Consider the following 240000-nt stretch of genomic DNA (forward strand, 5'->3'; position numbering starts at 1 on the left):
TACTGCCATTCGACCGGTACCTGATAGTTATTGCATCTTTGAGCTTGAATGAATGCCTGGCGTGGAGAGCTATGTTTGCCATGTAGAAATTGAAGAGTACCGGGGTAATTACGCATCCTTTGTTGACACCGACTTGGACCGGGAAGAAGTCAGACGACTCTGGCTATCACTCCGTTGTGGAAGTCCTTTAGAATGGCAAGAAAATTTGGTGGGCAGCCGAAGTTTGTCAGGATTTCCCGCAAAACAACCCGGTCAATGGTGTCAAAGGCCTTGGGTAAGTCTATAAAGCCATGTAAAGGGTGTGCTTTTGCTCGCGGAATTTCTCCTGGAGAAGATGTGCGACAAAGATCATGTCAACAGTCGAGCGGGTGCTTCGGAAACCACATTGGGTTTCAGGCCGTACAACATCGGCAACATGCCTCAGAATTCAAGCAAGGACCTTACCACTAGCCAAAAGTAAGGAGATACCTGGCTATTTCCACAGAATGCTCTGTCACCTTTGTTTTGTATATGGTAAACATGTTGGTGCACGCAGTGGGAAGTCCCATGCTCTGAAGATGAAAGCATTGATGCAGGTCTTCAGGGACCGGCTGCCATACCTCAAAACCTTAGCTGGTAGATGGTTAATGCCGGATACAATGTTCAACTTGAGGCCATTTATCTGAAATTCAATTTCTCCAAAGGTTGGTGTATCATGTAGGCAATCGATGGGCGGTAGTAAAGAGATGTGATGTTGTCAAGAAAAGAACATCCTATGGGGTTTCTACGGTTGAGAAGGGTGTCGAAGTGCTCAGTCCATCGTGACAGAATGCCATCTCGGTCCTTGATAAGTGATGTTGAATCATAGTTCCATACGGGGCATAACGATCCTCTAATTGGACCGTATGCAGTCTTCATGGATTCGTAGAAAGCTTGGATGTCGTTTGTGTCAGCATAGCTTTGTATTTCTTGTGCTTTTGTCTTCCACCAGTTATTCTGTATGGTTCTAAGTTTTCGCTGGACCTCAGGGCGGAAGCGTTCCCAATGTCTGCCGTTGGCTGCTGTTAGTTGACGGAGATATCTGTTGCGTGCAGCATTCGTTTCACGTAGGAGTGAGTGGATCTCCGTCGAGTTGTCATCAAACAAGTCCTGATGACGTCTATTCAGAACACCAAGTATATCTTTGACAGCGTTAGCGATAGTGGTTGCTAGTATGTCCCACTCTGACGTCAGAGGTTGTCCATCAGTTGGTCCAGTCTCGGTATCAGGGAGTTCGGCAAACTTTTGTTCCAGTGTTGCTGCCAGTTCCTGGCGGGCTTCACGCGATTGTAGGGTTCCAGCATTTAGCTTCTGCTTCAGCCTTTGCTTACGGATAAGAGGACGAATTCAAAAGCGATGGTCGGTCCAGCAACGTGTGATGACATAGTCAATCAGCTGCCAGTACTCGGATCCTGGGTGATCCATGTTGTTTTGTGATTTTCAGCAAGTTAGAATATCGATGAGGAAACAAAGTCACAGTTGCAAACCATTTCTAGACTTTCACGTAACATACGTAACTGGAGGCAGCGTGCTTTAGGGATTCCAGCACTTCCACCTTGATATTGGGGGTTTGAAATTCCTGATACAGTTAAGTATTTAGAGCATGTGTCCTTGCTCTTGGTCTTTGACAGTGGCATTGATGACCCAGACAGAATTTTAGTTTTTTCCCCGGATAAAGACTTGGCTGATCTAGAAAGCTCTAAGAATTGGTCCTGGGATTTAACTTTCAAGGTATCTCATAGTTTGTGGAGTCGGTTAGTGACACTACATACCATCACGGGAAGTTCGTGTGTGCCCCGATTATTTGCCTTACTTCCCGACAAAAAAGAAGCCTCATATCATTGTCTTCTGTCTTCTGTGCATGATTTAAGACCAAATTGTCGCTCTGTGACCTGTTTTATGAACTTTGAGAAAGCTCTCCATAATGCATTTGTTTCTCTATTTCCGTATTCAGAAACAGTTGGGTTTGGTTTTCATCTCAGACAGTCTTGTAGGTGGAAGATATGTGTTTTAGCATTTTTGCCAATTGAAGACGTTGTCAATGTATTTGAAAATTTGTCAAACGACAAAGACATCCCATCTGTACTTATCACCTATCTTGAGATCACATACATTAGGATTGTGACGGAGCGCAATCTTCGTCTGCAATGAGAAACCCCAAATTTCCTCTACAACTCTGGAATATACGTGATCGCGTCTTAAAGGACTTGTCAAAATCAAATAATTCTTTAGAAGAGTTCCACAATGCTTTGCGCTCATCACTAACATCCACACATCCAAATTTGTGGAAACTATGCATTGCCCTTAAAGCTGAAGAAGGGTTAAGCTAGACAAGAATTGCACACATTCGATGTGGAGACTTAACAACAACAAAAGATCTATCAAATTATTGATACACGACTGAAGAAGCTTGTTCAGGAATATCGAAATGAAAACCCTCTGTAAAATTTTAAGAAAGTATTGCACACAGTTTGTCTTAATTTAAAAAAAAAATAACTTAAACTTTTTACGGAGATGTACTTGCATAGCAAGTGACTTGATCTGAGATCGTGTGCTGGAACGAAAACAATTGCAGTGTGGAAGGTGTTTATAAGCCATTTAAAATAACACACAAAATCCGTTAGATTCACTTCAACATTTAAATTTAATTTGTCAAAATATTTTCGTCGCTTTGAGACCGCGACCTGTTCACTGACAAAATTCTGTGCAGCACAGAATTTTGTCAGTGAACAGGTCGCGGTCTTAAAGCGACGAAAATATTTTGACAAATTAAATTTAAATGTTGTAGTGAATCTAACGGCTTTTGTGTGTTATTTTAAATGGCTTATAAAAATTAAACTTTATTATCCTAAATATGCTTCACAATGTACTCAAAATATGTGCTAAAATTTAATATTTTCCTTATTCCAAATTACATTATTTTTGAAATTTTGTTATGAGTCTTTTTCGTAGATTATTGCTCGAAGGGAGTATATTAAAGTGAACCCATCTTAATTTATGCAGATTATAAAAATTATTTTCTATCTCACCTGAAGACTCTCTCGCTCTCTCCCTCTCTCTCTCTCTCCCTCTCCCTCTCTCCCTCTCTCTCTCTCCCTCTCTCTCTCTCCCTCTCTCTCTCTCCCCCTCTCTCTCTCTCTCCCTCTCTCTCTCTCTCCTTCTCTCTTCTTTAGACTTGAGAAACAGACAGATTAAATGACATAGGTATTGACTCACGGTCTAGAAAAACTGACCACGGTGATTATTAGCGGGAGCAACTTATATTGGAAGTCAGTCCATGGGTGGAATTTACCATGGTGGAATATACCGTGGTGAAATTTACCAAGAACCTATATATGTATATATATATATATATATATATATATATATATATATTTACATGTATGTATGTATACACATCAATATATTGTACTTGTACTTTTATTTTGTTATATATATTTCAAACAAGCAGCTTCGGTAATGAAGGTCCACCGTGATGGGGGGGGGGGGTGAAGGCATGCTTATATTATTTACTGAGTAGCTCACTTATCATTTTTAGTTCCTATTTTATATATTTTTTTTGCTGTTTCCTTTCTGAACTTACAGAAAGCTTTAGGGTTTGTTTTTATGCTTTCCACAGCTCTCTCTCTTTCTTTTTTTCTCGCTCTCTTTATCTCTCTCCTTCCTTTCTCTCTCTCTCTCTTCTCTTTCTTTCTCTCCTTCTCTCGCTCTCTCTCTCTCTCTCTGCTCTTTACCTTTCTTTAGAGAGTTTGAGTTTGCTTTCGATTTCGATTTCCAGGAGAGCTATTATTAAAGTAGACTTTTCTCTATACTTCAGTTACCTACTCAACCAATACGAGACCTTTGATCTGCGTCTCATTTCGATTATTCTGTCCTTGGAATCTTGTCTATCGGTATGCTGAACTTTCTTTCTGGAGCATACGTAGTGCATATAGTATGCACTAGAGACATAAACTAAGTTTCAAGTCAATGTCTTACATAGATAGAACGTTGGACCAAACGTCTTGCATCGGTAGAATGTGTTATCTGTGGGTTTCTTTGCGGACTGATTTCCATCTTGTTTTATTGAAATTCAAGTTGGATATCGCTTGAGTTCTCCTGATAGAGTAGATTCCAGCAGTTTCATTTAGGATTATATATTGTTAGTTCAACAATTTGTTGGCGTTACCTTCATATTATGGATAAGATCTATATCATTTGTGAAGCAGAAATCCAGAGTGTTGTTACACCTTGTTCGCTTGACTATCACTTGTTCCATGAACAGCATATATCACGAGTAACGTTGCAATATTACAGTGGCCTTTCAGCGTGACCGGAGGTGCATGATTGAAACGTATTAACTAAAATTAAAAGAAATATATAAATTTGTATACATATGCTACTAATAGTTTCGTACGCTAAGAACATACCAAACAATATTTTCTAAAACGTCTGATATCACAGCACAGGCATCAAGTACAACTCACATGACACACAGACACATACACACACACACACACACACACACACACATACACACACACACACGCACACACACATACATACATATATATATATGTATATGTATATATATATATATATGTATATATATATATATATATATATATATATATATATATATATATATATATATATATATATATATATATTAATAAATTATAGGGTAGCAAAGAAAATTTTAGAAATTTTATTTACCACCAGTGGTCCAGCGAGAGTAAAAAAACAGTCAATAGACTATGTATTATTCATTTGAAATGCAGAGACGCCTATAATAGGACATCTACTCGCTAGAAATAGCAGCAAAAATACTACATACCACATATCCCTAACTTTTGTGGTATGTAGTATTTTTGCTGCTATTTCTAGCGAGTAGATGTCCTATTATAGGCGTCTCTGCATTTCAAATGAATATATATATATATATATATATATATATATATATATATATATATATATATATATATATATATATATATGTGTGTGTGTGTGTGTGTGTGTATGTATGTGTGTATATATATATGTACATATATATATATATAGAGAGAGAGAGAGAGAAGAAATTCGCCTTCTTGTACAAGCATGGAGCCTGGCCAATGGATCACCAGCAAATGATCTAATAGCCGAAACCTTGGATAGGTATAATTTCCACAGATCAATGGCTCAAATTGATCGAAAGAAACAGGAGCTCATTCGCTCCTAGAAGGCATTATGAGAGACACAAACTCTAAAAAGGACAATGAAGACTCTGCACACTGTGCTCAGGGTCAGGAGGGCCAAACGGATGACCGAAACAAGGCAAATGCCACCACTGCTGAAGGCTGCAATGGCCATGGTGAATGCAGCCAACGCAGCACCACACCAAACGACAGAGACAGGAGAACAGACAAGGAGACGGGGAACACAAACAGGCTTCAAGCACAAGCACGTCATACAAAGAAAAAGAAACAGATTATCTGTAAATTCTACCTAAATGGTACCTGTTGGCACGGGGAAAAGGGACGAAACTGCAAATATGCCCATCCCAAACACCACCAGCTAAACAAGGTAGATAACCACTCACAACAAACTAAGCGGGAGCGCAGAAATGGGAGACCAAAACGTTTAAACCTGCATACCCATAATCCACCGAATACCAACAGGACTCACAAAGAGAGAAGTCCGTATATTCCTTCTGCTCCCAACAAAAAGCTGTATGCAGAGGCTGTACGAACTGCAGTAGCTGAGCAGCAAGCTTTTTTAAGCGTGGCCCAGAAAATGGTACAACAGTTAACGTGGATGCAGAGGGTACAGAGTCAACGCCACACGAACCATTGTCCAAGACCACCACAGATGATGGATCAGGGATGGCCACCGCTAACACCGGCATCCCCTGCACAGATATCACACCCATATTCCTACTGAATATCCGGGGCCTATTACGGACAGGCGGCAAAGACAAGTTTCTATACCTGAAAGACCTAGTTACATGCAATCAAGCAATATGCATGGTGCTTACCGAAACGCATCTAACACCTAATATAGCAGATGCGGAGATAAACATACCAGAGTATGCCGTACTCCGAACAGACAGAAGGGATAGAAGTCATGTGGGAGTTGCAATGTACATCCGAGAAGATATCACACCCCTACTACTTCTATCACACTCAAACTCTGTCTGTGATACTTTAGTAGTACACATAAAACAAATTGATGTAGTTGTATGCTCAACATACCGTCCACCAAATACCGCAAAGCAGGAGGGTAAATTTGAGGACAGCCTCAGACGCATAGAAGAGATCTTGACAAATCTGGATCAACACATCAATATACTTTTCCTAGGCGACTTTAACCTTCCAAATGTTAAATGGCTTGAAGGTCACATCCTCTCTGGGATGTCACTGCATGAACAAAGCCAGGCAAAATCTTTGTTAGAACTCTCCAACATGCTGTTCATGGAACAAGTGATACTTCAACCAACCAGGGGAAGCAATATTTTAGATCTCTGCTTCACAAACAATGTGAGCCTAATCCATAATGTGAAAGTAACACCTACATCTCTCTCAGATCATAACATTATAGAATTAACTATGTATGGTCCTAGACAACCCACTGACACCCATCCCATCAGGAGGACTGAAGTCATATCCAACCTGAATTTCCACAGGGCGGACTGGAAGTCAATTCGCAGAGAGATTCGAAATCAAAACTGGCATGACAGCCTTTCTATACAAGACAATGACCTCAAACTAAGTCATTTTATGTCAACCATACAAGACACATGCGCCAAATACATGCCAAACAGAAAAACCAGCAAACATGCCACTAGAATTCCTAGAGACAGGAAAATCCTTATGAGACACAAAACAAAGGTCTCAAACCAGTTAAATAGAGAACTGGGGGATAGGAAAAGGGCTAAATTAAAACTAACACTGTTAGAAATAGACAACAAGATTAAACTCTCCCATGAAAAGAAGAGAGCAGAGAAGGAGAAGAGAGCAGTAGAAAACATAAAAACAAACCTGAAGGCTTTCTATAGATTTGCAAAAGAGACTGCTACGGCACAGTATAAAATAGGAGCCCTATTCCTGCCTAATGGCTCACTGACTGCGGACCCCACATGGATAAGTGAAGTGCGCAGTGCACAATTCAAGAGTGTCTTCACTTCTCCTCTGAGTCACATGCAGATAAAGAACCCAGCTGATTTCTTTGACAATATCACTCAGCAGAAAATGACTGCATCCATTTACTACATTGACATTGAAGAGGAAGATGTAATAGCTGCCATAAACGAAATGAGCTCAAATTCGGCAACTCGCCCCGATGGTTTCCCAGCTGTCCTCTTAAAGTCGTGTACACAAGAATTAGCGGGACCACTCCGGATACTCTTCCAGAGTTTTCTTGCAAGTGGTAAACTTCCAAAAAAACTGAAGGAAGGCACCATATGTCCTATCCATAAAGGTGGAAGCAGAGCAGAGGCTGGGAACTACAGGCCCATCTCTCTGACTTCACATATTAGCAAAGTCATGGAACGAATTGTCAGAAGGAGATTGATTGCGTTCCTAGAAGAAAATGACTTGCTGAATGAGACCCAGTATGGTTTCGGTCCAGGTAGAAGCTGCCTCACGCAGCTCTTGCAGCATTATGACTGGGTCCTGAAGCAGCTACTTGACCATTCAAATGTTGATGTGATATATCTCGACTTTGCAAAAGTCTTTGACAAGTTGATCATGGCTTGATATATTACAAGCTGCGAAACCTTGGCATAGCTGGTAAATTAGGAGAATGGCTGCATGACGTCCTGAATGGTAGAAGTCAGACAATTGCAGCCAATGGAGAACTATCTAGAGAAACGCAAATATTGAGCGGTGTTCCACAAGGAACTGTCCTGGGGCCACTACTGTTCATAGTGGCCCTTCTGGACATGCCCACGGTCCCTCGGAGAGCCACTGTCACTAGCTACATTGATGACACTAAACTATCCCAGGCAATAAAGAATCCTGATGATATTATAAGCCTGCAGAATGAGCTAAATGCAATATACAAGTGGGCAGAGCAAAATAATATGCAGTTCAATGCAAACAAATTTCAAGTACTGCGCTACAAGGCCATAAGTGCCTCCCAACTGGCATACACAAGGCCTGGAGGTACTGCAATCCCAGAACCACAAACGGTAAGAGACTTGGGCATCAACATGTGTAGTGATGCATCATTTCACATGCACATTGTTAAGTTGACAGCAAAGTGCAGACAACTGCAAAAGGTCATGTTGACTCTATGGAAGACATCTGTTCTGAGCCGCCTAGACTATTGCTCTCAGTTGTGGTCACCACACAGTGTCAAGCGGACAGAAGAACGTGAGGCAATTCAGCGTCGCCATACAAAAAAGATCACCACAGTCCAACAGATGAACTACAGGGAGCGACTGAAGGCACTAGGTCTCTACTCCCTGCAGCGCAGGCGGGAGAGATATGTTATAATATACATATGGAAAATGCTAGAAGGACTGCTGCAAAATTTGACATCAAGTACTACAAGAATGCCCGCACAGGTCGCCACTGCTTGGTACCAAAGGTGCCGTCCACTGCATCTCACATAAGAACACGGTACTGCAACAGCCTCGGTTTCAGAGGACCTCAGCTCTTTAATACCCTGTCAAAACATTTGAGAGACTTGCTAGACATGGATATAGAGGTCTTCAAGAAAAAAATCTCGACGCTTTCCTCTCCACGATACCAGACGAACCAATGGCTCAAAATGAGACACAGTTTAGAGCAGCGATCTCAAATTCTCTTATACACCAAAACGCTTGATTGGACTATATCAGTTGAAGGAGGAGAGCCATGCAAGGAACGTTAAGAAAGCACAGCATAAAGACGGAAAGTCACGGTGGTGCTCCAGCATGACCACAGCCACTTGGCTGAAACCCATAAATAAATAAATAAATAAATAAATAAATAAATAAATATTTATATATATATATATATATGTGTGTGTGTGTGTGTGTGTGTGTGAGTGTAAATACACACACACGCACGTTACGGAAGGGGCATTTATATTAAGGGCATTACTACACATAAACACCTCACGCTATGAGGGACTCATAAAATCAAATCTAGCATAATAAATACAATGTACCGAACGGGAGGGAATGCATCTCTAGAAGCGAGCTCCTTAAAACAGATTCAGCTGTGTATCCTATGATTTCATAATTAGTGCACAAAATGTACTTTTTAATCGTCAGTGCAGGCATAATTAAGACATATAAAAATGAACAAAATCATCATACCAGACAAACAATATATTTAAATAAATATATTTAAAGGGAATAATTAACATTTTTCCCTTATGAGGTTTTTCACGCTGACTATTTGGTAAACTCTTATAAAGATTTTATCCTATTTTAAATTTTAAATTTAACCGAGTATTTTCAGTGCTGAATTATTATGAATATACACGTATACCGAGAGGCAATTCGAAAAGCCCGCCTCTTACATAGATCTATGGGAATGAATATCTCTAATGTACTATGCTGGGTATATATATATATATATATATATATATATATATATATATATATATATATATATATATATATATATATATATATATATATATATATATATATATATATAGATAGATAGATATCCAGAGGTAATGCAGTATGATCGTTTCATGCAACTCAATTTAATTGAACAATGCAATCATTACATCAATTTAAAATGCAGAGCAATCCTCAGCTGCACAGGTGTAATGATTGTATTGTTCAATTAAATGGAGTTGCATGAAACGATCGTACTGCATTACATTTGGATATCCTTGTTACTTATTCTGATTTTAATAACCTTACTTTGAAATTGTATGGATAATGCCGTACTAAATTCTGGTGCCTCAACTTAAGTACCATATTCACCTGAATCTAAATTTTTACTATATATATATGTATATGTGTGTGTGTGTGTGTGTGTGTGTGTGTGTGTGTGTATGCACAGGCACGACTGTGTGACACAGAGCCTGGACAAGTGTCTTCTACTATAGCCTCAGGCTGCCCAAAGTCTTGTGACTGGATTTGCTAGACGGAAACTGAAAGAAGCCTGTCATCTCACTCTCTCTCACTCTCTCTCTCTCTCTCTCTCTCTCTCTCTCTCTATATATATATATATATATATATATATATATATATATATATATATATATATATATATATATATATATATATCAACCTCCTGGTAAGCAAGTTAGTTATTGGAAAAAAGATTTAAGAACTTATGGGAGATGTTTTCCAAAACAACAGTGTGTATGAAATTGCTTTAAGTGTCCGTTCTTATTTATTGGTTGGTAGTGGTTGGTTCTATATTTCTTTGTGTTTTACACTTGTTAATAAATTGCCTTTATATAGTCTTTGTTGCTTGTTGAAAGAATATGAGCACTTGTAAAGGAGAAAGATTTTGAAGTTGGGTAAGTACTTTCCTGCATAGGTTGCAATGTGACTTCTTAGAGGAATTTTTTCTTGTGTTTTTGTCTCGGATCTGTTGGCGATGGGTCGTCCCTCTGTTGCGTAACGACCCGCCCGTCTGACCTATGTAATTATGATGGCAACCATTGAATGTGATTACGTACGTTTTTTTTCCCTGTGGGAGGTGAGATTGCATTTAACTTTGAAGGTTTGGCTGTACTTGAATTTAAATTCTGTTCCCTCAATTAGGTAACGGCCAGTGTGGCAGTTTGTTCTTCCTCATTTTGTGACAGTTGTGTTGGGGGTTTCTTTGTGCGTTTTTGCTCCAGTGAGAATAAAATTTGTGTTTTGGCCTGCCTTTTGTTTTTGATCTGTTTTTCTTCTAAGATTTTTTTCATTTTTTCATCTGCAAACTGAGGATGTTTTTGTAGATGTGATCAAATATTTCGGACTGACGGTTGACACATATGGTAAGACCTTTTTTTCTTTTCTTTTTCTTTTTTGTTTTTGTTTTCCTAAGTTCATTGTTATCCATTTGTTCTGCTTTGTTTATTCCGTTGGCGATTGTCCTAGGAGACAAGTCACTTTGGATTAGTGTGTCCTTAAGTTCCTCTATTCTTTGTTCACGTTTGGATGGTTCTGATACTATGGTACAAGTTCGTTTTGCCAAGTTTAAGAGATGTTGAGTTTCGTTTGCTTTGGTGGACATAATGTAAAACGAAAGTGCTGTTTCCAGTCAGTCAGTGTGTAGAATATGTCCGTTTCTGTTCTTAGTTTGTAATTAGGATATCCAAATAGGCGAGCTTTTTGGGGTTAAACTTCATTGTAAATTGGACGTTACGGTTCGATTTGTTTAACATGTTTTTAAATTCAATTAGCTTGTCAAATTTTTCCTGCTGTAAGATAAAACAATCGTCTAGGTCTCTTTTTCCAATTGCTTCTGAGTTGTGTATGATACGTTCACTGAACATTTAAAAGAGATTGGTTCTAGATCTTTTGTTCATGCAATCCCACGACTAATTTTGCGTACTTGAGGGTTACTTTCGTTCCCATCGCTGTTTCTGATGTTTGGCGGTAATACGAAATATTGAGGTTAAAACAGCTGTTTTCAAGTATGAATCTGAGCCCATCGTTGATAAATACTTTTTCTTTGCATGCTGGAAGTTCAGACTGGTGAGTGCCTCACCAGTATTGGATTGTATGGAAGGATTTTAAGAGGATATCCAAGAAGTTGCTGAGTCTGTGTGTTTCACATGTCGGGCCTGCTATGATTAGTCTCAATTTTAGATCACCTGAAGATGTTATCTGTATGCATTTTTGCTGACGATTTACAGGCGTCACTTGTCTTTTTGCATTTATAGATTTTTGGGTAAACCGTAAAAGTTGCTCGTTTTGCATTTGGAGTGACATATATAGACAATTTCTTTGCTGGTTAAACCTTTGTGATACTTCTTTAAAAGAATTTTGAAGTGTTCCATTATTTTTTGATTTTTTGCTGTTGGTTGTTTTTTCCTAATAGTTATTGTTCTCTAGCATTGTGCTAGGTCTTTATAGTAGTTTGTGTTCATGATGGCAACAGTGTTCCCTTTATCAGTTCTTTTGATAGTTACATCCGTATTTTGTTGTAAGTCTAGTAGGTTCTTCCATTCATGCTTTGTAAAGTTTGATTTAATGTTTCTATGTTCAGTGTTTTTTAAGAAGTTCATAATGCATTCGCAGTAGGAAACCATTTTCATTATCTAAGCCATTATTTGGGCAAAAAATGTTTTTGTTTCTGGCTAATGATTTATCCTCATCCTTAGAGATGTTGGTGGAGTATTCGCCCAGCCTGAGCTTTCGGCAGAATTCCGCAATGTCATTTGTCAGTTCGGAGTAGTTTGTTTTTAGTGGTGTGGGTGTAAGCTTCAGACCTTTACTTAGAATTCCTATTTGAGTGTCAGTTAATGTATTTTGGGGAAATATTAATTACCTCTGGTTTCACGTGGCGGGGGGCAACGTGTGTTCTGGTATTTTTGTCCTTTTGCTATAAAACGAATGTTACTTTGAGTGTGGTTGACATTTGTTGTCGGTCTGTTTTGAGTGGGCTATAGGGTCGTTTATGATAGTGAGGGTGTTGACAAAAGGGGTCTGTTGTAGTTGTTATCATGTTGAGGTCCTGCTAGGGGTCTGAGTGGTCTTGGGAGTTTATGTGGGTCTCTTCCAAGGACCATTGTGTTTATGTTGTTGATTGTGGTTCCGGTTGGGGCATTTGTTCTGGTTATATTTTATTAAGGGACCTGATGTATCCTTCAGGGACCTAGGAATACCTCTTCCAAACTTTACGGTGTTTGTGTCATAAGGTGAGTGTATGTTATTTCTGGATTTGGATTTGTGGGAGAAAATTGGGGAATGTTTGTGTTGTGGTTGGTTTTGGTTTTTCTTCGATTCTAGCTGGATGTATTTGTTCTGGTTTGGAGGGAATTGTGTTCGTGGGTTACGTGTGTTGTGTTTAATGGTTTGATTCTTTCTGTAGGGTTTATTGTTTTGTTCTGATTTTTGATGATGAAGTAGTCTTTTTTTTAAATTCCTCTTCATATTTAAGGAACCACATCTCGCACTTTGCCCATCGTTGAAGAGATATCAGTTCTGAATGTTCATAGTCTTGTTTCCAGAGTCTTAGGAGGTGTTGTGAGGAGGAATTCTCACACAGGAATCTTCAGTATAGGGTATTGATCTGCTACAAACGATACTTTTTGATCCAATGAGCCCCTTTCCACACCGCTCTCGGTTATCTAGTATGAAGGAGCCCTCTTCCAATTTAAAATCACATAGATTTCTTCCCCAAAAAAGTTTCGAATTTTCATTTATGCTAAATATCAAGTTTCCTCGAACTTTATGATACCGATTAATCCAATGAAAATGCAAGTAGATACTTAATCCCAAAAGCAGCTAAGTTTATTCTGGGAATTGCGAAACGACAGGGAAAATGAAGACCAACACTCCCGACAAAGTTTCTGTAATACTCATAATTAATTAATTGATACATGTGCGTATGTGTGTGTGTGTGTGTGTGTGTGTGTGTGTGTGTGTGTGTGTCTGTGCTGTGTGTTTGTATGTGCTAGAGAGATACACACGGGCACACATACGAGCGTACACATGTATGAATATATATATATATATATATATACGTATATATACATATACATATATATATTCATACATATATACATGTATACCAATATATATATATATATATATATATATATATATATATATATATATATATATATATATATATATATATATATATATATATATGCATACATATATATACATATATACATACATATATATATTTATACATGCGTACGTTTATATGTGTGCCCGTGTCTATCTCTCTCTCTCACACAAAAACAGCACACACACTTACACAAACACGCATACACACATGTATGTGTGTAGAACGATAGATAGGTAGAAATGCAGGAAAATAGAAAGGTAGAAAGAACGAAGTCGTCTTTAGCTCACATTCCCCTGAGTCTCTTTCTGCAAATGACCAACCAATGCCCATTTGACATTAAAGACACAAATGCACGCGCGCACACGCACGTGCGTATAGATTGCTGGTCCACAGCTTCATTATTCAGTTTGGTATCGAAGACTTCTGTATGGCTTCGTGGGAAAACATGTAAGTACTTTGCGTATATATCATCTAAGAATTCCCATTTTGTATTTAGTTTTATTTTTTAGTTTTAATATTATCTCGTATTTGTTTGTCTTTAGTTTTCTTATTATTACCTACATGCTCAATTTTGTCCTTTGCATTATAACGAATGATTCTTCTTTTCTTACATTTCCGTCTACATTGTTCGTCATTTTATACTATTCCAGTTCTCAAACACTCGAAATTACTATACTGGAAACTGGAAAAAAATACTCTTTTAAATTTTGTTTTTTAATGTATCAATTGTAACACTTTCAACTCATCTACAGAGGAATAGTTTTTTGACGAAGTCGAATAAGCCTAAAATTATTTTGTATTCTATGTTTTTGCTCATTTTAGAACTTCGATTTCTTTTTTTGTTTTCTATAATTATAATATATTTATCTAAACTAACAGTACCTGCGGAAATTCTATGCAAAATACAAAATTGTGCAGATGCTTATAAGTTCCTACAGAGCCATTAAAATTAATGTTCCTATATAAATTGTATATTCTGCATCATTTTCATTTAAGAACATCTTTCAGGTTTTCTGGATAACAGTGTAATTCAAGAATCATGCACATCAGAGGTTCTTTTATAACTCTATGTGCTTCGCAAGGATTAAAGAAAATATTCATATCACTAATGTTATGACATTCAACCATGTTTACAGTTCATTTTTACGTTCTCATTATCAATTTATCTCTTGCAAATGCTCACTGTATTCTCTATCATTCATATTTTGCCTTCTACATTGTTGTTTCTTGTTCTAGTGTTTCAACCCTCTGCCTCTCTTTAGGTCGTTGCCTTTACCTTCTCATACCCTCTTTTGTTAGTGTACATTGTCTGTCAACTATATTTTGTGAGTAAATATAAATTCTGCAGCGAGCAGATGATAATTTCAGTTATGGCATACATCAAGTAATAGGTGATATAAAAAATGTAACTCTGTGAAAAAAAATACACACACTTTTCATTATTCCCTCACTACTACTCACTACCACTAACGATGACCACCACTACCAACACCACCACCACTATTATAGTTTTCATTGACAAACTTCACTCCAAGTTGTTTGCGATCTGGCAAAGTTTATTTCCGTCTCATTTCAGTTCAGTTCAGTTGAATTACTAATTTTCATGCTATTGATGTTTTTACCTGAAAATACAACTTTAGAACATCAAATTTAAAAATAATAATAATAACTACTACAATTATAATAACAATAATAATAATATTAATAATGATAATAATAATAATAATAATAATAATGATAATAGTCGATAGATATGACAGATTAGCTTGGGAGGTAAAGCAGTTGTGATCGATGAAAAAGGTGGTAGCTGTACCAATAATTATTGGAGCCCAGGGAACAGTGAGTAAAAATCTTGAGAAGTACATGGAAGAAATAGGGGCTGAAATAAGGGTGGAGAACTTGCAGAAACAGCACTGCTTGTAACCTCTCGAATACTCCGGAAGGTGCTCGAAAATAAGACTTGTTACCTGAGTTCACTGGTGAACAGCTGACACCGCAGTACATCTCCAGTGTTAAAACTGTGCAAAGTCAGTGTTAATAATAATGATAATAATAATTATTATTACTATTATTACTATTATTATTTCTTTATTGCCCACAAGGGGCTAAACATAGAGGGGACAGACAAACGGATTAAGTCGATTACATCAACCCCAGTGCGTAACTGGTACTTATTTAATCGACCCCGAAAGGATAAAAGGCAAAGTCGACCTCGGCGGAATTTGAACTCAGAACGTAACAGCAGACGAAGTACCGCTAAGCATTGCGCCCGGCGTGCTAACTATTCTGCCAGCTCGCCACCTTAATAATAATAATAATAATAATAATAATAATAATAATAATAATAATAATAATAATAATAATAATAATAATAATAATAATAATAATAATAATAATAATAATAATAATAATGATGATGATCATGATGATGATGATCATGAGCAGAAGTAGTGGGGGAGCAGCATCATAACCATGTGTTGAGAGGAATTATTTGGGGTTTGAATAATTCTCGTTTGGAAACATGGGTGTTTTGCTCAACATCATTAAACAAACCTTATTCAGGGACCTCTGAGCGGGATGGGCTACTCGACCTGAAGGAAATTCTAACTGGGCCCTACATGCGAGGTCATGCGCTGTTTATCATGAAATGAGATCACCATGTCGCGCACATATGGTTGTGATGCATGTGCTTGGTGTACCCTTATCAAACGGGTAGTCATGATCATGATGGGCATAGTGAGCTTCGTATATTTTACCCTAGTGTCACTTTGATGGCATGCGCTGTTCTCTCACTCAATAATAATAATAATAATAATAATAATAAGAAGAAGAAGAAGAAGAAGAAGAAGAAGAAGAAGAAGAAGAAGAAGAAGAAGAACCACAACAACAACAACAACAACAACACCCAAAGCTATTTTGATAAATTATTTCATTTTTCTTAAAAAAATCTATCTTTCTATCCATGTTAAATTTATCATCTTATCATCCGTCCAATAATCTATGTTAGTGTGGATAGATAAACCGACTGACAGATAGAAGATATAAAAATTTGAATCTTAAAGTGCTATTTCTTGTTAGTCACAGTAATGTGTATTTATCGATTTATATTCTCCCTCTTTCTCCCTCTCTATATCTCGCCCTCTCCCACTCTCTCTCTTGTTTTCTCTCTCTTATTTTCTCTCTCTCTCTCTCTCTCTCTCTTGGTGTTCCCTTGCAGCTAACCCCGTGACAGCGTAAGTCTTTTCGGCCTCAAGATATTAATATATCGTTTTCCGTTTTTTAATAAAGCTGCTAAGATGGCCGTCGATATATCATTAATTTTATTTCCATTTTTATATTTTCAATTATTTTAGGAGTCCTTGTGGAAAGTCATTTCTTATTTTAAAAACTATAAAATTTAGCATTAATTCCTTTTAGAATTGCAGCCGATTTAAAGCATTTACGCGTCCGAGTAAACGCCAAACTGACCGATGGTGATGTTTCGGCTGCTCTCAGGGTAGTTGCCCAGATGTTACCATTCTCTACCTTACTGAAGAGGTCCTGACGTTTTTCCTACTCAAACATCCAGGCACCCGGCCTTCAGGTACCATACGTGTCTCACAGCAAGATATCCTCTCTGGCTTGAGGTCTTTCCCTGAAAAAAGAAGCGGAGGTGTCCGACAAGACCACACCAGATGATCTACTGTGCCCACTTTCTGACGTAGCCGAGTACTGGCTGTTGAATGCAATTGCGGTATTCATTACCATATCCAGACACATAACCATAGACCATTAGTTCTAAGACCTTTTTCTTCAGCCCGCTTAATTGTTCTCAGGTAAAAGGACGGTGACATATGCCCTATCTTTGTGAAAATGTGTTTTGGGTGTTCACGGCCAAAACTATCTGCAGATCTGTCACACCCGAATTTGCTGAAGGTCTCAGTCCGGTACAGCTGGGGTTAGGTGTAGCCAGCAGGTACTAGAGAGCAATGAATGCCGCTAGCAAGTTCTTCAATGGCTGTCCTCTTGAGGTCACATCGAGCGATTTCAAGCATCTCATTACAAAGCCTGCTCTAGGCCTGCCTCAGGCGTGCTCGGTCTGCTTGACTACTGCTTTACCTGTTGTACGGGGATCCGAGCATAGTCTCACCTCAGATAATGTCATACAAACTTCGAATGTTGTTCAACAAGGTGATCCACGAGTCCCGTCTAGTAGTTCTGAAGGTAGACAGCATTGCACGGAGCATCACGACTGAATTAAACGCCTGATACTTGGACGATGAGACGATAGATGGGCCGTTAAAGAGTGTCTGCTTCGATTTCCGATCGGTGGTTACGTGCTGTAAAATCCACGCTTCAATTTGAGGAACGAAGATGTACCAACACTTACTAGGAAAATCTTTTTGCAAACATTCAGATGAATTCTGACACTGATGTCATAAGGAAGATGTATGAGAAGATCCAACTTGCTTCTGGATGCTACCATAAAGCTTTTGACGCAACCATCGACTTTCATTTGTCAAAACAAGACATCTGCTTTGTTGGAAATATTACTCACAAGTATCAGAGGACGTGGAATCAATGACTGAAATATGTAGCTACCACTTGAGAAGTTCCGTTCCAAACGGCGTATCGGTGCGATTGTTCGGGGAATAAACTACTTGACAAGCAATCCACTTAGGAAAATAACATATAAGTAGACATATATATTTAATATGGAACAGGCAGAATAAAAATAGACACGTGGGGCAAAATGTCGTTCAAGCGGTCGTGGAATGTGTGACGAAAGGAATCTGAGAAATAAAATAATAATAATAATAATAATAATAATAATAATCATAATAACAGTAGTAGTAGTAGTAGTAGTAGTAGTAGTAGTAGTAGTAGTAGTAGTAGTAGTAGTAATGATGATGATGATAATAATAATAAAAAATAATAATAATGTATTATTATTATTATTATTATTATTATTATTATTATTATTATTATTAATAATAATAATAATAATATACGATGACAAGAAAGGCCACTACATGGCAAATATTGGGTTAAGCCAGACAGAAAAGAAATTGACAAAACAAAATCCCAAGAATAACTAAGAATGTCAGGACTCAAACCAGAAACTGAAGGGTTTTTAATTGCAGCACAAGATCAAAGCCAGAAATCACCAAGAACACGTAATGAAAAGAAATACAAAAATTAACTGCAGAATATATGGTGATAGAGAAGAATCAATAAATCATACTGTTTCTGGCTACCTAGTCCTGGCTAAGAAGGCATATATACACAGACATGACAGAGTTGAGACATAAAAACACTGGAACAATATGGAAAACAACAGAAAAAAGATGGTATAGGCACACTCCAGTAAAGGTCACAGAAAACGAGAAAGCAACTATACTCTGGGATATGCCAATACACACAGATAGAGAAATTAGGACAATTGCCGGATATAGTTATCAAAGATCGCCAAGCGAAAAATGCTTTCTAATCGGCGTATCAATACCAACAGATGACAATGCTTCTCTCAAAGAAACGGAAAAGCTTTAAAAATACAAAGATCTGAAAATAGAAGTAACTCGAATGTGCAGTCTAAAAACAGATACAATATTAGGCCCTTTAGGTATGACAAAAAAAAAAAACATTCTGACAAGTGTATAACAAACAAACCAGGATTTACAAATATATGCAAAACACAGAAAATAGGACTGACTACTAGTAGCTCAAACAACCTATGTAAAAGATATTCAATACAGTGAAACTAAGTGCACCACAACAAACCACAGCACAAACCCAATCGACACAGAGCTGTTCTTGGTAGTGAAGTGAAAGGAAGTAAAAAAATTAGACTACTGAATAATAACAAGCGCATTTTACTATCGTCTTAACATCAGCTATTTTATTATCAAACATCTTACAATAAAATTACATCTAAAACAAACTTCTAATTTATTTATGTTTTGAGTGACATTCAATACAACAATTCTCTGTACAAAACCATATATATGGCACCCCAGTGATAACACCAATTTGAATTTCTCACTTGTCTTTTGATATTATACTGAAGGATCTGAGACAAAGATCCTGCCACCTCATCGACATGACTGTCCCAATCAACATAAATGCACCTGTCAAATCCTACCAAAAAGCTGAGCAAGAATAAAAAGCTTGAAATAGAAATGGGCAAAATGTGGAACATGGTGACGCAGAAAAAATACAATAAAACCATCACCAGACGGATCATTGCAACATCTGGCGACGGGGATTTCGAAGCTGACGCATGTCTGTTAACAAATGTTTGTGATACAAAATAGTTAAAAATTGGAAGACCTATTGTATTCCATAGTACAGTTGCAAAAGCAACAAGAGCAGCAGCAGGAATTGCAGAAGCAACTATTACAACAACAACAATTATTGGAGATATGTTCAAGGAGTCCATAAATGAGGTAAGTATATTTTCGCCAGACGGCGTTTCCAAATCGATCCAGTTATAACCAAGTGGAAGGTATAACTTTTGCATCGTTCTACACAAGGTGCCAGGAGATTTTTAAGCAAGATTTCAATTCGTGGTCGGACGAACAAAAAGTGAGATTGTTATTGCGAAAATTAGCTCCGTTGGACGTTACTGTAATTCATATTGTCCTCCAAACCCATTGAAATTTGTTATAAAGAAACAAAAGAATTACTAAGATATTCGGTGATAAAACGTCTCTACTTAACACTCGAATGGAGTGGGGGAGTATAACGAAAAAGCGAATGACGATTTTATCAGATACGCAGAAACAATTAACAGGTTGTGTGAAAGTTTTAAACTCAAAGAACACATACCTGAGAAGTGCGTCTTATTTTCGTAGAAGACCTTACAGCAAGTGAAGATGCTGAAAGTCGGGCAAGAATTCTTTCCAAATTGAAACAAATGAACCAAGATCTAACCTTAAAGTCCATGGCATAAGAATGTCAAAGGAAGGTAAACGTCAAACACGATGTAAAAAAGATTCAAGAAAAGGATTTCTCAAAAATACACATGCCGACCGGAAAATTACAGCTCAAAAAGAGCGCCTCATCCTGATCCACTTTATGTATGCGGAGACACAGATTTTAAAAAAGACTGTCCATTTAAAAATGAACAATCTTACAGCTATAAAAGAATTGGTCACAAGAGTTCACACTACGAAAGTTAAAGGTTAAAAATACTTGAGTGCTCTCAGCAGAAAAAAAAATTGACTACTAAATAAGAAAATTCGTACACGTAAAAATAAATGGAATAGATATTTAACTTCAAATGGATACTGGAGGTGATGTCTCAATAATAAATATGGACACATGGAAGAAAATAGGGAAAACTATATTGAGAAATACAGCGAAATCTGCTCCTAGCGTGACGGGCGACAAATTATATTTCATAGGCGAAATGTGAACTAATATCACATTTCAAAGGTAAACATGAAAGGCTAAAGTTTTCATCATAAGGAAGGCAACCAATCTCTTTAGTATCGATTGGTGAGAATTATTCGATTTATGGGACCTCCCCATAAATCTCTATTGTATAATCGTAAACAAATTCGTCTGAAGAGTTAAAAAGAAAAAGTTTTTAGAATGTTTCTGCAATTACCCTCGGACAAACTAGGTCTATGCACAAAGACTGAAGAGTGTTTTGAATTAGATGATAACGTTACACCTGTGTTCAAATTTGATCGGAAAGTGACTTTTGTGGCAATAACGCTAGTGGACAATGAGATGGATAGCTTGAAAAAAATAACGAAATTTTTGAAAAAGTGGATAACGCGTAATGGGCAGCTCCGATTGTATGTAAAAAAAAAGGGCAAATAACAAAATTAGGTTGTGTGCCGATATTTCAGCCGGCTTAAATGTTTAAAAATGAACCATTATCGAGTTCTATATTTAAGAGATGAGGAATTCTGTACATTATTTACATTATTTACATTCGACGGATATTTGTCCTCATTTTGTTTGTTGTTAACACAACGTTTCGGCTTATATACCCTCCAGCCTTCTTCGGGCATATGGCGTAGTGGTTAAGAGCGCAGGCTACTAACTCCAAGATTCCGAGTTCGATTCCAAGCAGTGACTTGAACACTAATAATAATAACATCGAAAAATACCTGAGGAATGAGAACCCAGGTTCGAAATTTCCACAAGACACCTGAAGAAGGCTGGAGAGTATATCAGCCGAAACGTGTTATCAACAAACAAGATGAGGACAAACATCCGTCGAATGTAAATAATGTAAATAATGAACCATTATCCCTTACCAACCTCAACAAATATTTTTACAAAACTAAACGGAAGAAAAACATTTTCAAAACTCGATCTGTCTGATGTATGTCTACAAATAAAAGTAGATGAAAAATGCTGAAGGTTGTTAATGGTCAACACGCACAGGGGCACATACAAATACAATAGACTACCTTTTGAACTGAAAGTAGCACCGACAATATTTCAAAAGGTGATTGACGCGATGTTGGCAGACTGTCAGTTTGCCACCACTTACCTTGATGATATGTTAATCAAAAGCGAATCGCGAAATGAGCATATCGAAAACGTGAAGTGTGTCTTTAAAAACATTAAGGATTATGTTTTCACTCTCAGTGAATAAAAGTGTGAAATTCTTTTGCCAAAAACCAGATACCTTGGTCAAATCATAAATGAGATTGAAAGACATCCTGACCCGTCGAGAGCAGACGCAATCAAGAATATGCTTCCTCCAACGAATACATCAACATTACAAGCTTTTATCGGCATAGTAAATTACTGTCAACAGTACAGTCCGAATGTACATCAATTGAGAGCATCATGAAACGATTAACTAAAAAGAAAAGAAAATGGAATTGATGAGTAAAGTACCAAAACGCATTTGAAAACAAAGAAAATACTGATTTCTGACTTGTCACTAGTGCTTTCCGATCATAGAATGGACATTATTGTACCGTCTGATGTTCCGGAGTGTGGAATAAGAACAGTCTTGCGACACAAATATGCAGATGGAAATATGAAGCTAGTAGTTCATGCTTCACGTTTGCTGATAGCAGTGGAAAAGAGTATAGTCAGATAGAAAAAAGAGGCTCTATCGATTATTTTTGCGGTAAAAAATTCGCAAATTCCTACACGGTAGAAGTCTTTGTTACAAACCAATCATTGACCATTACTATCAATTTTTGAATCAAAGAAGGTATTGCCTAACCAGATAGCGAATTGACAAAAACGCTGGAGTACCATGCTGATAAACTACATTTTTAAGATGCAGTATATTCCGTCGGATGCAGACTACGTATCGAGGCAGTCAGAAAATGAAGTAACAAGTATTATATGTAATATAATCCTGGAATTGTCGGTGAGAGCGCATGGTTAAAAAAAAATGAAATCCGTAGAGGAGAGTTACATTACAAGAATGGAACACACGTTGAAAAATATGCATAATAAAAATACGAATTCAAATAATTTCTCAGTATGTGCCAATGTCCTCATGTACGCGCCGGGAATAGTAGTAGCAAGTGCACTACAGAAACAAGTATTATAACAATTCTACTGTGGGCAACCGGGAATGTTCTGAATGAAAGCTTTAATGAGGAGCTTTGTATATTGGCCGGCTATGGACAGGGACATCGAGAAATTGAAGAAAGCATGGACATGTTGCACGTTGGCAACCAAAGCACAACCAGAAAATACAAATCGTGGTTACTGTTTGAGAGCTCATGCTCCAGGTTACATATCAACTACGCTGGTCGAGTGAACGACGCATACTATACTAATGGATGTGAATACCTATACAAAGTAATCAGAGGTATGCGATGTAAAAAACATCACAAGAAACGTTACGGTATTCCAAATACGTTAGTTTCAGATAATGGAACACAATCCACGTAATATGAATTAAGAAATTTCTGCAAAACTCATGTCATAAAGCACATCTTTACCTCGCCTTACCAACCAAGGTCAAATGGGCAGGCGGAAAGATTTGTCGACACATTCAAAAGAGCACAAAGAAAAGCTAAGAATGAGCTAGATAATGATGAGTCACAAATGAAATTTTTGTGAGTATATAGAATACCGCCAAATACAAATACTAAATCAAGAAAGTCACCAGCAAAATTAATGTAGGTAGGATAGTAAAAGTCAATAAAGAAACTGACATAGGGACACAGCTCTGTTATGTTATATTAAATTCAGTTATGTTAATTTACGCAATATATAAGAAAAATGTTACCTACTTGAAGGCTCTGAATTTACCTTCAAACGAGGAACAAAGTTTAAAATTAAAACCAATTTCTCTTGTTCCTCGGGTAACCCCATTTATGTCCTTACTTGCGCAGGCTGCCAAAACTTCTATACCGGACAGACGAGCCTCCCATTACGTAGAAGAGTAGCTGTCCATAAGGAACAAATAAACCTCCCTCAATACCGCCAAATTCCACTCAGTGGCCACATAGACTCTTGCGCCAGAAACAAAAACCCTAAATTCAATATATTCCCTTTCTATCAATGTAAAGACAGAATCTCCACACAAGAAAGAATCAACAAGGAGAATCTTTTCATAGAGAAATTCCAACCATTTCTTAACTCACACACCCCTCAGTGACCTTATTTCTCTAGGAACAGACACAAACTTCCTGTTGGGAAAAAAAGAGTTCATAACTCTAACTAAAATCACTTGTCTCCCCTTACACACACTTCCTGTTTTGACACCACATTTCCTGCTTAACACAAACTTTTAACCCTTTTTTAAACCTAACAAAACTCTCAACTCTCATGCATCCTTATTTTTCCTACCAATTTATACATGAACTACTATTGAACTACAAAAGCTCAAAGACAATATAATGTATGGGTATATTTATTTTTTTATATATTATTGTTTTATATATTATTTTCTTCATTTTGTACTTCTTTGTAAAAAAAACATTTTCATTCTCCTTCTTCTTGATAATTTGCTTCTTCGCAATGAAAACCGGTTAGAAAAAATCTTTATTAAATTATGCTTCCAGCTCAGCATTCTGGCTTCTTTTCATTTTCCTATATATATATATATATATATATATATATATATATATATATATATATATATATATATCTATTAGTACTTTAGGTTAAAGTGATATTACTAAGAGGATATTGTTTTAATAGACTGCATATGACAGATAAGTTATAACAAATTTATTAAAAACAACAGTATCAAATAATACATGTATCTGTCTACTTAGGGGAATCACTTGTATATTTACTAAACTATACGGGTAATATAGGGTTAAAATTATATGTTGGAAGTTATTCGCACTAAATTTAAACAAAGGACAAAAGACCAAAAGTGACCGTAAAAGTTGTTTCACTGAGTTGTAATTTATCGCGAAAATTATGCTTAAAATGTTTTCTCCGATAAATGCATTAATTTTAATGCTCCAGATAACAGTGTTTAGTTACTAAATTAATGAACCAACTCAGTATATGTCCTTATATATCCTCTTTTATATCTACCTACATAATACTATATTGTTGTTATTTATCACTAAAATTACGTTTAAAATCTATTTTATCAGACAAAATGCCTCAAATTCAAGACTCAAAGTAATAGTGTTGAGTCACTTAATTAATAAACCAATCAGTCATTCAGTCTTTTAAAATATTTATCCGTCTATTTATTCACTTAATTGCTTTTAGTGCTATATTCATGAGGTCTATGGGTGGAGGTTTATTAAACTATAAATAGAATGAAGGGAGGTAACTCTGGGTTATTGAGGTCTATAATTAGAATAAAAACATACTCAAAAATTTAGGTCCATTATTCAATCAATCAACCAAGTGATCAATTAACCAATTAATTAATTAATTAATCAATCAATCAATCAATTTATTTATTGGCGCTGGAATGGGTTTGCATATCAATGCCTGTATCTATATACATACATAAGTATACAAAATATATACATATATATATACAACCATATATACATACCTGCATACATACATACATACATACATACATACATACATACATACATACATACATACGTACATACATACATACATACATACATACATACGTACATACATACATACATACTTACATATATACACGTATATAGCCACACACACATAAATACTATCTTATATAAAAACATGAAAAATTAAAAAAACGTTTCATTCTGTCTTTCTATCAGCCCCTTTTTAGACTTACTTCGCTGTTTCCACTCTTCTTTCTTTCGTTCCCGCTCTTTCACATTTCCTCGCTTTTTCTTCGTTCTCACCTTCCCTCCTCTTTCACTTCACTCTGTCCCTTTTCTATTTTCCTGCCTCTCCCTAATTCTTCTAACCCTCTGTCTCTACCCTTCTACTCTCTCACTATGAGATCGGTTTTCGGTCAAGCCTGACCTTTCTTAGCTCGACTACCATCCGTGCAACATCTATATTCCTCACCATGCCTGTCTTCTCATATGTCCCTGCAGTAAGGCTTCACTTCCAGGCACGCCAGCTTAACGTAATTCATCCTTAGTCGGAAGACACCATTTGTTAATATCCTGTTGTTTGCATTTGTATTTGTGTACCATTTCTCCGTTTTTTCCGTCCATGTTTTCATATACATTCGCTGCTTTCTGCCAAGGAATCTAGTCCACTTGGCGTGGTTTTTCCTTGGGATTGGCCAGATTGGAGCAATCTCGAGTATAACCACCCGAAATTGCAAAGATAATATGGAACTCGACTGAGGAAAGAAACTTCCGAATGATACGTCCTTGTTTTTTCCTGCACTTTTTTATATCATCTGTCTAGATGTTTTGCCTTCTTGTCCCATGTTTTGTATTCCTTTGTATTATATTATATTATATTATATTATATATATATATATATATATATATATATATATATATATATATATATATATATATATATATATATATATATATATATATATATATATATATAAGTTCAAAAAACAAAAAAACAAAAAAACAACAAAGTGAGGACGTGATACGGATAGTGTTATTGGACGCTCAGGAAAGGAAAGAGAGAGTGTATGACGTTTCGGGCGTAGCCCTTCGTTGGAAAGATGGAAAGTTCGGAGAATGGAAGGACGGAGAAAGACGAAAATGGTACCGATGCCCACGAGGTTACATTGTGAAAAGACCGGAAGATGAGGTGGTGGGGGAAAAGTTCTTTCTAAGACAGGAGAGTGAAAAAGGGAGATGAATATCTGTGCGTGTGCGGGGGGGGGGGGGGGGTGTCTGCGAGTGTGTGTGTGATAACAGAGCGTGTGTGTGCGTATGTATGTATGTATGTGTGTGTGTGTGTGTGCATGGTTTGGTGGTTTATCTGTTAGTGTGTTTGTGTGTGTGTGTGTGGGTATGACGTAGTGGAAGAAATTAGTAGCAGGACTGGTTAGTGGACGCTTATAGACAGGGTAAGTAGAGGGTCAACAGGCGGCTATTTGAGTATGTGTGTTCGTGTTTGTGTGGGGTTGTAGGTGTTGGGTACGTGTACGTGTGTGTGTGTATTTTGTATGTGCGCGTGTGTGTATGTGTATGTTTTTTTGTGCGTGCGTGTGTGTTTGTGTGTATGTGTATGTTGTGTGTATGTGCGTTGCTGTGTACGTGTGTGTGCGTGCGTATGTGTGCCAGGTATGTGTGTTATTTTGTGTGTGCACTCCTGTGTGTATGTGTGTGCATGTATATGCGGCTGTGTATGTAGGCGTGCGCGTATATATAGGTGTGTGTGTATATATGTGCGTTCGTCTATATGTGTGTGTGAGGGTGCGCATGTATGTTTGTCATGTATGTGGGCGGTATATATGTAAGGTGTGTGGGAGGTGTGTGTAGGTGTATGGGAGGTATGTGAGGTATGTGTGAATGGGGGTATGTATGGGTTGTCAGGTGTGTGGGAGGTATTTGTGAATGGGGGTATATGTGGGTTATGTGGGTTATGTGTATGCTTGGGTGTCTGTGTGTGTGTATGTTTGCGTGATTGTTAGCGTGTGTGTGTATGCGCAAGTGTGCGTGTGTATGTGCGTTTGTATGAGTTTGTGGGCGAGTCTGAGCGTGTGAGTGCATGCATATGTGTTGTGTGTGTGTGGTGTGTTGGGGATAGGTGTGCTTACATGTGTGTGTATGGGTGCGTGTATTTTTTGTGTGTGGGTATGTGTGCGTGTAGGTAGGGGTGAGATGAAAGTGGAAAAATGTAGTGAGTGTAATAACAAGAGAATAATGGATATAATGTAAAGGGGACGAGGGAGGGGGGGGGGGGTAAAAAAAAGTGTTGCAGGGACGTAAAGGGGAGAGTCATAAGGAAGAGAGGGCTGCGTTGAGTCCGAAGGGGAAAGAAGAATTAAGGTTGAAAATGTAGCGTTGCTCCAAGTGGAGTCGCGAGGGAGTGGACCCATGGTGCAGGGCGAGGCCAAAAACGGAGGTGTTAGAGGGAAAGTGGTTGGCCAGTTGGAAGTGACGGCCGACGGGGGAGTCCGAACCTAGCCGAACGTCCCTTAGGTGTTCGGTGAAACGGTCGGCCAGCCGGCGGCCCGTCTGCCCCACGTAGAGTTGGTTGCATAGGGTGCATTTGATGCAGTAAATAAGGTTGGAGGAGGTGCAGGTGAAACTGTGTGGAATGTGAAGTGTTTCTAGGTTCGATCCGGTGACAGAGGTAGTGTTGGTGATGAAGGGGCAAGTGTGACAGCGGGATCTGGAGCACGGGAAGGAGCCGGGTGGGAGTGGGGAGGAAGAGGAGAAGGTACTGCGGACCAGTAGATCGCGTAGGTTGCGGGCGCGTTTGAAAGCGGATAGGGGTGGGTTGGGGAAAATGGGGTGGGTAGTGGGATCGAGTTGGAGGCGACGGAAGGCCCGTAGGATCCTCCGACGAAGGGGTAGGGTGGCAGGGTGGAAACGGAGTGGGAAGGGTTAGGGGATTGGTGTGGGGGAGGAGAGAGGGAGGTGGTGCGGTCGATTCGACGAGCGCGGGCGAGGGTGGATTGGACAAGGTGGGAGGGGTATCCTCGATGCATGAACAGACGAGCAAGATACTGGGACTGGGTCTCGAAATCCTGGTCCAGGCTGCACAAACGTCGGAGGCGGAGGAACTGGGAGTAGGGGATGGCTCGTTTGGGAGGAGGAGAAGTTGAGATAGAGGTGGGAGTCGGTGGGTTTGAAGAAGGCGGAGGTAGTTAGAGAGTTGGAGGGGGGTTGATGGAAAGAGAGATGTCGAGGAAGTTAACAGAGGTGTCAGAGATGGTAGAAGTAAAGTCAAGAGCGGGGTGGAAGTTAGAGAGGAAGGAGATGAAAAGGCAGAGCTGTTCGCGGGAGAGGGAGGTGGCTCCTATACAGTCATCTATGTAGCGACCGTATAGTTCCGGGGTCGGACCGGAGAATTGGGAGAATACTTGGGCCGCAATGTAACCAACAAAGAGGTTGGCGTAATTGGGCCCCATTCTCGTCCCCATCGCGACCCCAGATTCCTGTTGGTAGGTATCTCCGGCGAACGTGAAGCAGTTGAGGGTGAGGACGAGTTCTGCCGGACGAAGCAGGGTAGGGGTGCTAGGTGTGGGGTCAGGGCGGCGGTCAAGGAAGTATTGGAGGGCTGAGAGACCATCGTTGTGTGGAATCACGGTGTATAGGGATTTGATGTCCAGGGTGAAGAGGAGGTGTGAGGGGCCGGGAGGGAAAGAAAAGGAATTGAAGAGGCGAAGGGCGTGGTTGGTGTCGTGTATGTGGGATGGGAGGGCAGCAACTAACGGGGATAGGATATGGTCGAGGTATTTTGAAATGAGTTCGGTGAGGCAATTGCAAGCGGAGACAATGGGGCGGCCAGGGTTGTTAGGTTTGTGGATCTTGGGAAGGAAGTAGATGGAGGAGGTGCGGGGTGTGCGGACGATGAGGTTGGTGGCGGTAGCGGGGAGAGCAGAGGAGGAGATGAGGTCATGGATTGTGGAGGACACAAGCCGTTGGTAGGAGGGGGTGGGGTCGGAGGGGAGGAGGCGGTAGAAGAGGGGATTATGAAGCTGGCTGAGCGCTTCCCCCCTGAAAAGGTCCGCGCGCCACACCACCACTGCTCCACCTTTGTCCGCCGGCTTGATGACGATGTCGTCGCGGCGGCGGAGATTGCGGAGGGGGACCGATTCGGCCCGGGTGAGATTGGCCCGGAGGGGGTCTTTTTTTAAAGTCGAAACGCTCGACCAACGCCTTACAGTCATCCACGAACAAGTTTAGGCTACTGAATTGGCCTGGAGGCGGCGTCCAGTTGGATGGGCGGCGTCCCAGGTCCGAGAAGTAGTCCTGATTGTCGGGACGCTGTGTTGACGTATGGAAGAACGCGCACAGTTTGATGCGGCGCAGGAACTGGCTGACATCAGTGCGAGTCCCGAATTCGTCACAGTGGGGCGCGAGAGGCCTGAAGCGGAGGCCCCTACCAAGGAGCGAGCGCTCAGCTGCATATATATATATATATAAATTTATTAATGAGGGTAGAAATTGATATTAATCAATTAAAACCAGTGGTCTAGCATATCAAAAAAATCCGAAGATTAAAATTATATTACATAGAAAAATAAGAGGAATGACCAGCAAATGATTTGAAGACATTTTGAAAGGATACACTGGATGTAATTCACAGAACTCTACACGTGTTCGCTTACGGGTGGATGGCTTGTGTCTAGTTCTGTGTATTGCATCTCAAATGGACAGACGTACGCTGACGATCCTGCAGATACTTACCAAAAAATAAGTTTTAACAGGTGAAACCATGGTTCGTAGGTTAGTCGTTGTTTAATTTAGTATTTTTTCATTTGTCTTGCTCGTTTACAGTCTGTTGTATCGCTAAATTTTCTACTGAGAACATATTTTTTTCGTGGTTAGATGATTCGGCATCTATTTCTAGCATTTAGGAATCCACATTTGCTGGTCATTCCTCTTATTTTTGTATGTAATATATATATATATATATATATATATATATATACACACACACACACACACACACACACATATATATATATATATATATATATATATATATATATATATATATATATATATGGCAGCATACGTGCAGTTTGGTCTCCTATATATATATATATATATATATATATATATATATATATTCATTTGTATGTGTGTCTGTGTGCATATGTGTGTGAGTGCCTGTGTCTGTGTGTAGGTCTCTGCGTGTAGGTCTCTGTGTGTATATGTGTGTAATTATATTTGAAAAATATGAATAGAAATTCCTTTTCTCACATATTTTCCACTTTAATAATTAGAACATCTAGTAAATTATCATTATCTAATTATCTATTCAACAGGATGGATTATCTGGAAACATAATTAATACTGTATCAGGACTTTCCACAGTTTATTCTGCTATGCACAAAGACGAATTGCTATATACATGAATATCTATCTACCAACCTGTCTATCTCTCTATCCATCTATCTACAAACATACACGCGCGCACACATGTATGTACATATACACACGTATATATATATATATATATATATATATATATATATATATATATATATATATATATATATATATATATATATATATATATATATATATATATGTTTGTATTTGTGTGTATGTGTATATACTTCTATGTGTATCTATCCATCTATCCTATGCATATACATATATATAAGCAGTATTATATATATATATGTATATATAATATAATATAGGATAAATTCTTTATAAGAATTTATCAAGTAGTCAGCGTGAAAAAACCTCATAATGAAAAAAATAATGAAAAAAATTTCGTAATGAAAAAAAATTCATCATTTTTTCATAAATATATATAAATTTATATAGAGGGCATTAACTGTGTAGTAATGCCTCACGCTTCGAGGGATTAAATAAGTAAAAAACTATCAAAAAATAAGCAACATATTTACTGAAAGCGAGGGAATGCAGCTTTCAAAAATCATCTCTTAAAAACTTTTAACTTAACGGTAAACCACTGGTTTCTCAATCAAATACAGAAAAACTGTGAAGTAACCTGCATTCTTTTGTTCATCAGTGCACGTATGGTCAAGATACATAAAAATAAACAAGAATCAACATACCACGATGTAGCCATCACAGTACGACGACTTCTGTCCATAATTATATATCCATGAAAGAGATTTGAATTTATCCGGTTGCATCTCAGTAACATGTGCTTATACAGAATAATATTCAGCACTGAATATATTCTAATTATTTATAATATAATATAGGATAAATTCTTTATAAGAATTTATCAAGTAGTCAGCGTGAAAAAAACCTCATAATGAAAAAAATAATGAAAAAATTTCCGTAATGAAAAAAAATTCATCATTCTTTCATAAATATATATAAATTTATATAAAGGGCATTAATTGTGTAGTAATGTCTCACGCTTCGAGGGACTAAATAAGTCAAAAACTACCAAAAAATAAGCAACATATTTACTGAAAGCGAGGGAATGCAGCTTTCAAAAATCATTCTAACTTTGCCATTGCCATTGGTCCCTTTATCTTTTTCTTTCCGTATACATGTGTATATATATATATATATATATATATATATATATATATATATATATATATATATATATATATATATATATTCCAAGAGAGTTAGAGGTGGTGAATCCAACCAACTAAGGGATAATATCTATCCAATATACTGCTGGTAGGATATCCAATTATTAACACACAAGTGTTTTTTCATTGCATGACAATTACACTACTGAATGTAATAAATGGGTGAGGGTAAAAAGTTGTTTTAGGCTTATATTATACGGCAATAAAAAATGGAGGGGATGAGGAGGTGATATTCATAAACTTTTAGACATTATATTATGTCTATTTATTTTTAAAAATAATTATAACAATATACATACATGTATAATATATTATGCTTTACATATATAATATATGAAATATAAAAATAACAGTAATTATTAAAATATATAACGTGTAACATAAAAAGTAGAATAGTTTCTTACAGCTGTTTCAGCCAAGAGGTCATAGTACCTCACTTTAATTCCATCCCTTCTGTGAACTGAAGTATTTGGTATATAAGATTGAGGTACTTGGTTGTGTCCCTGGACTTCGTCAGAGAGTTTAGAAAGTTCATAAGGTTACGTCATAAATGTAAATACATACATATATACAAACTTTTAGATATACATACATATCCATAAATATACATAAATACATATCTATACATTTATATGTATATGTATATGCATACAAAGAAATCAATTATTATTATTATTAGGTGCATTATATTATTCTTATTAAATAAATTATAAACAGAGGAAAGAGAAAATTATCAAAAGAGAAATAATAGTGGAATTTAAATAATCAGTCTATATTAAGATTATTGTAGTTATGTAGAAATAAAAAGGTATATAAATGAGTAATACATACATAAATACATCTATATATATACACACACACACACGTATGAAGAAACGATGAATTTTTTCATTACGAAATTTTTCGTTATTTTTTTATTATGAGGTTTTTCACGCTGACTACTTGATAAATTCTTATAAAGAATTTATCCTATATATATATATATATATATATATATATATATATATATATATATATATATATATATATATACATATATATATATATATTTACGTACAAACATACCCATAGGTACATATTTGTTTATGTGTTGAGAATGGAGGATTACTAGTAGTCGTATTTTTGTTTTTATATGATTATGATAATTATACCGAAACATATATATACATACAAACATGCGATATGCTTCTTTTGAGGGCTTGGGATAAAGGTCCACTATAATTGGGTTAGAGGTTATATTAATTTCCGTGATATTAGTCGGTACTAAAGTAATAAATTCCAGGGTATTAACCAAGATACTTTATTATTTTCCGTTACTTTTTATTTATTGAGTTACTGAAATCCTGCAGGAAATGGGGAGGGTGTTATGGTCAGTCTCGTAATATAATTGGTAATCTATTGTTTTGAAAGGTCATGACTTTGTTATGGTAGATTAATGGATAATCGATAACATAAACAACAAAATGGGCAAAAATATATAAATGTATATAAATAAAAAACAAAAACACATAATCCAAGGTTAACTATTAGTAGGTAGGATAGTAAAAGTCAATAAAAAAATTAACATAAAGACTTGACTCTCTTTTATATTATATTAAATTGAGTTCAGTTATGTTAAATTACGCAATATATAAGAAAAATGTGGATGAATTTTATATATATATATATATATATATATATATATATATATATATGTGTGTGTGTGTGTGTGTGTGTGTGTGTGTGTGTGTGTGTGTGTGTGTGTGTGTGTATATTAGTACTTTTGGTTAAAGTGATATTACTAAGGGGATATTGTTTTAATAGACTGCATATGAAAGATAAGTTATAACAAATCTATTAAAAATAGCAGTATCAAATAATACATGTATCTGTCTACTTAGGGGAATCCTTTGTATATTTACTAAGCTATACGGGTAATATAGGGTTAAAAATATAAGTTGGAAGTTATTTGTTGAGTCACCTAATTAATGAACCAATCAGCTATACAGTCCTTTAAAATATTTACCCGGCTATTTATTCAGCTAATTAATTTTAATGCTATCATTAAGAGGCATATGGTGGGGGTTATTAAGCTATAAATAGAATGAAGGGAGGTAACTCTGGGTTATTGAGGTGTGTAATTAGAATAAAAACATATTCAAAAATTTAGGTCCATTATTCAATCAATCAAACAGTCAATTAATTTATTGGTTCTGTAATGGGGTTGCATATAAATGCCTGTATCTATATACATACATATGTATATACTATATATATATATATATATATATATATATATATATATATATATATATATATATAGTGTAGTATATTGCCACTTAAGTGTGGCTGACCCCTAGGGGTGGATGTTACTGTTGCTTTTAGCCCCAGGAGGACATCTCCTCCAGCTGGCTTATCGACACACGACTGTGTCCTGTTTGCCAAGGGAAGTTATCCCTCTCACCTCGATCAGCAGCACGAACGTATCCGGATTTCAGGGTTATTTCCCTTCGTCGGCAATATACTACACTTTATCGTGCAGTTACTGTTAATACTTCATTTAGAGAATTAACATTGCTTATATATATATATATATATATATATATATATATATATATATATATATATACATACATATGTATATGCATATACCCATACACACATAAATACTATCTTATATAAAAAATGTTCTAAAAAACCCTGATTAAATCCAAAGGCTAGTACTAGATAATGTTATTACTTTATATACTTGTGCGGTGTAATGAAATGTAAATTATAAGCTTGTCAATGTTTAACTGTGAAAGGTACTAGCAAAAAACATACCTACCTAAACCTACATATATGCGTGTGCATACATATATATATATATATATATATACAAGTACGTGCACATAGATACATATATACACACGTATCCACGTATATTAATACAAAAGTAGCAACGATAGTAATATATACTCACACATACATATATGTATATAATTATAGCTAACTTAATATATATCCTCTTTTATATATACCTGCATAATTATTACATATTATATAATATCGTATAACATCAATAATAACTCGAATAATAATAATATATATTATTATTATGTCACTAGGGTTATTTTAATATTAGGTTCTAGTGGTATTTGGAAAAGGTATACCAAATTGTATGAAGACAGGAACCGTTGCGTTCCTTAAAACTGTTAATAAGGGGAATTTTAGTCCCAATTATGAAGAAAATTTAATTAATACGGAACATTTTCTATTTTTAGTATTATACGATGTTGCTGTTGTTAATATTTTCCAATTTAAATTATAGTTAATTTTCCCATCCTTAAGTTCCCATATATAGCTACTTAACCTAGTAGAATTTCTCCTATTTCTGTTTCTAACTGTATATTTATGACAATTAAGTATCTGTTTCATACTATCTTATAAATACCGGACTCCATGAGCCTTATATAAAAAAAAAAGAAAACTCTACATTAAAATATATAAATAATTCTAGTAACAATCCCTCGAAAATTAAAAAAAGCCCTACTACTAAATATAAATAAAAGAATTTCAAACCTCTCCTCTAATGAAGAGATATTTATACCGGATGTAAAGATAAAATCAAATACCTCCCCAATAATATTAACTATAATAGCCAGCATAGAGTAGCTACCTCCAACCCACAAAATTTACACAAATATAACATTGCCAAAGATGAAGATAAAAATAACAATATTAAAAAAGAAATGTTAAAAATACGATAAGACAACCCATAGAAAATAATAATAGACATAATAACAACAACAATAATAATAATTACAATAATAAAATCATTAGTAATAATAGTAAAAATTATCACAAAATTAGTATTATTAGCTATAAAAATAAAAATAAGAATAATAGAAAATTTACACATAATATAAGTAACCCTAATAAGGGAAATAATGAAATAGATACTATATAGCTGTTAATCCCTTTCGCTATGCAAATCAAGAATAACATAGTAAAAACAATTTTTAGTTTAATTAACAAACACTTTACAAATGCAAAAAAGAAATATTGGGAGATAATCAATAAGAAAACAATAAGAATAGGATATAGTCTAACACATAACTTCATCTCCTCAATTAATAATAGAAAACTGGACACCTTCTAAGTAGAAAAAATAACAGAAGTAATAGAAACATAAATAATAATAATAATAATAATAATAATAATAATAATAATAATAATAATAATAATAATAATAATAATAATAATAATAATAATAATAATAATAATAATAATAATAATAATAATAGTCAAGACGAAGAGCGCGATCCGATTGTATAGATATTTTATTCGTTGAACAATATTTCAACAATTCAAAACAAGAGGTGATTAAAAATTAAAAATTTCAGAAATTTAAACGTAAACCATGAACGAGAGCAACCAACGTCCATAGATTGATGGAATGACATCATCAGTTTTAAATTTTATAACAGGCCGAAAGAAAGAAAAAAATAGAAAAAGGAAGACGACAGAAAAAAAGGAAAGAAAAATGGAGAAAGAAGAATATTCAATCAAACAATTTTGTATAAATTTGATGATATTCTCCTGTCATCTTATTCATACCTCCAGGGCGTGATGTTAATAACCCGCAGACATATTTCTCCTCATACATTCTGAGAAGTGAAAGTGGGTTAGATTCAGAATATTTTTTGAGAATATGCACTTTAAAGTCTTCTTCAAAATTGCAGCCGCTTGAACGAAATGTTCAGCAAGTTCTGTTGAACTACTGTTCTTGTGCCCGACGTCGAATATGTTCGCTTTAAACCTTTTGTTTAATTGTTCCGTTGTACAACCAGCATAAATCAAGTTGTGTTTCGTGCATTCTGCACCGTACACTAAATGGGAATCTTTGTATAAATCACAACAGAAATGTTATGATTTGTGATGGAATCCACTTCACTCATGTTGTTGCAAAATGAACAAGGCTTACCTCTCTTGCGGCTGTTTTTTAAGGTACAGCGTGCAAATACTCCAATGTTCGTTTTCTTGCAGTCAGATATAGAGGTCAATAATTCTTTTACGTTCATATTCCGTCGAAAAGCTACAATGGACGGCTGAGGAAATATCTGTTTGAGACTGGGATATTGTTTCGCCAATGCTGGTAACTTTCATGCAACACTTTTGAAATGCCAGTGGTTCCAGCTGATCACTAAAGGAATTCTGTCATCAATTGTATTTTGCTTGCTAAAATTATGCGTGTAGGTTTGACTATCTTTGTTAATCTTACCTATTTCATTTGCTATTTCCTTTAAACGTGATTCACTGTAGCCTCGTTTGACATAATGACATACGAAAGCATTTGCATGTTTTCAGTAATCCCTTATGTCAGGACAAATCCGTTTTATCCTCAAAAATTGGGATTTCGGATTTGATTGAATAAGATGGTGTGGATGATCGGATCGGCGGTGGAGATAAATGTGGGGTGACGTGGGCTTGCAAAATAAGTCTGTCACTATTCTGCCTCCAGTAAAACTTGACTTTTGTGTCCAAAAATTCAACGCTAGTTTTTGAAAAACTAGACGTAAATTTTATGTTGGACTTAAAGCCATAGTTTCTAGCAAAACAATCACAGAAATGCAAGAAGTCCATTAAACTCTCCTGTGATCCTTCCTAGACAAAAAATACGTCGTCAATGAACCGTAACCAGAGTATTGGTTCATGACCATGAAGGGATTTGAATGTCTTCAGTAACTTTGTCTCAAAATTTGTCATAAAGACATGAGCGAAATTAACTGCCATAGGGGTATCTATGGCGCAACCCTTCGTCTGGTGGTAAAATCTTTGGCTAAACTTCAATGTGTTACTTTCTAACACAAACCTCAAAAATCTACAGAGTAAATTTGATGGAATACTTTTATTTGACCGCTTTTCAAAGGCATGCATGCATGCTTCTACTCCTTCATTGTGGTCAATATTGAGATATAAGGAAGAAACATCCATGGTTACCAATACGGCCTCGGCGCTTTAAAAAGTTGTTAATTTTAGATCCAAAATCAAAGGTATCGAGAATATTGAAACCATCCAGCCATTCCGAAGTTTTGGCCGTACAGCATTCATATCCGCTGCAAATTGGGCGCATTGAAGGAAATCTTTCGAACTTTTTGTGTATTTTAGGGAGACCATAAAATCCAGGTGTCCTTCTTTCTGACCTTAAAATCCTAGATTCAGCCTTATTAACGAAATGATTTACCTCCATTTCCAGAATTATTTTGTCAAGTTCCTCTCTGTAATTGGGGCTTGGATCGCCAGGTAATTCTTCATATGAAGATTTGTCATTTACAATTTCTTCACAACCCGAAATATACTCACTTTTGTCCATAATTACGATAGCGCCTCCCTTATCCGCCATCTTAATAACAATAGAATCGTTATTAGCTAGACGTCGGAGTGCGTAACGCTGGGAATTTGGGAGGTTATTCCAGGACTTCTTTCCACTTGTTTTAAGGCTTTCTCTAATGCCTGCCTGACAAGATTCAAGAAATTCTAGTAGTGCTTGTGAACGTCCATCCCGAACTTTATCTGGATACCAATTGGGATTCTTTTCAATCCAATTATGCCAAATTCGGCCATCATCATTTTTAGGAAATATAGGATTTTCTGCCGCTTCGTTACCAGTTTTTCAAAAGGATATTCCTTCAGCTTGTGGCGGCGGACAAACTGAAATAGCCCTTGAGCTAGTTTATTCTTGTCGAAATTCTTAGTGCTTGGGCAAAAACTCAGTCCACGCTCTAAGACTAAGACATCGTCGGGCGAATGTTTTAGTTTAGATAAATTTATAGCCGACTTATTCTCTAGTGTGATGTTTTTTCTCGGGCAAGTGGTTTTCAGAGTCTTTTTTCACTAGATTCCTGACAATTTTTGTGCTTTGCTCGAAATCTTCACTTAAAACGCGGAACCTATTGGGTGACAAAATTTGTTCTGAATGTTCATGTGGGAAGTTATAATTTTTAGTCATCTTTCTAGGGGTAAGCCATTTCTGGGTGGGTGATAGAAAGTGTGTCACTTCTCTGGTATTTGTAGACCAATAAAACAATTGGTATCCAGAATAAGAATTGGAACATACAGAAATTCTAGAAGTCACCAAAGCAGCCGGGTCACTGTTGGCTTGTCAGCCCTGTTAGTTTCGCTAGACCCCAGTGTTGAACCCAATCCTGGGCCAATGGATTTCGTACCATTCAAATATGAATCAGAAATTGAGAAATCGACATTTCTGTCAGTGAAAAAACTTAATCGTTTTCGTGCTAAAATCAAGAGCCATCTATCCTTCCTGGAAAGATGCAAACAAGAAAAAGTTATACCGGAGGGTCTTACATTAAATATACCAATATGTACATCAAAACCTGACAACTCATTGCTTCAAAAGTTTAAATTAATTGGTGAGAGCAATTCATTTAACATAATGGAAGCTATTATTGAACACTATCGTTCAAAATTAATACTGCTTGGTACAGACATTAAGGAGATTTCGAATGTCTTTGAAAAGGTATGTTCTTCTAAAAATCGCTTGAATTTTTTGTGTAATCTGAATCTACCCCACTTTCACTTCTCAGAATGTATGAGGAGAAATATGTTTGCGGGTTATTAACATCACGCCCTGGAGGAATGAATAAGATGACAGGAGAATATCATCAAATTTATACAAAACTGTTTGATTGAATGTTCTTCTTTCTCTTTTTTCTCTCCCTTTTTCTGTCGTCTTCCTTTTTCTATTTTTTCTTTCTTTCGGCTTGCTATAAAACTTAAAAACTGATGATGTCATTCCATCAACGTATGGACGCTGGTTACGCACGTTCATAGTTTACGTTTAAATTTCTGAAATTTTAAATTTTTAATCACCTCTTGTTTTGAACTGTTGAAATATTGTTCAACGAATAAAATATCTATACAATCGAATCGCGCTCTTCGTCTTGACTATTTACCTTCGTGAGGAGTTACGTCAATCCTCTTTAAAATATAATAATAATAATAATAATAATAATAATAATAATAATAATAATAATAATAATAATAATAATAATAATAATAATAAGATAGTACCGGGCTGAATAACAACATGGATGTGCTACACCGGGCTCCCTATACAAAAACAAATCTAATCCAATAACATCGATGGAATTAGGCAAAAGAACCGGTGCAAGATTTGAAGGAAGCGGTCTTTTAACGAAGATAATTAAAAAAAAAAATTTTTTTAAATATTTTTTATTAAAAAAAAATGAAATTTTACTGCCATGCAAAGCACAGGTCCTCCTATGCACGATGTCTCAGTGAAACACGTGCGATCACACACGCAAAACCAACACCGGAAAGTTTACAAACTATATAAAAAAGAGATGGAACAAAATAGTAAGTACATATATTGAATAATTACGCATACACTCGAACGTGTACACAATGATATATACGTTTTGATACCCATAGAACTACACATGCATCTTAACGTTTACACAACTACGTGAAAATCACAGGACACACTCACGCATACGAAAACATATCACAAACGAAGCAAAAGGAAAAAATTTTTTCTTCTTCTTTATTTATCTTCATTTTGTGAACAAACACAGACAGAGTGAATCATTCATAAGTTTAAAACGTCACACACACAAAAAAAAAGAAAAAAAAATACACTACGCCTGGAGATAAATCTATCAACAAAAAAGATACAGATGAATACCGATCTGATAGCCTTAAGAAACTACACTACGAGCAATGTTTACATGCTGAGAACTCGGTGACGGTGTTGTCTCAAAAAACTGACCTTAAACAGACAAATCCGTCCCCTAATGTCAACGCCAAAGCTCGTCATGCCTCAATGATAACAAAGCAGATCACAAACCAGATTGGTAGTCGACCGAATCACAAAGGGCCACTTACTCGATATAGATCTGCTAGCTTTAAGAAGCTATGTCACGAGAGCTCGGAGACGGTGTTGTCTCAAAAAGTTAACCCTAAACAGACAGATCCGTCCCCTAGCGTCAACGTTGAAGCTTGTTATGCCTCACTGTTAATAAAACAAAATACAAACCGGAATGGTCATCGACCGGATTATAAAAGACCACTTACTCGGATAATGAACCAGATCCGAGACGAGAAATCTGCTACTGGTTCAAATCTTCTCGACACACAGGAGCTGGAAGTACCCCACAACCGGAATATTCCAACAGATGGCCATCCATGCTCGTCATCAAATAACCAAAAGAAAAAGAATGAAAAATGGTCTAGGGAAGATAATAAAGAAGTTCTTACAGCCTTCTACCATGCCATATATTTCCCTACAGATAAATCTAATACTGTACAAACCTACTTAAACTGGAGACAGAAACACCTTGATGTAAGACCCTACATAGACAGTAACAAGCTAGCCAACGTCAGAAGAAACATTATGAAAAAAAAATTACTAACTGAAGTAAAGATTGACCAAATTAAACAAGCAGTAAGGGATAAAAAGAATGAAACTGCAGCTAAAGAAGATACTACAGAGGAAATAATTATAAACCAGCCCAAGGCTGATGAAAATACAGTAATGATTGAAAGAGTTAAGGTAACTGATAGGCAAAGTGAAATACTCTCTGAACCAACCATAAACACTAAGGCAGGTGAAAATCAAATAGATGAAGAAAGTCATACAGAAATCGACGCAACAGAACTACATGATCTAAAAAATCAAATCATGATTGAATGGCTGAAAATTAAAGAAACCAGTATGAATGAACGCGACACTCTCCCCAAAATTCGCAATTCTAACCAAAACCTGAAAATATTTGGTAAAATCCGCCTTGCACTTAAGGATAGCGTGTTAGATTCTTCAGAGATAATAACATGTTCAAAAATAACCCCAAAAATTTCTACAGGAAGATAGGGAAAACACCAGTAACAATAAAGTCTGTCCCATCAAAAGAAGAAGTGCAAGAATATTAGAATAAAATCTGGGCAGAAGATAAAACACACAATGAAGAGGCCCCTTGGATTGATAGAATATCTAGAGACCTAGACTCCTTAGAGGAGCAAAAGTGGGAGGGAGTCAGGTAGAAGATATAAGATCTGCTCTCAGGAGGTCAAGCAAATGGAAGTCTCCTGGAAAGGATAAAATTCCTAACTTCTGGTTGAATGCCTTCCCAGAGAGCCATGAACTGCTAACAAAACTTTACAACGATGTTTTGCAAAATCCTAGTTTGATGCTCTCTTGGCTAGTTAATGGTTTAACATTCCTTCTTGGCTAGTTAATGGTTTAACATTCCTGCTTCCAAAAAATGAGGAAACAAACGAACCATAAAATTATCGACCCATAACCTGCTTAACAACAATGTATAAGACGCTAACATCTGCCCTAACCGAGTACACCTATAGTTTTTTAATAGAAAGTAGCATATTCCCTAATGAGCAAAAGGGATGTAAACGTGGATCTTATGGTTGTAAAGATCAGCTACTCATCAATAAGATGATCTTAGAAGATTGTCACAAGCGACACAAAAACTTGTCAATAGCCTGGATAGACTATAAAAAGGCCTTTGATAGCCTACCACATAGCTGGATTAGGAAATGTCTGGAAATGTATAAAATAGCTCCTACCCTGCGAAACTTTTTATTTGTAAGTATGAGATCATGGAGAACCACACTGACGTTGAACAATGACAATGAATCTCTAAATGCTGGAGATGTAAGAATTTCATGTGGCATTTTCCAGGGTGACTCACTATCACCACTCCTCTTCTGTCTAGCCCTAATACCGCTCTCAAAATTGCTCAATGATGCACAGTATGGTTATAAAATATTTGATAAAAATATAAATCATCTCATTTACATGGATGATTTAAAGCTCTTTGCAAAAACTGACCAGCAACTCAAAGGCCTACTAGCGATTGTTAAACAATTCAGTGATGACATCAGGATGCAATTTGGCCTTGATAAATGTGCAAAAGCTACCTTTATCAAAGGAAAAATGACAAAAACATCGAATGTGAACCTTGACCAGCAAAATGTCATAAAAGAGTTAGAACCAGCGGAAAGCTACAAATACCTAGGGGTAATTGAAGGGAACAATATCAAGCATTCAGTGATGAGGGAAAGGATCAGAAGAGAATGTTATCGCAGGGTGAGAGCAATATTGAAGACAGAGCTGAACGCGAGAAACAGGATCGAAGCGATCAGTGCTCTAGCCATACCAGTCGTGACTACAGTTTCAATATCGTTAACTGGTCAATTACTGAAATATGTAATGTTGACAGAAAAATACGCAAACTGTTGACAATGCATAGAATGCACCACCCTAAGGCAGATATAGAACGTCTTTATCCGCCAAGAAAAGAGGCAGGCCGAGGACTTCTACAGTTGGCATTAACAATGAAGGTAGCCACAATTGGCCTAGACACCTATCTGAAAATCTCTGAGGACTGGATGCTAAAACTTGTCTTAAAACATGAAAGCAAGAAAGCATCTTACTCAGTAACAAAACAGGCAAAGGACTATCTAAGTGAATTCCAATTGCAACAAATTCAAGAATTAGACGAACTAGAAACACCTGCAGAAAAAGCTAAGCGCTTGAAAACCCGTGCCAAAATTGCTACCTTAGATATTATGACAGAAAAATGGCATGGAAAACCTCTCAATGGCAAATACCCAAAGAGAGCGAATAATACAGATATTGACAAAGCCCTTACCCATCAATGGCTAATGGCCTCTGGCTTGAAATCAGAAACAGAGGGGTTTATCATAGCAGCCCAAGATCAATGCCTACCTACAAAGAACTACCAGGCCAACATATTAAAGAACGGCAGCTCCCCATTATGTCGTATATGCCAACAACAAAATGAGACCATCGATCATGTTGTCTCCATGTGCAGTCTGCTTGCGCCTACAGAGTATCTCAACAGGCATGATAGAGCTGCACAATATATTCACTGAGTAATATGCAAAAACCTGGACTTGCCCCATGATAAAAACTGGTGGGAACACAAACCACCCCCAGTACTTGAAAATGACCACATCGCACTCCTCTGGAACTTCACCATTCAAACTGACAGAAAGATAGACGCAAATAGGCCAGACATCATACTGAAAGACTTCAGACAAAAATCATGCCTCCTCATTGATATGACTGTCCCAATTGATATGAACGTATCTGTCAAGACCTACCAAAAACTGAGCAAATATAAAGATCTTGAAATAGAAATTAGCAAAATGTGGAATCTGAAGACGAAAACAATACCTATTGTCATAGGTGCCTTGGGAATGACAGCGATACGGGCTGATTACTACCTAGCTCAGATACCAGGAAATCCCAAAATGGCTGAAGTTCAAAAGATAGTGCTCATGGGAACTGCCCATATCCTACGTAAAATACTGTCTATGTGATCTCAAATTTTAAAACAAACACATAATTTTCTTATGGTTTCTTAAACATTCACTAGAACAAAACTGTATAAATCCAAATATATGGTACCCTAGGCATAACACCTACATGAACTTCTAACTTGTTGTCTCTTGAAGTCTCTGGGTGAGACTTGGATCCAACTTGTACAAATGCAAAACAAAAGTCAAACATAAAATAATAATAATAATAAACGCAACAACACATACATATAAGATATGGAAGAAAAATAATTTAAATAAAGACCTTGATACAACAATGAACCCTAATAAACTAGCTAACATAAGGAGATATATTCTCAAAGCAAAAAAAAAAATATCAGAAATAAAAATAGAACAATTGAAAGGAAAATTACATCAAGAAAATCTAGATAGTAGTCACACAGCAATGCCAAATAATAATATAAACACTGAGATAGTAAAACACGAAGACAAACGTAACATTCCCGCCAAAAACGAAGTAAACAAAAACAACAAACCCAGACCGTAGAGTTGTATAATAATGTACAAAAAGCACCAATCCAGAACACCACAGACGAACATATGAAGGAAAAGGAAGGCGAAAGAAATCTGAAACCCGGGAATAACGAAGGGAAACCTAATAATTACGATACTATGAAAATAACCAAAGAACTGAAAACCACAGATCTTAGAATGGACCACAGATTATATCTCCCAAAAATCAAAATAGACAATAAAACAACATCAATAATAAATAGTATAAATCTGGCCGTCACGGAACTAAATGCCACAGAAACAACTGGCAATATCACTGAGCTAAATGACGTAATATATGCGGCAGCCACTGCAGCCACAAAAGAAGCAGGATACTCACTCAAACCCATCCGAACAGGAGGTCTACCACCCAAACAGACCTTGTGGATAAATAATATCCAAAACAAAATTTAAAAAAAGAGAAAAGATCTATCGATTGACAACGAAATTAGTAGACAATCAACACAACTAAATAACAAGAAGAAGACAAAAATACTGTACAAATACAACATTACAGAAAAAGATTTACCTGAGGCAGAAGAAAAAGCTAAAGCAAGATATCCTTGCCAAAGCACAAAGGATCCGCCGGTATGAGAAACGCCAACGTTTCTTTGAACAAAAGAAACAGTTCAAATCCAACCCCAAAAAATTCTACCAAGAACTAGGTAAAAATAAAATAGACATTACTGCAGCACCAACAGCAGAAGAAGTGGAAGTATTTTGGACAGAAATATGGTCGGTGAAGCAACAACCTCAGAAAAGGACTATTAAAACAACGAACTTAGCACCTAAGCAACTCTGGACCCCTATAACAACTGAAGAGGTCATCCAGGCACTCCAAAGACTAAGCAACTGGAAGGCACATGGGCACGAAAAGATCCCCAATTTCTGGTTAAAATACCTGACAGGAATGCACGAAAAGCTGGCTGAAAACTTTAACAACATACTAGCAGATCCAGAGACAATGCCTGAATGGCTCACAAAAGGGAAAACCATCTTAATCCACAAATCCACGAAACGGAGAAACCACAAAACTATAGACCTATAACCTGTCGCCCTACGATCTACAAAGCCTTTACTGCAATAATATCGCAGAGATTCAGTAAGGACCTGGAGAATAACAACCTGTTTCCAGAAGAGCAGAAGGGATGCTGCAAGGGCTCATACAGCTGTAAACATCACTTAATGACCAATAAAGCCATAACTGAAGACAGCCGCAGAAAGAAGAAAGGCCCCTTGGATTGACTACCGAAAGGCTTTCGACAGTGTTCCCCACACGTGGATCCTCGAAACACTAACCATAAACAAGGTGGCGCCAATTATTATAAAATACATAAGGCATTCTATGAATAAATGGCAGACAGTGCTACAGCTCCAAACAAAAGAGGGAGTTGTGAAAACGAAAGCCATCCCCATTAGAAGAGTAATATTCCAGGGAGACACGCTCTCTCCACTCCTGTTCTGCATGGCAGAAAAATGTGCCACAGCAACCCTGAAAATATGAAAACTAGTTAAGAGTAGCAACATCACACTAGATAAAGTCAATAAAATAAGACAACTAGACGAAAGTCAGCCATACAAATATTTAGGAATCAACGAACTAGATAGGATACAGCACACACAAATAAAAGAAGAAATAAATAAAGAGTACTATAGACGAGTTAGATCAATACTAAAAACAGAGCTCAATGCTAAAAACAAGTTAATAGGTATTAACACTTTAGCCTTCCCAGGTATAAGTTACAGCTACAATATCCTTAACTGGACACTAAACGAACTATCTAAAATAGACAGGAAAACAAGAAAAATAATGACAGGATCTAGGATGTACCACCAAATATTTAACATAGAAAGGCTATATATACAACGTACAGAAGGTGGTAGTGGTCTTATACAGCTGGAAAACTATTATAAAATAACCACCATAGGACTACAAAAATACCTAATTCAGAAGCAAGGAAAACTAATACAAATAACCACAAAACACGAGCAAAACAAAAACCTGTTTTCAGTATTTAAGGAAGCTGACAAATACAAACAAGAAACCATACTACCTAACGAAGAAGAAGAAGAAGAAGAAGAAGAAGAAGAAGAAGAAGAAGAAGAAGAAGAAGAAGAAGAAGAAGAAGAAGAAGAAGAAGAAGAAGAAGAAGAAGGAGGAGGAGGAGGAGGAGGAGAAGAAGAAGAAGAAGAAGAAGAAGAAGAAGAAGAAGAAGAAGAAGAAGAAGAAGAAGAAGAAGAAGAAACAACAAAAGCTATAAAACAAATGAACTCCAAACTAAAACTAGAATAGCAGCGGACCATGATAACACGATGGCAAGAAAAGCCCCTACATGGTAAATACTGAGCTAAACTAAATGCAAAAGAAATAGACAGAGAAACATCCCAGCAATGGTTGAGAAGCTCAGGACTCAAATCAAAGACTGAAGGATTTTTAATTGCTGCACAATACCAAAGCCTCCCCACCAGAAATTACCAAAAACATATAATGAAAAGAAACATAACAAGTAACTTCAGAATATGTGGCGATGGACGACAAGAAACAATAAATCATATTATCTCTGGCTGCCCAGTCCTGGCTAAGAAGGAATATATTCACAGACACGACAGACCTGGGACCTATATACACTGGAAGCTCTGCCAACACTATGGAATAACAACAGAAAAAAGATGGTATAAACACACGCCAGAAAAGGTCACAGAAAACGAGAAAGCAACCATACTCTGGGATATGCCAATACACACAGATAGAGAAATTAAGGCAAATAGACCAGATATAGTTGTCAAAGATCATGAAGAAAAAATGCTTTCTAATTGATGTATCAATACCAGCAGATGACAACGTTTCTCTAAAAGAAATGGAAAAACTTTCAAAATACAAAGACCTGGAAATAGAGGTAACTCGAATGTGGAATCTAAAAACAGAAACAATTCCTATCATAGTAGGTGCCTTAGGTATAATAAAAAAATATTCAGACAAATACATAACAAGAACACCAGGACTTACAAATATATATAACATACAGAAAATTGCACTACTGGGCACTGCACACATCCTACGCAAAACACTTTCAATACAGTAACCATAAGAGCATCACAGCAAACAACAACACATACCCAAGGCACACAGAGCTGCGCTCGGTAGTGAAGTGAAAGCACGTTATAAGGATAAAACTACTGAAAAAGAAGAAGAAGAAGAAGAAGAAGAAGAAGAAGAAGAAAAAGAAGAAGAAGAAGAACAACAACAACAACAACAATAATAATAATAATAACAATAATAATAATAATAATAATAATAATAATAATAATAATAATAATAATAATAATGACAGAAACAATGGAAGTGTAAATAGTAATAGTAAGAATAAAATTACCCTAACAAAAAATAATAGTAATAATAATTATAATAATAATAGTAATAATAATAATAGTGATAATATTAACATTAATGATCAAAATAGTATAAGCAATAATAAAATTATTGGAAACAATAACTACAGAACTAATAATATAATAACTGTCAACCCTAATAGCATAAACCCTACACAGCCACACAGAACATATGATTGTAGAATAAGTAATACTTGTGTATTTAATAATAACTACATTAGAAAGGAGCTAGTATTTCAATCTGTAGTAAAAATAGAATACGACTGCAAGGTATATGTGGGTGCAACAAAAACAATATGAAAGGAGACTTAATTATCATAACTATAGAAACAGAAATAGGAGAAATTCTACAAGGTTAAGTAGCTATAGATGGGAACGTAACTGTCTGCGTTTTTTGCTTTCTTGTCCCATTTTTTGTATTCTTTATATATATATATATATATGGGAGAATATACAAATAATAACAACAGACGAGGACAGGTGGTGTAAATAACATATATATATATATATATATATATATATATATATATATATATATAGATAGATAGATAGATAGATAGATATAGGGAGAATTCACAAAAAAAAACAAAAGACGAAGACAGGTGGTGTAGAAAACAAAGAGATGTATTTGTATAACGCTCGGGAATTGAATGCATGTGTGTGTCTCTCTCTCTATCTATCTATCTATCTATCTATCTATCTATCTATCTATCTATCTATCTATCTATCTATATATATATATATATATATATATATATATATATATATATATATATATATATATATATATATATATATATATATATATATATACAAGACCCCTCCCAATTCAAACATATACCAAAATCATGTTCAAGAAAATCAACATCAGGTACAACGGGAACTATAAGCATGGTCTTAAGAACAACCTAAATTGTATGTTCATCGTATTTTTCACCATACTGAATAGAACTGAATCTTACACAGCCAAACCTGCAGTTTATTCTGAAGGACGATTGCCCCATTATCTACATCTTTAAACTACTCTACAACACAAAACCTGAGTTGGATCTAATGAAAAAGTGCATAGTCGACTGAATTTTACATTCCACTTAGGAATAAGTAAAGCTCCCTCTTAGGAATTCAACTGCCTGTCATCACTTTACTCCACTCTCTTCCTGACAATCCATGCTCTCATATCCTTCAGGGAAACATTTCTAACCAGTATGTTTGTATGTCATCTATCCTCCCAAATAAAGCCGTAGTCTTTTCAAGAAATTATGCAGCTATAGCTTTATTAAGCTATACACAAACTAGTGGAGACGAGATTACATTTACCAAAGGTTTATTACTTTAGATACAATAGGGCATAAGTCGTCACTTATTTTTGTATAATTCACTCAGATTCGTTCCACGCTCGCTGCTGACATTCTTATGTTTTTATTCTCCTCCCAGAGGTCCTTTTCTTTCTTGCTGACCAACGTCCTAGCTAGCCCGCAGCGAAGTATCTGTCTACAGTTCGTCTGTCACGTATCCTGCCCTACTCAGGTATCTCACGTTCTGATAACAGCAACATCATTTCGAAAGAAACTCCTCTATATTTCAACGATTTTTTACTGGATCCACAACTTATCTTTATTTGATATAGATATGGTCTCATCAGACACGATAACTTACCTCGTCTGCTTCTTTGTTCTTTCCCATATTAACCAACACTTCACCCAAACCATCCTGCAATCTGTACAAGGATGATATGCTTCTTCCAACAATCGGTTCATCTCGATCTACAATTCTTTCCCACCTGGAAAATCCTCAATAGATTCTTCAAAAATTATAGCTCACCAAAGTAGCTAATTTCTTAGTTGTCACATTTGATAAGATGGAAATCTATAGTACACCTTCTCATAAGCCCAGGGACTAACATCAATACGTTCACGTCCCACAATATAGCGATGTCTTAAGCAGACATGCAGCAATTAGCCTTAATACCATAGTTTTCTTCGGTAATGACTTAGTGTACCATTCATCTATGCTCTTGTGGCGGTTATATTTATGAACGCATTACAAATGAAATTATTTTTCTAATTTTAGATCGCTAAGTAGAAGGATCTCCCTCGTTTGTATGTGTGTAGTATGCTCATTGCTCCTTGTTCAAATTTTAGAACAAAATTTTTCTTAAGAAAACCCGGCCGTTATTCAAGATGTTTCCTGAGACAATCGTTCGAAATGTGTTCCCCAATATACTCGCACAAACACACACATACACCCCCCCCCCCACACACACACACAGACGCACAGACTCACAAACACACACACGTAATACACACCTTTATCTCAGTTTGGATGCCCAAGGCGCAGCACTGTGAGTAATTGAAATCTACAATTTCCTCGGGTTGCATTCGCTATATAATTGCCGAAGTAGATGTATTGTAACCGAAAGTATGAGATTAGAGATCAATACTCAATTTGTTGACCAATACTCTGGAGTTTATTAACTGTCCTCATATCTGAACAATTATATAATCTGTTGAGAAAGGGAGATCTCTTAGCAAAGGGGCCAACATGTAGAAAGGAAAAAAAGGGATCTGCTAATTTGTTATATATAGATAGCAGAAAATTAAGTGAGATATAAGAAAGAAAGAAGAATTTTGCTATCGAACGGATAGATTACAGAACGCTTTACGACAAAGCCTCACAGAGCTGGCTCTAGGATATTTTGAAGATGCCTGATATCAATAAAAAGACAAGCAACTTTTGGAAAATGCATTTCAGTGACTTTAACAATTAAAACACTCACAGAAAGACTTGAATCGTATCAGAAAATACAAAACTGACCGGATTTTACTTTTAATCAGGATAAGGTAACGTTTCCTCTTTGAAATACTGCCGCCTATGCCATCACTTGTTTCTTCTCTATTACTGACAATCAGCTCTCCCATATCCTTCAGCGTTACATTTTTAACCGGTATGTTTCTATGTCATCTTCCTAAATAAAGCCCTAATCTTTGCAAGAAACTATGAAAGTATCTTACATTCTGATAACATCCTCCTGACGGCAAGGAATCTCTTCCATATTTAAACAAATTATTACTGAGTCCACAAATTATCTGTGGCTATATTTGATATAAATATGGTCTCACCTAACCCCGCCCAGATTACTGACCTTCTTTCCTATATCAGCCAACACTTCCCCAAACCATCGAGTGGTCTGTAAAAGGATGATATGCTTCTTACAGCAATCGGTTCATCTCGACCGTCAATTCTTCCCACCTGGAAAGCTCTCGATATATTCTTCAAAATTTATAGCACATCAATGTTGGAGATAAAACCAAATTAGCTAACTTTTATATGTCACACGTGATAAGATTCAATTCAATATTACACTTTCCATAAACCCAGGGACTCACACCAATATATCAATGCCCAAAAATATAGCAACGTCTTAAGCAATCTTGCAGCAATTGCCCTTAATACCATATAATTATTTTTCTGAACAACTATTATCTATTAAATTTATGTAGTCTACGTATGCATACATTACAAATGAATTTATACGTATGCTTACATTAGAACTGAATTTGGTTTTCAAATTAATGCTCGTCAAGTAGAGGGTTTTCCATTCATTTGTATGTGTGTAGTATGATGGTTGTCCTTGTTCAAACTTTAGAAAGTAATACGAATTTTTATCAGAAAAACAGCTCGTTGTTCAAAATGTTTCCTAAGACAATCATGCGAAATGTGTTTCCCAACATACTCGCATATACACACAAACACGTACACACACAAACACGTACGCACACACGTGCGCACACACACGCGTGCATACAAACATGACACACACACACGCACACACATACACTCGAAGACAGAAATATATATACACTCACACATTTATCTTAGTTTGGCCTCCTAACGGCGTAGCACATCGGGTAAGTGGAATCTACAATATTCCCGGGTGACGTTCATTTTATATTTGCTGAAAAAATGGGTTGTAACAAAAGATGGCGAGTCAGTAATTTTAGACCAATACTCAATTTGTTGACAATTACCCTGGAGTTTATTAACTGGCCTCACAACAGCGCAATTATATAATGGAAAAGGGAGATCTATTGTGAGAGGGACAGAAAAGATGTAGAAAGAAACCAAAGTCATCTGGTGATTTGTTATATATAGTAGAAAATTATAATGAGATATGAGAAAGAAAGTAGAATTTCGCTGTCGGACGGATAATTACAGGAAGCTTTACGACAAAGCCTCAAACATCTGGCCTAGGAGTGTTTCAGGACGCTCGAAATCCATGAGAAAACTTAAACAATTAAAATACTCATAGAAAGTCTTTTCATATACACGTGCTGTGATTTACACAAGTGTATATATATATAGGTACATGCATACATACATACATACATATATATGTGTGTTTATGTGTGTGTGTGTGTGTATAAAGCTCTGGTGCCGAGCCAATCACCATAACAATAACATAGCAATTTATTTGACATTATTTTGGGATCATCTGATTCCGCCCTGGTCACCGACCTAGTTGGACAATACATACTCCACCAGCTTCAAATACATTTCCCTAAACTCAAGGGGTCTCTCTACAGAGATGACGCCTTGCTAGTGCAAATAAATCCTCTTTAGAACGAGCTAGAAAAGATCTACACACATTCTTCTCTAGCCTAAACCTGTCTATTACGTTTGAAAATTATCACAAAACTACTAACGTTTTAGACGTAACTCTACACTTAGAAACCTCCCTATACTCATCTTATCACAAACCTAACCAATACCTTACATACCTAAACATTCACTCCAATCATCAGAAATCCACCTTTGATAACATAGTAAAGGGTATATCGATCCATATATCTGACCTCTCTTCCATTGAGGAAATGTTTTATATAACCACGCATAATATTACAGCCAAGCGCTCGCGGCCAGTGGCCTCTCCCAACAAATGAAATACATCCCTAATACCAGGCTGAAACAACATATATCTGAAATCATATCGCAACGTCACACCAACCATCAGAATCACAACAGATCACATATACACTTTGATAGAACCCCGGAGGAACTCGCATTAAGACAACCCAGATCCCGAACGCACACATATAACACTAGGCCAAAAGCAAAAACAGCCAAAACGGCTAACAACAACAGGCGAAGCTACCCCCTCTATTCTCCAAAAATATAGAGAGCACTACCCCTATACCCCCCCCCAAACAAAAATGGCGGACGATCTCTGCTATGGTATACACCCCACTTCTCACTTAATGTTAAGAACTTAGTTAAATTCTTCTTTAATATACTGGACTCCAACTTTCATCGTCAACATAAATATAACTCTATATTTGATAGATCCACCCTGAAGCTATCTTATTCCACCCCACCCAACATCCAATCTATCATAGCAGCATCTAATAAACGAAAACTCTCTCTACAATCAAAATTCACACTATAGCAATTCTAAATACATGAGCGCCCAAACTGTACACGGCTCCATCATTGAACTCTATACGTTAGACCACAACCATAACCCAACCCATCCTACTAACGCTACTCGGTATACTACTACAACTTCCACCACCCTTGCAGATAGAATAATTAACAACAATAGCAATAATAACATTAATAATACTAATAACTTAGACATTTCTACCCCTTTCTTTAACCTTAACTCTGACAGCATTACCTCCTCCATTCCTGAAAATAACCCCCAAAATACATCCACTTGTAACTGCCGTCCTGGGTCCATCTTCCCTCTACAAACCCATTATAGAAGATCTAATGTAATTTATAAATGCGCCGTCCTCAACACATTACACAATTCTACAGCCATATATATAGAGACAACCATAAATTTTAAACAGCGATATGCCGCTCATCTCAGTTCTTTTAGATACGAGAAACAGTAAATCCGCAACACTGGTCAGTCACATACATCATCTCAAAAATAGAAATATTCCCTACATTATGTCATGGTCCATAATACATTCAGGACTTCCATACCAAGGTCAACGTTTAGCCTGTAGGCTATGCCTTAAAGAGGCATTCCACTTATTAAAACACAACTCCTCAACACTACTAACCAAATGTAATGAGACCCTAAGCACATGCAACCACCGTTGTTTTATTCCTTCAAAATTTACCACAAATCTAAATGCAACCTAAATAACCACAACGTATACATCCACAACACCCTGCAGGTAATCTCCAACAACGCATTTAAAATGTTCATCCCCCATCTTACTTTAAGGATCATAATCATTTAGTAATACGTATATGAACATACAGGTGGATACATGAGGGTGTGTATAAATGTGTGTACAGGTATTTTTTGTATGTATGTATTTGTCTGATTCTATTGTTTAACATACCATTTCCACTTTTGCAAAAATTTTAACTGACGGCATTTATTCAGAACCTGTCACTCGTGTTCATGCTATTCTACAAGGGCATCTTTCAGGTTGTCTATGACCACCAATTTCAGCTATCTCTGTTGAATTGTTGTGCTATTGCAGCGGATGCTCACTACTATAAGTTACTGACCGTAAATAACGAGACGTGAAAAGAAGGGTGGGTAAATAGTCGAGGCGATAAAATTTTTAAATCAGTAAACTCCGCTTTCGTCACTAGCGTCTACATATCTTAATTGCAATCCAAACTACTCTCTTTCCTCACAAAATGCTTTGGACCGTTACATTTGCAGACGCTATTTCAATTAACAACCGTGTAAGTATTTTCTATTCAGATTATATTCTCACAAAGAATATCCAATATTCCTCGGAAAATTTAGTTGCCCTGAGCTTAGAAGAGAAAAGTTTTTCAAACGACAATGGTGAAAGAACTGCAGCTGTATTGGCAAAGACACGTAACACGGAATTTTGGTTTTGCTTAGAAAATGGAAAACTTAGAAACTAATAATAAAGAACCAGTGTCAGCTGTCCCTTTTAAGGAATCAGTTATACTCGCAAGTACATCTGAAGAAAATAGGGGCCACGTACCAACTGAAAATACTGAAGACGAAGAATCGGGAAATTTTACTGACGTGGATAATGAAGCACCGTCAAGGGATATAGACACAGCCATGAAATTTTCTATCAGAAAAAGTACCTATCCATATTCTTTCAGTTAAAACCAGGTATATGTCAAAACAAAGATGCACCTAACTCCTACCCAGAATCCCGACGCCATTATTAGTGAAAACCAGGTGCAACTATCATTATTTTAAAAAATTAAGTTTTTATACCATTGAATATATTGCTGAGCAGCAGCTGATAAAGTGGATCTTGTGCAACCCATGAAAGGATGCAATTTATTGCTTTTACTGTACTTTGATGTTAAATCAATGAGACAGGTTTCCCAACAAGTATGGTTTTAACGATCGATAAACAGAGCTAAATAGAACATAAAAACATGAATAAAGTCAAGACCACAGAGATTCTGCGTTGAATATAATCTTTAATGTGGAGATTCTCAAATCAACAAGTGCTTGAAAAACAAATGCAGGAAAGCAAGAAATATTGACCGAAGGATTGCGCAGTGTTGTATCTGTGACAATATTTCTAGCTGAGAGAGGTCTTGAATTTAAAACTCGGGAAAAGATCATAGAATCTAAGAAAAACAAGAACGTTCTTGTTTTTAGGAATGTTAGACCTTATTTCAGCTTGATCCATTCGCTTTGGGCCACTTGAAATCATGTGGCAATCCCAGAAGTGATTATCAATCATATCATGTACCAGTTAAGAAGAAATTGGTGCGCTGATGGCGAAATCTGTTAAGAATAATGGCGAAGCAGAATTAAATCTATCAAGTACTTCCCAGTTTCTGTAATTCTATACCAGACCGAGCGAATTCATGTTGATCAGCTAACAGTTATTGTGCGTTATGTTTGTGAGTAGCCGATAGAAAGGTTTTTTAACTTTCTTGCAGGCTGTTTCTCGGAAAGTGCAAGTACTGGCTACAGCTCTGTTAGAATTTCTGAGAAAGGAACTACCAATGTTGAAGATTGCGAATAATCCTATGACAATACCAATAATATCTTCTATCACTCTACAAGAACGTGATTCAGACTTAAAGAAGAGAACCTGACTACAGTTTTCATTCCCCGTACTGCTAATTCACTGAATACTGCTGGAAAGGTGGTTGTGTCTCACTACGTTGAAGCTGCTAACTATTCTGACTTCATACTACGAGGGGTGTATGAAAAGTTTTGAGCCTCAAAAGAAAACAAAACATGGTACAAGACTTCTGATGATTTATTTTTCAACATAGTCCCACTCGATGGCTGGACACTTTCTCCAGCAGTGTTGAAGCGCCATTATCCCGGCGTAGAAGAACTCCTTTGTTTGAAACTCCAAGAAACCTCCTACAGCGTCTATGATATCATTGTCACTGGCAAAATGGCGACCAGCTAGGCCTTTTTTCTTTTTGGAAATAGATGAAAGTCAGAGGGAGCTAAGTCTGGCGAATAAGGCGGATGGGGAACAAGTTCGTATCCACAATCACGAATTGTTGCCATAGCAACTACTGAGGTGTGGGCTGGAGCATTGTCGTGATGAAAAAGGACTCCCCTGGGGAGCATTCCCGGCCTTTTTTCTTTGATTACTTCTCGGAGGTGTTTCACTAGCTGAGAATAATACAGCCCTGTCACGGTGTGGTCCTTTTCACTGCTTTGATTGTTCTTTGGATTCAGACTGGTAGTGGTGGACCCAACTTTCGTCCATTGTAATGAAACAAGCAACAAAATTCTCTTCATCAGCTTCAGTTCCAGATTGCTCGTGGACAAAGTGCAGCTGGTGCGCTTCTGTTCAGGAGTCAAAAGGCGAAGGACCCACCTTGCAGAAACCTTTGAGAACTCAAGTTCTTTTGTCACAATGTTGTCTGCGCTTTCAGTTGAGATGCCCAGTCTCGGCTATCTGACGACATGACATTCGGCGATCTTGCATTATTATACCAAGAGCAAGGTGAAGGTTGTCCTTAGTGGTTGCAGTTGGAGGTCTCCTTGGTCTTGGAACATCTTCCACACTCTCCCTGTCACGCTTCAATTCATTTACCCAGCGTTTGACTGATGTAAATGAAGGAGCATTGTCTGTTAAGGTTCTCACCATATCTTCATGGATTTCTGATGGAGTCATGCCTTTCAAATGAAGGTACTTTATGCCAGCACGATACTCTGTTTTCTCCATTTTCCTTGTAAATTCGAAGCTTTTTTATTCAAAATCTGCAACACAAAAAATTAAAATATAAGAATCATGAAAATGAACAAGAATACTCCGAAAAGACCGTACTTACCAGAAAAAGTTGTTTCAACTACATAGCAGCCCCGTTTCTAGGTTAGGCTCAAAACATTTCATACACCCCTCGTATGTCTATACTGCTTTCCTTATCTGCGTAGACACACAGATGGCAAGATTTAATGAAATCTTTGGAAGGAAATAAAAGAAAACTAACAGTTAATTTCTTGTCAGAAAATCGTTGGTCAGTAAGAGCGGGTGCTACTGAAGTACTTGTTGATGGATATAACTACATTCAGAATCTACTGAGAAATATTGAAGATGATTTGGAACAAATACCTGATGGAATATATGAAGCTCGGACATTGGCAGACAAAATGAATTGTCTTGAAAATGATCTGATAGCGAAGATTTGAAATATAATTCATGTACGGTTAAATAATAAAAATAGAACTTTTAAAAGAGTTGAAGGAGATTTGGCTAACGTGATGGACCTAACTGATTTTTTGGGAACCTTTTTGAAATCAGTTCGGAATAAGTATGGAGGGTGTTCGCTGGATTCCTATAACACATGGAAACACAGACCATATAGTAACAATAGGTAGGCCAAGAAAGAGAAACAAGCATTATGTAGATCCTGTATCAGCCTCAGTGGGTGTTGTTCTTTCTGCAAGAGAACATTTCAGATCTTAGATATTCAATGTCATCTGATCTCAGTTATTTGTTGCTTTTTTCGAAAACTCAAAAAACTCAGAGCAGCCTATCAGCAGGTGTGTGACAAAATCAAAGTTATATTGAATCTATGTAGTTTACTTGATACAGAAATAAGATCTGAATCTGTAAAACTCATCAACACTTTCCCCCTGAGATTGTAGTAATGTGTTCATGGAAGACTTACCGACACTTCCAAAAATCGCTGTAGCTCTTATATTATGTTTGAGCTTGATGGTCTCTAATTGTTCATGAAAGAGGTCATTCATTAAATTGTGACTGAAAGTTAAGTACCTCAGAATCAGAGTGGCCCATGAAATATTAAGTACTCTGTGTCTTTTGTTTTGGGGTGCAGATAGCATTGTCCAAAAGACGATACAGTTTGAAGACAACCACAAAAGATTTTTCGCATAGAAAATGGAAATAAAGAGATGTTATAGGTATTGTAGGAATATACAGTGATTTGTCATGGATTTTATTTTTGTGTGCGACGGAGCCCATCTACCTTGAAGAACACTGAGGCTACAAGGTATAAATGAGATAGGGAGGTTGGCAGACAGGCAACAAACAAACATATGTAGATAGATAACTAGACAGACAGAAGATAAATATCAGCCAGATATGCAGGCAATCAAGCAGACAGGCACGTAGGCTGACAAACTGAAAGACAGTCAAGATAGATAGACAGATAGATAGATAGAAATTGATAGAAAAGTATATTTATACATATTTCGTATGTGTATTTCGTGTGCAACATTCTTGATGTGGATACGTGTGTTGAAAGAAATACAATTAAACCTTGGGAGAGGCATTATGCCGGTAATAAACACACGCACTGGTTCAGTCCTTTATTCATTTATATAGTTTTTTGTTAAATTATTTCATTGCACTCTTGCAATCTCTTCAGTAACTTGTCTCTCCACTTCCATTTATTTTGAATGTATGATTTGGCGTTGTTTTGAAACTGTTCGGTATGAGCATGAGTGTGTGCAAACTCGTATGTGTGCACGCTCATATGTGTGCACGCACTTATGTGTTCGTGCTTATATGTAAGTATGTGCGTCCATGTGTGTAATTGTAAAAACAGAAACACGACATACATAGGTGAAACGGCAAGAAGTTTGGCTGAGCGTGTAAATGAACATTGGAGGGACTATAATAATCAAAAACAAACCTCGGTGCTCTACCAGCATGCCAAAGACCAACATGGTGGTGTACTGGACCGAATTAGCATAGAAATCTTGTCTAGACACCCTGGTGACGCATCGTTGCGACAAATACAGGAGTCGGTCCTCATAACTGAAACGCGACCAGTTTTGAACACCAAATACACGTACATGAGAGCCTTACAATTGCCCATGGTTGCATGTGTTGTTCACACATATGATGCGGAATATGAACGTAAATACTTACATATAAGCACGAACACATAAGTGCGTGCACACATATGACCATGCACACATATGAGCTTGCACACACTTACATGCTCATACCGAAGGAAGAAAGAAGTCCAAAGTCTCTATCTGATCTGATATAAACGAAATTGTTACAAACACACATATGGACGCACATACTTACATATAAGCACGAACACATAAGTGCGTGCACACATATGAGCGTGCACACATACGAGCTTGCACACACTCACATGCTCATACCAAACAGTTTCGAAACAACGCCAAAACAACGCCAGATCATACATTCAAAATAAATGGAAGTGGAGAGACAAGTTACTGAAGAGATTGCAAGAGTGCAATGAAATAATTTAACAAAAAACTATATAAATTAATAAAGGACTGAACAAGTGCGTGTGTTTATTACCGGCATAATGCCTCTCCCAAGGTTTAATTGTATATTTATACATACATATATATATATATATATATATATATATATATATATATATATATATATATATATATATATATATATATATACACATATACATACATACATACATACATACAGAAAGACAGACATACAGACAGAGACTGATAAATAGATAGATAGATAGATAGATAGATACAATTGTATTTTATTCTCTCAGTACGGTTCGAATGTAAGCACAATCGATGTTGTTGCTGACAGTGACTTGGTTCGCCGAGCCGTTCTAGAATCCAAAGGGAACAAACAGAAAGACAAACAAAGAATTTTATACATGCACATACTGTGTGTGTGTGTGTGTGTGTGTGTGTGTGTGTGTGTGTTTCAGGGTGATATAGCTTCAGTCTTTATTTGATATCATCACTCAGTAAAGCTATAATTAAGCTCTTCGTATTGATTGATCGAGAATCAGCGTTTTTTTAATTTTAATTATGACGGGGGACATCTTTGTCCTTCGAAGAATCTGAAGCATGAATGAAATAATATTGGAGTGTCTGATATTTTGTATTTTCTTCTTTTACAGATTAATCGACACCTGAAAACATGGAGCAAAAATGTCAAGCTTTGCTAACTTTTGTGTTGATACTGTACATGAGATTATTGTGGGAGACCCATGCTGTTTCAGACCTTTGCAATGCATGTAAATGTCAATTTGGTAATGTAGATTGTCGTTATCTCAGTCTCACTACTGTTCCACCAAATATTCCCCATGATGTTCAATTCTTGTAAGTATTAGAAAAAATTTATATATCTTTCACATTAAATATATTAAACTCTTATTGGTTATGTTCTCAACAAACATCTTATGGAGTAAATCTCACAGGTTTAAACACCATGTTATGTTGTAGTAAAACAAGTCGATATGTTACTTGCTGTGAAGTCAAGTAAGCTGTTTCTCAATACATACTGACTTATATGGAATCTATAATTCACAAGTTTAAGCGGTTGCACCAAGACACGAAGGTTCGGGTTGTCTTGAAAAGAAGATTGTTTCATGAAATTCCGACTGACAAGGCGATGTACCTACTCCCACACTATTTTTAGTATTCTTTGCTATTCTGCTTACGCATGCATTCCACGACTGCGATAAGGACGCCGTCTGGCAGGTCAGGAATACTCGGAGAGTCTTCAACTTTCCAAATTTTTGACTTGTCACTTCGAGCTACGTATGCGTGTGGATGTGTGTGTGTGTGTATGTGCGTGTGTGTGTGTCATGCCACTTGTGAGTGATACTGGTAACATTAACTCAGTACAAACCGAGACATGGTCGTGTCCTCGTACCCTCAGTGACTAAACTGACAACTCTGCTAAGCTTGCTTAATGAAGAAGGTGATTAGGCAGCCTGCAGAATGAAAACCAAAACTTGTTATGTGTACACACGCTTAATCCTGTTATTTCTTACGGACAGCGGTTGCTTTCGTAACAATCATCGACAAGCTAGTGGCTTTGGTGCAGATAACACAGTGGTTATACAGAGGATTGGCATTCTCTTTAACGTCGGACACAGCGGGTTCAGTTAGTAGAGAACCATGAGAATTTGAATGTAGGCCTGGTGTACCATATTGCTCGGAATGAGAAATCTCCATTCCTTCTTAGGAAACCACTCATGGAGAAGGAAAAATTTGATGCAATACCTGTGACCCGACAGGTAGCCTGTAATGTTGGCTAGTCGTTCTTCTTGATGTATCTATCATCGTTGTTTAGGGAGTTAGATTAATTGTGTGCAAGATCTCTCCTCACTTTAAAAATCATTCATACGCTGGCATTGCTAGGCACATCTGCACCTCCACCTTTCTTTTCTTTTTTTTCTTCTTTTGAATGGCTGGGTGTAGCCTAGAAAAGAAGACTATATTCAATGCAAGGTAATAACAGTAATGACAATGTTAGAATAAATGGTAATAGGGGCTCTGGAACGAACTATGAAAGGGTCTGATTCGGCAGGTGTCCTGGATCGCTACACTCCAGGTCCATTCTTCTTCCTGTGACTGAAGAAAATGTAAGCTTATGAATATCAGCTGCTGGAATATCGGTACTCTTCTGGACAATGAATCAACAACATATACTGAAATAATATCTGCACTTGTAGGAAAAGGGACACAGCGCAATAATCTGGATAATGCAGTACTCTCAGAAACAAGGTTTGCAAGTGACGGTCATTTTACACAAGAGGCTAGTGGTTATACTTTTTACTGGAGTGGTAAAGAGGAGGTGTATAAAAAGCAGTTTCGTGCGACTTTTGAGGTGGGAATATCTGCAGGCCTAAAAGAACTTCCTGGAGTAGTTAGTGACAGATAAATATACATGAGACTTACGTTGATCAATGACCACCATGTAACTCTTGTTAGTGTTTCAGCTCCATGTGTTCGTCTGAAACTGTAAACATTTCCTTCTACATGTCTCTGAAAGAAGTTGATTGGAATATTTCTGAAGTTGATAAAGCTATTATTCTTGGTGATTTTAAGGTAAGAGTATAGAAGCTCGCACTTCATTTTGGGTTGTGTATACGCCTCCAGGCGATAATGAGGCTAGTCCAATACGTATAAATAGCTAGACGAAAAGCGTCAAGCAGAGCGGAAGAACGGAAGTGCGGAAGAGCGGAAGAGCGAGACGGAGCCGTCGGTAGACTAGACGTCGAGTTCGGTAGAGTCATGTCGTTGGAAGTGAGAGTTGGCTACAGGTCATCCGCACGTGCGATATAACAGTGGCGACGAGGATGAGATAGCTCACACACCCACTGTGTAGTATTGCAATATAACATTCTGGATCAGCAACCTCCTATCACTTCCTTGCATTTTGTCATAGTGAGGTGACGTAGTGTTAACCAGGTCTACTCCTTCATCAGATACAACGCTCATATACGACAACAAGGACTGCCACGGCTATTCTTGCTCTGACTTCAATGGTAGTCTAAAAGTGTTTAGGGTCGGAGGAGTTCATGTAGTGCAACAGCTTCTCAAAGCGAATAACTACACATTCTCACAGACTGATCCCACACCTCACAAGGCATCCTATCTACCAACTGTACAATCACAAGTACTTCCTCCGCATCCATCCTACTTAGACTATAGGTGCCATCGTAGCCTTTCTCGCCACATTCACCCACTTTGCAACAAACTTATTTGAACGGCGGGCAGCGTATCCATCTCAGTCTTTTCAAATGGAATTCAAAAAAAGTTTATGATGGCCTGAATGTTCAACTCACTACCACTTACGTCTATTTGACTACTCTTCCTCCTAATTGTCCATCTGAACGATTCTAATAGGTGATCCTTTACTCTTAGCACCGGACAAATTTTGACGTAAATTGCAGAGATCCAGCGTTGGAGCACGAACTCAAAATCAGTATCATTTTGGATTGTCGTCAATGTTCTGATCAAGTGGGCTCAACACATAATATCGAATTCTCATGCGGAAATAAGGCTGATGCAATGAATACGTCATCTATTCCTCTTGTAGCCTGCAGCTTTGATAGTATAAAATGGTCCGTCACTGAGATCTGTACAATTGATACAAAAAATGCAATTATCTAACATTGCACCACATGCGTCTTACAAACGCAGATATAGATAGACTACACATCACACGGCAGGATGGAGGAAGTGCACTGATGCTGCTGCAACTGTCTTTGATAACAGTAACCATTTTGTTAGACATCTATTCAAAGACTGTCTATAAGTATGAAATTAGTAAGACATACACTTCATTCTGGGTCAGTAACTTCCTAACTTCCTTGCCACTTATCATAGTGAGGCGTTGTAGTGTTATCCAGGACAGATCTTTCATCACATACAGCATGTGCAGCCTTGACACTCTCCACCGCTCACCCACCGGGAGCTAACGGTGGCGTAAGTAGCAGTACAAGTACATATAGAAAGATATGTGAAATATACACGCAAACATTCATAAATACATACCTTCAAAAATATATACGCATATTGATATATAGACAGATATATGTACGTATATTCACATGCATTCAACATCAGGCTGCCTTTGCTGAATTGGAAACTCAAATAATCTCCAGCAAGCCTCCGACGCTCCAATATAGCGGTAATTTTCGTAATTCGAAATTTCATCTATTTGATTTTTGTAGCCAACATTAAGATGCACGTCATCTTCTTGTCTTTGTAAAAAACAACGTTGCACCTTTGAAAATGTACTTGTAAAGAAATTTGACAGCCTGAGCAGATGCACACCATTTAAAATTTATATGAGCATCGTACTTCTGCAACAACCAAGCATTATAAGGAATTATATAACGGTTATGAACAACAATTTCTCTATTTCCAATACGTATTGAAGTTGTGAAGCCACCATCTCGAGGGTTTCGGCGACGATATTGTGGATAAAAATCATTTCCAATTAAGGTTTGTGATCTGTAATCATTTAGATATCTTTTACTGCAAACCCCATTCATCATGCAGAGAGAATTTAAATTATCTTTTCCGCAGGGTCCATGTATCATGTGTTTCTCCATCGGGGAATAAAGATGTGACGTTAATGGGTTTTTTCGGGATTAGGAAGTTCAGCTGTAACAATATTATCTATTTCTTGCCATGCATTGTGATGATTTTGTATTATGATTAAAAGATGTGATAATCCTCTTTCTTTTGAAATTCCACTGCGTTCAAATGAGCAATAAGTTTCCCAAGGACTCCCGATTTGATACGTGCAATAGTTAGCGTTGCTTTAATTAAAATTCGCTTGCAGTGATATCTTGTCGCGCAAACTGCAGTCTGGCCCACAGAAAGCTATTTAACTATTTCATACCATTTGGAGTTGCATGTAAACGTCAGAAACACAGTAGTTTTGCCAAACATTCTAACTATGGCCATTACATCCTGGTAGTGATTTGCCATATATCGCGGACTTCCTGTAAATAAACTTGACAATATATATCTACTACCTGTACGATCAGTATCCCCTGCAAGTATAGCATCTTGTAGTGCATTGTATAAATCTGCTCTTAAGTTTGCTTGATTGTTACTAACATATCGTAGACGGATGGATTGTACTTTGATCTACACAGTATTCCTAAAACAAACGCTGACCTAATTGAAATATATTTGTAGATCCTGTCCTTTTCATGTTGCGATAACAGTAAAATTGAACTATTAAAATTTGACAGTTGACATTTTCCTTCATTAATCCAAGGTACTAACCATCTAGGCCACAAGAAAAAGAAACATGGGTATATCATTGTGCCATATGATCGATGCGAGTCACTGAAAAGTTTTGTAAATATTTTTTGTTATTCTCTGCTCTGAATTGTATTACGACCATTCGTTCTGAACAATTCGTTTTCTCATCAAGATTATTTAGCAAGTTCATTAGAAGTGTTCCCCGTAAGGCGTTTTATCCGCATGTAAACCTACTGACACATCAGCAGGAATATTTCCAGCCTCAGTTTGCTCCTGCACGGATAGAAATGATTGTAAATATTTCCAGCACATATCGCAGAATGAATTTCTCTAAATATGTTGATATCGAAGGCTTGGTTTGCATTGTTAAGCGGCATTCTTTGAATTCGTTTTCTTATTTGTTCTTCATGACCATAGAAATACGTTTGTAAGCTATACCGGACTGTTCCTATTTGGTTTCTAGGAGCTCCAATAAATCTATAAACAATTCCATGTATTCTGTAATTTGTAATTCCTCTCAGTATTGAAGTGTCGTCTACTTTCATAACACATTGCCATTGCGCTGTTGAACCTTTGAATATTACATTTGGTAGACGAAATAAATAACGCTAAGCATTTCACCCAACATGCTAACGTTTCTGCCAGCTCGCCGCATTAGAATGCAAAAGATAAGCAACTTCGTTCGGTAACTCGGGGATATTTTCAATTTTAATCTTTCCTGATTTACAGCATATACCACAACTGGGATTGTTCATTGTTCCTCCTGTACTCTCTCCAATAAACATCAAAGCATTTTATTAGTGGCAACGCACTTCCATGAAGCTGCAACTATGGCGAGCGACGTCAAAGGGAACCTGTAGACGTCCATCTATATCATATTGTTGAACTATATTAAGAGTCATCCTATTATTGATTTGCCGACGTCTTCTTTGTTGTGTTGCATTTTGTTCTAAAATCTGTTCACGTTGTTCTTGTGGTCGTTCTTGTCTTGCATTTCTATGCTGAGCAGCATCTTGTTCTAAAATTTGATTTCTTCGCTCCCGTGACGGCGCTAAACGGAACTGACGCCGTCTTTCTGTCTTTCCATTTACCATGCTCTACTTTCTGTTCTGGAGTTTGCCTCAATCTTCGTAATTGCTGTCTCAAACATTTTGCAGTTCTTCTATGATTAGAACGGTCTTCTTCCATGGACAGATTTGAATTAGATATTTATTATTTAAATAGAATAGTATGAAAATATAATCATAATAGTGAGACAGGTGATTGTATATGATGACAATATTTGTATCTTATTTACACAGCGTGAGGTATAAAAATAACTAAACTTTCTGACAAACATTCAAATACATATTGTTTTTATCTGAGACTAACAAATAGGAATGAATAAAAGAAGAACATTAAAAAGTATAACGAACACATTGTCAGAGCTACTGAAACGTTACTCACATGTAACTGTAAATACTAAGAATTAAGTATCACTCGGCAAGATCTTAAAACGTGGGTTAATGTTTACAATATTACCCGGAAACAATTTTCTTTTTTAAATTCACAAGATTCGAGTTTTTCGCCCGTAGGTTGGAGACAGTTTATCGTGGATAGCGGGTATAAAACCAAATTTGAAATATTCCTCTGAATATTGACGAACTTTTTTAACTTGAATCAAACACGGAGTGATTTCAGTTCAAGCAACTTTTTTCAACAATTTCTTCAGAAAGATTTCAGTATAAATTTTCAGAACATATGCTCAAAAAGAAACAAAAAATATTCAGTGAATCTTCTGAGATGCCAATGCCTTTGTATCAATGATAGAAGTTTTAACCTACCTTTTTGCGGAATTAACAAAACTGACTGGTGGGAATAAAATGACCTGTTAATGTTAATCTCTGTTCTTAGATATATACGTGTGTGTGTGTATGTGTGCGTTACCAGTGTATGTGTGGGTTACCATTGCCATAAATCCCTATCTATCTGTCTCTCTCTTTCTCTTTCTCTATATATCTTTGCCTCTTTCTCTTCCTGCATTGACGCTACCCCTTACTTCAACTCCATTTCAATTCCATTTCACACCATTCAATTCTTTCATCGCTCACCCTCAACACTATTTATTGCCATACTCTGAGGCACCACACTTTATTGTGTACCAGGTGGTCATTTACTGTGACTACCGGGAAAAGTTTACAGAAAATGGCAGTGATCGAGTGAATGAAGATTGAACTGAAACCGATGTAATTTTGGACAGCCACCAAGTATTAACATTCGACTGGTCAGTGAACCATTCTTGCTGAATCCTTTATTCATACTTTCCTTGATATATCTTGAGCAGCAAGTTGTAATTCATAGATTTGTTTGACAAGGCTTATATTTGAGTCTCACCTAGCAGAACTTCCACAACACGTGCAAATCTGTTACTTCACACCTGGTCCAGAATTGCCAACACTGCTTTGGGTAGAATTACTGTCCTTACATTTTTAAAATATTGTTAAAGAAGTAGAACACTTCTTTAACAACTGCATCACAACACCTCTTTTAATAGGGCTTAGATATCTCCTCTTCTCCTCCCTATTGCAGCAGAGATGTGCCAAGGGAGTTTAAGTTGTGTCTGGCATAAAAAATAAATAAGTTTTTAATAGGGCCATGTTGACATCTACCTCGTACATCCAGTCATCGATTCTACAATTTCAACAGTTATAAGCCTTTTGCATAACTGCACTACTTCATTCAAATATTGCAGCAAGGTGTCCAATTAGGCGGTAAAGTCCATAACCGTCCAGGGTCCACTATCCTCGATGAACATTTCAAGAAAGTGCCCTAAAAAAGCTACAACTATCTACTTCAAATAAATTAGCACACCGATCCATCAGAGAAGAAACTGCAGTTTCTTGACGTGTTGCAGCTCTGCTCTTGGGCCTACCGAACGAACTAGATAGTGAGACCTGTCATAAAACTCATTCAATGGTCATTTTTACCCCTAGCACGTCAGTCGCATCAGCTCTTGTAGGTCACTAATTAGTTCTACCGCTATTTTTGAACAATCAGTCATTATTTCTTTACAAAATGTAATGGATTCTGAAGTCAATGGTTATGGAAGACTGAGCAGGACGACTCCTTGAACTAGTTCTATAAATATAAAATGGTCTCTGCAAATTTGGTGTGAAGAAGAAGAAGAAGAAGAAGAAGAAGAAGAAGAAGAAGAAGAAGAAGAAGAAGAAGAAGAAGAAGAAGAAGAAGAAGAAGAAGAAGAAGGAGGAGGATGCAGCGGAGGAGGAGGAGCCGGAGAAGAAGAAGAAGAAGAAGAAGAAGAAGAAGAAGAAGAAAAAGAAGAAAAAGAAGAAAAAGAATGTTTCCATGTTTATTGTCCACACGGACTGCAAAATATTAACGACAATTCATAAACAACGGACTATGGATATTTGTATTAAACTGTGTAAATAATAATAAAAAGACTACTAACACACTCTAACAGCGGGAAAACTCAATCTAAGGGTGACAAAGGAAGCCCACATATCTCGAAACATTTCTTTCACCAGGAGTACAATCACCACTGCTTTATTTCCTACCGTACAACACAGATTATATTTACTAAGTTAACTAACTTCCAAACCACACTCAAGCATCTGCCAACAAATTTAATTGGATGTTGAGCAGCACATCCATCTCAATACTCACTTTCCTTTTGAAATAGTATTTAAAATGATTTTGAGGACCTGAACATCTTGTGCACTATACAAACACATATAGATACATACAGAAATATATATAAATGTGTGTGAGTGCGTGTGTGTGAATGTGAATGTGTGGGTGTGTAGGCGGGTGTGAGGGTGTTTGTGGTCTAGTGATAAGGTGTTGGATTCACGATCGCGAGATCGCAATTTCAAATACCAGTCTGGGTTGTGCGTTATGTTCTTCAACAAAACACTTCCACTCATGTTGCTCTGCGATGCCTTCGACAACTGACTCGTCCAGATATTCCCAATCTGATCGGTCATTTCCGGCTTTTGCCACAGCCTCTTCAGTGGGATCGGCTCAACTCTGCCGTTCCCAGACGATGATCACTCCTAGCATATATGTCTACGCCACAGAGTTCATTAAACCGGGCTGATGGCGTTAGAAATACTTACATTGCTAGAAATAAGATCTAAACTCTCTTATGTTGCAGCCAAAGCATATACTTTATACATAAGTGGTGACAGGCACAAATCATTTTTAATGATGGTTACAGTTTTCCGTCTTTGTATAAATTTGCTTACTGAAGCCTAAATAAATTATATATGTATATAAATTTATATATGCATACGTACATGCATACATACGTACATACATACATATATACAGTGCAAGAAAACTTGGTGATTGTTTAGTTTACAGCTCCATGTATTTTGTCACTACGCATTCAGAAAGCCAGTTTTGCTTTTGGCAAACTGTGAGACTCCCAATGGTCTAGACATGATAATTCCACTGCACCAAAAATTAAGGTATAAAATACATGTATCTTAACCCCTTTATTGTAAGCTTGCCAAGCCTGGACTGTGTATCGTAAGCAATTGAAATCTATGGGGGGGGGGGGTCATCAACAATGTCTCAGAAGGATTTCAGGATCCGCTGGAAAATGCTTGTGAGTAACGATGAGGTGTTCGAAAAAGGGAAATGTTTCGGTGTTGAATACAACCACTGTGGAGTATCGCGATACAACAGTGGCAACGAGGTTTCTAATAGCACCCAAAATGGAAGATTTACTGAAAGCAGCAGTGAAACAACACAAGCAGCAGCAGCAGCAACTACAGAAGTTAATATAATTGTTACTGCAGGCGAGAAATAATACAGAATCCTTTTCAGCAGATGGTGTTGCAAATTCCATCGAAGAATTTCAGTACAATCCAGATGAAGGAAGTACTTTTGCTGCATATTACAGACGATACGACGATATATTCCGAGAGGAATGCAAGGGATGGTCTAATGAAAGGAAGTTAGGACTCATTTTGCGAAAGCTTGCTACTCCGGAACACGAAAGTTTTTGTAACTTTATTTTGCCGAGAAAGCCCGCGGAATTGTGTTTTGAGGAAACGATAAATATTTTGACGAATATTTTTAGCGAGAAAAGTTCACAGTTTAACATTCGATGGGAATGTTTAAACTTAAAGAAAAACGTGTCCGATGATTTTGTGACATATGTTGGTATGGTTAGCAAGGCTTGCGAAAGGTTCAAGTTGGAAGAATTAACGCCAGATATGTTCAAGTGTTTAATATTCGTTAAAGGGCTAGTGGCAACGGAAGACGCGGAAATTAGAAAAATAATATTATCAAATTTGAACCAAGAGCTATGGCTGCGGAGAGCGACATTTGAGGAAAGATTGCCCCTTTAAAGATAAAACCTATTTTAAGTGTGCTAAATTTGGGCATATACAGACGAAATGCCAGTCAAAGAAAACGGTAAAACAAAAGAAAGTCTACTCAACAAAAGTAAACTATACCAGACAAAACCGAAAATTTGTATCGGTAGAAATAAATGGATTTCAGACCAAAATGCCATTAGATACAGGTTCAGATGTATCGATAATACATACGGCAACATGGAGTAAAATAGGCAGGCCGTTGTATAAAAATACTACGAGGATAGCCCACGGTGTGTCAGGGGAATGAGTTCGATTCTTGGGTGAAACCACAGCAGATGTAAAACTCAAATACAGGACACGGATATGTAAACTAATGATATCAAACATATAATGAATTTGTTTGGGACAGATTTAATGGAAGGATTCGACCTGTGGGATCTATCACTGAATACATTATGTAATAAGGTGAATGCGTCACAGCCCGTGTCAGAGAAAGCATCGGAAAAAATGAAATTAAAACTGAAAAGGACGTACCCGGATATTTTTTCGAAAGAGCTCGGTATATGTGAAAACATTAAAGTAAAATTTGAGTAAAAAGAAAATGCTGTGCCGGTGTTTAAACCGAAAAGGTATGTACCATTTGCGGCGTTGAATCAAGTTGAGAAGGAATTAAAACGATTGGAAGATATGGAAGTAATAGAAAAAGTGGATTACTCGGAGTGGGAAGCTCCTACGGTATATATAAAAAAGAAGAAGAGCGAGGTAAGAGTATGAGCGGACTTCTCAAATGGGCTGAAAGACTGTTTAAAAAAGTATAATTATCCGCTGCCAAATCCAGAGGAAATATTTGCCAAGTGCAATGGGCGAAAAATTTTTCCAAGCTGGATTTTTCTGAGGCCTACCTCCAATTACAGGTAGACGAAGAATGTGCTAAAGTATTAACAATTAATACTCATAAAGGTCTGTACCGTTTCAAAAGACTGCCATTTGGGGTGAAAGTTGCATTAGCAATATTTCAGCAAGTAATGGATACTATGCTGGCAGATTGTGAGTTAGCGGTCCCATACCTAGATGACATACTGATTAAAAGTGAATCAAGGGACCAACATAGTGAACATATAGAAGAGGTTTTCAAACGAATAAGTGATTATGGATTTAAAGTAAGAGAGGATAAACGTGATTTTTTTTACCAAAATAACGTACTTAGAGCAGATGATTGATGAAAACGGAAGAAAACCAGACCCATCTAGGATTGACGCGATAAAAAACTATGCCTGTGCCCACTAAAAAACAACACTACAAGCATTGTTAGGGTTGGTAAGTTATTACCAGTTGTATATACCTAAAATGTATGAGCTAAGAGCTCCTTTGAACAAATTACTAAAGAAGGACTCGAAATGGAGCCAGACAAATGGATGTCAGAAATCATTCGAGGAACTAAAAGAGCGGTTAACTTCAGAGTTATCGTTAACTCATTTCAATCCAAAATTGAAAATAATTTTGGCATCGGACGCCAGCGAATATGGCATAGGAGCGGTAATATTGCATAAATTTAATGATGGTAAAATTAAGGCTATTGCACATGCATCGAGGGTTCTGTTACCAGCAGAAAGAATCTACTGCCAGATTCAAACAGAGACGTTATCATTAATCTTCGCAGTCAAAAAGTTCTATAAATTCTTGCATGAGAGGACGTTTACACTGCAAACGGATCACCGACCGTTAATGCTTATTTTCGGTTCGTAAAAGGGTATCCCCACGCACTCAGCAAACCGCTTACAGCGCTGGAGAACTACTCTGTTGAACTACGATTTTCAGATGGAGTTCTTGCCATCAATGAAAATGGGACACGCAGACGGGTTGTCTAGGCTGATTCCAAGATATTAGGAACCTTTTGAAGACACGGTGATTGCATCGTTAAAACTAGAAAAGGAATTGAAGAACATTTTATGCAATGAAGTACGTGATTTGCCCGTAAAGCTGGAAGAAATTAAATTGAAATGGCAAAATGATAAGTTTATAAATAGGATTAAAAATATGCTGTGTAACAGAAAAAATATAAAGGAGCGGGACGTAGGTTGAAAGTACTATTCAGTATGTGATGAGGTATTATTATACGCGCAAAGAATTGTAATACCTGAAATAGTGCAAAACTGAGTATTAAAAGATTTTCATGCTGGACATCTGGGGATTGTCCGGATGAAGAGCCTTATGAGAAGTTACGTTTATTGGCCAAATATGGACGAGCAAATTGAGAGACTGGTACAACAGTGTACAGGATGTGCAATGGCAGCAAAGGCGCCCCCAGTGCATATACAGCCTTGACCAAATACGGATTCGGCATGGTCTAGACTATATGTGGATTTCGTAGGATCATTAAATGGCTCGTATTATATCATTGTGGTGGATAGCTATTCCAAATGGCCTGAAGTGTGTAAATGTTCAAGGCCAATAACAAGTGTGACGACTGACTTCTTGGGAGAACTGCTCGCTCGGTATGGAGTGCCAGATACGGTCGTGTCAGATAATAGGACACAATTCACAGCGAAGCAGTTCAAAAGATTCTGTAAGTCTGTTCAGATGAAGCATGTGTTAACTCCGCCATACCACCCAAGGTCAAATGGGTTAGCGAAAGATTCGTCGACACATTCAAGACAGCTTTAAGGAAGACCAGACGGGTAACCTTTGAAGATACAAATATGACAAAGTTTTTGCAGGTGTATAGAATAACATCGAATCCAAATGCAGAGTTGGTTAGGCCACCCACAGATTTGATGTTTTCCAGAATAAGTCGTTCTATTTTTGACAAATGGTTGCCGAGCAGGAAACAGGAAATAGAAAATTCGGTAAGAAAAACGAAATATTTTAACACACGGGACAAAGTGTATTTTAGAGTATATAGTAACGGAAAACAGGACTGGGAACAAGGAAGTACAACGGGACGTCTGGGTAACGTGACGTACACAGTAAAAGACCGAATTATGAACACAGAAGGCAGTTAAACCAATTAAAAAAAAGATATACCAAAAACCATGAGAGGCAAGAGGAATAAATGGATATATGTTATTATTTGTTCGAGGTCCCAGAACCACAAGCGAAAGCGGAACCGACACGTAGGTCGAGTAGGAAGAGAGAACCTACAGAAATGATTGAAATAAATGCTAAGAGAAAATGATTTGCCAGTTTCTCGCCGAGGAAATAAAATTGATAAATTCAGGTTTAGAAAAAAAATACTCTCAAAAGGGAGAGATGTTGTGTGGACAGGTGTTGTTTGGACGCCCCAGACGATAGATGGGCAAGTCCAATACGTATAAATAGTGGACGTTATCCCTAGACGGGAAGCGTCGCGTCGAGGAAGCGTTTTTTTTTGAAAGAGAAAAAAATACTCAAAATGGGGAGGTGTTGTGTCGACGCCCCCAAATGAAGAAATAGGATCGACCAAGACATATAAATAGAGGTACTCTGATCGTGGGAAGAGTCGACTAACTGTTGAGTTGCAATCGTGTAGAGATCGTCGGAAGGTGCTAGATAGCAGTAGCTTGAGAGATAACAGTGTCCGTCCCAGAAACCAAAGATGAGGTACGAAGATTGTCTGAAGTCAGGATTGAATAAGGTAAATGTTCCTATTGACAACTGGGAAGAATTAGCGCATTGCCGAGAAAAATTGCAAAACGTTGTATATGAATGCAAAATGAATATGAAAGGAAAAGAATGGAACATGCAAAGATCAAAATGAAGATGAGAAAAGGTGACAGGAATATACATAAATATACATATGCACATACACACTCAAGGACAAATAAAACGTTTTCACTTGTATACTTCATGAAACACCCGTTTTGTAAATGACAGTTTTTGTATCTTACTCCCAGTTTTCTCTGATAACGTCTCCCTATACGTTTTTTCTCATAAACAAGACGGCACATAAAGAATGCATAACGAAACTTATACACGGTCATAAATATACTTGTATACCTCACACACACTTACACATACCATAATGTATCTAACCATGTAAGTTTGACGTTGTATGCATTAACTCTTTCTTTCATCTTCTCCCCGGTATATCTATACTAAGAGGTTTATAAAAGAGGCAAATGCTTTCATGACAAACACAGTTTCCACTTATTTATATATTTGTTCCGAAATACTTTAGTTAAATTACTTAAACGTTTTCATATTTTCCATTTGCAGCTAAGTGTTAATGATTTTGGGATTTCAGCCAGTTGGAAAAGTCAGTGGTTAATGTGCAATCAATACGCTCCCATATCCATATACCTACGTATTCCAGCGATATACATACAAATACCCCCCATACATATAAACATATCTCCTATGCACACAAACAGCCCCATACACAAACACAAAGGCACACACACACACACACACACACACACACACACACACACACACACACACACACACACACACACACACACACACACACACACACACACACACACACACACACATATATATATATGTATATATATTGATACGGACCGCCGAAATACAAAATAACGCTATGTCCCTATTCCCCGAGCTGGGTTTGAAACCGTATTCTGGTTGTTGAGGATAATGTTATTTCTTTTGTCCTGTCAACAAGCACAGCTATTTATAGCGTAGGAGGATGATCGCGGACCCTTTCTGGTCATCGAAAGTTGAGAAAAACAAGTTAGGAATTGTACTAAACTGACCCAGCTTTGGAGGGAGTAAGGACTATTGGGTACGGTATCTCTCATAGATACGACAGCAGGCAGTTGGCGTACGGAGTCGGTATCTGGCAGTTGGCAGACAAGCGGTTGGCCAGAGCAGTTGGCGTACGGCAGTTGGAGGAAGAACGGGAGCCGGTGTGAAGACCAGCAGCCAGTGGAGGAGCAGATGGAATGGCAGTCGATGTAGTGAAGAACGAGTATGTGACAGCAGCGGTCAGCAAGATGAACAGAGAGACTGACAGAAAGAGGCTATGGTCAGAAGGTACCAGTCAGCAAAAATGGATAGAGTCTAAGAGAGAGAGGGACAGAGAGATGGAACTGTTGTGGCAGGCAAAAAAATTGTAGTTGGTCACTTCTTGTGGATTGTAGTGGGAGCTTTGAAGGAAAGGAAATTCTTGTGGTGAAGGTTTGTTTAAATATTCTTTAAAGAGAGAACTTTGTTGTTACATGTTTTAAAAGAAAAAGAGATTTCGTTAACTGTGATGTTAACTGGTGGAAAAGAAAAGAAAACTTTGTTGTGACATGTTGTTCAAAGAAAAGAAAAACAAAGAAGTAAAAGAACTTTTAATTGACTTGATATACGAACTCTTGATTGTAAACTTTGATTATGTTAAAGGGACTGTCATGGTATTAGCTGTCAGAAGTGAAAGTAGAAAAATCTGACAAGGAACGTTACTGCTGGTTTAAGTTGATTCTTTGGCTACTGACAGCTAATACCATGACTGGCCGGAGCGAGCTATCTGTCTGTCTGTCTGTCTGTCTGTCTGTCTCTATCTATCTATCACTCGAAAGTTATTGGAACAAATTTGACACCTATATCCATGCGTTTGAAAACACACAGAGTATAAGGGTACTACTTAAAGCAGAGTGGTCCCGAATGCGCAGTCGCGCGTCCGCGCTAGCTAGTCGTGAGTGGTCTATCCTATTATTTTTAAACTTCAAACTTCATTTGTTTTCTATTTTGATAAATTCTCTCTGTTGAAAATTATATTTTTATATTTTAAATAATTTGCAATTTCAGAAAATATATTTTTATATTAAATTTGCGTTTTCTAATTTGATAAATTCTACGGACACAAACAGAGGTGAACGAGTGATAGATAGATAGAGAGAGAGAGAGAGAGAGAGAGATAGTGAGATAGACAGACAGACAGACAGATAGATAGCTCCGGCTAGTCAGTAGCCAAAGAATCAACTCAAACCAGCAGTAACGTTCCTTGTCAGTTCTACTTTCAATTCTGACAGCTAATACCATGACAGTGCCATGTTAAATGCTTGGAAACGCTATTGTTACATGTTATTGAATGCAATGTTATTTTGTATTGATGATGTATTGTTTTGCTAAGAAAAAGAAAAGTTAGTTTCACTACGCAACGTATGGTCCGTGTTATTTCTTCTTCCTTGTCTGTTGTCGTCGTTACGTGTTCCGGCTGGGCTTATTAGTCGTGGCGAACATCCCGGCTCACTGAGCGTCGACGTTCGCGCGCGCGCGAGTTTTCTCTTCGTCGAGGTGCTTCGCGTGCAGGCGTTCGTAACAATATATATATATATATTTATTTATATATATATATATATACACACACACACACACACACACACACACACACACACACACACACACACACACACACACACACATATATACACACATATATATATATATACGCATATAAATATGTACATTATCTCATGTCTCTCTGTTGTCTTCTACTTTATCTGTACCTTATTTATCAAGATATACATTTTGCTTCTTTTACTCATCCTTCCCACCCTTTCTAATTTCTTACGTTTCACTTCATCATCATCATCATCATCATCGCAATAATCAGCATCATGAATAAATATTATATATATATATATATATATATATATATACACACATATATATACACATACATATATATACACATACACACACACACACATACATATATATATGCACAAATATATATATATATATACGCATATAAATATGTACATTATCTCATGTTTCTCTGTTGTCTTCTACTTTATCTCTACCTTATTTATCAAGATATACATTTTGCTTCTTTTACTCATCCCTCCCACCCTTTCTAATTTTATCATCACTACCACCATCATCATCGACGTCATCAGTTTCACTCATCATCATAATCCACTGCATCAGCAGAATCGTAAGCAGGACTACATCATCAACACCAACACCAACCACATACATCACCATTAATGACATTATAATTAATGATATCATCATTTCTTTCATCGTCATTATCAATCGATGTCATCACTTATCATTATCATCATCATCATCATCTCGCATTATCTAATTCGTTTACTACTGCTTTTTTTTCTTCTCTTCCTACATCTAATTCATTTGACATATTTCAAATTTTTATGACTAAATTCTTCTATATTAATTCTTATGCATCTTCTTTTATATTACAGATTTCTATCCAATAACAAAATCCAGAAAATTGAAAAAGGATCATTCGTAAACGTCTCAATGCTTGAGTTGTAAGTAGAATCAGTTATACTGATACTATTTCCTTGACTCTTTATTTGTAAATATTTAATATCTTCCTATTTTCTTTCTTACCTTTTCTTTGCCCTTCTCTAACTCACTTTCTCTTTATATACGTTACTGCGAATGTGTGAGAAGGTGGATGAGAACGTTATGGTTTGGGGTTTGCATCAAGTTTTGAGTTCGCATCAATGTTTGTGTTCGCATAAATATTTGGGTTCGCATCGAGGTTTCATATCATGTGTGTGAGGCGGTGATCTGGAGGACTCATTAGCACGTCGGGTGAAACGCTTAGAGGTATTTCATCCATCTTTCCGTTTTGGGCTCAAATTCAGCCGAGGTCGAATTTTCCATTCATCCTTTCGCAGTCGGTGGTATGTGTATCAGTGAAGTGCGGAGGTCGCTGTAATCCATTAACCCTCTCTCTCAAAATTCCAGTCCTTGTGCCTTTCACAGAAAGGATATTATATGTGTGTATAGGCATGTGCATATCTCTGTCGTTCAGTGTTTGTATAATTATAAATGCCTTTCGTTTTCTTTATTATCTTTTCACGCGTTAGTCGTTTTCGTCTTGGATAAAAATTACTAAGAAGATCTGAAAGCAATTGTTTTACTCTTCCAACGAAGTTGGCTGTTTTCCTCCAGGAACATAGAACATGGTGAGTTCAAAAGACGGTTTGGGGAAATGTTGGAAGTATTGCAATGTGAAAATAGCTCGAAGAGATTAAAGAAGATTGTGCCAATGGGATTGTTATTAATCCTATTGATTTAATGAAAGAGACTAAAGAAGATTATCGGTTAGTCTTTGAGAAGTTGAGAGCACTTTCGACGTTCCTCGGCAATTTAGAAAACAATGTCTACTAACTCACTTAAATATAGGCAACCTGAGTAACACCCAGAGATCATCGAACAAGACGAAGGAGGATGTGATTCAGTCTGCCACTAATACCAGCAACCACCGAGTTGTCGCAGTAGCATTCGTTTTCCCCCATTGCGTCATTGCGCACAAGGGATGACAAATCTCTACATAGGAAACCAAAACGAAAATGCGGAGTAATTTTTCATCTTGGATAAGAATTACAAAGTAGATCATAAAGAATTTGCTTTACTCTTCCAAAGAGTTTGGCTATTTTCTATCAGAAACATACTGAGATCAAGGCAAGGCTTCTGGCAAAGGTGGAATTGTTGGAATGTGAAAATGAAGGGAAGAAATTTAGGAAGTCTGTATATATTTATTTGCAGATGTGATTGGTTTCACCAAGCGCAAACACGAACAGTATTTTAATGGAGGAGACTAAACAAGATCAAAATGTTGGTCTTTGAAAGGAAGAGAACGATTTCGACATTACTCAAAGATGTCTACTCTATCATGTAGAAAATGAAATGATGGCTACTCGGCTATAGAGAAAATGGCTACTCGGCCACGTAGAAAATGTTAAAATACGGCTACTCAGCCATAGAAAAATGTAGACCAACAGAAATCTTGACGGCTTCCACTGTTCTACATTTACGTCTTGTTTTGACCTTAATAACAGTCTCAAAGGATTTACGGTAGCAAATTTGGCTTGCTGGTAAAAAGCGTTGAATTACCAGTAATCAAATTTCTGACTATGAAGCTTCTCTAGATTGAAAGTAGAACACATATGTCTGGTCTGTGTAGCCACTAATTTTCAATGGTTAACATTTTGAGATATTCATGTGTACTGACACATTCGAAAGAAGACTGATGCAACGGATACTATATCTATATTGCTTATAGCATAGAGCTTCGGCAGCATAAATGATCCATCAATGAGATCTGTTCTATCAATACATATATAATGAATTATTTCACAATGCACCAGATGCGTCACCATAATGTACATGTAGATAGATGGTGTCTGCTGCCTTCACCTCGACGTCCTCTACCGCTCTCCACTTCTGTCTTGTTCTGACATCATTAACAGTCTGAAAGAGTTTAGGGCAGTAGGTGCCTCGGTAGTGTAACACATTTTCTTCGGAGATAACCACGTATTCCCTTAAATTATTGATGGCGTGTATCAACTAGTGTTTTCCATGCAGGGCGATGTTACTCAGGCACCGTGGCTGTTGGGAACTCAGCCATTTCTAATGGAAACCGCTGACTACCTTACACTGTGGATATTGGAACTTCCTATACGAAGAGACCTCCCCAAGGCGTCCTCGAGGAATGACATATAGGTAAATCCAGGTTTTAAACGTACCAAGAATACCTGTGGATAGGCAGGCTTCCGATTATTTCTTGGTTTCATTAGAAGTAGGAAGGTCAGGCTTGTGTAGGATGAAAGATTGCAAAGATAAAGCACTATACAAGAAAACGAATGAAACTGAAAATAGGTGGGACTATGTCCGGCTTCCTATTCTCAATCTCGGAGGCAATGCAAATGAAAGAGATCCACATTGAGTGAAAGAATTTAGAAAAATTCAAGGATTTATGTAAAAAGGAAGGAGACTGTCTGAGAGTAACACGGCCAAGAGAAGCAGTTGAACGAGCAGAAAAGAAGATCATAGTATACAGAACGCTTAATGTCAAGACGAAATAAATTGAAATATCAGAAATTGAAGCGATTGAGCAGTGCTTAAGTGAGATTAAGCAATTAACCACGTTCTATGCAAGAGGAAGAAAGTACGGCACGGTGGAGGTACGCTTTACGAGTGAGGAGTAGGCAAAATGGCACTCCACTGTGTCCTTGAGAACGGCTAGGTGGGCACTTTTGCCTACTTATTGTGGAAGAAGAGCAGCAAGAGTAAGAATTGGTAAAGTACCTCCGGAAATGGATGCAGAGTGGCTGGTGACAGCCATTATTCACAACTGAAAGGGTACAGTGGAGGTCTTATCAGTTGAAAAATCAAGAGAAATCATCTGGTGGAGTTTTGGTGTGGACGTGTTAATCCATATAACCCTGCCAGACCTGCACAATTAAGTTGAAGAATTGGTGCTCCCCGACGAAACCCGACTGAGCGTTGTGGTGGAGGGGAAACCACCAATATGTTACAAATGTAAAAGTAGGGGACATATGCAAGCACAGGTTGGAGAAATAGAAGGGTGTAACGACGCAGAAAGAGAGGAAGAAGAAAAAGAGGAAGAGAAAAAGGAAGATGAAATAACTGTAGATAGAAAGAGCGCGCGTGTGGAATCACCACCAAAAAGCCTGAAAAAAAAAGAAAGGTAAAAAGAAAATAACGGTGGAAATAGAAACGACAGAATATCGAACCTGAGAACCGGAGCATGCAGTGACTAGTGTAGATGAAGATGAAATGGAGATTAGACTTGAACAGTGGAAGGAGAGAGTGGCATTGCAAAGAGAATATATAGTGCAAGAAGGGAGACCCAAAGGAAAGTATTTAAAAGGATTGTTACTCTACATGAAAGAGATGGTGATTGAAAAGAGGTTGGCAAAAATGAAAGGATTAATACGAGTTAAATTAGATCCGAACACGTTTTACAGTGATCAGAAAGCAGTATTACTAGACAAAGAACGAATGGAAAGGATGATAGAGTTGTTTCCTTGTAGTGTGATGGAATCAAGCGTGTACGTCCGTTATGAGAGTCTGCCCAATGTTGTTAAACTGGAATAATTGACAGAAATTATAACAGATAAGAAATTTTAAATAATTGATTATAAAACTGTATAAAATAACAGTTGAATGAAACTGTGAGCTTTGGGCGGGTGGGGGGGGGGTCGTAAGCCATTCAATTTTTCCACTATAAATATCCCATTTCATATTCATCATTCGTTATATGTACCCCAAGTTTTGTGTTGTCTGTCTTTGAGAACGGCTGGAGAGATAAACTGACGGGGTTATGGCGTGGAAGCTTTAATCTACATAACCTGCACAATATTGCGGAAGAATTGGTGCTGCCCGGCGAAACCCGACTGAGAGTCGTGGTGGAGGGGAGACCACCAATATGTTACAAATGCAAAAGCAGGGGACACCTGCAAGCAAGGTGTCCCCTAAGAGAAGTGCAGATGGAAGACATAGTGGTGAGTGAAGATACAGTGGTGGAAGAAGAAAAAGAGGAGGAGGAGGAAATATCGGTAGAGAGAAAGAGAGCGCGAGCGGGATCGCCGCCAAAGAGCCCTAAGAAAAAGAAAGAAAAAAAGAAAACAGCTGATGAATAAGAAACCACAAGGAATGGAACTCTAGAACCGGAGCAAGCAGAGATTAGTGTAAGAGATGCCGCAGAAGAGGAGACAATTAATGGGTGGAAGGAAAAATTGGAAAAGCAGCTAGACCATGTAGTACGAATAGGGAGACCTAAGGGAAGTAAATTAAGAACGTTCATATTTTATTACAAAGAAATGGAAATAAAGAATAAGATAGCTAAGATGAAAGGTTTAATAAGAGTGAAATTAGATCCAGATATGTTTGAGACATATGAAAAAGCAGTATTGGTGAAGAAGGATAGAATGGAGAAGTTGGTAGAGTTGTTTCCAGGCAGAATTACAGAGTGTCAATTATATGTTCGTTATGATAATCTACTCAATGTTGTTAGCCTGGAGGATCTGACGGAACATATAACAGATGAAGATTAAAACAGATTATAAATTGTATAAAAGAACAGTAAAATGAAGTTGCGAGCTTGGGGTGGGGGGCTCGTAAGCCATTCCATCCTTTCGTTATAAATATTCTATTTCATATACATCATTCGTTATATGTACCCCATGTTTTGTGTTGTCTGTCCTTGTAGTGTCCCTTCTTCGTTCAGGCTATATGCCTCTAATAAAGATAAAAAGCGTCGCGTAGATTTTTGAGTTGAGTTGGGGATTTGGTTGAGAGGGAACGTTGCGAGCGGTGAGTTGTTGAACCTTGATTTTTGTAGCTGTTGTGTTGCTGAGAGTTGTTGAAGTTGTTTATTGTTGAATTGTTTGGAATTTGTTTTTTCTACCCATTTTTGGGTGTGGAGGCAGGCAGCTGCGCTGTGGTGGCGGCGGACGGGAGACTGTCGGTCGATATGCTGTAGTTGAGAGAGGTTGGGGGAAGGAGGGAATTTTGAAAGGTTCAATGAGTTGTTCAGGAGGGAGGGAGGGAGGTTGCCTTCGATTGACACCGCCTATTGACGCGGTACGGGAGGGGGCCGAAGTTAGGATGATTGTGTGTGGGATACTGAACGAGGAATGGCTGGTGGAAGCCATCCTCTACAACTGCAAGGACAAAATGGAGGTGTTAAAAACGGAAAAGTGGAGAGGTTATGGTCTTGAAGTCATGAGGACGAAATGGAGGTGTTAAAAGCGGAAGTGTCGAGAGAAATCAACTGATGGGGTTATGGTTTGGAAGTCATGAACCACATAACCCTGCCAGATTTGCATAAAATAGTCGAAGAGTTGGTAATCCCCGATGAGACCCGACTGAGAGTTGTGTTGGAGGGGAGAAGTAGGGGGAACATGCAGAAGTAGGGGGAACATGCAGAAGTAGGGTACACATGCAGAAGTAGGGGACACATGCAGAAGTAGGGGACACATGCAGAAGTAGGGGACACATGCAGAAGTAGGGGACACATGCAGAAGTAAGGGACACATGCAAGCAAGGTGTCTCCATAAAGATGTGCAAGGTGTCTCCATAATGATGCAGTGGTGAGTGAGGAAGAAGTTGTGGAGGAAGAAGTTGTGGAGGAAGAAAAGCAAAGGCGGAGGAAACAGCAGCAGAAAAAAAAATAACGAGAGTGGAGTCGCCACAAAAAAGTCCGAAGCGAAGAAAGGCAGAGAAAGAGAAAAAGAAAAAAATAGCACAGGAAAAAGAAACTAAGGAAATTCGAACCCAGGGACCAGAGCCAACAACAAGCGGGATGAGAAACGTGGAAGGGGAATTAGCTAAAATAATGAAGTTTGAGGGGTTGAAGGGGAAAGTAAAGAGGAGAAGACAATACGTAGCACATACAGGGGAGGCTGTTGGAAGAAACATAAGAACGATGATGACAAATATATAGAAATAGAGAAGAAACTATCAATTATGAAAATTTTGATAAGAATTAAATGGGACTATGATATGTTCGAGTTAGATAAAAGAGTGGTTTTACTGGAAAAAGAGAAACTGGAGAAGCGGACAGAATTATTTGGAAGCAGTTTTGTGCAACTACGATGGTTTTTCCAATATAATAACTTATCGAATGTCATCGAAATGGATGACCTCGTGGAATACGCAACAAATAAAAAATAAGACGGATAAAAAATGCATAATAAGAACAGTGAAATGGTACTGCGATCTTTGCGGGACTCGTAAGCCATTACATCTTTTCATTTGTTAATAACTTCATTTCGTATTCATCATTCGTTTTATGTACCCCACGTTTTGTGTTGCCTGTCTTCGTATGCCCCCCTCTTTCTTTAGGCTATATACTTGTAATAAAGAAATTGAATCGGTGCGTAGAGCGAGCCGGAGCCGTCGGTAGACGAGACGTCGAGTTCTGTTGAGTCGAGTCATTGGAAGTAAGAGTTCGGCAGTTGAGTAGAGGTACGTTATAGGCGAAGGCACGCCATCCGAAAGTGCGATACAACAGAATTAATAAACATACTTTATTGTTTTCCTCTTTCAACAGAATATCTGGTTTATTTACGACCTGTACATCCTGGGAAGTCCCAAAGAATAGTTACATTCTCTCCCTCATTTACAGTCGCAGTGTTTTCCTTCTACCATTTGTCAGTAGTTTTGATTTTATAATGCCGACACTTTATTCGATCTAGATATTACCTTACTCTACCAGGTGCTAAAACCATCCAGAGATTAGGTGGTCCACCGTTTCTATACCACCATTGCAGTATCGGCATTTGAGTCTACACAATTTTCCTCACATTGTCTTGATATTTCCGGGTTTATAAGCTCTGATCTTGAGCAGCCAAGATCAAGACTTCACTCTCTGCATTTAGCCCTGAGTTCCATAGCCACTGATGGATGTGCTTCAGGTCTACATCGACGTCTTTGCTACGGGCCACATATTTGCCATGAAGCGGAGTTTGTTCCCACCTATCAGCCAATTGTTCAAACGCATTTTACTTTACTACTGAGTTCACCTCTTTGCAACTACAGTTGCTACACTTCCACCATGCTGTTCAACCTGCATATTATGCATAAACTAACTTGAAAATCTTTTGTTCTCCTTCATAATGGAATGAAGCTTCTTACGTTTCTCTTGGAGTTCAAGGAATATTAGCATCCAGTCTTTAAATGTTTTTAGATATTTTCCCAGTCCAGTTATGGTGCTTTTGTAGGATATTACTAATTGGATCAATCCAAGACCTCCTTGAGCTCTGAGTAGGTAAAAAAAATGTTCTGCGTCCGCCTTTCAGTGGTGCATTTTATTGCAAGTCAGCAGCTTACGGATATTCGTGTCAATCTTCCTTATTTCGCTCATACTCCAGTACAGTTCAACACATTGAAACTGTAAATAACAACTGGAACTGCCAAGGAATTTATCGCTAACACATTGTTACGTGCATTTAACTCGGATTTTAGGACGGCTCGAACTCTCCTGTAACACTGCTCCTGATCTTCTCTTTCATACTTGCATACTGAATGCCAGAGACCTCGTTTTTTACGAGGTATTTGTACGTTTGTTCCTGCTCAATTTCTATTATGACTGTGTCAACAACCAACACCCCTGAATGTCAGGTCGTCAAGTTCCAGTTTCGGAAAGTGGCTCTTGCACATTTATCAATACCAAATTCCAGCCAGATGTCGCCACTGAATGCTTTCACAGTTCGTAATAGTCCTTCAAGCCCATTATCGTCTTTGCCTTAGTGATATAAGTCATCCATGTAAAATTGATGACTTACTTTCTTGTCACCAATTTTATAGCCATACCTTTTTTCTCTTAAGTTCACTGGCAAGGGGTATTTGGGCTATGCAAAAAATTAAAGGTGAAAGTGAGTCACCTTGGAAAATGCCGCAGTTGATATTAACAATTTTTGTAGTGCATACTCCATTAGAGTTGTATAATTGGAGGTTTGTATTCCACATTGACATGCTGTGCTTCAGGATGTTTCAAATTACAGAAGAAAGTTTGAAAATATCCAGCGATTTCAAGATCCGTGTATGCGGTATGCTGTCGAAGACCTTTTTATGATCAATCCACACAGAACAGAGGAATTACAGCAGTTGTTTCAATCATAAATCGGAATGAGTAGAAGTCCATGCAGGATATTGGCTTGTTGAGACGTTCATTACGATTCGAGGGATGTTACTGTCGGAGACCGATGTGGTAGCCATCCTCACCGCTAATAAACAGAAGTGGATATTGAAGTGTATCGTATGATCGACGTGTTTCACTACTTCGTTGGAGGGTGGTGTCACGTCGCCTAAGGACAATGTTTCTCGGATTGTGCTGTTCACCGTGAAGGAGTACAGCTATGCTATTTCATTGCATGTGGGTGCATTGTAACGGCCTGCATGTTCCCTGGATGGTCTTTTCTGGGCATCAATGACAACATTTAAAATTTGATGAAGCTTCTGTTTCCAAGGTACACTTGAAGCTGTGTATACAGAGCTGTTTTTCTGGTGCAAAAGGTCTTGCGCTTGCATTATCAAGTGAAGGTTAGTACTAATGGAAATGGAGTTTCGTCGCGTGGCTTGTTCATGTAAATTGCCTACAGAGTACAGTTGAAGAAATTGAGGATCTTGATTTTCAGCAGGTTCGAGCGAACCTATCCTATGGTAAACCTTTCCCTGAACTTTGAGAGTTGGTATAAATCCGCCTTCTTGAACAACATTAGCGCCGAACGGTGTCATTTGGAATGCACAATTGCACTTCCGGATGTTATTCAGGAAATGTTTCGACTCTGTAGTTGTGCCAGCGTAGAGTGACTTTAACAGCTGTGGTGGATCCTGCAGTGGAGTGAGGTTAACGTTTCAGTGGGGTTAACGTTTCAGTGGGGTTGTAGTGGAAGGCCTTTAACAAGCATCGTGAGCTGCATGGCGTTGAAAATCCTCGTCTATGAGCTCTTTGTTGAATGGAAGTCTGCAGCAGAGTATATGTCTGTTGTAAGGTGTGGAAAGCTCGCGCAGTAGCCATGTTGGCAGTATTCCTGTCCAGGAGTGTTGTGCGTTCGTTTTCCTTCTCTTGCAGCAGTTGAGGCAGCATCAGCACTTCGTCGAAGTGTACGCTGGGGATCTGTATGGAGTGCTCTTGAAGTGGCTGTACATTCAGCATTTTGTGATCGTCTAATGTAAGTTTCGATTGACAAATCATTAGTCCATCTTGCTGATGATCTTGCAGCTTTTGCAGTTTTTCGTCCAATTGAAGAAGTCTTCCTTTGGGGCATGGTCTAAAATAAGCATGATTAAATGCAGTGAGATACACTGTTAAGTATGAAATATTAGCTGAAGGGTTAGTATGTTAGTGTCAATAATTTCCAAACTTGTAATTGCTGTGGTAATAATGAAGTGGTAGTAGAACGGTAAATGTGCAAAATAAGATGATATTAGTGTTATGAGATGAAAATGAATATGGAAACAGTTGTGAAAGGTAAAGCGAGAGAAATGGTAAGAGTAGAGGAGAAAGTGGTTATGAATTGTGTTGGGAATGTTGTCGTTTGTGTGGACATGAATCTTGGGTGTTGTTTGTGAATGTATGGCTGCACTTTCATATACATTGGATAGGGAAAGGGTTAATGAAAGAGCAATTGGATGAATTGCTTAGCTTTGTTTAGTGGTGCACTTGTGGCAGAAGCTGCCGTTGATGCTTCATGTGAGTGTAGGAATGGTTAAAGGTAAGTTGGTAGGTCTGCAGGTCCACATTAAGGAAGAAGCACAGAAGGTGTTAAATTTTTATGCGTGCAGTGGCACGCATTTCAGTAAGGAAAACTGAAAACAGGGGAATGTTTCCGCACGTTATCAAGTACCCTGTTTCACTATTCTTAATATAAGAAATTGAAAAGAATTGAAAATGTAAGAAATTGAGTGAAGAAATGTAAAAGATTGCTCGGCGCCCGCATTATGGAAAAAAGTATGGAATGATTTTGAATGAAGTGAAAATGTAAACATTAGGAGTAGGAACAGGGAAATTGAAAATGAAAGGTATTATGTTTGCATAATTGGAATGTCCGTGATGGAAAGCATGAATCCGCTGGAAAGGAAATAAAGAAAAGTTTTAGGAGTTAATATGTAAGTGTACTTGTAAACATTAACCGATTTGGTTGGCATTTGTAACACGCCGTGCTACCACTGAACAGGTATTTGCGAGAAGGCGTTACGTGGTAGCATCGCATGCTAGAAATAGCAATATAGTGTTTCATATTGATGCAATTTACAAAGGAAAATGGTTACGTACCGAAATCAGGAAAATGAATGAATGTGCTTTAGTTGATCAATATTGTTTTGATAGAGCAATGTTGTGAAAGACAAGACGAGAGAAATCATAAGACAGAAATGGAGAGAGTGATTATGAATTGCGTTCGGATGTTATTTGGGTGCTAAAGTGGTGTGGGGTCGTTTGAAGTGTCCGTGCGCTAGGTAGGTTAGCGGTGAATTGGATGACAATATACTTCACTTGACAAGGTAGCATGTGGTTAATATCTGTCACCATCATCCATTGTCCTGTAGTGAGAATTAAGTTTTATTTCCCTGTGACGGGAATGAAATGAGAATGAGACGTAACGGGGTAATGTTTTTGAAATTACGGTTCAGTGGTTTCATAGTCGTGTCGGTTCGTTTGAAGTCTAGGTACGCTAGGAAAGTTAGAGCGGAAGTGGATGACAATATATTTGACTTGACAAGGTAGCATCTGGTTAGTGTCTGTTACCATCTTCTCGTCGTGAGAAATAATGTTTATTTGCGTGTCGTAGTAATGAAATGAGAATGAAATGTAAGGGGACAATGTTTTTGAGATTGCGGTTGGAATGTAAGGCAGGTCTGAAAGGGTTCCCAACAGTTATTAGTAGGAGTGGTAGAGTGTTTATGACGAATATGTATGTATGCATGTATATATGTGAGGTAATATTTTCCACATAATAGTGAAAGAATTAAACTGAAAGTATCTCACATTTCAATAGAGAGATATAATTTGTTTCACATTTAACACGTAATACTGAAATAGTGTAAGAGATAAGAGATTACTGTGGTCTAGCATTAGGTAAGAAGTTGAAAATTTTTTGAGCCCATGACGTAAGGCATGTGTAAAATTTGAAGGAAGTTTGTTGGGTAATTCTCGAGTTTTAGGGATTCACACAGACAGACAGACACACAGACACAGACAGACACACAGACACAAACAGGCAGACACACAGACAGACAGAGATTCTCAACTTTATATATATATAGATTACTAGCACATGACCCGTTAATAGGGAACAAATCAATGCTATATTTAAAATAGCATTTCAGTTAATTCAACAATTGTTTGAGAAATACACAAAAGAAATAAAGCACTTTACAAAATCAGTTAGAATATAACAAAGAAAATATCAAGCATATCTGTACTTTTGACATAGGCAGCATATCAATATATACACTATTTCTGTGTAGACAACATTACGTGTAAGTCTTGTTACATTTACATTATGACGTCTACTTGTTCCTGGTCTGGTAAATTCTTTTTGATCATATAATATTTTAAGATTCACTGGATCGCCAACTCTATTGAGCGCGACATATAACTGATCACGAATAAATACGGGCGCAGGCATGTAGGTGCAGCAATTAGAAAAGCTTTGTCTTTGACTCGAAAGAAGGTCTCACTGGAAATTGCTGTCATTTCAAAGTAAAGAGGAAATCGGTATCAGATAGTTGCAGAATAATGCGGGAATCAAAAGTGTGCGTCCTGCATCAACACCAGTTATTTTACTTGCAGTGATCATATTATCCGACACCGATAACACTCTATAACGTGCGCCGCTGCAGTTTCCATTTCTCTGACCTAAGCTTCTTAGCAACAGTATAGGAACACCTGGTTTTAATTTGATAATATGAGGGGGCAAGCCACTTCTATTAAGAGAATTCAGAAATTCAGGAGAGCAGAGTGCAGATTGTTGATTTCTACAACGGAATCAATACTCCTCAGAGTATATGTCACACCTGGAAATTTGTGGATTATGTGGTTATTTAGATTGATTGTTAACTTTGATAAAATTAACCTCTAAATCTTTATAAACATGGTTGATCAAATTCTCCTTGCTGTTGGCTTGAAAGTGCTGAGGAATCTCTATTACATCATCATATACTTGTCTTTGAACATTGGGGATTCTTCCATCACCAATGTACAATAAACAAACAGAATGATATACGATCTTGAGGGGAGGTATGATTATTGACCAGGCAGTTTTGCACTCACATGTTAGTGGTGAGATGAAGTACTTTGCATTCGTGCCAAATTACATATTTTTTTCAAACATGCAATTAGAGTAGACCTTTGTGTTCTTCGGACCACTGGAAGAATTTGACGGAAATCACCACCTAAAATTATCAATTTGCCGCCAACATCAAACCGTTGTTCATTATATCGTTCAGTTTTCGTTTCTTCATGAAGTAGAACATTATTCATTTGGAGATCATGAATAGCAGAAGGCAATACAAAAAATATTGTACTACGGTCATGCTGACCCATACGATGATCCAATTCATACAGCATTTCATTCAGATCAATATCCAAAGCTACTTCAGGAGAAAAAGTGTATTGTTTAATTTGATGGAAATAATCTTGGCAAAGATCTTCGCGAAACATGTATAATTCTAGTGGTTTGGCTGGAAAGCTAAATTGCAGACTACTGACAAACAAATTTCGTAAATCATTCGCTGAACTAATTGTTCATGCCTGATTTAGACAAAGTTCTCTTTCTTGATCATTTTCTAATTGATTCAACATTTGACATGCGTGCTTAAAATGTTTGCAAACAGCTCTGTTAATTGTGATTAAATTCTCAAAGCTTGTCGCTACTGAGTTATATTGAAGTAATAATCTAAGATAAAATAGCTCCCCTTGCGATGGGTATACTGCGTACACTCTACCAATAGCTTCTGGAATATCGTCACTTCGTCTCACTCTTCTCCTCCAACTATTATTATTGTTACACCAAGTATAATTTTGTGGAAAGTCACAATAGAGGATATCTTTTGCTAGGGGATCATCTTCATTCATCTTGAAATATGCTTTCAATTTAATAGATCGATATTTTGCTACAGCTTCTTGTGCATGATTCGGATTAAACACATTGATCTGATGATCTGGTAAGTGTATCGACAAGCATTCAACATTAAGCGGTCTTTGGTGAATTGGAAACTCAAATAATCTTCAGCAAGCCTCCGACGCTCCAATATAGCGGTAATTTTGTTGTTCGAAATTTCATCCATTCGATTTTCGTTGCCAGCATTAAAATGCACGCCATCTTCTTGTCTCTGTAAAGAAACTGCTGCATGGTCAACATCTTTGAAAATGTACTTTTAAAAATATTTCACAACCTGAGCAGATGCACACCATTCAAGATTTATATGAGCCTCGTACTTCTGCGTGTTGGCACTCCGTCGCTTACGACGTCGAGGGTTCCAGTTGATCCGATCAACGGAACAGCCTGCTCGTAAAATTAACGTGCAAGTGGCTGAGCACTCCACAGACACGTGTACCCTTAAAGTAGTTCTCGGAGATATTCAGCGTGACACAGTGTGACAAGTCTGACCCTTTGAATTACAGGTACAACAAAAACAGGAAGTTAGAGTGAGAGAAAGTTCTGGTGGAAGAGTACAGCAGGGTTCACCACCACCCCCTGCCGGTACCTCGTGGAGCTTTAGGTGTTTTCGCTCAATAAACATCCACAACGCCCGGTCTGGGAATCGAAACCACGATCTTATGACCGCGGTTCCGCTGCCCTAACCACTGAGCCATTGCGCCTCCACTTCTGCTACAACCAAGGATTATAAGGAATTACATAACGGTTATCAACAACAATTTCTCTATTTCCAATACGTATTGAATTTGTGAAGCCACCATCTCGAGGGTTTCGGCGACGATATTGTGGATAAAAATCATTTCCAATTAAGGTTTCTGATCTGTAATCTTTTATATATCTTTTACTGCAAACACCATTTACAATGCAGGGAGAATTTAAATTATCTTTTCCGCAGGGTCCAAGTATCATGTGTTTCTTCATCGAGGAATAAAGATGTGACGTCAATGGATTTTCGGGTTTAGGAAGTGAACTGTAACAATTTTATCTATTTCTTGCCATGTATTGTGATGATTTTGTATTAGGAATAAGAAATGAGGTAATCCTATTTTTTTGAAATTCTACTGCGTTCACATGAGCAATATTTTTTCCCAAGGATTTCTGATTTGATACGTGCAATAGTTGCCGTTGCTTTCATTTAAATACTCTTGCAGTAATATCTGGTCGGGCAAACTGCCGCTGGCCTACGGAAAGCTAGTTAACTATTTTATACCATCTGGAATTGCATATAAATCTCAGAAACACAATAGGTTTGCCAAACCTTCTAACTATGGCCATTGCATTCTGGTAGTGTTTTGCCATATATCGCGGACTCCCTGTAAATGTCCTTGGCAACATATATCTACGACCTGTACGATCAGTAACCCCTGCAAGTATAGTATCTGGTAGCCCATTATATAGATTAGCTCTCAAGTTTGCTTGATTGCTACGAACGTATAGTAGACGAATGGATTGTACTATTCCAAATTGATTTACACAGCACTTCTAAAACAAACGCTGACCTAATTGAAATATATTTGTAGATCCTGTTCTTTTCATGCTGCGATAACAGTAAAATGGAACTATTAAAATTTGACGGCTGACATTTTCATTCATTAATCAAAGGTACCACCCATCAAGGCCAGGAGGAAACGAAACTCGGTTGTATCATTGGGTCATATGATCGATGCCAGTCATTTAATATTTGTAAAGATTTTTAGTTATTCTCTGCTCTGAATTTTGTTACGACCATTCGTTCTGAACAATTCGTTTTCTCATCAAGATTATTTTGTATAAGAATAGCAAATTCATTAGAAGATGGTTGATTATATCTCCTGGAGTGTTCCCCGTGAGGTGTTTTATCCGCATGTAAGCCAACTGACACATCAGCAGGAATATTTCCAGCGTCAGTTTGCTCCTGCACGGATAGAAATGATTGTAAATATTTCCAGCACATATTATAGCAGAATGAATTTCTCGAAATATGTTGACATCGAAGGCTTGGCTTGCATTATTAAGAGTCATTCTTTGAATTCGTGTTCTTATTTGTTCTTCATGATCATAGAAATACGTTTGTAAGCTAGACCGGAGTATTCCTATTTGGTTTCTAGGAGCTGCAATAAATTTATAAACAATTCCATGTATTCTGTAATTTGTAATTCCTCTCAGCATTGAAGTGTCATCTACTATCATAGAACACATTGCCATTGCGCTGTTGAACCTTCGAATATTACATTTGAAATATTTTGCTTCAGGAGTATTCGTTTCTATTCTAGGCACAAGGCCAGACCTTTTTGAGGGAGGGGGCCTGTCGATTAGATTGACCGCAGTACGCAACTGGTACTTAATGTATCGACCCCGAAAATATGAAAGACAAAGTCGATCTCGAAGGAATTTGAACTCAGAATTTAAAGAGAGACGAAATAAATTACGCTAAGCATTTCACCTAGCTTGCTAACGTTTCTTATTTCTTTATTGCTCATAAGGGGCTAAACATAGAGGGGACAAACAAGGACAGACAAATGGATTCAGTCGGTTACATCGGCCCTAGTGCGTAACTTGTACTTAATTTATCGACCATTAAAGGATGAATGTCAAAGTCCTCCTCGACGGAATTTGAACTCCGCCGCATTAGAAAGCAAAAGATAAGAAACATCGTTCGGTAACACGGAGATATTTTCAATTCTTATTATTCCTGATTTACAGCATATACCACAACTGGGATTGTTCATTGTTACTCCTGTACAATCTCCAATAAACATCAAAGCATTGCAGTAGTGGCGACGCACCTCCATGAAGCTGCAACTATTGCGAGCAATGTCAACGGGAACCTCTAGATGTCTATCTATATCATATTGTCGTGCTATATCAAGGGTCATCCTATTATTGATTTGCCGACGTCTTCTATGTTGTGTTGCATTTTGTTCTAAAATTTGTTCACGTTGTTCTTGTGGCAGGTCTTGTCTTGCATTTCAATGCTGAGCAGCATCGTGTTCTAAACTTTGATTTCTTCGCTCCCGTGACGGCGCTAAACGGAGCTGACTTCGTCTTTCTGTGTTCCATTTACGATGCTCTACTTTCTGTTCTTGAGTTTGCCTCAATCTTCGTAGTTCCTGACTCAAACATTTTGCAGTTCTTCTTCCATGGACAAATTTGAATTAAATAGATAGAGAAATCTTGTATCCGTCGAAAAGGGCTGCGAGTTCCTGCGGGAATTAAATATTTATTGTTTATATAGAATAGTATGAAAATATAGTCATAATAGTGAGACAGACGGTTGTATTATGATGACAATATTTGTATCTTATTTTAAAATATATAAACATAACCAAACTTTCTCACAAACATTCACATACATATTTACACGCGTGTGCGCACTCGCATACATATTGTTTTTATCTGAGACTCACAAATAGGAATGAATAAAAGAAGAACATTAAAACGTATAACGAACACATTGACAGAGCTATTGAAACCTTACTCACATGTAACGGTAAATACTAAGAATTAAGTATCACTCGGCAAGAACATAAAACATTGGTTCATGTTTACAATATTACCCGGAAACAATTTTCTTTTAAATTCACAAGATCCGAGTTTTTCGCCCGTAGGATGTTGATAGTTTATCGTGGATAGCGGGTATAAATCCAAATTTGAAATATTCCTCTGAATATTGACGACCTTTTTTTACTTGAATCAAACACGAAGAGATTTCAGTTCAAGCAATTTTTTTTAACAATTTCATCAGAAAGATTTCAGTATAAATTTTCAGAAAATATGCTCAAAAATAAACAAAAGATTTTCAGTGAATCTTCTCAGATGCAAAAGCCTTTGTATCAATGATAGAAGTTTTAACCTACCTTTTTTGCGGAATTCCCAAAACTGACTGGTGGGAATAAAATGACCTGTTAATTTTAATCTCTGTTCATATATATATACATATATATACGTCTTTGTGTGTGTATGTGTGCGTTACCAGTGTATGTATGCGATACCAGTGTATGTCTGCGTTACCAGTGCCATAATTTCCTATCTATCTGTCTCTCTCTTTCTCTATATCTTTCTGCTTCTTTCTCTTCCTGCAATGACGCTACCACTTACTTCAACTCCATTTCAACCCATTTCCCACCATTCAATTCTTTCATCGCTCACCCTCAACACTATTTATTGCCATACTCTGAGGCACCATATTTTATTGTGTACCAGGTGGTCATTTACTCTGACTACCGGGAAAAGTTTACAGAAAATGGCAGTGATCGAGTGAATGAAGATTGAACTGAAACCGATGTAATTTTGGACAGCCACCAAGTATTAACATTCAACTAGTCAGTGAACCATTCTTGCTAAATCCTTTATTCATCCTTTTCTTGATGCGTTATCTGAGCAGGAAGTTGTAATTCATGGATTTGTTTGACAAGGCTTATATTTGAGTCTCACCTAGCAGACGTTCGACAACACGTGCCAATTGTTACTTGACACCTCGTCCAGAATTGCCAACACTGCATTGGGCAGAATTACAGGCCTTACATTTCTAAAATATTACTCCCGTTCTATTTATGTAACAACTGCATCACAACACCGCTTTGAATAGGGCTTAGATATCTCCTCTTCTCCTCCCTATTGCAGCAGAGATGTGCCAAGGGAATTAAAGTTGTGTCTGACATATAAAAATAAATGATTTAACATCTACCTCGTACATCCAATCATCAATTCTACAATTTCATCAGTTATCAGCCTTTTGCATAACTGCACTACTTCATCCAAATATTGCAGCAAGGCGTCCAATTAGACGGTAAAGTCCATAACCATCCAGGGTCCACTATCCTCGATGAACATTTAAAGAAAGTGCCCTAGAAAAGCTACAAATACCTACTTCAAATGAATTAATACACGCTCCTACTGATTCATCAGAGAAGAAACTGCAGTTTCTTGACGTGTTGCAGCTCCGTTCTTGGGCCTACCGAACGAACTAGATAGTGAGCTCTGTCATAAAACTCATTCAATGGTCATTCTTACCGCTAGCACGTCAGCCGCATCAGCTCTTGTAGGTCACTAATTAGTTCTACCGCTATTTTTGAACAATCAGTCATTATTTCTTTACAAAATTAAATCGATTCTGAAGTCATAGGGCTAATCATCAATGGTTATGGAAGATTGAGCAGGATGACTCCTTTAACTAGTTCTATAAATCTAAAATGGTCTCTGCAAATTTGGTGTGAAGAAGAAGAAGAAGAAGAAGAAGAAGAAGAAGAAGAAGAAGAAGAAGAAGAAGAAGAAGAAGGTTTCCATGTTTATTGTCTACACGGACTGCAAAATATTAACGACAATACATAAACAACGGACTATGGATATTTGTATTAAACTGTGTAAATAATAAAAAAAAGACTACCAAAATACCCCAATAGCGGGGAAACTCAATCTAAGGGTAAAAAAGGAAGCCCACATATCTCGAGCCATTTCTTTCACCAGGAGTACAATCACCACTGCTTTATTTCCTATCGTACAACACAGATTATATTTACTAAGTTAACTAACATCCAAACCACACTCAAGCATCTGCCAACAAATTTAATTGGATGTTGAGCAGCACATCCATCTCAATACTCACTTTCCTTTTGAAATAGTATTTAAAATGATTATGAGGACCTGGACATCTTGTGCACTATACAAACACATATAGATACATGCAGAAATATATATAAATGTGTGTGAGTGCGTGTGTGTGAATGTGAATGTATGGTAGGGGTGTGGGCGAGTGTGAGGGTGTATGTGGTCTAGTGATAAGGTGTTGGATTCACGATCGAGAGATCGTAATTTCAAACACGAGACTATGTTCTTGAACAAAATACTTCCTCTCATGTTGCTTTGCGATCCCTTCGACAACTGACGCGTCCAGATATTCCCAATCTGATCGGTCAGTTCCGGCTTTTGCCACAGCCTTTTCAGTGGAATCGGCTCGACTCTGCCGTTCCCAGACGATGATCACTCCCAGCATATATGTCTACGCCACAGAGTTCATTAAACCGGGCTGATGGTGTTAGAAATACTTACATTGCTAGAAATAAGATTTAAACTCTCTTATGTTGCACTCAAAACACATACTTTATACATATATGGTGACAGGCTAAGTCGTTTTTAATAATGGTTACAGTTTTCCTCTTTGGTATATATAATTTCCTCTTTGGTATATGTGTGTGTGTGCGTGCGCGCATACATGTATATGCATAAATATAATGATGGTTGCCAACTCGACTTTGAGTAGAGCTATTGCTCTATTTCTTTATGCCCTAGAATATAATCGATGGGCTACACGAATATGGCTTTTTGCGGTCTGCCAATGACTTGCATACTTCTTGACAATTAGTGCAAGAAAACTTGATGATTGTATAGTTTACACCTCCATGAACTTTACTATGCCTTATCAAGCTAATTTTTTATCGGCATACTTTATAATTGATTATGCATTCGAAACCATCTGTCCATCTATAAACAGTGTGTGGTTCTGCAATGTGTGATTTCATATGGCTCTTTATCCCAGCCTTACTCAGACAAATCCTTCCACATTCATCACATCTAAGATCATCACGTCCATTAATGGACGGCAATTTCTGATGAAGCAATTGCTGGCGATCTGTTGCTACACAGTTCTGCCAGAATTCTATCAGATTGGGCAGTAGATGATGATGCACTGTTTTGCATTATGTTCCAAGTAGCTTCTGGAATGTGGTGAATTGCTGCAGTCTGTTGCTGTCTTCTTAAACCGGTTGCTTTCTTTCCCCAGCAAGCTCTCTTGTTTGGAGGCATAATCTATGTACATATTAAACAGAACAACAAAAGTTATAACAGATGGGAGGTTCGGTAGTTTTCACATCTCGGTGATTTTTCAGATTAACACCCGCACAATTACGTAACCCTAACCCTAAAACCGTAACCGTAAGACTAACCCTCATCGTAACCCTGACCCAAAAACTATAACCCTAACATCCTAATGAAAATCGTGCGGGTGTTAATCTGAATAATAATGATAATGACCTCTGCAGATCAAACTCCCAACCCACAACTAGGTCTTAAGTGTATATATATATATGGGCAACACGCACACACATGCACATTAAATAGAAATGTTAGTGAGTACAGAACTTCAGCATTATATATTAAGATGGGCAACACACACACACACACTAAAATAAAAGAATTACAGGTATTTGTATGTATGTGCGTATTAATGCGTATTCTGTGTCTATATATGGTAGTAAGTAAATGCGTTTTAAGAAAGATATTAAAGCAATTCAGTTTATAAGGAATAAATGTTTGACTGTCGATCGTATTTGGAAGAGAATGGCAGATATTTGTATGTATGAGTGTGTGAGTTCAAATTCCGCCAAAGTTGACTTTGCCTTTCATCCTTTCGGGGTTTAAAAAATAAGTACCAGTTGAACACAGGGGTTAATATAATCGACTATTCTCCACCTGCCTGAGGCCGCCGTTGTGGGAAAAATTTTAAATAATAATAATAATAAATAAATAATAATAATAATGACCTCTGCCGATCAAACTCCCAACCCACAACTAAGTCATAAGTGTATATATATATATATGGGCAACACACACACTAAATAAAAAAAGATGTTAGTAAGTAAAAGTGTTTTAAAAAAGATTGTTAAATTTTCCGATTAGCACCCGTACGATATTCACTACAGTGTTAGGGTTAGGGTTTGTTAGGGTTAGGTAGGTAATGATGCGGGTGTTAATCTCAAGATTTACGAAAAGATTTTCCAAAAAAACTCACAGTTTGTAGGGAATAAATGTTTGTTGATCGTATTTGAGAAATATGTCTCCCTGGTGAAAGACGGTGTTAGAAATGGAATGAGGTCATTGGTAACCATAGGTACATATATATGTGTGTATTTACGTATGATTGGTAGTGTGTTTGTTTATTTGACTCACTGTCCTTCGTTTCTTTGTCTTTTTTCTTGGATCGTTCGTAAACGTTCATAAGAGAAAGTAGCAATTGAAACGATGTGTAAGAGGAATAGAAATAGTTAATTTTAGAGGGGCAAAGTAATTTTGTATGTAGTTTTAGTATCTGTCATTACAGCATCGAAATGTGATTGTTTCAGTTTTGATACTGATATAGTTTTCTTTTTCTCCTTCCTTTCTTTTTGTATTTGTTGTTGGATTGTTCGTAAAGGTTCATAAGAGAAAGTAGGAGTTGAAAGGATTTGTATTAGAAAGAGGAAATTAGATTTTATTAGGGAGAAAATGTTTACTTCTGTAGTTTTAGGGATTTTATTCATTATTAAGAAATTTTTGGAGTGAAAAAATGACGCAGTGACCTAACAAATTGTATTTAGAATATTAATTGCGATTGTTTAATCGAAGAAATTTGGAATTGTGTAAATGTATGAATTTTGAACATACACACACACACACACACACACACACAGAAAATCAGCCTTTTATAGTATAGATACATTTTGCTTCTTTTACTCATTCTTCCCAACCTTTCTAATTTTTTGTTTCACTTCACCATCATCATCATCATCATCATCATTAATGACATCATCATTACTTTCATCTTAATTATCAATCTCATTATCTAATTCGTTTACTACTGCTTCTTTATCTTCTCTTCCTGCATCTAATTCATTAGACATATTTCAAAGTTTTATGATTAAATTCTTCTATATTAATTCTTTTGCATCTTGTTTTATATTACAGATATCTATCCCATAACAAAATCCAGAAAATTGAAAAAGGATCATTCGTCAACGTCTCAATGACTGAGTTGTAAGTGGAATCAGTTATGCTGATACTATTTGTTTTACTGTTTATTTGTAAATATTTAATATCTTCAAATCTTTCTTTCTTAACCCTTTTTGGCCCTTCTCTAACTCACTTTCTCTCTATATATGTTACTGCGAATGTGTGAGAAGGTGTGTGAGAACGTTATAGTTTTCGGTTTCCATCAGGTTTTGAGTTCACATGAATGTTTGGGTTCGCATCAATGTTTCATATCATGTGTTTGAGGCGGTGAGCTGGAAGACTCATTAGCACGCCCGGTGAAATGCTTAGAGGTATTTCATCCATCTTTTCGTTTTGGGCTCATATTCCGATGAGATCGAATTTGCCATTCATCATTTCGCAGTTGATAATATGTGTATCGATGAAGTATGGTCGCCGTAATAAATTAGCCCTCTCCCTCAAAATTCCAGGCCTTGTACCTTTCTTAGAAAGGATATCATATTTCTGTATAGGCATATGTCTATCTCTGTCCTAAAGTGTTTGTATAATTATATGTCTTTCGTTTTCTTTATTATCTTTTCTCTCGTTATTCTTTTTTCGTTTTGGATAAGAATTACTAAGAAGATCTTCAAGCACTTGTTTTACTCTTCCAAAGAAATTGGCTGTTTTCCTCCAGGAACATAGAACATAGTGAGTTCAAAGCACGGCTCGGGGAAATGTTGGAAGTATTGGAATGTGAAAAGAACTCGAAGAAATTTAAGAAGATTGTGCCAATGGGATTGTTATTAATCCTATTGATTTAATAAAAGAGGCTAAAGAAGATTATTGTGTTAGTCTATGAGAAGCTGAGAGCACCTTCGACGTTCCTCGGCAATTTAGAAAATAATATCTACTAACTCACTTAAATATACGCAACCTGATACTCCGTCAGAACTGAGTAACATCCAAAGATCATCGAACAAGACTAAGGAGGATGTGATTCAGTCTGCCACTAATACCAGCAAACACCAAGTTGTCGTAGTCGCCTTCGTTTTCCCCCATTGCGTCATTGCGCACAAGGGATGACAAATCTCTACATAGGAAACCAAAACAAATGCGGAGTATTTTTTCGTCTACTGAGTAGATCATAAAGAATTTGTTTTACTCTTCCAAAGAGTTTATCTTCTGCAGAAGATGGAATTGTTGGAATGTGAAAATGATGGGAAGAAATTTAGGGAGTGTGTATATATTTTATTTGCAGATGTGATTGGTTTCACCAAGCGCAAACGCGAACAGTATTTTAATGGAGGAGACTAAACAAGATCGAAATGTTGGTCTTTGAAAGGAGGAGAACGATTTCGACATTACTCAAAGATGTCTACTCTGTCATGTAGAAAATGAAATGATGGCTACTCGGCTATAGAGAAAACGGCCACTCGGCGACGTAGAAAATGTTACAATACGGCTACTCAGCCATAGGAAAAGGTAGTCCAATGGAAACCTTGACGGTCTCCACTGCTCTAAATTTCCCTCTTGTTTTGACCTTAACAACAGTCTCAAAGTATTTACGCAAATTTGGATTGTTAGGAGAAAAGCGTTCAGTTACCAGTAATCAAATTTCTGACTATGAAGCTTCTCTAGATCGAACGTAGAACACATGTCTGGTCTGTGTAGCCACTAATTTTGAAAGATTACCATTTTGAGATATTCATGTGTACTGGCACATGCGAGAGAAGACTGATGCATCGGATACTATATCTATATTGCTTATAGCATAGAGCTTCGGCAGTATAAATGATCCATCAATGAGATCTGTTCTATCAATACAAATATAATGAATTGTTTCACAATGCACCAGATGCGTCACCATAACGTACATGTAGATAGACGGTGTCTATTGCCTTTCGCTCGACGGCCTCAGCCGCTCTCCACTTCTGTCTTGGTCTGACATCATTAACAGTCTGAAAGAGTTTAGGGCAGCAGGTGTCTCGGTAGTGTAACACATTTTCTTCGGAGATAACCACGTATGCCCTTAAGATATTCATGGCGTGTATCAACTAGTGTTTTCGATGCAGGGCGATGTAACTCAGCCATTTCTAATGGAAACCGCCGACTACCTTTCACTGTGGATATTGGAATTTCCTATACAAAGAGCCCCGCAAGGTGTCCTCGAGGAATGCCATATATGTAAATCCAGGTTTTAAACGTACCACGAATTCCTTTGGGTAGGCAGGCTTCCGATTACTTGTTGGTTTCATAGATTGATTGTGCTCCTATCAGGTTGCTGTGAAATTCAGTTCCCGAGATTCCCAACGGCTTCTCAGTCACGAACAGTAATTGAAAGCTACAGAATGAGAAGCTGTACCTGCTTCTAAACCACCTTTCCGCAGCGCAAGATATATGGGTCTGCCTTGAAAATTATGCGAACAGAAGTCTTCAACTAATGAAAGTGTCTAGGCTCCTCTGCCGCTCGTGGTTGATGCTGTTAACAGAATCAGGTCCTCACGACTGTAGGCATAAGACTTGACGGTGTACGGGACTAGTCGTATCCAGTGTACCACGGCACTTAATTTATCGTTCCCGAAATGATGAAAGGCAATGTCAACCTCGGCGGCATTTGAACTCAGAACGTAGCGACGGGCATTTCGTTCAACGCGCTGACGATTCATCCATTCCGCTGCATTAATAATAATAATAATAATAATAATAATAATAATAATAATAATAATAATAATAATAATAATAATTCCAAGAACTCGGCAACAATAAAATTGCCATCAATGCAGCACCAACAGCAGAAAAATTGGAAAAAGTTTGGAAAGAAATATGGTCAGCGAAGGAACAACCTCAGAAAAGGTCTATCAAAACAACTTGGCACCTGAACAACTCTGGATCCCTATAACAACTGAAGAGGTCACCCAAGCACAAAAAAAAGACTGGAAGGCACCTGGGAATATTAAGATCCCCAACTTCTGGTTAAAATATCTGACAAGGACACACAAAAGGCTGACTGAGAAATTTAATGACATACTAGCAGAGGCAGAGACAATGCCTGGATGGCTCACGAAAGGGAAAACTATCGTAATTCTCAAATCCACTGAAACAGCAAACCCACAAAATTAGAAACCAATAACTTGTCTCTCTACAATTTACAAAGCTTTTACAGCAATAATATCGCAGAGAATGAGCAAGCAACTGGAGGAAAAATCATGTTTCCAGAAGAGCAGAAGGAATGTTGGAAGGGCTCATTCGGCTGTAAAGTTCAACTAATGATGAACTAGAAAAGCACTCGGAGAGTGCAGACCTCCACCAAGCAGCTCATTTCCACCCATATACGCGCAAGCTGAAAATCGCCCAATTTCCCAAACCAACACCGGCAAAAACATAGCCTCCTTGGCGGGGTTAAAAAAATAATGCAACCATATGATTTTTTTTAAAAAGCCTTTAAAAACAAAAATCATCTGAAGCAGTTATAATAGATCAAGTGACAACAGCAAGCTAGTTTCACTATACAACTAAAAAAAACAACAATTACCTAAAAATATAAGGCGATGGACAAGAAACCATGAACCATACTGTCTCTGGCTGTCCAGTCCTGGTTAAGAAGAAATATATTCAAAGACACGATAGAGGTGGGACCTATATACACTGGACGCTATGCCACCACTATGGAATAACAACATAAAAAAGACGGTATAGGCACACGCCAGAAACGGTCACAGAAAATGAGAAAACAACAATACTATGAGATATGCCAATACACACAGATAAAGAAATTAAGGTCAATAGGCCAGATATATTTCTCAGAGATCAAGAAAAATAAAAAATGATTTCTAATTGATGTATCAATACCAAAAGTAGATATTTTTTCTCGAAAAGAAATGGAGAAACTTTCAAAATACAAAGACCTGGAAGTAGAGGTAACTCGAATGTGGAGTCTTAAAACAGAAACTATTCTTATCATAATGGGGGCATTAGTTATGATAAAAAATACGCAGACAAATACATAGCAAAAGCACCAGGACTAACAGATATATATATAACATACAGAAAATAGGACTACTAGGCACTGCACACATCCTATGCAAAACACTTTCAACACAGCAACCATAAGAGCATCACAGTAAACCACAGCACAACACAAGGCATACAGAGCTGCGCTCGGTAGTGAAGTGAAAGCACGTTATAAAAATAAGACTACTGAATAATAATAATAATAATAATAATAATAATAATAATAATAATAATAATAATAATAATAATAATAATAATAATTAATTCGTTTTATTGGCCACAAGGGCTAATATCAATTAAAGACATATAAGGACAAAGACAGGACGAAGGTTACAAAAGGTTTTGTCCGAAAAGGTAGGAAAGTTCGTCTAAACAGAGGAAGAAAACGGAGAAAGATATAATAAATAAATAGATAAATAAATAAGTAGAACTCCCAAAGGGGGAGGCGCTTCGAAAAAGGAAAGGTTACACGTGGAAAAACCCATAAAACCACGGGAGCCTGGTCAGAAAAAATAAGAAAGGGGTATAGAGCCCTTTCTCCTTTTACATTACCTTCTTTTTTTTTTTTTTTTACAGGTGTATTCTCAGAATTGGTCCGTTTATACTGGCCATTTTTCCAACAGTCACCCATCTTTCAACGAATTTGCTATGAGACAGCACTTCCCTCTCTACTCTCATCTTCCTTTTCAAGTGGAACTTGAAAAAGTTGATGAGGCCTTGGCCAAAGAGGAAAGTGTCTGTCTTTAACCCTTTCAAACGGGTCCACCATATCACCTCTTTCGCTACAGCCACTAGGCATAGGAAAATTGCCTTGCCCTCCTGGTTAAAGGAGGTCGGCGGGTCAATTCTCACGATGGATCCAGCTGATAGCCGGATCCGTCCTACACGTGACAGTAGCTGTTCGATATAGACCCACAGGTCAGCAATGCTCGGGCACTGGACGAGTGCGTGCAGAACGGTTTCGTCGTCCTGAGCGCACCTCGGGCAGGCCCGGTTGACGGCACTTCCATGTCGGTAGAGTTTATCTCGAACAGGTAGCGCACCTCGGTAGCACTGCCAGGCGTGGGACCTTTGGAAATTATCCATGGGCCCCGGCCCGTAATAATAATAATAATTCACTGCTCTGACCATTCAGTATCCGAAAGCTATAGAAACACTAATATGTCTCAGCAGGACAACGGGGGAAAATAACTCTCAAAGACTGGAATATCTACAATATCCTGTGAGTATTTAAAATTCCCTTCGAAATAAGTTAAGAAATTTACAAATTTTACAAATTTACATATCTAAAGTTTTCAAACACTCAGACTTTAATATCGACAACTGCTCTGAATACTCATCCTTTCCTCTGTCCGCAAGTATTCGAAAAAGTAAACATCCTTTTTTTTATATTCTAAAAATATTATAGTTTTGTCTGTGTGGAAAATACAAAAGACCATCTTTGGTGAATCTTAAAACTTTCTGTGAAAATTTGAATCTTCTTCTCTTTTCTTTCCTTTCTCTCTGAGTATTCAAAAATGTAAACATCCTTTTTATTGCAAAAACACAAATGTTTTCTCTAACTAGACATGCAAACGAACATCTCTAGAAAAGTCAAATTTAATTTCTACAATATAACATTATTTTCTCCCTGACTACCAGAAATATGCAAACTTACCTTTTATTGCAATAACAGAAATGCACTTGGAAAAAAACATTTTAAAATAATAATGATAATAATAATAGATTCTCTCTGATCGAACACAACTTCTCTATTCACAAATAATACAGGACAAAGTCGGCCCTTAATTTTTCTTAAGGTCAAGGTCACTTTTGCTGTTGTTCGCTGCTAGTATTAGTAGATATTTGAACTCTTTTTGACCCTTCGGATCCCATCCCACTCCCCCCCCCCAAAATTACATGAGCCGTACTTACTACTACTACGACTACTACAACTACAACTACTACTACTACTGCTGCTGCTGTTGCTGCTACTACTGTTGCTACTACCACCGCTGCTGCTGCCACTACTACTACTGCTACTACTACTGATACTATTGCTACTACTACTGCTGTTGCCGCTGGCACTGCTGTTGCTGCTGCTGTTGCTGCTGCTGTTGCTGCTGCCACCACTACTACTATCACCACTGCCGCTGCTGCTGATAGTGATATTGCTGCTGCTACTACAACAACTGGTGCTGCTGCTAATGATGATAAATGCGGCCCCTGTATGAAGATTAGTGGTTTAAAATAAATAAAGAATATATAAAAATAAAATAAAAATAGATAAAGAAATAAAGAAATAAAAGTATTTAAAAAATGAAAATGTAATAATAATATAACTTTACTTCAAAAGAAAAGAAAATTTCAAACAGTACACCGAATCGCTTGTCCAATGGTTACTCTGGAAACGCGCCTGTTAGGAGGCTGTCAGCCTGACTGAAACATTTTCAAATGGCAGATTATCTTTCCCTGATACGAACCTGGAAGGTCACTTAAACGGGATTTGTCCCAAATTAAGCCCCTAAATTTCACCACCACGACTACAAAATCAAAAATGTAAAAAAACTAAATGGAACCGGGAAGAATACAAAGAAGTAATATACGCTTAACACTTTGCATTAAGTAGGCCAACCCAAGAGAAATACACTGCAAAATCCTACAGAATCTGGAGGAGCCGGAATCCAACCAGCAGACCAAACCTGGATAAAAACAGATTAGTAGATACTAGAAGAGATATCTTCAGAAACACCAGACTCACATATGTAGAAATAACCACTATTTTTTAAAAAAATGGTAGAGAATGACCTAAGTATAAGTCAGGAAAGAAATAACGAAGCAGAGGAGAGGAATGTTGGACCACAAGCATTGACTGAAAGGCGACCATCTGCCGAAACTACACAGAAAATCTATCATTGAAATGAAGCAGAAAGTTCTGAATGAGCTTGCAGTTGTAGGACATACAAATATGAATGATAAACTCTCCATAAACTCTCAAATGCACACCAACATAAAACACAAATAAAAATTGGCAACTGTGTTACACAAGAGATCATTCAACAACTAAAACCCGATCTTAATAAATTAAGTGAAATTATTTACTCTGTTGCTAAGGTAATCGAAAGACGCTGTTTGACACCCAAAAAGCCAACACTACCAAATTCGAAAAGAAAATCAAACTGGAGGAGTAGAATTGAAACTGAGATTGAATCGTTGCAAAGGGAGATATCACTATTAACTAAGTTAATCTCTGGAAATGGTGTAAGATCAAGAAAAGGTGGGAAGATCGTGAGAAAATATGGACTCTCAACAACAGAAGAACTAATGACAGCGAATGAAACACTTAAACAAAAAGTTCAAGCGAAGGCTCAGAGAATACGCAGATTTGAGAAAAGAATCAGATTCTACAAGCAAAATAAGATGTTCAAATCCAATGCCAAATCATTTTACAAGGAAATAGGGAAAGAAAAAATAACCATTGAAAATCCACCCCTGATGGAAAAAGTTGAAAACTTTTGGAAAGGGATATGTAGTAATGAGAAACCATACAATGAAAATGCAAATTGGATCAAACGCACCCAAGATGCCTACAAAAATCTACAACAACAGGTGTGGGAAGACATCTCAGTCGCCGAAATAAGGAGGGGACTAACGAAGGCTCATAAGTGGAAATCCTCTGGTATTGATAGAGTACCAAATTTCTGGCTCTCATCACTCTCGTCCGCACACAAAATGTTAGTAATACCATTTAATAGTATTATAAAGGTCTCGGAAAAAAACTCCCCATTGGATGGCATATGGTATTACTTACCTCCTCCCCAAAAATAACAAAATCAAAAACCCCAAAAATTACCAGCCTATAACATGTTTGTCTACTACCTATAAGATTTTGACATATAGTCTAGTGGAGAAAACATATACGTTTATGGAAGAGAATAACCTCTTTCCCACTGAACAAAAAGGATGCAGACGAGGCTCATACGGATGCAAAGATCAGCTCCTAATTAATCGCATGTTCCTTGAAAATTGCCATAACAAGCGCAGAAATCTCAGCTCTTTATGGATTGATTATATAAAAAAGCCTTTGGCAGCATACCACACTCGTAGATTCTGAAATCGCGGGACATTTTTCAAAATTTCTCCCGTGTTTTCAGATTTTGAAAGTATATGTCACTATGGAACACGAAGCTCCAATTATATCATTCTAATGAAGTATTGCGTTCAAGCAATATTAGCATAAACTGTGGCATTTTCTAAGGTGACTCACTTTCACCACTAATTTTCTGCATAGCACTAATACCACTCTCAAGTGAACTGAATAGAACAGGGTATGGCTACAAAATTGACAACAGGAAAATAAGCCATCTATTTTATATGGATGATTTAAAACTATATGGCAAAGATGATGAAGAGCTTCAAGGACTACTACGTACTGTGAAATGATTCAGTGATGAAATCGCGATAGCGTTTGGCCTTGAAAAGTGTGCCAAAGCCACGTTAAAGAAAGGGAAACTGATAAAGTCAATTAGATGTCGGAACAATAATCAAGGAACTTGAGCAGGAACAAACCTATAAATACCTAGGAATAAATGAAGACTCTGGTATCCAGCATGCAAGCATGGAAGAGAAGTTTAGAAAGGAATGTTATAGAAGAGTCCGAGCAGTTCTGAAGTCTGAGCTGAATGTATATGATAAGGTGTTAGCCATAATTTCCTTAGCAGTCCCAGTTGTTCTTTATAGCTTTAATGTGCTTGACTGGAATCCCAGTGAAATAATGAAAATTGATACAAAAATCCGCAAGCTACTGGTTTGTAATAAGATGCACCATCCAAAGTCAGACGTGGATCGTCTTTACCTTCCAGAGCTCCGGGAGGTCGTGGCTTGATTCAACTTACGTACAAAACCACGACAATCGGACTGGCCAAATACCTTGAAACAACTAACGATTGGATGCTGAAACTTGTTGAAAAACATGAAAGACCGAAAAAACTTCACTCTATTCTGGAAGGGAGCAAAAAATTCGCTACTGATCACTTAGGTAACTACCAGATTGATCAGGTTGAAGGAAATGCGCCAACTGTTGCTGCAAAGAAAATAAAATTAATTGCAAAGACAAAAGCACATGAAAAATTAGCTAGCAGATGGGAACAGAAACCTCTGCATGGCAAGTATGTGGCTCGTAGCAAACAAGCTGTTGTCGACCAGAAACACACGCATCAATGGTTACGAAGCTCAGGACTGAAAGCAGAGAGTGAAGGTTTCATATTAGCTGCTGAAGACAAACTTATTGACCTGGAACTACCAAGCCAATGTGATAAAAAATGAAGCTGTCCCAAAATTCCGATTCTGTAACGATGAGATTGAAACTATAGACCACCTAACCTTAGAGTTTAGAGGTTTAGCGCCTGTAGAATATAAAACAAGTCATGACAGAGTCGACCAGTATTTACACTGGACAATATGTCGGCATTATAAAATCAAAACCGCTGACAAATGGTATAAACACCATCCTGAAGCTGTGACTGAGGGAGAAAATGTATCGATTCTCTGGGACTTCCCCGTACATACTGACAAGGCTATATAAGCTAAAAGGATGTATATATTGATTGACATGAGTATTCCTTGCGATCACAATATAGCGGCGAATGAATTTGACAAGATCAGTAAATATAAAGACTTGCGAATAGAAATTGAAGAAATGTGGCATCTCAAGGCGACTACCATACCAGTGATTGTAGGATCTCTAAGAATGATAAAAAAAAGGCACTGAAACATATTTGAAAATGATGCCAGGCTTACCATTCCTACAGGAAGTGCAGAACATCGTGTTAACTGGAACGACTAATGTGCTTAGAAGAGCATTATCGCTGTGAAAACAAAATACATTCATGAATATATTTGTTCATTAATTTTTTTAAATACATATTTTACCTGTGAATTTGGGTGTGAAAACTGTAAATACATACAATGAGCTTCTCTGCCCTATGGGTACGGAAAACACTCGGCGAGAAATGGAAGAAATTTTGACGAAAGTAGAAAAAAACAAAACAGGGAAGATACAAAAAAGGGGAATATTGTGGGAAACTATCGTCCCATAGCATGCCGAAACATAATCTGGAAAGTACTCCTGGAATATGTGCGGCAAAGACATACACTTTCCTGGCACAGGAAGAAATACTACCAAGAGAACAAAAATGTAGGAAGAGTTCTCAGGTTACCAAGTATCACATGGTCATCGATAAAACAATTTTGAGGCATTGTAAAAAACATCATACAAACATGTCTGGCTTGGATTGACATTACGAAGGCATATGTTATGGTGCCTTATTCTTGAATCGTTGAATGCCTGCAGATGTCTGGTGTTGCTGACATCACAGATTTTTGATGCGTAATAATGATGATGATAATAATAGACGTGGTATGAGAAAACCCCAGAAGGAATCGCCGGAAATAAGAATTACAAAATCCTCTGGGATGTAATGATCCAGAGCGATCACGTGACTAGACATAGGATACCGCTCATGGTTGTGGTGAATAAAAAAGAAACAACCTGTATGATAATGGACACAGCGGTGACAACATGATCTATGTAAAAGAAGGGAAAAACAACTATGACGATTTAGAGTGGAATATACGAAGGTTGTGATCATAGAAGAAAGTAGACGTGATACAAATAGTAATTGGTGCACTTGGAAGTATTGACACTCAACTACCAACATGGCTGAAAACATCGTTGCAAGTTTGAAGGTAGAACACCTACAAAATTCAGTATTACTTGGAAAAACAAGAATTCTTCTTAGAGTTCTTGAAGTATGACCAGTAAACAACATTCACCTTAGTCTGCAGTCTGTGGACAGCTGATAATTTCTATCATACCCAGAAAAATAAACTGTGAGTGCTCGTATAATAATAATAATAATAATAATAATAATAATAATAATAATAATAATAATAATAAGGAGAATAGCACCGGGCTGAATAACAACATGGATGTGCTACACCGGGCTCCCTATACAAAAACATATCTAATCCAATAACAGCGATGGAATTAGCCAAAAGAACCGGTGGAAGATTTGAAGGAAGCGGTCTTTTAACGAAGATAATTTTTTTAAGAATATTTTTTATTCTTAAAAAATGAAATTTCACTGCAATACAAAGCACAGGACCTCCTATGCACGATGTCTCAATGAAACACGTGCGATCACACACGCAAAACCAACACCGGAAAGTTTACAAACTATATAAAAAAAAAGAAATGGAACAAAATAGTAAGTACATATATTGAATAATTACGCATACACTTGAACGTGTACACAATGATATATACGTTTTGATACCCATAGAACTACACATGCATCTTAATGTTTACAGAACTACGTAAAAATCACAGGACACACTTACGGATACGAAAACACATATCACAAACGAAGCAAAACCAAAACTTTTTTTCTTTCTTCTTTTTTTATTTTCATTTTGTGAACAAATACAGACAGTGAACCATTCATAAGTTTAAAACGCCACACACACACAAAAATACACTATGCCTGGAGATAAATCTATCAACAAAAAAAATACAGATGAATACCGATCTGCTAGCCTTAAAAAACTACGCTACGAGCAATGTTTACATGCTGAGAACTCGGTGACGGTGTTGTCTCAAAAAACTGACCCTAAACAGACAAATCCGTCCCCGAATGTCAACGCCAAAGCTCGTCATGCCTCAATGATAACAAGGCAGATCACAAACCAGAGTGGTTATCGACCGAATCACAAAGGGCCACTCACTCGAAATAGATCTGCTAGCCTTAAGAAGCTACGTCACGAAAGCTCGGAGACGGTGTTGTCTCAAAAAACTTACCCTAAACAGACAGATCCGTCCCCTAGCGTCAACGTCGAAGCTTGTTATGCCTCACTGTTAATAAAACAAAATATAAACCGCAATGGTCATAGACCGGATTATAAAGGACCACTTACTCGGATAATGAACCAGATCCGAGACGAGAAATCTGCTACTGGTTCAAATCTTCCCGACACACAGGAGCTGGAAGTACCCCACAACCGGAATATTCCAACAGATGGCCATCCATGCTCGTCATCAAATAACCAAAAGAAAAAGAATGAAAAATGGTCTAGGGAAGATAATAAAGAAGTTCTTAGAGCCTTCTACCGTGCCATATATTTCCCTACAGATAAATCTAATACTGTACAAACCTACTTAAACTGGAGACAGAAACACCTTGCAGTAAGACCCTACATAGACAGTAATAAACTTGCCAACGTCAGAAGAAACATTATAAAAAAAAAATTACTAACTGAAGTAGAGATTGACCAAATTAAGCAAGCAGTAAAGGATAAAAAGAATGAAACTGCAGCTAAAGAAGATACTACAGAGGAAATAATTATAAACCAGCCCAAGGCTGATGAAAATACAGTAATAATTGAAAGAGTTAAGGTAACTGATAGGCAAAATAAAATACTCTCTGAACCAACCATAAACACTAAGGCAGGTGAAAATCAAATAGATGAAGGAAGTCATACAGAAATCGACGCAACAGAACTACATGATCTAAAAAATCAAATCATGATTGAATGGCTGAAAATTAAAGAAACTAGTATGAATGAACGCGACACTCTCCCCAAAATTCGCAATTCTAACCAAAACCTGAAAATAATTGGTAAAATCCGCCTTGCACTTAAGGATATAATTTCAGCTAATGATGTTGATATTACAGATCTCAACCACCTGTACTATGCATCCGCAAGAATCTCAACGATTCTATGTGGTGAAAAGATTAGAAAAAGACAACACTCCCACAAAAAGCCTTCTTGGCAAGAACGCATTCAACACCAAATTAAGCTGCTTAGATCTGACATAGAATGTTTGAAAAACCTTAAATTTGACAAGAGTATCAAACCTACAAAGACCCAAAAACTAAAGAAAAAATATAACATGAAAACCATAGTTGACATTGATGCCACCATAGAAACCATCAAGCAAAAGGTATGTGCTAAAGCTGCCCGCATAGCAAGGTATGAAAAGCGTGTTAAATTCTTCCGAGATAATAACATGTTCAAAAATAACCCCAAACATTTCTACAGGAAGATAGGGAAAACACCAGTAACAATAAAGTCTGTCCCATCAAAAGAAGAAGTGCAAGAATTTTGGAATAAAATCTGGGCAGAAGATAAAACACACAATGAAAAGGCCCCTTGGATTGATAGAATAGCTACAGACCTAGACTCCTTAGAGGAGCAAAAGTGGGAGGGGGGTCAGGGTAGAAGATATAAGATCTGCTCTCAGGAGGTCAAGCAAATGGAAGTCTCCAGGAAAGGATAAAATTCCTAACTTCTGGTTGAATGCCTTCCCAGAAAGCCATGAACTGCTAACAAAACTTTACAACGATGTTTTGCAAAATCCTAGTTTGATGCCCTCTTGGCTAGTTAATGGTTTAACATTCCTGCTTCCAAAAAATGAGGAAACAAACGAACCAAAAAATTATCGACCCATAACCTGCTTAACAACAATGTATAAGACGCTAACATCTGTCCTAACCGAGTACACCTATAGTTTTTTAATAGAAAGTAGCATATTCCCTAATGAGCAAAAGGGATGTAAACGTGGATCTTATGGTTGTAAAGATCAGCTACTCATCAATAAGATGATCTTAGAAGATTGTCACAAGCGACACAAAAACTTGTCAATAGCCTGGATAGACTATAAAAAGGCCTTTGATAGCCTACCACATAGCTGGATTAGGAAATGTCTGGAAATGTATAAAATAGCTCCTACTCTGCGAAACTTTTTATCTGTAAGTATGAGATCATGGAGAACCACACTGATGTTGAACAATGACAATGAATCTCTAAATGCTGGAGATGTAAGAATTTCATGTGGCATTTTCCAGGGTGACTCACTATCACCACTCCTCTTCTGTCTAGCCCTAATACCGCTCTCAAAATTGCTCAATGATGCACAGTATGGTTATAAAATATTTGATAAAAATATAAATCATCTCATTTACATGGATGATTTAAAGCTCTTTGCAAAAAATGACCAACAACTCAAAGGCCTACTAGCGATTGTTAAACAATTCAGTGATGACATCAGGATGCAATTTGGCCTTGATAAATGTGCAAAAGCTATCTTTATCAAAGGAAAAATGACAAATACATCTAATGTGAACCTTGACCAGCAAAATGTCATAAAAGAGTTAGAACCAGCGGAGAGCTACAAATACCTAGGGGTAATTGAAGGGGACAATATCAAGCACTCAGTGATGAGGGAAAGGATCAGAAGAGAATGTTATCGCAGGGTGAGAGCAATACTGAAGACAGAGCTGAACGCGAGAAACAGGATCGAAGCGATCAATGCTCTAGCCATACCAGTCGTGACTTACAGTTTCAACATCGTTAACTGGTCAATTACTGAAATATGTAATGTTGACAGAAAAATAGGAAAACTGTTGACAATGCATAGAATGCACCACCCTAAGGCAGATATAGAACGTCTTTATCTGCCAAGAAAAGAGGGAGGTCGAGGACTACTACAGCTGGCATTATCAATGAAGGTAGCCACAATTGGCCTAGACACCTATATGAAAAACTCTGAGGACTGGATGCTAAAACTTGTCTTAAAATATGAAAGCAAGAAAGCATCTTACTCAGTAACAAAACAGGCAAAGGAATATCTAAGTGAATTCCAATTGCAACAAATTCAAGAATTAGACGAACTAGAAACACCTACAGAAAAAGCTAAGCGCTTGAAAACCCGTGCTAAAATTGCTGCCTTAGCTATTATGACTGAAAAATGGCATGGAAAACCTCTCAATGGCAAATACCCAAAGAGAGCGAATAATGCAGATATTGACAAAGCCCTTACCCACCAATGGTTAATGGCCTCTGGATTGAAATCAGAAACAGAGGGGTTTATCATAGCAGCCCAAGATCAATGCCTACCTACAAAGAACTACCAGGCCAACATATTAAAGAACGGCAGCTCCCCATTATGTCGTATATGCCAACAACAAAATGAGACCATCGATCATGTTGTCTCCATGTGCAGTCTGCTTGTGCCTACAGAGTATCTCAACAGGCATGATAGAGCTGCACAATATATTCACTGGGTAATATGCAAAAACCTGGACTTGCCCCATGATAAAAACTGGTGGGAACACAAACCACCCCCAGTACTTGAAAATGATCACATTGCACTCCTCTGGAACTTCACCATTCAAACTGACAGAAAGATAGACGCAAATAGGCCAGACATCATACTGAAAGACTTCAGACAAAAATCATGCCTTCTCATTGATATGACTGTCCCAATCGATATAAACGTATCTGTCAAGACCTACCAAAAACTGAGCAAATATAAAGATCTTGAAATAGAAATTAGCAAAATGTGGAATCTGAAGACGAAAACAATACCTATTGTCATAGGTGCCCTGGGAATGACAGCGAAACGGGCTGATTACTACCTAGCTCAGATACCAGGAAACCCCAAAATGGCTGAAGTCCAAAAGATAGTGCTCATGGGAACTGCCCATATCCTACGTAAAATACTGTCTATGTGATCTCAAATTTTAAAGCAAACATAATTTTCTTATGGTTTCTTAAACATTCACTTGAACAAAACTGTACAAATCCAAATATATGGTACCCTAGGCATAACACCTACATGAACTTCTAATTTGTTGTCTCTTGAGGTCTCTGGGTGAGACTTGGATCCAACTTGTACAAATGCAAAACAAAAGTCAAATAATAATAATAATAATAATAATAATAATAAATTAATATTTGACATCATTCATTTAGATGTAGCATTTGTAAGTTTCTACAATCACCAGTATTTTTATCGTAACAACATCACTAGGTGCTTTGCTAGACAAGGCTCCGAGAATCCATACCTACACCACTTACCATTGCTTCATATCTTTGCACTTGAAATTGTTACTGCTGAGAATTTTGGTGTTGAGTTGGTTATTGAGACAACTTACCTAGGAGTGTTGCCGACCAAGACTAACGGGGTCCTTCTCCCACGAGAGTGGCTTAAGACAGCCAGAGGCCAATCTGGTATTTCTAGATGTTGGATTGGGCATAAAAGTACTACACTTTACCCAACGGTGATAGAAATGTAGTTAAGGTTAAGTGTAACGTCGTTTTCCCGACGCCGCGACACCTCAAACGGAAGCATTTAAATGACTGCTGAAATCTTGTGGATGCCTAAGCTTATAAATAGTAATCTGCTACCTACATAAATTCTACGTGGAATAAGACCGAACCTGCGACAAACTAACATAATAATAATAATAATAATAATAATAATAATAATAATAATAATAATAATAATAATAATAAAAAGCTGGAAACACTACTACAGACATTACGTGGATTTACCAAAGAAATAGATATAAAATTTGGATTAGAAAAATGTGCCAAAGGAACCCCGAGAAGAGGAAAACTAGTTAAGAGTTGCAACATCACACTAGATAAAGCCAATGAAATGAGAGAATTAGACGAAAGCCAGCCATACAAATATTTAGGAATCAATGAACTAGATAGGATACAACAAAAACAAATGAAAGAGGAAACAAAGAAAGAATACTATAGACGAGTTAGATCAATACTAAACACAGAGCACAATGCTAAACACAAGATAATAGGTATTAACACTTTAGCCGTCCCAGTTATAAGTTACAGCTACAATATCCTTAACTGGACACTAAACGAACTATCTAAAATAGACAGGAAAACAAGACAAATAATAACAGGATCTACGATGCACCACCCAAAATCTGACATACACAGGCTATATATATAACGTACAGAAGGTGGTGGGGGCCTTATATAGCTGGAAAACTATTATAAAATAACCACCATAGGATTGCAAAAATGCATACCTCAGAAGCAAGGAAAACTAATACAAAACACGAGCAAAACAAAAAACTATTTTCAGTATTTAAGGAACCTGACAAATGCAAACAAGAAATCATGCTACCTAATAAATACAAAGAAGAAGAAGAAGAAGAAGAAGAAGAAGAAGAAGAAGAAGAAGAAGAAGCAACAACAAAAGTTATAAAACAAATGAAGTCCAAACTAAAACTAGAACAGCAACGAACCATGATAAAACGATGGCAAGAAAAGCCCCTACATAGTAAATACTGGGCTAAAATAAATGCAAAAGAAATAGACAGAGATAAATCCCAGCAATGGTTGAGAAGCACAGGACTCAAAGCAGAGACTGAAGGATTTTTAATTGCTGCAAAAGACCAAAGCCTCCACACCAGATATTACTAAAAACATAACGAAAAGAAACATAACAAGTAACTGTAGAATAGGTGGCGATGGACAAGAAACAATAAATCATATTATCTCTGGCTGCCCAGTCTTGGCTAAGAAGGAATATATTCACAGACACGATAGAGCTGGGACCTATATACACTGGAAGCTATGCCAACACTATGGAATAACAACAGAAAAAAGATGGTATAAACACACGCCAGAAAAGGTCACAGAAAATGAGAAAGCAACCATACTCTGGGATATGCCAATACACACAAATAGAGAAATCAAGGCCAATAGACCAGATATAGTTGTCAAAGATCAAGAGGGGAAAAAAGGCTTTCTGATTGATGTATCAATACCAGCAGATGACAACGTGTCGCTAAAAGAAATGGAGAAACTTTCAAAATACAAAGACCTGGAAATAGAGTTAACTCGAATGTGGAATCTGAAATCAGAAACAATTCCTATCATAGTAGGTGCCTTAGGTATAATAAAAAATATTCAGACAAATACCTAACAAAAACACCAGGACTTACAAATATATATAACATACAGAAAATTGCACCACTGGGCACTGCACTCATCCTACGCAAAACACTTTCAATACAATAACCATAAGAGCATCACAGCAAACCACAGCACATACCCAAGGCGCACAGAGCTACGCTCGGTAGTGAAGTGAAAGCACGTTATAAAAATAAAACTATTGAATAATAATAATAATAATAATAATGATAATAATAATAGTAATAATAATAATAATAATAATAATAATAATAATAATAATAATAATAATAAGGCATTTGACAGTGTCCCACATAGCTGGATTTTAAAGGCACTAGATATATATAAGATCTTTCCTTTCGTAAAACGTTTTGTACTGCACAGGACGGGACTGTGGAATGCAAAATTATTTTCAACCACCAAAATGACTCGTATGTATTAGGGAGCATCAATATAGATTGTGGAATATTCCAGGGTGATTCACTCTCCCCTATCCTCTTCTGTCTTTCCCTCATTCCCTTGTCCCACGAACTGAACCGAACAAACTACGAGTACAAAGTGTTTGACAAGATGTTTTCACATTTTCTCTGTATGGCTGAGCTGAAGTTATATACAAGAGATGACAAAGATCTGAAAGGGTTACTATTAAGAGCGAAAAAAATCCATTCATGTTATCAATATGGAAGTTGGCCTTGACAAGTGTGAAAAAGCTTCGTTCAAATGTGGTAAACTGACATCTAATACTACGAACCAACTCGATCATGATGCATATATCTAGTGACAAGACCAAGAAGACTACTATAAGTATTTTCGGGATGCAGGATAGAAAGGGATTCAACATAGATCAACGAAAGAGAAGATCAGGAAAGAGTGTTATAGACGTATCAGAATGCTCCTGAATACTGAGCTGAATTCCCAGAATAGAATTGAAGCTATAAACTCCACTTGCGGTACCAATAGTCTTAATCTCATCAGTTGGAATCTGAGAGAACTGCAGCGTATGCACATACAGACCAGGGGAAACCTCTAGCAATAAATAGGTTACACCACCCAAAATCAGACGTCCACAGATGCTATCTCCCACGAATGGAGAGTAGCTGAGGTCCAATCCAGCTTGAAACTTCCTATAAAATACTTTAAGTATACATCCAAATTAACACCGGCTGGATGATGCAACTGCTAAAGCAGTCTCCTCACCTGTAACTATCAAGCTAATGTCACACATAACGAGGTAGACACAAAGTGTAGATTCGGCAATGACAAAATTGTGAGTATTGACCACATTGTTGCTGGTTGCTTAGTCCTTGCCCCTACAGAATATAAAACCAAGAATGATCGAGTTGGTTAGTACTTGCACTGTAACGTATGCCGTCATTATGGCGAAAGAGGTTGTCCGGTGGACGAAGTTGAAAGGAAGGTGAAAGAAACTGAACAGAGATATTCCTCTTTGATAAAACCCGCAACAACGTTTTCAAGTTTCACTTGAGAAGGAAACTACTGAGTGAGGAGAGTGAGGTGTTGTCCTCGAATGAATTTATCAAAAGGTGGGTGAAAGTTCTCAAAATGGCAAGAGTGAATTGTAGTGCTCTAAGTGTAGACCTGTGAGTTGGAGGAATGGACTTGGTAAGGGCACTTCTCTCTGGTATTGTGGATGATCTTTGATGCAGAGTTTCTTCAATTATCCATAGAAGTCATCCTGTATCAGGAGGAACCAATCACTATAATTTTTTCTTCTATATTCTTACTTCTTAGTGCCGTATACAATGTATATTCCCCTTCTTTTAATGTATATCGTGTATACCTTTTCCTTTCCCGTAGGTCATATGGCGTAGCGGTTAAGAGTGCACGCTACTAACCCCAAGATTCCGTGTTCGACTCTAGGCAGTGACTTGACTAATAATAACAACAACAACAATAATAATAATAATAATAATAATAATATAATAATAATAATAATAATAATAATAACTTGGATCCAACTTGTACAAATGCAAAGCAAAAATTAAACATAAAATAATAATAATAATAATAATAATAATAATAATAATAAAGTGTTATCATGTACATCGGTTTGTCTTGGTATATAAGATGGGCTACAGCAAATATTCTGCTCAATACCACAGATTTGCTTGTCAGCTGTTTGACCTTATCCAGTTGAGCATGTCCCTTGGTGGCTGACGATATATGCATCTCTGATCATGAGCAGAAGTAGTGGGCGAGCATCATAGCCATGTGTTGAGAGGAATTCTTTGGGATTTGAATAATTCACCTTTGGAAACATGGCTGTTTTGCTGAACATCCTTAAACAAACCTGTACTGAAACATAGATTAGAATTAAGTTTTTTTCTTTATTATATGTATAATTCTATCTAATATGTTTTTACTTATCTTTCCGCCAAAATTAGAGAACTAAAATAAAATTTCATATGTACATTTCTTCTCATTTTTCCGAATTCTATTTTTATTGTATATACTTTTTATGTGTGTTTATTATTTACATTATATGTTGTAGGGAGTGATTAATAACTAAATAATTCATAATAGACAAAATGCTTACTTGAAAATTATAAGATAGAGAAAGTTGGAGAACATACGGGATAAATACCAGAAGTAATATCTGGAAACGCTGCGGCCGTTGTAAGTTGACCTGACAGTAAGTTGGCCTAACAGTGCGAAGATGTATATTGAACAATAGTGAATGAACAAACATTGAAAGTTGACGTAAGTTCGATGGAAGCCACAGGAAGCATATGGCCACATTGAAAAAAGGAGGAAGGGAAATTGCTGCTAATGCCAGAGACATTAGCAAACGAAAGGATGTTATTTCAAGAACACTCAAATGCTATGAAGAAACAAGCTCATTTATGTCATTAGAAAAGTGAAGGAATCCACAGAAAAGAAGTGTTTGATAAGACCGTGTGATTCGGACGCTGTGGTGAAGAAACCATTTCGATACTGCTGCTGGAATTTCTTGTCAAGAAAACAGTGATTGCGGAATGAATGTTTCTCGAAAGTCTGTGCCTTCCCATTCTCCGGCCAGTATGAAGAACTGAAAAGCAAGGTTAGTTTTTGCCAATGAAGATATACTCTGGACGGGCGACAACTGGTCGCAGGTGATATTCATTTCTGAAAGCAAGTTCAAATAAGTTAGCTCCCATGTTAGACATCATAAAAATGAAAGATTGCTCCCTAAATGCATAAGAAAATCAGTGAGGTTTGAAGTTGGGAGTTTAATGGTATGGCAAATAATTTCTGCAGCGGGTGTCGGGGCTTCGCTCAAGGTCTATGGTAATGTGAATGCATCAATATACAAAAACATCGTTCTGCAGCGTGCTGTGACAGCTATGGCATCATCTCCAACACGTGAACCAATCTTCATGAAGGATAATGCGCCTTGTCAAAGTGCTAAAATAGTTAGGGAGATTGTTAATGCTGAAAATATTAATATGATGCAATGGCCAGCTCAGAACCCTGACTTTAATCCCATTAAAAAAACTTCCGAACAATACTTGCTGATAAAATCAGAGCTCACCGACCTGTGAGGATGAGGATTTTGTGGGAAAAAGTCTGAAAGAATGGAATGAAATTACATCTGAACAATGTGAGAAATAGGTCAAATCCTGTGGTTGCATATGTGCTGAGGTCATTAAAAATAAAGAAATGTATACGTTCATTAATATATTGATGTGGATTGTCAAATGTCCTGGCAAGATTTCCTATTCTAATTGTGTACAATTCACTTCATCATCCTAATCACAATGATGATGACCATCAAATTTTTTTAGGATCATCATGATCATCATCACACCACCACAGTTATCGACGGCAACATTATAACAACTCATCAATAATCCGCAGCAGCAGCAGCAGTATCGCCGTCACAGCAACCAAGAGCATTACCACCAAAAACCACATCATCATCATCATCAACGCCATCATCATTATTACCATTTTCATCATCACTCATCATCATTAGTATCATTATCATCCGCTACCTTCATTGTCTTCTTCATTTAGTTATTTCATTTCTAATTAGATTTCCTTTATTTGTCCATCAAATTGATCGGTAACAACATTTAAAATTTCATGATTAATCTCTTCTATCAATTTATCATTTCTTATCAATACTCTTATCTTACAGGAAACTAGACAATAATGAAATATCGAATATTGAAGAAGGAGTTTTCCAAGATATTTCCCGTTTACAATATTTGTAAGTTCCATCTGGCTTTCTAATACTCTTTCCGTGACGGTATATTTCTAAATATTCTGTCTTCTCATCTATTTTTCTACTTCTCCTTTTTGCCCTTCCCTAACTCACATTGTCACATTGTTTAATTTTCTTCATTTTCTTTTTCCATGTTATTTTTTTAATTCTATGGTCTGAATTACAAGAGAAAATCACGAACTAGTTGTTTTAGTCATCCTACCCTAGCGGCACCTACCTCGTGCATCTACTGATCAATTCTCCAATCCCATCAGGTGGATATCCATATCCAAGTGTTACAACAAGCCATCAACTTAGAGGTTAAAGCCCATTGGTTACTAACGATCGACCAGTACGAATTCTTTAATTAGTACACTAAAATAGTCTCTGCAAATTTGGAATGGGAAATAGGTGGAGAAAAAGAAGATGAATGAGGAGGAGGGAAGAAGGTGCAAGAAAACAAAGAGAAACGAAGGAGAAGAAGAAAAATCAGGGAGAATACGAAGAAGAAAGAACAACAACGACGTTTGCAAGATAACAAGACAAATAGGTAGAAAAAGGAGGAGAGGAAGGGGGAGAGCAGAAGATGAAAGTGCAGAAGAAGAACAAAAGAAAAATATGATGAATATTTCCTTTGCATTGTCCACGTGGTATAGAAAATATTAAGGACAATACAATCGATGGAAGAGTGGTGAACATTGGTCGCGGATGTATACAGTGATAGGGGAAAGAGGGGGTGATAGGGGAGAGAGGGAGTGATAGGGGAGAGAGGGAGTGATAGGGGAGAGAGGGAGTGAGAGGGTGAGTGAGAGAGAGAGAGTGATAGATAGAGTGGTGTGTGAGGGGTGGAATATTTCAGTTAACTTAAAACATTTTCTGTTTTGTTCATTTGCGTCTAAGTATCGCTGTTTCTGATATTCTGTCAATTAGAAGAGTCAACGTTTATTGAGGACTCAAATAGACGCACGAATGCATTTACTTACGTACACCGACACAAACACACAGTCCATACAAACAGGTAAACACACATACAAAGGCACATACCGGTACATAATACTCACGTTCGGGAACTAATAAATGCGTATATGTATATATTGACACGTGCAAGTATATATATATGTGTGTGTGTGTGTGTGTGTGTGTGTGTGTGTGTGTGTGTGTGTGTGTGTGTGTGTGTGTGTGTGTGTGTGTGTGTGTGTGTGAATATCCAAGAAATAATTTTTGCCTCTTTTTATGGAGACATAAGTCTTTATAAGACTGCAAAAATTCCTCAAATGAAATTGAGAGGAAGATAAAAAAAACATTGATTCATCTACAGTTACAAAAAAGGACTTTTATAACTCCTTTGAACGACTAATCCTTGAGATTCCTGTTCATCCTGATGGGGGGTTCATTGCCGAGAAGCACCTTAACTCGTAATCGAACCGCAGCAGTAAACTCCCGAAATGGCCATTAATGGTTTTGACTTGATTTTGTGGAATTCTTTAAAACTCCTGGACTCCAACCTTTTATGGTTTTATGAAATGAACTTTTTTGACATTTTTTTGACATATTTTAATTGAGGAGAGTAAAAAAATGTTTTTAGTCGATTGTATATACCTTCTTTATAGGTCGTTCTATATATTTGTATATTTTTCCATATATATTTATCTTCTGTGTTTTTTATATATTTATTCATTTTGTATGTTAAGGGCCATGGTTATTTTTAGATATCATCAAATATACGGAAGCGTGATGTTATATAAAGTCGTTGACTCGAATTTGATGTTTGATCTCTAATCAATGTTATATATATATATATATATATATACAGAAATAATTTGGGAAAACAAATTTCCAAAGCAATCAGGTGTAACCCTACAGCGTTATATGCGTCTACATATCGAACTTAGGGGTCTTATTTATCGTATATCTATATATTTATCTATAAATATACAAGGTATCTGATAAAAGTCAATATTCAATTTTGAGGTTTAATCGATATGCGGGTATTCTATTTCATATAATACAAATTAACCTAATGAGTATATCTGCCAGTCAATTTATGGTATCATTTTGCACAACACGAAATAAGACTAACAGGAAATAATCAAAATTACCAGCTGGGTATATAATGTACTTCGTTAATTATATCATGCTTTAGTTAATACTCATATTTATTTAATTAAATATGAAGGAACTACACGTGTTTCAGTATTGGAAGATTACAACTGTATACCTATATATATACATATATAAGTACATATATGCAATCATCAGATTTACAATTATTCAAATATCCCTTCAGGTTCTATTTCAAAATATTATATATCTAATTTTACATCCCTTTTAAATAAGCAACACAATTAAGTATTGAAGATTAAACATTACGAATTAGAATTTAAGAATAAAAAACTTAAGAATAAAAATTTAGAATAAAAATAATACTTTGTAATATTAAGAATTAAAATCTATAAAATATACATTATAAATATGAATTAGTATATATATCAATCATGTAAAATCAAATATATGTGCAATACAAAATGTGAGATATAGTTTGTGGAAAGGAAATATTAAAAACATTTTCTGGCCACATTTTTCTGTGTCTTCGCTAAATGGAATTTGGGGAATATTGGGGTTCCGGATTTGTTGTCCGTGGACACTTGAGCGGTCCAAGAATGCAAGGAATTATATATAGGCAAGACAAGGAATGCATTTCAAAGAAGCCTCCCTATGAACGAGGGTAACCAAACCAGGATATTCCCTGTCTTAAACGAGTAAACACATGGCACACAAAGAAAAAATATACCCCAATGACGTACTACCTCAGGTTTACAAGTACAAGTACACCATGCCCAGAACAAAAACAAATAAAGCAAAATAATTAACCACAAAAATGGCTTCTCAAAAGACAAATCCAAAGCAGTCAACAACCACAAGAGGCCACTCAAGAGTAACGTCCCTTGGTTCAATGATTCCGTATTTCATCGGGCGAACGACTCGAGATTGTTTTCCAAAATGGAAGTGAACACCTTTCTTCATTTGATCGTCTTGAAAAATTGTTTTCCTACTTTACCTCGCATGAAACCAATGGTAGCCTTAATTCAAAAAAAGAAAGAAATTATATATCCACTAATGCGGTATTCAGGACTCATTTCATTGTTCGATATTTACGTATATATATATATATATATACATACATATATATATATATATATATACGCACGCAAATACACAGAACATAGACACAACGTACACATACACTCACACATATACATACACTTCTACACTCATAATGCACTTCTACTCTTACACTCACATTCACACCCGGATACACACAGATACGCACACACGCACGCGCGAACACACTTATACAGAGATAGATAGTGAGAAAAAGACAGACAGAGTGACACTGGGAGCGGTATATTAACATATGTACTCTGTTACGACCACATACGCATGCTACCTTAAACACATTCCACTACCACCACAGGCACCCACACACACTCCTCTACTGCTACACACACACACACGCTACCATATATACACATACAAATGCTATCACACACACACACCCAAACACGCGTGAACACTCCCACACATACACACAGATAACACCTCTCTTAATACTGTCTTAGAAAGCACTTTCTCTTTGTCCATGTACTTCCGGTCATTTCAAAACCTAACTAGATACGGATTGTTGGCGATTTTCTTCTTCCGTCTTCCATTTCTTTTGGACCTTATTCTGTTTCCTATTTCTGAAGATCTTTGTTCGAAGCGTAAAACAAACTTTCTTTCCTTCCCTGAGCGTCTTATTAATACATTGTGTGTACCATGTCCTCCAGTTGTGTTTTCTTGTTTATATATATATATATATATATATATATATATATATATATATATATATATATATATATATATATATATTAGAAAAAATAATCAGGTACACAGATGTCTGGATGGTTGAACATTTACAGATTTTTATTCATATGTCACATGTTTTATAAATTAGCGCTTTCACCTAGTCTTGTAGGGTTTTCAAAGTTGAAAACACAGACAAAACTTCAAAAAGAGACAATGGAACGACCTTAACGAACTAAAAGAAGATAAAACCATAACAATTAAACAGGCAGATAAAGGTAACGCAGTAGTCTTAATGAACAAGAGGGACTATAAAAACCTAGTACTATGTTTATTAGATGATGAGACATATTACGATAAGGCCCCACACTATAACCAACATAAAATAATGAATAATCTCAGGACATTAATTAACTCATACCGGGATGGACTCACAGACAAGGAATACAACTACATTACCAATTTGAAGAGTAAATCAAGTTTCTTCTACGGCATCCCCCAAATCCACAAACGCAGAATAATAAGCGATGCATGCAAAGGTGCTACAGACATAATTATCAAGGTCTCCTCACCTGATGACCTGAAACTAAGACCAATAATAGCGGGTCCAGTATGTGAAACCCATCGCCTCAGCAGCTTCTTGGACACTCTACTGAAACCCTTCCTAAAACACATCAAGAGCTTTATAAGGGATGACATGGACATGCTAAACCACCTCCCAAAAAACGGTCAATGAAAAAACACTACTAGTATCCTTCGACGTAGTCAACCTATATTCAAACATCCCCCACACTTTAGGAATAGAAGTAATCACATTCTGGTTAGACAATTACACATATGAACTCCTCTCTCGCATTAAAAAAGAACTTATAATAAGACTTAGATTTATCCTAAAAAATTATTATTTTATATCTAACAACGAATAGTTCCGAGAAAAATCGGAAACTGCAATGGGAACACGGACTGCGCCTACTTTTGCGAACCTGGTAATGGGCTATCTCGAGATTAAACTATACCAGAGAACACTCGAGAAATATGGAAGCTCCTTTTCCACATACATAAAAAACAGGTGGAAAAGATATCTCGATGACTGTTTCATCCAACGAATTCCAAACACTTCTAAATGGAATAACCGAAAACCTCTAATTTACGATAGAATACAACAATCAACAACTACCGTTTTTAGATATCCTCATAAAGAAAGTCGGAAACAAGATAGAAACAGGCATCTATTATAAACCCACTGACTCGAAACAGTACCTACCATTTGATTCTTGCTACCCGAGACACACCAGGACTAATATCCCATTTTGTTTAGCCAAAAGAATATGCACTATAGTATCAGATGCAGACACCCGTTATACACGACTCCAGGAATTGAAATCCACACTCATAAATAGAAACTATCCACAGCCCTTAATCGAAAATACGATCCAAAGAGTACTTCAATTAAAAACTTAGACAGCCAAGACCCAAGAAGGAAGAACAATTTAAAACCCTACCTTACATCTCCACACACAACCCACACAACAATGAGGCCTTCAACAACATACTCCACAGCACAGCTCTACTCAAGAAAGACCCCAAAATGAACCAAATCCTCAAAACACATTCAATCATCAAAAGTAAGAGGAAACCAAAATCAATGAAAAAGATTTTAACCCAGGCCAAATTACGATCAACAATAACCACTAAACCTACAGTAAAAAAATGCGGGAGACCAAACTGTGGGAACATCGATTAGAACAAGGCCAAAATTTCACAGTAAAAACTAATTTCACATGTGCATCGGAGAACTTGATCTACCTAATTACATGCTCTGGATGCAAACCGCAATATATTGGACACACTGAAAACAGCCTACGTCAGAGGATGGCGTTACATAAATCCCAAATTAGGATCCCAGAAAACAGGAAAATACCTCTCAGCCAGCACATCGACGAATGTGCTTACAACAAATTTCCCAAATTCACAACGTTTCCTCTATACAAATTCAAAGACAATGCTAGCCAAAATGAACACATTAGCAAAGAAATATTTTTCATAAGGAAATACAGACCAAGTCTAAATTCTCTAAACTAGTAACACTGAGACTTTCATATATGTTTTAATATTTTTATACGTGGATTTGCAAGTTATTCATAAGAAATAGACAAAGGGGATCGAAGAACCCGATTTCTATCAAAACCATAGGGGGAACAACTTCACCACGACGACTACCACTACTACTACTACTACTACTACTGACTGCTGCTAGTTATTTGACAGCTACAACCACTCCTACAATCCCTCCCTGACCACTATTTAATTTACTAAAACAGATAGTAGTAATCTACTAAAACAACAAATTGGAATTATCATGTTCAAGGAAAGGACCACGTGCGTATGCAAGAAATAACAGTAAACTATGAATTTCATTCTTAATTTTAATTTCAATTTTATTTTATTAATAGCCATTTTCTCTTCTCACATATTTTCTATTCATTTTTGATAAGGTTTTTCAAAAACACCAAAACATGTAAATTAAATAAAACTCCCCAAAAATGTTTTTAAAAAGTGGCATTTTCATTTTTATTCATTTTCAATATCTACTTATTCTTGTAGTACTTTTACAAATCTTTTCATTGGTGCACAAATACGTTGGTGCACACATAAATCCATATACGTATATACACAGACTTACAAGTATATACATATATGTATATTTATACATATATATATATATATATATATATATATATATATATAAACATATATACATATATATAATTATAAATATGTATGTATGAATATATGTATGTATGTATGTATGTATGTATGTATAGCAGAGAGACTCGACTTTTACCGGGAATGAAATTGTTCTTTATATATTGGAAGAAAAAAGCAAAATTAATTATATAGAAATTTGTTACTCAAATTTTACTTTATTCTTCAAGTAGGTAATCAATTCTGAATTATTATTATTATTAGTAGTAGTAGTGGTAATTATAATAATAATAATAACAATAATAATAATAATAATAATAATAATAATAATAAGAATAATAATAATAAGAATAATAATAATAATAATAATAATAATAAGAAGAAGAAGAAGAAGAAGAAGAAGAAGAAGAAGAAGAAGAAGAATAGCACAGGGCTGAGAAGAATAGCACCGGGCTAAAAGAATAGAACCGGGCTGAATAACAACATGGATGTGCTACACCGGGCTCCCTATACAAAAACAAATCTAATCCAATAACATCGATGGAATTAGGCAAAAGAACCGGTGGAAGATTTGAAGGAAGAAGTCTTTTAACGAAGATAATTTTTAAAAAATGAAATTTTACTGCCATACAAAGCAAAGGTTCTCCTATGCACGATGTCTCAATGGAACACACGCAAAACCAACACCGGAAAGTTTACAAACTATACAAAAGAAATGGAACAAAATAGTAAGTACATATATTGAATAATTATGTATACAGTCGAACGTCTACACAATGATATATATGTTTTGATACCCATAGAACTGCACTTGCGTCTTAATATTTACATAACTACGTGAAATTCACAGAACACACTCAGGCATCCGAAAACACGCATCACAAACGAAGCAAAAACAAAACTCTTTCTTTCTCTTCTTTATTTATTTTCATTTTGTGAACAAACACAGAGTGAACCATTCATAAGTTTAAAACGCCACAAAAATAAACAAATCAAAAAAAATACACTATGCCCGGAGATAAATCTATCAACAAAAAAAATACAGACGAATACCGATCTGTTAGCCTTAAGAAACTACGCTATGAGCAATGTTTACATGCTGAGAACTCGGTGACGGTGTTGTCACAAACAATTGACCCTAAACAGATAGATCCGTCCGCTAGCGACAACGTCGAAGCTTGTTATGCCTCACTGTTAACAAAACAAAATACAAACCGGAATGGTCATAGACCGCATTATAAAGGACCACGCACTCGAATGATGAACCAGATTCGAGACGAGAAATCTGCTACTGGTTCAAATATTCCCGACACACAAGAGCTGGAAGTACCCCACAACCGGAATATTCCAACAGATGGCCATCCATGCTCATCACCGAACAACCAAAAGAAAAAGAATGAAAAATGGTCTAGGGAAGATAAACAAGTTCTTACGGCCTTCTACCATGCCATATATTTCCCCACAAATAAATCGAATACTGTACAAACCTACTTAAACTGGAGACAGAAACACCTTGAAGTAAGACCCTACATAGACAGTAACAAACTTGCAAACGTCAGAAGAAACATTATGAAAAACAATTACTAACTGAAGTAGAGATTGACCAAATTAAACAAGCAGTAAGGGATAAAAAGAATGAAACTGCAGCTAAAGAAGATACTACAGAGGAAATAATTATAAACCAGCCCAAGGCTGATGAAAATACAGTAATGATTGAAAGGATTAATGTAACTGATAGGCAAAGTGAAATACTCTCTGAACCAACCATAAACACTAAGGCAGGTGAAAATCAAATAGATGAAGAAAGTCATACAGAAATCGACGCAACAGAACTACATGATCTAAAAAATCAAATCATGATTGAATGGCTGACAATTAAAGAAACCAGTATGAATGAACGCGACACTCCCAAAAATTCGCAATTCTAACCAAAATCTGAAAATAATTGGTAAAATTCGCCTTGCACTTAAGGATATAATTTCAGCTAATGATGTTGATATTACAGATCTCAACCACCTGTACTATGCATCCGCAAAAATCTCAACGATTCTATGTGGTGAAAAGATTAGAAACGACAACACTCCCACAAAAACCTTCTTGGCAAGAGCGCATTCAACACCAAATTAAGCTACTTAGATTTGACATAGAATGTTTGAAAAACCTTAAATTTGACAAGAATATCAAACCTACAAAGACCCAAAAACTAAAGAAGAAATATATGAAAACCATAGTTGACATCGATGCCACCATAGAAAACATCAAGCAAAAGGTATGTGCTAAAGCTGCCCGCATAATAAGGTATGAAAAGCGAGTTAGATTCTTCAGAGATAATAACATGTTCAAAAATAACCCCAAAAATTTCTACAGGAAGATAGGGAAAACACCAGTAACAATAAAGTCTGTCCCATCAAAAGAAGAAGTGCAGGAATTTTGGAATAAATTCTGGGCAGAAGATAAAACACACAATGAAAAGGCCCCTTGGATTGATAGAATATCTACAGACTTAGACCCCTTAGAGGAGCAAAAGTGGGAGGGGGTCAAGGTAGAAGATATAAGATCTGCTCTCAGGATGTCAAGCAAATGGAAGTCTCCAGGAAAGGATAAAATTCCTAACTTCTGGTTGAATGCCTTCCCGGAGAGCCATGAACTGCTAACAAAACTTTACAACGATGTTTTGCAAAATCCTAGTTCGATGCCCTCTTGGCTAGTTAATGGTTTAACATTCCTGCTTCCAAAAAATGAGGAAACAAACGAACCAAAAAATTATCGACCCATAACCTGCTTAACAACAATGTATAAGACGCTAACATCTGTCCTAACCGAGTACACCTATAGTTTTTTAATAGAAAGTAGCATATTCCCTAATGAGCAAAAGGGATGCAAACGTGGATCTTATGGTTGTAAAGATCAGCTACTCATCAATAAGATGATCTTAGAAGATTGTCACAAGCGACACAAAAAACTTGTCAATAGCCTGGATAGACTATAAAAAGGCCTTTGATAGCCTACCACATAGCTGGATTAGGAAATGTCTGGAAATGTATAAAATAGCTCCTACTCTGCGAAACTTTTTATCTGTAAGTATGAGATCATGGAGAACCACACTGATGTTGAACAATGACAATGAATCTCTAAATGCTGGAGATGTAAGAATTTCATGTGGCATTTTCCAGGGTGACTCACTATCACCACTCCTCTTCTGTCTAGCCCTAATACCGCTCTCAAAATTGCTCAATGATGCACAGTATGGTTATAAAATATTTGATAAAAATATAAATCATCTCATTTACATGGACGATTTAAAGCTCTTTGCAAAAAATGACCAACAACTCAAAGGCCTACTGGTAATTGTTAAACAATTCAGTGATGACATCAGGATGCAATTTGGCCTTGATAAATGTGCAAAAGCTACCTTTATCAAAGGAAAAATGACAAAAACATCTAATGTGAACCTTGACCAGCAAAATGTCATAAAAGAGTTAGAACCAGCAGAGAGCTACAAATACCTAGGGGTAATTGAAGGGGACAATATCAAGCAGTGATGAGGGAAAGGATCAGAAGAGAATGTTATCGCAGGGTGAGAGCAATACTGACGACAGAGCTAAATGCAAGAAACAGGATCGAAGCGATCAATGCTCTAGCCATACCAGTCGTGACTTACAGTTTCAACATCGTTAACTGGTCAATTACTGAAATATGTAATGTTGACAGAAAAATAGGAAAACTGTTGACAATACATAGAATGCACCACCCAAAGGCAGATATAGATCGTCTTTATCTGCCAAGAAAAGAGGGAGGCCGTGGACTTTTACAGCTGGCATTAACAATGACGGTAGCCACAATTGGCCTAGACACCTATCTGAAAAACTCTCAGGACTGGATGCTAAAACTTGTCTCAAAACATGAAAGCAAGAAAGCATCTTACTCGGTAACAAAACAGGCAAAGTAATATCTAAGTGAATTCCAATTACAACAAATTCAAGAATTAGACGAACTAGAAACACCCGCAGAAAAAGCTAAGCGCTTGAAAACCCGTGCTAAAATTGCTGCCTTAGATATTATGACTGATAAATGGCATGGAAAGCCTCTCAATGGCAAATACCCAAAAGGAGCGAATAATGCAGATATTGACAAAGCCCTTACCCATCAATGGCTAATGATTTCTGGCTTGAAATCAGAAACAGAGGGGTTTATCATAGCAGCCCAACATCAATGCCTACCTACAAAGAACTACCAGGCCAACATATTAAAGAACGGCAGCTCCCCATTATGTTGTATATGCCAACAACAAAATGAGACCATCGATCATGCTGTCTCCATGTGCAGTCTGCTTGCGCCTACAGAGTATCTCAACAGGCAAGATAGAGCTGCACAATATATTCACTGGGTAATTTGCAAAATCCTGGACTTGCCCCATGATAAAAACTGGTGGGAACACAAACCGCCCGCAGTACTTGAAAATGATCACATTGCACTCCTCTGGAACCACGTTAGAGATGTCTACGCTAACAGATAACACTCAGAGCCTAATACTAACACGAAAGTTTTAATGGCAATTAGCCAAAACTCATATCGGATCAGAGGAAATATTAACAATGAATTGGCACTTTTCAAAGCCAAGGTCAATGTTCTCATTGATCGCTAGTAGTAGTAGTAAACACATCTGTCTTCTGCTGGCCCCAAAGGTGTGAGGCCTGTTTTGTCTCCGTATCGAAGAGGAATGCCCATGGCTGATATCCTCACCATCTGCCTAATGTATTTAAAGACCTGTGGGATTTATTGTATTCACCAAGCTGCTTGGCTTCCACCTACTATCCCCTTGAACCATCACATATTTATGATTATCTCAAGTACAAAACAAAATTTGAAACTAAACAACATTTAATAATGCCTGTCAATAATAAACGGAAATGATGATGATGATGATGATGATGATAATAATAATAATAATAATAATAATAATAATAATAATAATAATAATAATAATAATAATAATTCGTTCGTTTTATTGGCCACAAGGGCTAATATCAATTAAAAACATGTAAGGACAAAGACAGGACGAAGGTTACAAAAGGTTTTGTCCGAAAAGGTAGGAAAGTTCGTCTAAACAGAGGAAGAAAACGGAGAAAGATATAATAAATAAATAGATAAATAAATAGATAAATAAATAAGTAGAACTCCCAAAGGGGGAGGCGCTTCGAAAAAGGAAAGGTTACACGTGGAAAAACCCATAAAACCCCGGGAGCCTGGTCAGAAAAAATAAGCAAGTGGTATAGAGCCCTTTCTCCTTTTACATTACCTTTTTTTTTTTTTTTTTTTTTTTTTTTTACAAGTGGATTCTCAGAATTGGTCCGTTTATACTGGCCATTCTTCCAACAGTCACCCATCTTTCAACGAATTTGCTATGAGACAGCACTTCCCTCTCTACTCTCATCTTCCTTTTCAGGTGGAACTTGAAAAAGTTGATGAGGCCTTGGCCAAAGAGGAAAGTGTTTGTCTTTAGCTCTTTCAAACGGGTCCACCATATCACCTCTTTCGCTACAGCCACTAGGCATAGGAAAATTGCCTTGCCCTCTTGGTTAAAGGAGGTCGGCGGGTCAATTCTCACGATGGATCCAGCTGATAGCCGGATCCGTCCTACACGTGACAGTAGCTGTTCGATATAGACCCACAGGTCAGCAATGCTCAGGCACTGGACGAGTGCGTGCAGAACGGTTTCGTCGTCCTGAGCGCACCTCGGGCAGGCCCGGTTGACGGCACTTCCATGTCGGTAGAGTTTATCTCGAACAGGTAGCGCACCTCGGTAGCACTGCCAGGTGAGGGACCTTTAGAAATTATCCATGGGCCCCGGCCCGAAAGTTCTCCTGAACGGACTGCTTAGCTGATTATCCTCGACGCCTAAAGTTTCCCCGAGAACGTCGTCGCACTTTTCTCCCACTAACCCTCTATAGAACGCTAGAGTGGAGCTACTACCGATCGCACTGCCCGCCTGACTGAGGGCGGTGAGAGCTTGGCGGCACTCGAGGTGCCAAGCGCCCTTTCTCGGTTTACGTTTGATCCAGGATTGCAGCTCTGTTAAAGAAACGAGCTGCGGAAAATCGCGTCTGACGAAAGGCGACCACACTTGTTCACCGTCCACGAAATGCTTGAGATTTCGTAGCCTGAGCGCATGTTTGCGCATCAGCAACCACGGCATGCCAAGGCCTCCGTTCAGCGGCTGTTGACAGCAGATGGAGCGCCTGACCAGTGGTACCTGACCCTTCCACAAAAAGTTGAAGAGCAAGCGTACTATCTTGGTTAACCAGCGGTCGGGACAAGGGACGACGGTCAAACGGTAATAGATGACGGATGCGATGTACGCATTCGCCACCTCCGCTCGACCTTTCAAGGAGAGCTTCCTCTCAGCCCATTTCTGGGTGAGGTTGGCCACCCTGTTCGTCACTTCTTCCCAGTTTTTCTCCAACTGGAGGTCCGGACCGAACCAGACCCCGAGCAGTTTAACGGGTCCGTCTGTCTAGTGCCCTACGACGCTGTTGGACGGCATGGACTTGCCCCTCCAGGTGCCTAGTTGCAAGCCCATTGATTTTTCCGCGTTAATTTTCGCACCTGTCACCGCTTCATATTCGTTTAGTGTCTCGCCAATCAGGTCAATATGCCTGTGGCTCGACACCATCACGGTGACGTCGTCGGCATAGGCAGACACGCTCCTTCCACATCCCAGATCACGCGGGACGCCCCTCAAAGCGTCCAACTTCCGCAGTAATGGCTCGAGAGTCAACACATACAGAAGGGAGGAGAGAGGACACCCTTGGCGAACCGAACGCGAGATGTTGAACGGTTCCGATAGATGGCCGTTCACCCGTATGACCGAGCAGTTGCCGCTGTATAAAGCAGCTATCCACCCGCGGAAGACCGGACCGAAGCCAGCTGCTTTGAGAACAGCTGCCAGGTATCGATGGTCGACCCTATCGAAGGCTTTAGACTGACCTAAATTGATCAAAGCCCCACCCGCGCCAGCTTCGTTATCCACTCTCTCTATGATGTAGCGCATGAGATGGAGGTTGTCGTGGATAGACCTGGTCGGCACAGCGCATGTCTGCGCCCTGCCGATCAGTTTGCCCACGACAGGCGCCAATCTCTTGGCTAGCACCTTGGCCAAGATCTTCAACTCTGTGTTGAGCAGAGTGATGGGCCTAAAGTTCCCTATAATGTCCCCCTTGTTTGGGTCCTTTCTTAGCAAGGCCACCACTCCCCGACAAACAAAAGCAGGAATTCTCCCGTTTTGTTGCCAGTTCCAGTAGACGTTTGCCAAGACGCCCGCAAACAAGTCTGGCATTGACGTATAAAGCTCGTAAGGCAGACCATCAAAATCCGGCTATCTACCTCCCAGGCAGATATGGGTCCTTCGCAGCACTCGGCCTCGCTGGTCGAGAGTTGCGGCAGGCCGTCTAGGTACACACCGAAGTCTGTTCCGTCGTCCCGAACAATTGAGCAAAGTGCTGCTGAAAGGCTGAACGCATCTTCTTCGGTTCCGAAATCTCGCAGTCGTTCTGGTCCACCAAAGACCGAATGGTCGCTCTGTTCCCACGCTTCGCCTCAACCATGCGGGCCCATCGAGCGGCCTTAGTCCCCTCCCCGCTTACCGAAAGTGCTTTAATAATAATAATAATAATTAATTCGTTTTATTGGCCACAAGGGCTAATATCAATTAAAAACATATAAGGACAAAGACAGGACGAAGGTTACAAAAGGTTTTGTCCGAAAAGGTAGGAAAGTTCGTCTAAACAGAGGAAGAAAACGGAGAAAGATATAATGAATAAATAGATAAATAAATAAGTAGAAACCCCGAAGGGGGAGGCGCTTCGAAAAAGGAAAGGTTACACGTGGAAAAACCCATAAAACCACGGGAGCCTGGTCAGAAAAAAAAATAAGAAAGGGGTATAGAGCCCTTTCTCCTTTTACATTACCTTTTTTTTTTTTCCTTTTTTTTTTTTTACAAGTGTATTCTCAGAATTGGTCCGTTTATACTGGCCATTCTTCCAACAGTCACCCATCTTTCAATAATAATAATAATAATATTTTAGTTATTATATAAAGGATTGAAGCAACTCCTCCAGAAGATATAGAGTCAAAATTAAAAGATAACAAATGAACCAGTTGAAAATATCGAGTCAAAATTAAAAGATAATAAATGAACCAGTTGAAGATACAAAAGATGTCGAAATATCGTTCACTGGATGATAAATTAACCAGTTGAAGACACACAAGATGTCGAATTATCGTTCACTGGATAACAAAATGAACCAGTTGAAGACACACAAGATGTCGAAATATCGTTCACAAGATAACAACAGCACTCTTCTTTTAATTTTGGCTCTATATCTTCTGGATGAGTTACCTCAATTCTTTATATAATAATCAAAATGAAGTAGATTGACAAAATTATCTTTTGAACCAATTAAAAACAAACAAGTTGTCGAAATATCTATCACTGGATAACAAACTGAACCAGTTGAAGACACACAAGATGTCGAAATATCGTTCACTGTATAACAAAATGAACCAGTTGAAGACACACAATATGTCGAAATATCGTTCACAAGATAACAACAGCACTCTTCTTTTAATTTTGACTCTATATCTTCTGGATGAGTTACCTCAATCCTTTATATAATAATCAAAATGAAGTAGATTGACAAAATTAATTTTGAACCATTTGAAGACACACAAGTTGTCGAAATATCTATCACTGGATAACAATGAACCTGCTGAAGATTCACGAGATGTCGAAATATCGTTCACTGGATAACAAGGGCACTCTGCTTTTAATTTTGACTAATAATGATGATGATGATGATGATGATGATGATGATGATAAAAGTAATAATAATAATAATAATAATAATAATAATAATAATAATAATAATAATAATAATAATGACAATAATAATGATAATCTGCCAATATATACATACTGTACAAATATAAGAACTGTAAACCACAGAGAAACGTTTAAAAATAAAAGAATATTCCAAAAGGAAAATAACTTCAGAAATTCAAATATTCGACAAGATGAACATCTCTACCTCCTATTATTCCCAAAGTCTGGAAAATCTATAATTTCCTGTGAATATTTAAAATCTCCCTCAAAGACTATCAGTTTAGAAAGAAAACTAATATATACAACTCCTGTGAATACGTATCCTTTCCTTTTCCCCTGAGTATTCGAAAATATAATCATCCCTTTCATTGCGAAAACACTACTGTGTTCTCTAACTGGATAGACAAACCAACATCTCAAGAAAACTGTTAAACTTTAATATATTAAATTTTGTATGGGACTTATCCCTGACTACCCAAATATGTAAACATAACTTTTATTGCAACAACACAATTGAATTCAGAAACTCAAAAACAAAACAAAAAATCCAACGACATGAATATCAGTACATACATATATATATATATATATATATATATATATATATATATATATATATAATATTTCGCGACATACAAGACCCTTCTTCAGGGTTAAAATAATCCAAGAGTTATTCTATCTGCGACAAGAAACATCTTATCAAGGATAGTTCCTTTTCAACCCTGAAGGGACTTGTATGTCGCGAAATATAGGATATATAAGAGAAAAAAGATTACCAGGTAACTTAACTTTAGTTTACTTTGCCTCATCTTAAAATCTATCTGCATTGTTTGATCTTTTACATCTTTCAGAACACACACATACACACACACATACACACACACGCATATATATATATATATATATATATATATATATATATATATATATATATATATATATATATATATATATATAGAGAGAGAGAGAGAGAGAGAGAGAGAGAGTTAGGTATGCTCGAGAAAGGAAATTTGAGTTAGACCGAAAATAGAAAGGGTAGCTTAAAAGCGAACAAAAATACAAGGCACTGAAAAAACCTTAGTTCACTGATGCAGTAGTACATCTCCAGAGTTATAAACTGTGCAAAGGCAATAATAATAATAATAATAATAATAATAATAATAATAATAATAATAATAATAATGATGATGATGATGATGATGATGATGATGATGATGATGATGATGATGATGATGATGATGACGATGATGATGATGATTTTTATATTTGCCACCACGCTGAAGGATGATGAAGTTAATAGAGAGACAAACAAAATATTAGGAAATTTACATATAATAGAATGATAAAAAAAAGTTAAAAGAATATTATACACAGTATATATTACAAAAACGGAAGTATACATTTTATACGGCAAGGAAAACAAAGATAAGGAAAAAAATATAGTGATGCGGTCTTCCAGATACATGAGGACCTATAGGAATAATTGAGGAACGACACCAGTCAAGATCACTCTGAATACCAAAGACAAAATCCTTTTCCAACTCCTCTCCTCCAACTCACTGGTCTACACATAGAGCGGCATAATCTACTCTTGCCAACTTTCACCTACCTTTTCATAAATTCACTCGAGGACCGCACCTACCTCTCCACACTCACTTTGCTTTACAAGTGAAACTGGAAAGATTCGTTGAGGGCTCTACCAGAGAGGAATGACTCCGTCCACATTCCTTTCAGCCTCGTCCACTAGACACCCTCTTTCGCCACAGTAACTAGTCAGAGCTAAATTGTCTTGCCATCCCGATTAAACGAGGGCAGCGGCGCAATCATCAGTATTGGCTTGAATAACAGACAGATCTGTCCCACGAGTGACAGCAGCTGTTAGACATAACTCCATGTGTTTACAATGCCCAGTCATTGAAAGACTGCATGCAGAACGGTTTCGGTGCTGTACACGCACGTCAGACAAGCGTCTCTGACAGCACGTCCGTACTTTTAGAGTTTATCTCGAGATAGTAATGTCCCCGATAGCACTGCCAAACCAAAGACATCTGGAATTTATCCATAATTATCACCGAACGAGAAATCCTCCGGAACTGGTTAGCCTGTTCGTTTTCGTCAACCCCAGAATTTCACCTAGTTGTGAGGCAGAAAGACATGACTAACAACCTGAACGCACACACGTTCACCATCTAGAAATCATTGAAGATGTCGCGAGCTGAGTGAGTGTACGTCAAAATCCACGGCATGCCTAAGCCTCCAAGTAGAGGGAGCTGGCACTAGACTGGCGGCTAACCATTGGAACGCGGCCCTTCCACAAGAAATGAATAAGAGTCTCCAATTTGATCAAGCAATTACTGGGACAAAACACTACGGTCAGACGATAAATGATGAAGCAATATAGGAATTTTCCACCTCTACCCTACCTTGCAAGCATAGCTTCGTCTCTGCCATTACTGGCCAATGACTTCGTCAGCTCGTTCCAATTCTTATGAACCTGGCGGTCAAGACCCAACTAGACCCCGAGTAGGTTGACTGGACCGCCAGTTCAGTGTTCGACAACGCCCTCTGGCGTCATAGACCTGCCTCTCCAGGTTCCCAGTCACAAGGTCATTGACTTTTCAACGGCAATTTTATCTCCTGCAACCGACTCATATTCCACTAGAATGGAGCTGAGCGTCTCCAAATCGGAGGCGTCCGACACCATGCTGGTGACGTCGTCTGCGTATGCAGACACTGCCTCACCAAGTACCAATTCGAAAAGGAAGTACTGCAATTGCTAAAACTTCAGCTGCTGTGGCCCGAGAACGAGCACGTACAGAAGAGGGGAGAGCGGGCAGCCATGACGGACCGAGCGTGCGATGCTAATCGGTTCCAACAGATGGCCGTTTACTTTGACCGCAGAGCAGGCACTCCTGTGAATTGCAGCGATCTAAGCTCTGAAAAAGTGTCCGAAACCGAATGCTTTATGGAGGGCTCTCAAATAGCGATGGTCGACGCGATCGAATGCTTTCGATTGGTCCAAATTGATCAGGGGCCACCGAAGCCAACTTTAATTTAAGCTCTCACTGTGATATGTCGCATAAGGTGCAGTTTCTCAGAGATAGTCCTGTTTGGAATTGTGAACGTCTGTGCTTCCCCTACTAGACTACAAACAAGAAGACTCAAACTTTCCCCTAACACCTTAGCCAAAATCAAAAACTTTTGAAATGCCAGGACACTGCATAATAGCGTGCAGGACGGTTTCCATATCCCGCTCGCATCTTGGGCAGGTCGACGGCTCAGGGCGGCCGTGTCTGGTGAGTTTATCGCGAACCGGTAAGGCTCCTCTGTAACATTACCAGGCCAGTGACTTTTGGAAGTTATCCAGTGTCTTTGGCCCAAATGTCCTCTTGAACAGGCCGACCAACTAGTTATCATCGAGACTCAGGGTCCTCCCCAAGTCATCGTCATTTCCATCCTATACCAACCTGTTATAGAACGATGCTGTGGTACCGAAACCACTGACATTGCCCGTGCTGCAGAACGGGAGAGGTGCCTTGCGGCACTCCGTGTATCAGGTACCCAACCTCGATCTTCGGCGAACCCAGTTTTCTCTATCACCAAAACCGGTTAATTCGGGGGAACATCCGTCTAGCGAGCGGAGAGCACACCCGTTTGCCATCCAGGTAGAGCCAGAGATGCCTCAACCTCAATGCATGTCTGCGCATCATTAGCCACGGCATCCCCAACCCACACTTTAACAGCTTCTGGCAGTAAATAGAACGTCTTACAAGAGGAGCGGAGCCATTCCACAAAAAGCGAAAGATTTGTCTCTCCAACTTGCTTAACCATGAATCCGGACAGGACACGACGGTCAGGCGGTAAATGATGACCGATGCGATGAACACATTGGCCACCTCCGCCCTACCTTTCAAGGATAGCCACCGCCCAGACCAGGTCTGGACTATGTGGGCCACATTGTCCGACACCTCTGACCAGATCTTTTCCATTTGAAGATCTGGACCAATCCAGATTCCTAGCAATTTAATCAGGCCCTCCGTCCAGCGTCCTACGATGCTATTCGAAGGCATCGACTTGCCCCTCAAGGTGCTCAGTTGCAAGCCGACTGATTTTTCCCGGTTAATTTTTGCTCCTACTACCGCCTCGTAAACCTTAATTGTTTCATCTACTTGCTGCAGGTCTTCCATCTTGGTCACGATGATGGTGATATCGTCCGTGTACGCTGTAACAGATCCCCCACCTCCTGGATTTGTCGGGATGCCACTCAGCTTAATCAGCAATGCCGCGAGAGACATTATGTACAAAAGCGGGGAGAGTGGACACCCTTGGCGAACCGACCGTTTGATGCGGAACGGCAAAGTGCTTCTGAAAGGTCCGACACATCTCCTCGGGTTCGTGCAACACATCACCTTGCGAGTTCACTACAGATCGAATTATGGAATCGTTTCCACGTTTGGCTTCCACGACACGTGCCCATCCAGCGGCCTTGATCCCCTCGCTCCCCACTGCGCGGAGTCTAGCTCTGACGATACATCCCATGTGCTTGGCTTCGAGGTGATGCTTAAGTTCCAGTCTCTTCAGCCTCACCTGAGATGCGTCGCTAGATTTTATGGCTTCCTCTAGAGCCTTAACTAACCCAATCCCTTTACTACGCCCTCTAGCCACTAAACCTAAGCTATATCTAATTGACTCGATTTTAGTAGTTCCTTCGAGGGCGCACCACCATCTGCTGTTAACGATGGAACCGGTTAACGCTCTGTAAATTGATAATTTAATCCGGCTCCTGTACTCCTCAATCGCCAAAAGGGACTTATTGAGTTTCCAGAAGCCGGAGCCCTTACTACATAACTTGTCTAGGCGCAGTTTACATGTGACCATTTTATGATCACTGTAACTGACGAAGTGAAATTGTGGACACGTAACTATTTTCTTATCTATTTTTCTAATAAGAATCCTATGTATGTATGTATGACGTCGAAGACCCGTCGCTATTTGACCACATCCACTGTGGAGCGTCCGGGAATTCTAGTCTGTAGGGATCTACGAGCTGCAAGCGACTTAGTAGATCCCGGCAGCCTATCTGGATCCGAGCGAACACTATTGATGCGAGCATCGAGTATAGTGGTAAAGTCACCTAACACAACTAATGAACGTGACGTGCTTAGGAACTCCTCCAAATCTCGAAAATAATCAGTCTGCCTCGTATTGGGTGCGTAAACTGCCACCAACCTGGTTTCCTTACCACAGCTGAATGTCAAGTATGATGACCAGCCTACCTTCTGGATCTGAAAAAAAATTTTTTTCTCTGAACCTCAGTTTTTTTTGATGAGGACCAACACCCCACCCCGCCCCCCGATCGGCCTGGAGAAATGAATTTCTCGTAGCCATCCAGGAGCGGGAGCAGAACTCTTGGTCCTTTTAACCGAGTTTCAGTAGCAACAATGACATCTAGACTTAGTGACCTGACGTCATTTAGGAAACGCCTTGTTTCCAGCTCGACGCCAGGCCACGCACATTTATGCAACCTACGTGAACAGACAAAAGGGAAAACAATAATAACTTACTTGGTGTCGAGAGGAAGGGAGGAACTCGCCTCTTTTTCTTTTATTTCGAGCCCGTGACGTCGGAGCGATGAGGCCCTCGAATATCTTTTCAGATAAGTCCCATCTTAGAGGACCTACATCTTGTCGAAAGTCATTAGAAAGAACGTTATAGTTTTTACAGTCTATTTTGTATATTTCTATTCCGTTAATTTTAAATTCTTCACTTGTATTTTTTCTCCATGCTCAGCTGGAATTCTATTAATCAACAGTCTATTAGAACTGCGCACCGCCATGTAACACTTTACAGTTTTAGATTTTTTAGTTTCTTGTTTCTTTGCATTTTTATATTGTCTATTCTCAGGATTTATTTTCTTTTTCTGTTGTGTTTGCTTTTAATTTTCTTTTGCTTAGTTGGGTCATCCACCTGTCCTCTCCCTCTCGTACAGGAGTCAGTTGGGTCGCTGCCACATGTTCGCCTTCCACTGTCTCCTTCGCCGTCTCTTCTTTCTTTTTTTCTGTTTATTTTTTACAGTCTACCCTGAGGTGGCCTTTTTTCCACACTGGAAGCATCGCGAACCACGATGATTTCTCTTATTTCTTCAAGTGTAGCTTGTTCAGCTTGAATAATCATTTTAATGTTCTGGCGGTGCTAGTTGCGAGGTTCTAATACTTCCGCTTCTAAGATATTAATTGTTTCTTCTAGTCCGTCTTTCACCGCCGTAACCAGTCACTCTGGGTCCAGCTCAGGGGGAATTCCTCTTATGTTAATTCTAGACGTCCTCCTACCCATATATATATATATGGGGAGAAGAACGACTTCTTCCGTTTTCAACGGACTTCTGGAATGGAGTCTTGCTTCCTCCCATAACTCCATCCTAACTTCTACTGTCGCGTACTTTTTGCCTCTGGTGATATATCGTATTTTATGCCAAATGGGTTTTAGACATTTCTCGATTTCATTTTCGACCACATAATCAATTTTCTTTTCTTTTATTTTGTATGTTTTATATACAATCGTCCTTCTTTCTAAGTTTTCTTGTAATTTTTTTTTGGGGGGGGGGCACTAGCCTTGTTTCACTTCCCTCCCTGGCCAACATTTCTTTGTGTTTGTGTAGATTTTCCATATTAATCTTCTTTGGCTTTGCTCCCGCTGCAGCGGCAAAATCCATTTTCTTTTTTTCGTTTTCTTTCTTTTCTTCAAGCTTGGTTAACAAGCTTATAACGTCAAAATTTCTCCTACTGGTTGCTGCTATTTTCTTTTCTTCCTCATTCTCCTCCAAAACGTTATCTACAATCCTCTCTATTTCTTCTTCTGACATGGTCGAAGTGCTCGACATCTCATTGATCGAAGTGCTTGCCATCTCACAGACGTTCACCCAACGGGGCAACACAGCAAATGTTCAACAAATGTTCAACAACAACAAAACTTTACCCCTCCAACTCTGCAACGCACGGCACCAAATCCAAAAAACAAGAGATTTGTGCGGAGACAAGACTGACCCGCCCGGAATGTTGGTGGAGTTCGACGAACTGCCACCAGTAGTTGAGCTAAAAGATTTGGAGCCTTTCATGAGGTATTAAAAAGAAAAAAAGAGTAAAATTGTTTTGTTGGAAAGTAAAAAAGGAAAAACAAAGGGAAAAAAAGGAACAAAAAAGAGAAAAAAAAGTAAAAGTGTTTCATGTTAAAAACAAAGAAGAAAAAGATGATTAAGGAAAAATAATAGAACAAATGAACGATTGTAAATAGTGTATATAAATGTTCAAATGGTACTGCATGGGAGTGGGGCCCATGCAGCCATTTCATTTCTTCATTTTTATATAACATCTCATTCTCATTCGTTTTATGTTTTATGTCCCCATCGTGGTATTGTGTCTGTCCTTATGTGTCCCCCTCTGTGTTGTGGTCGTAATGCCAAATAAAGAAATAAGCGTCAGGTAGATTTGCAGATGGTTACTTTCACTTCATTTCTTCATTTTTATTTAACATCTCATTCGTTTTATGTTTTATGTCCCCATTGTGGTGTTGTGTCTGTGCTTGTAGTGTCCCCTTCTGTGTTGTAGTCGTAGTGCCAAATAAGGAAATAAGGGTCGCGTTGAGCGAGCCGATTTTTTCTGTCTTGATTTCACTCACATGTGAGTTGTTGATTTGTTTAATTTAATTGCAGAATTGTTGAATTACTGAATTGTTGAATATTGTGTTTGGTTTTCTGTTATTGAATTTGCTGAAAGTTTTATGTGGCTTCCCCAGTTGTGGGTGAAGAACGGAATTAGGCAGGTCCAGACAGGCAGTTATGCTGCGGTGTCCGGTAAAAGCCTGACAGTTGGGCTGCTGCTGATACAAGAACTGGAAGTGAGGGATGTAGACTATAAGAAATTCAATACCTTGTTGAAGGAAGAAGGCGGGTGCTTAGGCTGACACCACCAAAGGAAATAACAGAGAAAACAGAAAGGAAAATAATTAAGTACAGAACCTTAAATATAGCAACAAGGAATGTGGAAATAGCAGGAGTTGAAGAGATAGAGGAATGTTTAAAGGACGCAAAAGAAGTGATTACATTTTATTACAGAGGACGAAAATTTGGCACGGTGGAGGTACGCTTCGTTAATGAGAACGAAGTAAAGAAGTACTCCACCGTAGCCTTGAAATCGGCACAGTAGGCATTCTTGCTTACTTACTGTGGCAGACGTGCAGCAGCCAGAGTGAGAATAGGGAGAGTGCCACCTGAAATTAACGAAGACTGGCTCATGGCAGCCATACTCTATAACGCAGAGGAAAAGACTGAGATATTGAAGATGTTGAAGACAGCGGAGGTCAACTGCTGGGGGTATGGCCTGGAGGTAATGGTACGTATCACCCAACCTGACCTCCACAAAATCGCGGAAGAAATAATGCTTCCCGATGAAACAAGACTAAGAATCATGGTGGAGGGTAGACCGCCAATATGCTTCAATTGTGGAGTAAGGAGGCACATAAAGGCACAGTGTCCCCAGAAACACGAACAGGAAGTGGTAGAGTAAGAGCATCAGATAAAAGTAAATGTAATATCGGAGACGGAAATACAGTGTACATTCGTGGAGAATAAAGGAAATAGCGAATCTCCACCGGAAAAGAAGGCGGAGGAAAAAGAGAAAAGAAGAAATGAGGAAGCAACGAAGAATCGAACATAAGAGCCGGAGCTTTCAACGAGTAAGGAGGAGGAAGGACAGAAGAGACAAGTGAACGAATGACACAGAAATGGAGACACCAGTAGAGAGTAAAGGTGTACAGCCGAGAAAGCAACGCAAAGGAAAATATGAACGAGTGTTAATGGTGTACGAGAAAAGTGTGGAAATGAAAAAGCGTATCGCAAAAATGAAAGGTGTAATAAGAGTGAAATTAGCAGATAATGAAGAGAACCGTATAATGAAAGCGGTGCTACTGTAGAACGAAAGAGCGGCGAAATTAAAAGAGTCATTTGGAAGCAGAGTGGAAATTACAAGAAAGCGGTTTCAATACGATGAATTGCCTCCGGTGGTAATGTACGAAGACTTAATACCTTATGCAAGATAAACATGATATATACTGGACAAAATGATTGATTATAAAAACAGTAAACTCTGACTTTCTACTTTAGGGGGGGGGGGATAGAAAGCCATTTTATCATAATTTCACACTTCATAATTCATTCGAAAATCATTCTATGTACCCCACGTTTGTATTGTCTTTGTAATGCCCCTTCTATAAAAAAGGACATATGACTATAATAAAGAGAAAGCGTAGAGCGAACCGAAGCCGTCGGTAATCTAGACGTCGAGTTGAATACGTATAGATTGTGTTGTTGAAGTAATGCTTGTTGAATTGTGAATTTGTATTTTATGTTGAACTGTTGAAGACTTTGTGTGGCTTCCCGTTTGTGGGTGAAGCAGAGAAGATTGGAATTATGCAGTTGCAAACCGGAAGCTATTCTCCGGTGACAGGCAGAAGCCTGTCAGCCGAGCTGCTACAAATAACAGATATGGAAGTCGGAACTAAGGACGTCAAGAAGTTTAATGGTTTATTAAAGAAAAAGGTGACAGTCTGAGACTAACGCCACCCAAAGAAACTAGAGAGAAGGCGGAGAAAAAGATAACCTACCGGACATTGAATATAGCTAATAAGAAATTAGAAATCGCTAATTTCGATGAGATAGAAGAGTGTTGGAAGGATATTAAAGACGTAATAACGTTTTTTAATAGAGGAAGAAAATACAGCACGGTGGAGGTTCGCTTCGTTAATGAAGACGAAGCAAAGAAGTACTCCACGGTGGCCTTAAAATCGTCGAAATGGACACTGCCACCGACGTATTGCGGCAAACGCGCAACCCGAGTTCGAATCGGTAGGGTTCCACCTGAAATCGAAGAAGATTGGCCGGTGGCGGTAGTTTTATTCACAACGGAAGAAGATACAGAAATTTTTTAAATGTCAAGGACAAGGGAGGTCAACTGATGGGGGTATAACCTCGCGGTCATATTTCATATCACCATACCAGACCTCCACAAGATTGCGGAGGAAGTGGTTCTGCCTGATGAAACCAGGTTAAGGTTAATGGTGGAGGACAGGCCACCAGTATGTTGCAGTTGCGGTGTAAGGGGCACATAAGAGTAAAGTGCCCCCAGAGACAAGAACAAGTAACAGAGGAGTGTCTGGAAAAGGACAGAAGTATGGTGGTGGAAAACGAAATAGTAGTTGCCGAGATCGAGATAGAAAGAACGGGTGAGCCACCACCCAAAAAGAAAAGAAAAGTAGCAAAGGAAAATACCAACAGGGAAATATATAAAAAGTGTTGTAAGAGTCAGAATGTCGAATAAAAACACCATAGCGGTTTTGTTGGATGATGGTAAAGCGATGAAGTTGACGGAAAGAATTTGGTGAAAAAATCGAACGTACGGTAATTATGGTGCAATATGATGAGATGTCAAATGGATTATTTTCGGGACGATTAAAACAAGGTAAAAAATATTTGTAATAATTACCATAAATATTGAACCCCCTTTGGGGGTGGGAAGCCATTTCATCACCATTAATTATCAATTCATAAAGCATACGTTTTCATTTTATATTCCCCACGTACGTTTTTTGTATTGTCCCCCTGTAAACTCTGTATGCCAACAATAAAGAGAGTGGTACATATCGTGAGTTAATTGTTGCAAATTGTTGTTGGAAATCGTTGAACCTTTGGCTGTTATGAATTTTTGTTGAAAATTTGTGAATTGCTTGTATACCTAGTGTGCAGGTATGCAGACTACTAGCTACGCGTCCGCGGTGGGCAAACGCCGGTCAGCCGACGCTATGGAAACGAAAGAGGTAAAAATTGAAATGAAAAAGTCAAAGAAACACTTCGAATTTATGAAGAAGGAGGGAGACTATCTACGGGTTACTCCACCTAACGAAGCCGCAGATAAAACCGAGAAGAAAATAACTTATAAGACGATAAATGTGAATACAAAAAGAATTAAGAAAGCCGAGGTGGACGATATTGAAGAATGCCTATGTGAAATTATGGACGTGACAGCTTTTTACACGAGAGGCAAAAAATATGGTACAGTGGGGGTACATTTTAAGAGCGAGGAAGAGGTGAAGAGGTACTCCACTGTACCTCTGAGAACAGATAAGTGGGCACTTTTATCGGTATACAGCGGCCGAAGAGTAGCGGGAATAAGGGTAGGAAGAATACCACCGGAGATAGACGTCGAATGGTTGGTTGCAGCAGTAATTTTTAATTGCAAAGACGAGGTGGAGATTGTGAAAGTGGAGAAATCTAAAGAGATCAACTGGTGGGGTTTGGGGTTAGAAATTTTAACCCATATAACCCTACCAGACCTGCACAAGATCGCGGAGGTTTTGGTGTTCCCCAATGACACCCGACTGAGGGTCGTGGTGGAGGAGAGGCCACCCATATACTACAAATACAGAAGTAGGGGACACATGAAGGCCGTGTGTCCCCTAAGAGAGATAGAGGAAACAGAGGTCAGTGAAGGTGTAACGGCGGAAGAAGAAACATGGTGGAAGAAGAAAATAAGGTGGAAGAAGAGAAAAAATGGAAGAAGAAAGAGAGGAACAAGAGAAAAACGCAGAAGAGACAGCAACAGAGAAAGCGAATGCGGATCGAATCGCTGCCACCAAAAAAAAAATAATAATAATAAAGAAAGGAAAAAAGAAGACGGCAGAGGAAAGGGAAACCTCAGGGAAACTACTGAGAATTGAACCCAAGAACAAGAGTATAAAAATGTAAGAGACCCCGAAAAAACGATGAAATGAGACGAGTAGGAGAAGAAAGTACAAGAGAAGTTGTATGAAGCAATGATATTTGAACAACCGAAAAGAAGACATTACCGAACGTTAATTTACTATACAAAGGATATAGAGATGGAGAAGAAGATATCAAAAATAAAAGGACTAATAAGAGTAAAATTAGATCCTGAAATGTTTGAAGAATATAAGAAAGCTTTATTGGTGGAAGAGGAGGTGATGAAGAGACTTAAAGAGATGTATCCGCAAGATGTTACAGCGAGTAGGTTATATGTGGGCTACGATAATCTGCCAAACGTTGTGACGACAGAGGATCTATTGCCACATATAACAATTGTGAAATAAAAAAGATCATAAACTGTACAAAAACTGTATAAGAGAACAGCTAAATGAAACTGCGAGGTTTGGGGAGCTCGTAAGACATTTCATCTTTTCATTTAAATAATTCATGCCAACATTCGTTAAATGTACCCCACAGGTTGTACTGTATTGTCTGTCCTTGTAATGTCCCCCTCTGTGTAGTGGCTGTAGTGCCAAAATAAAAAGAAGAGTGGTAGACTAGACATCGAGTTCTGTTGCGTCGGGTCGTCCGAAGTGAGAGTTCGGTAGTTGAGTAGAGGTACATTATTGGCGAAGGCACGCCATCCGAACGTGCGGTATAACATTGGCGACGAGGTTTCGAATATTACCGAAATGGAAGAGATACGGAAAGCAATTCTCAAACAACAAGAGCAGCAACGGCAGCAACTACAGTAGTTAATAGAATTGTTACTGCAGTCGAGAAATACGACGGAATCATTTTCAGCGGACGGTGTTGCAAATTTCATCGAAGAATTTCACTACAATCGAGATGAAGGAACTACTTTTGCTGCATATTACAGACGATTCGAAGACATATTCCGAGAGGAATGCAAGGGAAGGTCTAGTGAAAGGAAGGTAAGGCTCCCTTTGCGAAAGCTTGCTACTCCGGAACACGAAAGTTTTTGTAATTTTATTTTGCCGAGAAAGCCCGCGGAATTAATTTTTGATGAAACGATAAATATTTTGACCAATATTTTTAGCAAGAAAAGTTCGCAGTTTATCATTCGGTTGGAATGTTTAAATTTAAAGAAAAACGAGTCCGACGAATTTGTAACATATGCCGGCATGGTTAATAAGGCTTGCAAAAGGTTTAAGCTGGAAGAATTAACGCCAGATATGTTCAAGCGCCTAATATTCGTTAAAGGGCTGGTAGCAATGGAAGACCCGGAAATTAGAAAAAGAATATTATCAAAGCTGAATCAAGATGTGAAACTAACCTTGCAGAAAGTAGCTGAGGAATGCCAACAAATAATAAACCTTCAGCATGATATGAGAAAAATAGAAGACTATAATAAGAATGTACAAATGTGTAAAAAAAAGTACAGATAGAAAAAAATATATAAATTCAAAACCCTGCTATGGTTGTGGAGACTGACATTTGAGAAAAGTTTGACCCTTTAAAGATAAAACCTGTTTTAAGTGTGGTAAAATTGGATATATACAGACGAAATGCCGGTCGAAGAAAATTGTAAAACCAAAGGAGTCTACTCAACAAAAGTAAATTATACCATACAAAATCGAAAATTTGTTTTGGTAGAAATAAGTGGTTTTCAGACCCAAATGCAATTAGATACCGGTTCAGACGTATCGATAATATATATAGCAGCATGGAGTAAGATAGGCAGGCTGGTGTATCAAAAAATTATTAGGATAGCTCACAGTGTGTCAGGGGAACAAATTCAATTCTTGGGCGAAATTTCACCAGAGGTACTTGACACGGAAAAGAAAACTAATAGTATCTAAGAATACAATGAATTTGTTCGGGACAGATTTAATGGAAGAATTCGGGATCTACCACTGAATACACAATGTAATAAGGTGAATGTGTCACAGTCCGTGTCAGAGAAAGCATCGGAAAAATTGAAGTTAAAATTGAAAAAGATGTACCCTGATGTGTTTTCGAAAGAACTCGGTACGTGTAAAAAAATCAAAGTAAAGTTTGAGTTGAAAGAAAATGCGGTGCCGGTGTTCAAACCGAAAAGGAATGTACATTTTGTAGCGTTAAATCAAGTTGAGAAGGAATTAAAAAGATTGTTAGTCTACTCTGAGTGGGTGGCTCCTAATGTATAGGTAAAAAAGAACAACGAAATAAGAGTACACGCGGGCTTCTCAACTGGTCTCAATGATTGTTTAAAAAAATAAAATTATCCGCTTCCAAACCCAGCAGAAATATTTGCTAAGTGCAATGGTAGGAAAATGTTTTCCAAGCTGGATTTGTCAAGGGCCTACCTCGAATTACTGGCAGATGAAGAATGTGCTAAAGTATTAACAATCAATACTCATAAAGGTCTCTACCGTTTCAAAAGACTGCCATTTGGGGTACGGTCTCACCAGCAATATTTCAGCAAGTGATGGATACTATACTAGCAGATTGTGAATTCGCGGTCCCATATTTGGATGACATATTTATCAAAAGTGAATCGAGGGACCAACATATAGTAGAGGTTTTCAAACGAAAACGGACGAAAAATCGGACGAAACCGGACGAAAACTTGACCCTTCTAGGATCGACGCGATACAAAAAATGCCTGCTCCCACTAACAAAACAACACTACAAGCATTTTTAGGTCTAGTAAGTTATTAATAGTTGTACACACCTAAAATGTATGAGCTAAGAGTTCCTTTGAACAAGTTGCTAAAGAAGTACTTGAAATGGAATTGGACAAACGAAAAAAGCTGTTAACACTAGAATTATCATTAACTCATTTCGACTCAAACCTGAAAATAATTTTGGTATCAGATGCCAGTGAATATGGAATAGGAGCTGTGATATTGCATAAATTAATGATGGTAAAATCAAAGTTATTGCACATGCTTCGAGAGTTCTGTTACCAGCAGAAAGAAACTACAGCCAGATTGAAAAAGAGGCGTTATCGTTAATCTTCGCAGTCAAAAAATTCCATAAATTCTTACATGGGAGGAAGTTTACACTGCAAACGGATCACCGACCGTTACTGTCTATTTGCGATTGGAAAAAGTGTATCCCCACGCACTCAGCAAACCGCTTACAGCGCTGGGTGACTATCCTGTTGAACTACGACTTCCAGATAGAGTTTTTGCCATCTATGAAAACGGGACACGCAGACGGGTTGTCTAGGCTGCTAATTCCGAAATATGAGGAACCTTTTGAAGACACGGTGATTGCATCGTTAAAACTAGAAATTGACCTGAAGAACATTTTGTGCTTTGTAGTACATGATTTGCCGGTAACGCTGGAACAAATTAAATTGAAATCAGGAAAAGATAGGTATATAAACAAGATTTTTAAAATGTTGAGTAACATGAAAAATATAAAGGAGCGGGACGTAGGTTGAAAGTACTATTCAGTATGTGATGAGGTATTATTATATGCATAAAGATTGGTAATACCCGAAGCGCTGCAATATAGAGTATTAAAAGACTTCCATGTAGGACATCCGGGGATTGTGCGGATGAAGAGCCTCTTGAGGAGTTACTTATTGGCCGAATATGGACAAGCAAATTGAGAGACTGTTAAAACAGTGTAGGGGATGCGCTATGGCAGCAAAGGTGCCCCCATTGCAGATTCAACCGTGGCCAAGCACGGATTCTGCATTGTCTAGACTGCGTGTGGATTTCGCAGGATCAATAAATGGCTCTCATTATATTATCGTTGTGGATAGCTATTCCAAATGGCCTGAAGTGTGCAAATGGTCAAGGCCAACCACAAGTGTAACGATTAACTTCTTGAAAGAATTATTCGCTCGTTATGGGGTGCCAGATACGATCGTGTCAGATAATGGTACACAATTCACGGCGAAGGAGATCGAAAGATTCTGTAAGTCGGTTCAAATGAAACATGTTTTAACTCCGCCATACTTTCCTGACGGGAAATTCTTGAAGATACAAATATGACAAAGTTTTTGCAGGTGTATAGAGTAACACCGAATCCAAATGCAGAGTCGGGTATGTCTCCAGCAGATTTGATGTTTTCCAGAAAAATTCGTTCTATTCTTGATAAATTGTTGCCGAGTAGGAAATAGAAAATAGAAATTTTGGGAAGAACGAAATTTTTTAACACATGTGATGAAATGTATTTTAAAATATACAGAAACGGAAAACAGGACTGGGAACAAGGAAGTATACCTGGACGTCTGGGTAACGTGATGTACATGGTAAAAGGACCAAAGTATGAACACAGAAACCATATAAACCAATAAAAAAAGATATACCAAAAATCAAGAGAGGCTAGAGGAACCAATGGATATATGGTATGATTTGTTCAAGGTCCCAGAACCACAAGCAGAAGTAGAACCGACACGTAGGTCAGACAGGAAGAGAATACCTACAGAAGTGATGGAAATTAACGATAAGAGAAAAAGATATGCCAGTTTCTCACCAAGGATATAAAATTGATTTGGGTTTTAGAAAAAAAAACTCTCAAAAGGAGGAAGTGTTGTGTGGTCGCCCCTAGACGATAAGTGGGCTAGTCCAATACGTATAAATAGTGGACGTGATAGCTAGACGGGTCGCGTAGAGGGAGCCGAAGCCGACGGTAGACTAGACGTTGAGGAGTTCTGTTGAGTCAAGTCGTCGGAAGTGAGATGTCGGTAGTTGAGGAGAGGTAGGTTTTTGGCGAAGGCACGCCATCCGAACGTAGCAGACAACATAAGAGAATTAGTTAGATTTAGCATGAAGAAGTGGAAACTAGATTTCTACGCAGCTGACACGCTCTTAGGAGAAGTTAATATCAAAAGAGAAATATTCTAGGGAGACTCGTTGTCTCCTTTAATATTTGTATTATGTTTTATCGCCCTCAGTTTAATATTAAGGAAGACAAAGTGTGGGTGTCAGTTCAGAAGTAGTAAGGAAAAGATTAACCATTTGCTCTACGTAGATGATCTGAAGTTTTTTTAGTACGAATGAAAATGAGCAATAATACAGGCATGGAGTTTGGCATAAATACGTATGCAATATTAGTCATATGAAAGGGACAGGTATTCAACAGGGAAGGCATCTAATTACTAGATGGTGAGACATTAATATCCTTGAAAGGAGGAAAGAGTTATGAGTATCTGGGAATATTAGAATCTGACAAAGTAAAAACTATAGAAATGAAAACTGAAAGTGAGAAGGATTACATCAGCAGGTGCAGAAGCTAATGAAGTCAAAGATAAATGTTCCGAATCTAGGGAAGGCTGTAAATACTTGGATAGTATCATTACTTAGATACTCAGCGCCGTTTGTACACTGGACAAAAAGTTGAATTAGAAGAGCTATGAAGGAATTCAAGATGAATGGAGGACCCCACTCTAGGGCAGGAGTAGCAAGATTATACTTACATAGAAAGGAATGCAGAAGACTATGTGGTGTTAGATAAAGTAGATATAGACTCTTATGTAGGTGATATTGAAGAAAATTTTATTAAAAGCTGCTTGAGTCACGGCAAGACAAAGAGAAACAAAAAATCCCAAACGAAATTCAAAACGAGAACCGAAATTATCTGACTGATAAGAGAAGTAGTTGCATGGTATATTCCCAAGGATAGTTGTAGCAAATAGTAGTACTGAGACATGGCTATGGTTGCCGAAAGGAAGGCTGAAAAGGGAGATGGAATGTTTCTTTGTAGCTGCACAAGATCAAACATTAAGGACTAATTGGATAAAAACAAGATAGACAAAAAACAAAAAGATTCCTAATGCAGGGTATGCAAGTCAAAAGAGGAAAGCATTACTCATACAGTAAATGAATGTAACATGCTGGCACAGAAAGAATAAAAGACATGACAACCTAGAGAGAGTAATGTGCTAGAAGATATGTAGAATGCTAGGATTTGAACATACTAATAAATGGTATGAAAATTAACCTAGTAAAGACTTAAAAACTAAGAAATCAAGATGTTGGACTTTAAAATTCACATGAACAGAGTAATAGAAGGTAGAAAGCCTTATTTGATAGTCGAAAATAAAGAGGACAGAAAATGCCAGATAATTACAGCTACATATGATGGAAAACTCAATATGAGAACATAGAAAAAATAGCAAAGTAAAATGATCTAGTGCTTGAATTACAGTGACTATGGAAAGTGTGGGTAAAATTCATCCCAGTAGTTATAGGTTCATTGGGATCTAACACTAAAGGACTGAACAGATGAACAGAGGAAATTGCATAAAACCCAGTTTAGTACAGCAGCAGAAAACAGTTTTATTTTAGACAACTAGGATACTTAGGAGAGTTCTTGACATCTAGGGCTACTATTTGTAGCCGATGCTACCATTTTTTCTTTTCCAACAGTCTAATCTCTTATGAATATGAAAATAATAATGATTATTATTATTATTATTATTATTATTACTACTACTACTACTACTACTGAATGAGAGAGCAGAGCAACACATCAAAGTGACACTAGTCTGATAAGTGTACACCAGGCTCATGCATCACACCAATATGTGTGTGACATAGTAATCTCATATCAAGATAAACAGCGCATAAACAGTGCAAGTGGGGCCCAGTTAGCATTTTCTTCAGGTTGAGTAGGCCATCCTGCTCAAATGGTCCCTGAATAAGGTTTATTTAAGAATTATGAACAAAGTACCCATGTTTCCAGGTGTGTATTATTCAAACCCCAAAGAATTCCTCTCAACAAACGGCTATGCTGCTCACTCACTACTTCTGTTCGTCATCACAAATTCACGCATTGTCAGCTACAATGGACAAACTCCAATGGTTAAAGTCAAGCAACTGACCAGCAAATCTGAGGTACTGAGCACAGTACTTGCTGTGGCCCTTCCTTTATACCAAGACTAAACAATATATATGATAACACTTCCAATCAGTTAAGATCAGAAGCCAGCTAGGCACAAATACTTGAAAATCTTTGTTGGGGAAGGGGTTATTCGCTTACGCCGACCCTAGTAACTGGTTCTTATTTCATCGACATCGAAACGATGAAATGCATTGTCAACCTCGGCGGAATGTAGGCACACTTTTGTGAGGGATTCACTCATCGACCTGAAGTAGATTCTACTTGGATCATACCTGCAAGATCGTGCACTGTTTATCTTGATATTATATCACCATATCATGCACATATATTTGTGATGTATTTTTCTGGTGTTCCCTTCTCAGGCGGGTAAAAGTCATGATGCACATACTTGATTGCGTATATTTGTGAGCCAGTGTGTCTTTGATGGTCTGCACTGATCTATCATTCAATAATAATAATAATAATAATAATAATAATAACAATAATAATAATAATAATAATAATAATAATAATAATAATAATAATAATAATAATAATAATAATAGAAATTTTAATAATAGAAATTTTAATAATAATGAAAATAATAATTATTTATTATTATTGTCATTATTATTAATATCATTATTATTATTATTATTATTAGTAGTAGTAGTAGTAGTAGTAGTAGTAGTAATCCGTTGTTGTCCACTTTTTAGGACAATAAAAACACAACGGTTTTGATGTATAAGTAGACTCACAGATCCAAGTCCATCATATCCAACATGAGTACGATGACAAGCGCTCCATTCTACTATGTATTTTTCAGCCTACAGGTGCTAGCTTGGTCTTCCTTGCCACATTTCTCCACCTGTCATTATATTTACTTGTCATTTACTTAAGTGTCAACTTCTTTTGCAAATGCAATTTCAAAGAAGTTGTAGGAGCACTACGTTTCCTTCGTGGAACAGTCAGCCTGGAACTTGCATATTATTGAACCATTGTCACCGATCTCACTGATGGACCAACTTATGACACCAAAGCTGTGAGCCACAAAAATTATAACTAAGGTATTTTGTGCGTCAACCGTTTTTCTCGCATTAAGTGTGGGCTGTATGCAGACAACTAGTAGGAGACAGGTGAAGTATTATAGCATTTCAAACCTATTCAGTTGCGTCCAGCTCGATATGTTCAATGCCCAAATGCAAACATGGGCGAATAACATTGATCATTCTGATCATATCGGAATATAGTGTTGTTTAAAATTCGATCTACGCATCGCCAAATGTTAAAATGTTTTATCATTAAAAGTTGTCAACGACACAAATAAGAAATGATTTAAGAGAGGTACTTCGGCCAGGCCCTCATCAACATTTTAGTGGACGAGCACTAAAATAATAGAGTATTCTCAGTAGGTTTAACAAAACGAAAAATAATTTATTACAGATAGACTACACATATCAGGAGAGGATGTGGGACGTAGACGGACGGTGTAGCAACTGTCTTTGAAATTAGAAAGCATAAGGTTAGACACCTGTCTAAAGAAAAGAAAACTTGTCTATCAGTATGAAATAGTAAGCCATTGTATTCTACATCTGAGATAGTAAAGCAAGGAATGAAGCGCAAGTAGATGAAACAGAACAACCCACATCGGATAAAACAAGTAGATTTGAAGATTTTTGTAATATGTGTGCGCCAACGAGGTGACACCCTTTATTCTTGTGTAAGTTGCTCATAGAACCAATATGTATACATGTTATTATATTTGTATATTTGTGAAAGGGGACAATAAACACCAATGTTTAACAATTATCTGGAGTCATATACATTATTATTCTTAAATTATTTGACATCTAATAATAATGTATATGACGTGAGATACTTGTTATGTCTGGACGTTTGTTATCCTCTTTCACAAATATACAAATCTAAAATTGTTTCATAGCTCCTGTCTTGGTTACGAGCTTGTAGCACTTACCAAGCGTACCTAATCGTTTAAATCACCAATGAACTAAACTCACATATTCTATATGTGCTGCTATATTGTTAGACATAATCTGGACCTATACTGTCTGAAACCTACCAAAGTTGTCAAGGTTAAGTTATATATTTATATGGGTGTATGTTATATGGATACATATATATATATATATATATGTGTATATATATATATATATATATATATATATATATATATATATATATATATATATATATATATATATATATATATGTGTGTGTGTGTGTGTGTGTGTGTGTGTGTGTGTGTAATGACAAAGACTGGCGTTTATATTCATTGTATAGATAGATAGATAGATAGATAGATAGATAGAAGATGGTACCCCAGCACGGCCACTGTTTCGTGACTGAAACACATAAAATTATAAAAGAATACACACATACATACATACATATATACATCCATTTCTTTATCCTCTTTTCCTTGATCCGTTTTTGTATTTACCTAGGACCACTTGTATTTATTTGTCTTCCTTTTATCATCCTCCAAGTTTTTCTATTCTAATTGTTATACTTTTACATCTGAGACATCATAGTCACCAGCTTCCCCAATATCACCAAATAACTACTTATCGCCACCGTCATCAATTGCAGCAGCGACACCAATATCACCATCGCCATCACAATTATCATTAACACCGTCAACATCATCACCCCTTCACTTATCCTCATCAGCTTCTTTCATTATTTCTATCATGTTCTTCAGTTCTTCATCGGATTTTTCACGTCTACTTTGTCGTTTTCTTACAGCTAAGAACATTAAAAAGTGTGTGTCAATATATATATATATATATATATATATATATATATATATATATATATATATATATATATATAAAAGCCTCGGGCCGACCAAAGCCTTGTGAGTGGATTTAGTACGCGGAAACGTGTGTGTGTGTGTGCGTGCGTATATATATATATATATATATATATATATATATATATATATATATGCGAGTAAAAATAAATACAAAAAAAGGGGTTTTGTATGATTGTGTATAGAGGAATATATTATTTTGTTTAAAAGAATTCCAACATTGTCTGTTTTTTATGTTTTATTTATATTCCTGCAAAACCAATGTTGGATATAGAATATGGAATATACAATATATAATATAATATACAATATATAATATAATATACAATATATAATATAATATACAATATATAATATAAAATAAAAATGGATGGTACAATGAAATAAAGTATTGAATGTCTTATTGAATAGATGAAATATTGAGTGTCAATATAAAGGATTAAATATATAAAGGCGAATACGTATTTTCTATAACTTGTGGTATTTCATCATGGCCGGTATGACAGACTTTAACAGACTGTAATAGATAGGTTGGTTGGTTTTCTGTCTTTTAGAAATGATGATATTTAAGAAATTGTTTTGTGTTTGGGTTGTAGGGATAAGATTTTAAAATCCCAGTAGGTGTTTGGCTGTTCTTAGAAATGATGCCAAGTTTATTTTTAGAAATGATGATATTTGAGAGATTTTTTGTGTTTTAGTTATAGGGATAAGATTTTTAAACCCCAAGTAAGATAAATTTAATCATTGTTTGTTAAGAGTGGGTTTGAATTTCTTAATAAAGTCCTTTTCTTTGCATTTTCTCTCAATTTCATTCCGGTTGTAAAGTTTATGGAATGGAAATATAATAAAAGTTTGATGACCACATGTTGCCAGATGGTTACTCAGTGGTATTTGGCGGACTTCTGGGTTTTTAATCTGTTGTCGATGTACCCGTGAGCTTTTCGATAGTGCATTACCTGTCTGGCCAACGTACAGTTCTTCACAATTAGGGCATTTGATGCAGTAGATTAGATTTCTACTTTTGCAGTTCATGTTCACATTGGTGAATATTTTCCCTGTTTTTGTGTTCATATATGGGCCGGTATGGATTGATCGGCATGTACCGCATCGGCTATCATTGCATTTGGATGCAGTAAATGTTTGATTTTTGTTGCTGAAGTCAAACCTTGCCTTTGTTAATAGCTTTTTCATGTTTTTAGGTTGTCTCTTACTGAGAGTTATATTTTGATCTGTAATGATATATATACTATATATATATATATATATATATATATATATATATATATATATATATATATATATATATATATATATATATGTACACACACACACATATATAAATATACGTATGTATGTAAGTATGTATTTATGTATGTATGTATGTATGTACGGTGCATGGTTCAGTGGCCTGGTTCAATGGTTAGAGCGTCAGGTTTACGATCGTGAGGTTATGAGTTTGAATCCCGGACCGGGCTTCGTGTTGTGTTCTTGAGCAAGACATTTCATTTCACGTTGCTCCAGTTTACTCAGCTGTAAAAATGAGTTGCGACGTCACTGGTGCCAAGCTGTATCAGCCTTTGCCTTCCCCTTGGATAACACTGGTGGCATGGAGAGGGGAGACCGGCATGCATGGGCGACTGCTGGTCTTCCATAAACAACCTCGCCTAGACTTGTGCAATCCCATGGTCAGTCATGACCGAAGGGTGTATGTGTGCCATAAATATCGCCATCCATTTAGAGAAAAATTTGTAGTTTAGAATCAGTAGTTCTTTGACTGCTATTTCTAAATTGTCAGTATGTTGGAGAAGCAACTCAATGCTAATCCCTGTATATTTATGATGATAAATGGTTTTACCGATAAAGGTTTTTTCATACTGAACTACTTGGCAAAATTGTTAATTATTAATTCTTTTATTAATTGACGATTCCCTGCCCTTATTCTTGTATATTTTATATTTGATACCTCTAAGTTAAATGGCTAAACCGTAATCCCTTCACACGGGACTTTTTTCATACGGGACTATTTGTGACGCACATGGAATAGATTTCTTTGAGATGGGATGCCTGAACTCACTAACCGATGAATTCGTAAGTGCCTTTCTTATCGTTGATTTTTGGTGTCGCATGGCCAAAAATTACCGTGAATTTTTTTAGAGACACTTTCAAATTTATCTGAATATCGGACTGAGGATTGGAATAGGGATTTTTCATTCTCTTAACCATGAAACGATCGTATCCGATTAACTAAAGACTTGTTTTGTTTATGCTTTCCCCTCCGGTTTTTTGTTCTATGTGTGCCATAGATATCGCCATCCATTTAGAGAAAAATTTGTAGTTTAGAATCAGTAGTTCTTTGACTACTATTTCTAAATTTTCAGTATGTTGGAGAAGCAACTCAATGCTAATCCCTGTATATTTATGATGATAAATGGTTTTACCGATAAAGGTTTTTTCATACTGAACTACTTGGCAAAATTGTTAATTATTAATTCTATTATTAATTGACGATTCCCTGCCCTTATTCTTATATATATATATATATATATATATATATATATATACACTTTTCTCTTTCGTCTCCTTATCCGTTACCTTATCCATTACTTATCAATATTTACTTGTTTATGTTTTTTGCTCATCCACTTCTTTCTATTCACTCATCAATCACGTTTACATCATCTTCATTATTAGTCATTACCATCACTATCAATAGACATTAGCATCATTGTCGTCATCATCATCATCATGTTGATCATCACCATCATTATCTCTAATCATAATGTTCCACAACAGCGGTAGTACTGCCACAACTACCACCAGCATGATCCACGCCACCATTACCATCATCATTATCATCAACATATTCATCATTGTCATCATCATCTACATCATCACTCACTTTCACCACCCGTTATCATAATTATCATCATAATGTTCACTCATCATAATCATCATTTGTTTTTACCTAATTCTTTCCCGTCTACTTTTTTCTATTTCTCCATCTAATTGCTGACACATTATATTCAATATTTCATGACGGATTTCTTCTATACTATTTCTTATTAATTATCTTTTACCTATCAGAGATTTAGGCAATAACAAGATCTCGATTATTGAACAAAGAGCCTTCGGACATCTTACCAGTTTGCGGACTTTGTAAGTTACATGAATTTTGCTGATACTCATTCCTACACTGTATATTTCTAAATATTTAATTTCTTGCCATCTTTCTCCTCCGTATCTTGACACTTCACTAACGCATTTTCTATAAATGTGCGCACACACTTGTGTGTATGCGTGTGCGTGTGTACGAGGGAGTATGAATGTTTCTTATCTAAGAGCTCTGATAATAAAATTAACCATGAAAAGAGCTAACCACCATTGGTTATAATAACTGACAATATCAACTCCCATTAAATAGTGGGTGGATGCTGCCGCAAGTATCTTTGAAGTCAGCAGACATAATGTTAGACACCTATCGAAAGAAAATGAAACGCAGTCTATAAGCATATCAACAGAAAACAAGGTCTATATAAAGGGCTGAAGCACAAGTAGGTGAAACAGAGTACCCAGAATCAAACCGAAAAGAGAATTTTAAACATTTGGAATGTGTTTGCGCTAACTTTGTGACATTGTGTGACCTTGCGTAAGCTTTCTCATAACAACAATATGTACAAACCTTCAAACATATACACACACACGCACACACGCGCGCACATGCACGCACGCACACACGCGCGCACATGCACGCACGCACACACGCACACACATATGAATATATATATAATCTTCCGTGAGCATACGCTTATACATTTGTGTGTATATGGATATAAGTATGTATCTATATGTTCTATGGATATAAGTATACATATATAATGATAAAGGTCGAAATGTATGCTATATGTATATGTTTATCTATCCTTTTTTCTGTTTCGTCGTCCTCTTTATCTATTTCTTAATGAACTACGTCTACTGATCTTCACTTTTCTTCTTTTCCTCATCCTCCTGTTTTTTATTCTGATTTCTATACTTTTACGTCTGTGACCTGATGCTTATTAACATACTTATGAACATGCTTACGATCATGATCACCATCACCATAAACTTCATTAAATCACTCCTTCCTATCATCATCATCATCATCATCTTTTCTACAAAATCGTGTCTGTACTATTTATTTTTTGTCTTTAATCTTCTATCTTACAGCGATTTATCTAATAATGAAATCACAAATATCGAAGAGAGAACCTTCAAAAACCTTCGCAGTTTACAGGATTTGTAAGTTGGATCAGTCTTGCTGATACAATTTCGTTGAATGTATATTTCTACATGTTTAATGTCCTCTCATCTTTCCTTCACCCTCTCTTTAACCTTCTTTAACTCACATGATCTCTCTATTTGTGAGTGACAGTGTACATGGATCTGTGATAATATAAATGTTTGTGATTTACATCAGTGTTTGATATTATGTATATAAATTCACATATGTGCAGATGTATATTTATGTGTATGATTATATATTCCTTTACTTTTCTTCCTTCGGTGTCCTTGTTTTTATTTGTTCTTCCTCTTGGGTAGAAAAGTATCACAAAGATCATAAGTCATCTTTTTATTCTTCGAATGACGTTGATTGTTGTCCACCTCAAATGTTCTGATGTCAAGACGCGGTTTAAGAAATTTTGGAACTGTTGGCATGTGAAAATGACTGGAAGAACTTGAATTATGGTTGGGTGTTGCGGTATATTCATGCCAATGGAGCTTCTTTGTTTTTATTTGCTTATATATAGATATTGGTCGTGGTTTATATTTTGGATTATATGTAAATGTTTATACCTGGAATATTGGAGAGTTAGTAATAGTAATATTAACTGGGTTCGCAGGATATGTATTACAGTGGGGTCAAATGTCATTTTGAGGAACTACGGTTAATTACTAATTTGGTTTCTGTTGTTCCCTATATTAGTGAAGATTTTGTTTATTGAATTGAGGTGGGGTTCTGTAGATAATGCTACTTTGAGTCGATTTCTTTGTTTTCATTTTGTTTATTTCCATTTATTATTGTAGGTCTAGTACTTCTGCATTTTCTATTTTTACATGAAAGATGTTCAAGTAATCCGTTATGGTTAAATAGTTCTTGTTGGCACTCCGTCGTATACGGAACAGCCTGCTCGTGAAATTAACGTGCAAGTGACTGAGCACTCCACAGACACGTGTACCCTTAACGTAGTTCTCGGGGAGATTCAGCGTGACACAGTGTGAGAATGCTGACCCTTTGAATTACAGGCACAACAGAAACAGGAAGTAAGAGTGAGAGAAAGTTGTGGTGGAAGAGTACAGCAGGGCTCACCACCACCCCCTGCCGGGGCCTCGTGAAGCTTTAGATGTTTTCCCTCAATAAACACTCACAACGCCCGGTCTGGGAATCGAAACCGCGGTTCCGCTGCCTAACCACTGGACCATTGCGCCTCCACGGTTAAATAGAGACTTAGATAAAATTCCTTTTCATCATTATCATAGTTATAAGGATGTAGTATGGTTTCTTGTAATATTATTTGCATTGGTTGAGTTACGTTTATTATTTCTAAATATATTAGGGGATGCAGAAAATCTTTTTCCTGCGAATCGTTTGGTTACTCCTATTCATATTTAGCCTGAATGATATTTCTTGTTTGCGTATGCTATTTTGCGTTGAATTCCTAATAAATTAGGGGGTGTAGTTAGTTTAGGAATGTTTATTGTTGTGTTGTTCGTTTGTCCTCTTTTACATATTAGGGGATTATAGGGTTAAGTTATAATTTTTGGGGACAGTTCTGTTTCTGGATTATAGTTGGTGTATTTTTTATTTTAACTTGAATCGGAAGTTGTCCTGTATAATATCCTTATGAAATATTCGGTCGAATTTTTAGGGTTTTATATTTTGTCTATTTCTTAATTCAATCTATTTTAGATATGGCGTGAATATACATATTAGATAATTAGGGTGTGTTGGGTAAATATAGGATTTGAAAATCTTTTGTAAGCGTTCTATTCACTTGTGACCTTTAAAAAGTTATAAGAATGAGATATTTAATTTTGGTTTACAAGACTAATGTTTTGTATAAACTATTATAACGTTTAATTGATGGGAATATTTATTGATGGGTATATATATATATATATATATATATATATATATATATGTGGGGGGGGGGGGGAGTGTTTGTATTATTATTTCAGTGAAAACATATTTTGAATATTTTATTAGCATTTGAGTTGTTGATATTAAGAGTTTTTTCTATGTTTTTTTCTTGAAGTATTAGTTTAAATCTATATTTAGTTATTGTTGTTGTTTTGGGGGTTTGTGAAGATACTTTTGGGTTATCATTATTAGAAAGATTTCTTCAGGTACGTGGTAATGATGACTTATTAAGTTTAAGGGTTTATAAATTACAAGGATATTAATAGGGATCATCATTTTTTAAATTTTCAATTCAAGTGGGAGTTACGTTTGTGATATATAATGATTTTTACGTTTATAAGATTGAACTATTTAAATATTGATTTTAGAGTGATAAGAGAATGTTTTGAGAAATATCTACGGTTTTAATTTTATTAAGACTTTGGACAAGTAGATCAATATTATTATCCAGCTATAAGTCGGCAAAGAGGATGAATAAAAAAGTGATGAATAAAAAACATTCTTGTGTATCATGTTTTGTGGTATTTATTTCCTTTCTGGTGGAGAATTTAATGATGTTTTACTTGTTTCTTGAAATATCATTAAATCATACTTTGTTATTAATTTTGAGTTGAGGGTATCAGCCTGAACAGTTACAGGCTGATATTTATATAGTATTATATAAAGTTTGAGCTTCTTTACCTCTGCTATTATGTTTAATATCATTGGGTTATGGAGAGAGAGAGGGATCTTATAGAATGAATATTATTAATTTATTATTTATTAGTAATATTAGTTTATATTAAAATTTTGGTATATTAGCTTTTTTCAGTAAAGTTACCTATTTATGTTTATCATTTGTGATTACCTAAAGCTCTTGTAGAGGCTCCTATTTCGAGGTCGATTATTTTAGCTAGAGTGTTATTGAAGTTAGGAGGTTATGGGGGTATACGGTTTATGGGCTTATTGAAGCTTTTAGGTATAAATTGTGTAGTTATGTTAATTGTTATTTGTTTATGAGGAGGATTATTAATTTCTATTATTTGTGTTGGTCAGAGTGATATAGTGAAGTTAATAGCTTACTCTTCTATTGGTCATATGGGGGTAATGTTAGCAGGTATAATTAGAGGATTTATTGTTGGTTAGGAAGGAGCTATATTAAGGATAGTTTGTCATGGGTTATGTTCATCACGGTTATATTGTGTAGGTAATTTAATTTATGAAAAGTTCAATAGTCGAAGATTGTTTTTATGTGGAGGTATAATTATAATCCTGTAATGAGTTTATTAATATTTTTGTTAAGTATTTGTTAAGCCCTCCCTTTATTAATTTAATGAGGGAGGTTATGTTATATGTCTGTGGAGGCTCAGTGGCCTAGTGGTTAGGGCAGCGGACTCGTGGGCGGAGGATCGCAGTTTCGATTCCCAGACCGAGCGTTGTAAGTGTGTTTATTGAGCGAAAACACCTAAAGCTCCACGGCGATTCGGAAAGGGGTGTTGTACCCTTTCACCCCAACTTTCTCTCACTCTTTCTTACTGTTTCTTGAGTAACGCTGCGTCCCGTCCAGCTGAGGGGAACACATACGCCATAGAAACCGGGAAACCTGGTCCATGAACTTGGCTAGGCTTGAAAAGGGTGCATAAGTAAATAATGTTATCTCTCCCTCTCTCTCTCTCTCTCTCTCTCTCTCTCTCTCTCTGTATGTATATATATATATATATATATATATATATATATATATATATATATATGCATATATGTATTTCTTATTGTTTTTGTGTTGTAGCGATGGTATTCTGGGGAGGTTTACATAATTTAATTTTTTTATGTTAGAGTTGATGATGGTCAAATAATGAGTTTCATAAAGGTTTTAAGGCTTAATAAAAAAAATGAAATTTTATTATTGTTTTTCCATATTATTCCTTTATTAATATTTATTTTGGATATACATATATTGGAGGGATTTACATTAGATTATTAAAATTAGTTTATAGAAAAGTACGAGGTTGTGGTCATAAAGAAAAAGTTAATTTATTTTACTGAGGGTAAATTAAAATTAGAGATCTTTTTTAGATTTATATTAATGTCAGTTTCTTTTATTTTTTTAGCGATTTTATTTATATATTTGATTTTGAATAATTGCTGTTATATTATTTCGTGGGAAATTGTTTATGTTACGTTTTAATGTTGCGTTAGATATTTTACTTGATTGGGCAAGTTGTAGTTTTGGGAGATTGTTTGATTTCTGGATCGGTATGTATTTTTAAGGTTTGATATATGAAGGGTTAAGTGATTTCTAATAGTTATTTGTTTTGTCTATAATTTTGTGATTTTTAATCCTAGATTTGTTAGTTTGATTTTAGGATGAGATAGATTGGGATGGGTATCATTTTGTTTAGCTATTTACTATCAGAATAATAGATCATTAGGTGCAGGTATATAAACGGTTTTGACAAATCGGGTTGGGGATTGTTACATTTTAGATCGAATTAATATTATATCATTGTTCAGACATTGAAATTATTTATGTATTTGGCATTTGTTTGCTTTTTGATATTTGTATGGTTTTTGTAGTTATTGCTGGAATAACTAAAAAGGCTCAGATTCCATTTAGAAGTTGATTACCTGCTGCGCTAGCAACACGTACCTCTGCTTCAGCTTTAGTACATTGTTCTACTTTAGATACAGCGGGAGTGTTTTGTTGATTCGATTTTATAATTATTTAATTGAAGTGAGTTATTTTTGTTGTTTAATAGTGTTTATTTCTATTATGACTACTTTTATGTCAGGAATTTCTGCTTGCTTTGTCAACTTTAAGCCAGTTGAGGGTAATAATGATATCTTTAGGAATAAAAATGACTATATTAGCTTTAGTTTATCTATGTACACATGCTATATTTACAACTTTATTATTTTTGTATGGTGGGAATATTATTCATTGCTATTGTGGAGAACAGGATATCCGGGATATTAAGGGAGTAATATATAATTTGCCTTTTACTAGAATCGTTCTTAATATTTCAAATATAACATTATGTGAATTTCCTTTTTTGGCCGGGTTTTATTCAAAAGATTTGATCATTGAAGTCTTGTTAAATAGGGATATAAATATATTGATTGGAGTATTTGGGATATTTGGAGTTTTTAACTATATTATACTCTATACGTATATCTATTTATGTAGTATGAGCAGATGTAAAACGTGTGATTTACGAGAATATAAAGGAAGACGATTTATGTGTTGTCATATCGATATTGATTTTGTGTATTGGTGCTTTGTTTGGGGGCTTTATATTACAGAGAGTCGTTCTTTGTTTTAATGAAATTATTGTTTTACCTTTACTATATAAGATGTCAGTTGTGTTGTTATTAATATTTACTATATTATTGTCTTTTATATTGAGAAATGAAACGATGTGCAAATTAAGTATAGAATAATATATTGATGCAATAGGAAAATATGATTTATGTCTTCTTTAAGAGGTTATTCATTTATATTAATAATGAAGAACATTACTAATATAAATATACAGTTAGTAGATATAGGTTGATTAGGGGTTCAGAGAGCACTTATAATAATTAAGAAGACATAATATATATAATGGAGTGACGAATGGTTGTTTTATTTAATGTTAAATTTTATCAATTATCAAGGGTTAAATTTTATCAATTGATGTTTATCTGTGTATAAAGTAATTAATAAAGAAAAATGTAACTTTCAATAATAGCAATAACAATTTCGAAAATGAAATAATTGTAATTAGTAAAACGATTGATGGTGTAATATTAGAGGTGTTAATTAATGAGAATGATAGGAAATCACCAATTACGGTTAAAAAAATATATCCCGCTCTGATGTTAGCTGCGATTCGAATTGCTAAGTTAAAGGTTGAATGTTGAACTCTAATACGTAATTTCAGTTAAAGATAAAAAGTGAATTAAGAATGAATGAGAACCTGAGGGTAAGAGAGATGCAAGTGATGAATATCTATTATTATGATAAGAAGATATGATTAATCTAAAGCATAAAGGGAAAGAAGATATGGCTAAATGTCGAGTAGTTCTAAAAACATACCGGATTAATCCTAAGAGATTAAAATTGATGATTATTAAAAATAGTTAGGAAATAATAAGTGAAGATCCTCCAAGATTGTTTCTGAAAGATTGAAAGATCTGAATATTAATGATTTGTTTGGGGATTATAAGAAAGGAATTGAAAATGATGGAAACATTCAGAATGAAGAATTAATAAAAAAAAGAGAGATCATAGGGATAGAATTTATGTTAGGGAGTGAATACACAAGGTTGCTGAGTTATGATCATCAAATGAAGAAAAAATGTCTACTATCATTTTATCAATTTTATTTTGTTTTTTTAGTTGTTACTTTTTGCTTTATTAATTAACGTTTATTTTTATTGTTTCACCATACAGTAGATGAATTAAGAAACAATTAGGAATCAAAATAGGAAAATTAGTATGATTCAATTTAAAGGAGAAAGTTGAGGCATATAAAAAGTACTGTATTATAGTAATCTAAATTAGATAAATTTATCTTATTTATCAACTAACTTTTTATGTGTTTATATCTAATAGTCAATTATTCAAAGTATTTATATTTACGATTTCAAGTGTAATAGGTATAAATGAGTGATTTTCCCCGCAAATCTCAGAATATTCTCCGTAATATAGCCCAGCACAATTAGAATATAAGTTTAATTGATTGAGTCGTTTTGGAATAGCATCTACTTTCACCTCTTGTTAAAGAGTGAATAACATCAGCAGATGAAATGATTATTCAAGTGTTTGTTTTTATTGGGATGATTAAATGATGATCTGTTTCTAGTAGAATAAATGAACCTTCATTTAATTCATTTGGAGGAACTATATAGGAATCAAATTCGATATTCATATCTTCAGTATCATTGATGTCCCACTGCTTTTATTGCGAGATGATGATGGTGGAAGATTTTGACTCCTTACTTGTTTTTCTAAAATGCACCATAAATGTTCAATGATATTGAGATCTGGGGACTGTGGTGGCCAGATATGATATTCAACTTCACTACAATGTCCCTCGTGCCATTCAGTAACAAATTTAGCTATGTGAATTGGTACATTATTATCCTGAAAGATTGCGTTTCCCTCCGGAAACAGTTCCGCAACCATAGGATTAATTTGTTCAGATAAAATGCTTAAATAGATTTGACTATTAATTCTGCCATGAAGGGAAACCATTGGGTCTACGGATTTCGAAGATATTACCTCCTCCAGATCATCACAGATCCTCCTCCATGTTTAACAGTTGGAAGAAGGGAGTCTAGGTCAAATGCTTCTTTTGGCTGTCTCCACTCGTATACTCGGCTGGTGGTCGGATATAAGGTAAAGGATGACTCGTCCTAGAAAATAACATTTTTCTACTGCTTTAAGGACCAATTCTGTAGGTTCTTACTCCACTCTAAATACTTTGCAAAATTTTTTTTAGAAAGTAGTGTTATTCTGATTGCAGATCTCCTGTGAAATCCGGCTTCATGCAGCTCCCGGCAAACAGATTTTGTGGAAACTGGGTTCTCGAGGTGGTCATTAAGCTCTGCAGTAATTTTGGTCCCTATCTGAAAGTATTGGTTTTCTTCCCGAGTTGTGTTTCAACGAGGAGGTTTTTCCCCCCTCTTTCTCAAAGACTGTCATTACTTTCGAGACAGTACTTCTTGACACACCAAACATTTCAGCTGTTTTCTTTACACTAGGGCCTGCCATACGAGCACCAACAATTTTACCTCTTTGAAAATCAAATATATCTGTCATTTTAATGAATTTTAATTACCTTTTTCTGATGATATCTGAAAAAAAAACAGCACATTAAACAACACTAATAATAACTAAAAAAATATAAAAATAAACAAGTTTTTGGTGGTTTTATAGATATTTCAAAATTATGATGCTAGCTATTTCCATTATTTTGTCCAACCCTGTATCATCCAACTCTTTCTATTCTAATTTTTCTATATTTTCACCATCATCAGAATCGCCACGGTCAGGATCGGGATCATCCTTCTCATCGTCTTCTGTACAATATCTTGTTTATTAATCATTATCATCATTATCGATCCTTATTAGCACCATCTTCATCAACGCCATCCTCCTCCTCATTATTATCATCACCATCACCATCATCATTATCCCTCATCATAATATTCTGCAGCAGCAATATTATCACAACCACCACCAACATCATCAACTTAATCATTATTTTCATCGTCATTCCTCATCATCAGTCATATTATTTCCATCTTCTTCATCTAATTCTTTCGCGTCCACTTTTTTTTCTACTTCTGCACCTAATTGTCAAATCTCTTGTATACTCTTATCAATTTTTACTTTTTTTACTTAACAGAAACCTACGTAATAATAAAATCTCGGTTATTGAACGAGGATCCCTTGAAGATCTTACCAGTTTACGGACTTTGTAAGTTGGATCAGTTTCGTTGAAGATATTTCTCTGACTATATACTCCTAAATATTTGGTGTCTTGCTATCGTTATTCTCCATTACTTTATACTACACTAACTCACATTCTCTCCCTATAGGTATGTGTTAATGTGTGTGTGTGTGTATATATATATATGTGTGTGTGTGTGTGTGTGTGTGTGTGTGTGAACGTGTGCAAAAATATGAGTGTTTGCAGTTTACATTAGTGTTTGATATAATGTGTGTAAGTGTTTCCGTGCTTATGTATATTTATATCTGTGATTGTGTGAATAATTATCTATTCATTTTTTTTTATCATCTTATTTGTTCTTGTTAATCTTTTTCCTCTTGGGTGAGAATTACCATTAAACATAGCATAAAGCATTTGCTTTACTCTTCCAAAAGATCTTAATATCAAATCACATCTTAGGAAATGTTGGAAGTGTTAAAATTTGAAAATGACTGGAAGAAATATAAGAAGTCTGTATATATTGTATGTACCGAGACTGCTTTAATAAAAAAAAGCCCAGGAGATCAACAAATAATTAGTTGAAAATAATAAAGCACTTTCGACCTTGCTCAACGGTCTCAGAATAATAAAATTTGCCAGTGAACTTAAATATGTGAAATCTCATATTTAGCGACGGATGAGAAACTTTCAGAAATAATGGTGCAGGCCAATGGCTAAGGCCGAGGAAATGCAGTCGGCTTCCAATTCCAACAATGCCAAGTTGTAGTTTCATTCATAAGTTATGCGAAACATTGTCCTCTCCCAATATTTCCCTTGTCAATCGATAGATAAGTGCTTGCTGGTGGTTGAAGGTTGTTTTCACTCTTACTTTTAGCAATGCTGGTGCTGACTTGCATTGTTAGTTACTTTAGCGGTGTTTGTACTTGTGTCTTTTGACTGTAAATTGTTTGTTTCCCTTCTCACTCATTAGATAAGTGCTTATATATATATATATATATATATATATATATATATATATATATATATATATATATATATATATATATTTAACAAGAAAGACAACAAAAGAAAGAGACCTCAATATTATGCAAATAGAGGAACTTATCTGTAAAAATATGTGACACTTATTCAGTAGCTATGATAAAACTCCGAGTTCCGGATGTCAGAGTGGAAGCCCACACCAACATCTAAACCTTCGGTCTTAGCATAGCTATAGATACCAATCTGACGGTTGTCAACTGCCTAGATATGTCCCTGGATCTAAATAAGAATATTTATAAACCTTATAGAAAGCCCAAAGATAGACTTAGTTACATCAGTGTAGGTTCCTGCCATCCCTCCATAGTATTTAAAAATTTAGTTAAGAAAATTAGTAAAAGAATCTTTAGCCTCACTTCTAATAGGGACATTTTCAATAGCGTAGCCCCAGTATATAATAAAGCTTTTAAGAACATAATCGCACACAATACACTCTTATATATTTATATATTTGATCCTTTATATTGAACACTCAATATTTCATCTACATTCAATACTTTCTTTCATGGTGCCATCCATTTTTATTTTATTTTATATTATATTATATATTGTATATTATATTATATATTGTATATTCCATATTCTATACCCCACATTGGTTCTGCAGGAATATAAATAAAACATAAAAAAACAGACAGTGTTGGAACTCTTTTAAACAAAATAATATATATATATATATATATATATATATATATATATATATATGTGTATATATATACATATATATAGATATGTATATATACATACCTGTATATTTTATATATATATATATATATATATATATATATATATATAGAGAGAGAGAGAGAGAGAGAGAGAGAGAGATATGTATATATACATGTATATTTATATATATATATATATATATATATATATATATATATATATGTGTGTGTGTGTGTGTGTGTGTGTGTGTGTGTGTGTGTGTGTGTGTCTCATTTTTTTCTCTCCTTCTACATTTCGGAGTAACTTAATTATCATGTTCTACTTTAGTTCAAATTTCTTCTTTTTCATTCGTCTCTTCTAGTTCTAATTTTTGTACACTTTTGCTTTCAGTTCATTATAATCGCCATGGCCAAGATCTCAATTATCCTCATACCCCCTATGACATTCACCATCTCCTCATTATCATCATCACCAGTATCATCAACACCACTAACCCTATCTTCACCATCGTAATCATCAGTCAAATCCGCACACAAACGCACACATACACACATATGCATACATGCATACATATATATATATATATATATATATATATATGATCATATTGAAAACTTCTTTAGACACTAGGATAGTCTACTACTTTATCTAACATGGAACCAATAGTAGATTTAATTCACAAATCATGAAATTATATATCCACCAATAAGGTGTTGAGTACTGTTTTGCTCATCTTATATTTACATTTATATATATATATATATATATATATATATAATTTTAGAGAAACGAACCAAAGTTCATGAATTGATCCATGAAAATCCAGTCCCATATTGAAATGCACGATAAATAAGTATAATAGAATACAAAGTAAAAATCATAAAATAATGATAATAAAACGACTACACGTGTTTCATAACCAAGTTTTCAAATAGAAAATAGAATATATTCGAATCGATTAAATTAATCGAAAATCAGTTCTATTCAAAAATATTCAGGTCAAATAAAACAATAAGAATAACAAAATGAATGTATATAACACCCAACAATAAATAACAAATGAATGTATATAAAAATACTTATTATATTAAGATAGAAAAATGTTAAACAATATTATTAAAAAGAAATTTAATACTAATCTTATCGAAAATTATAAACGTGACATAATTAACTTTACGTTTATTAGACTATAAACTAACAGAAATATTAAATGCAAATCGTAACGAATCAATCATTTAAAATACAATTTTAAACGTAGTTTTGGGTTAAACCAAAATTATAGACGTAAAATAAATAGCTTTAATTTTAATATAAACTAACAAAAAATTAATTTATATAAATTAATTTATATAAAAATAATTATATCACCATTATATAGACGAAAAAAACATTCAACAAAATTATTGAAAAGAAATACAAAATTTCTCTCATCGAATCTTTAGTCTAAATAAAATTTTAATTGTCGTACTATTAACTTAACCTTAATTAGAATATTAACGAATAATCAAAGAAATTATATAAAAGCAACTACTTATTTATCCCATAAATCAAAAGGAAATATCAAACAATATTATTGGAAAAATGCAACCCTAATCGAAGCTTTGGTTTAAACTAAAATGATAAAATTTATACTATTAACTTAGTGTTAAACAAGGTGTCGGCTAATATTAAATATGAATTGGATTAATATAAAAATACATATTTTTCCAATCAATGACAGAAATCATTTAACAATATTAATGAAGATAAAAGCAATACTTATCTCAACGTTAAACTAATAACTAAGCGTTTATTAGAAAAAAGTCGTTGAAGATATTGCGTAATGAAAATGAATAGAATAAAGAGATATAAAAACAAGAATGAAAGTTTTTTATTTATAAAATCATGAATGAAAATTAAAATTTATATAACTTAAATTATAATGAGACAATTAACTATAATGTAAACATTTTATGGAACGTTAAAATCTAAGTAATTATAGTCTAAAGAATAATTCTAAGAACTATAACTTAAATAATATATATGAAATAAGCAAAAATAGTACAATTAAATTAATTAATTAAAATATTAATACTATTAATTTTATAAAAATCATAGTGTCATTAAAATATTAAATCCCTAAACTCACTAAAAAATATTAACGTACCAATAAATACACAATAAATATAAATTATAACTACTGCATTTAATAAAGAAGGAATAGTATTTACATACACACACACACACATATATATATATATACATACTTACACATACAGACTAACACACACACACACACATATATATATATATGTATATATATATATATATATATATATATATATATTTATATATATATATATTTATATATATATATATATTTATATATATATATATATATATATATATATATATATATATATATATATATATATATATATATATATATATATATATATAAACATATATATATATATACATATATATACATACACACACGGACACAAATATATATATATATAAATATATATAGACACAGTTAGCTAAAATTATTATATAAATAATGTAATTTATGTTTACATTTTATTTTTCGTTCATCAAATGAATTAATTATTTAATAATATCTCCTTAAATTCATTAGTACACAACTTACAAAAATTATTACCTATACGATAGGATTTCGCCTTACAAACTAACTCCCAATGTAAAAAGTACTTAATATTTTTAGATTTTAGTTCCCAAATATATTTACTAAGGTCAATAGAATGAATCAAATTTCTATTCTTAAAGGAGTGCATATGTTGAGCCACCCGTAATTTAATTTTATTAGAAGTCGATCCTATGTAAGTCTTATTTAAATTATAACCATTATGTTTATTTCCTTCCATTAAAGTCACTATACATTTATACACCACATCCTTCAAATCACATTTATCATTAAATTTACATTTAGTCTTATCTCTAGATGTAGAATTAATTATATCCTGGTCTTCATTATTATTATTATTAGAATAAGTATTTAATTTATATTTGTAATACTTATTTAAACTAAATCTATTAAACATTATGAGTAATAGAATAACTTACAACAAAGTTATTAGTAGAAAATATATTATAATATCTATTTATTATCTCTAAGGAATATATCGATAACTTTTGAAATTACTTTAATAGTTGTTTTATTATCATTATATTGCGATTTTTACTTTGTATTTTATTATACTTATTTATCGTGCATTTCTTATTAATATTTTCTATATGTGACTGTGAATTTTCATGGATGAGTTCATGAACTTTGGTTCTTTTCTCTAAAATTATATATTTATATATTCTAGACTGTGAAACTTAATTTATTTTTAATTTTTGATAAATTGAATTTAATTGAGTTTTTACCTGTAAATTTAGATTGTTATCCTTATTATTATTATTATTATTATTATTATTATTATTATTATTATTATTATTATTATTATTATTACTATTATATATATATATATATTCATATAAAGATTTATATATATCTATATATATATATATATATATATATATATATATATATATATATATATATATATATATATATATATATATATTATTTTATTTAAAAGAGTTCCAACACTGTCTGTTTTTTATGTTTTATTTATATTCTTGTAAAATGAATGGGGGATATAGAATATGGAATATATAATATATAATATAAAAAAAAGATGGATGGTACAATGAAATGAAGTATTGAATGTCTTATTGAATATATGGAATATGTCTTATTGAATATATGAAATATTGAGTGTTCAATATAAAGGATTAAATATATAAAGGCGAATACGTATTTTCTATACCTTGTGGTATTTCATCATGGCTGATATGACAGACTGTAACAGACTGTAATAGACTGGCTGATTTTCTGTCTTTTATACCTATTCCATGCCACCAGAACATCTTTAATATCGCTATAGCGAACTTACCGATCCTTGCACAAAGTAAGGAATTGAGAAATATCATTACAGATCAAAATATAACTCTCAGTAAGAGACAACCTAAAAACATGAAAAAGCTATTAACAAAGGCAAGGTTTGACCTCAGCAACAAACATCAGACATTCACTGCATCCAAATGCAATAATTGCCGATGCGGTACATGCCGATCAATCCATACCGGCCCATATATGAACACAAAAACAGGGAAAATATTCACCAATGTGAACATGAAATGCAAAAGTAGAAATCTAATCTACTACATCAAATGCCCTAATTGTGAAGAACTGTACGTTGGCCAGACAGGTAATGCACTATCGGAACGCTCACGGGTGCATCGACAACAGATTAAAAACCCAGAAGTCCGCCAAATACCACTGAGTAACCATCTGGCAACATGTGGTCGTCAAACTTTTATTATATTTCCATTCCATAAACTTTACAACCGGAATGAAATTGAGAGAAAATGCAAAGAAAAGGACTTTATTAAGAAATTCAAACCCACTCTTAACAAACAATGATTAAATTTATCTTACTTGGGGTTTAAAAATCTTATCCCTATAACTAAAACACAAAAAATATATCAAATGTCATCATTTCTAAAAATAAACTTGGCATCAACTCTAAAAATAGCCAAACACATACTGCTGCTGTCCAAAGGAATTGGTATAAAAGACAGAAAACCAGCCAACTTATTACAGTCTGTTACAGTTTGTCATACCGGCCATGATGAAATATCACAAGGTATAGAAAATACGTATTCGCCTTTATATATTTAATCCTTTATATTGAACACTCAATATTTCATATATTGAATAAGACATATTCGATATATTCAATAAGACATTCAATATTTCATTTCATTGTACCATCCATATTTTTTTTAATATTATATATTATATATTCCATATTCTATACCCCACATTAATTTTACAAGAATATAAATAAAACATAAAAAACAGACTTGGAACTCTTTTAAATAAAATAATATATTTCCTCTATACACGATCATACAAAACCCTTTTTTGTATTTATTTTAACTCACACACACACACACACACACACACACACACACACACACACACACACACACACACACACACACATACACACACACACACACACACACACACACACACATATATATATATATATATATATATGTGTGTGTGTGTATATACATGTATGTATGTATGTATGTATTTATACAGTGTATTAGGTCTAAATATTGATGTTTTCACTTGTATAATTTATATGTCTTTTCTTTGTATATGAATCGGTTTCTTTGACAATACTTTCTTGCACAGAAATTGTAATAGACCACTTGTTTGCCCTTTTAAAGCCTAGCCAGGCTCATGGGCCCGGTTTCTATTGCATATGTCCCCCCCCCCCACTACCAACAGCCTGACGGGATGCCAGTCCATCGCAGTTTTACTCATGAAACAGGAAAAAAGAGTGAGAGAAAGTTGAGGCGAAAGAGTACAACAGGGATCGCCCCCCCCCCTGCCGGGGCCTCGTGGAGCTTTAAGTGTTTTCGCTCAATAAACACACACAACGACCGATCTAGGGATCGAAACCACGATCCTCCGACTGCGAGTCTTCTGCTCTAACACCTAGGCCGATGCGCCTCCACCCGGGGGTCACGCTGAATATACCACTATCAGAATATAATATCTCGGTCTGAAGAATTGTAAATAGTATATTAAGTGGATCTTATATTTTTCGCTTATTTCTATTACCTGTTTCAGTCGTTTCCCTGTAGCCTCACTGGAATACCACCTTTAGTCGACCCCAAGTCTTATTCTTTGTAAACCTAGTACTTTTCCAATCGGTCTCAACTGCAGAACAGCTAAGATATAGAGGCATAAACACACCACCATATTTGTATGCCTCTTAGATATGCATATGTATATATATATATATATATATATATATATATATATATATATATATATATATATATATATATATATATATATATATATATATATATATATATATATATATATATATATATAGGACAATGGAAAATAATAATAAGGCAGAATGCTAAACTGAAAGCATATTTTAGTATAGATTTCTAACCGGTTTTCATTGCATGGCAAATTTTCAAGAAGAGGGAGAATGAAAATGTTTTTTTACAAAAAAGTAAAAAATAATATATAAAATAATGATCTATAAAAAAATAAATATACCAATACATTATATTGTCTTTGAGCTTTTAAAGTTCAATGGTAATCCGTGTAGATAATATGTTGGAAAATTTGGAATTGAAAGTTGTGTTAGGTTTAAAAAAAGAAAAGGGGCTGAATGTTTATGTGTTATGCAGGAAGTGTTGTGTCAAAACAGGAAGTGTGTGTAAGGGAAGACAATTCTGTGGGTCACCAATGAGACCATCCTAAAAGAACTCAAAGCACTTAACACACACCTACTCACACTTTCCAACAAAATTGATGAACTTCTCCTTCAAACCCAAGATATCCCAGAAAACAACCCACATCAACATCTTTCGGATAAGGTTAATGAAAACCTAAATGAAATTAGCACTACACTAAAAACTTTACTTACCAACTCATCATGGAAGGAACCTCATCCATCATCCACTCACAGAATGAACACACTTCAACTCCAGCACAACACATTAAAAACCAGATCAAAACTATCTGAACGAAGAAACTGCACAACAGAAAACTCCTTTTCTGGAACATGCTTAAAAACCACAACAAAGCTGAAATTTATGACAAATGGTTAAACACTTCTCCCATCATAGTACCCCGTAAATTCCGAATTAAACACATCACAGATGAACCAGAAGAACAACGCTCCCTAAGAGAAAAACTAGCATCAGAAGAGATGAAAACTGAAGTGGAACTTTTAAAACTCAGAGCACAAAATCACGAACAAAAATACACAAAAATTGATGATGGGATGCTCTTAGAACTTATCACACACTCCAACGATCAATCCCTCGAACATGATATTAAGCTGTGGAAAAATGAATGCCAAAAGGAAGAACTAACTTCCCTTAAACACTGGGAAAACAACAAAAAAGTTCTTCCACAATTATGAAACATAATGAGGATGATTCAATTATTAAAAACAAAAGCAACTTCATACCTGCCAAAGGAAGAAATAAAGCATAAAGCACTGGAAGATTTTTGCAACCACATCCAGAGGTTCCCTTTTACCCCACCCAAAACCAAGGTCGAATCAAACTTTAATAGCAAAGAATGGAAAAAATCTAAGAGACTTACAACAGGACAAAAGCCTTACTATCAAAGAAGCTGACAAAGGTAGTACTGTAATCCTAATGGACACAGATTTTTACAAACACCTAGCACTCTCCTTACTAAACGACAACTCTTTCTATGAAATTATTACCAACTATAAACAACAAAAAATTCTCAAAAACTTCACCACCCTTATACTCCAGCATGGTCAAGGACTCACAGACAAATAAAAGGATTAAATCACGAATTTCAAATGCAAGCCCAGCCTCTTCTATGGCCTCCCTAAAATCCATAAGAACAAATCCATCACCGAAGCCTGCAAACTCTCCTCTGACATCTACATCAGCATCAAGGCACCGGAAGATTTAAAACTAAAACCCATTATAGCAGGGACCTCCTTCGAAACACACCGCTTAAGCAATTTCCTGGACATTCTTTTGAAACCTTTACTAAGTCACATCAAATGTTTCATTAGAGATGATCTTGACATGCTCAATCACCTCCCGAAAACAACAAACGAAGAGTCACTCTTGGTTTCTTTTAACGTGATCAACCTTTATACAAATATCCCTCATGAATATGCTATTGAGGCAATTAAATTCTGGCAGAAACACCCAGAACCATTTCCTAATCGCATCAGCACAACTTTCATTATAGAATCACTTAAGTTCATTCTGACCAATAATTACTTCCTGTTTGCAAACACATACTTTCGCCAAAAAATGTGGTATCGCGATGGGTACCAAAGCTGCACCAGTCCTTACGAACTTCATAATGGTTTTTTTAAAAATTATCCCTATATGAAATCTCACGCCAGAAATTTGGACACATTTTCCACTCCTACTTAATGGATAACTGGAAAAGATACTTGGATGATTGTTTCATCATATGGAAGGAATCCTATGAAAAACTTCTAGAATTCAAAACCATACTTAACAACATACATCCCAGCATTCAATTCACTATGGAATTCAGCAAACATCATCTTCCTTTTCTTGATCTCTTAATTATAAAACACCTAATAACCAAATCACAACCGACATCTACCCCAAACCTACAGACTCACAACAATACCTCCTTTTCAGCTCATGCCACCGAAAACATACCAATGCCAAACTACATACACCACTTCCACCCCCATCAGTTAAAAAATGTGCACGCCCTAATTTTGGTACCTGCTCCTACCTACTTGAAGGCTCTGAATTTACCTTCAAACGAGGAACAAAGTTTAAAATCAAAACCAATTTCTCTTGTTCATCTGGGAACCTCATTTATGTCCTCATGCGCAGGTTGCTACCACTACAAATATCGGACAGACGAGCCTCCCGTTGCGTAGAAGAGTAGCAGTCCATAAAGAACAAATAAATCTCCCTAAACACCGCTAAATTCCACTCAGTGACCACATAGATTCTTGCGCCAGAAACAAAAACCCTAAATACCTTATATTCCCTTTCTATCAATGTAAAGACAGAATCTCCACACAAGAAAGAATCAACAAGGAGAATCGTTTCATAGAGCAATTCCAACCAATTCTTAACACACAAACACCTCAGTGACCATATTTCTCTAGGCACAGACATAAACTTCCTGTTGACAAAGAGTCCATAACTCCAACTAAAGAGTATAAAACCCACAGAATTGTCTTCCCTTACACACACTTCTTGTTTTGACACCACACTTCCTGCTTAACACATAAATCTTCAGCCTCGTTTCTTTTTTTAAACCTAACAAAACTTTCAATTCCATGCATTGTAATTTTTCCAACTATTATCTACATGGATTACCATTGGACTTTAAAAGCTCAAAGACAATATAATGTATTGGTATATTTATTTTTTATAGATTATTTTTTTATATATTATTTTTTACTTTTTTGTAAAAAACATTTTCATTCACCTTCTTCTTGAAAATTTGACATGCAATGAAAACCGGTTAGAAATCTATATTAAAATATGCTTTCAGTTTAGCATTCTGCCTTATTATTATTTTTCATTTTGCTATTATTTCTCCACGTGCGGTGAATCACACCCCCACTATTTACTGACTTATATATATATATATATATATATATATATATATATATAATGATATATATACATATATATACATAATGTGCCTCACCATCATTATCATCATCTTCATGATCTGTGAACTGCTTCACTCGGCATTATTTTCATCTTCATCTAATTCTTGCGCTTCTACTTCTTTTTTTACTACTTCTGCAGCTAGTTACCAAGACTGATTTAAAATGTTATCACTAATTGATTGTATAGCATCTCTCACCAATTGTCTTTTATCTTACAGATATCTAACCAATAACAAAATCTCGGTTATTGAGCAAGAATTATTCTCAACTCTTACTAATTTACAGAAGTTGTAAGTTGGATATTACTAATACTGTTTTTTGGTTGTATATTCCTAAATATTTTGCCTTTCCCATTCTTCTTCCTTCACCAATTCTTCATTCTGCTGCATATCATAATATCTATGAATATGTATGTGAGGGTGTTTGTGTGTGTATTGGTTGCGTTAAGCTATTTAAAGATAGTAGTGTTTGTGGTCTACGTGAGGTTTTTAAGATTGTATATAAGTGTGTGTATATGCATATGTAATCGTGTATCTTTCAATACGTATAGAATTCTCTTCATCTTTTCCTTCTGTTCATGTTTTCCTCTTAACAACATAAGTATTGTAAAAGTATGAAAATTCCATCTTGTACAAAAGTATAAAATATTCATCTTGCAGAAAAGTGAGAAAAAGTTGGAATGTGAAAACGATTGGAAGACCTTTCAGAAGTGTTAAATTCTTTTCTCCATACAGGGGTAAGATATTCCGCATCAAAATATGATCAGCCATTTCTTCACGAACTTGCTGACTCACCTGCTGTGTGTATATTGGAAGCTCATATATTTACCGCAGGCAGTCTATGGAGAATACCATATTGGTAGATCCAGAACTTAAAATAACCGGTGATTTCAGACTCGTCTATTGTGGGATAGCCAGGCTTCGATTTCCATATTGGTTTCACAGATGGAATATGTCTCTCTGCTTTGTGTTAATCACATTTCCCTGGCTCTTCACTGGCTTCTCGGTGTTGGTAAGTAACTGAACGCTACTGGCCGAGAACCCGAACCTGCAAATCATATTTTGATGTGGCTGAGTTAAAACTCATGTGAGCCCAAGTCATATACTGCTTAAGTTTTTTAGGATCTTCAAGATTAATACTACGATATTTAAGTTATAGTTCATTCATAAAAGCCGCAATGAACGACTTAAACAAGAAATATATTACACGAACCCTTCATACTGAGCTTTCTCCGACTTAAGTAAAAGTGATTACAAAGTAAAGTGAAGATTTTAAGACAAGAACTCAGTAGAACAGAAGCCTGGAAGCATAACAAATTAGGGAGCACAAGATGCATATCTTACCTTGAGAAAGTATTTGGGACAGTCATAGAAGGGTTGAAACAACATAGCCGTAGCGGAAATGCTCTTCAGATTTGAGAAAACAATTGATCACTATCAAAAGAGTAGATAATTTGAGACAGACCAGAGGAGAAATTATAACCAAATAAACAGTGGAGAACGAAGTGCTGAAGGCGCGAAACCTAATGCAGAAGAAGATAGAACATTCTGGAGAAATATTTGGGATATGCCAGTCAGTCATGATGGAGATGCAGTATGGTTAAAACAAATGAGGGGGGAAATAGTGAGTGAGAACTAGCTAGAACAAAGACTAACTAGTACATTAATGAGTAACGTACTACAAAAAATACCAAATTTGAAGGGCCGAGAATCAGATTTATTTCAAGGGTACTGGCTACAGAAATTAAATGGTTTAGACAGAGGGCTGAGGGAACAAATTCAGGATTGTCTTAATTGACGAATACTACCAGATTGGATGACTACAGGGAGGACAATAATCATTATGAAAGTTAAAAGCAACGGTAATACAGCTAGCAACTTACTCACCACTAGTGTGGAATCTGTTAGCATGAATACTTTCGGAAAGCATTTACGAGCATTTTGCCAACCAGAAGAATAATAAGGTTGCAGGGAGAAGGCTAGAGGAATTCATGATCAACTCTACGTAGAATAAGTAGTTTGAAATGAAGTAAAAACTAGAATGAAAAATCTAACATCAGGGATAGATTATCGGGAGGTTTATGACATGATCTCACACTCATGGATAAGTGAATATCTGAGTATATTCCGTATAGCAGGCAGCATATGAGAATTAATTCAATTTAACATGAAGAAGTGGAAACTAGATCTATACTCAGGTAACACACTCTTAGGAACAGTTAATATCAAAAGAGAAATATTCTAGGGAGACTCGTTGTCTCCTTTAATATTTGTATTATGTTTTATCGCCCTCAGTTTAATATTAAGGAAGACAAGGTGTGGGTGTCAGTTCAGAAGTAGTAAGGAAAAGATTAACCATTTTCTCTACGTAGATGATCTGAAGTTTTTTTAGTACGAATGAAAATGAGCAATAATACAGGCATGGAGTTTGGCATAAATACGTATGCAATATTAGTCATATGAAAGGGACAGGTATTCAACAGGGAAGGCATCTAATTACTAGATGGTGAGACATTAATATCCTTGAAAGGAGGAAAGAGTTATGAGTATGTGGGAATATTAGAATCTGACAAAGTAAAAACTATAGAAAAGAAAACTGAAAGTGAGAAGGATTACATCAGCAGGTGCAGAAGCTAATGAAGTCAAAGATAAATGTTCCGAATCTAGAGAAGGTTGTATATATTTGGATAGTATCATTACTTAGATACTCAGCGCCGTTTGTACACTGTACAGAGGTTGAATTAGAAAAGAAATACAGAAGAGCTATGAAGGAATTCAAGATGAATGGAGGACCCCACTCTAGGGCAGGAGTATCAAGATTATACTTACATAGAAAGGAATGCAGAAGACTATGTGGTGTTAGATGAAATAGATACAGATTCTTATGTAGGTGATATTGAAGAAAATTTTATTAAAAGCTGCTAGAGTCACAGCAAGACAAAGGGAATCAAGAAGCCCGAACGAAATTCACAAGAACCGAAATTATCTGACTTATAGAAGTCGTTGCATGGTATATTCCCAAGGATAGTTACAGCAAATAGTAGTACTGATACGCGGCTATGATTGCAGAAAGGAAGCTTGAAAAAGGAGACAGAAAGTTTGTTAGTAGCTGCACAAGATCGGGAATTAAGGACTATTTGGATAAAGACAAGATTGACAAAAACCAAGAAGATTACTAATGCAGGGTATGCAAGTCAAAAAAAGAAAGCGTTACTCATACAGGAAGTGAATGTAACATGCTGGCACAGAAAGAATACAAGGCATGACAACCTAGAGAGAGTAATGTGCTAGGAGTTATGTAGAATGCTAGTATTTGAACATACTAATAAATGGTATGAAATGAACCTAGTAAAGTACTACAAAGTAAGAAATACAAGACGTTGGACTTTAACATTCACACGGACAGAGTGAAAGAAGCTACAAAACCTCATTTGATGGTAGAAGATAAAGAGGATAGAAAGTGCCAGATAATTACAGTCACATATGATGGAAAAATCAATATGAGAGTATAGAAAGAACAGCAAGGTACCATCATCTACTTATTGAATTACTGTGACTGTGGAATGTGCGGGTAAAACGTATTCTATTAGTTATAGGTTCATTGGGATCTAACCCTAAATGTCTGAACAGACGAACAGAGGAAATTGCATAAAACCCAGTTTAATACAGCAGCAGAAAACAGTTTTATTTTGGACAGCTAGGATACTTAGGAGAGTTCTTGGCATCTAGGGTTACTATTTGTAGCTAATGCTAGGATTTTTTTCTTCTCCAACAGTCTAATCTCTTGTGTATCTTAAAATAATAATAATAATAATAATAATAATAATAATAATAATAATATTAATAATAATAATAATTATTATTATTATTATTATTATTGTTGTTGTTGTTGTTTTTGTTGTTATTATCATTATTATTTTCATAACTGAGTGGGAGTGCAGAGCATGCCATCAAAGTGACACTCTTCTAATAAGCGTACACCAGGCTCATGCGTCACACACATATGTGTGTGACATGGTAATCTCATATCAAGATAAACAGCGCATGACCTTGCAAGTGGGGCCCAATTAGAATTTTTATCAGATTGAGTAGCCCATCCCTGAATAAGGTTTATTTAAAGATTATGAACAAAGTACCCATATTTCTAGGTGTGTATTATTCAAACCTCAAAGAATTCCTCTCCAACACATAGCTATATTGCTCGCTCACTATTGCCAGCCACTAAGGGACGTGCTCAAAAGTTCTGAACAGATGAACAGAGGAAATTGCATAAAACCCAGTTTAGTACAGCAGCAGAAAACAGTTTTATTTTGGACAGCTAGGATACTTAGGAGATTTCTTGGCATCAAGGGTTACTATTTGTAGCCGATACTAGGACTTTTTTCTTTTCCAACAGTCTAATCTCTTGCGTATTTGAAAATAATAATAATAATAATAATAATAATTATTATTATTATTATTATTATTATTATTATTATTATTATTATTATTATTATTATTATTATTATTATTTCATGTTTGACTTTTGCTTTGCATTTGTACAAGTTCGATCCAAGTCTCACCCAGAGACCTCAAGAGACAACAAGTTAGAAGTTCATGTAGGTGTTATGCTTAGGGTACAATATATTTCGATTTGTACATAGTGTTCTAGAAAATTTATTATTATTATCATTATCATTAGTATTATTATTATCATCATCATTATTAGTTTATAGAGAGGACTGGAAACTCAGCAGAAATGTAATAGATAGATAGATGAGTTCTTAACTTTTGTATACGATTGCCAAATTCCATCACTAAGGTAAACATAGCTGACGTAATCCATCACTACGGCGAACCCAATGACAAAAGCGCAACTCGAAAGTAACTTATTTATTGGTCCTTTGAACAATATTTCGACATCTCGTGTGTCTTCAACGGGTTCAAAATAAAATAAATGTCAGTCTAATTCATTTTTAGTTTATAGAGAGGACTGGAAACTCAGCTGAAATGTAGTAGATAGATAGATGAGTTTTTATAGCCGTTGAAGACACACGAGATGTCGAAATATTGTTGTTCAAAGGACCAATAAATAAGTTAGTTTCGAGTTGCGCTTTTTGTCATTGAGTTGGCCGTAGTGATGGATTACGTCAGCTATGTTTACCTTAGTGATGGAATTTGGCAATCGTATACAAAAGTTAAGAACTCATCTATTTATCTATATTATTATTATTATTATTATTATTATTATTATTATTATTATTATTATTAATGACTGAGAGAACAGAGCATGCCATCAAAGTGACACCAGTCTGATAAGTGTACACCAGGCTCATGCATCACACCCATATGTGTGCGACATGGTAATCTCATATCAGGATAAACAGCGCATAAACAGTGCAAGTGGGGCCCAGTTAGCATTTTCTTCAGGTTGAGAACATAGAAAAAATAGCAAAGTAAAATGATCTAGTGCTTGAATTACAGTGACTATGGAAAGTGTAGGTAAAATTCATCCCAGTAGTTATAGGTTCATTGGGATCTAACCCTAAAGGACTGAACAGATGAACAGAGGAAATTGCATAAAACCCAGTTTAGTACAGCAGCAGAAAACAGTTTTATTTTAGACAACTAGGATACTTAGGAGAGTTCTTGGCATCTAGGGTTACTATTTGTAGCCGGTGCTACCATTTTTTTCTTTTCCAACAGTCTAATCTCTTATGAATATGAAAATAAGGATTATTATTATTATTATTATTATTATTATTATTATTATTATTATTATTATTATTATTATTATTTTATGTTTGACTTTTGTTTTGCATTTGTACAAGTTGGATTCAAGTCTCACCCAGAGACCTCAAGAGACAACAAGTTAGAAGTTCATGTAGGTGTTATGCCTAGGGTACCATATATTTGGATTTGTACAGTTTTGTTCAACTGAATGTTTAAGAAACCATAAGAAAATTATGTGTTTGCTTTAAAATTTGAGATCACATAGACAGTATTTTACGTAGGATATGGGCAGTTCCCATGAGCACTATCTTTTGAACTTCAACCATTTTGGGGTTTCCTGGTATCTGAGCTAGGTAGTAATCAGCCCGTTTCGCTGTCATTCCCAGGGCACCTATGACAATAGGTATTGTTTTCGTCTTCAGATTCCACATTTTGCTAATTTCTATTTCAAGATCTTTATATTTGCTCAGTTTTTGGTTGGTCTTGACAGATACGTTTATATCGATTGGGACAGTCATATCAATGAGGAGGCATGAATTTTGTCTGAAGTCTTTCAGTATGATGCCTGGCCTATTTGCGTCTATCTTTCTGTCAGTTTGAATGGTGAAGTTCCAGAGGAGTGCAATGTGATCGTTTTCAAGTACTGGTGGTGGTTTGTGTTCCCACCAGTTTTTATCATGGGGCACGTCCAGGTTTTTGCATATTACCCAGTGAATATATTGTGCAGCTCTATCATGCCTGTTGAGATACTCTGTAGGCGCAAGCAGACTGCACATAGAGACAACATGATCGATGGTCTCATTTTGTTGTTGGCATATACGACATAATGGGGAGCTGCCGTTCTTTAATATGTTGGCCTGGTAGTTCTTTGTAGGTAGGCATTGATGTTGGGCTGCTATGATAAACCCCTGTTTCTGATTTCAAGCCAGAGGCCATTAACCATTGGTGGGTAAGGGCTTTGTCAATATCTGCATTATTCGCTCTCTTTGGGTATTTGCCATTGAGAGGTTTTCCATACCATTTTTCAGTCATAATAGCTAAGGCAGCAATTTTAGCACGGGTTTTCAAGCGCTTAGCTTTTTCTGCAGGTGTTTCTAGTTCGTCTAATTCTTGAATTTGTTGCAATTGGAATTCACTTAGATATTCCTTTGCCTGTGTTGTTACTGAGTAAGATGCTTTCTTGCTTTCATGTTTTAAGACAAGTTTTAGTATCCAGTCCTCATAGTTTTTCAGATAGGTGTCTAGGCCAATTGTGGCTACCTTCATTGATAATGCCAGCTGTAGAAGTCCTGGGCCTCCCTCTTTTCTTGGTAGATAAAGACGATCTATATCTGCCTTTGGGTGGTGCATTCTATGCATTGTCAACAGTTTTCGTATTTTTCTGTCAACATTACATATTTCAGTAATTGACCAGTTAACGATATTGAAACTGTAAGTCACGACTGGTATGGCTAGAGCATTGATCGCTTCGATCCTGTTTCTCGCGTTCAGCTCTGTCTTCAGTATTGCTCTCACCCTGCGATAACATTCTCTTCTGATCCTTTCCCTCATCACTGAGTGCTTGATATTGTCCCCTTCAATTACCCCTAGGTATTTGTAGCTCTCCGCTGGTTCTAACTCTTTTATGACATTTTGCTGGTCAAGGTTCACATTAGATGTATTTGTCATTTTTCCTTTGATACAGGTAACTTTTGCACATTTATCAAGGCCAAATTGCATCCTGATGTCATCACTGAATTGTTTAACAATTGCTAGTAGGCCTTTGAGTTGTTGGTCATTTTTTGCAAAGAGCTTTAAATCATCCATGTAAATGAGATGATTTATATTTTTATCAAATATTTTATAACCATACTGTGCATCATTGAGCAATTTTGAGAGCGGTATTAGGGCTAGACAGAAGAGGAGTGGTGATAGTGAGTCACCCTGGAAAATGCCACATGAAATTCTTACATCTCCAGCATTTAGAGATTCATTGTCATTGTTCAACATCAGTGTGGTTCTCCATGATCTCATACTTACAGATAAAAAGTTTCGCAGAGTAGGAGCTATATTATACATTTCCAGACATTTCCTAATCTAGCTATGTGGTAGGCTATCAAAGGCCTTTTTATAGTCTATCCAGGCTATTGACAAGTTTTCGTGTCGCTTGTGACAATCTTCTAAGATCATCTTATTGATGAGTAGCTGATCTTTACAACCATAAGATCCACGTTTACATCCCTTTTGCTCATTAGGGAATATGCTACTTTCTATTAAAAAACTATAGGTGTACTCAGTTAGGACAGATGTTAGCGTCTTATACATTGTTGTTAAGCAGGTTATGGGGCGATAATTTTTTGGTTCGTTTGTTTCCTGGAGACTTCCATTTGCTTGACCTCCTGAGAGCAGATCTTATATCTTCTACCTTGACCCCCTCCCACATTTGCTCCTCTAAGGAGTCTAGGTCTGTAGATATTCTATCAATCCAAGGGGCCTTTTCATTGTGTGTTTTATCTTCTGCCCAGAATTTATTCCAAAATTCCTGCACTTCTTCTTTTGATGGGACAGACTTTATTGTTACTGGTGTTTTCCCTATCTTCCTGTAGAAATTTTTGGGGTTATTTTTGAATATGTTATTATCTCGGAAGAACCTAACACGCTTTTCATACCTTGCTATGCGGGCAGCTTTAGCACATACATTTTGCTTGATGTTTTCTATGGTGGCATCAATGTCAACTATGGTTTTCATATATTTTTTCTTTAGTTTTGGGGTCTTTGTAGGTTTGATACTCTTGTTAAATTTAAGGTTTTTCAAACATTCTATGTCAGATCTAAGCAGCTTAATTTGGTGTTGAATGCGTTCTTGCCAAGAAGGCTTTTTGTGTGAGTGTTGAGATCTGTAATATCAACATCATTAGCTGAAATTATATCCTTAAGTGCAAGGCGGATTTTACCAATTATTTTCAGGTTTTGGTTAGAATTGCGAATTTTGGGGAGAGTGTCGCGTTCATTCATACTAGTTTCTTTAATTTTCAGCCATTCAATCATGATTCGACTTTTTAGATCATGTAGTTCTGTTGCGTCGATTTCTGTATGACTTTCTTCATCTATTTGATTTTCACCTGCCTTAGTGTTTATGGTTGGTTCAGAGAGTATTTCACTTTGCCTATCAGTTACCTTAACTCTTTCAATCATTACTGTATTTTCATCAGCCTTGGGCTGGTTTAAAATTATTTCCTCTGTAGTGTCTTCTTTAGCTGCAGTTTCATTCTTTTTATCCCTTACTGCTTGTTTAATTTGGTCAATCTCTACTTCAGTTAGTAAATTTTTTTCATAATGTTTCTTCTGACGTTGGCAAGTTTGTTACTGTCTATGTAGGGTCTTACTTCAAGGTGTTTCTGTCTCCAGTTTAAGTAGGTTTGTACAGTATTAGATTTATCTGTAGGGAAATATATGGCATGGTAGAAGGCTGTAAGAACTTCTTTATTATCTTCCCTAGACCATTTTTCATTCTTTTTCGTTTGGTTATTTGATGACGAGCATGGATGGCCATCTGTTGGAATATTCCGGTTGTAGAGTACTTCCAGCTCCTGTGTGTCGGGAAGATTTGAACCAGTAACAGATTTCTCGTCTCGGATCTGGTTCATTATCTGAGTAAGTGGTCCTTTATAATGCGGTCTATGACCATTCTGGTTTGTATTTTGTTTTATTAACAGTGAGGCATAACAAGCTTCGACATTGACGCTAGGGGACGGATTTGTCTGTTTAGGGTCAATTTTTTGAGACAACACCGTCTCCGAGCTCTCGTGACGTAGCTTCTTAAGGCTAGCAGATCTATTTCGAGTAAGTGGCCCTTTGTGATTCGGTCGATGACCAATCTGGTTTGTGTTCTGCCTTGTTATCATTGAAGCATGACGAGCTTTGGCGTTGACATTAGGGGACGGATTTGTCTGTTTAGGGTCAGTTTTTTGAGACAACACCGTCACCGAGTTCTCAGCATGTAAACATTGCTCGTAGCGTAGTTTTTTAAGGCTAGCAGATCGGTATTCATCTGTATTTTTTTTGTTGATAGATTTATCTCCGGGCATAGTGTATTTGTGTGTGTGTGTGTGTGTGTGTGTGTGTGTGTGTGTGTGTGTGTGTGTGTGGTTTTAAACTTATGAATGGTTCACTGTCTGTGTCTGTTCACAAAATGAAAATAAATAAAGAAGAAAAAAGTTTTGGTTTTGCTTCGTTTGTGATATGTGTTTTCGTATGCGTGAGTGTGTCCTGTGATTTTCACGTAGTTGTGTAAGCATTAAGATGCATGTGTAGTTCTATGGGTATCAAAACGTATATATCATTGTGTACACGTTCTAGTGTATGCGTAATTATTCAATATATGTACTTACTATTTTGTTCCATTTCTTTTTTATATAGTTTGTAAACTTTCCGGTGTTGGTTTTGCGTGTGTGATCGTACGTGTTTCATTGAGACATCGTGCATAGGAGGACCTGTGCTTTGTATGGCAGTGAAATTTCATTTTTTAAGAATAAAAAATTATCTTCGTTAAAAGACCGCTTCCTTCAAATCTTCCACCGGTTCTTTTGCCTAATTCCATCGATGTTATTGGATTAGATTTGTTTTTGTATAGGGAGCCCGGTGTAGCACATCCATGTTGTTATTCAGCCCGTTGTTGTTGTTGTTGTTGTTGTTGTTGTTGTTGTTGTTGTTGTTGTTGTTGTTGTTGTTGTTGTTGTTGTTGTTGTTGTTGTTGTTGTTGTTGTTGTTGTTGTTGTTGTTGTTGTTGTTGTTGTTGTTGTTGTTGTTGTTGTTGTTGTTGTTGTTGTTGTTGTTGTTGTTGTTGTTGTTGTTGTTGTTGTTGTTGTTGTTGTTGTTGTTGTTGTTGTTGTTGTTGTTGTTGTTGTTGTTGTTGTTGTTGTTGTTGTTGTTGTTGTTGTTGTTGTTGTTGTTGTTGTTGTTGTTGTTGTTGTTGTTGTTGTTGTTGTTGTTGTTGTTGTTGTTGTTGTTGTTGTTGTTGTTGTTGTTGTTGTTGTTGTTGTTGTTGTTGTTGTTGTTGTTGTTGTTGTTGTTGTTGTTGTTGTTGTTGTTGTTGTTGTTGTTGTTGTTGTTGTTGTTGTTGTTGTTGTTGTTGTTGTTGTTGTTGTTGTTGTTGTTGTTGTTGTTGTTGTTGTTGTTGTTGTTGTTGTTGTTGTTGTTGTTGTTGTTGTTGTTGTTGTTGTTGTTGTTGTTGTTGTTGTTGTTGTTGTTGTTGTTGTTGTTGTTGTTGTTGTTGTTGTTGTTGTTGTTGTTGTTGTTGTTGTTGTTGTTGTTGTTGTTGTTGTTGTTGTTGTTGTTGTTGTTGTTGTTGTTGTTGTTGTTGTTGTTGTTGTTGTTGTTGTTGTTGTTGTTGTTGTTGTTGTTGTTGTTGTTGTTGTTGTTGTTGTTGTTGTTGTTGTTGTTGTTGTTGTTGTTGTTGTTGTTGTTGTTGTTGTTGTTGTTGTTGTTGTTGTTGTTGTTGTTGTTGTTGTTGTTGTTGTTGTTGTTGTTGTTGTTGTTGTTGTTGTTGTTGTTGTTGTTGTTGTTGTTGTTGTTGTTGTTGTTGTTGTTGTTGTTGTTGTTGTTGTTGTTGTTGTTGTTGTTGTTGTTGTTGTTGTTGTTGTTGTTGTTGTTGTTGTTGTTGTTGTTGTTGTTGTTGTTGTTGTTGTTGTTGTTGTTGTTGTTGTTGTTGTTGTTGTTGTTGTTGTTGTTGTTGTTGTTGTTGTTGTTGTTGTTGTTGTTGTTGTTGTTGTTGTTGTTGTTGTTGTTGTTGTTGTTGTTGTTGTTGTTGTTGTTGTTGTTGTTGTTGTTGTTGTTGTTGTTGTTGTTGTTGTTGTTGTTGTTGTTGTTGTTGTTGTTGTTGTTGTTGTTGTTGTTGTTCTTCTTCTTCTTCTTACTGAATGAGAGAGCAGAGCAACACATCAAAGTGACACTAGTCTGATAAGTGTACACCAGGCTCATGCATCACACCAATATGTGTGCGACATAGTAATCTCATATCAAGATAAACAGTGCAAGTGGGGCCCAGTTAGCATTTTCTTCAGGTTGAGTAGCCCATCCTACTCAAATGGTCCCTGAATAAGGTTTATTGAAGGATTATGCACGAAGTACCCATGTTTCCAGGTGTGTATTCTTGAAACCCCAAAGAATTCCTCTCAACACATGGCTATGCTACTCACTCACTACATCTGCTCGTCATCAGAAATTCACGTCTAGTCAGCCACAAGGGACATGCTCAGATGGGTAAGGTCAAGCAACCGACAAGCAAGTCTGAGGTACTGAGCACAATATTTGCTGTGGCCCATCTTTTATACCAAGATAACTCTTCCAATCAGTTAAGATCAAAAGCTAGCTAGGCACAAGTACTTGAAAATCTTTGTTGAGGAAGGGGTTATTCGATTACGCCGACCCTAGTGCGTAACTGGTTCTTATTTCATCGAAATCGAAACGATGAAATGCATTATCAACCTCGGCGGAATGTAGGCACAGAAAAATACAGCTAAGCATTTCGCCGACGTGCTAACGACTCTACCAGATCATCGTCTTATCATAATAATTATAATAAAATAGCCATGTGTTGACAGGAATTCTTTGGGCTTTGAATAATTCACCACTGGAAACATGGGTGTTTCATTCAACATCTTTAAACAGCCCTTATTCATGGACCTTTTGTGAGGGATTCACTCATCGACCTGAAGTAGATTCTACTTGGATCATACCTGCAAGATCGTGCACTGTTTATCTTGATATTATATCACCATATCATGCACATATATTTGTGATGTATTTTTCTGGTGTTCCCTTCTCAGGCGGGTAAAAGTCATGATGCACATACTTGATTGCGTATATTTGTGAGCCAGTGTGTCTTTGATGGTCTGCACTGATCTATCATTCAATAATAATAATAATAATAATAATAATAATAATAATAATAATAATAATAGAAATTTTAATAATAGAAATTTTAATAATAATGAAAATAATAATTATTTATTATTATTGTCATTATTATTAATATCATTATTATTATTATTATTATTAGTAGTAGTAGTAGTAGTAGTAGTAATCCGTTGTTGTCCACTTTTTAGGACAATAAAAACACAACGGTTTTGATGTATAAGTAGACTCACAGATCCAAGTCCATCATATCCAACATGAGTACGATGACAAGCGCTCCATTCTACTATGTATTTTTCAGCCTACAGGTGCTAGCTTGGTCTTCCTTGCCACATTCTTCCACCTGTTTTCATATTTACTTGTCATTTACTTAAGTGTCAACTTCTTTTGCAAATGCAATTTCAAAGAAGTTACAGGAGCACTACTTTCCCCTTCGTGGAACTATCATCCGGCTATGCGAGAAGAGTATGTTGGAGTAGAGCAGACCTACAGGGACATGAGTTGAGGCTATTGAAAAGATTTTATTTTTTGCTAACGTTAATCTTATATTTATTATTTGAGTTAATATTTTTAATCATAGAGTAGCTAATAAAAGCTATTATTTTTAGTTTTTAAATCTAAATATATTTAAAAATTTTAGATATAGCTGCAATATTTTAAGTATAAATATGCTGCCACTGTACTTTTTCAGCTGTGATAACTCATCCTGAACCTTTCCAAGTTTAACAACTTAAGAATATTAACCTCCATGTGTCCGCATTTTTCATTGTAAACCACTTTTTTCCCTGGCGATGCAATTAAATTAATAACTAGTAGCAATTAATATTTATAATCTTAGCTGATGAAAAATTTTTCATTTTATTTAATACTTTTGTTAATTAATTTTTAGATTATTTTTCTTGTTTGATGATTGAATTAAAATAAGAATAAGTATTAATCTAAATAAATAAAAGTAATTTGTAAGAGCACTTTGGTTACACTGGCTCATGATAAAACTGAAAATTATTACTAAGATTAGAAAATGAGCGAATGCATCCACCCTGCGGTATGTGGAGCCATGCTCTCATGGCAGAGCACCCACCACATTTTTAGAGAAATCAGTAGACACATTTATGCTCGAAAGGTGGTGCGTATTTACAACTTGATGTTGGACTTCAAGCAGTGTTAGATTGTTAATATATCAAATAAGTTGAAAATAGTGTTAGTTTCTTAGATCACGCCAAAACATAAACAAAAATCAATGACTGGTGGATCTTCAATTCTTTTTCATTGTAGTAGTGATAAAACGCAAGCTACTACACTGGAAATGCTAAATATTGATTCAAACAACCTAAATGTAAATAATCAATACATTAGTCTCTGAAGCAGTCATTCAATCTAAAAAGTTAGTTAATTATGGGAATTATTAGAAATGCACCTATTTGATTCAAACCATTCACACATTTTCTATTTTTTAACACGCACGTACACTCTCTATTGTTTTTTTATTTTGTTTTTGTATAATTTTTTTTAATGTTTTGGGGTTATATATTTTATAATTACGATAATAAGAAATAAATAATATTATAATTGTCAAGCACAAATAAGTTTTTGGGTTAGGAAAGTTTCAAATTTAAAATTTTTTAATATTTACTTGAATTCAGAAAATTGATTCAAAAACGAAATTAATGCTCATTTATGCAAATAAAGAATACGTCTCTCTTTCTCTGTTTCTCTACATTTTGGGCGAGCATATGCTGTGATTTCTAGTATTTGAATTGTCTCCAAATAGGCTTTATTCTCATGGCAGCAGAGAAAAATAGAAAGAAAGAAATCTTACTATGATGCAGGGGAGACAACTGAGTATATATATATATATATATATATATATATATATATATATATATATATATATATATATATATATATATATAAGGGAGAAACTAACACTGGAAAAATGAAGACAGGAATACAACTCCATAAGCTTAGAGCGCTAAGCAATGAACAAAAATTTAAAAACATAGATTAGGAAATCTACAGCGAACTAAAGAAACATTCAGATGGTCAACGCTTGGAAAGTGTCTTCAAACTGTGGAAAACAGCTTGTGGAGCTGAAGAAGCAAGCTCCCTACAACGCTGGGAAAAACAAGCCAATTTCTTTATTAACTACGAAACACAGTTCAACATAGAATACGTATCGGAGAACCCCTTCCTGAAGAAATAATAAACCAAAAACTTACACAGAAAAGAACCCACGCTTATCTAACACAAACCACAGACGGTCAAGGGGACACAACTCCACCGACTTAACCTCTCTTACATCCTCAAATAACTTACAAACAACAATCAGGAATTCAGCCCACAATAGAAAATCTGGACGTAATCCTCATGGCATCCTACATACAAATCAAAGGTTCCATCGGAACCTCCAGACTAACCTAAACATTTGGGATCCAATACCTACCAATACACCTCCATCTTCTCACAATAAATGGAAGAATTTTCCTCCGAGACTTAATCCTCAACATGGTTACTTCCATCATTCAACAAGACACAACCTAACTAGACAACATAACCTCTCCCTCCACCCACATTACAATATTAAAAATAAGTTTAACCCGATCTACATCAAACATAGACAATATAACAACCCTCAGTCCAACCATAATCTAGCCCGCTTCACAACCGCTCCACCACCAACAAATTACCACAGACACACTTTACACCCATTTTCCCCTCAGCAAACCAAACACAATACAGACTTTCCACAACAATCCACCTGCTACAACCATTTTTTAGACCTAAATCAGAGAAACAGAGATGTGAAATGAAACAAAATGTACAAGAACAACCGAAAATAATCAACTTATCAACGAAAATTTTAAGTGCTACACAAACTAAAATTCTAGCAAGAGGTTTAAAGTTTACTCCAATCCCTCGAAGATCGAACCCAAATGAAATTAAGGATAACACTATAGATTTCTGCCGAAAATTACGCCTCACAGAAGCACTTCACAACTACACCAGTGAAGATGAGTCTATAGTAAAAAGCAAAAGTGAATACTGTCCTACAAAGAGCATAAATAAAGCACTTGATGCTTTTTGTGAACACATTACCAGTTTTCCTTTTAATACCCTGCAAGAACAACGAATTAAATCTAACCTTAATGTAAATCAATGGAAAGACCTAATCGAGTTAAAAAAATGATATAAACCTCACCATTAAAGAAGCCGACAAAGGAAGTACGGTATTTGTGATGGACACAGAGTACTACAAAATGTTAATACTCTCCATGCTGGAAAATAATATTTACTATGAGATGATAGTACAATACAACCCACAGAAGACTCTCAAACACTTATCCTCTTTACTTCAAATACATGGAAAGGGTCTCACTAAACATGAAATTGACTATTTAGACAATGTTAAATATAGACCTAGTATATTCTATGGATTACCTAAAATACACAAAAATCCACATATTTGGAAAGCTTGCAAAGTTTCTCCAAGCCTCTGCATTAATGTTCCTCCCCCTAATGACCTCAAACTGAGACCTTTAATTGCTTGCCCTGCTTGTGAAAACCACCGTTTGAGCAACTTCCTCGACATCTTACTCAAACCGTTTCTAAAATATGTGAAAAGCTTCATCAGGGATGACTTAGATATGCTAAACCACCTCCCGAAGACAATAAATGAAGGAACCCTGTTAGTATCATTCGATGTGGTGAATTTGTACACCAATATCCCACACGATTATGGTATAGAAGCGATCAGCTTCTGGCTAGAAAAATACCCACAAGAGATCCCAGGACGCATCAACCACAGATTCATAATCGCAGCACTCAAATTCATCCTGCTGAACAACTATTTCATGTTCGATACAGCTTACTATCGACAAAAATGTGGAATTGCAATGGGAACCTGAGCTGCGCCAGTGATTGTGAACCTTGTAATGGGTTACCTAGAACTTAAAATGTATCAATCATCATTACAAAAATATGGCACCTCTTTTCATTGCTATTTAAAGAACTGGAAGAGGTATTTGGACGATTGCTTTATACTTTGGAAAGATAGCATGGACAAACTCCTCGATTTCAAAATAATGCTTAACAATATTAATAGCAACATACAATTCATCATGGAACACAGCAGTAAACAACTCTCTTTCCTTGATATCCTAATTAAAATAGTCAATAACCACATAGAAAGTGACATCTTCTATAAACCCACAGATTCTAAACAATATCTATTATTCAACTCATGTCACCCCAAACACATAAAAATTAATATACCTTATAATCTAGCGAAAAGAATCTGTACCATAGTTTCCGACACCTATACTCGTGAACGAAGACTCCTTGAACTCAGATCAATACTAATCAAAAGACATTACCAAATATCTTTAATAAATGTTGGAATCAAATAAGCTAAGGAAATAGACATACAAACATTAAGGGAAGTCAACCGAAATACTAAACCAGACTTAAAAATACTCCCATATATCTCCACACATAATCCTAGAAACAACGAAGCCTTTAACGTTATCATCTAAAATCTTCCCATCCTCACAAGAGATAAAACAATGAACAAAATTTTAGACTCACACAAAATTATTAAAAGTAAAATGCAACCTAAATCACAGAAAAAAATATTAACCAGGGCAAGACTGTATCCATTAACAACAGAACTAAAAGTGAAAAAATGTGGTCGACCTAACTGTGGTACTTGCCCTCACCTTTTGGAGGGTTCAGAGTCCACTTTAAACAAGTTGAAATATTTTAGATTAAATCAAATTTCACCTGTGTCTCGGAAAATCTAATCTATGCCATTACATGCTTAGGGTGCAGTAATAACTATATTGGCCAAACAGGAATATCACTCCGTAGAAGAACCACTCTCCACAAAGAACAAATCCGCCACCGACATTACGGACAGATACAAGTCAGTGGACACATAGAAAGGTGTGCGAGGAATCTTAATCCCAATTTCCTAATTTTTCCCTTCTATCAATGTACACAAAATCCCTCAACACAACAAAGAATGAATAAAGAGGCGATTTTCATTAACAAATATCTTCTTCAACTAAATATTAACAGGTGACATAATATAGAACACTACTAATCTTCTATTTAATACCAGTAACCCCCATAATCCCATACACCATTCACATTACAGATCCAGATCTATCCTAACTGCATCAAATCCAGAACTACTTACCTCCTTTACACATAATCTTTTTACTAAGGGACTAATAGACTTGACACCGTTCAGAATTCGGTGTACATTCAAAGCAAGGATTAGTAATATTACGAAACCGGTATGCTTTGAAATTTCTTTAACAACTCACAATAATGACTTTTATTACCTTTAATCCTACCACAGTTCATCTAATTGTATATATCTATCGTTACTTTTCATAAAAACCCTTAATTTGTTTTGATTTCCAATGTGCATTTTCGCTTATTTTTCTGCTTACTTTCCCCTTACATTTCCACGTGTAGTTTCTATTTTGTTTTTGTAACATATTTCTATTATATATATATATATATAAATATATATATATATATATATATATATATATATATATATATATATATATATATATATATATATATATATATATATATTTATATAAGGGCATTACTATAATGCCTCACGCTATGAGGGACTCCAAGGTCAGACTACCATAAAAAGCACATTTTTACCGTACGCGAGGAAATGCAACTCTCAAAGCCAACCCCTTAAAAACAGACTAAATTATAGATCATGATTTCGTAGTTATTGTAGTATTATACAACCTCTACTCGTCAGTATAATATGGTCAAGCGCAATAGAAGTAAACAGAAAATCAACATACCACTCGAACACCGTGTATCCAAAATAGTATATAGAAGACTGTTCATCGCTATTCCCCTATGTAAGTGGCGGGAATTTCGAATTGCATCTCGGTAAATATGCTTTTTTTCTCAGAATAAATTCAGTACTGAATATATTCTGGTAATATATTTAGATTCAATAATAGGACGAATTCTTTTACAAGAATTTATCAAGTAGCTAGCGTGAAAAAACCTCGTTAAGGAGAAAATCCATCATTTATTCCCGAAATATATATTTATATTTATATAAGGGAATTACTATACAATAATGCCTCATGCTATTTTGGATACACGATGCTCGAGTGGTATGTTGATTTTCTGTTTACTTCTATTGCTCTTGACCATATTATACTGACGAGTAGAGGTTGTATAATACTACAATAACTACGAAATCATGATCCATAATTTAGTCTGTATTTAAGGGGTTGGCTTTGAGAGTTGCATTTCCTCACGTTCGGTAAAAATGTGCTTTTTATAGTAGTCTGACCTCGGAGTCCCTCATAGTGTGAGGCATTATTGTATAGTAATGCCCTTATATAAATATAAATATATATTTCGGGAATAAATGATGGATTTTTTCCCCTTACGATGTTTCTTCACGCTAGGTACTTGATAAATTCTTGTAAAAGAATTCGTCCTATTATTGAATTTATATATATATATATATATATATATATATATATATATATATATATATATATATATATATATATATATATATATATATATATAGTTAATCCTTTCTACTATAGATACAAGGCCTAGTGTTACTTCTTTTTTGTCACTTTATACCTCTAGCCCTTTTCTATACAATTTTATTGTATAAAAATAGCATTTTTATATTACATTCGTTTTGTTTCATCATTTGAGATTAAATAAAATATAGATTCCTTAAAAATTTTTTTTTTTTTAAGTCAAAGTCGATTAGAGGCATTACTTACATTTTTCGGCACTTTTAGTTTCACAGCTCTTTTATATTAAAGAATATTTTGATAAAATTGACATTTCAGATTTCTCTCTTTTCGTTCCATCATTTCAGCTGAAATAAAATAGAGCTTGCTTTTAAAATTAGATTTTTTTTACCTAATTCTTTCCCGTCTACTTTTTTCTATTTCTCCATCTAATTGCTGACACATTATATTCAATATTTCATGACGAATTTCTTCTATACTATTTCTTATTAATTATCTTTTACCTATCAGAGATTTAGGCAATAACAAGATCTCGATTATTGAACGAGGAGCCTTCGAACATCTTACCAGATTGTGGACTTTGTAAGTTACATGAGTTTTGCTGATACTCATTCCTACGCTGTATATTTCTAAATATTTAATTTCTTGCCATCTTTCTCCTCCGTATCTTGACACTTCACTAACGCATTTTCTATAAATGTGCGCACACACTTGTGTGTATGCGTGTGCGTGTGTACGAGGGTGTATGAGTGTTTCTTATCTTAGAGCTCTGATAATAAAATTAACCATGAAAAGAGCTAACCACCATTGGTTATAATAACTGACAATATCAACTCCCATTAAATAGTGGGTGGATGCTGCCGCAAGTATCTTTGAAGTCAGCAGACATAATGTTAGACACCTATCGAAAGAAAATGAAACGCAGTCTATAAGCATATCAACAGAAAACAAGGTCTATATAAAGGGCTGAAGCGCAAGTAGGTGAAACAGAGTACCCAGAATCAAACCAAAAAGTAATGATCACGTATTAAGTTTAAGGGTTTATAAATTACAAGGATATTAAGAGGGATTATCATATTTTAAATTTTAAATTAAAGTGGGAGTTACGTTTGTGATATATAATGATTTTTACGTTTATAAGATCGAACTATTTAAAGATTGATTTTAGAGAGATAAGAGAAGTTTTTTCGATAAAATATCTAGGGTTTCAATTTTATTAAGGCTTTGGACAAGTAGATCAATATTATTATCAAGAGATAAGTCGCTAAAGAGGATGAATAACAAAGTGGGATTTTTTCTTCTTGTTTATTATGTTTTGTGGTAATTATTTTCTTTCTGGTGGAGAATTTAATGATGTTTTACTTGTTTTTTGAAATATCATTAAATCATACTTTGTTATTAATTTTGAGTTGAGGGTATCAGCCTGAACAGTTACAGGCTGATATTTATATAGTATTATATAAAGTTTGAGCTTCTTTACCTCTGCTATTATGTTTAATATCATTGGGTTATGGAGAGAGAGAGGGATCTTATAGAATGAATATTATTAATTTATTATTTATTAGTAATATTAGTTTATATTGAAATTTTGGTATATTAGCTTTTTCAGTAAAGTTACCTATTTATGTTTTTCATTTGTGATTACCTAAAGCTCTTGTAGAGGCTCCTATTTCGAGGTCGATTATTTTAGCTAGAGTGTTATTGAAGTTAGGAAGTTATGGGGGTATACGGTTCATGGGCTTATTGAAGCTTTTAGGTATAAATTGTGTAGTTATGTTAATTGTTATTTGTTTATGAGGAGGATTATTAATTTCTATTATTTGTGTTGGTCAGAGTGATATAGAGAAGTTAATAGCTTACTCTTCTATTGGTCATATGGGGGTAATGTTAGCAGGTATAATTAGAGTATTTATTGTTGGTTAGGAAGGAGCTATATTAAGGATAGTTTGTCATGGGTTATGTTCATCACGGTTATATTGTGTAGGTAATTTAATTTATGAAAAGTTCAATAGTCGAAGATTGTTTTTATGTGGAGGTATAATTATAATCCTGTAATGAGTTTATTAATATTTTTGTTAAGTATTTGTTAAGCCCTCCCTTTATTAATTTAATGAGGGAGGTTATGTTATATGTCTGTGGAGGCTCAGTGGCCTAGTGGTTAGGGCAGCGGACTCGTGGGCGGAGGATCGCAGTTTCGATTCTCAAACCGGACGTTGTGTGTGTTTATTGAGCGAAAACACCTAAAGCTCCACGAGGCTCCGGCAGGGGTGGGGTGGCGACACCTATTGTACTCTTTCGCCCTAACTTTCTGTCACTCTTTCTGTATCTTGAGTAACGCTGCGATGGATTAGCGTCTAGTCCAGCTGAGGGAAACACATGCGCCATAGAAACCGTGAAACCGGGCCTATGAGCCTGGCTAGGCATGAATAGGGCGCATAAATAGATAAATAATGTTATCTCTCTCTTTCTCTCTCTCTCTCTCTATATATATATATATATATATATTTCTCATTGTTATTTTTTGTTGTAGCGATGGTATTTGGGGGAGGTTTATATAATTTAATTCTAATATTAGAGTTGATCATGGTCAAATAATGAGATTCATAACGGTTTTAAAGGTTAATAAAAGAAATGAAATTTTATTATTGTTTTGACATATTATTCCTTTATTAATATTTATTTTGGATATCACATATATTGGGGGAATTTATTTTTAGATTAGTAAAATTAGCTTATCGTAAAATACTAGGTTGTGGCCATAAAGAAAAAGTTAATTTATTTTACTATGGGTAAATTAAAATTGGAGTTCTTTTTTAGATTTATATTAATGGTAGGAGTGGCTGTGTGGTAAGTAGCTTGCTAGTCGCAGGAGTGGCTGAGTGGTATGTAGCTTTGCTACCAACCACATGGTTCCTGGTTTAGTCCCACTGCGTGGGACCTTGGGCAAGTGTCTTCTACTATAGCATCGGGCCGACCAAAGCCTTGTGAGTGGATTGGGTAGACGGAAACTTAAAGAAGCCCGTCGTAATACATGTATATATATATATCATCATCATCATCATCATCGTTTAACGTCCGCTTTCCATGCTAGCATGGGTTGGACGATTTGACTGAGGACTGGTGAAACCGGATGGCAACACCAGGCTCCAGTCTGATTTGGCAGAGTTTCTACAGCTGGATGCCCTTCCTAACGCCAACCACTCAGAGAGTGTAGTGGGTGCTTTTACGTGTCACCCGCACGAAAACGGCCACGCTCGAAATGGTGTCTTTTATGTGCCACCCGCACAAGCCAGTCCAGGGGCACTGGCAACGATCTCGCTCGAAAATCCTACAGGAGCCAGTCAGGCGGTACTGGCAACGGCCACGCTCAAAATGGTGCATCTCATGTGCCACCCGCACAAGAACCAGTCCAGGGGCACTGGCAACGATCTTACTTGGCTTGCCGGGTCTTCTCACGCACAGCCCATTTCCAAAGGTCTCGGTCCGTAGTCATCGCCTCGGTGAGGCCCAATGTACGAAGGTCTTGCCTCACCACCTCAGCCCAGGTCTTCCTGGGCCTACCTCTTCCACGGGTTCCCTCAACTGTTAGGGTGTGGCACTTTTTCACGCAGCTATCCTCCTCCATTCTCACCACATGTCCATACCAGCGCAATCGTCTCTCTTGCACGCCACAACTGATGCTTCTAATGTTCAGCTTTTCTCTCAAGATACTTACACTCTGACGGGTATTCACATTGACATTACACATCCAACGGAGCATACTGGCTTCATTCCTTGCGAGCTTACGTATGTCCTCAGCAGTTACAGCCCATGTTTCACTGCCATGTAGCATGGTTGTTCGTACGCATGCGTCATACAGTCTGCCTTTTACTCTGAGTGAGAGTCCCTTTGTCGCCAGCAGGGGTAAGAGCTCTCTAAACTTTGCCCAGGCTATTCTTATTCTAGCAGCTACACTTTCAGCGCACCCACCCCCACTACTAACTTGGTCGCCCAGATAGCGGAAGCTATCGACTACCTCTAGTTTTTCACCCTGGAATGAGATAGAAGTTGTTTCCTGTTTGTTTGCAGTCTTTATTGCACCTGAACATCTGCCACAAACAAAAACTAACTTGCTAGTTAACCTGCCTTTGATGTTGCTGCACCTCTTATGTGTCCATAGCTTGCACCGGGTACATCTTATAGAGTTACTACCTACTCCTTTTCTACATACTGAGCAGGGCCATCTACCTGAAGGGGTTTGTGTTTTATCTACCTTCCTACTTATTAGGATTTTGGTTTTAGCTAGGTTGACTCTAAGGCCCTTCAGTTCTAGACCTTGCTTCCACACCTGAAACTTCTCCTCTAGTTCTGATAGTGACTCCGCAATTAGGGCAAGGTCATCAGCATAGAGGAGCTCCCAGGGGCAACCTGTCTTGAACTCCTCTGTGATTGCCTGGAGGACTATGGTAAATAATAGGGGGCTGAGGACGGAACCTTGGTGGACCCCTACCTCTACCCGGAATTCATTGCTGTACTCATTTCCAACCCTCACCTTACTGGCCGCATCTCTGTACATGGCTCGCACAGCTCTCACTAGCCATTCTTCTATCCCAAGTTTCCTCATTGACCACCAGATAAGGGATCGGGGGACCCTGTCAAAGGCTTTCTCCATGTCAACGAAAGCCAGGTACAGAGGTTTATCCTTGGCTAGGTATTTCTCTTGCAACTGTCTCACTAGAAATAAGGCATCAGTAGTGCTTTTACCTGGCACGAACCCAAACTGCATCTCATCTAAATTGATTCGCTCCCTAATTAGTTGGGCTATGACCCTCTCTGTAACTTTCATAACCTGATCTAACAGCTTGATGCCTCTGTAATTATTTGTATCTAAAGCGTCCCCTTTACCTTTGTAGCAGTTGACTATGATGCTGCTACACCAGTCATAGGGTATGACTCCTTCGTGTATCACCTGGTTCGTAATACGGGTGACTAGGCTATAGCCAACACTGCCAGATATTTTGAGCATCTCTGCAGTGATTCCTGATGGGCCGGGGGCTTTCCCGGTCTTCATACTCTTAATTGCTTTATCTACCCTGGTACTATCAACTCGGATAGCTGGTCCCTCTATTGGGTCGACATAAGGCAGGCTCTCTTTCTCCCATTCATTCTCTTTATTAAGCAATCTATCGTAGTGGCATCTCCAGACCTCTTTCTTTGCATCCTCATTTAATGCAAGCGTACCATCATCCATGCGAACACATTTCTCTCCTACAACATCACTATTCTCTCTCCTACACTGTCTTGCAACCCGAAATACCTCGAGTCTTTGGTCCTCACGGCGCAGAACATTGGCAAATCTTTCCTTATCTGCTTCCCCTCTGGCTAAATAAACCTGTCGCCTAGCCTCCCTTCTGGCACATTGGTACAATTCCCTGCTACCACCGTTCTTCCAGTCCTTCCAAGCTTGTTTCTTTTGTCTAATAGCCCTGTCTACCTCCTTGTTCCACCACCACGTTACTCTGGGTTGGGAGGGGACCTTACACCACCCACAAATCTGGTCGGTGGCTTTCAACAGGTTGTCCCGCAGAAATCTCCAATTGTCTTCCACGTTGTATGATGCTATATCCCCTTCTATTTCGTTAAATGCTTCAAGTAACTTGTCTCTAAGTCTCTGTCCGTTTGCAGGGTCTTTAAGCTTCCACACCCTTCTTCTCCAAGCCTGTCTAATTCTGGGCACCCATTTTGCCTTGATCCCAAAGTCGCTAACTACTAATCTATGTTGTGGGGTACATTCTTCGCCAGGGTAGGTTTTGGCATTTATAAGCCGCCCTCTTTCCCTATTTCTGGCGAGGATGTAGTCGATTTGGCTAGAGTGTCTGCCGGAGCGGTAGGTGACTAGGTGACTGGCAGGTTTCCTGAAGTTGGTATTGCAGACCATAAGATTGGTTGCATCACAGAACTCCAGCAGTCTGGTTCCCTCCTCGTTGCGGGAACCGAAGCCATAGCCTCCATGTATGCCATGGAAGCCCCCAGCACGACGTCCGACATGACCGTTGAAGTCTCCAGCCACAAAGAGAAGGTCCCTGTCACTCGTCGACGAGGTAGTTTGCAAGAGGGTGTCATAGAATTGGTCTTTCAGACCATCTGGTAGCCCAGGTTGAGGTGCATAGGCTGAGATGACAGTAGCTAATCTATGATGAAGCACTAGTCTGATCTTAAGTACTCTGTCACTTACTCTAACGACCTCGATTACCTTATCCACCCATTTCTCCGCTAGAAGTATTCCTACGCCCCCGACCCCGTCAGTGTTCCCTGCCCAGAAAATCTTGTACCTGTGTTCTTTGCCTGTGAGGAACCTTGCAGAACCTCCTCTCCATCTTACTTCCTGGATGCAGCACATATCTACGCATCTCCGTTCAAGCATCTCAACAATTTCACCAGATCTACCTTTCAGCGTGCCGACGTTGAGAGTGCCAATCCTAACAGTATGGGTGTTGGGGGTGTGGGCCTGTAGCCTGGGAAGAGGAAAAGCAGTGTCGTGTACCTGAAAAGAAAACTTGCAATTGGAAGAATTCATAAGCAAAACATTACCTACAACCTGCAAACATTTCTCAACCTTAATGCGCTACCCAAAGGTAGGGGAGAGGATGGCCAAGGCCACTAGATGGGTTCCGGGAGACAGCCGAGGTTGACAGGATGACAAAGGGATGAACTTCCGGTGGAGGGGGCGGGATGACAGAGGAATGAACTTCCGGTGGAGGGGGTGGGATGACAGAGGAATGAACTTCCGGTGGAGGGGTGGGATGACAGAGGAATGAACTTCCGGTGGAGGGGGTGGGATGACAGAGGAATGAACTTCCGGTGGAGGGGTGGGATGACAGAGGAATGAACTTCCGGTGGAGGGGGTGGGATGACAGAGGAATGAACTTCCGGTGGAGGGGGCGGGATGACAGAGAAATGAACTTCCGGTGGAGGGGGTGGGATGGCAGAGGAATGAACTTCCGGTGGAGGGGGTGGGATGACAGAGGAATGAACTTCCGGTGGAGGGGGTGGGATGACAGAGGAATGAACTTCCGGTGGAGGGGGTGGGATGGCAGAGGAATGAACTTCCGGTGGAGGGGGTGGGATGACAGAGGAATGAACTTCCGGTGGAGGGGGTGGGATGACAGAGGAATGAAACTTCCGGTGGAGGGGGTGGGATGACAGAGGGATGACAGACGAATGAACTTCCGGTGGAGGGGGTGGGAGGGCGGTTTACCGCCAGCGAGTAGAGAGGGCTCTTAATTGTAGATTTTAAATATTTGAGAGACAAGAGAGGGCTCTTAATTGTAGATTTTAAATATTTGAGAGACAACAATGCATAAATCGTAATTTTTTAAAAGAGCAATGAATTCTGGGTGATTAGAATATAACGTAGCATGAATTTAGGAAGCTTAGAAAATGAATAAGCATGAATTTAAGACAACAACTGAATTCAATTGAATTTCATGGAGAGAAACAAGAAAGCGCAAGGTAGAATAAGTACTAGGCTTACAAATATGTCCTGGGGTCGATTTGCACGACTAAAGGCGGTGCTCCAGCATGGCCGCAGTCAAATGACTGAAACAAGTAAAAGATTAGTTTGTTTGATTTCTGAATCGGTATGTATTTTTAAGGTTTGATATATGAAGGGTGATGTTAATGTTAAGCGATTTCTAATAGTTATTTGTTTTGTCTAAAAATTAAAAATTTTTTGATTTTTATTCCTAGATTTGTTAGTTTGAATTTAGGATGAGATAGATTGGGATGGGTATAATTTTGTTTAGTTATTTACTATCAGAATAATAAATCATTAGGTGCAGGTATAAAAACGGTATTGATAAATCGGGTTGGGGATTGTTATATTTTATCTAGAATTAGTATTATATCGTTGTTGAGACATTGAAATTATTTATATATCTGGCATTTTTTGTTTTTTGATATTTGTATGGTTTTTGTGGTTATTGCTATATTTAAAGCTTTATTATTTTTAGTATGGTGGGAATATTATTCATTGCTATTGCGGAGAACAGGATATCCGGGATATTAAGGGCGTAATATGTAATTTTCCTTTTACTAGAATTGTTCTTAATATTTCAAATATAGCATTATGTGAATTTCCTTTTTGGGCCGGGTTTTATTCAAAAGATTTGATTATTGAAGTCTTGTTAAATAGGGATATAAATATATTGATTGGTGTATTTGGGATATTTGGAGTGTGTTTAAGTATATTATACTCAATACGTATATCTATTTATGTAGTATGAGCAGATGTAAAAAGTGTGATTTACGAGAATATAAAGGATGACAATTTATGTGTTGTCACATCAATATTAATTTTGTGTATTGGTATTATCATCTTTTAGATTGTGAAATGAAAAGATGGGTAAATTAAGTATAGAATAATATATTGATGCAATAGGAAAATATGATTTATGTCTTCTTTAAGAGGTTATTCATTTATATTAATAATGAAGAACATTACTAATATAAATTTAGTGTTAGTAGATATAGGCTGATAAGGGGGTCAGGGAGTACTTATAATAATTAAAGAGATATAATATATATAATGGAGTGACGAATGGTTGTTTTATTTAATGTTAATATGGTTGTTATTATTTCTATAATTTACTTAAATACCTTAAATTGTAGAGCATGACGTTGACGGTGTTAAGGTGATAAAAACTTAGGTTAGTAAGTATAAGGGTTAAATTTTATCGATTGATGTTTATCAGTGTATAAAGTAATTAATAAAGAAAAATGTAACTTTCAATAATAGCAATAACAATTTCGAAAATGAAATAACTAATTGTAATTAGCAAAACGATTGTTGTTGTAATATTAGAGGTGTTAATTAATGAGAATGATAGGAAATCACCAATTACGGTTAAAAAAATATATCCCGCTCTGATGTTAGCTGCGATTCGAATTGCTAAGTTAAAGGTTGAATGTTGAACTCTAATACTTAATTTCAGTTAAAGATAAAAAGTGAATTAAGAATGAATGAGAACCTGAGGGTAAGAGAGATGCAAGAGATCAATATCTATTATTATGATAAGAAGATATGATTAATCTAAACCATAAAGGGAAAGAAAGAGAAAAAGATATGGCTAAATGTCGAGTAGTTCTAAAAACATACCGGATTAATCCTACGAAATTAAAATTTATGATTATTAAGAATAGTTAGGAAATAATAAGTAAAAATCCTCCAAGATTATTTCTGAAAGATTGAGTGATCTGAATAGTAATGATTTATTTGGGGATTATAAGAGAGGAATTGAAAATGATAGAAAAATTCAGAATGAAAAACTAAAAAAAAAAAAGAGAGATCATAGGGATAGAATTTATGTTGGGGAGTGAATACACAAGGTTGGAATGAAGAAAAAAATGTCTACTATCATTTTATCAATCTTATTTTGTTTTTTGTTTTCGTTGTTATTTTTGCTTTATTAATTCATGTTTATTTTTATTGTTTCACCATACAATAGATGAATTAAGAAACAATTAGGAATCAAAATAGGAAAATTAGTATGATTCAATTTAAAGGAGAAAGTTGAGGCATATAAAAAAGTACTGTATTATAGTAATCTAAATTAGATAAATTTATCTTATTTATCAACTAACTTTTTATGTGTTTATATTTAATAGTCAATTATTAAAAGTATTTATATTTACGATTTCAAGTGTAATAGGTATAAATGAGTGATTTTCCTCGCAAATCTCAGAATATTCTCCGTAATATAGTCCAGCGCGATTAGAATATAAGTTTAATTGATTGAGTCGTTTTGGAATAGCATCTACTTTCACCTCTTGGGAAGGAAATGTTAAAGAGTGAATAACATCAGCAGATGAAATGATTATTCAAGTGTTTGTTTTTATTGGGATGATTAAATGATGATCTGTTTCTAGTAGAATAAATGAACCTTCATTTAATTCATTTGGAGGAACTATATAGGAATCAAATTCGATATTCATATCTTCAGTATCATTGATGTCCCAGTGCTTTTATTGCGAGATGATGATGGTGGAAGATTTTGACTCCTTACTTGTTTTTCTAAAATGCACCATAAATGTTCAATGATATTGAGATCTGGGGACTGTGGTGGCCAGATATGATATTCAACTTCACTAGAATGTCCCTCGTGCCATTCAGTAACAAATTTAGTCATGTAAATTGGTGCATTATCATCCCTAGTCTTGACTATTAACTCTACCATGAAGGGGAATCATTGGGCCGGCAGATTTCCAAGATATTACCCCCTCCAGATCATCACAGATCTTCTTCCATATTTAACAGTTGGCTGAAGGCTGTCTCGGTTAAATGCTTCTTTTGACTGTCTCCAAACATATACTCGGTTTTCGGAAATAAGGTAATGGATGACTCGTCTCAGAAAATAACATTCTTCCACTGCTCTAGGGACCAATGCTGGGACCACATGGGTTCACGAGGTGGTCATTTAGCTCTGTAGTAATTTTGGGAGCTGTACTAGTATGATCGTGTCTCACAATTCACGTAAGACTCCGATGGTCCTTATCTGAAAGATTTGGTTTTCTTTCGGAGTTGTGTTTCGACGAGGAGGATTTTCCCCTCTTTCTCAAAGGCTGTCATTACTTTCGAGACAGTACTTCTTGACACACCAAATATTTCAGCTGTTTTCTTTACACTAGGGCTTGCCATACGAGCACCAACAATTTTACCTCTTTGAAAATCAAATATATCTGTTATTTTAATGAATTTTAATTACCTTTTTCTGATAAAATCTGAATAAAAACCAGCACATTAAACAACCCTAATAATAACTAAAAATACATAAACATAAACAAGCTTTTGGCGGTTTTATAGATATTTCAAAATTATGATGCTAGCTATTTCCATTATTTTGTCCAACCCTGTATCATCCAACTCTTTCTATTCTAATTTTTCTATATTTTCACCATCATCAGAATCGCCACGGTCAGGATCGGGATCATCCTTCTCATTGTCTTTTGTACAATATCTTGCTTATTAATCATTATCATCATTATCGATCCTTATTAGCACCATCTTCATCAACGCCATCCTCCTCCTCATTATTATCATCACCATCACCATCATCATTATCCCTCATCATAATATTCTGCAGCAGCAATATTATCACAACCACCACCAACATCATCAACTTCATTATTTTCATCATTTCTCATCATCATTCACCTTCATAATCAGTCATATTCTTACCATCATCTTCTTCATCTAATTCTTTCGCATCCACTTTTTCTTCTACTTCTGCATCTAATTGCCAATTCTCTTGTATACTATTTTTATCAATTTTTATTTTTTTACTTAACAGATATGTAGGCAATAATAAAATCTCGATTATTGAACGAAGATTCTTTGAAAATCTTACCAATTTATGGATTTTGTAAGTTGGACCAGTTTCGTTGATGATATTTCTGATAAAATATTTATCATTTTATTTTTTCTTGTTAATCTTTTTGTCTTGGGTACTCTTTTACTCTTTTACTTGTTTCAGTCATTTGACTGCTGCCATGCTGAAGCACCACATTTATATATATATATATATATATATATATATTTATATATATATATATATATATATATATATATATATTATATATATATATATATATATATATAAACACATATATACGACGGGCTTCTTTCAGTTTCCGTCTACCAAATCCACTCACAAGGCTTTGGTCGACCCGAAGCTGCAGTACATAGCACTTGCCCAAGATGCCACGCAGTGGGACTGAACCCGGAACCATGTGGTTGATAAGCTTCCTTGATGCATGCCAGAGGAGTGTAGTAACGCCTGCGCATGCGTAGAATTAAACAAGCAAGCGTTTCCCGCTCAATTCATTCTCTTTCTCGCTGGCCAGCGATTGAGCATGGACGTGTGTTTAAAAGCTGTCTCTACATCTTTCGGTCTTATACTCGACAGCTCGTTATTCTCACCTCTAAATAAGTATAACTAAAGATTTGTATGTTTTACCAAGTAAATAAATGTTGTTTAAGTTGTTTAGTCCGGAGTTCGGCGTTCCGTTCATTTCTTCAATTTTATCGTAGAAAGTCAGGTATACAATCTAAAGATGTACAACCCACTTTCTACTAAAGGAGCAAGTAGCTATTACATCGATGGCATCGTGGTGAAGAGTGCTTCGTTGAGGAGCGAGGTGTTGTCACTTCGAAGGTCTCTCACTCAACTGAGTTATAAAACGAAAGTAACTCTTTAACTACTAGTTTTACTACGCATGCGCACTCGAGAGGCTTCCTGTAGTGTAGTCCCTTGCGCATGCGCAGATTGTACTTCCTCAATGGCGGCTATAATTTCGCGACACTTCACTCTTGACGAGATTGCATTTCTTTGTATATTTCTTGGATCATTTGTGGGTTTGGTGATGTTGGCAGCAAACGTCTTTTATTTGTTTTGTGTTTTGATTGTAATTGTTCTCCTTCTTGTTGTTTGTTATGTGCCAAAACGCTGTCTCTCTCTCTCTCTTTCTTTCTCTCTCTCACTTTTTCTTTCTCTCTCTCTTTCCCTCTCTCTTTACGCATCTGTTCCAACATACATCTGATTCGATCTTTCTTTCTCTCCCTCTTCTCAATATCTATATATACACACATATATAAAACACATTCGCTCCGTCTTTCTCACTCTCTCTCTCTCTCTCCCCTCGCTGTAATATTAAACATTTCTCTGCCCCTGTCTCTCTCTCTCGTTTTCACTCTTTCAATCTCAGCTTAAACTCGACCACCTTTACCAAAACGAATATATCATGATCTCTTTGTCTCTAGCTTTCTTACTGTCTTCCTTTCTTTCTTTCTCTCTCCTAAACATATCTACCCCCTCTTTCAAAACATATATATCATTTGCCTTCTCTGCCTCTTCTCCCTTTCTTTTTGTAACTTCCCACCTCAATATATATTAATGTATCACTTATCGTCTCTCACCTTTTCACTTCTCTCCCTCGCAACGGCCTGTGAAGCAGGGAACAATTATTTAACAATCAACAGACAACAACTTGTCAACAATTATCCAAGAATACCTTTGGAAATGCAAATCTGGAAAGATCGACTTTCATCCTTTTGGGGTCGATAAATTAAGTACCAGTTGCATTCTATCCCCTCCTCCAACATTTCGGGCCTTGTGCCTAAAATTGTTGTTGTTGGCACTCCGTCGCTTACGACGTCGAGGGTTCCAGTTGATCCGATCAACGGAACAGCCTGCTCGTGAAATTAACGTGAAAGTGGCTGAGCACTCCACAGACACGTGTACCCTTAACGTAGTTCTCGGGGAGATTCAGCGTGACACAGAGTGTGACAAGGCTGACCCTTTGAATTACAGGTACAACAGAAACAGGAAGAAAGAGTGAGAGAAAGTTGTGGTGGAAGAGTACAGCAGGGTTCACCACCGTCCCCTGCCGGAGCCTCGCGGGGCTTTAGGTGTTTTCGCTCAATAAACACTCACAACGCCCGGTCTGGGAATCGAAACCGCGAGTCCGCTGCCGTAACCACTGGGCCATTGCGCCTCCACTTGTGCCTAAAATAGAATAGAATATAATAATACGTAAAGGGAGATAATTAGACATTACTGTTTCAAATATTTCAGGCGTGGAATATACGCATGCGCATTGAAACGTGATTCCTGATTGATGTTGACTTCCAGTTCAATGTCTTTTCAATGAATTTCTTTTAATCAGCTGATAATAACAAATCCATTTAGAATTCTTAAAATACGTTTCTCAATTGCCATATACACACATATATAAACAACACTATCCTTTATGAGACATTTCCGTAAGTATTAATGAAAATATTCTGTTTTTAATTCTGGAGACTTTCGCTTTTTGGTGCCTCAATTCATTGTTCCTCTTCTTTCTTATGAATGAGAAATGTCCTTGATTTCTGCGGGATTTGACTGCTATTTCTAGGTTTAGGAGAGAGATGACTATGAATTGTGCGGGATTTGGCTGCTATTTCTAGGTATAGGAGAGAGATGACTATGTATTGTGCGGGACTTGGCTGCTATTTTTAACTATGAAAGAGAGATGACTATGCATTGTGCGGGATTTGGCTGCTATTTCTAACTATGAAAGAGAGATGACTATGCATTGTGCGGGATTTGGCTGCTATTTCTAACTATGAAAGAGAGATGACTATGTATTGTGTGGGATTTGGCTGCTATTTCTAACTATGGAAGAGAGATGTCTACGATTTCTGCGGGATTTGGCTGCTATTTCTAGCTATGGAAGCTTCCTTCTGCACTGTCCATCGCTGCCAAGTTTGGAAAAGGAAGATCTACGTTTCATTTTAGGCTGAAAAGACAAAGTGGAGAAAAGAATTGCAATGGCGATGTCTGTCATAAAGGAGTGAGGAACAACGTTCCAAGGAAACGGGTTTCACACTTGCGTTTTTGTGTGTGTGTAAAAGAAGGCATAACTACAGATGTATACCCCAAGCCACTGGCTTTGTTGCCTCATAACTTCCAGAAAAATGGATGAATTGTATCGAAACTGTCAACACATAATCTCTTAGATCCTGTCGATAGAGTGTACCTAAAGATTTGTTGGAAATATGTTTCCGAGGGGATGGGGAGAGGAGTTTTGGGAAATCCACAGGCATCATTTCGATATAACTCGATCGGCCAAAACATTGTAACCGGCTCCTTCCGTGGCTGTCAGTTGACGAAATGGGAGAAGAAAAAAGGGATCTTTTTGGTTTGACGGGCAACACTTGTTTTCTTAACGAAACACTTTCAAACTTGGGACACTGGTAGAATGTGTCATATAAAACAACTTCTTCTCTTAGCCTTCTTAACAAAACATTGTACATCGCAAGTTATTTCATGTTAAAGTTGTCGTATTTCTGTAATTTCAACCAATCACTGACGTCTATTCAGCTGAATACAGTTACTGCTGTTTTGTAAACAATAATTTTTTGCCTGTGAGAAAAATGTTATTCCCTGTTGACATATTTCATCCGGTTTTTTGGTTTGTTTTCTTTTGAAGCAGACAAAATTACTGAAAAATGGTAATTCATACGCATATATTGTTTATATAATAAATTACACTGTGCGTATCTGTGTTTGTAACAATTTTTCGCTAATTGAAAAAATAAGCAACACACGTGTTTACGAACAGTCTAGTTAATCGGAAATGTCAGAGCTAACAGGGATTAATACCATATACACCGCCACAGCAGTAACTGTATTCAACTGAATAGACGTCAGTGATTGGTTGAAATTATCGAAATCAGACAATTTTTAACATGAAATAACTTTCAATACAAAAATTTTTATCTGTTCTATAACATAAAATATACAAGTATACGAAGTTTGAAAGTGTTTCGGTACCAAAAACACTACATAAAACATAAATGAAAAATGTTGCCCGTCAAACCAAAAAGATCCGAAAAAAGCTAATGGGTTGTGCGTGTTCCTCTGTCTAAAAAAAAAAGCTGACTACTATAATTGATATTGTGTTCCAATTTTCTGTTTTCTCCTTAGAAATTTTTACGGATTTCACAAACACACCTGAGGCAGGTAAGAACGAAATATGCAAGGCTTTTTGTCTGCAAGTTTAGAATGCGACATTGCTGGCATAATTTCGTTCTATCCATATTCCACAACACATAAAGACAGAACAAGCATGCACACACGTAGTACAACCCATTGGCTGTCTTCTCTTCCCATTTCATCAAATGACCATTGAGAACAGCCATGGAAAGAGACAATTTCAATGTTTTGGTCCATCGAGATATATCGAAATATCACCAATTCACACGACTCGATATGTTCCTCGTCGTAACTTTCAGGAAAAATGGGTATTTTTTAATGAAATTTGATACAAATACCTTTCAAACAGAAATTCAGTGAGCTGTTACGTCTGTTGACCACATAAGGTTTCTCTTTCTGAGTGAAAGGAAGATTGTATGGTGCATGTCTATGGCCAGCAATTCTATATATGGTAGTGAGACAGGGGCCCTGAATGCAGAGGACAAGTGAAGGTTAGAAAGGAACGAGGCTAATATGCTCCACAGGATGTGTTATGTAAGTGTACGTGTTTGACAGAGTGCAAGTGTGTTGAGAGAGGAGTTAGGCAGAAGAGGAATTTGTTGCTGTGTGCAAGAGAGAGGAGACTGTGCTGGTTTGGTCATGTGACAAGGATGGATGCTGACAGCTCCGTAAAGAAGTACTGTCCTCCCAGTGGATGGAAATTGAAGACCCAGGAAGACATGGGATGAAATACTGAGGAACAACCTCAGGAAGCTCACCCTTTCAGGTGAGATAACAAAGGACTGACACACCTGGCACCTGGATGTGCTGAAGAACACCTGGTTGTGAAAAGTACCCATGGTGGTACCATGTAAAAGTCCCTGTGTGGAGACAAGGTAATAGCACTTGTGCAGCAATGTGTAAACGTGCTTTGTGTGGTGCCATATAAGGTCATCCATCACACTGTAAAGCGGTTGGCATTAGGAAGGGCATCCAACGCTAGAAACCATACCAAATCAGACTGTAGCCCCCCCCCCTCTCGGCTTGCCAGCTCTGGTCACACTATTCACCTCATGTTAGCATGGACAGTGGACATTAAATAGTGATGATTAAAAATAAAAAGATTATCCTCTTCTTTGCTTTGAGGTATGGGAATTTTCTTTTGAAATTCCACCTTCCATGATTAGTAAACACAAATAGAGTGTGTCGTTATCTCTGTCTATATATATATATATATATATATATATGTGTAGCAAAATAATTGAGATTCAGATGAATTATGTACTGAAGTTGAGGCACCAAAAATTAGTGTGGTATTATCCGTACAGTTTCAAAATACGTTGAATAAAATGAAAATAAGCAACAGGATATCCAGAGGTGATGCAGTACGATCATTTCAAACAACCCCATTCAATTGAACAATGCAATCATGACATCAATTTAAATGCAGAGCTATCCTCAGCTGCATAAAAAATAAATAGAATTATTTAATGAGTTGGACACATTTGTATAATTTTACCTAAATCCTCTCAGAGGGTAAGAAGACAGACAAAGTCCAGGCTGTTTTTTCACTTCAGCTTCTCAGACAGGCAGAAACAGATCTGTGCACACAGCACACATAAATACATAAACATATACACACACATATGTATACATACATGCTTGTGTGTGTATGTTAATTAAAATATTCAGTTGTTGAATGTTTATTTTATCTCAACAGAAATAAATCTGTATTTTTTTTGACATAGCCTCTATATCTTACACTGTTGTTTCCATATAATTTCAGAACATCAGATGCCATTGATTTAACAGAAGAAACATGCTCAGTATTTACCATTTTATTGAAGACTTAAAGAAAATATTATACAAAAGAGAAGTAGGACATTGTTTCTGCAAATCTGTCGTAGAATTCCTGTGAAACATTTGTTCTGAAATAATACTATTAGCCAAGTTTCTGAACAACACTGACTGGAGTGTGAAGAAGAGGAGCTTCTGTGCTGATGAAACTTGGATAAATTTATGTAATTGCTGCTAGAAAAAGGCAACACTGGATTGAAATACAACAGCAGAAGTATTTGTAAGGAATTAAGTATAAGAATAAAACAAGAAAAAATTTTAACTGGGATTTGAGAAGAAAATAATGGAAAAGAGAGAGAAGCTTAAAGAATTGATTTCCTCTGAACAAATGAAAGAGAAAAGAAAATTGTCTTATGACTGTGACATCTGTAAAAAGGTCTTCTCTCTCAAATGTAACCTAATTTCCCACAAATGTATTCATACAGGAGAGAAGCCATATCATTGTGATATCTGTGGTAAATCTTTCTCTGAAAATACTACCTTAATAAAACATATACGTATTCACACAGGAGAGAAGCCATATCATTGTGATGTTTGTGAGAAATCCTTCTCTCAAAGTATTCATTTAACTAGACACAAACATATTCATACAGGAGAGAAACCGCATGAATGTGGTATATGTGGTAGATCATTCTCTCAAACTATTCACTTAATTGGACACAAACGTATTCATACAGGAGAGAAGCCATATCATTGTGATATCTGTAGTAAAACATTCTCTCGAAGTGGTTTGTTAACTATACATAAACGTATTCATACAGGGACACCATATTCTTGTGACGTCTGTGGTAAATCATTCTCTCAAAGTAATGACTTAAAGAAACACAACCGTATTCACACAGGAGAGAAACCATATCACTGTGATATTTGCGGTAAACCATTCTATCAAAATAGTGACTTAACAAAACACATACGTATTCATACAGGAGAGAAGCCATATCATTGTGATATCTGTGGTAAATCATTCTCTGAAAATAGTGCCTTGGCAATACACAACCGTATTCATACAGGAGAGAAACCATATCATTGTGATATTTGTGGTAAATCATTCTCTCAAAGTTATACCGTAAAGAGACACAAACGTATTCATATGGGAGAGAAGCCATATAATTGTGGTATTTGTGGTAAATCATTTTCTCAAAGTGATGCCTTAAAGAAACACAACCGTGTCCATACAGGAGAGAAACCGTATCATTGTGATGTTTGTGGTAAATCCTTCTATCAAAATTGTAACTTAACGAAACACAAACATATTCATACAAGGGAGAAAGGAAAAGGGTAGAGATTTTTTGTTTTGTTGTTTCAATATTCACCTCCCACTCATATTTATTTCCCATGGTGTAAGGACCTCTATACCAAATCCACTTCTGATAACCCTACACATTATTCTTTCTTGAATATCGCATCCTGTAATTACAGCATATTTCCTGTTTATTGTATTTTAAATGCTTCACTCATTAATTATGTTACACAATAACTTACAATATTAATTTTTTATACTCAGGAATATTGTAAAGGGAAATATTTATGTAAACAATGACTCCAAATACAAAACAAAACAGACCTCAAAGGAAGAACATGAGGCATAAGTGTAGTTTAGTACCCCACACCTGACTGATTCCTTGTTAGTTTCTGATTGATGATTTCTTTAAATCAAACTCTGTTTTTCAATTGTTGAGATTATTGTGATTTCTCATTATCCTTTGTCAACTCTGTTCCACTTTGATAAACTTATCCACTTCTTCAGCATGTGAGGTTAAATTCATTTCAGCCTAGATAACCTATAAAATATCTTTTGTTACTCTGACCTAGCTTAGCTAAGAAATTTTTATAAGAACGGAACAGTAAATAGAATGCTCTCTTTCTCTTACTTGACATCTGTAACAGAGGCAACATGTCTTGTCTCAGTAATGTCAGTGACATAAAGATGTCTCTTTCCTTGCTGGATGTTACAGATGTAACATTTCTCTCTTATCCTGTCTCATCAGACATATTTACATGATGGACAACAACTACACCCAATCTTTATGTATTAACAACTCGAAATAATTCTTTAGCTGATAATTCTAAACAAAAGCCAGTTCACCTGTGATCTATTTCTTGTGTCATTTATTCTATGTCTGATTAATTTAACAACATGTGGCTTTATACATGTAGGGTGTTTGGCTTAAATTTGACAGTTTGCATAAATATAACACAAACCACAGTATCCCATCCAAAAATAAAAGTATACTAAAAGACCCCAAAATATCAACTAGATTATGGCTGGGAGGCAGCAGTTTACTCAAAGTAGCCACCCAAGACAACTCCAGAAGATTTTTTTCTGAAAGATGTCATAAAATATTGTGAAATTAAGCCTGAACACACTCTGGACCAACGTTTGTCTTTACAAAATTTCAGACCCTGAACTTGTGATGTGTAAATTGTTTGTTCCTTAAAGGCATCATATCAATGTGCCTTTTATATGAATCATATCAAACAACCCTGAAAAACTCTGAATTTGTGTGCTTTTCCAGAAAAATGAATTTCACTTTACAAATCTGCATCCTGAACAAAATCATTCATAAATAATAATAATAATAAAAAAAGACAATTATCATCTCGAAGGGGAAGTCATCTGTAGGTAACAATAAAAAAAATATATATATTCTGTAAGAAATAACTCAACTTTTAGATCTACTCTCTCTCTCTCTGTCACCATCAGCCACTCTCTACTAATTTACCACACTTTTTATGTTTCTCTCTCTCTCTCCCTCTCTCTTTCTCTCTCTCTCTCTCTCCCTCTCTCTTTCTCTCTCTCTCTGTATATATTATCTCTCACATATTTCATTCAATTTGTTTTAAACTTTGTCTTCTAATGTTTGCTTCCACAGCTATCACGTACAAATCGTGTTTTCTGATTAGGAAAAATGACCAAGTTTTAAACCTCTGTAACAATTTTCTAAAATGTTTCCCGAATAAATTAATCACAAACTGGGATTCAGTGTGAAAAAATACATCAATATTCGAAGTTACCTTTCAGTTACTTTTGAAGGTTCAAAATCCGTGGGAATAACAGCAAACGCCTCTCTATTTGTCTATCTCTTTCATTTCTCACCTTCCTAATGGTAAACTGTATAGTTACCACTCTTTCTGCATATATATATATATATATATATATTAAAGCATATCATTCTCACTGAGTGAGTGACTCTGTGTGTGTGTGTGTGTGTGTGAGGAATTTGATTAGAGTGCCAGTGATTTAAAAATGGTATGTAAAAGATAATTTATATTCTGTCTACTGTCGCTGAATGTATTTTAGTTACAGCCACACCTTGGTTAGGTCTGTCCAGAATAGTCCTCCTTTGGTATTTTACATTTTTGATGGCTCAAGAGATAGAAACATCGATGTCTTGGAACCCAACAGGTGGCAGCACTGGACAGATATGATGCTTTTACACAGTTTTTTTTTTTTACCAAAAGAGAGAATGTTTTCTCTACAGTAACTACAGTTTGTTGTGTGTTTAACATATGTATATACTCTATGTGCAGATTTCTTAATTAGTTCCCAAAAATTAAAAAAAAAAGAAAATGAAAATGAAAATGAACTTTCCTCATTTTCAATAATATTCTACATACAACGTGTCTGAATATTTTGCTTGAGGTTGAAAAAAATCTGGGCAAAATCGTAATTTCTGAAGCCTAATGGTACACTCACTGGTCGTTGATTGTCTAAATTCCATTTCTTTTCCTTTTTCGAGACTTATTCACGTTTGATTATATTCACCAAAAATATATTTCACGATAGAATTGAGAAGGCTGCTGATTAGCGTGAAATAGACACAAACAACTGGTGAGTGTGTTTATAGCCAATATTATGACTCCTCACAAATGTAACAAAATTGGTGTCAAGACACATTGTCAGATTAAACTTTTTGAAACATAAATTCAAAATTCGTAAGAAATTATTTGTATTAAAAATATCACAGCTGTAAGTTATCTCAAGAATGTAGATATAGAGGGAGATATAATGCAGGGAAGCTGTTATCAACAACTGTTGTATTTGTTTCCATGTACGAATAAATTTAGACTTATTAATTGGTGATTCTTTGTTTCATATAGAAGGAGTTTTGACAGTCAACCATATTTCTGCATGCTGTAGGTGGCAAATACAGAGCGTGGCGCCAAGAATGATCAACCAACGGTAAATAACAGCCGAAAGACCAGACCAACAACGAATGGATTAATTGTTTTTCATATAAAATGGAAGTACACACAAAATTACTGTTTGAAAGGGATCTCACACCATTTTAGAGACAAAACCCAAATGTTCTAAAATTTGTATTGATTTTTGTATAAAATTGAAGGACACTTTAAGAATGATCTGTGAAACACTGTGCTAAAGGTGGCCTCACTTCATGCTAGAAATAACAGCAAAATTTGCATTCTTTTTCATAGAAAAGTGTAGCACAACTGTCAAAATATTCTCCAATGAATTCATACCATGCTAGATATAGCAGCCAGTTCCTCCCAAATGTGCATTGATTTACATAGAAAGGTGAAGGACTTGAAAAAAAATCCCGTATGTGGTCATTCTTTATGCTAGAAACAATAAGCAAGTGACACGAAATTCATTATATCGAATAACAATTGAGGGACACAAAAGGATTTATATATGAAGTTAAAGAAGCTACGGTCATACACCATGCTAGAAACCCCAGCCAATGGCCTTCAAATTTCAGTTCTTTTTCATATAAGAGTAAAGAACATTTTCAGACACAGAAACCATGCTAGAAATACCGGCCAATGGCCCTGATGTTCGCATCTGGAAAGGCCATAGCTACCTCATCCTCCCCTCTCTCTCTCTCATATATTATTGCATAACCCCGCCTCCCTGATTTCTCCCTCTCTCAGTAACCATATATAATCAATTCACTTTATGTCTTCCCTATTTCTTTCTCTCCGCCTCTTTTTCGTCCCCCCCTCCTACTCTCACTCTCTCATCATCTCTTTCCTCCCTCTCCCTGACACCTCATTACATATTGCCCCGCCTCTTTTTCTCTCTTATCTCATAGACTCCCTCTTTCCGTAAACCTTTATATCACTTCCTTTTCCATCTCCTGTCAATCATTCTTTGTCTCGCTTTACCCCTGTTGGACTTACTCTAGTCTCATTCTGCTCTGTCTCTCTCTCTCTCTCTCCCTTTTCGTCTCCCTCTTTCTTTTTTCTCTCTCTCTTTCCCTCTCCCTTTCTCTCTGTCTCTCTTTACGTATCTATTCCAACCTTCGCCTGATTAAATCAACAGGAAGTAAGAGTGAGAGAGAAGTTGTGGTGGAAGAGTACAGCAGGGTTCGCCACCATCCCCTGCCGGAGCTTCGTGGGGCATAAAGGTGTTTTCGCTCAATAAACACTCACAACGCCCGGTCTGGGAATCGAAACTGCGAGTCCGCTGCACTAACCACTGGGCCATTACGCCTCCACAATGATACGTGAAGGGAGATAATTAGTCCTCGCTGCATTAAATATTTCAAGTGAGGAGATACGCATGCGCATTGAAAAAGGATTCCTGATTGATGTTGACTTCCGGTTCAATGTCCTTTCAATGAATTTCTTTTAATCAGCTGATAATAATAAATCCATTTAGAATTCTTAAAATATGTTTCTCAATTGCCATATACACACATATATAAACAACACTAGGATCTATTTTAAAACGGGGGCACCAGTATTTTCTTAACGAAACACTAACGAAACACTTTGAAACTTGGGACACTGGTAGAATGTGTCATATAAAACATCTTTTACTCTTAGTCTTCTTAACAAAAAAAAGGAATTCGCAAGTTATTCCATGTTAAAGTTGTCGTATTTCTGTAATTTCAACCAATCACTGACGTCTATTCAGCTGAATAGAGTTACTGCTTGGCGGTCATAAAAATGTTATTCCCTGTGACATATTTCATCCGGTTTAATCGTAATTTATACGCATATATTGTTTATATAATAAATTACGCTGTGCGTATCTATGTATGTAACAATTTTAGAGTTAGGGTTACGGTTACGGTTAACAGTCTAGTTAGGGTTAGGGGATTAATACAATATACACCGTTACAGCGCTAACTGTTTTCAACTGAATAGACGTCAGTGATTAGTAGAAATTATCGAAATAAGACAATTTTTTACATGAAATAAATTCGAATACAAAAATATTTTTCTGTTCTATAACATAAAATAGATAAGTATACGAAGTTTGAAAGTCTTTCCGTACCAAAAACACTACATAAAACGTAAATGAAAACTGGCGCCCCCGTTTTAAAATAGATCCCAACAGTATCCTTTCTGAAACATTTCCGTAAGTATTAATGAAAATATTCTGTTTTTAATTCTGTAGACTTTCGCTTTTTGGCGCCAAAATTCTTTATGTCTTCTATGTTTTATGAAAGAGTGATGTCCTTGATTTGTGTGGGATTTGGCTGCTATTTCTAGCTTTAGGAGAGAGATGTCTACGATTTGTGCGGGATTTGGCTGTTATTTCTAGCTACGAAAGAGATATGTCTATGAGTTGTTCGGGATTTGGCTGCTATTTCTAGCTACAAAAGACATACTCTATGATTTGTTTGAGATTTGGCTGCTATTTCTAGCTACGAAAGGGAGATGTTTATGATTTGTGCGGGATTTGACTGCTATTTCTAGCTTTAGGAGAGAGATATCTATTATTTTGTTTGAGATTTGACTGCTATTTCTAGCTATGGAAGCTACCTTCTTCCCTCTCCGTCGTTTGTTGTTTGTGTTTTAGTTTGAGAAAGATTCTCAAATATTTTGCAACAACTGAAATGTTTGGAAACCAATTCTTTATTTTAATTTATCGATTCTTTCTCAATATTACTATCGATCTGTGCCCCAACCAACTTGGAATTTGTTTCCTCCTATCTTTCTGAAAAATAAAATTATCTGAAAGAACCTTTTTTAGATTGTTTAGAGAAGGATTCGGTTGGAATTTGTTGGGAAAAGAAAAATACAACTGAATGGATTATTTATACACGTCAAATTATCTTCATCACGTATATGAAAATGATTCGGGTGCGGTGGCCACTTATGGAAATCTGATTTCCACCCGCTTTTAAGACACCGAACCCCATTGTAATTCTTGGATAGGATAATGTAGGATACCGTCCTAGAAGGATGGAAGTAAAGGGATCAATTTGTTTTTGTTCATATAATAAAATATAAACTTTTATTTGGCAAAATATTTTTAGAGGAAGAAATGAAAGTGAAACCAAAAGTATAAAATATGAAATTATCAACAGAAAAGAAGGGAAATACTCCACCAACGAAACAAAGGGAAAGAAAGAAGTGGGGAAGGATTAACCAGAAGAAGCGGGTGGGGAGGGGGTTAATCTTTTATATTTTTATTGTTTTTTTCTTTCTTTTATTCCTGTAAAAATCTGTTGCTAAATAAAAAAATCTATATCCCCTGAAAGTGAAATGTCCTTCAAAAAGTATATTTTACGATAGAAACCAAAAGTAATCTACAAATATTTGATGAAACCCGTTTGATATTCAATTGGGGAAGTTCCTGTCTGGGTCTCAGGAACTTGTATATCTGTCAACGATTCACTCATTTTTGTTGATCCAAACGATGACAGCATCCATAGACAGACGATAAAAGGGCGATGGATGTTCATGAGGAAGAAAGGCGATGACGTGGAATTACTCTTTCATTTGTTTCAGTCACTTAGCCATGGCCATTCTGGAGTATTGGCTTTGAACAAATAGACACCAGGACTTATTTTTGTAGTCTAGTACTTATTCTATCGGTGCCTTTTTGCCGAGCCAATAAGTTACGTCAAGTATGAAATTTGTAGTAAGGGACATGGTGAAATTTGACAGCTGCTCCTTTTGTGCCATTATTATATTTTGACAATCTTTATGAATCGTTTTGAATCGAAATGTAACGTGATGAGAAATGGGGCCAATAAAACAACTGTAAACGTTCAGCAGAATGGTTGGACAAAAACACAGTCCAAAAAGCAAAATTCATCTAAAGAAGCTGATGGTATGTGTTTGGTGGTCTGGCTCATGTGTGATCCATTATGATTTAATTAAATGTGGTTCATCAATCATGACCAAAGTATACTGCAGCCAAATGGATCAAATGATGCAGAAACTTTGATCAAAACAGCCTAGATTACTTAACCTTATCCACTTCTATTTTATTGCAAGACAATGCCTGACCACAGAGGCGAAACTTCAGGAGTTTGAGTTGGAAGTTCTCCCTCATCTACCATACTCACCTGATCTTGCCCCCACTCACTACCACTTCTTCCAGAATTTGGATCACTTTTTCATAGGAAAAAAAATTTAGTTCCAATGATGCATTCCAAGACTTCATTGACTCTAGGTTGCCAGGCTTTTACAGTTCTGGGCTGGACAAGCTACCGCTGAAATGGCAAAAGTGTATTGACCATTTGACCATATGGGTGCATACTTTGATGAATAAAACTATTCCTTGTATTTTTTTTGCATCTAGTTTCAGCTCATGAGCTGTGGCCATGCTGGGGCACAGCCATTTTTATCTGCTTGAGAAGACCTGTTGAGGCAAGTGAAATCGAAATCAAACTAAATTCGACGACTGGCACCCATACCAACGTCATCTCCTTCATTGGACACGAAACTCAGCTTGCGAAGACTTATTGAGGCAATCAAAATCGGGATGGCACCTGTGCCCAGCGTCGCCTTTCTGGCACTTGTGCCCATGGCATGTATAAGGACTTTCAAGCGAGATTGTTGCCAGTGCCCCTGGACTGGCTTTTGTGTGGGTGGCACATAAAATACACCATTTTGAGCGTGGCTGTTGCCAATACCGCCTGACACGTAAAAGCACCCACTACACTCTCGGAGTGGTTGGCATTAGGAAGGGCATTCAGCTGTAGAAACTCTGCCAAATCAGATTGGAGCCATCTGGTTTCACCAGTCCTCAGTCAAATCGTCCAACCCTTGCTAGCATGGAAAGCAGACGTTAAACGACGATGATGATGATTAGCAAACCTTTTTTTTTCTTTTCTACAAATGTTCATGGATGGAATGTCTGCAATCACGTGTGTGCTCCTGTCAGAACAGATTGGGTTCTAAACAACAATGTCAAGTTATATTTCTGGAGAAAGACTAATGTTAGTATCCACCATTCTGTAGTTTTTCTTTTCAAACTGTTACACAATGGGAAGGTGTCAGTGTAGTTTGCAAATATGGAAGCTTCACACAGGATCCTATGATGTCAATTTTAATGAATTAAAATATTAAGTTCATCCTCATCTTTTAATGTCTGTTGTCCATGATGAAATGGGTTGGACAGTTTGAGCAGGGCTGGCTTGAGAAGGGGAGCTGCAGCACACACCAGTCTGATTTGTGATGGTATCTACAGCTAGATGCCCTTCCTAGTGCCAACCACTTCACATTCCACACGATGCCTTTATGTGGCACTGCACAGGCACTTTAATGTGGTGGCACTTTGACAGTGCAAGTCCGCTTTTGTGAAGAACAGACAATGTGCTTTTAGCCATCAGAGGGACGAGTCTGAATACTTCCCCCTTGGAGAATGGGTCTTCTTGAGTGCAGCGAGGTGCCAGGTATCTTGGTCTTTATCATATCACCTGAAGAATTCAGCATCCTGAGTTTGCTCATCAGCACTTCATCCCATGTCTTCTTGGGTGTCCTGCTTCCACATCTTCCAGCTTCTTTGAGAGATCGGCACTTCTTCATGGAACTGTTGGCATCCAGCTCAGTTGTTAAAAGAAATATTTGTTTCTACAGTTTATCTCAATAGAAATGAATCTGTATTTTTTAAGTTGCCTCTACATTTTACACTGTTCTTTCTCTATCATTTCAGAACATCAGATGACAGAAGAAGCATCCTCAATATCTACCACGTTTGAAAGACTAAACGAAAATATTATATAAAACAGACGTGTAACATTGTTTCTACAAATCTGTGGAAGAATTATTAACTAAATTTCTGAACATTGCTGACTGAAGTGTCAAGAAGAGAAGATTTTGTGCTGATTAAAGTTGGATAAATTTAAAGAAGTGTTGCTAAACAAAGGTAACACTGGACAGAAATCCAGTAGTAGAAGTGTATGTAAGAGAGAGAATATTATAGAATTGATTTTCCCCTGAACACATGAGAAAAGAGATGACATCATATGACTGTGATATCTGTACAAAGTACTTCTCTCAAAAAAGTAACCTAATTATGCACAAACAAACTAATACAGGAGAGAAACCATATCGTGATATCTGTAGAAAGTCCCTCTCTGGAAAAGGTCACTTAACTATGCACAATCGCATTCATACGAGAGACAAACAGTATCACTGTGATATCTGTGGTAAAACATTCTTTCGAAATCGTAGCTTATCTAGACACAAATACATTCATACGGGAGACAAACCGTATCACTGTGATATCTGTGGTAAATCATTCTCTATGGGTATTACCTTATCTAGGCACAAACATACTCATACAGGGGAGAAACCATATCGTTGTGATATCTGTGGTAAATCATTCTCTGAGAGTGGTCACTTAACTGGACACAAAATTATCCATACAGGAGAGACACCATATCATTGTGATATCTGTGGTAAATCATTTTCTCAAAAATATAACTTAACTACACACAAAATTATTCATACGGGAGAGAAGCCTTATCATTGTGATATCTGTGGTAAATCATTCTCTCAAAGTAGTACCTTGTCTACACACAAACGTATTCATACTGGAGAGAAACCATATCATTGTGATATCTGTGGCATATCATTCTCTCAAAGAAGTCAACTTACTGCGCACAAACATACTGATACTGGAGAGAAACTGTATTCTTGTGATATCTGTGGGAAATCATTCTCTCAAAATAGTGAGTTAACAAGACACAATCGTATTCACACAGGAGAGAAACCATATCATTGTGTTATTTGCGGTAAATCATTCTTTCAAAATAATGGTTTACAGAAGCACATTCGTGTTCATACGGGAGAAAAACTATATCAGTGTGATATTTGTGGTAAATCATTCTCTGTGAATAGAGACCTGGCAAGACACAAACGTACTCACACAGGAGAGAAGCCATATCATTGTGATATCTGTGGTAAATCATTCTCCCAAAGTGATGCCTTAAAGAAACACAAACGTATTCATACAGGAGAAAGACCGTATCATTGTGATATCTGTGGTAAATCATTCTCTCAGAATATTGTCTTATCTAGACAAATATATTCATACTGGAGAGAAAGAAAAACTGTAGTTTCTTGTTTGCTATATTTGCTTCATATTCCTGTTTTATGCAAAGGAAATTATGACTAAAATATTTCCAAACATTTTAGATTTGTTTTTGTTTTGTTTCTTTCCAATATTCACCTCCCACTCTTTTCAATTTCCTTTCCATAATGTAAGGACCTCTATACCAGATCTCCTGTTCCTGACAACCCTACACATTATTCTTTCTTGAATATTGCATCCTGTAATCACAGTATATTTCATGTTTATTGTCTTTTAATTGCTTCACTCGTTAAATATATTATGCAATGACAAGTTATGAGTTTTTCATACACAAGAATATTGTAAAGTTTACATAGACAATCACCTCAAGTAGAAAAACAGAGAAGACCACAAGGGAAGAATACGAGCCATAAGTGTAGTTTAGTGCCCCACACCAGACTGATTCCTTGTTAGTTTCTGAATAATGTTTTCTTTAAATTAAACTTTGCAGAGATAAGTTTTCAAATGTCCAGATTAAGATTATTTTCATAAAATTGAGAACGTTCGTTCTTACGTGCATACTACGTACGTACGTTCGTTCGATCGTTCTTACGTACGAACATTCGTTCTTTCGTTCGTTCGTTTGTTCGTTCGTACGTACGTACGTTCGTTCCTGCGTGCGGACGTACGTACAAACGTCCATTCTTTTGTTCGTTCATTCGTTCGTAAGTTCGTTCTTCGTTCATTCGTTCGGTCGTTCGGACGTACGTACTTTCATTCGATATTTTCTGATTACGTACATACGTATGTACGTACGTTCGTTTGTTCTTTCGTTCGTTCATTCGTTCGTTCGATCGTTCATTCCTACGTACGTACGCTCGTCCTTTCTTTCTTTCGTTCTTTCTCTCGATTTTACGTACGTACGATCATTCATTCGCATGTACGTACGTTCGTCATCGTTCGTAGTACTTACGTTCGTTCATTCGTTCGTTCGTTCGTTCTTTCGTTCGTTCGTTCTTTCGTTCGTTCGTACTTACGTACGTACGTATCTGAGTTCGTTCGTTCGATCGTTCATTCGTTCCTAAGTTCGTCCTTACATACGTTCATTCGTTCGTACGTACGTACGTACATTCGTTCGTTCGTTTGTACGTACGTACGCAGGTTCGTTCGTTCGGTCGTTCCAACATACGTACGTACGTTTGTTCGTTCTTTCGTTCCTTCGTTCGTATGTACTTACGTTCGTTCGTCTTTTCATTCGTTCTTTTGTTCGTTCGTACTTACGTACGTTCGTTCTTACGTACGTACGCAGGTACGTTCGTTCGTTGTTCCATTGGTTGGTTCGTTCATTCGTTCGTTCGGTCGTACGTACTTACGTTCGTTCGTTCATTCGTTCGTACGTACGTACGTATGGAGGTACGTTCGTTCGTTCGTATGTACGTTCGTTCGTTCGTTCTTTCGTTCGTTCGATCGCTCGTTCGTCCGTACGTACGTAGGTACGTATCTTCGTTCGTTTGTACTTACGTACGTACGTTCTTTCGTTCTTTCGGTCGTACATACGTAAGTACGTCCGTTCATTCGTTAGTTCGTTCGTTCGCTCCATCGTTCGTTCCAATGTTCCTACGTACGTTCGTTCGTTCGTTTGTTCGCTCCATCGTTCGTTCCAATGTTCCTACGTACGTTCGTTCGTTCGTTCTTTCGTTCGTTCGTTCGTACGTACATACTTACGTTCGTACGCACATTCGTTCTTCCGTTCGTTCGTTCGTTCGTTCGTTCGTACATACGTACGTTCGTTTGTTCGTACGTACGTACGTTCGTTCGTTCATCTTGTTCGTTCGCTCCTTCGTACATACGTACGTTCGTTCGTATGTTCGTACGTTCGTTTGTTCGTTCGTACTTAATGACTCATGTACGTACGTTCGTTCGTTCTTTCATCCACCCTTACGTACGTTCGATCGTGCGTTCGTTCGTTCGTTTGTACGTACGTACGGACTATCGCTCGTTCGTTCGTGTGATCATTCTTACGTACGAACGTTCGTACTTTCATTCATTCGATCGTTCTTACCTGCGAACGCTCGTTCGTTCGTTCTTTCATTCGTTATTTCGTCCGTACGCACCTACGTTCGTTTGTGCGTCCAGACGTACGTACGTACAAACGTTCATTCGTTTGTTCGTTCATTCGTTCGTAAGTTCGTTCGTTCGTTCGATCATTCGGACGTACGTACGTTCGTTCGATATTTCGTGTCTACTTACATACGTACGTTCGTCTTTTCGTTGGTTGGTTGGTTGGTTGGTTGGTTCGTTCGATCATTCGAACGCACGTTCGTTCGTTCATTCGTACGTACGTATGTACGTACGTTCTTTCGTTCGTTCGATGGCTCGTTCGTACGTACGCAGGTACGTATCTTCGTTCGTTTATACTTACGTACGTTCATTCGTTAGTTCGGTCGTTCGTTCGTTCGTTCGTTTGTACGTACGTTCGTCCTTTCGTTGGTTGGTTCGTTCGTTCGATCATTCGAACCTACGTTCGTTCGTTCGTTCGTACGTACGTATGTACGTACGTTCTTTCGTTCGTTCGATCGCTCGTTCGTTCGTACGTACGCAGGTACGTATCTTCGTTCGTTTATACTTACGTACGTTCATTCGTTAGTTCGTTCGTTCGTTCGTTCGTTCGTTTGTACGTACGTTCTTTCGCTCTTTTGTTCTTTTGTACGCTCGTTCATTCGTTCGTTCGTTCCTTCGTTCCTTCCTTCCTTCGTACGTAGTATGTTTGTTCTTTCGTTCCTTCGTTCGTATGTACTTACGTTCGTCCGTCCGTTCGTTCGTTCTTTGTTCGTTCGTACGTACGTACGTGTGTTCGTTTGTTCGATCGTCCATACGTTCGTTCATTCGATCGTCCATACGTTCGTTCATTCGTTCGTTCGTTTGTACGTACGTACGTTCGTTCGGTCGGTCGTTCGTACATACGTACGTACGTTCGTTCGTTCTTTCGTACGTATGGACATAAGGTACGTTCTTTCGTTCGATCGTTCATTCGTTGTTTCGTTCGTTCGTGCGTGCGTACGTACGTACGTACGTATAGACGTACGTACGTACGGACTTTCGTTCGGTCGTTCGTTTCACTCGTTCGTTCGTTCTTACGTACGAACGTTTTTTCTTTCGTTCGTTCGATCGTTCTTACGTACGAACCTTCGTTCGTTCGTTCGTTCGTTCGTTCGTTCTTTCATTCGTTGATTTGTTCGTACGTACGTACGTTCATTCGTTCCTTCGTTCATTCGTACGTACGTACGTACGTTCGTTCGTTGTTTCGTACGTACTTACGTGCGTTCGTTCGTTTGTACGTACGTTCTTTTGTTCTTTTGTACGCTAGATCGTTCGTTTGTTCGTACGTTCGTTCGTTGGTTCGTATATACTTACGTTCGTTCGTCCGTTCGTTCGTTTGTTCGTTCGTACGTACGTACATGAGTTCGTTCGTTCCTTCGTTGGTCTGTTCGTTCATTCGTTCGTTCTTTCGATCGTTCGTTCGTACGTACATTCGTTCGTTCGATTGTACATGAGTTCGTTCATTCGATCGTTCATTCGTTCGTCCGTTCGTTCTTACGTACGTACGTTCGTTCCTTCGTTGTTTCGTTGGTCCGTTCGTTCATTCATTCGTTCTTTCGTTCGTTCGTTCGTTCGTACGTACATTCGTTCGTTCGATTGTACGTTCGTTCGTTCGTTTGTACGTACGGGCATAAGGTACGTTCCTTCGTTCGATTGTTCGTACGTACGTACTTACGTAAGTATGTACGTGCGTACGTACGTTCGTTTGTTCCTTGTTTCGTTCGTTCGTTCATTCGTTCGTACGTACGTACGTTCGTTCTTTCGTTCCTTCGTTCGTATGTACTTACGTTCGTTCTTTTGGTCGTTCGTACGTACGTAAGTACGTGTGTTCGTTCGTTCGATCGTTCATTCGTTCGTAATTTCGTACTTACGTACGTTCGTTCATCCGTTCGTTCTTAGGTACGTACGTATGTACGCAGGTACGTTCGTTCATTGTTTCGTTGGTTCTTTCTTTCATTCGTTCGTTCGGTCGTACGTACGTACGTACATTCATTCGTTTGTACGTACGTTCGTACTTACGTTCGTACTTACGTTCGTTCGTTCATTCGTTAGCTCGTTCCTCTGTACGTTCGTTCGTTCGTTATTTTGTACTCTCGTTCTTTCGTTCGGTCGTACATACGTAAGTACGTCCGTTCATTCGTTAGTTCGTTCTTTCATTCGTTCGTTCGCTCCATCGTTCGTACGTACGTACGAAAGATCGTTCGTTCCAATGTTCCTACGTACGTTCGTCCTTTCGTTCGGTCGTTCGTTTGTTCGTTCTTTAGTTCGTTCGTTCGTACGTACATACTTACGTTCGTACGCACGTTCATTCTTCCGTTCGTTCGTTCGTTCGTTCGTACATACGTACGTAAGTACGTACGTTTATTCATTCGTTCGTTCTTTTGCACGTTCGTACGTTCGTTCGTTCTTTCGTTCGTTCATCTTGTTCGTTCGCTCCTTCGTACGTACGTAAGTTCGTTCGTTCGTATGTTCGTACGTTTGTTTGTTCGTTCGTACTTAATGACTCATGTACGTACATTCGTTCGTTCTTTCATCCAGCCTTACGTACGTTCGATCGTGCGTTCGTTCGTACGTACGTACGGACTATCGCTTGTTCGTTCGTGTGATCATTCTTACGTACTCTCGTTCGTACTCTCGTTCGTTCGATCGTTCTTACCTGCGAACGCTCGTTCGTTCGTTCGTTCTTTCATTCGTTATTTCGTCCGTACGCACCTACGTTCGTTCGTGCGTCCAGACGTACGTACAAACGTTCAGTCGTTTGTTTGATCATTCGTTCGTTCGTTCGTTCGTTCATTCGTACGTACGTTCTTTCGTTCGTTCGATCGCTCGTTCGTACGTACGCAGGTACGTATCTTCGTTCGTTTATACTTACTTACGTACGTTCATTCGTTAGTTCGGTCGTTCGTTCGTTCGTTCGTTTGTACGTACGTTCTTTCGCTCTTTTGTTCTTTTGTACGCTCGTTCATTCGTTCGTTCGTTCCTTCGTTCGTTCGTTCCTTCCTTCTTACCCGCGAACGCTCGTTCCTTCGTTCGTTCTTTCATTCGTTATTTCGTCCGTACGCACAAACATTCAGTCGTTTGTTTGATCATTCGTTCGTTCGTTCGTTCATTCGTTCGTCCTTTCGTTCTTACGTACATACGTACGTATGTACGTTCGTTGTTTCGTTGGTTCGTTCTTTCGTTCGTTCATTCGTCCGTACGTACGTACGTACATTCGTTCGTTCGTTCGGTCGGTCGTTCGTACATACGTACGTACGTTCGCTCGTTCTTTCGTTCGTTCGTACGTATGGACATAAGGTACATTCTTTCGTTCGATCGTTTGTTCGTTCGATCGTTCTTACGTACGAACTTTCGTTCGTTCTTTCATTTGTTAATTTGCTCGTACGTACGTACGTTCTTTCCTGCGTCTAGACGTACGTACGTACAAATGTTCATTTGTTTGTTCGTCCATTCGTTCGTTCGTAAGTTCGTTCGTTGGTTCGTTTGTTCGATCATTCGTTCGTTCGGACGTACGTACGTTCGTTTGATATTTCGTGTCTACGTACGTACGTAAGTTTGTTCGTACTTTCGTTCATTCGTACGTACGTACGTTCGACCTTTCGTTGGTTCGTTCGTTATTACATACGTACTTATGTACGTACGTTCATTCGTTCGTTCATTCGTACGTACGTACGTTCGTTCGTTGTTTCGTACGTACTTACGTACGTTCGTTCGTTTGTACGTACGTTCTTTCGTTCGATCGTTCATACGTACCAGAACAATGAAGAAATCATCTCTAAACGGAAATTGAACATTGTTCTCAGAAATATCCAAAGGAAGCTTGAAGTTGACAGCTTCGATATCTACAGCCACAATGGTATTCTTTGACCAGATACAAGTATTGTTGAAGTAGCGAATGTTCCAAGTGGGCTAAGAAAAGGAACCATTTTTAAGGTTAAAAAAGCATAAATAAACTTCTGCCAACTTTGAACATCGAGCAACGACTGGAGTTTGATAAAGCTATCAGGTCCATATATAGTAAAGAAGAAAGAATTCTGTTCTTAAATGCAAATGGTGGCACAGGGAGAAACATATGTGATCAACATCATACTTGATAGTTGCTACTGCCATGTCTGGAATTGCAACCACTTTGCTTCTGAAAGAGAGAGTTCTTCATTCTATGTCCAAGATTTCTCTCAGAGAGACTACAAAATCAACATTAAGATTCACAATGAGAGACGCCACAAGAGAATTTGTGCCACAATCTGGTCTCTTAGTTATCGATGGGATCAGGATGGGGCATAAGCATATCTGTGAGTTCCTTGAAAGGAGATTGCATGATGTGTGAGACTGTAACAAACCTTTTTTGTGGATTTACTATATCACTGTCTGGTGGTAGAAAAGAAATTCTTACAGTTATGTCATCTTGGAAGATCATAATTTGTTGATGCAACACGAAACAGATCTTTTCTTGAGGAGTGAGTAGAAATAGTGAAGATAGGAACCAATCTAAGACTTCTTACAAAAGGTCATTCTGATGGAAAAGAGTCTGTTAATCACCATCTTGATGCAGGAAATGATGACCTTTCTGTCGGACAAAGACTAGGTTCATTCAAAATCAACCTGCTTTACAACTTTGGACTTTCAAGTCTATGTGATGTTGTCTTGCAAATGACTTCACAGACCCCCATGTGGCTCGCAAAGAGACAATTGTCTGAGCAGCAGACCAAAGTCTCCTACTGGGATAAAGACAATGTTTAGGGATGTAATGATAGATTTACAATCAGTGAAAAAAAGACAGGGTGTTCATACTTGTAACCATTTTCATCTTAGTCATTTTGTTAAAAAAGACCACCAACAACAACAATTAGGGAACTTATTAAAATGCACAACAAACAAGCTCTGTCATTAACTCATCTGTTTACCTTTAAACAACAAATTGTTTTACTTCTTTCATTCCAAAGACAATATTAATTCTATTGTGTTTTCTTATTTAGCCATTTTACCAACAACGCCAACACTGCTGGACATTTTATTAAATTTCAAATCAGTAAAATCAAGGGGCCGCTGCTTGTAGATGCATAGAGAGTAAGGGAGAGAATAAGAGAGGGAGAGAGAGAGTAAGAGAGAGAGAGAGAGAGAGAGTAAGAGAGAGAATAAGAGAGAGAGAGAGAGAGAGAGAGAGAGAGAGAGTAAGGGAGAGAATAAGAGAGAGAGAAAGAGAGAGAGAGAAAGAGAGAGAGTAAGAGAGAGAGAGAGAAAGAGAGAGAGTAAGAGCGAGAGAGAGAGAGAGAGAATAAGAGAGAGAGAGAGAGAATAAAAGAGAGAGAGAGAGAGTAAGAGAGAGAGAGAGAGAGAATAAGAGAGAGAGAGAGAGAGATTGATGACAATGAGATGATAGACGGGTGAATATTTTCCTTAAGGGAAGAGAACCGCTTCAGGGTTTATATTTCAACTTTCGTATTTTTTCCTTATCGTGTGAGACCTTTTTCCTGTGTCTCAGGTTTTCATATTTCGATAAAACCCCTTTACTGGATATTCTTGCATTTGTAGGTAGAGAATAGAATTACTTTATAGGTAACCATTCGAATGAAATTAGCAATGGAACCTCTTCTCAATCATTCACACAAACAATATAACTCAGGTGAAGGTAAAATTTATAGAAATTAATTATAGTTATTTTATACTCACCAACAGATTCTGCAACCGTCTGGACTGCTTTCTCTTCAGACTTTGGACACACTGAAATAAACATTTCCAAGTTTTATACTTCATAAATTCTTTATCTTTATGAATAATCTGTATTTTATTATTGTGTGACATTCCTATAATCAATGGTCAACTGGTGAGTAATATGGCTTTGGTCAGCATTTTTATACTTTCTACCATGGGACCATGTAATAGCCTAATGTATAGGTCTACAACAAAATAGACTGACCTTCCTAAATCTCTTCTCACTATTAAGACATCCTACAGAATCTAACAATATTGTACTTATCTCATTTAATTATCACTTGATAACACTGCTAATCTCTTATATTTTTTCCCAAATCTATGACACGATTGTCCTCTCACCTCTAGACTTCACCAACCAACATTCTTCTCATCTTCTACTTAATTCCATGACAACCAAATTAGTCATCAAGAATCTGGCCGCAAAGCCATGCCACATCGCTTCAGGTAGGATAAACATAACCTCACTCTCTTTTTCTAAAGATTGCTGTTGGTAATCTTTAATTTTAACTGCCCACATCACACTTCACCAGACAATCACCTGATTCAGAAAATATTTGACAATATTTCAATGTCATTCATCTTCCTTAATAAGCAGCTTTTTTCAGGTGAGCAATGATTAGTTCTCCACAGGTGGTGAGGAAAGCAATAACAGGTATCCTGAAACACTGTACATTTGTACAAAACCTACTTAACTACAAAATAACTGTTCATGTACACATTATTACAAAAGGGTTATATCCGAAATGAGGACTAACAATTTATTCTGAAGAAAATATAAACAAAATCGAACTGGAAACACGAAATCTTGTATTTTTCTGGTAGTTTTGAATGATCAGTTGTTTTTAGCCCATCTTCAGCTTTGCCATGGTCTCTCTGCCCCAACATGTATCAGTTAACAAGATAGCCTACCATCGTCTTTAACTTTGGTTTGTCTTTAACTTTTGGAATGAGTTCACCTGACATTCGTAACTTCACTTGTTCCCGCTGACCTTTCGCAAATGATAGACTGCATTACTTATTTGCTCGAAACCACATTCTTGACCAATTACTTACTCCGTCGAGTCTACTAACCAGAACTATTTGCATATCCTTTTAGTCTCTTGTTAGTATTGTCATGTCACCCATGAATATCTTTCCGTTGAGCAATTTCTTCTGGGCATTGTGTTAATCTAAGCAGCATAACCAGAAAGAGCACAAATCAACTGATATTGTGCAACCTACAGCCATTCCAGATCCGGAACCTGGCAGGCTTTTGTGAAATTTTCTCTCATGGAACACATTTTGAAATTGTTATAGCAACTCCTCATCGGATCCTTAATCTCGTCCCATATATGAAAGAAATCCCTTGCTTCCATCAACAACGTGTGTGGTACAGAACCATAAGCATTGGCCAGATCAAGCCACAATACATTCAAATCCCTTGATCAATTAAAGTGCAAATATGAACCTATTTGGTAAAAAGGATCTTAGTGTACATGTAAATGTTGTCAGTATTTTAAATCATGTTATTTTTATATTGGTGGAGGCACAATGGCCTAGTGGTTAGGGCAGTGGACTCGCGGTCATAGGATCGCAGTTTCGATTCCCAGACCGGGCGTTGTGAGTGTTTATTGGGCGAAAACACCTAAAGCCCCACAAGGCTCCGGCAGGGGATGGTGGCGAACCCTGCTGTACTCTTTCACAACAACTTTCTCTCACTCTTTTTTCCTGTTTCTGTTGTGCCTGTAATTCAAAGGGTCAGCCTTGTCACTGTGTCATGCCGAATCTCCCCCGAGAACTACGTTAAGGGTACACGTATGGAGTAATGTGGACTAACATAATTAGGTACAGTTATTTTCTACTCACCAGTTGGTTCTCTCAACATCTGGACTTTCCTCTTTGACAACTTTGGACCCTCTGAAATAAACAATTTCATGTTTTAAGCACTGTAGAATAAAATTCTTGATCATTATTAATAATCAATATTTTATTATTGTTAGACAATCCTATCATCATTGGTCAAATGGTGACCAACATACTTTTGGGGAGCATCTGTATACTTTCTACAGTATTACCATGTAATGATTCAAAATTTAGGTCCACAACAGAATAGACTAAACTTACCAAACCTTCTCCGTCTCTTGAGGCTTCCAGCAATTCTAACAATTCTGAAATTATTTAATTATCACCTGATAACAGTTTTTCTCTTAGTTTTGTTTTACTTTTCTT

General features: G+C 36.8%; 3 protein-coding genes across 5 annotated transcripts in view; 2 read left to right on the top strand and 1 right to left on the bottom strand.

Moving 5' to 3' along the window:
* Positions 1 to 14014: 14014 nt before the first annotated feature.
* On the top strand, positions 14015 to 171624 carry LOC128251221 (uncharacterized). 2 transcript variants are annotated; one of them, XM_089345195.1, is made up of 8 exons: positions 14015 to 14117; positions 60802 to 61003; positions 77889 to 77957; positions 99831 to 99899; positions 121756 to 121827; positions 161767 to 161838; positions 162889 to 162960; positions 171232 to 171624. In XM_089345195.1, the coding sequence occupies exons 2-8, from the start codon at positions 60822 to 60824 to the stop codon at positions 171305 to 171307; spliced, it is 612 nt and encodes a 203-aa protein (XP_089201321.1). In that variant the 5' UTR covers positions 14015 to 14117; positions 60802 to 60821; the 3' UTR covers positions 171308 to 171624. The 2 variants fall into 2 exon arrangements, with proteins under 2 accessions (XP_089201321.1, XP_089201322.1); XM_089345196.1 differs by lacking the exons at positions 14015 to 14117; positions 60802 to 61003 and adding an exon at positions 74025 to 74362.
* Positions 171625 to 218904: 47280 nt separating this feature from the next.
* LOC149130330 (uncharacterized) lies at positions 218905 to 230101 on the top strand. The gene is made up of 2 exons (XM_089345197.1): positions 218905 to 220010; positions 229074 to 230101. The coding sequence occupies exons 1-2, from the start codon at positions 219037 to 219039 to the stop codon at positions 230080 to 230082; spliced, it is 1983 nt and encodes a 660-aa protein (XP_089201323.1). The 5' UTR covers positions 218905 to 219036; the 3' UTR covers positions 230083 to 230101.
* A 7429-nt stretch (positions 230102 to 237530) lies between these two features.
* LOC149130331 (uncharacterized) overlaps positions 237531 to 240000 on the bottom strand; it is an 80777-nt gene continuing 78307 nt past the window's right edge. For both annotated transcript variants that reach the window (XM_089345169.1, XM_089345168.1), the window contains one exon: positions 237531 to 237798. In XM_089345169.1, the coding sequence (XP_089201295.1) occupies positions 237671 to 237798 (128 nt within the window). In that variant the 3' untranslated portion in view covers positions 237531 to 237670. The remainder of the gene's footprint in view (positions 237799 to 240000) is intronic.

This window comes from Octopus bimaculoides, chromosome 29, assembly GCF_046866305.1.
Source record: "Octopus bimaculoides isolate indiv1 chromosome 29, ASM4686630v1, whole genome shotgun sequence".
Classification (NCBI taxonomy): Eukaryota; Metazoa; Mollusca; class Cephalopoda; order Octopoda; family Octopodidae; genus Octopus; species Octopus bimaculoides.

What these genes read in the sequence shown, in the direction of transcription:
- LOC128251221 (XM_089345195.1), top strand. Translation starts at nt 60,822, where the DNA reads ATGGAGCAAAAATGTCAAGCTTTGCTAACTTTTGTGTTGATACTGTAC. An exon ending in CCCCATGATGTTCAATTCTT is followed by an intron (nt 61,004 to 77,888) that starts GTAAGTATTAGA and finishes TTTATATTACAG; the next exon opens with ATTTCTATCCAATAACAAAA. An exon ending in CTTACCAGTTTGCGGACTTT is followed by an intron (nt 161,839 to 162,888) that starts GTAAGTTACATG and finishes TCTATCTTACAG; the next exon opens with CGATTTATCTAATAATGAAA.
- LOC149130330 (XM_089345197.1), top strand. Translation starts at nt 219,037, where the DNA reads ATGGAAAAGAGAGAGAAGCTTAAAGAATTGATTTCCTCTGAACAAATG. An exon ending in ACGAAACACAAACATATTCA is followed by an intron (nt 220,011 to 229,073) that starts TACAAGGGAGAA and finishes GCACAATCGCAT; the next exon opens with TCATACGAGAGACAAACAGT.